We start from the raw sequence: 288,358 nt of genomic DNA, 5'->3' as shown, positions 1-288,358 counted from the left end.
TGACGCAAGTTGCTGGACGTGACGAACGTCCTCAAGCCATTCTTTCACGTTTTGCTTTGGGGAGCCCTCGAGCTTTGGGAGGGACGCGGACAGGTCTGGTAGCGTTGTAACTGTCGTTGAAGGACGAGGCAACTGCTGCAACAAAACAGAAAGGTTCTGTAGCGTGATGGGGTCAAGTGCCAAAGAGCCAGCGACAGAGGCCGACGCTTGATCCAGGCAAGGCGAAGATTTGCGTCGCGCCTCGATGTCCGCGGCGAGTCGCTGAATGAGGGCTTCTTTTGAGCCGGAAGTGTCTAGCTCACGTGCAGCGAGCTCTTCCTTAATAAGCTTGACGCTTACACGACATAGTTCTTGCGTCCAGTTTGCTCCAGACAATGCCGGGCATGGCTTCGCGTCAGGTTCACGTCGCGGCGTAGGCGGAACCAGGCGATTCGAGGCAAGGGTGGAGGTCGGGCTAGTGTAGGCTTTCACGGTTCAGAGTCGACTGCGCCAGATGTAAGGCATGAAGGCCAAGTCTTGTAAAGGAATTGAGAAAGTATATTTACATTAAAGGTACACGTTAAGTAGTTGGGCTAAGAGCGAGTTGGTGGTGGCTGGTTTCACTGGCTGAAGGCTCGACAAAAGCCCGCGACAGGCACCAGACAGGAACGCACGAGCGGTCCGGGTCGCGCATGAGGGCGGCTTCTTTGTCTTCCGTCACCAGTCACGCTCACTTGGGGCGCGTCAAAGGTAATAGAAAGAAGAAAAGGGGACGGAAGATACCACGCGCTCACAGTACGTTACTGAAAAACAAAGTAACGGGTTACCAGTTACGTCATTACTCGTAACGCGTCGCTTCCAGCACTGGATTGGTGGCATTTCCTGCCCAAAGTTGCCTCTTTTGGCCACATGCTGCGCTGACTAGACACGCGACGCGATTCCACACGGGGAAAATATCCCTCCATTTGCTCCCTGGGATACGCGTCACGTGCTAACGTTCTGCGCTGAGTCGCGCTGACGTAGACACCCCAGGTGGGATGGGAGAGCTCTTTTTCAGCCTGCACCAAAGCTCCCCGCCGCCTTGGCGTGAGATCTCTTTGCAATTGGCGGCATTGTGTCACGTGTCTTGGCAACTTTAGAGATTTTGCTCAGTGAGATGCCGGCATCGTGATCGCCTAGCTTGTGGCTTGCGCTTTGGTGCATGCCGTCCGTGACACCCGAGGGCTATTCATCCATGCCGTCCTCAAGCCGCTCCTCATACTACTCTTGTTGTTGTTTTATTATTATTAATTTTTGTGTTTGTGTTGCATCCACGCATTTAAAAAGTCACTTTCATGTAGCAGGAAACAGTTCGACGTCTTCTGCATCAAACAGCGCTGCTGCCATAATCGATCGCCGTTTTAAGTACGCCTCCATTTCTCTACTCTCGTCAGCGCCCACTGAGCCACGTTGACGAGAGTGGGACCGCTAAATGCGTCTGATAACACTGATATCCCTCTTGGCTCCCTGCCGTTCGTGCGAATGCTCGTGTCGGGAAGGGAGCCCCGCTGGTTCCGCCGATCACTGACGTCACGCACATCCCTCCCCGAAATGCATATCCCTCGTGTGAATACCCTTTAAGATACCACCAATTGCAAAGAGATCCTATCGCAAATAACCCCTTTGTGTTTCTGCAGCCCGAGCAAAAGCTCCTCCATCCCCCTGAGATGCCTACGTCGGCAAACCAATATGTTGACCTAGTTGGGTGAACACCAGGAAAATTGAAAGCGTGAACGACAAGGACAAATGGAAGACAACATAAATACAAAAACAAGCTCGTGGAAGATCATACTGAAAGCGCTGAGTGTAGTCTTTCACTTGTCCTCGTCTTTCGTGCTTTCTATTTTCGGGATGTCTACGTCAGCGCGGCTACGCACGCAAGCGTGAAGTTGTTAGCACGTGATGCCCATCCCGGGGAGCAGAGAGGGGGATTTCTCCCCCGTGTGAATATCTCTTAAAGGGATCATGAAATGATTTTTTTTTTCAGTTTCTTTCTCCTTAGCATTAATCCTCAACCGAAAATCAGGATGAAAAATCACGCGGTCATGACGTGCATGGCACCAGATGCCATGACTCCAAGCTTCCACCGTGCTTTTAAATGCACATCCTGGAACTTGTCATTTGCAAAAAATGATAAGTGCCGTCACGAAACTAGTTAGCCACCAACGGAAATAGACCGAATTCACCAACCAGTTTGACATCGGGGGAACTTTAGTTTCTCACGTTCGACAACATCGCTGTAGCACTGCGCGTGTAGAGCACGAGACGGCAAGAAGCCCCCTCGTGCACTGCCGTCTGCCTCCTGCTAACTAATGTTATAGCGGCGTCACGCATGCGCTAAACGCGTAGGGAGATCGGTCTATGCAGATATTCGTCGACAGGTTGATTGTTGACGACCGCATTCGTCCGAGTGACGCAGTGCTCGTGTCCCATGCTTGAGCTGGAAAGGGCTGACGTGCTTGGGCGTGCACCGCGGATGCATCACAGTGAAAAGGCCGAGAGCTTTCGAACGAATAGAAGTGAGAAATAGTGCGCTATATTTCTTTTTTTTTTTATATGTTAGTACTGAAAAGCAGGCTTTTGGCTCGTGTACTCGTTTTCTTTTGGCGGACTGAACGATATGCGATTAGTCAAATCCCAATTCTTCCCAGTCAAAAATTCATTTCAGGGTCCCTCTAATGACAGTCAATCCGGCTATTCAGGTGACATTACATTAAAGCTAAAATTAGGTCAGTTCTGAAAGTGATTCTCGGATACGTCGAGCTACGGTCTTGAAAGATCAAAGTGTCATTTAAGTTATAATTGCCGACGATTCTAATGGCTCGAAGAGCAGTAAATACATCGCCATAAAATGAGCCGTATGGTGACGCTTTGCAGCAGTTGTGCATGTGCGCCGCCAAAACCGACCTTCAGTTTTTGTTTCCTCTTATTGCGTTTCCTTCAGTTCATTGTTACCACAACAGGGCAGGTTATTGCCATTTTGGATTCTACTGTGTCCTTCTGCTCAGCATTGGCCTATGTGGAGGCTCGCCAACGACCAGCTCAGTGGCTCGGCATCTGGGAAAGACATGAGAAGGTCACCAATGGCGGCAGGAATCTGGTGCGTGCGTAAAGCGTCTATTTTCGGCGAGAGCCACGCTAGGGGACACCACTGCGCATCACGTGAATGTCACGTGATGCATGCCTAGTTTGTCTACATCGCGCGCGCAATTGCGGTACGCCGTGATTGTCTGCTTTCAGACGCGGCCCGGTGGTTTGTTATTGTTCTGCCATGGTGACACAGCATACGCAACCGAGAAAGGTGTAAGACAAAATCAACTGGGGAAGTGGAGAATCAACTAAAACAGGGAAAAAAAGGAGTGGGCGACCGCGATGGGTGTGCTCCAATCACTAATCAGATGCTTTCACGACGAATCGCGTTGCATTTTATGTTATGTTTGGCTTTTCGTCGCGAGTGTCTGTTTCGTCCACTTTAGGAATTCTACAGGCGGGACTCGGAGTCGGCGCCAACGATAAGCCGATAATCCGTCTTTCCTTTTTTCCCACACTCGAGTTTCTTTCTCAGTGTCGGCCGTTCTCAGAAATGTGAGCTTTGTTCGAACGTAGATTGACCGCGCAAGGTCATGGCGTGTTATACGTGTGTACATAGGTGACTGCAAAGTTTGTAGAAAATATAGAAAAGGGAAAAGGATTTTTGTTTTGTTTGTTGCGTTGTTTGGAGACTACGTATCTTCGTTTCAAACTGCATACAATATGTTTACTGAATAAACGGAATACAATTTTTCTTTCTATCAGCTCCCCTCCCCTCAACTAATGATGACCGTCTGGCCTCTGGCTAAAACATACACGTTAATATTTCCTCTTTCGCCAAGCCTTCTGTTTCTCCCTCTCTCTCAACTTATTAGCTGATATTGAGACGTCGTCTGACTGACTTCTTTCCCTGTCTCTTCTACGCTTGGTTGTTTCAAGGTTTTCTTCACACTCAGTCTAAGGTGTCTTAACATAATGGTAAACTAAAAAAACATTCACAAGTATCAAAGGGACATCGGACACATACTTAATAATGCCTGTAGACCACCAAGTTGAGGTACCAACTGTCACCAGGGACTGCAACTTTGTCGTAAGATCAATTGATAGGAAAAATTGCTCGTTTCGTCGGCATAAAAAAAAAGGACAAAACAGGCTTTTTTTTATTACGCTAGCCGAGCACGAGATACGGGCCTAGATCCTTCATAACTAACGTTTGAAGCACTTCGGCTCTTCGTGAATTCGACACAGAAAGTTACGCGCATCTCCACAGCAAACGCATATAGTACAAACCATTTCTGAAACACATCGGATGCTGCAAAGCTACGCAATTAGAGCACTCGTCCACGCACGATCCGTCTTCGTGTCCGCGTACCGATTCATGCGGGGAAGGCCCGTGCCAGAGCTGCCGACATACGCCACTCGGCGCGCTGACAACAGCGGTAACGCACCGCCGCCCACCCTCGGGCAACAATGGCCGATCGCAGAAAAGTCGCCACGGTCTGTTAAACCCAGCCCCACAGCCGTACCTCCGGCTAAGCTGTCCCCACCTTTTATGGAAGTCCCTTTAGGAAGCAGCATCTGCCGAACGATGGGTTGACTAAACGCCGATAATTCATCACACGCGCGTGCTCGGTTTAAAAGACCGTAAGTCGCTATTAGGTCCCTTCATCCTTCCCCTCGCTCTCTCGCTCTCTCGCTCTTTCTTTTTCTTTCTTTCTTTCAAAGCCCGGAAGAGCATCAGGTAGCGACGGCCGTGACTGGCAATTTGCCGCGTGTAGAGCGGCCATCGGGCCGGTGGTCGGCGACGGAAGGTCGGCATTACGATGATGGTTAATTGATGAGTCCGGAGAAGCTCGGCTCTTTTTCGTTCTGTCAAGGTTTATTGGCGATTTTCATCGCGTGTTTCTGAACCTACTTTCACGGCTTCTTTAGACCGTGAGGCGCTGTGAACCCTACCGTTAATATAATAATTTAGAGGGAAGGGTCCCATGCATTCGGGTGGCATCGGAACGACTGGAGACGATGGCATTGCTGGTCCTAGGTGGTGATGCCGATGGGCCCATATCACTGACGACGCCTTGATATGCACAAAGAAGCAGCAAAGCATCACCTGTAAGGTCTCCGCACCTTGTTCGTTTTTAGCTTATTTGCAGGAAAACACCTGAATCGCCCACTGTGTAGAACCAAAAAAAAAGAAAAGTCGACAAGCGGCGCTCGATCAATTTTAACTCGTCGCGCCTATCCTGACGAAAATAATCCCTGGAGAAGGGGAAGAAGAAAGACAAAGGACAAACACAAATCTCCAAAGACAGCTAGGTGACTGGTCCGCGACCAACAAAATCCGCCTGGTCCGGGTATCGAACCCGGGACCTCTCCATTACAGGTGCAGGGCTCTCCCAACTGAGCTAACCAGAGGTTATAGGCGTCAATAGCGCAGACGGGTTTTATCAGCTGCCACCAGTCTAACACCAAAAAGGGTGAAGCTTGCAAGTTAAGGTTATGATTATAATGCAATTAAATGCAAAGGTGCAAGCGAGCTGGACAAGAATGATGAAAAGACTGGTGGCAGCTGATAAAACCGGTTTGCTCTACAGAAGTCTAACCCCTGGTTAGCTCAGTTGGTAAAGCGCTCCACCTGCAATGGTGAGGTCCCTGGTTCGATACCCGGAACAGGCGGATTTTTTCGGTCGCGCACCAGTCACTAGCTTTGTTTAGAGATTTGTGTTAATCACGCCTAACCTTTCTCCGCTCTACTGTCGCCCTCGTGTGCGTCTGTGTGTGTCTTCTTTCAGGACCGCCGATGTCAGTGCCCAGAATTGGCCGTGTTCTGCTGCCGTTTTTTCCCTCTGCTGTAAACATGTGCTTTGCTTGAAATGCGAGGAAGCGAACCTGCCGCTGAAGCCTTCTGTTCTAGCGTTGATTTTTCAAAAGTTACCAATAGTTGATCGAACCTGCTAAACAGGGTGTCTCACGAAACGCCGGCCAAAAACGTAAAAAAAACTACACAAAGCACTGAAATAAAATTGATGCACTATGGGTCACTGTCAGGGGGTTGATCGATTGCAGTACACAGCGTTTCAGTTCACTAAGTTCTTAATTAGTTTGGCCCAACTAACTTTTTAGATAGTAAAAAATATACTTATAAGCCCTACCAAAAACCACCCCGGCATTCTGGAAAACGACTAAATGAGTCAATTAAATATATACATACATAAAGCGCGCGTTTCGTTTTTGCGTCTCGGAAATGCGTGTAGCGTCAACACGGCGCGGTCTTTCCGTCTCGTATCCGCATTTTCGCTCCGCCAGCCCTATAACAGCTGTAGCATAAACGGCAACTTCTGTGCACCACCCCCACGAGCTCCAATACGCTCATCAAGTTTCAAAACTTTCATTAGCCGAAACGCTGCGCACCTCACTAAATTGCCCCGCGAGTGTGACTAATACGGCACCAATCATGTTCTTGTGCTATGTCTGGACCTAGACTTAGGGCCTTTATTTTTAACAGCTTTCTCCTTATCTGTGTTGTACGTAGCTTTTGAACAAAAAATTGTGGCCTGCGTTTCGTTTAACACCCTGTATACCGGGGAAAACGGGAGTCAAAAGAATTCGAACATCAGCTTGCTCTTCTGTTGCAAAAGCTTCAGTTTATTCGCTGTATTTAGAGCCTAATGGTACTATTTCATTTCTGTCTGCTTGGTAATTCTGAGACAAGTGATACACTTTCCCACGTATCCCAATTCCGTATAATATATTTAGTAAGGTATCATTACTTACTGTTTCAAAAGCTCTTCTAAAATCTATAAACAAAGCTAGCACTTCGTTTGACCAAGTTTTCAATAACATATTCAAAATATTTCCTGAAAGACCACAAATTCCTATATTTTCTCTGAATCCATATTGTGTTGAAGTCAATAAGTATATTTTTGTTGTTTTCTTAATGTACTTTTCTATTATATAGTTTATAGCCGAGAGTAAGCATACTGACTTATAATTAAGAAATTTGCTTTTCTCGCCTTTATTTTATATTGGCCTAATAATTGATATTTTTAACATTTTAGAGATGACACCAGTAGCGAATATGTAATTGTGTAGCTTCAGCAATACTTGTTGTAATACCTGAATGTTACATTTAATGTCACTAGCTCTTAATTGATCCAACCGCATTGCCTTTTTTAGTATTGAGATGCCCCACAATTTCAGTCATATCGCTCTCACTCATATCAGGTGAAAATACCTAGCCACAGTTTCTTATTTGATTATTCTATCTCTCTGCTGGCCAACTGCAAAGTGTTTCAATTGATTCTAGAAATTTTCTTTTGAAACCATTTATCAGTGCAGCAAACATCATTCCTTCTCGGAATGACGGGAACTAAGGACGTGTCCGGAAAGTGCTCCGCCCAGAGTTTCGCCCGGCAACAATTCCTTGCTTGCAGACGCACCCGCGAGAACCATTTTCATTGCAAATGCATAAACATTTAAGCGGACGACCAAAACTTCTACATGTCTGACGGAGTGAGTACCTACAAGTGTGCTTTGTGTACGAACAGGCGTGACCCAGACAATGTTGGTCTCGGCGAGTTTGTGCTCACCCGTGCTACCGAGAGCGCTGCCTCTGACAGTGAAAACTGTATCGCCATTACGGGGCAGTGCGCCTGCGGTCTCGACGGGCTTGTGAAATCTGCTCATCGGGAAAGTGGATCAACTTGGCAGCACCGTTCACTTCCTTCGAGATGACAACGCTGCCATTCGTGGCGATCTTCAAAAATGGAATCTTCAAATGTCGCAGCTGACACTTACCGCGCCTAATGCCGCCGGTTAGTTCCACTGGGGCTACAGCGAGTCGGCCTACCTACGCCCAGGTGGCACGAACGAACGCTTCCTCAGCTCCTCGTCCTCATTTGAACGGGCGGGTCGTCGCGCCTAGCTCCACTGGGCACCACCAAAATGTTGCCGGTCACCTTCCCCCTGCCGTGCCGAGTCCTAATGCTGTCGAAGTTAAGGAAGGACTTGATCAACCAGGTCACGGGCGTCATCCGTCGCCCTGAGTGAGCGCCCACAAAGACTGCACTGTGTCTTCGATGCCTCGACCGCCTGCTAACCGTGCCATGTTCGTCTCAAGGTATACTCACGTGTGAGGACCTAGGTGAACTTGTGTCTTCCACGTTGGGGGCAAGCTCTTTCACTGTAAAAGGCTACGTAGCAAATATGATACGTATGCTTCTTTCCACATAAGTTCCACCGCTGCTCACTTCAATTAACGATGCTTGTGTGTAGCCCGAAAGGTGCCTTTTGGGGGCCCTTCGCTTGATTCCGCATCTTCTGAGAGAACCGATAATGTACCACAATGAGTAGTAGACAAATCTATTTTCAAAATGTGCGTGGATTGCGAACAAAGTTGGACGCCTCCTTTGGATCGGTTTTGGCCCCGTGTTTTGACATTTCATGTATCACTGAAACGTGGCTAACCTGTTCTATTACTAGTTCTGAGTATTTTAGCATTGATTACCGGTGTTCTAGGCGTGATTGTGAGTCAACAGGTTCCATTTCCACACTAGGGTAAGGCGTGCTTACGGCAGTACGCAAATATTTATCGTGCTTTCGGCGGTCTAATCTTGAGCTAAAGGAATGCGTTTTGACTGAAGTTCGTGTTACCAACGGACCTAATCCGCTTATCGGCAACTATTACTTTCCGCCTCGTAACACCTCTATCAGGCTATGTCATGCTCTCGCCAACATTTCCAATTTGGTTCACTTTTCAGTTTACAACGTTTTAATTTGGAGGGATTTTAATATACCTTGCGTTAACTGGGATTTTAGCATGCCCAGTACGGATCTGAGCGCTGAATATGAAGAGAAATTACTTGATTTAGTTAATTTTAACGGCCTTCATCAAATTAGCCGTGCTGCAAATGACTAACGTCAAAGCGGCCTCGCAGCTAGGGCGCTGTTTCCTATCGAATCGTTCCTGTTGACAAGAGGCATCCTCCTTTTTTTCAGTAACGATCTCCTTTCCGTTTACTATTAGCTCAAACATGCAAACTCCGGTGTTTGAACATGCTCGCGCTAAATACTTCTCACTTTACATGCACCTCAACATATACTGATTGGTACGCTGTTTTTAAATGTGCTGACGTTGACTGTGCCGTCTCTCGGCTGACAGATATTTTAAAGTCTGCTTTGGAGTATTTCATATCGGTAAAGTATAGTGTCCGAGTTACATTTCCTTGGTGGTTCTCACGTGATGTCCGGCGGGCACTGATCTTGAATTCGCTTTATCGCAAGAGATGTGAATCGTCTGGCCGTACAAATGACACTCTTTATTTGAGGAGCATCGCTCTATGGTGAAGCGATTGATTAGAAGAGACAAGCGCCTATTGCACAACTACATTGAGTCTGATATTAGGCGTTGTCCTGACCGACTTTGGAAATATGTTATGTATACTGTATACAGTAGGCCATCCAGTGGAATTGAGGCTATAGCTCTGAAGACTGTAACCGGTCACGTCTCTGACCCTTTGAGTGTCTGCAATATATTTTCTAAACTTCTCTTACCTATAGTAAACCCCAGTGTCCCCCAATTTAATGACACGACTCCTTATCCTGATGCTCTCCTTATGTCAATTCCTGTATTGTCGATTGATGATGTGGTTTCGGCGATGGAAGAACTTGCCCCGAAAAATTCCTGCGGGGAAGGTGGGACCCTTGCCTTGATTGTTAAAGGGTCTTTTGTTATCTTGCCCCCTGTGCTACAGTACAGTTTTAACAGGTGCTTAAAGATGTGTACATTTTAATCGCCGTGGAAACATGCTGTGGTTGTGCCAGAACACAAATCTGGAAGCTCTTCGTGTGTTGATAACTACAAGCCAATTGCACTGCTTTCTCCTTTTCTCCAGGTTTTTGATAGAGTTATTTTTGAGCATCTGGGTTTTTATATTAGGAAAATGCTCAGTTCAATTCAGCATATGGGTTTTGTCGTGGACGATCTTTTGAGACTAAATGGAAGTGTTCACGAAATTGCACCTCGCGATTTCTAGAATAAAGCATATAAAACGCCTCTGGAAATTCCCGTATTGCAACTCACTCAATAAACAAGCCGTGACGTAACAGGATCAGGGTGCCGTCTCCTTCTTTTTCCTACGTCCTCGTCGGTAAGGCCTGTTATCATCGCGTCGGTCGCGTCGCGTCGCTCAACGCCATCTCGAGTTCATATTTGCAGCAACAGCGCGTTACAGACAAGGACAAAAGGAGAGGACACATAGAAGAACAAACACAGTGCTGACTTACAACTCACCTGTCTTCTATTTCATTGTAAGAAGGAGAACCTTTGGTACAAAGTAAGCGAGAAAAAAATACCATGGAAATCGGCGTTCCTCACATTGACTATTTCGCCAAGTAGTGTAATGCTTTGGCGGATAAAGAAACGGAAGGGGCACTTATACATTTGGTAGAGCGAGGCTTGTGCAAAAAATTGAAAAATAAAATTGCCTCAATCGGTACCGCCTCGAGGGCACAACCGCTATTAATGCCAATTTTATATGAATGAATTGGATCTTAGGATCAAGAGTGGATTTTACCAAAAAGCCAATTGGGGAGGAAAAATAAGTGGGAACAGCCAAAAGAACAACCTGGGAAATACCAACGGGGGAAAGCCCATCAGAGCCCGACCCCATCCGACACCGCTACTGGGTCATGAGCGTGAATCACAGTGGGTTCGGTGGCCCCGCAGGGCGACCGTGCGCCAAGCGTTCCCGCCACACTGATACACCGGTCATCGAGTCACGCCATCTTCTCTGCCTCAATACTTGCTCTAATTCATCACCGTGCTTTAATTAGAGAATCGCCACTCCGAGTCAAGACAGTGCATTTTGTGGAGATCACGACCAAAGTCTCGGCATTGAATCCCTAAAAGGACAGATACAGTATTGCTTGTGTTGTTAGGATGCTCTCGCAGTCGATCGTTGAGACGTCTGCCAGTTTGTCCGACATACATCTCGGGTGTCTCGAGAGAGCGGCTCTATGTTGGCAAGGAATTAGGGAACCGAAAAAGGCGTGACGTCCCTACCGAAAAATCCGGTATAACTTTTCGCTATCCGGATTATGGAACCGGAAATCTATCTGGATTCTATCTGGAATTTAAGTTTTCAGAAATTATTTCTTTGTCTGAAATTTGGATTTCGGGTTTCCAGAAACAAATTTCCGGTTCCATAATCCGGATAGTAAAAAGTTTTACCGGATTTTTCGGTAGGGGTGATGATCAGTGGCTGCAGTATCTTGTTACGTCACAGGTTTCGTCGAGTCACGAGACAAAAATATGTGTACCAAAATCTGAACGTCCGGAACTGATTTCTCGATAAAATTGTAGTTATTTTGGTTTGATGATTTAGCGGCGTAATTAAAGGTACGTAAAATTGCGCTAGGCGTGAATCCTACCATCGTTATTTTTAGGCTGGAGAGGCCCTTTATACCCTTCTTAACCGTTTACAGTGACGAACTTAATTGTGATAGCAAACCACTGAGGATGCAATGCAGGGAAACACAAATATAGAGCTAAGCTAGAGACAGCACGACTTTCTACACCCTACGATATAGTACCACCGCTATACAGCCTTCGTCGGTTCTAGAAAATCTTTCTTTGGAGCAGATATGTTTTGATATTGTTTTGTAAATTGTTTCCACAGAAATAGTTTATTTTAAATTTCAATGTTCCGTGAAGATATTGTAAATGTTTCAGAAAATAAATAGAAAAACCACGTGCATGATTCGGTGTAAAACTGACGGCTGTGCGAAGTATCACAGTGGAACCTTGGCAGTCTCCACGCCTCACGCTTTGAAATGTGTTTATCCCCGGAAGAAACTTATAGCTACGGCTTTCACATATAGCTGAATGGGCTCCTCCCGAGAGCATAGCTTTCAGATATATTTTTAGATAAATATTAAATATATTACCCGGCCTATAATTGTACGATCTGACTTGGAAAAATCCTCTAGGCTATATAATGCCAGGTCATTTTGATATTTATTTGCTAGTGAATTTGGATTAATGATACCTATGTTGATGTCCCCTAGAACAATCAAATCGTTGTCTCGTTTCTTCGTTTGTTTGTTCCTGTCGCTTTGCCAGTGTTAGATATCTTCAATAAATTCACTTACGTTACCCTGAGGGGCTCTGTAGAGACCTAGAATTGCCGTTAGTTTTCCATGGCAGTCATTATCAATGTGAAGATATTCTATTAAACAATTTTGTTATTCCTTTACTGTCTGTTACCTTCCACTTTTCATTTACCACGATCATGGCACCGATTTTCTCCTCTGATCACTATTACGCTAAATTATTTCAAAATTATCAAGGAAAAACAAGGTTTCTTCATCAAATTTAGTATTTGTTTCAGAAGATACAATTACATCGATTTTATTTAGATATGGGTTGACCAAACTATTACATTCACTCCAATTTTTTTTTTTTTTTTTTTGCTGCGCATATTGGTGTATAACAAAACAAAGCAAATTTGTTTACAGTAGTGCTTACACTTTTCTTCCACTTCTTAAAAGAAAAATGCGTCTGCGTGGTTTATATTCATCCTTACATGACTTTGTTGATGTCGGCTCTTGTTGCGATACATATTGCTCGATCACCGTTTCGTTCCCTTACGTAGTTGAAATCGCCTTTGTGCCACATGTGTTGGTAATCCATGTGACCTAGCTTTTTCTTTCACTTAAAAAAAGAAAAGAGGCTTCGTTTGTTTTCGTTAAATTTTCCGGCAGATAAATGTTGTCATTTCCGCTGCCCGAGCGAAGTTTGCTGTTATATTGTAGACATCCATCTCGGGTGTTTCGATTTACGAATCTTGTTATTACTGGGGGCGTTTTGCTTTTTCTCGTTGTAGGCGGTGGACTGCAACGTCCTCTTTTTTAACCGTGTTAGCTGCAGCCTCTCAGCAACATTACCGAATTTCTTTTTACATCGGGTTTTTATTTTTTTTAACTCAAACGCTCTTTCCTGTGTCATTTTTCGGTGTCCTCCAACTAAGTTCTCCATCTTTTACCATAGCCTCGGCTAATTTTCAATGTGGTGCACTTCAATGTTGCTTAACCTGTCATACTGCTTAAGGTTGTTCAGATCTTGTTTTAGCTTCGAAACTTCTTCATTTTTTTTTTCTTTTGCGTTTCTCCAAGTTTGTTCAAGATCTATTTTTGATCTCCACTACCTCCCTTCCTTGCACCGTAAGTTTTTCTACAGCTAACATTCGCTGTACATTATTTTATTTTTTTTACTGTTTATTTTAGACTTGCTAACTTATTAACTTTTTTAAGGGCGTAAGGACGGTCAGCATTAGAGCGATTTCAGCAGTTTAATTGTGAATTTCGTACGTATCATCCGGCGCAGTCTTTCCCGGAAGGTCGCATTTCGAACGCTTTTGTTGCTGTTGCTGTTGTTGTTGTTGTTGTTGTTGTTGTTGTTGTTGTTGTTGTTGTTTTATGTGGAATGTTTGTCATAAATATAGTTTCTCTTAAAGCAGACGATTTCCTTTTTTTTCTGTTTCTTTACTGCCCCTTAATTTGCTTTCAGTCACACCCGAGCACGTTCCTAGATGGTAGCTGTTTCTATAATTGACACTTTTATATAGTTCCCATCTGCAGGTAAAGCTTGGTTGCAGTTCAACGGTTACTTTCATGTTCACAATTTGAAGCCGTTCAAAACTATCACTTTACCAAGCAGTCAACGGCAGGTAGGCGAGTAATTGTCTAGATGCGTCAAGTTCGCATCTGAAAAATCAGCGTATTACGTCCGGGCTTCGATCTTGAAGCTGACTGCGATTGGCTATTCGCTGGGCGTTTTCTTTTATCCCGCGTAGCAGCACGGTAGTTCGCAGATCCAGTGAAGAGGACGTCCCGTTGCTTGCTTGGTCATCGACATTGAAGATCTGACGTTTGCCTGATGTTGTCCCTTGAAGCGATTGTCAGCACTGGCGGACCCTGCTAAATTAGCGTGTTGCGTCTCGGCTTGGCTCTTGACGATGACTGCTTCTCTACTTTAACGGCTTTTTCTTCAGACCGCCAGACGCTGTAAAAATATGATTCTTGAAGAAGTTTGCGAGCAAATCTGCCGTAAGAGCTTTGAGCTTTCTAATCTAGCCGCTGGGTGCCGTCGATTTAGCAGAACTCGCCAATACTTAGCAACTCTGGATGATATTTTCATCACAACCCAACCGTTTAATTAACGTATTTTTTTATTTGCTTAAAGTTTTTACAACGCTTCGTTGAGATTTTCAAACGACGAATTCTAAATAACCTATTAAAAATAATAAAAGACACAAAAAGTTTGAGTGAATTCTAAATTATTTCGATACTATAATTAGACTGCTAAATTGATCGTAGCGTGATTCGGGAATTGTGCAACTATCAGAGGGTAACGACGAAATGGCCAGCACAGCTAACAGCTTTCCTGTTGTGTTATTTTTATTTACTGGTTAAAAAAAAAGTCGAGAAGGAATGCGTGAGACGTTTTTTGTGTTTTCGCGTGACTGTGCCATAAGGCTCGAGGATATCTTGATGGCAAGGAGTTCGTAGACCTTTGTAGGGAGCTGGTGAGGCTCAACTAATTAAAGTACTGCACTTTTCATTCTCCGGCCACAGCTGAAGAAAGTTGACCGCAGCCAGTCTCATTGATCCACTTTCCCAACAAAGCGAATCCTTGATCGCGTTGAAGATAAGCAATTTTCCCTAAAGGCGCTCTTTGACTCTTTCTGTGTTACAGCTTTTTCGTGACACCAGCATCCGTCACGGAAGTGGCACCGTCATGCTCTTGAAAGATTAGGCAGCCACAGGGACGCAAGCAAAGATCGACCAACCACAGCTAGTGTGAGGTATAAACGCTTTCAAACTCTGGAAAGCAGCCTGTTCTGTGGAGCTTAAATAATTCAGAGTTTTATACCGTTCTGCTGCCGCTAACTTTCTTTCTAGGACTCAAGTGAGCTAATAAAATGACTTGTCATGTTCTCCAGCAGTATTTCTAGTCTTTTAGTAAAAGCTCAATTGTTTAGACGTTTAACAATAAATGTCCACAACTCCCAGCTGAACTGATTCTCTTCCATTTCAGATTTGTCCAGGTATCAGCATTTCTGCAATGCAGCATCAAAATAAGAAACAACTGGTAGAACCATATATTCATCGGTTTCATATCAATGCTCAACAAACACACGCTCCGTCAAGTCGAAGATTACACAATGAGCAGAAGTACGTGCAACGCAGTGTTTCAGTCTTCGTCTGGAAAGTGCAGCATCATGAAGATAGTATGCATAAATCATATTCTTTAAGAGCATTGCACTGGCATCTCTGTGAATATTTATGCTCTACCTGTCGTCGGCAGACACACTTAAAATGTCCTATATGCTTGGAGACAACATTTTATGGTAATGTTGTCAAAGCTGTGGGAGTACGTGAATTAGTTCCGATCAAAGATGTGCATGTGCGCTTTTCCTTTTATTAAAAAGTTCATTCTGAGTTAACAAAGCATACAAAATAACTGTAGCACATTCGATCTTGAGGACCGAAGAGATGGTGCGACCGACTCCCAGCTAAGTTGAAAACATTGTTTATTGTCACGTGCTGTAAGATCTTGCGCGGCCACCAAATACCGTCATTCTTTTTCTCGGAGGCGGGACTGGGGCAATGAGCCGCTACCCAGAGTCAGGGGCGGATCCAGACCTCCATTTGAGGGGGGGGGGGGGGGGGGGCGGTTCCTCGGTGTAAAACGGCGGGGGGGGGGGGGGGGGTGTTTATATTTTTTGTGGAGTTATCGTCTTTACTAAACTCGGATAACATAATATAGATCTTGAAAGCTTTTGTATCGGTTTACCTGTCGGGGATGAACTCTTTGAATTAAAACCTTTCGGGTGACCACGCTAGAGTTAAGTATCTCGAAAATTGTGGTGACACTATCCTTTCTGAAACATGGGTTTCAGACCGACACTACGTGAGCAGTCGATTCAGGGCAGCTTAAAGACATTGCCTTGGCAAACATTCTGGTTGGAGCTAGTGCTCAACTGCTACGGCAACGGGAAGAGCGGCTTAAATCAGCGGAGCGAGTACGTTGCAAACAAGCGACAAAAATGGCCCGGCGGCTTCGACGCTGCTCGCGGCGTCAAAACACTGTTGACGCAGCGAGCGAAACGAACGCTGCCATGCAAGTTCGTCGGTTGTTCGCCGTATATTTGGAATGTCCAGAGCGCAGAATTCTGGAAGCATAATGTTATAGTTCAAAGTTATAGTTCGACAACTATAACTTTTGAACTTAGACAAGACCTTAAACCAGCAATCGCTCCTTCCAAATTATATTCAATTGCATTTCGTCTGGATATTTTCTGTATCAAAGGAACACTTACTTGTTTCTGGGTAGTTAGCTCATTCGTCAGGGTCGATAGGACAGGTGCAGAGATATGATAGGGCAGAGCGGTTGTAAGGTCGGCGAATCTCAACTGGGCTAAAGGCCGATCACGACTGCAGCATGGATATTTGGGAGTCGGTGTTCACTCGAACGGGCACAGGCACTGTCTATTTAATTTATGTATAGTCGCATCTTTGAAAGGGATCGTTTTCCCCAAGTCCGTTCGACACACACTTATTCGCTCCTGCAAAGCCGCGCGAAAGCTCTGCCGTCAATCCACAGAAGCCGCGTTTAACTGGAAAAGACGGCGCCAAGGGGAGACAAGGGGTAGCGGGCGCCTTTCCTAATATATGTCCCGCCATCCTAAGTTGAAACGGCATTGTATACAAATAAATGCCTACGGCGTCGGCTTGAGGACCCCGTGTAAGCAGCCTCCAGCCTTTAGAGTGCTCGTACCGTTTAACTTTGTTTTATTAGCTTCCCGCCACGAGAAGTCGTACCGCAGGCAGTATGAAGCCCATTAGAGGAAACATCTCCCCCTTCTGGCGCTCGTCGGCTTCTTTCTGTATTCCGCGCTGCGGCGCAGATCCCCAGTGAGGGATGGAGGCGAGGACGAAAGCGGGTTTATGTTTAAGGAAAGGTCGTGGGGAAGTCCGGAGCGTCTTCAGGAGAAGCTCAGACCCAGACTTCACTGTACCCAGAGCATTTGCTTCCTCTCTCAGTTGAGAAGAAAAGCAATTGGTCACTTGGTTGTACAAGCTGCATCCCCTTCCCCCCTTGGAAGGTCTCCTCCCGGTACGTCCCCTCCGCACTTCCCTTGGCAATGAGCACACCGTGCCAATAAGATACCTTTAGTGAGCCCGTGGGCGACAGCATCTCAAAGCAAGCCAAAAAAGACATGCCAAACGACAAGCCCAGAACCACGAAGAAACCATCAAACGAAAAGTGATGAAAAGGCGGCCGCTAGAGAGGAAGGATAATCCGCTACCCTTGAGGAAGGCTGCAGAGAGAGAGAGAGAGAGAGAAAGGGGACTAAATATGTTGAAGGTACTTTCCCCCCGCGCTCGACGTGCTGGCCTTGTTTGGAAGTGTGCCTGCAGTCGAGAACCCTGATATTTGGTGCGCCTCCCCACTGTCTCTCCACTTCAAAACTCCTGGCGCCGTCCCTGTCGGGAAGACGTACCGCGACCTTGACGGAGATAAACCCCACTTTGGAAGCGCCCAGCAGGCGCGTCCACCCACCGCTGTTTTAATCTTTTGTTTCTCGCGTTGATTGCCTACGTTTTTTCTTCGAGCTGACGAAGAACCCCGGGGGGGGGGGGGGGGGGGGGTGCCTGGCGAGGCGTTTGGGGGGGGGGGGGGCGATCGCCCCCACCGCCCCCCCCCCCTTGGATCCGCCACTGCCCAGAGTTCCCCGTCTAAAACCATCACACGCTGGACCAATGGGCTGCGGGAGACGGGGCGATAAAAGTGACGGTTGTGGGGTGGCTCAAGAAAGTGGCGTTGTTTTTTTTTTTTTTGGGCTTGTGTTGTGAGCATGACAACGTGGCAGAAAGCAGTTAACGACAAAAACAGTATTCGGGAACCGTGCAGAGTTGAGTCAAGGCCAGTCGTCGTCGAGCCGCGAGGAAGCAGACAGCGGACACATCGATCCGGTCGTGTTGTGGTTCTGAAGAGAAGTGGGCTTGATCGCAGCTCGAAGTGGGTAATCACGGGCTGCAGGGCAGATGGCGGCCAGCTGTGAGACCGATGCGTTCACCCCCGGAGACAATGCACCGAGCAGAGAGTGACGATGAAATTCTTGACGAAGCAGCGACAAAAAAGACCGGTTGGTGCCCTCCTCATCTATTTCCATACGTCCTCATTTGTTGCATAACTTCCGAGATATTAAACAGTAGTCAATGGGCCTCTTCCGGAGTTTCCACGATGCATGCGCAGCAACAGCAGACAGGAGTCCGCCATGTTTGGTGGCATGCATGGGGCGTCCCGCTCGGGACTGCGGGAGGCAGCATTGGTCGCGCGTTTCTAAGTTCTCCGACATGCCCCAACGCTGTTCCGTTGTCGGCTGCAGCAACGAGAGCAAGCGTTGTCGCGGTTTATATTTCTTGAGGTTTCCTTTTACTAGCCTACACCTGACGAAGCGGCAGCTGTGGATTCCTGCGATGCGGTGAAACAATGTAGGCGGCTCATAAAGGCTGCCTTTAAAGCACTCCCGTGTTTGCAGTTGCCACATCAAATAAGGTTCAAGTTTTTGTTCCTTTATTTTTTATTGGTGTGGAAATGCAAGTCGTCAGATCAATTAGGTATGATTTCGTCTCGCTTATGTGCCACGCAGAGCGAGCGCCTCGAAGTTCGCGTTTCTGTGATGGTCCGTTTGACTGGAGCACGTTTTTGTTTGCTAAAGTGATGGTCTCGTGTTGCTACGCAAATGGCTATCTGCTTTTTGGTTGTTGTCAACATTGGAATTGCCCGCAGTTTACAATTATTTATAAAGCATGGAGGTGAAGTGGCTATAGCGCAGAGTTTGTTGCTATGTGCATACGCGGAAAGAGAAATGGGAGCAGCTGTTTCACTGCCACGACCGCATCTGGTGGTCTTGTGGTTAAATAAGAGGAAACAATCGACCTGATGTGTTGTCTTCATGTATGTATCGAGTAAAAAAAAATAGTTTGCAAGATTGTCTCCAGGCGTAAGACTCAAAACAAACTGGTCTGCGCGATTTCTTTTTTTTTTTTTTTTTTAGGACCTATAGTTTTGGATGGAATAGCCCAAGCCTCCACATTATCCACACCTACACTCACACACAGCTGGATCTTAAAGTGGGGTGACAACATTGCCTAGGTTCGCTCAGAAATCGGCTGCTGCACGTGTACATCTTAGATATTTACTAAAAATGCATTTTACTGGTAAATTTTACTTTGTGAAACTTCAAAGTGTTGCTCCCTTCCAGTAAAAAACGAGACCAATAAACTTGTCAGGGTCAGCGGCGCTTGCAAACGGCTGAAGGCCTGTTTAAAGAGGACACTACAAAAATCGTCGGGCGACACGACTCGGACAAATCGTTCGGCGCTCCGCTTCCGGCCGTTTGTTTTTGCCGGAAGGAAAGTTCCCCCTTGACTGCAAATCTCACCCGTGTATCCACGGCTGCCTTGATCTGTTCATCACGTGGGTCCATTGACTGCTCATCACGTGGGCGATTGACCGACAGCCAACAGAGAGTGTGAGTGGCTGTCGAGAGCCACTCACACTCTCTGTTGGCTGTCGGTCAATCGCTCAAGGCCTCCGCCGTTTTTCAAGTCCCGAAAACGGGAAAGGGTATGATACGTAGGTGTCATTCTCTTCCCCAGCGGGAAGCGAAAAGCACGCTTCGACGCAGGAATCTCACAAATCCACCCGAAGCTGGACCTCTTTGGCCTTCCGTCAGGCAATACGACTCCTGCAAAAATCGTCAAAATTAAAGCGTCCGCTTTCATTTTGACGATTTTAGTAGTGTCCTCCTTGGACAGGACTTTAGTAGTCCGCGAACGCGTTTGCCATTGACCCGGACAAGCTTTTGTTGGTCTCATTTTTCACAGGAATGAAGTTACGCTTTGAAATTTCACAAGGTGAAATTCACCACTGAAATCCACTTTTTATGAAAATTTGACATTGGTACGTGCCGGCACCGAGTCTTTCGGACGATTTTCCTGTAATCCCTTCACAATTATGAGAATACATCTTGTCAATTGAAATTTCCGAGCAATTTAAACAAATATCTTGCAATTTAAAATTTAAAAAAAGCTTGCTTTAACTGTAACTTGGTCACGAACATTTTCTAAATTTACTGGCGGTATTGCAAATAACTTGAATCCTAGTTTAATGCAACAGTTTGTACTTTCTCGTTGATCGAAGAGAGCTTCAACTGTGCCATCAGTCACAACGGGCGACGTCGTCCATTCATTCCGAATACAAACGGACGGAGTCATCCGTAGTCAAGGCATTCATTGGCGAGTTTTACCAGATCGTTTTTTCGTCGCGATAACGATACCTCCTTTCCTTGCCCATGCATCGTATCGTTATCGGGTGTCATTAACGGGGCGAAAAAACGATCTGCTAAAACTCCCTATTGAAGACAAATGTACTCGTCAATCGCGTTGGGTAGAGGAGACACAAACGCTGAGCGCGTTTACTGACCGCGTTCAGACAGCCAACATAGCTTGGAGCGGGTAAAACCGGAAGCAAGGAACGCCATCAAAAACGTTTTTCCTGCTTGCCGATAGAGGTATCCCAACATTTGCGGAAAAGGTATATAATAGGTAAGGGCAACAGAATTGCAGCTGTAATGAAAAATAGAGCACTTTGGAATTACAACAGGTATGAGGTGGTGAGAGAGATTTGGAAAGGGGTCATGGTGCCTGGCTTGACTTTTGGAAACGCAGTGCTATGCATGAAATCCGAAGTGCATGCAAGACTAGAAATAAAACAGCGCGGAGTAGGTAGGCTGCCTTTGGGGGCACATTGCAAAACGCCAAACCAGGGAGTACAAGGAGACACGGGATGGGCGTCACTTGAGGGCAGGGAAGCTGTAAGCAAGATAGAATTTGAGGATCGGTTGAGGCAAATGGATGGGGAGCAATTGGCACGAAAGGTTTTCAGCTATTTATACATGAGGAGCATAGACACAAAGTGGAGACAGCGCACTGGGAAATTAAGAGGGAAGTTTTTGGGCTATAGTGGAGTTACGGAAGAGCAGGTCTCAGTTAAGAAGAAAGTTAAGGCCCCAGAAAGAGATAGGTGGCTAGAGGGAATGCAGACAAAGACGGCTCTGGAAAGCTATAGATTAAACAAAACAGTTATTGTCAAAGAAAGCATTTATGACAATTCTAGGGGAAGTTCATTGTTGTTTGAGGCAGGGACAGGTGTTTTGCGAACCCGAACATACAGAGCAAAGTGACCAGGAAATGAATACAGTGTGCGCTGCTTGCGGAGAGGAGGACGAGACGGCTGAGCACTTGATACTCTACTGTAAAGGGCTTCACCCTGTGCCTACCGAAGACAACAGAGATTTAATAAAGTCATTCGGTTTTAAAAAAAAGCGAAGGAAAAGTGGATTTCAAGACAGCAGAGATTTCCAAACAAAGATTAAGTGAATGGTGGCAGAAAGCGAGAGAAAACTAGGTATTTTCTCATTAACTAATGGCAAGAGGGTTTTATAGCCTCACTTTTTTTTCATTCCGGAGTGAATATAGTTTTAACATTCAAATATTCTAAGCTTAAATGGTAAAACAAAATGGCTAGGTGGCGTAAGCTACCGCCCGATCCAAAGGGCTCAGCCGGATTCATCCATCCATCCATCCAAAGGGCCATTGTTAAGTGCGAGTTGTTTCTTTCCCGAGTTATTTTTTCGTCACATTTCACGTCAGCGTTAACCATGCAGTACCAGATCAAGGGCTTCGCAGAACTCGTCTAACATGCTCCCTGCAGTATCTGTACGAAGACGGCCGCGTGCGCTGTGGTGCCAAATTACAAAGCAGTTTCGCATACCGTCTACCGCCGATCGAGAACTGGCCGGTTCGGGCCGCGCTCACTCTCTTCGTGGTCACGTACCGTTTTGTTTGGTCTAGACACAACCACCAAAGATAATCAAAGTCGTGGGTCATCGAAGGCACACACTCCATACTAAAAATAGACAAAAAATGATACCCATTTTTTGTGGCTTTAAAAAAGCTGCAAATACGTTGACTGAGAAAGAAAAAGTTGCCCAATCACGTGACTTCTGGTAACTTTCTCCTCTATCTTTCTTCTTCCTTCCCAGTCCAGTTCGGTGGAAGTATCGGCTACAGCGTCACGGATATTTAAAAATATTCGTGATGCTGTACTAAAATATTGGTTGGGTAGTCTTCTGTCAACATAATAAATCGCCTGGCGAAAATTCAATAAATTTTTAGGGGGTGTCAGTGTGCCTTTAAAGGGGTTATGACACGTCAAAAGTAAAATATTAAATAACAATATTGCTAGGACCCACTGTATTTTCTTATAATCCTGCTAAATTTGGTTTGAAAATGGCGCGATAGTTTCGTTGAAAAATCTATTTATAGGCGGTCCCTCGCAGAAGCGGATCCGGGCGGAGCGGGAGGCTGGTGACGTAGCCAGCCTCCCGCGCGGCGTTCTCGCAAGCACTCACAGACTTGGCTCTCTTGGCGTCTGGAGCTTGAGCTTCCTCGTTTACATTCTGCGTTTCGAGCATGCGGTCAGTGGTGATCACGTCTACGGCATCGCTCGCCTTTTCAAAGTGTTCGACATTGATCGCAGCAGCGATGAGAGTGATTGCTATCAAGAGATGTTGGAAGCTGTTCATTTTGACTGCGACCCGCTGGCGACCAGCTCCAACGACGGTAAGCTACGGACGAACTCGCCGTGGTCACCGTCGTCCGGGAATATCAAGCAGGCGCATGCAGGGTGGAAGGTCAACGGGCCGGGTGCGAGAGCGAGAATAGCGTTCGGGTTACCGAGTTGCGTGCGCGGTTTTGATCGTACCGCGGCTAGGAGAGCTTGGGCGATTATCCGACCGAACTGCCACCTTGGGGATCGGCGATCATCGATCCGAACCAATCCTGCTCACGGGAAAGGGCACTCCCCAAGGTTCAGTCCTCTCGCCAACACTTTTTAACATTGCCGTGGCAGGGCTCCCTAATCTCCTTGCCAGAACACCCAACATCCAATGCGCGCGCTCTATGCCGACAACATCACCAAATGGACCAGCAAGGGCTTGGACGGCCAGATACAAGACAACCTCCAGGAAGCAGTACACACCACCCAGAAATTTGCTAAAGCAGCAGGACTCAGCTACGCAGCTGAAAAGTTGGAACTTCTACTCATCCGAGGGGCACGCAAAGCTAACAAACGGAACAAGACTACAGACGAAATCACCATACACCTTTAAGGCACCTCCATACCACAAACCGACCGTCTAAGAATACTTGGCCTGCACCTCCAAGCCAATGCCAAACCCACCCATACCGTGCAGCTGCTAAAGGAGCAATGCATCCAAATAGCCCACCTCACCCTTAAAAAGAAATGAATTGAATTTCAATTGAAAGTGTAAAGGACTCACTCAATAGACCGGATTCAGTCTCAGTTGAAACTCAATTGACTTTTTCTAATGAGTCCGTATTGAACCGTACCAGGGTACTGGCCACTGAGTCCTAACTGAATTTATAGCAATTGCATTTCAATTGAGTTTTGGGAATAGCGTTGCAATGAAACTTTTGCTATTGAGTTTCAATGAAAAAATTGCAATTGAGTTTCAATTGAACTTTTTGCAACGGGTTTCAATAGAATTTATTTCAGCTGCGTTTAAAAAATTGCAACCGGTGGAGAATCTTTTTGTATAATTCCTTAAAGCATGCAACATGAAGGAAACGAAGGACATGGAGGAAACGAACACAAACATCCGAACTATGCACTCACAACCCACTAAGTGTACTTCCCTTTGCTCTTTATGTTTATACAGCCTTGATGGAGATGCACCTCAACGGGTAATCGGTCTCTTAGCTGTAGACGAGAAATTTAGCCAGTGCAGTACAACTGCCAACCTGGGGTTTTTAACGCGCATCACGCAGTGGTGATCACACGAACGCGTGCCGGTACGAAACTCATCCAGATCGAAACGGGCGGGGGCGGCGGGGATCGAACCTAGGAGGTTCCCAGCGCAAGCTTTCGCTCCACGCTCCGAGCTGAGACGCGTTAGCCCACTTCCCTTGACTAATCCACCGCCTTATATACCCTACATAAGAAAGGTATTCATTTGGCCGGTGACCACATCAGCATTTATTAAGGTTCCCAGTTTGCTATTTCCTCCTTGGAAGTCTCATGAATGATAAACAGTGTTTGGACGTCATTGGACTCTATCCCTTAATAAAATACCGTATTTTTCGGGCTATAGTCCGCGGACTATACATGTTTAAAAGTTGAAATTTCTGGCTGTGCGGACTATTTACGCGTGCGGACTATACAGGAATTATGTTTTTCAAGATCGTTTATTATGACGAGACGTGACGAATTTTGTGCACGAAAGTGTATGTTAATGATGATTTTTGCACATTATAGGCTTTATTGTGAGCTAAAAAGCAGACATTTGTAAACGTGTGCCGTCTATGAGAAGATTTTCGTGTCGACTAAGCACCAGGTGCGGACTATGCACCGGGTGCGGGCTATGCACCGGGTGCGGGCTATGCACCGGGTGCGGGCTATATAAGCAAAATCTTATTTTTGACCCCAAATTTCCCCCTGCGGACTATACACCGGGTGCGGACTATAGTCCGGAAAATACGGTAATAATAAAAAAACATTGGTACAAGCAATAATCGCTCGTTGCAGTAATCCACAAACGACCAAACTCAATTGCATTCCTAAACTGTAAATTCAATAGAATCGATATTGAGATTCTTATGACCAAAATCAATTGCATTCCTAATGAGTAAATTCAATAGGATCGATATTGAGTTTCTAATACCCAAATTTAGTTGCATTCCTAATGAGTAAATTCTACAGAATCGATATTGAGTTTTTATGACCAAACTCAATAGCCTTCCTAATGAGTAAATTCAATTGAATCGATATTCAGTTCTTAATGACCAAACTCAATTGCATTCCTAATGAGTAAGTTCAATAGAATCGATATTGCCTTTCTTATGATAAATCTCTATTGTATTCGTAATGAGTAAATTCATTAGAATTGATATTGAGTTTCTTATGATCAGTCTCAATTGCATTCCTAAAGAGTAAATGCAATAGAATCAAAATTCAGCTTCTAATGATCAAACTCATTAGGCATTGAGTTTATATTGAATTTCAATCGACTCTAGGAACACAATAGAAAGTCAATTGAAATTCATTGATCATTTTTGTAAGGGCATACGCAGAGTCATCAACAAAAGAGGCGGCCTCAAAGAAACCGAAACCATTAGGGTTGTGCAAGCACTTCTCGTCAGCCGAATAGTATACCACGCCCCATACCACAAACCAACAAACTAAATACTCAACATCATTCTCTGCACAGCGATTAAAACGACCCTTGGGTTGCCCCCGTACACCTCAACAACGGTGGAAGAAATACATTTAGATGATGACTCTGGCAGCTCTTCCCGCGGCGAGCGAGCGAGCAGATCGTGTTCGGAGATAGCCTCGAACCAGGAGTATACTCCGCGACAACTTTTCTTGGCAATGCAGTTGAAGGTAGAGGCCCGCGTCCCCTCTCCTATTTTGAGTGTACACAGGCTCTCCTCCTCTCCCCGGAAATGAGGGAGGAGGAGAGCCTGTGTACACTTAAAATGGGAGAGGGGACGCGGGACGTACCTTCCACTGCATTGCCAAGAAAAGTTGTTGCGGAGTATAGTTAGTTCCGCGCCGCCGCAGAGGGCGCTGAGCTATGAGCAGAGTGATGCCAACCCTAGGGATTTACCCCTAGATCTAGGGGTTTTCGCTCTCACTTAGGGATTTGAAGACGTTTTGCAAAATCTAGGGATTTCTCCAAGTTTCTTTTTTTTTTACAGTTTTTTTTTTTTATACGTGTGCATTTTGTTTTATTTAATATAATTTGGCGAACAGCCAACCACCCTTTTGACCCTTCGAGCCAACCGGAGCGACGAAGCGGCACAGATAGAGAGAAGCGTTGTGAGAGAGGTTGGGGTGAAAGCGAGGGCCTAGGGTGCCTTCATGTGCGGAGGGCCAATAGTGTATGCGCACTGGGCCAACACCACCTGGTGACTGGGCGATTTTTTCACTGGCCCTCGGGGGATTGGGGTTTGGGGGAGAAAAGTTGGGGGTGAGAGGGGGGGGGGGGGGGGAAGTGGCACAAGCCCTCTCTTCCCCCCCCCCCCCCCCCCCGCTTCTACCCTGCAATGCTTACACACACACAGCGCAGGAGCAGGCTAGTGTTGAGAGGCTCGGTCATCTGATCCCCGGATGTAGGTTCAGAAACGAATTTCAAGTGACCGCATTTTTTAATGTATATTTTACATTACTTGGAGTTATTGCCGGTTTATCCCGACTCCCTTCTTATCCTTTTGCGAACTCGGTGACGTACGCTATTGGGAAGCAGTGTAAACTCGGCGGTCCGGCATATTTCTTTTTATTTCTCGCGCATTGTCCTTTCTTTCTTGGCTCGAAAAACTTTTGTCAATGGCATAAACGAGTCTTTCCATGGGTATTACGCACATTTGACCTCGGAAATCCCGCAAAACCTTCGCTCTTGTGAAATGCAGTTCCAGGGTCACGGCATAGATGGTGCCACAATGCCAGTGTGTTCCCTCATTCTAAAAAACATTTAAGAAGTTTTAAGAGATCTCGTCTCTCTCAGTCGTACTCGCTCGCAAGAGTGTGAACGGGCCTTTAGAGTCACTAAATAAGCTACGCTTTTGACTAGTGTCACTAAATAAAGCTTAGCTTTATTTAGTGACACTAGTCTCACTCAATGCGACGCGAGCAGTTTCCTTTGTGTTTATTTTGATGATCCTTTTGTTGGACGTAAGAAACGTTTCCACTTTTCGAAGCAATCCCGGACGCGAAGACAGTAAGCGGGTCTAGCTTTTTGTGACGGTACTATGTAGCGTCGTGGTGAATGGTTATACATATATATATATATATTTTTAGTAGCAGGCAGCTTTACGCGCGCATAGCTTGTGACATTATGATTGTGTTATTTTAAGCTTCCCGTCGAAAGTTAGGGATTTTTCGTTCAATCTGGGGATTTATTTGGCATCAACCTGGGGATAAGTCGACATCAGGGGTTGGCAACACTGAGTCTGTGTCTGCAGAGCACCGTGGGCATGAGGTCCCTCCTCGGCGGCCACGGCGTCGGCGGCGTAGCTTGCTCGCCTTTTTCGCGGTGTGGTGGTGTGGTGGCGGTGAGCGGCCAGTGGCTGGCCTCGTGTTTTCCTTTGGTGCTGTGTCGATCACAAGTGCCACCATCGTGCACGAAGGTGAGCCTTAACCCGAAGAAGAAGAAGTTATGCTATATGGTTGGGAAAGACGTGCTTCGTTCCGAACTGCGATTCGGGGTACCGGAACTGTGCAGAACGAGTGTCCTTGTTTAAAGCTCCATCGAATGACGCTCGCCTGAAGCAGTGGCGTCGTGCAATCCCGAAGGCCGATCGGAATTTACTACATAGTGATCATGTTTGCGCCAAGCATTTCCCCCGACGCACTGGGGGGCTATGTTGCACGTTTTGGACTGACCTGTGAGATGGGGTGACCCCATATTGTAAGCGCATAGATAAAAATTGATGTATCTCCTATAACCGCTACCACTATTTGACTTTCACTCACTGTGTCATCATTGCAGTTAGTATGTCATCCCACTGAGTCATCATTTCGCTGTCATTATGAATAAAATTGTTTTCTGCTTACATGGCTTGTATGTGCCACAGTACCAGTTGACACCGTATGTATAAACCATTTGTAATGCTAATACTTTTCTGCGTATGTAAAGAATTATTTAGGCCCCACTATGTAACATTATTAGAATTTATTTTTTCAATAAGGAGGCAGGAGCAGGGTGGAAAAATCCTCCGACCTCCTACAAAGTCACGCAATGTGTGTAAACAATTTACGGAACTATTACCAAACATGCTGTCGGACAAAACATGCGAGCGCGACCCAGCTGTTCAACGGAATTATTTTAAAATACTATAAATATATTGAAAGCCCAGTAGATTGTGTTGGGAAGTTTTGCATTTATGCGAGTATTTTTTGTCCCGTTGAGTCATGATCGGAATGTTCTCGTTTAAAAAAACAGCAACCGCATGTGGTAACAGGCAATCAGTGCCAATGCGCCAACATAAATCCATCATTTCACCACACAGCACACAGGAACCGAGTAAAGAATGCATAATTTCCTACACAAACCCTCTATACAAGCCTTCACAAGCCCATCTATACTTGGGCGCCATCTATCCCCGTGCGAGTGAAGCGAGCTTGGTGCGCCGAACATAATGTGGTTGCCGCGTCCAACAGAGAGTCATCACCAAAATGTATTTCTTCCACCGTGACCTCAACCTAACGATTACTCCAACTCGGCAAGCACAATACTATTGAGGAGCTGATCGAATCCCACACAACCGGACAACGCACCCGTATGAGCTGCACAAAGACAGGACAACATGTCCTTCGCAGACTCGGCTATCAGAGCTCCGAAATCCCAAAGCACACCATCAAAATAGGGTCGGCCCCACCCGCAATCACTGCCAGGATACGGGTCCTGCCACTCCCACGGAACATGCACCCAGAGCTCAATGCCGAAAGGAGAGCGGCCAGAGTGCGTGCTCTCCAACGACTACACGGAAACGATCCATGTACCTTTTGCACCGGCGCGGCAGAACATCCCGCACCGCTCAAATATATGAGCCTAGCCGTCGGTTTAAACGGTCAGAACAGGACAACGGCCTCCCTTCGAGGCAAGCTCGCCAGCACTACCTCGGAAGAAGTAGTTATTGCAGTAGCCTTAGCACACATATATCACACTATCAAGGATCATGAGGCCCCATGCACTATTATCATCAACTCACAAGCGGCATGTAGACCACACGTCAGAAACTCCCTTTCCCATTCAATATTACGAATTCTATCACCCCTTGACCCCTCCTTGCTACCATTGGTTCGCATTATATGGACACCTGGCCATGCTTCTCTTGCCGGTAATGAGAGCGCACACGCGCTCGCCCGAGAAATAACCTACCACGCATTACACGAGGAGACAGAGGAATTTAGCACCAGGCACTACAGTACCAACCTTCCCCCAGCCCCTTTAGTCACAATAATGTCACAGAATACTACCACTCCCAGCGCCAAACTCTTCCTCCCCCACACAAGATACTAACCCGGCAGGAGGAAATCGCATGGCGCCTGATACAGACCCCAACCTACCCAAACCTTTTCCATAAACACCGATTCTCCCCCCCCCCCCCCCCCAGGTACCCAGACATACGTCCGGGTTGCCAATCCCCACAACCCACCTTGTACTACCCCACATGAACCTGCCCAACCTTATTGGGAAACCGGCATCAAACCCATTCCCCATCCTACATTCCCTTCTTGGGAAGCTACACTGTCCAGCACAGTACCTGACGATCAGCGACGGCTGATTGAACTGGCCAAGCGAATAGCAGAAGCCAACGGAGCCCAAGAACAAAACAACGACCTGACTTCCTGAATAAAAATTTTCTTTCTCTCTTTCTCTCTTGGGCGACGATGGGGCGCCTAGAATGAGAGCGTTTATGATCACGTGATTTATGGACATTATAGTGTGACTAACTTGGGCAGTGCTGCCTAATCGCCAGATCAAAAATGATAAAAATTCGTACATTGAATATTGCAATTACTAGAGCTATAAAAATCGCGTAACTTGGTGTATAAACTAAGTACCCTATGAGCATTCCATTTCAAGAATATCCGTTTAATTTTCGTGTCATAACCCCTTTAAGGCACTCTTGATTTACCGCCAGAACGTAGTCATAGCCAAATTATGCTATCTTGTAATACATTTGGCGTCAAAATTTGGCGCTCAGCTATATGGCCTATTTTTGGGATATTTCAAATTCTAAAGCGACAATTTCTAATGCGAAAGCATTGACTGTCCCATGGAGCGAGTCGACGTCATCAGTTTTAAAACTACGCCAAAAAGCTCTTAAATCCGTCTCCAAGTCAAGCCAGCTCCCATTCGCCGGTTAGCCACGGCACCTTTTACACCGCTTCGATCCCATTGGCTAGCGCGCGTCGACCAGGATCCCATTGGCCGGACACGCAGCGCCATGGGGTGGCCGGTCGTTGAAACTGACGCTGGGCGTCAGTTTCAACTAGTGATAAGACGAATCTTTATCCGAATTGAGATTCGGAAAGATTCGGAAGAGTAGCCGAATCCCAAGTGATTCGGAAAAGTTCGGAAAGATTCGGAGCGTTGCCATGGTTGCCAGATCACGTTGATGAGAGTTTCAGCTTTTCGTGATATTAAGTTCACTAAATTCTACAAACTGCACAAAATAATATTGTAATATAATATCATAGCAATAAATAAAATGTTCCGTATTGTTAATATTATTTTTAGAGCCCTGCATATCCGCGGATATCCGCAGCCAACTGGCGGATGTGGATAAAAATTAGACAAATTTTGGCGGGTTGCGGATCGGATGCGGATGTCAGGGGCTGCGGATGCGGATATCCGCGGATCCGGATCTAAATTTTGACTGGTGGCATTCAGTTCGTCGACTGAATGCCATCGGGCAGTTCATCGGAAAACCTGAGACGTTTCGTCACACACAACGTTACTAAAACCCTCAGTTGGGAAACTCACCCTTGAAACCTGGGATGTGGGCGTCCACCGAGACCGAGGTAAATACGATAACAGCGCCACCCTTTAGCGACGAGTTGAAACATGAAAGCTGCCTTAGTTAGCTACTGCGAGATGGCCCCGCGAGACGGCGCCACCGGTCCTTGACCGACTTGACGTGCAGCCGTGTAGTTCCCGGAGTGGACGCTGCAGGAGAAATGGCGGCGTTGCGATCGCCATTAGCTCGGTTCTCGAGCACGGATCGGAGCCACTTTTTTAAAGCAGGCACTATGGCAGTTTCCCAACTGAGTGGTTCTAGTAACGTTGGTCACACACAACCCTGCTATTTTCGTAACAAACTATTTGCGTCTCGCCTGGATTACAAGGGAAAGTGGGGGGGGGGGGGGGGGGGGGGGCATGGTTTGGTCAGCGCGCCCTAGTGAATCGCGCGTTTGCTTTTAGCGGCTTAGTGAAGAAATGCGTTGTCGACAAAACGTCACAGGGGCATGTGCCCACAAAACGTACAGCGCGACGAAGCGTGTGTCCATGAAATGTATGTGCATGAAAATTTGTCCACGAAACGTATTTCCACAAAACGCGTTTCGAAGAAACGATAGGGATCCTAAGAAAGATCTGATGCTCACTGAAGATCGCTTCGGTTAGTGCGTTCCATCTCGTCAAAAGAGCTATCTATAGAAAAAGTAACAAATGCAGGGCATCAATCGTGCTATGTCTGTGAGGCAAGGAGCGGCAGAGCGACGAAAAACTGTGAACAGCTTTATTCCGCAGAAGCCGGCAGTGGTCTGGCTACGCGTGTGATGGTGCTCTTTTTATAGAGCGCCCGTTGACGCCATTACTACGCGTGCTGCTGATAGCAACGGCGGCGGCCTCTGGCAAATTGTCTCGAGAGAGCTAGAACATTGGCAAAGAAAGAGCCGAAGACTTTCTCCGGGCAGAGTGTCGCGGACTCCTAGGACGATCACATAACTGAGATAATTTTTTCTTCGACGCGCAGTGTCTCGGGAAGGCTGATCGCTTTTAGTATACATACGATGAAACTGATAATGATAATATGACATCCCCTTTGAATGGTGACCCGAAGATTTCTTTGTACAAAGATAAGCAAGCAACTTAAAAAGTGTTATTTGTATTTTTTTTTTTTTTTTTTCATTCGCGCATGATGTTATGATATAAAATGAATGCCCGGATTGTGAGTCGGATGTGGTACCACATTTTGCGGATGCGGTTCGGATACGGATACAAAGTATGCGGGTGCGGATCGGATACGAATACAATAATATAAGAAGTTTGCGGATGCGGTTCGGATGCGGATACAAAGTCTGCGGATGCGGATAATCAAACTGTTATCCGCACAGGGCTCTAATTATTTTGGATGTCTGTCGAGTACGGTAGCCAGACATCACGGGAAAATTGGTTTCGGTTCCGGATTACGACCAAAATAGGCATGCTCGGTGCACGTGGAAATACAAGCGTATGTTCTCATCGCCGCAAGAGATCGATGTCGTACGTGTTGTTCGGTACAGTTACATTTCGTGCCCATAATTACGGTCATGGTGGCACACACACCACACAAGTGAGTATGTTCGATTCGATTACCTTCAACGTGTGTCCACTGAGGTATAGTTTTCGGAACACGAGAAACAACCTTAAGCGCGAGACACATGCGCGAAAAAGTCATGCGATCCGACGTGCGAACCGCCGGAACGACGTCCGAGGGCGAGGGTTTTCGTCGCACCGGAGCGTCGGACGGGGGCTCTGTCCGGCGCCCGCATGCGTCCAACTTGCCAGATATCGCCGCACGCACGGTCCGATTTTCGGAAGGCCGCAGTGGCCGCAGCCAATGAGCACGGATGGCGAAGGTCATGTTGTCAAGTGACTTTCAGACCGATCGGGCGAGGAGGCGCTGCGTGGTTCGGGGAAGCGGATGTGGCGGTGCGCGGTGCGTCACGCGCGGCGAGTCGTGGTTGTGAAGGAAACGGACGCCATCGAGTTTTCCCGCGCGCACAAAACGAGCTGCTGATTTCGAGCGCCAAAGCAAGCCTGCCTTCTGGGACCGATCGAGCCCGTCGAAACCCGAATATACTCCGTTTCACCTTACGATGGACAGCAGCGGACGCTACGAGCCATTCCAATGTCAAGTGAGCTTCGGGAGAGACGCAGTTATGTGCGCGGTACGTAGTCACGTGATTTTTACGCAGTGCTCGTTTCGCTGGGATCGCTGGGTGGCTCTAACGTCCGCTGCGGTCCTTCGCGATTAAGTGATTTTGAGCAGAAAAATAGCCTCACGGAAAATCTTCACACACGCACACTTTAATAGAAAGTAATAAAAATATTATGTTTGTTTTAAAGTCAGAAAAACCAAGAAGGGCGAGGGAAGTATTTTAGTTTTCGAGGCTAGGTGGCGCGAGCTACCGCCCGTTATAACTATAGCCATTAGTATTCATCCATACCTTTGGTAGAGGGACACCCGAAACTGGGCGGAGCTGAACGGAGCGACGCAACGACGCGTCGGAAACCATGTGTCGCGAACCGTCCTCTGCGGCGATTCGGAGCAGCCATCTTCCCGACAGTTCGCACGCCGGATCGGACAGTTTTGACGCGCATGTGTCTCGCGCTTCAAACTCCTTGCGTGCCTTTCTGGTTAATGGTATCTTATTTAGTTAGTGTTTGTTTCCGAATAAAGTTGCGCTGGAAACCCCTGTGTTGTGTCTCTTTTTCATCAAATAAAGTTCACGTACGCAAAACTTGCTGCCGAAAACGGGAGAAACGACGATGCGACGTTTTTCTACGCCACCGGCGCCAAGTCGAAGTTGTGACGAGCAAACATTCATTATAATGCAATTAAATGCAAAGGTGCAAGCGAGCTGGACAAGAATGACGAAAATAATCCCTGGAGAAGGGGAACAAGAGGGACAAAGGACAAACACAGCACTCGGGGGTCACCTAGCTGTGTTTGGAGATTTGTGTTTGTCCTTTGTACCTCTTGTTCCCCTTCTCCAGGGATTATTTTCGTCAAACATTCATCTCGTTCTCGCGCCTTACAGGTACAGACATACGCAGCTCTAGGGAAAGAGACAAATCATTTCCTTGCCTGAATATGTTTATTGTGCATTGCGCCGCATTATGTATACAATACATAGCATTTCGCTACATTTTACAGATCACCATGAAACCGCAGAAACCGAGACCGTGCATTGGTTAGGCCTACGTCAACCACACCGATCAGCTCGGCTCGACCTGGGCGCGTGCCAGGGTTTAGAATGACAGTACAGTACATACCATATGTTGAAATAAACAAAACGAAATCTGGTTATATGCAGCAACAGTACCTAAAAAAAAAAACTGACCGCAATCGCGAGGTTTAGGACAAGGTTCACGCTGCCATCTGCAGCCGGCGACGAACCCCACGAATCTCCGAATCTGCCGAATATTCGTCGCGGGAAGTTCGGAAATATCCGAATCTGTCCGAATCCGAATCTCCGGTGATTCGTCCCATCACTAGTTTCAACGACCGGCCTCCTCATGGTGCTGCGTGTCCGTCAGCGCCAGGTCAGCGCTAGTCAGCGGGCCAACACGCGTGCTCCCCTTCTTCTTCCCCTTCTCCAGGGATTATTTTCGTCATTCTTGTCCAGCTCGCTTGCACCTTTGCATTATAATAATAATGTACATGCTTTCGCATTCACAACTCATAAGAAGTGATTAGGTGTACCCATAGCCTCCTTTCATAGCTACCGTCTTAGATGCATTTCCAAAGACATCGCTTTTACATTCATTGTGACTTATGTTCCCTAGTTCCTTCTCTTTCCTAGGGACGTCTCTTATTTCCTCGAGTTTCCCACCATTCTCGTACAGGAGGCACCTCTTCGAGGAAAAGGGACACAAAGGCAACTCGACATCTAGAAGAATTTTATGTCGTCCGATAACCCGTGCTGTACCGGATAGAACAAAGGAGGCTTTCCCACGGAACATAGAAGTTTCTAAAAACTACTATGAGCCATAACAAAAGAAAACAGATTGAGCACAATGAATAATCCAAACAAGTCCAAGTCCGAAGTGCAGAAGCAGACATGTTTCCGTTGCTATCCGAGCTTGCCATCGCGCTCCTGACACATGCCCATGTCGAATTCCGCCGTGGGGAGAGTATCCCGTCAAGTGTCCCTCACAGTCACAAAGTCAGATCTAATGAACATTATCTCCCTTCCCACTCTTTAAAACAACCTATATGTAAGATCTGCTTTCTTTCAGAAGAGCGAGTGCTGTAAGGACATCAACCTTACTGAAATTTTTTTTGCCCATTTTAACACAGATATCGTGTATGAGGCGAGTCAGCCGAGTACGAGCGAGTGTTTCATAACTATGCGAGTGTAAAAACACGCGTTTAAAATTTTGGTGCTTTTTTGTTTGAAATAAAACGTTTTTCATACATGTCCATTGATGTTGTAGATTTTGCAAAGTGAGACGCAGTACCTAGGCCTTGAGCCAACACCACCCAGACAGAAGGCCTCCGCACGCGTCATCGCAGTCAGCTCGATCGAGGCGTGAGATTGGGCGCGAGTGCTGTGTCAGTGTTCGGCTGGGGCTCGTGTCCAATCAGCGCGTCGAAGGTCGGGCTCGGGCCCAATAGCTGAGTTAGCACGATCCGACTCTGACGAAGTTTCATAGAGGGAGAGGAGACCATGCGGAAGTCTTCTGTAGAGGGTGTTGCTTAAACATTTGAGCGCATGATTTTTGGGGCTCTGTAGGTATCTTAAATATGGCTATTTTTAAGCTATATAGTAAATATCTTGCATTTGGCTACTTTTGGGCTACTCAGTCTGGCATTTGGCAGTTTGAGCTAGAACCTGTCTGGCATTTGGCAGTTTGAGCTAGAACCTATCTGGCAACCCTAGTGGGGGGTACAGGGATGAAATAAAATAAGATCGTATAAAACCGAGCTTTCCAGCGACTACGTCCAGGTTTATTGATTTTAAGGTACCGACATTTATCGAAGCAACACGTGTGCAACGTTTGTCGTGAGACAAATTAGTATTGGCAATAGCACCAACACGAAATTCAGCTGAAGAAACATTGTTACAAGCGCAATTTATTTTTATCTGGCATACGCTTACACCAGGAAAATTTATTTTTAATGGGAAACACTGCGAAATTAAACTCTGAACTTCGGAGAATTGGGAATCAAACAAATATAAGCTCTGATAAACTCTGAATTTTTGGCAAAAAAAAAATAAATTCCGAAAAACAGCCTCCGAATTTGACGAAAAATGAACTTCGAGAACACAGAATCCTTTAGGCTTACGAATGGCTTAGGCTTAGGAATGGCCAGAACCGAAAGACAATCTAAAAAATATGGCTAGGTCATTGCTCGTGCTTTGCGATTTAAAAGGGCCCTGCAATCATATTTAAGCGTCAACCTTTTTTGCGGTTTCCACGTCTCTTGGGGTCCGGGCAAGCCAGCGGGCACGGAGAGAGTAACTAAATATCAGTGCGTCATATTTTAACCGGACGACGCGGAAACCACCTCCACCGACGAGGGCGACTCGCGGTACCGAAAGCGCGCAAAATGTGACGTGTTTGGTCCTAGGCTTACTACTGGTCAGAGCCGCTAAAAGCTTTTTCGTAGTCGAAATACAAAATATAACTGGCGCGACTCGTTTCAGTTATTTATAAAAGAAGTTTTTGTTCAGTATTTTAGATCAGTCTGTCTATGCTGGAAAAAGCGATGAAGAAACTTCATCGTGACGTCGCCGGTGGGAGGAGCCTAATCTCAATCGGCGGCGAACTCAACTGGCAGGGAACTTCATCGCGGCGCGTTGATGACGTCGACGGAGAGTGGCGATTGAGTTGAAACTTCATCGGGATTTGTCCCCAAAATATGTCCCTAGAGGGAAATGCGCAACGCCGCATCGAAGGGTCTTGTAAAAGCAACATTTTTAACTTCTGAAAATGTAGAATGCGGTACAATCTAAATATAATTACCGGTGTCAAGTCTAGGTCGCATGAATCATGTCTCTTTGCGTAAGTGAAACAATTTAGATGATCGCAATGCGTGAGCTGCATCGCGATCGTGATGAATCGTCATGGCCGACGGTGGATGTCGCACGTAAAGTGCTCGTGTGTCTGTACGAAGATTTGCCTCACTTTTGGAATTTTTGCTGTCAAGTCGGGCTTTTTCACGTCGCGATTACCACTCGGCAGTCTGGTGGGGGACGTGAACCAAGTGTCCTCGCTGAACTCGAGGAGTAGGACAGAATCTTGGCCCATATGAGAAAGGTTCCTCGCTAAGACACGGAAGAAGGCGCATGATTTCGAGGGCGGACGCGCGTCGTCCGTCGCCACACGGCATCTCGGCTGCAGTGTCGGTAAGCAAGTGCATGGCATCTCAATGGGCGGTTTTAGCGTACCGTTGCCGTGCGCAGCGAAATTGCTACTGGGAGCTCGCGCTGTAACTTTGAAGCATGCTTCTCGGCGCGCTTAAAGCCTTACCAGCCGTACCGTGGCCACCGCAGAATACGGTAACGGTCTCCTAAAACTTGCTACTTGTAGTAAACAGACACTGTGTTATTTTTGGTATTATTGACTTTGCACGAGTGTGCTGCTTCGTGATGTTTCTTTGAAAGCTCGGATCGTAGCACTCAAGCTGACGAGTTAATTTCTCTAGAGCTGTGCATGAGGCACTCCGATACCTGAATTCTAAAGTGTAGGCAATGGGCATTACATCAACGCGGAACCAGAAAGGCTGCCAATTTGTTGTGCGCTAACTTGTGTTTGATTGGATGATGCAGGACTCATCTGCTGTGGCCAAAGGTGCTAGTGAGGACCCAGCACAGATGGCAGCTCCACCACCACCAAATGGTAGGTATAAAAAATAGTCTGGATTCATCTCCATAATACGTGGTTTGCGCCTATGTCAGGACATGTATTATGCATGAGTGCCGTCGGTAGCCTCATGCTGGTGGCCATTGATGTTGTGAGGTTGCAGCTTTGCTACACTGTGATCATGGTGAACTGCGCTGGCTCCAGTGGCCCAAAGTGACAGCTTTTGTACCCATTTCAGCAATTGCACAAAAATGTGAACATGACCTGCACTGTGCATAACTATGTAGAAGATGCTGTCATTAACATATTGTACCTGGTCGGTCAGTAGCTCCCAAGGTGACTGTAGGTCCAACCGTGTTGATGTTTCTAGCAAGGTGACACCTCAGCAAGACTTACAAAAACTTAAGTGTACACATGGTGCAGATACAACCCACACATGGTTACTTGAGTTTTGTGTCAGACAAGACACAGATCCAATTAATGAGACTGTGTCAGGAAAAAGACGGTGTCTCCGGTCCTCTTTCCCAACAGCAACCTGCTTCCACCGAACATTCCCGGCAGTACCACATCTACCCACTGCCCTGAAATTGACAAGGGAATGACACTAAGACAAAACTGGCTCACCAATTCCAAAACCGGTGTCCGCTATTTATATAAAAGGTCCACTTCTAAAATTATTTGCTGCAAAGGGCTGTGGAAGCAGGACGCACACTGCTGGGCATTGCCTGTCGAACTCGGCAAAATCATCGGCGTGCAGTTTTGTATACTTCTCTTCATTTTTTTGCACTCAGGTATTCACGTCCTCCACCTTTGGCTAGATGTCACAATCTGTCACAGTTGAGAGTAAGTAGCAGATTGTTCTCGCCACCACACGGAGCAATATTTTCTGCGTACTGAACTGGACAAACACGGACAAACTTTGTCATCATCACTTGACGGTTTAAACTTCTGCCTAGGCTTAGCCCAAGTGCCTGCACTAGCACATATTTCCCCGCACGTCTCCGAGCAAGCGCGCCCGTGGCCGAATGGCTCTTGTACTTGGTTCCCACACAAAGGGCCAAGGTTCGATTTCTGGCTGCGCATGCACCTTTTTGTTAATGTCCCGCACATCCACCAAAATTTCGCGAATGACAGATGGTCAGGTGGCGAATGAACAGAAACTAAACGTTTAATTTGGCAAACTTGTGCCGAAAACAAAAATACAAAGAGGTAGCATCACAGGCATCGAAGGTCGGCGGAATAGCACGATCGAGCGCAAGAGCGAGACTCTCTCTGTATCGCCACGCAGAGCCCCTCATGTATATGCGTGGACTTCTGGAACAATCGGCATAGAAAGTTCGGTGCATAGAACATGCTGACTTTGAACAAGCAATGGGATTCTTGAATTAAACCAGAATGCAACATTTACAGAAATAACAAAAAGGTGCATGTGCGGCCAGGCATCATACCTCAGCCCTTTGTGTGCAAGCTAAGCACAATAACCATTCGGCCACGGGCAAGCTTGCTCGGAGATGTGCATGGCAATATGAGCAGCCTCTGCCATTAACCACATATGACATGTACCAAGTGGTGGTCACCAACACGGTGCCCTTGGAAGTACTCAAAGGTCTTGTTTTTTATACTGACATGACATTACCTGCAAACCATGTATGCATGCTACTGAAACTGTGTCATGTCAGCTGTGCACCAGTCATCAGGTAGAGCTGCAGCGGAAAAAGATAAGCACAAGCGACCAACGACCGGAGCAGCAAAATCGCGACACACGGTGGTGGGCGGCACAAAGCAGCCCATCCTAAAGCTATCTTATTCCCCAATCTTCTGGCAGCCACCAACGTTGAGACATGAAACATGACTGGCACTTGCTATCGGCGCACTCGGGAACAATAGCGCTGCCTGTCGCAATTTTGCTACTCCGGTCATCGGTCACTTGTGCTAATCTTTTTCAGCTGCAGCTGTACACTGCCACACTGGATGGTGAGGGCCTTAACTGCCCCCAGCTGCACTGTTTAGGACCTCTCGCCCACTCAGCGGGAGCAGCTGGTTGCATTGCACATGCTGCTGAGCACCCAACATTACAGCATGAGTGCTCTAGATGTAGAGAAGTGCAGTCAAGGTCTAAAATTGGCTGGCAAGCATTGTTTGGAGAACCGTCGAAAGAAAACCTGTGTCATATGGCACTAATGAATTATTCCAGGCCAAGTTTCTTCGTCCTTGCTTTATTGAGTTACACCCAGAGCAGCTTGGGCTCGCAGTCTTTGTTGTTTGCTCAATGCAATGCGGAAGAGCTGGACTTCCACAGCACCAAAAACATTGACGGGAACAACAGTTAACTTGTCATTGGGAATCAGTTATGACAGACAGTTATAGCATAAAGGAAAGTGAATGCAGGATTTCTGTTTTCGCTCCTTTTCATTTTCGGACCTTGTGTTGTGTTTCGAAGCGAGTGATTTCCAACTTTTCGCTTTCCATTTTTCATGTGATGGACAGAGCAGGCCTGTCTGCTGCAAAGTAATTGGATCATGCTAGGTGCACATTGCTCAAGGCTGCTTGCTTCATAGGTTGCATGTTTTACTGGAAGACCCACAGCATGAGCTTGCTGGCCTGAGCAGTTCCTTGGTTAGGAAGGTGCCCGCATAAACAAAATGTCTTTCAGGAGTCTCGCATTCTTGATATTTCCAGCACTGCATAAGAGTTCTAAAAGAAGATAAAAGCAGTGGTGTGCCATACACTACTGCTCACCACACCCCGGGATTCTCTTGTTCTATGCAATTTCTGTAACATAGTCTTTAAAAATGCTTGTTTTTTATAAACATTCACCCTTTTTGTGTACTTTGTTTGCAGGCTGTGGAGGGACAAGCAGCTGCAGATAGCCAGCAGTCATCTTCACTGACCACACTCGTGCTGCCCCTCATGGGGGTGCAGAATTTCCTTGCACAATAAAACATGCTCCCTAGGCACCATTTTGCGTCTGTCATGATTTCAGTATAGCATGGAAAAAAGGTTTGCAGCACTACGTTGGTCATACCCGACAAAATTGTCATACATCGAATACAAATTTTAGGTCAGGAAATCTCGGTGCAATTGTTTATGTGCCGGGACTCGTATCTCGACTTCAGATGTCGATGTATATTTCATATACAGGGAACCAGAAATTTTACAATTAACGGTGACACGGCGGTGCAAGTTCAATCGTCCAGATACCAGCAACCACAGTTAATTCTTCACCTTTTCTTCCTCTATGCTTAGAACAATATACTGTTCGAGCCAGAATGCTTATGCAGTCAATGGGAAACAAGATGCCACAATGAGGACGCCCTCTTTTATTCTCTATTCTAATGCCTCGACGTTTCACTTATGCGGTTTGCATTTTTGCAAGGTTAACCTGCCAAAAACATTGTGTTAAAAAGCTTTTCAGAAACATCACCTTATTACAAACTTCCATTTTTAGGTGCCATACCAAAACTCCGCTTGAACTGTCTTTTAGGTAGACCACTCTGCAGCCAAAGGGACTTACCGTGTCTACTTGATTTGGCAAGTTACAAAGTATGACAAAACATTGCAAGCGGACACGCACAAGTATATTTCGCAGATGTGACGAGAGACAAAGCTCGTAGTAGCCTCAACAGCTGCCAGGCTTCAAGTTTGAGCAGGGAGACTCTGGTAGGCAGCACATACTTTCAGAGGTGGCCACCTTTCAGATTTTCAGCACTGCACAGCGTGTCCTCTGCTGTCAAAGCTTACACCGTCCTCGGGGTCGGACTCTTGGGGCTCAAGGGAGAGGCCCCAAAATAGAGCTATACAAGCCCGCATTGTGCAGAAAGTCAAATGATGTTGCTGTGCCTAGCACCTTTGCAATCACCGGAACCTGCTTTTCAGCATCCCATTCACTGCTCTACGACAGAATCCTAAGCAATTCTCAGAACAGCAGAGCATCCATTGGGGTTGCGAGGAATTGGTGTGCAAGCATGGCTTCAGGGTTTTGTCGCTGTCACCTGCACACAACAGTGAGGTGGTATCTGACATGAATGTTTCATAACCTTTTCAGCTGTCCAAAAGCACATCAAGACTAGATAGAAATTCTATATGCTAATGCAGCCTCTACTTGGAGATAGTAGTTGCATAGCATCCCAAAAAGGCTGAAAATGTAATAATAAAAAAGTTGAAAAAAAAAGTGGAGATATTCCACTTGTCTTGCACAATACCCAAAATTATGCCTTCAGAGCAAAGAGGTGTCAATTGAGTTTATAATCTCTTTATTTTCCATTATATACAAAGGTGGGAGATGGGGCAAATAATGTCAAACCTCAAGCTGCATGGCTTGCAGCTTGACGAGGCGCCGTACCCGGTGTGGCAGAAAAGCAGCAGAAACGTTTCAGACAACGCAAGCAAAGAACAAGATACTGTATCAGTTTGAACCTGCAATCGTAAAATGAAAACGTACACAACGTGCTGCAGCAGAACAATTTCCAGATGTTGAGGCCCGAGACATTTGGATGATACACATGCAATCACGAGTAAGCTTGAATCCGTGCGACTATCTCACACGACACTCATCACGGTGAACGAGGCACCCGTTTTCTACCGAGAGCTCTCGTGCAAGCGCGTTGAGAAAATGTGTATTGAGCACTTACCGACAACACCGCTGAATTCGCATCGCTGAACTCCTTGGTCGGCGTCTTTCCGTCTTCACTTGGCGCGCGAAGCCCGCTCACCTTCAGCCCCGGGTTATCGATTATCGCCTCTGTAGCATCCAAAGAATGCGACTCGTTGCACACCGACGCACGGTGACGTCTTCGTCGCAGCAAAATGTGCCGCCAGCAACGCTCAAAGAGAGCACTTGCTGCTCGGCGGTCACCATATGGGGCCCTTCGCGACGCCGCCAAAGCTTCCACGGCAAATGTCAGCACCAGCGAGTGTCGGGCAGTATTCCCCGATTACGTCCCTGACCAACCTTGAACGGCGAACACATAAAAACGTAGCGATAGTCCGCTTTGGTCCGCCCCGTCCGCGAGCTTGAACGTCGCCATATTCATTGACTTCGACAACTTTTGCTGCCCGACTACTACAAAGTTATCTTCATCGCCAAACTCAATCGTGACGACATTTTGACGTCACCACGAACTTCATTATTTCAACAGCATAGCTCGAACTCCATCGGAATCCGTAGGGAAAAACTTAATCGCAACGTCACATCACGTGACCAAAAGGGCAGCCAATCAGCGACCGATTGAGTTAACTTCATCGTTGAGTTTGCGATCTAGCATAGACAGACAGAAAAGAAACAAATGCAGTTTATAAAGTACGGAAACAAGAAATGACCCGTCGACATACCCGCCACCAAGCGGCGGAAAAAACGGCGCATACTAGAAATAACTAGTGGGATGAGGCTACGACGAACGGCCAGCGTAGAAAAGCCCCGGATGTAAACGGCGGCGCTGCGGTCGTACACCGGCTCAACGATCCGACCGGTTCCGAGCGTTCCGAAGGCCTTCGGCGCGGGCCCTGCTGGCGATTTGGCCCTTCGGCGGCATATAGCAGCGCGAAGTGGCTCCCGTTCTGTCTGTCTATGCTGGAAAAAGCGATGAAGAAACTTCATCGTGACGTCGCCGGTGGGAGGAGCCTAATCTCAATCGGCGGCGAACTCAACTGGCAGGGAACTTCATCGCGGCGCGTTGATGACGTCGACGGAGAGTGGCGATTGAGTTGAAACTTCATCGGGATTTGTCCCCAAAATATGTCCCTAGAGGGAAATGCGCAACGCCGCACCGAAGGGTCTTGTAAAAGCAACATTTTTAACTTATGAAAATATATAATCGGGTACAATCTAAATATAATTACCGGTGTCAAGTCTAGGTCGCATGAATCATGTCTTTTTACGTAAGTGAAACAATTTAGATGATCGCAATGCGTGAGCTGCATCGCGATCGTGATCAATCGTCATGGCCGACGGTGGGTGTCTCACGTAAAGTGCTCGTGTGTCTGTACGAAGATTTGCCTCACTTTTGGAATTTTTGCTGTCGAGTCGGGCTTTTTCACGTCGCGATTACCTCTCGGCAGTCTGGTGGGGGACGTGAACCAAGTGTCCTCGCTGAACTCGAGGAGTAGGACAGAATCTTGGCCCATATGAGAAAGGTTCCTCGCTAAGACACGGAAGAAGGCGCATGATTTCGAGGGCGGACGCGCCTCGTCCGTCGCCACACGGCATCTCGGCTGCAGTGTCGGTAAGTAAGTGCATGGCATCTCAATGGGTGGTTTTAACGTACCGTTGCCGTGCGCAGCGAAATTGCTACTGGGAGCTCGCGCTGTAACTTTGAAGCATGCTTTTCAGCGCGCCTAAAGCCTTACCAGCCGTACCGTGGCCACCGCAGAACACGGTAACGGTCTCCTAAAAGTTGCTACTTGTAGTAAACAGACACTGTGTTGTTTTTGGTCTTATTGACTTTGCACGAGTGTGCTGCCTCGTGATGTTTCTTTGAAAGCTCGGATCGTAGCGCTCAAGCTGACGAGTTAATTTCTCTAGAGCTGTGCATGAGGCACTCCGATACCTGAATTCTAAAGTGTAGGCAATGGGCATTACATCAACGCGGAACCAGAAAGCTGCCAATTTGTTGTCCGTTAACTTGTGTTTGATTGGATGATGCAGGACTCATCTGCTGTGGCCAAAGGTGCTAGTGAGGACCCAGCACAGATGGCAGCTCCACCACCACCAAATGGTAGGTATAAAAAACAGTCTGGATTCATCTCCATAATACGTGGTTTGCGCCTGTGTCAGGACATGTATTATGCATGAGTGCCGTCGGTAGCCTCATGCTGGTGGCCATTGATGTTGTGGGGTTGCAGCTTTGCTACACTGTGATCATGGTGAACTGCGCTGGCTCCAGTGGCCCAAAGTGACAGCTTTTGTACCCATCTCAGCAATTGCACAAAAATGTGAACATGACCTGCACTGTGCATAACTATGTAGAAGATGCTGTCATTAACATATTGTGCCTGGTCGGTAGCTCCCAAGGTGACTGTAGGTACAACCGTTTTGATGTTTCTAGCAAGGTGACACCTCAGCAAGACTTACAAAAACTTAAGTGTACACATGGTGCAGAGACAATCCACACATGGTTACTTGAGTTTTGTGTCGGACAAGACACAGATCCAATTAATGAGACTGTGTCAGGAAAAAGACGGTGCCTCCGGTCCTGTTTCCCAACACCAACCTGCTTCCACCGAACATTCCCGGCAGCACTACATCTACCCACTGCCCTGAAATCGACAAGGGAATGACACTAAGACAAAACTGGCTCACCAATTCCAAAACTGGTGTCTGCTATTTATATAAAAAGTCCACTTCTAAAAGTATTTGCTGCAAAGGGCTGTGGAAGCAGGACGGACCTGGCTGGGCATTGCCTGTTGAACTCGGCAAAATCATTGGCGTGCAGTTTTGTATACTTCTCTTCATTTTTTGCGCTCAGATATTCACGTCCTCCACCTTTGGCTAGATATCACAATCTGTCACAGTTGAGAGTAAGTAGCAGATGGTTCTCGCCACCACACAGAGCAATATTTTCTGCGTACTGAACTGGACAAACACGGACAAACTTTGTCATCATCACTTGACGGTTTAAATTTCTGCCTAGGCTTACCCCAAGAGCTTGCACTAGCACATATTTCCCCGCACGTCTCTGAGCAAGCGCGCCCGTGACCGAATGGTTCTCGTACTTGGTTCCCACACAAAGGGCCAAGGTTCGATTTCTGGCCGCGCATGCACCTTTTTGTTAATGTCCCGCACATCCACCAAAATTTCACGAATGACAGGTGGTCAGGTGACGAATGAACAGAAACTAAATGTTTAATCTGGCAAACTTGTGCCGAAAACAAAAATACAAAGAGGTAGCATCACAGGCATCGAAGGTCGGCAGAGTGGCACGATCGAGCGCAAGAGCGAGACTCTCTGTATCGCCACGCAGAGCCCCTCATGTATGTGCGTAGACTTCTGGAACAATCGGCATAGAAAGTTTGGTGCAAAGAACTTTCTGACTTTGAACAAGCAATGGGATTCTTGAATTAAACCAGAATGCAACATTTACAGAAATAACAAAAAGGTGCATGTACGGCCAGGCATCATACCTCAGCCCTTTGTGTGCAAGCTAAGCACAATAACCATTCGGCCACGGGCAAGCTTGCTCGGAGACGTGCATGGCAATATGAGCAGCCTCTGCCATTAACCACATCTGACATGTACCAAGTGGTGTTCACCAACTCGGTGCCCTTGGAAGTACTCAAAGGTCTTGTCTTTTATACTGACATGACATTACCTGCAAACCATGTATGCATGCTGCTGAAACTGTGTCATGTCAGCTGTGCATCAGTCATCAGGTAGAGTTGCAGCGGAAAAAGATTAGCACAAGTGACCAACGACCGGAGCAGCAAAATCGCGACACACGGTGGTGGCCGGCACAAAGCAGCCCATCCTAAAGCTTGCATTCCGAAAGCTATCTTATCCCTCAATTTTCTGGCAGCCACCAACGTTGAGACATGGAACATGAGTGGCACTTGCTATCGGCACGCTTGGGAACAATAGCGCTGCCTGTCGCAATTTTGCTACTCCGGTCATCGGTCACTTGTGCTAATCTTTTTCAGCTGCAGCTGTACACTGCCACCCTGGATGGTGAGGGCCTGAACTGCCCCCAGCTGCGCTGTTTAGGACCTCTCGCCCACTCAGCGGGAGCAGCTGGTTGCATTGCACATGCTGCTGGGCACCCAACATTACAGCATGAGTGCCCTAGATGTAGAGAAGTGCAGTCAAGGTCTAAAATTGGCTGGCAAGCATTGTTTGGAGAATTGTCAAAAGAAAACCTGTGTCATATGGCACTAATGAATTATTCTAGGCCAACCCAGAGCAGCTTGGGCTCTCAGTCTTTGTTGCTTGCTCAATGCAATGCGGAAGAGGTGGACTTCCACAGCACAAAAAACATTGACGGGAACAACAGTTAACTTGTCATTGGGAATCAGTTATGACAGACAGTTATAGCATAAAGGAAAGTGAATGCAGGACTCTTCTGTTTTCGCTCCTTTTCATTTTCGGACCTTGTGTTGTGTTTCGAAGCGAGTGATTTCCAACTTTTTGCTTTCCATTTTTCATGTGATGGACAGAGCAGGCCTGTCTGCTGCAAAGTAATTGGATCATGCTAGGTGCACATTGCCCAAGGCTGCTTGCTTCATAGGTTGCGTGTTGTACTGGAAGACCCACAGCATGAGCTTGCTGGTCTGAGCAGTTCCTTGGTTAGGAAGGTGCCCGCATAAACAAAATGTCTTTCAGGAGTCTCGCATTCTTGATATTTCCAGCACTGCATAAGAGTTCTAAAAGAAGATAAAAGCAGTGGTATGCCATACACTACCGCTCATCACACCCCTGGGATTCTCTTGTTCTATGCAATTTCTGTAACATGGTCTTTAAAAATGCTTGTTTTTATAAACATTCACCCTTTTCGTGTACTTTGTTTGCAGGCTGTGGAGGGACAAGCAGCTGCAGATAGCCAGCAGTCATCTTCACTGACCATACTCGTGCTGCCCCTCATGGGGGTGCAGAATTTCCATGCACAATAAAACATGCTCTCTAGGCACCATTTTGCGTCTGTCATGATTTCAGTATAGCGTGGAAAAAAGGTTTGCAGCACTACCTTGGTCATACCCGACAAAATTGTCATACATCGAATACAAGTTTTGGGTCAGGAAATCTCGATGCAAGTGTTTATGTGCCGGGACTCGTATCTCGACTTCAGATGTCGATGTACATTTCATATACAGGGAACCAGAAATTTCACAATTGACGGTGACACGGCGGTGCAAGTTCAATCGTCCAGATACCAGCAACCACAGCTAATTCGTCACCTTCCTCTATGCTTGGAACAATATACTGTTAGAGCCAGAATGCTTATGCAGTCAATGGGAAACAAGATGCCACCCATGAGCAGGCCCTCTTTTATTCTCTATTCTAATGCCTTGATGTTTCGCTTATGCGGTTTGCATTTTTGCAAGGTTACCCTGCCAAAAACATTGTGTTAAAAAGCTTTTTACATCAACTTATTACAAACTTCCATTTTTAGGTGCCATACCAAAACTCCGCTTGAACTGTCTTTTAGGTAGACCACTCTGCAGCCAAAGGGACTTACCGTGTCTACTTGTTTTGGCAAGTTACAAAGTATGACAAAACATTGCAAGCGGATACACACAAGTATATTTCGCAAATCTGACGAGAGACAAAGCTCGTAGTAGCCTCAACAGCTGCCAGGCTTCAAGTTTGAGCAGGGAGACCCTGGTAGGCAGCACATACTTGCAGAGGTGGCCACCTCTCAGATTTTCAGCACTGCATAGCGTGTCCTCTGCTGTCAAAGCTTACACCGTCCTCGGGGTCGGACTCTTGGGGCTCAAGGGAGCCGCATTGTGCAGAAAGTCAAATGATGTTGCTGTGCCTAGCACCTTTGCAACCACCGGAACCTGCTTTTCAGCATCCTATTCACTGCTCTACGACAGAACCCTAAGCAATGCTTTTTGTTAAGCTTGGCCTCAGAACAGCAGAGCACCCATTGGGGTTGTGAGGAATTGGTGAGCAAGCATGGCTTCAGGGTTTTGTCGCCGTCACCTGCACACAACAGTGAGGCGGTATCTGACATGAATGTTTCATAACCTTTTCAGTTGTCGAAAAGCACATCAAGACTAGATAGAAATTCTACATGCTAATGCAGCCTCTACTTGGAGATAGTAGTTGCATAGCATCCCAAAAACGCTGAAAATGTAATAATAAAACAGTTGAAAAAAAAGTGGAGATATTCCACTTGTCTTGCACAATACCCAAAATTATGCCTTCGGAGCAAAGAGGTGTCAATTGAGTTTATAATCTCTTTATTTTCCTTTATATACAAAGGTGGGAGATGGGACATATAATGCTAAACGTCAAGTTGCATGGCTTGCAGCTTGACGAGGCGCCCTACCCGGTGTGGCAGAAAAGCAGCAGAAACGTTTCAGACAACACAAGCAAAGAACAAGATACTGTACCAGTTTGAACCTGCAATCGTAAAATGAAAACGTACACAACGTGCTGCAGCAGAACAATTTCCAGATGTTGAGGCCCGAGACATTTGGATGATACACATGCAATCACGAGTAAGCTTGAATCCGTGCGACTGTCTCACACGACACTCATCACGGTGAACGAGGCACCCATTTTCTACCGAGAGCTCTCGTGCAAGCGCATTGAGAAAATGTGTATTGAGCACTTACCGACAACACCGCTGAATTCGCATCGCTGAACTTCTTGGTCGTCGTCTTTCCGTCTTCACTTGGCGCGCGAAGCCCACCCACCTTCAGCCCCGGGTTATCGATTATCGCCTCTGTAGCATCCAAAGAATGCGACTCGCAGCACACCGACGCACGGTGACATCTTCGTCGCAGCAAAATGTGCCGCCAGCAACGCTCAAAGAGAGCACTTGCTGCTCGGCGGTCAACATATGGGGCCCCTCGCGACGCCGCCAAAGCTTCCACGGCAAATGTCAGCACCAGCGAGTGTCGGGCAGTATTCCCCGATACGTCCCTGACGAACCTTGAACGGCGAACACATAAAAACGTAGCGATAGTCCGCTTTGGTCCACCTCGTCCGCGAGCTTGAACGTCGCCATCTTCATTGACTTTGGCAACTTTTGCTGCCCGACTACTACAAAGTTATCTCCATCGCCAAACTCAATCGTGACGACATTTTGACGTCACCGCGAACTTCATTATTTCACCAGCATAGCTCGAACTCCATCGGAATTCGTAGGGAAAAACTCAATCGCAACGTCACATCACGTGACCAAAAGGGCAGCCAATCAGCGACCGATTGAGTTAACTTCATCGTTGAGTTTGCGATCTAGCATAGACAGACTGAACTGATCTTTACCCCGTCTTTGCTGTCGTTTGTGGCGAATGAAGTGTTATGCCGAAATAGTCTTTAATCGCGCAGCAAATGCAATGCCGAGCCGCCCCGGCCGCCCGCTTCATAGAGCCTATCCAACATATGCTTTAGTGGCGCCCTCTCGAGCCGTTGACCCGGAGTGCGGCAACCGTGAACGCTCGATGAGCTCACTACCCCTCCTCTAGTTCATGGCCACTCAAGCCAGGACCCACTACGTCATGAAGGAGGTTATTTTTTGCTTGTTTTTTGTAATTTTAATTCGCCTATAACTTTTAAAATAATGCGAAATTTGAGAAAAGAAAAGTTTTATTAAGTTACTACGTTCAGTGCGCTCAGGTTCGGTGCAAAATAAAACCAGTCAAAAAGTCATTGCAGGGCCCCGAAAAGCGCGCGTATATTTGAATGTTGGTTTTTGCATCATTTTCATTTGCCGATTTCGCAATAACTATTATGAATTTCGCGATTCTAAATAGCATACCGGAGAGAGTAAAGGCCGGGGAGTCAGAAAATATAGTTAGTTGAGGTAGCTCAAAAAATCGGTGGAGTACCCCTTTTAAAGGGCTACTCCACCGATTTTTTTCATTGTCTCCGATTTGCTTGAAATTTTGCTAAACTAACCAACAAACATCGCGAAAATAGTATCCCAAATATTAGGTCAAAATATTGTTTTTTCACGAAGTTATTGAATTTACAGTTTTGGTCCTCACCGTGTTTTTCAAGCTCGAAGTCTCTACTGGCAACAATGAAAAAGTGACGTCAGTGGAAGGCAGGGGTTCACTCTTTGGGCTGTAGATTTCGTTTTAAAGTGATTCGAAGCAGTTTCATGGTGTCAAATGAATGCTTGGGAAGCTCGCTGCAGTACCCGCGCTCCAGCACGGAACAAATGATTGGCATATTCTATTTTTTGGCTGCTTGCTCGACTGGCAAGCCTGCCTGCCACTGACGTCACGGCCCTGAAAAGCGCGCGTATATTTGAATGTTGGTTTTTGCATCATTTTCATTTGCCGATTTCGCAATAACTATTATGAATTTCGCGATTCTAAATAGCATACCGGAGAGAGTAAAGGCCGGGGAGTCAGAAAATATAGTTAGTTGAGGTAGCTCAAAAAATCGGTGGAGTACCCCTTTTAAAGGGCTACTCCACCGATTTTTTCATTGTCTCCGATTTGCTTGAAATTTTGCTAAACTAACCAACAAACATCGCGAAAATAGTATCCCAAATATTAGGTCAAAATATTGTTTTTTCGCGAAGTTATTGAATTTACAGTTTTGGTCCTCACCGTGTTTTTCAAGCTCGAAGTCTCTACTGGCAACAATGAAAAAGTGACGTCAGTGGAAGGCAGGGGTTCACTCTTTGGGCTGTAGATTTCGTTTTAAACTGATTCGAAGCAGTTTCATGGTGTCAAATGAATGCTTGGGAAGCTCGCTGCAGTACCCGCGCTCCAGCACGGAACAAATGATTGGCATATTCTATTTTTTGGCTGCTTGCTCGACTGGCAAGCCTGCCTGCCACTGACGTCACGGCCCTGAAAAGCGCGCGTATATTTGAATGTTGGTTTTTGCATCATTTTCATTTGCCGATTTCGCAATAACTATTATGAATTTCGCGATTCTAAATAGCATACCGGAGAGAGTAAAGGCCGGGGAGTCGGAAAATATAGTTAGTTGAGGTAGCTCAAAAAATCGGTGGAGTACCCCTTTAAGTGAGGTAAGCCAAAGCGAAAGCCTCCTGCACCATTCGTTGCTGACTAACGCGCCCGATGTTGCAGCTACAAGATTATAGTTCCAAAGCGAGCGGCGCTCACTCACTGGGGCACAGCCATGTTTACCCGCATCCCTATCGAGCCAGTCACGTGATTTCAAAATCCCTCTCCTAGGTACTGCGGCTAACAATAGCGCTTCGAGCAAACGGGCCCAGGATGGGCAACACCAGTGCTGTGAACAGCAATCTGGGCACATCGGGACTGGCTCTTCTTGTGGACTGAATGACGAAGCCAAGGAGACACCTTTCCCCGGACACGCGTTTTGGACATAGCGATGAAAATCGAAATGCTGGTCAATGATGACACCTAGGATGTGGGTATGCGTTGTTCTTGGGATCTCCAGTCGGTTCAGGAAAAATGTTGGAGGGATCGAAGGTTGGCGCAAGGCAGTGATGTGGATGGTAGCGCGTTTGGTTTAAGTTAAGGGGAAGTTTGTTATCTTTTTACCAGAGAAGATTGCGATCTAGATCACCTTGTAGATCTTTACCGAACGTACAGTAGCAATAACGATAAGAAAAATCCTTTAAATACAGCCGATTATCCTCAAAACGTCGCCGGTAGTGGAGCGGACGCACAAAGATACACACGCGAAAGCGTCTGGTAGTGTGTTAAGTTCAGAAAACGCGGTGGCGGTTCAGTGAACTCGAGAAAGTACTAAAAAAACAAAAGCAAATGCGGCGCGCTCGCGCTGCCTCGGGGGAACGACGTGCGCGATCAAAAGCGTCGCTGTGGTCGGCCTTCCACGATTGGCTGAATGCTGACTATGACGTCAGCAAAGGTGTTCTCATCGGCAGAAATAAGAATAATATAACAACATCAATTTTGACGGTGTTGGCAGCGTTGGTTTCGGAGCGGAATGATCTCAAGCTTCCACCGTGCTAATTATAAACACCGTCGAACTTGTTGTTCGTAAGGTAATGATGTCACGAGATTAAACCATAGGAGGGCGCCACCCAAACATCTCGCCGCTAATAAAGCCGGCAAGCCTTGTTGAGAAGAACGAATTTGATAGTGCGAAATGTAAACTGCAGAAGGCACGGGCACAGAAGCATGGTACAGAGCAGTGGTGGCCAATGTGAAATGTAAACTGCAGAAGGTACGGGCACAGGAGCATGGTACGAGCAGTGGTGACCCACAGTGCTGACTGATGTGATGTCAGTGCAAGCCATGTATGGGGAGCGCAAGTTTGTCTGCTTTTTTTGCTAGAGTTGTGGGGACGTCAGAACGCTGAGCTCTGATTGGCTCTGACTGAGGGATAGTGGGTATGCTTCAAGGCAGCTTGCTTTGAGGACTACCCACTATCCTTCTCTCAGAGCCAATCGGAGCTCGGCGTCCTTATGACGTCACCACAACCCCTGCAAAAGCAGACGAACTTCCGCTCCGCATAGACCTTCGCAAAAATCGCCTTCTGCGCGCTGCCATCTTTGTCGGCTGGGCTGAGGAACGCCTTCCGAGCATGCACTGTTGCTCTGCTGTGCGGTATATCAGACGCTGCTCATGCGTTCACGGCTCACCGATTCAGCATTTTCGCCCGGGTGGTTAGCGATGGAAAGGTCTATAGAAGAGATCACTGGTTGAATGGGTTCCATTTTCACAATCTGCGATCAGTGGTGTGAAAATCGGGTACCTCACTATTCTCGAAACTCCGCTGTCAATTTTAGAGCGCAGCTCTTAGGGGCCCGTTTCCGGCTTGAGCGGCGTCGGCGTAACCGCGCGGTGCATCATGGGAAATGTCCCATAATGCACCGCGCGAGCCCCCCACCGGGGTCACCTGACCTCGTGGGGGGGGGGGGCACGTGACCCCCCCGAGGTCACGTGACCCCGGTGCATCATGGGAAATGTCCCATTATGCTTCGCGCGAGCCCCTCACCGGGGTCACGTGACCCCCCGAAGTCACGTGACTCCCCTGAGGTCACGTGACCCCCTACTCGAGGTCACGTGACCCCCGCCGACATCTGCATCGTCATCATCACTGATGACGTCATCAGTGACGTCACTGATGTCGTCACCGGCATCCACATCGTCATCATCACTGATGACGTCACCGGCATCCGCATCGTCATCATCACTGATGACGTCACCGGCATCCGCATCGTCACTGATGACGTTACCGACATCCGCATCGTCATCATCACTGATGACGTCATTAGCGACGTCACTGATGACGTCACCGACATTCGCATCGTCATCGTCATTATCACTAGTGAAGTCATCGTTTTCATTAAACGTTTTACACACACACATTATCACTAGTGAAGTCATCAGTGACGTCACTAATGACGTCATCGGTACCCGCATCGTCATCGTCACTGATGACGTCATCAGTGACGACATCATCGGCATCGGGGGTCACGTGACTCCCAAGGTCACGTGACCCCCCCTGGTTAGTTTAACCCCCCCCCCCCCAGTGCCCTTCCCTCCTCAAGAGCTGCGCTCTAATTCGGCGTTACAGGGAGTTGTAAGCGGCTTTCACTTTTTTTCTAGTTTTTATTACTTTTAATTAACGAGGATTTACTTATACTCCTGCCGTAGAATAGACTATTTTCGAGAGCCCATGCCATCGCCTGTCCGCCATTGCTTGGTCACGCACTCCAAGCATGTACTGGACATGAAGGCTGCACCAGCGCCCTCATGTCTAATACATGAACTCTGCACGGCTTGTATAGGAAACGAGTACTGCGTCAGCGTTCGGTGAGGACTCGGACTAATCACACGCTTCTTGCCCAAACAATGGCGACCGCCAATGCTGCTCGATGGACTTTAGAAAAGGGTTTATTGGTTAACTAGGAATCTGCACAGCACACAGTTATGCAGTTTGTGTAATTTTAGAAATACCTTCCGGCCGAGGGCTGCCTATACTCCATTCCACCTTCAGTCCGAGCGCAGTGGACGCCATGAGCCATCCCAGCCGATCCAGCGCCGGGAGATAATCGCGTGACCTGCCGGTGGGGCGGGGCGACACAGGGAGCTCAAGGTCGCATGACACTCCCTCAACGCCGCATTGGCTGGGATGGCTCCTACCGTCCGCTGTGCTCGGACGGAAGGTGAAACGGAGTATAGTTATCAGCGGAACTCAGCATCTGCTGTTTCGAAAACTTCCCGACCAAAGTTCTTCTAAAGTTATGGTCACCACTCCTCTTCGTGGCAAATGGAGTGTCATTCAACAAACTCCTTTTTTCAGCTTCAGTACTGCCTTTAGACGGGAGTGTCCTTTATCCCCTCAACCCAAATGTGCAAATAAACAATTCATTTCAAAGGAAACATTCGAATAAGGAACTCTTGAAAAACGCATTGCTAGCAGTGGAACACAAACCCAAAGCCACTTCAGTGCTAGCCAAGGGATGCGAACTCCCTAATTTTCGCTACCAGTCAAGGGCACATGACCGGTAGTCTGGACTAGTGGTGCTCAATTACTTATGCTTTGGGACCCCTCTGAATCAGCGAAGGTGATGGCGGACCCCATTCATTGGAAATGAAGAGGGGTATTTCATGATGACAATGAGAAAAATTACAATGACAATGACAAAAAAAATGAAGATAACTAAATGCTTGCAAACCAAGTTTGATGCTCTGAAACGGAGAATAATTAGCTGCACTCACTCGACACACGACTTGGTCTATTTATTTTTTTTATTGATTAGCTTCACTGATGATCAAGGCCTTAGGGGACCCCAAGAAGGCTTTAGGGACCTTAAAGGGTCGGTCCCGCATTTGAGAACCATTGGTCTGGAAACTGTAGCTATGTGTTCTGCCACAGTTACAGTCAAACCCGTTTATAACAAACAGCAGGAAACGCTACGATCAGTTCGGTATAGCAAGTAGTTTGATATAGCAACAACCATCTACAACAAACTTTCACGAAGCGTTCGTTGTAAGGCGAGCGCTTCTTTTTCTTTCTCATCCCTTCGCTTCCGCCTTGTAACAACGCGCTGGAATTTTTTATTCCTTTTTGCATGTGTGCAGATTTTTTTGTTCTTATTTCTTTTTTTGAATTGCTTCTTTTCGTGGGGAACCGCTTTGGCATGAAAAGTTTTTTTTCTTGTGAGCGTACGTGCGGTGTCTTTTTAGCTTTCTCCCCTTCGCTCAATTTTGTTTGCGGCTTGAGCTTTCAGAATTTTCCTTTTTTTCTTTTTTTTGGTGGGGGGGGGGGGGGAGGGGCAGTCAAGAAGACGGTTGTTTGCGCGTTTTTGGAAGCAATAAAAAGTACTTTTTACATGCATTATTTAATTTTCCACGAGTTCATTATTGACAATAATTCGCTGTACGCGGGTTCGTTCTAACCGGGTTTCACTTAGTTTTTACAGAGAAGCTGTTTATGGGGGGCTAGGGTTCTGTGGATTTTTCATGTACGTCAACAAAGTCAGGTTCCGAATTTCGCGCGACCCACAACCGGGTGGCACGCGACACCTGGTTGCGCGTCGTTTCCTCCGGCTCCTCGGAACAACAATAATTGTCCACGCGAATGTATATAAAGAACCAGCAAGTTGCCGTTCTCCATTTTCAATTTCCCTTCTCTTGTCGTAATGGGGAGGCCGTGTATAGTCCGGACTCCCAAAGAGCCATCAGTCTTAGGTAGTAACACGTTCCCAGTAATGCGTTAGTGTGATTTTGTTACTTTTAGAGCGCAGCTCTTATGCGCCCGTTTCCGGCTTGAGCAGCGTCGGCGTAACCGCACAGTGCATTATGGGACCCGTGACATCACTGATGACGTCATTGCCATTGTCACTGATGACGTCATCGGCATCGCCACTGATTGCGTCACTGATGACGTCATTGGCATCATCGTCACTGATGACATCATCAGTGACGTAATCGGCATCCGCATCGCCACTGATGACATCATCAGTGCGTTACTGATGACGTCATCTGCATCGTCACTGATGCCGTCATCTCCATCGTCACTGATGCCGTCATCAGTGACGTCACTGATGACGTCATCGGCATTCGCATCGTCACTGATGACGTCATTGGTGGCGTTATCGTCACGTTACCTCACAGGGGCCACGTGACCCCGGTGACGTCACATGACCCCGTGAGGTCACGCGACCCTCGTGAGGCGACGGCGCTCGGGGTAGCAGAGAGGATGACGTAATGAGGGAGGGGATTACCTTCCCCCCAGTACCCTTCCCTCCTCCTCCTCAAGAGCTGCGCTCTAATTCGGCGTGACAGGAAGTTGTAAACGGCTTTCATATTTTTTGTTAACTTATAACAAGTTACTTTTTTAAAAATTTAACTCTAGTTCTATTATTTTTTCTGAGGTAACAATGAAAGGAATGACGTTACTTTTGTTTACTTCCCGTTTTTATGAATAATGTCATTGAACGAGTGCAATCTAGCTATTTCTTGCACTTTCCAAATTGTCTGTTCCGACATTTCGAGTGTCAAGCTGGCCTTGCAGAAACTTGTGAATACGTTCTTTCTCGCGAGTCACGAATCAAATATAGGCACGCGTAGATTTGATGAAAAAAAAATCTAGTTATCTGTATGCACGAGCTTGTACTTTGTGACTGAACACTTACATCTTAGTATATCTTGAAGCACTATCTAAATTGCGGTCTCCTTTTTCTTCGCTAACACTTTTTAATCAAGTGAATCAACCGAGAAACAATACACGCGGGGGGCACTGTGCATTTTTTATATTTTGATTAGCGCCACCACTCCGCATTGCGCAAGTTTCGTAATTTGATTTGCGCCACTACTCCGGCGTGGTGTCCTATGGCATAGACTAGCGGTTGCCGTAGTACGCCCCAAATTTAGGTTGTCATGGACAGATGACGACAAACGTGATTTCGTACTCCAGACGTTAGGTGACGAATGTCAAAGAGAGGATGCTGCTGCCAGCAAAGAAGGAACATTGACAAAAAAGCCAATCGACATGACGATTCTTTTTTTTTTTTTTCAACTGCACCCCAACCTTGTCTACCAGTGAGGCGCAAGGGTGGAGAAATGAAACTTTGGAGGAAACGTCACTCTGTTGCCTCAACGCCTACCCGGCTATCAAAAACCTGTTCTTGCAACACAACACAGCAATTCCATCCAGCGTGCTAGTTGAGCGCCTGTCCAGCAAGGGCAGGGACGTGTTTGCCATCGAACGAAGGAAACGTTCAGACACTAATTTAAAGAAGCAACTGCTGCTAAGTTACAATATAAAGTAAAAAGCATATCTCATAACTTCTTAGAAGTGTAATGAGTTACTCTTTTGTTGCAGTAACTATAACGGTAACTTCGCAACTTTTTTTTAAAATAACTGACTGAAAAGAATTATTTTTTAAAAGTAACTTACCCAAGACTGAAAGCAACGCGCCTACGAAGAACAACGGCGGTAACGGCAACAAGAATATCAGCGGCGGCGGCAGGCGGCAAATACCACCAATGAAGACCGTTCACAGTACGCCAAGCGCATGCGGGAAACCAGACAACGAATGTCGCGGGGCGCAGAACACATCACAAAGACGCATGCAGGTACCATGCAAATGATGACCCACCGATCAAGACAACAATAAATGTGTGCGTACCTTTCGTCACGATGACCACCGATCAAGACAATAAATGTGTTTGTACCTTTGTTCAACATTCTGTCACGTCTGTGTCGTGTGATAAAACAGCTTCGCTGGTCATCTACCTTCACAAAGTGGAATGGCTCAGGATTTTTCATTCTAACGCATTTATTATTAAAACCTTCTTGACAAACTATGTTCAAGAGCACATCTGGATTGCAAGCCCATTGATCTCCAATGTTGCTTGCTTCGTGAGGGTTCATGGAACCACAGAAAATCGCCACATCACATGTGATTCCGTGGATCTTCATTCGCTGGCAAAAAAAAGAGGGACGTCACCTCGTTCAGCTTATTTTATAAAACGTTTTCATTCAAAACTCCCGCAAATCAGTACAAACTGAAGAAGCTTCTACTCTCTCGTAAGACATATTCAGCTTGGTAGCAGCTCTTTTACAGCACTGCCTACGTAGGCGCACAAAACACACACTGAGCCAGGGCGAGAGGAAAGTCAACCTGTGCATGCAACGAGGAAGAAAGAGCCCCCTCGTCGCAGAGGCAAAAACGTAACAATCAAAAAGACGGAATGAATGACTAGGGCAGTCCGTCCTTGAAAAAAACACGGGGCTGCCCGCCTCTCTGGGAAGATGCGCAACACAGCTACTACAATGAGGTCCTTACAGCAACACCCTAAGACAAAAGAAAAAATGGATTCCCGTATTCCAGAAAAATGAGGTGCGTTATGTTCAAAGATGCACAAACGAGCAAATGCTTCTTTCCAAGGTAGCATGAGGGAGAGGAGAGTGTCCTATTCACAAGTGTGCACCACCACAGGGGGACAGCGGGATGAATGACAAAGCACTTTGCTCGCCTGCAACTATGTACACAATGAGAGATGCGCGAGGAAGGCAGGCGTCCACTCATGGCCGGGTGTGTCGTGGTGACCCGCAACTGGGTACGCGGGGTTGCGTTCCTCGGGTAATCCCCACAAAATCCCGAATTCTCACGTAGGACCACAGCTCCATGATGCACTTGTTTCGCGTGAACCTCGAAAAAAACGCTCCATCATGTCGGACCGCTAAAAAAATTTGTGCGGCCCACCTAACAGGATGTCCGATGCTCGCATCTATGTTTCCACCAAAAAAAATGTCCGTACCGACAGCCCACGCTCGGAAGGACAAGGGTCTTGAAACTATAGCCACCGGCAGGGTGAGACTGACAGAGAAGAGTTTCAGTTGGTCCACCTCCACCATAAGCTTCCTACCTTCGATAACGCTAGGGCATTTTATGTGCGCCAGGCACACGCCCAGCCGTTCTCAGCCTGCCAGCGACTATAGAGATCTTAACTATGGATGCTCCTCATTCATCGTTTGTACAGATGTGCCCCTATGCTACTTCATTCGCCAGCGATTGCTATGGTCCTCATTGTTCACTTTGTTGCAGCCAATAACATTTGACATTTCCCGATTAAATGATAAAGTATCTAAAAGCAATACCATGAATCTGTTGATAGAGAGCTGCCCTGCAGAGCATATGTACGGATATTAACATTCCTCTGGAGTCATTTTACATTATCAGGCGATGAGAGTCGGTGAGTAAAAATTAAAGTTATAAATTTTCAATTACTGCGAGTAAAAGTTTATGCACTGGAAGTCGATTACTACTATTACCTGTACCGTAAAATCAAGACTATGATGCATGAACAGAAAAAGAGAAGGAAAAGGTACAAGACAGGGGAGAGAGATGCAATAATGGCTCATGAAATTCTGATTTTGTTAGAAAGAGGCATTCTAGCCAAGTTAGATGCTTAAAGCTGCACTTTCTTCGATGATAATGATCTACGAGCCTTATAGCATTCAAAATTACTGTCATGTGTGGCCAATTTCTTTGTAAAAATGTGATAAAACATCAATACATCCAGTATAGAGGAGGAGAAGATTACAAAGAATAATGACAAAATGCACCCGTCAGCCAACCAACCGCAAGCCACGACCTGCCTCGCGACGAACAAGCGGGGTAATTTTCATCCGTTGCCTGAGACCATGGCTCACGATTCGCGGACAGATGACCTTTGTCACCAAAGCGTGACAAAGGGCATCTGTCGGCGTCACAAAGGGCCCTTTAATATGCTCCTCCGAACTGCAACGTACAAATGATTGTGCTTTTAATACAAAAATAAGCTGCATAAGAGTAACTTAGAATTTTTAAGAGAGCTTGGAGCAAATAGATCATTATTGACATAAAATTAAAGAAACAAGTTCAGAAACCTCTTAGTGACCTCTTAAAGTGGAAACATAAAGCTCTTAGTTTGTATCACTTTACTCTATTGCATATGACACTACCAACCATGAAACACAAGAGTATACCAACAAACCACTAAATACGCTGCGTGACGGTTAGCACAAGCATGTCATTGGTGCTTTTTTGTGCTTTACTCCAAAAGGGTAAGGGTGGGAACCCAATTTTACCACTTAGGTTAGTCAATGCCCCAAAACAAGCCCTTCCCACCACACTAGAAATTTCGATGACATGCTTTTGATTATAGTCAATGCCTCAAAACAAGCCCTTCCCACCACACTAGAAATTTGGATGACATGCTTTTGATTATAAGATGAAAAAATAGTCGTCCTTCGAGTGCAGATTCCGTTCCCAGCAACCACAATGAAAACAATAAGACATCAAACATATCTGCGGTATTTCAGCAAATTCTAAGTTGTGTTCCAAGTTTACTGACAAACAAAGGCAACCCAAAAGTTTGACGGCTCTACTCCTTCAAAGGTAGTAAAGAGGTCAACAACTTTTGTCGACGGCACGCTTTCGACTTCGAAGAGGAGCATCTACGGGCGATGAAATTTATCCTCCGACACCGTGGTTTGGACAATTTTTCGGCATTTCAAGACCCATGTCCCTCCTCGTCGGCTCAACGCGGATTGCTCGGTCGCGCAATTTTCGCCTTTCCCGCAGCACCGACGCCCGTTGCAGAATTTCTGCCGGCCTTGCTCCTTGGCACCCACTAAGTAACATTGTCAAAACAAAGTGCCTGCAGCCTCTGAGAGACGATGTTACAATGTCTAAAACGTGTCTTTGACTGGAGTGTTTACCGTCCAATCCTGGCCATGCGTCGAAAATGGTGCCGAAGTGACGACGAATTGCGTCTCGGCAGTCGGAGTGTCGTGCCGTCGGATGTCACGATACTGGCAGTCGGTTGTAAAGACGCGGGCAAAAAAGGCAAAGGTATGCGAGGGTCCCCGTCGTCGCAGCGTCCCATGTCGTATCCACTTTGGTCTTCGTCGACTGTCCGACTGCAGAGCGACTTACGGCGGAACAGGCGCCTGCCACGTACAGCTCCGCTGCCGCATTACCACCAGAATCGCGGCAGACAACAGAACGACACTTCCGCGACGTCGTTGGGCGAAAATCGAGGGACCTCTTTCGTGGACCCGGTAAACGAACCGGTCAAATACACGCTCCAAGCACTGTGGTCAAACAAGGCGTTCATAGACGTCGACAGACGACACTTCGATGCGACGCGGGACGGTCGAACGCCGCGAAGTCGAGTCGACCGGCGACGGCGAACGCTCGACCAGTCACGGAGCTTTGCTCTCTGCCTCGGTGGACGCCGTGGAATGCCCCCAAACGTCCCTGCCACCGTTCCGAGTCCGCACCGTAGCCCCAAGTTGGAGCCTGCCCGGGCCCGGGGGAATCACTGCTTGCGTCGGCAGGAGCGCTTGTGCTCCTTGTGCCAGTGCACCTGCTGGCACTCCACGCTGCAGTAGAGCGTGTTCCAGCAGCAGTGGTAGATGGCCTCCGCCTCGCAGTTGTAGCACTGCAACAATGCAGCACACTCTCACCTCTGTCCAACCTCGTGGAAAAGGTGGCTCAGGCATCATCCAGTTCTCACTACACTTAGCTCGGGAGGCACGTTGCTCGCCCAACTTCTACAGAATGTGCGAACTGCGTCTTATCACGTGAGAAGCCTGAGTAGAAGCCTGAGAACTGCTTCACAATGATAGCGCTCAATGAAACAGTCCGATCGGGGCAGGCCACTTGCTCAAGGCAGAAATGGCGGTTGAAGAGGGGTCAAAGCGGCAATTTTATCTTCCGGGCCATCTACCCTTTTTTGCGCATCCCACTTCTCCTCTGCACTACAATGTATAGGTGACTGCTAAAACTGTGTTATTGGATGACTCACTCAGTGGTAGCATGATGCATACTTGCTGAGTCATTCAATCGGTGATGGTATTGGCAGTCACCCATGCACATACCTGCAGCCTCGATTTGGACCTTGAGTGAGCGGTTTTCTCTGCTTCCGGTGTTCTATTGAGCGCTATGCCATGGAGCAGGTCTTCGGCTGCCACCAGGGTAGCGCTCCTACGAGATAAGATACCTTTCGTGTGTTCCAGGTAAGTTTGCAGAGCACTAGGCCTCTGCAAAAAGTAGATTTTGAGTTCGCAACAAATTCGAGTTTTTCTGCCTAATATTAGGCAGCTTCCACAGCCTTTCACTACAGCACCATGCTGGAACGAGAACCCAGCTGAACTCGTGAGGCTAAGTTTATTTTAATCTAACTCGATTTATCAGCTGTGACCTTCGAAGGTTCAATGTCTACATTGGGATGGCAACTAAACAACAAATTTGACATAAATTTAGATATAGAGATGCCCAGATATACCTAATCGAGGGGATTTATAAATTATCTTGCTATTTGCAAATATATTTTCTTTAATCATGAATTGATAACGCAGGTTGTCAGGGCACCTCAGCCTAACATACAGGGTTTTTTTGGTTTTTTTTTTATTCTTTACATATTTGTTAAAAAAAAGCCATGAAAGCTACACTAATGCGGTTTGTGTGAGTGAGTTGTACGCCCAGGGGGACATTATGTGGATGGCTAATCTTTGCGATAAGTAGGCAAATTGATTAAAATTTGTTGATTAACTTTTTTTATTTAGTGAAAATAGACATATGGTTCCAATTAGAAACTTGCTGAGCGTTATCGAAAACCATTAAATCATTCATTTTCAGAGAGACTTTCAGGGCAATTTAGAAGAGTAGTAGTGCACTAAAGTTACCGCTCATGAAGCAGGTACAAGGCTAGCCGTTGCGGTAAGGCGCCCGTGCAATTTTCCCGCCTCTTACCAAGCCCCAGTCTTGTACAAACACCCCGTATACTCATGAATAATAGCCTGTTTGACTTTAACAATTTTACTGCAATGTAGATATCAACATTCACAAAGCTTCCGTTTATTTTTAAACACACCAAGAGCGCACATGTGCACTATCCCACTTCAAAAGTGTGCCTTACTCCTAAACACAGAGCTGAGATATTTCTACTTTTCAAAGCGTTGATCGTGACTGGTTAGCCCCATTCAATGCGCTTCTTACCGTGCACCGGTGCACTGCAGAGAAGCAACACCAGCAGAAGCAAGCGCTGCAGGTGCTCGGTAAGAAGTGCGCTCAACGGGGCTAACCCGTCGCGATCAGCCCTTCGAAAAGTATGAATATCAGAGTTCATCTCGAAGCAAATATTGAGTAGTGTATTATTCCAAACTACTATTCAAAGATTCAAATATTCTTACAATCCTACTGAGCACTGTACACTGCGCGACACCGTTAGCGCAAACACCACTTTGGCACTTTTTCGCATTTTGCTTCAGAGGGTACTGGCAGGCATCAAAATTTACCACTTCGGCTAACACATTAAAAAGCAACTCCGCTCAATTCCGAAGATTTCGGGATAATGAGTGATTTAGAATTAAAAAGCCCTAGTAAAAGACACTACGTCGTTTGCGAAAAATGGGATATATATTTTTAAATCTAATTTTAAACACGAGCGGAAATCGAAACCGAAACTTCGGCTCTGTCCGGCAACATTGGCCTCGGGCCGCCAAGTACATGGCCATCACGTGGTACGAGATGTCACGTGATCCTCGACCCAACGACGGGCGGGATGGGGGCGGGCGTGCGGCAGGCGCGAGTGTCGTCTGCACCGCACTGTTCGCCACGTTTTGGTGTTTACGGCATTCGACGACGTCTGCACAACTGCGGCATAAGTCTGCGACTCTGCGCACGTGGTGTCCATAGTGTGGACAAAACTCCGAGAGGCAATAATCACAAACGGTGAGACGACGACGGTGGTTGTGACGCGGAAGACGGCGGTAACGGCGGGACCACAGCGGGCGGTTGGTCTGCTCCCAAGAAGTGCGCTGCGCAGGCGCGTACGCCAATCACGTGGACACCGCTGAGCGCCGAGAGGCAACGTTGCTGATGTCATGCGCTACGCTCGATCGGAGAAGTAAAAACAAGCAAAAGGGGGCCATGATGATGACGTTTGGCTCAATGTTGGCTCCGCCCATGCCGTAGCCTTGACTGCGCTGTTGATTGCGCCTGAATTCGCCCGCTCGAGTCAGCCGATTTCGGCAACTTGGCGAGTTGCAAAGTTTGCCGGACCGTTTAAGAAACATTTAGACAGAACTGCGTCGTAATATTTGATGTGTGGTCTTCCTAGGCGATACTGAAGAGGACTGCATTGTTTTTTCAAAACCAAAAATGAAGCAGAGTCGCCCTTTAAATGAGAATTTTCTAGCACTGTAATAGTTTCAATAACAACAGAAGAAAAGAAGACGGCGATGGCTTGTTGAGCTAACATTGTCGCGGAGCATACACGTCAAGTAGAATGTTCAGTTACGGAAAGCCACGGAAATGTTTCCATATCCTCCCAGAGATGTAGCGATTGATTTCCTGTCAAGCACAGCGCTCAGCTTTTGCCACGACGTTCTGCCTCCCCCTCTCCCCCCACTTACCCACTGCTTCTTCTTGGTGTCGGAGATCTCCTGCCGGTGGCGCTCCTCCAGCGCAGCCAGCTCCTGCTCGTGGGCGTCCCTGTCCCGCAGCTTGTGCTGCTCCAGCTCCTCCCGCATGCGCTCCAGGACAGAGCCCACCTCCTTCAGCTTCTCCGCCTCGCACTGCTTGCGCACCTGTAAGCACGCCAGCACCAGGGCTCCCATTCAGTTGTTCCAGGAAGGAAAGCTCAGACTTTCAAGACAGATCTCTACGTAGAACAATTATCAAATTTATGGCATTTATAGGGTGACCTTTTAGCCCTTTCCTGTTCGTTGGATGTAGCCACGATGGTGATGTCGCGCTGGTGACATGATTTGTGTTTGAAAGGCTCACCGTGCTGATGTCACAGTGCTTACTGGAAGTTATTGGCATAATGATTGTCACACGACACCATCATGCCACATTACACTGATGTCCTGCGACACCATGATATCACTTGAAACAGACGTCACAGTATCACATGACTTGACATCACGTCATGTGAGATTAGGTGACACCGTGGCATCATGTGATGCTCCGACATCACAAGACCTGACATCACATCACATGGTATAAAGTCACGAACCAGATGCTTTTCTGGTAGTCACATGACAAAGTGATTTCACTGAAGACCTATAAGCGCCATGCATTTAGAGCGCCTTTGGAATATAACCAAGAGACAAGCAGATTTTCCACAGAACACACCTTTTCTTCGATCTCTTGGGCAAGGCGCTCTCTGTCACGTGCGTGCTTGGCCTCCAGCTCTTCTCGGAGGTCCTTGGAACTCAGCTGGTGCCTGGCCTCGCAGTCGCACCGGGCCTCTTCCCCTGCTGCCTTGCTCACCAGCATCTGGGCACACCGGTCCACACAAAAACTTCAGTCTCGTCTCAAGGCCACTCCCAGAACGAGCAGCCCACGGACACACCTCGCAATGATCCTTTCAGCTGCAAACTAACGACTGGAATATTCATGCAAGCACACCAGGAAGCAGACGTCGGCGTCGTCTGCTTTTGAGCTTGTCTGCTTTCGAGTCTGCTGCAGACGATAGTGTCGCCTGCGTCACGAGCCCGACTCTCGGGTGACCAGGTCGTCTGCTTCGAAGCCCGCCGTTGAGAATGTTGAGGATGTTCTAATTTCTCTTGAGAATAGCGCTACGCCTTAAACTTTCACAAGGATAAACACACCACTAAAATACACCTTTGATAAAACTTTGAGCTCGTCGTGTTGGCTAGCCGCTCGGTTCCAGACACCCTACACATTTCCAAACATTTAAAATTCCAATACATAAAAAATTATGCAGATTGGTTCCAGCTGAAAAACAATTTGATTCAGAAGGTCTGAAACCGCGTATAGTATTACATTCAAATAACTCCAGCTAAAAAAAACAACAATTGAACTTAATTTCCATATACTTTGTCAATTGGGAGTGTGGACTCACAGATGTTTAAACTGTACAATACTATGCACTTACACTATATTTAGATTATTCGCACTCCATCGCCTGATCTTCTTGTGAGTGCTGATTCTGGAGCTTAGTGCAGAGCAGGTGCAATTGGCAACGGTTATGATTTAAACAATGCAACTTTCTGAGCTTTAGGCATGACATCATGAAGCTCAGGCAACATTGTTTTGCTGGGTCACAGACTGTTAAAACATTTCTGATGAAAGTAAAAGCATTTCTCGCGATTTCAGACGAAGCTTCGGATAACTGGCAACAATGATTGTGAGCATCAAGATGGCCAAACTGTCGTTGCTCGGAGGCGTACCTTACTTAGTGGCTCTAGTTTATCTCCATTGGTTCCAGATAAAAAAAAGCCAATTAGACCTAATGGTTATTTTTAATGGCCACCTCAATTGCTCCCAAATAAAGCTATCTGTGACGAAAAACTAGCTGTCTCTTTACAATTTCCCACAGGTGATTTAAATGCATAGCATTGCCTTTGCTTGCATCCGTCTGAAACCGGCTAGTCGCGCACATTACACATTGCACCAAACAAATTTTGTGTGAGCTGGCACTCGAACTGCCGGTCGGCTGCCGTGTAATGGCGGCTGGCTTCCTGTTGCTGCTTGACACGGCGCTCTCATTTTGCAGTTGCGTCCGTGCTCCTCCCTCTTCATCTTGCTGTGCCCACCATTCTGGGTACAACGAAGCCTAACAAAAAGTCCGCAAGCGAGAGCCTTCGTAATCCGCTTTGCTGCCGCCAAGCGCACTCAGGAAAGTCTCCGCCTCAAAAGCAATCGCAACTTGCATACTTCACATGCAACAGGTGACTTTGTGCTTAGCGCTGCACACTCGAGGCTACACCCTACGCTCAACAACAAAAGCAAGAAGAGCTTACCCCGTAAATGCTACGCATTTATAACCCTCGTGATCTAGTCTTTGGGAGACTGTGAAAGAACTCGAGCTATGTGAAGCACAGTTTGCGAGTTTCCTGCAGAGAAAGAATGGCCAGACCTTCTTGTGCGTCTGCGTCGACGTGGACACTCTGCAGCTGGGAGATTCCTGGCAGGACGAGGACACGACGTTGTGGTCTTCCGACGAAGATTCGTCCTGCGCCAAAGCGGTACGTTTCACCCTCCAGGAAGTTTTCGTGTGGACATTACAACAAAGTAATGTGGAGCGGTCAACCACGCTTGCCATTTTGCTTTGGATTCCCATGGCGAGAGCATACGACGCCCACAAGGAACTATGGAGATGTGCGAATATTTGAAACCCCGAATATTTTGGGAAGGATTCGATTCGTAGCACACTTTTTGCTGCTCCAGGTTTTCATGATTTCGAATATTTAAAAGTTAGATATAATGTCTTCAGAATTCTCCAATGTCTTGCAACAAGCTTGACCGCCTCGCCCCAGCACACTAGTGTAAAGTTTTACTGCTTTGCACCGGAGCATGTGTATCAAGCTTCAACGCGTGCCACACTTCACTGTGTTGCATCGGCTGACATGGCACACATGTCGATTGGTTCAATGGGCTCAGAAATCTTGCTCGCTATTGATAGTCAACCTTCTTTGGTTACAACATTGAACCTCTGATCTTACGAAAGAGTGTAAAAGAAAAAGTCACAAACGATATTAAAATAAATAAGGTAGCCACTGCTCAGCTTTCCCCGTTACGTTATGTTTTACCCAAATCGCCTTATCGGGGGCTTTTCCTTATTTTGCCCGCAATCAAGCTGTATTTTTTTTGTGTGGTATACTTTCTGAAAGAAATATTCAAGCTTTGATTTATTTCAGTGACCACGCTCAATTCACATTAAATGTAACACATCTATGTTCTAAGATATTCTAATATTTTCACTCAATTCTTAATTTTCATATTCATTTTGCGGGGAAAAGCTTCATCTCCGCACGGTAACATTAACGCTCCCCTCCAGCCAAGATGCTAAGGCACAATTAATCTGTGCCATAACAAAAACTTAAGCCAGGCAATAAAGGTAATTCACCAAGTGCATTATTAAACGAGGTGGCAAATACCAGGCACACGAAAACTATCCTGCAAAAAAATAAAAAGAATTTTCTAGCAGAGGATTACGCCATTTCTAGGCATGAATGGCCTACTGTTTCCTTTTTTTAATTTGGCTTCAAAAAAGTTGCAGGTGTAGACTTTTTTTTTGTTGTTGTTGTTTCATTCAAAACCACAAACATTAGAAGGCCCTCCTTAAATTCTTAGGAGCAACTGTTATATGAGCATATATGGGATGGTGTTGGACAAAAACCTACATTATTTGCAACCTGTAAGCACAAGTATTCGGGTATTAACATTCTTTTTCTCGCAGTACCGCACCAGTGTAATAAACCACACACTTGACTTCGCAAAAAAAAATGTAAAAATAGACTATTTTTGTATCGGGGACAGTGGCAATACTGAACGATATACCCAGGTGTACAGAGCACCCCAGGTGTACATAGCACAACACTGTTAATGCAAATGAGCAATTGCCGTTTTATAATTGTTTTTCTTAAAATTAAAGGTTGTATTAAAAGTAATAGTGTGGTGAAAGTGCACATTTAAGACATTAATCTAAGCGGTAAAGCTAATTGTTACCAGCCAATACCCTTTTTCAAACTAAAATAGAAAAAAGTGGCAATGTTATGTTTGCACTAACTTTGGCGATCAGCGTCAACTCCCAACTGCAAGGTCAAGCCGTCGCAGAGTACAACGAAGAAATGAAACCCCAATTTAGTTTGACGCACCACACGGGAAAGGGTACGGACACTGGGTCAAATCTGCGTGGGCGGAAGCCCATGGAGTTTAAAGCTTGCACCACAAGTCTCTCCCGTTCTGCACATCAACAGCGTGGACCACCCTTTGCCTTGCCTTCACCCCTCAGCCACTAATCACAAGCGTCACTCGTGCCGTCTGTTTAGGACCAGAAAGCATGCCCACGAGGTTAACTTGTGTTTCGGTTTTGAAGCTCTTTTGTGCTCTCCAGCAGTAGGCCATGCTACCGTTATTGCTCCACCCCTTCAGGTTATTTTGTTGTTTGTTTCAAATCTTCACCGAGAGAGGCGTGCTACTCTCCTAGGAATGTCTGACATCTGCAAGAGCAAATGTGACGTGCCTCAGCACAGAGGTCTGCTTTAGCTGATGAAGAAGTACAGAAACTTGTTCCTAAGTGCTGAGCGCCCTACCACTTCCAACGATGAGTTGTGCAGCCTCTCTGAGGACTCTGAAACTTTATTTAAGATTGGTGATTCGCATCCAAATTGATGAAAGCATCCATTTGGCCTCCAGCAGTAATTCGCTGCTCTCTACTTTCCTGGATGTTTCCAGCAGCACCACACAGTGAAGAACTGCCGAATGGTTGCATCAGATGGTCAGGAATAGGTAGCGAGTGCAACAAGCAACATCTTGGGGCCAAGCTTATGCTTCCTTTAATTTTTGTGCAAATTGCCACTTCGAAATGATGTTTTGTGGTATGTTTTACGAAGAAATACAAAACATATTACTTTAATGGTTACGGCCAGCTGGCAAGAGAACCCGGCCAACTGTGTCCAACGAACAAAAGAACCATAGGCACACCTTCAGGCGTGCCATCTTGGCAAGTGAGGATGACGAAGGTGTTTCTTCATCCTCGGACACTTCTTCCCCCTCCCCCTCCTCTTCCTCCTCCTCCTCATGGTCGTCCTCCGAAGACGACGAGGAAGAGCTCGGCTGCGGGACCACGACGCGCCGAGGCCGCCCTCGGCCCCTGCGACGAACGACGGAAGGCGCAAAGGCACAGCTCCGTAAATACGACATCCCCAGTACAGTTGAACCTCGTAAAGACTGGTTCACACATTTGCGTTTGACTGTGATCAACTGTGTTGGAACCGCCACGGCAAGAGAACACGCTGCCTCCATCTATCACATAGCCCCGGAACAGGGTCCGATCTGCACATATTTCCCGATTATTCCTCGCATTATTCTTTCCCCACGGACAAAAATTCTGACAGTGTACAGCGTGCTGTACTCGCAGATTGTGCATGTATTAAATAATAATTCTAACAAACAATTCTGAAATATTTCTGACTACAATTCTGAGAATGTTTAGTGTCCTGTATTCACAAATATAGTGCATATACTATTGGTCTGACAAACAGTGCAAAACCTTACTTCAGTTATTCTCTAGTGGTCATCAGTCTAGTTATACGAAGGAGTGAAGAGTTTCCGGTGCTATCTGATAGGTGGCAACAGTGTACTCTGGCAGTCACAAGCTTTCGTAACGCAGTCAGTTCCACTAAAACGCCAATCTGTCCGCCAGCCTTCATGGCGAACACCGATCAAGCATACGACTTTTGCCGAGAGACATAATGGGAACACGCAAACCTGAATGCTCGCCAGTGCTAGCTCCAGCATGATGCCTCTAAGCAAGAGCTCGATACGGCATCGAAGCAGGCTGTTGATATTGTATTTCTTCTATCGCTACGACACGATAGTTTACGTGTCCCAACTGCAAAGATTTAGATCACCAACCGTTTGGCCTTGACCGGCGAGTGTCTCGCAGGGGAGCTGCAGTCTCCGGAGGTGCCCCTGGACCGGTGCTCGAGCAGTTGCTGGTGCCTCTTCAACTCCTCCAGAGCCTTGTTGAGTGCCGTGGTGCGCTTTGCCGCAATCTGCTTCAGGCTTGTGCCGATGGGCTTGATGTTGGACCGGTCTACTAGGGCTCTGCACGCACAATTCGAGCGGATGCAAAGCAAAATGAGTACAAAAACGGGTTAACGTTCTGAGGCTTGGAGCGCGTGAAGCAAAAGCTCGAGCTGCAGAACTTCGGGACCTTGGATTCGGTCCCACTGCCTATTATCAGGATGTACAAAGCACTGGCATACACCTGTGTATTCTTGCATAGTGCACTTAAGGACCCCAGGTCAGGCTGCACATCTACAGCGGCAACATCAGATGCCTTTGGGACAAACTAACTTCAGCCGTCTGAATATTCGTACAGCAAACCTGACTTTTGTTTTACGTGGGCACTACATTTTGGCACCGGCTTGTGCTCAGGTCTATGTCAGCATGATCAATGACCCAGTGAATTTGTACACCGGGTCGAAGCAGGCAAAACAAAATTTCGAGAATCGGAGTAAAGCTCGCATAACGCAGTGCCAAATTTTCCGAAATTCATAGTCAGTTTTTAAAGCCTCAAGCTGGGTTACTCTTGATTTGGTTAAAACATTCCAAAGAAATAGGCAGCTATAATCAAGTTCTGTTGCAACCTATTTTTGCAGAGTTCCTCGACTAACTACTTTTAGACCTAGTTTTCCGGGAACTGGCTCTAAAAGTCTTGTCCAGACCTTCTAAAGATATATTTTCCTGTTAGTTCCTTGCAGTACTATTGCGAAGACAAGACAAAGAGCATGGAGATAATTTCTCGCTTCTGCATTAAGCAATGAATTTAAAAGCATGGTGAACCGAAATTTGGATTTGAAAAGAACAATGCAGGAGATGTAGGCGGGGACGCTACAATCCCTACAACACAACTCGTAAGGCGATATCTCGAATGCACGGCCGTATTTTTGGAAAAAGAGGTTGAAATTGAACGAGACCGACGACGCGCGTGACGCCAAGATATCTCGTTTCCTCCTCTCTTCGCTTCGCCCCCTCAAAGCGGCGAGGCGGAGAAGACGTGAGGCCGTTCCCTCTCTTTCTCAGAAAAACAAGACGTAAACACATCTGTCAAATGCGCCTCCTTTTCTTGAAAAATATGGTCATCCGTTCGAGATATCGCTGTACAAGTGATGTTTTGGTGTTTGTAGCATCCCCTTGCACGCTTTTGCCGCCATGCTTTGTGGAATCCAGATTTCGGTTCAGCATCCCTTTAAATACAAAAAGTGACAAGAGCAGCAATCACCAGCCCATGAAGAAAGCTGTGTCTCCTCACGGCACGAAGACAGCACTCGTGGTCATGCCTCCCACGGATGTGAAACGTGCGCAACATGTGCAGTGGCACAAGAACAAGAGCACCAACTACTTTGTGAAACGAGTTGGCACCTTTTACAAGCCCCTCGATGCACCTATTATAAGCACTATTAATTGCCGCTGCTTCAAGAAGAGCTCTGCTACAGTGCCTGGAACGCGTCTTCAAGTGACATGTTTAGCGTGCTGTGCCGCTCATCCTTCTTAACTGGTTGCAAAGTGGCAGCAGGTTACATCATGGGAATCGGCGTGTCGTGCTGTCCAATGTCACGATTCTGGTGGTTGCTCGAAGAAGATTTGGCAAAAAATTAAAAATGAAAGACGTTTACAATTCCCTGTAATGCCGAATTAGAGCACAGCTATTGGGGACGAGGAGGGGAGGATACAGAGAGGAAGGTATGCTTGTCCTCCTCCTCCCCTCCCCCACCTCCCTCTCCCCCTCCTCCTCCTTTCTTCTTCTACCTTTCCCTCCTCCCTAACGTCACTTGTGAAGGTCATGTAAAAATCGTGACCACTGTGCCCTTCACGTGACCTTTACTGCGAAGGTCATGATCACGTGACGTCACTCGTGACCCTCCTGATGTCACGTGTGATGTCATTATGGGAAGCGTCCCATAATGTAACACGTGCTTACGCCGACGGCGATGCCACTCAAGCTGAAAACGGGTGCCTAAGAGCTGCGCCCTAATACAAGCTCGATCATGCTGACAAAGTCCGGTAAGCACAGATTGTGTAATAGTCCTTCCACTTATTGACGCTCGTCTGCAGAGCTCCTGGTGAAGGCTCCTCCTGTTGTTGCCGCTGCCGTTTCTCCATGTTCCCAATAAACTCGCACACGTTCTGCGGCCGTCTGCTTCGTAGACGCCGCAGCCACAATAGAAGAAGAGTAGGACATCTGAATGGGCACCGCCTACCGCCTCACCAGGTAGCACAAAGATTCACTCCCATTTCTGACACACGCTGTGAGATACCGCAGCACGACACAGAAGGCCTCAAAGCAAGTGACCGCGTGCTCACGCCTTCACGCGCCACGTTAATGAGTTTGCTTTTGCGTGCGAGAGAAATCACTGAATTGGTTAGATCAGCTGGTAAGCGCTTGACTCACAATCTCAAGGTAGCGTGTTCAAATCCTGCCGGGGACTTAATTCTTTCATATGATTTCGTATGGGAGTAGCGCTTTTCAGTGTCGGTTTTTCGTTACAGCCACACATTACACCCAAACATTATGGATTTCCACAAAGATTGGCTCATAAAACAAATTCTGTGATAAAAAGGACAAGCGAAGGCAAGTGTCCCTGTCTTTGTGACGCCCTAATGCACGGCTGCTGCAGTTTCTATGATCGCCACACTGGAGATCGACCTACAGCAAAACGGGTGTCTTCAGCCCCACCTCCCGCTAGGATCATGGCAAGCAAAAGCCTGATGCAATGGCATCATTGCACAAAAATCGAGAAACCACACGGAAATGAGAATGTGGCAAACACACCTGTCGGAGGGACGTTCCGGACATTATAGTTGCACCCCACGCTCCCACGGGCGTGGCAGGCACGGATGGGCTATAGACCCACTGAACAAGCTATGCTTACAGCCTCAGCAATATATCCTGTTGTCTTACGGGTGCCGCCATTTTGGTGCCTAGTGCAGAACGAGCTTGACTCGCAATCGAGTTGAAAATGCGACTTTCTGAGCTAGGGGTATGGTGTCAAAAAGCTCAAGCGGGATCATCTTGTCATCTTCCCCCGTTGGAGATTATTTTAATGTTTTTAGAGGAAAAAAAAACGTGTTTCCAGCAATTTCAGATAAAACCTCGGATATCTGGCAACAATAATTTTAGCCCTTTCCGAGTTTGCTTTTTTTTTTTTTTTTTTCCATAAAGATGTACCCAGCGGTCTTGTTCAGTTTCTAAAGGGATAGCAATAGTCAATGAGCAGGTTTTTTTTGTTTTTTTCAACCGTCTAATGGGAGCACATACAGTGCTTGCAAGTTGTACGGGTTTAGATGCATCGAATGCAAATACTGAGGGCAAACAGTCGTCGCCTTTCTTCCCTTTGGTTTCATTTTGCTGCGTCCACTTCTGCGATGTCCCGGCTATCTCGGACTCCAAACTGGAGGTACTTTACAGAGCATCTCCATCTTAGGATGAGCTCTCATCCTCTCAATTCGATTCTAAGAAGCGTAATAATTTTGAATCGGAAGAGCCGGCAAACCAATTGCCACTGCAAGAGCAGCCAGTCTCACACATATCATGTGCAGGAAACGTCTAATATTGAAATTATAAAAAAACCCAGAAAGGTGAAACATGGCACAAATACAGTGTTTATAGTTTGCCAAAGACATAACGAACAGCAGCACCCCAGTGGTGCGCGCAGTTTTACGTTCCGGCGGGAACTTGCAAATGCATGACAATGACCGTCAAAGGGTTAAGCCAAGGGGGTTTGAGTATCACTACTCCTAAACGCAGCGTATCCAGCGGCTCTAGGACGGGCAAGGGAGGCCGGGAGTCACCTCTGGTGGTAGCCGCCGAAGAAGCGGACGTCGTAGCAGTGGTCGTCGATGCGGATGACCTTGGCCGGCCAGTAGGGGAAGCCCTTCTGCTTGGCGAAGACCAGGTCGTGCGGCGGGTCGCATGGCTGACAGAACCAGAACTTGTCCCGCTTCTCATTGGACATGCGGTAGCAGGCGCTGCACTGGCGGATCTCGCCCAGGTCGTAGCTGCAGTCCCGCAGCATCTGCCGGGCCATGTCGGCCATGCAACTGTGGACTGCGAGGACGGGGGGGGGGGGGGGGGGGGGCGCTGGTCACTCCTCGGGACCGCATTCGAGAGGACGCCTGTCCTACTCAAAGTTTTTAGAGAGACGTCTGTGTTGTCTTCTATCTCCCTCTTTCATTGTCATAATTTAGAGATTAACACACTCAACCATCCAGAATACAGTGCAATCCACTTATAACAATACAACGTATAACGATGTACCGCTTATAACAATCAGTTTCTAGAGTTTCTAGACTGGAAATAATCAGTTTCTAGTCCAGATACAACAATAATCAGTGATAACGATTGAAATTTTGGGTTTTCTCAGTATCATTAAAAGTGGGTTGCACTGTAATATTATGCAGGGGGATCGTTTTATTTCCAACAGATTTGAATGCGAAAGCATTAAAGGGACCATGAAATGATTTTAAAATCGAGTTTCATCCACCGCACGTCGTAAAAGGTGTGAAAAGAAACACTAAAACACAAAAATAGGGAGCCAAAAAAAATTATTTGCTATAGAGCTTTTAAAAGAAAACTGGACTCTTTTGCACTTTCCTTCCTTCGCCTGTTCACTACGATGCATCCGCGGAAATGGAGCACGTCAGCCAAATCCAGGTCGCCTATTGGGTAAGAGCCTACCTCACCAGCACCGCGATCGTAAACAATAAATAGCCGGCGAATGTATCCTAAAAGTTTTGTTAAATAATATTCAGATCCACATTTTGTAGCATAATTAGAGATGTGTGGTGAAAATTGCCAAATTTGATAATGCTGAGAGCCAAGCGCCATCTATCGTGTGGTAAACGAAGCAACTACTGCGTGTGCGCAGTAGGGCAGGGCCGACAGTTACTTGGGTGGCGGCGGTGGCGGCTACCGACGAACGTTTATTTTCTTTGTTTTCCTTCCTCTCAAGACTCTGACTGACTGAACGTTTATTTTTCTACGTGTTCTTCCCGCGCGTGCCGACTTCAAGCAGCAAGAAAACAGTACTTAAAACAGACCACGACGAACAAGAATGCTGGATCCACCGACTCCGACAAAGCGAGCTGCTCAGAATATAGGCCTAGCAGGCATTCCGACTCGGCGCTGCGTTGCTTCGTCGCAAGACCGTCTGCCTACGACCGGCTGGCGTGCTAAATGGAATATGCCCGCGCGACCCTTGTGGACCCTTCCCGTATTATAGTTTGATCACTGACCTCAATTCTAGATTAAGAGGTGAGGTCAATCTCTTCCCCTTGTTTTCCGAGGCAGTGTTGACGAACACTCGTCGAAAAGGGACTCTCGTCGATTCTATCTTCTTGTTTTGTGTGATATAGAGCCGAAATAAACGCCGTATGGATTACCTTCGTAACACGGTATGTACACTTTGTTATTGGTATGCCATTTTTATTCTGACAGACTGCACGTCACTGTCGAGCTATAACAGTTCGTGGGAGGTATACGTACAACCCCGGTCCAATTTTTCTTTGCCGAGTGTCGCGTCAGTATCGAGTTGCAATCGTAAAAGAATGGTGCCGAAGCGCTTACAAACAGCGCGAATACAGCACTTCCATCAAGCGCGCGCGTCCGCTCCGAGTGTAAACAGGTATTTACGTGGCTCTTGCTGACACTCGTAGTTCAAACGTATCTTTTCTTTTTTAACGTCGGCTCGCTCCTGCATCTCCGAGGCCGCGAAAAACGCCATCTACGTCGCTTTGCAAACGACTGACACGGGCCGGCCCTTCTGCCAACAATGACAGGGTGGTTCTGGAGTCTTCACCGGAAGACTCGCTGCACTTCCCAACAGGCATACCGGCGTATGGGACTAGTCCCATGCTGTCGCTGTAGCGCAACATATCTCATTGAATTTCGCTCAGCTGCGATGCGGCGATGAGAGGCGCCGATTCAGGAAATACGTCGGTGACATCAGCGCAGTAAAACCTACCGGCGCACCCCAACTCGTTGCCGCTAACACTCCCATTCTCCTACTGCCGAGAGAACTTCCGGTTCCGGAAACGGCCTACGTCACGGCTTGTTTTGCGGTCAGTTGGAGAGAATGAAAAAGTCGATATTTCAATAATATTTTGTGTAGAAGTTAATAAACCGAGACGAAAACGGATGCTTGTTCGGCATTCAGTGAACATTGACGGTTTAATGTAAAAGTTATCTGGAAAAAGTAAAAAGGTCATTTCATGGTCCCTTTAACTGTCCCATGGAGAGAACCAGTGTTATCAGATTTTGAAGCCGTGCCAAACGGCACCCAAATTCCCGTCCCATAAAGCGAAGCCTGTATTCTGTAGCATCCACCCCATTGGCTGGCACGTGGCATAGTTCCAAGAAATGCCACCCTACAGAGAAGCCCTCTGGGGCAGCGGCCCGACAGCCGGCATGAGGGAGCGGCCGGCCGCAGAGACTGGCCGGGCAGATTATAGAGAGTATGTACGGCCGAGCTCAGCGTGGCGTGCAGCTTCTAGGAATAATATGCTACGTATACAAATGCTTTTGCATTCCGACACGTTAGCAGTCTTAAGTGTCTTTGCAGTTTTTTGTTGTTTTTCTTCAATGCAGACTGTGTTTCAGGGCCGGCTTCAAAGTCTGGGGCATCCAGAAAGATTGTAACACAAAAGATGACAACACAGCCAGCTGTCATTGCAGAAATAACTTGGTCCCTTAGCAAGAAATGAATTGACGCACAACACAGGACAAAGTGGAGAGACAAAGGGGCAGAGGACAAAGTGGACAGAGGAAAAAGCGGCAAGGGACAAAGTGGGGAAAGTGGCACTCACTGCCGTAAAAAATGACGACGTTGTGAACGATGGTCTGGGCGTCCGCCCGGAATTCCTCGAGCCCCATGTAGTCGCCGTTGCGTGTCTTCTCCTCCATGGTGACCAGGTCCATTTTCTGGTAGATGAGCTGGTTCTGCTTCCAAGTGTCTGCTTCCGTCGAAAGCAGGCGGTGCAGCTCCTTCGTCTGCAATGCCAGGCGGGCCCCATTTTATCTTTACTTACCATGTCCAGAATGTGTGTTGCACCATCATCTCTCAGACAACAAGGCCATGGTGCTAAATCTTCTACATATATCCCTTATCAGAGGCCAGCGTAGAATGAAAATTGGAAACGAGCGCTGTATCGGTGTTTGGCTGGGTCTCTTGTTCGATCGGAAACCAAAAGCTGGTCCGGCACTCGAGTCCAATCTCTTGTGTGCCCGTTGAATGTAACAAATCCAGCACTACGTTCTTGTCATCTATAGTCCGTTGCAACCTAAGAACAAAGGGCGAGGGTAAGACGGGCCAGCGAGGAGGAAGCAGACGGAACGATGGAGAAGAGAGGGGGAAACGTCCTCCTTTCTTTAGCGTTCCGTCTGCTTCCTCCTACCCAGCCCGTCTTACCCTCGCCCTTCGTTCTTAGGTTGTAACGGACTATAGGAAGCGTTCGTCTTGCCGTAACATTTGAGGCTAACTGTGGTATGAAAACAGTGGAGTGGGCCCCATCTCTATGCATATAAAGTTTGGGGAACTTAAAACTAACCGTAGCTGACATGACCTGAGGATAAGTTCTTCAAAGGACAAGGAGAAGTGCATTAATTACAGCATTTGGCACCAGCAACGTGACGATTCTTTGACATTCGACTCGAAAATGTTCAGCCAGAAACACTAGGTATTTTGCTGACCGGAAGTCTACACTAGGCAATGTGCCTAATAAGTCATGCTCCCTACGAACTTCCTGGTCAAGCAGACTGATTACGAGCATTGGCAATTGGTATGTCAGATCATTAGCTTATGGCATGCAATTTTCTCTGCCCCCTTGTTGTTCTCCCTTGCACTATAATTGAGATGCAGCAGATATTATGTCACTGATGCAAACTTGCAAATACTAATTGCAAATAACTGTCTGCTATTTGCCAGGCTGATGGAAAGCTTTGCAACTTCAAATATTTTAAATTTTTACTTGGAATTTCAGATTATAAATAAGAAATGGAATATTTACACACATTATTTCACATCTACACGGTTTCCTTCGAGATAGTAATGTCCTACAGTACCATGTTTCTGCATCACATTGTGTTCGTCCAATGAGGCGCCATGTCTACCAGGAATAGCATTTTCCGATTCCTCTTTTTGTTTGGCCTAGGCTCATGCCTACTGTATCCCTCGGGGGTTTAACCCTGTCAAAAAGAGAGAATGCGGCCAACATACCGTGCATGTCTTGTCCTTGAGTCGAACACAGGTGTAGCCAAGGAGCATGTTCAAGTCCTCTGCCTTCAGCTTCAACTCATCCTTTTCCTGCAGTAGCTGCAACACAGAAATGTTTGCTCGTATCGACAGTGTGTGCCAAACAAATATTTTTTGAAGCTGCACCCATCAGATGAATCTGTTTGTCATCAAAGGTTGTGACTCCATCCGGAGATCATGCCGGTAGACGCAACGAAATGCAAAAGTTTAAATGGGCTAACAGAATTGATAATGGCAAGCCACTTCCAAAATTCTCAGCGAGATGACGTCATTCATTTAAAGCTTACACTTAAGGTGAATTCTTGTCTCTCACTGTTACCTTTAGGAAGTTTTATGTACTTCTAAGATATTAATTGTTTTATTTTATTTCACAGTGATTCTGTGAGGACCAAACCCCTCTGGCAGAAGGGAAAAAATATAAAACAAAGCACACAAACATGTATCGATCCACATGACAGCACCAGCCCAGAATCTTTATAAAAATGAATAATGGGCTATGTGCTTTGTTCACCATGATTAAGAAAGGAAGTAGGTTCCAGCTGTTTTCTCTGCTCCAACTAAACTATCTGCATTGTGCAAAAGAACTAATAGAAGCCCAGATGACTTAGCTGTGACAGAAGGGGCTTGCAAAAAGAAGGACGTGACAAAGTACCACAACTGTGTCGCTGCCGTCATTTATGAGATCCCCCTGTCATGCAGGAGGGTCTATGTTGGCCACACGGGGAGATGCATCCACGATATAATCAGAGAACGCTCTGTGTCCACTAGGCAATCCCCGTCTGGCCACTTGGCCATACACTGTGATCGCTGTGATCGCTGTGAGTGTAACCCAAATATTAGTGAAACAAAATAGTGGGAAGCGGCGCAACAAAAATTGTGCGCGAAATTCTGGAGGCCTCTAACATTAAATCCCATGGCACCAATGCATGTATCAGTGCCCCCTCGCTATCCCTAACAAATAAGGAATATTCATATTTTAGAAAAAAATGTGTCACATAGCAAAACATGTTAGTTTTCAGCACTTCTTTATCTGCATGGTGAATGTAAAATATTTCCCATGCACATGTGTATGTCAGCCTATGTTCGCATTTGTGTTTTTTTCAAATTAGAGTTTAGTTGAAAGTATGTCTCGTCCTGGGGGGGTCTGCATCTCTTCTTGTGTCAAAGAGCTTGTTATTGGGTTAGTTGGTGTTGACTGTATTGAACCATGGTTATAAGCGCTAAAAAGATGTACACAAGATAGAAGACAAACACGGGCGCTACTCTTAACTGTATTGGGAAAGGAAGGTGGAAGTACATATGTATATATCTGATACACTTATCGTCACCCAGGCTACTCATGCGCGAGATACAACAACATAAACCCGTTTGCATATATTTATCGAAAAAACGAATCTCAGCCTTATACAATGCTATAGACGTGTCGCTGACGCACTGGGGTCCCCTCTTCTTGATGAAATATGCTTCTTGCAGTTCGTGTGCTCTTTGAATTCTGCTTCTACCGAGAATCTTGGTATCGCCGAAGCGTGGCTCGCATTTGCAGGCTCTACAGTGCGGGGGCAAATGTGCCCCGTCATTTGTCTTTAAATTTTGTGCGTGTTCTCTTAAACGGTCGTTTGTGAATTCCCGTTTGTCCAACGTTGAACAAACGAGAAGAAACGGGAGTTTGCATGAAAAAAAAGTTGCTATGTAAGCTGCATCTTTGTATAAGTTGCCGTACAAGTCGCACCTCTTTTTGCACATGCTGCACGGCAAAACTGCATTGATAAGACCACACATCCAGGGGCGGATTTAGAGGGGGTGTCCGGATATCCTGACCCCCCTCTTGATTTCTGCTTGTGTAAATTTTAGGGCGTAAAACGAGGGAGAGGGGGAGGGGGTTCTTAAACATATGGTACGCTGACCAACACCTGACCCCCCCTCAGGAAATTCCTGCATCCGCCCCTGCACATATCTGTGTTGTGGTTGCAATATATGTGCAGGTGGGAGCCAGCTTCAATAATCTCACCAACAAATTAAGCGAAAAATATAACCCTTGTGGAAAATTTGTTTTCATGTGCCAGCCACCGCTATGGAGTGCTGCAGAGTATGGCGTACAGAGTAGCTGCAGCACCAGACATATTCCGCTAAGCTTCGGACCGTCTTTGGATTGCCGGAAGAGCAGGACATCGGTGGGTGCTCTACTATTTCTCCTTGCCGTTAATGTCGGCTTCATCTTGCTAAGGTTCATACTTATAAATCAATGTGCATAAGTCGCACTGTTTCGTAAGACACACCGATGGAAATTAGGAAAAAAAGATGCGACTTGCACACCGGAAAATAGAGCAATCGTGGAACGTGGTTAAAAATTGTGCACAAAGAGACAAGGACAAACGAAGAAGGAACGCAGAACACAGACAGGCACGTTCCTTCCTTGTTTGTCCTTGTCTCTTTGTGCATGATTTTAACCATGTTGAACGTTTACCAACTCGCCCAGCTTACTATTTTACTACAGCAATCGTGGCACTCAGCTAACTCTTTCCACAGAAAAGCTTTAATTCTCTGTTCATGTTAGCAAAGATCAAAGTGCACATAGATTACACCCAAATGTAAACACCAGAAGAGTATTTGCAGCCTCAACAAAATTACTGAGGCGCCAACAATCAGGTATATTTGACTGAGCTGGTTCTGTCGTTCGACAAAAATGTAACTCGACAAAGGTCCGACGCCTCATAAAGAGCCCGTGAAAAAAAAAAAAAGTTTTTTTAAACAGTCTGGTTGGGGCACGTGTGTCAAAAAAAATGAATTTTACGCGGAAAAAAATTTTTTAGAGCAATATTGGCGGCGAGATTTATTTGAAATTCTGTGTGCGAAGTCTACGACGTCACAGAATGGTCATTCACTCTTTCCACCTCAACGTGAAGGCGAAGCCGATTCACCTCTCCTCCACGCGCCCAAAATGCCGAGAGAGAAAACAAGTGGAAAGGAGGTGACTACCTGCTAAATCACGTCTCGCGCCATCAATATTGCCTTTAAAATTTTTCTTCGTTCGCCTAAAATAAATTTTTTGACATGCGTGTCCCGCCCAAACTGTTTAAAAGAAAACTTTTTTTTTTCTTTTCAGGGGCTTTTTAAAGTCATTTGGATGTACGATAGACCCTTTGCTAAGTTATGCAAGCACCAATGAGCATGTTGCAAGTTTAGTTACACGTGCTGCATACAGTGGCATCACTAGGGGGAACGAAGGGGGGGAACGAAGGGGGGGGGGGGGGGGGGGGGGGGGGGAGATAGCCTCAAGTACAGCTGGGCAGTGAAAATGGAGAAGGGGATGTCGCGACCCCACTCCCCACCGCCCATTGTTGCCCTTTCGTTTCAAGGATCGTTGGCTGAAACTAGGGGGGGGTGGGAAGGGGGTCGCGGTGGGCCACCGTTTTGGGTGCCGCCGACCCTAGTGATGCCACTGGCTGCACACACCGGCTTCCACAACAAAAGCTCTCATCAAGCAAATACCTGAAATAAATAGAAGTTTGCGTATATGCTCATAGTCTGTCACTTCCTATCTTTTTATAGACAAGGCGAGCATGTGCAACATCTATACCTACGTTTCCAGCATCCTCCTTGATGCTCGCATATTTCGGCACAAAGGTCTAGTACAGGGGTGGCCAAGCTGCGGCTCGCGAGCCGCATGCGGCTCTTCGCGTGTTAAAGTGCAGCTCGCGGCTCCCTCCCCTACACCCCGGCCTCCCTCCTGGCCACACGAGCACTTCCCCAAAAAGAGAAATGGAACGCCTTTTAAATCGAAAGACATGTAGCAGTTTGGTAGTCTTGAGCTACTGCTTGCTTCCTTGCGTACAGTCGGAATGGTTTTGGCTCAAATAGATTAAAAGTAGTTCGAACTACTTTCAATCTATCTGTATCAATTAAGTGTCGTTTATTGCTCTAGACAAAAAATTTGCCCCTCGTGGTTCTGTTCGTGGTTCTGTCTGAGGCTCTTGGACCGGGTCAGCCTGGCCACCCCTGGTCTAGTAGGTCGGTGGAGAGCTCATAATAATGCTCGCTGTTTTCATAGGTACGGAAATCAACGTGGGACGAGAGATGGATGTTGTACCCGTTCCCCGACCTGGGTAATGACATCTTTGCGGGAGGGTTGAATCGAATAAACACCACGACGAGGCAACACCTCCAAGATGGCAAAGCCATTGTGCTTAATTTTTGATGACACGTACGAGCCGCCTGCGCAGGGTGCAAAATCGGCATGATCAAGTGTTACGTCCGCAGGTGGATGGACCTCGTACACAAGTAACAGCTGAACTCTGACGCAGCACTGTTAAACAATCTGCGTCCAGCGCTGGGGTGCAGATTGTCGCCCCAGCGCTGTAATGTGTGACAGTCTAGCACTACAGCCTTCCTATCTAGATGATGTTAACGACAGAGACTTTGCGTCCCAGGGCAGCCGTCGCTCCCTGAGGCGGTTCGATGGCCCGCTCACCTGGCAGACAGAACAGACAAACTTCTCCTCGTTGGAAAGGTCCTCCTTGACACAGACAACATGGTACACCCGGTGGCAGGAAGTGCAGAGCAGCACGTCTCCGCCCCGGTGGCACTCGAAGCAGTACCAGTCATGTCCATCCCGTTCCTGCAAAGACCAATGCTACGTTTGCCTCCAAAGTTTCGTGCGTGCGCCTCCTATCAAACCTGAACATGAATAAAGCTATCTAAGTCCCGTCACGTCCCAAATAATGTTAGGTAGACTTCCCCTTTAAAGGGATACTGAACCGAAAATTCGAGTTCACAAAACAAGGCCGGGCGGATAGGCGGGAAGCTGCAAAACCAAGAAATATAATTCATACGGCGATATATCTAACGGATCGCCGCATTTTTTGGAAAAGAAGTGCGGCGATTGAACCCGACCGACGAGGCCGACGCGACAAGGCACGTCACGATTCCCATTCTCTCTCCTCCTCGCTACATCCCGTCAAGCTGGAGAACCGAAGCGAGGAGGAGAGAAGCGAGGCCGCTTCTCCTCATTCTCACATTCTCCCGGAGGACAGTTACGTCAAAGAACTCGCTTGATCGCGCCCTTCTTTTCCAAAAGTACGGCCATCCGTTTGAGATATCGATGTACGAGTGATGTTTTGGAGTTCATAGCGTCCCGTTCAACACTTCTGCAGCCTTAGTTTGCGAAATCCAAATTTCGGTTCAGTATCCCTTTAAGGGGGGACACTACCCAATAGGGTTAACCCTTTAACCTATGGCTTAATATGAATGAAATTTAGAGTATATACTGGAAGTTGTAAGGCAGAATGCAGTGCAAAGTTTCATCAGTGTACATGAAATGTAAAATAACTTGAAGCCATTTTTATCAGGAACACACCAACTTTGTTTAGGAAAACTATCGTTAGGAAACTAATGTAATACCGAACATCTTTCTACTTAGATCTGCAGCAGAATGCCTAGAGAGTGCAGCTGCAAAAAGAAAATCTCCAAAAAGGAATTTACTTCATGCTAACATCGCAGTGAAAAATCAAATAAATTTTGCCTTTTATGTCAAGCACAAAATCTGAACATCTTTTATAAAAGACATCCCCAAAGTCAAAAAACAATTCCATAGTTGCACTGCCCATAAAATTTCACTTAGGAAAAACAATAAGCGAGTCTTTCCTCTTGTCCCATTAAGAAATGATAGTTTTCCTAAAATGAAATTTATGCCAAAATGTGGAACGGAGGAAAATGTGCTCAAAGTGTTCCAACCCCTACCTTTTCTTTAGCTTTAATGGACAGAAAATAATTTATAAAAAATTAACTATATGGTGTAAACTAATGAAACTTTCTGGAAATACTCTCCAGGTGCTGGTGGATGTAAATATGACATTTTTCTAAATCAACTTTTTTTGCAGAGTGGAGTGGGTAAACTTTATTTTAGCCTGCAGTAAAATGCGCGCTTGCGCGCGCGCTCCGGACGGGGCCTACATCGTCTTCTGGGCGCTGGGTCCCTGCCGGGCCAGCGCCCCGATGACCTGCTGGACGGCCCAGAGTTGTTGTTCTTGATTATCGCTCCCTGCGGCTGCTTCAAGTCGCAGCGGGATGCTCCCAGACTTTGATTCTTCCGGGTACTTGATACAATCCCACAGCATATGTGCGAAGCCGGCCGTCTCCCTTCGGCAGACTCTGCACTTGTCTGTCGGGTGCGCCTCGGGATACATTCTATGCATCAGCAACGGGCTGGGGAGTGAGCCCGTCTGCAGCTGTCTAAATAAAACGGCTTGTTCTCGACTGAGCCCCGAGCAAGGTGGTGGGAGAGTTCTGCGAGCTAGGCGGAAAGCCTTGGTTATCTCGTTGTAGTCGGTCATTCGGTCCTTGGTGCTGAACCACAGCGGCCAGTCGGTCGAGGCGCGGTCCGTTAGCGCGCGCGCCTCGGCATGTGCTGTCTCGTTGTGGTTGGCGTTTCGATCCGACGCCTCGCCCGCGTGCGCGGGGAACCATTTGATTCTCACTTGTTTGCTGCCGCCGTCGTTCTTGGTTGACTGCAGTATGCGCACCGCTTCCTTCGATATCATGCTTTTGGCATAATTCCTCACCGCCTGCCTCGAGTCACACAGCACCGTGTGGCAGTCGCGGTCGGCGATGGCCAGGGCGATGGCTACCTCCTCCGCTTGTTCTGCCTTGGTGCATCTCGTGCTGGCGGTCGTGCGAACGGTGCCGGTCGCGTCGACGACAACTGTCGTGAAACCGTGTAGCTTGGCGTATTCAGCCGCGTCCACGTAGCGTGCGTGTCCGTCGGCCGCGTGCTGATCTATCAGGGCCCTGGCTCTCGCCGCTCTCCTCCCTTTGTTATACTCCGGGTGCATGTTCCTCGGTATAGAGTCCACTCTGATGTTGTTCCTGATCTCATCGGGGATGGGGAGCTGCGTCCGCTCCCTGCCTTGGTAGCCAACTCCCAGGTTGTCCAGGATTTTCCGGCCGGCCTTGGTCGTAGATAGTCTTTCGAGTTGAGCGTTGCGTTGGGCTTCCGCTATCTCCTCTAGCGTATTGTGCACCCCCAGCTGCAGGAGGCGGTTGGTGCTCGTTGTTTCGAACAGTCCCATTGCCGTCTTGAAGGCCCTACGGATGAGTATATTTATCTTGTTTCTCTCGCTCTTCTTCCACTTGTGGTAGGCCGCCACGTACGCTACGTGGCATATGACAAACGAGTGGATGAGTCTGATCAGGCTCTCTTCCCTCATTCCACTTTTCTTGGTCGTGACTCGCTTGAGTAGTCTCGTGGCGTTTGCCGCTTTCGCTATGAGCCGGGTGACAGTGTCACCGTTTCTGCCGTGCGTCTCGATCGTCATTCCTAAGATTCTGATCTTGGTGACTCTTGGGATCTCGTTTCCTTCTCTGCTCTTCACTTTGATTGCCTCGTAGTTTCTCGGGCTGCTCTTGGGTTTGCGGTGCTTGACGGGCGGGTATACAAGGAGCTCCGACTTGCTCGGCGAGCACCTGAGCCCCGTTCCGTCAAGGTGGTCTTCGATCGCGTCGACAGCCGCCTGTAGAGTGGATTCGATGTGGGCATCGCTGCCCCCTTCCACCCACAGCGTTATGTCGTCCGCGTATATCGTGTGTCGAACTTCCTTGATGTTTCCGAGCCTTTCGGCCACTCCTATCATCACCAGGTTGAAAAGCATCGGCGAGATGACTGATCCTTGAGGTGTGCCTGTGCTTCCCAGCTTCTTCTCTTGCGCTTGGAGATCCCCCGCTCTGAGCTCGGCAGTTCTGTCCGTGAGAAAATCTTTGATGTATTTGTATGATCTCTCTCCCATGTTGAGTTTCGAGACTTGGCATAGGATCGCCGAGTGCTTCACCTTGTCGAAGGCGCTCTGCAGATCGAGTCCCAATATCGCTTTGTTGTCGCTGGTGTTGCCGTCGATGATCTGGTGCTTGAGTTGAATCATTGCGTCTTGGGTACTGAGGTGCTGCCTGAAGCCGATGATCGTTTCCGGGTAGAGGTCCTCTTTCTCGAGGTATTCCTGCCACCTCTTGAGCAGGACGTGCTCCAGCACCTTGCCCATGCAAGACGTGAGCGATATGGGTCGGAGGTTGTCGGTGTCTGGTGGCTTGCCCGGCTTGGGGATCAGGATAGTCTTGGCCTTCTTCCACTGCGTCGGCAGCGTTCCCGTTTTCCAGCATTTGTTGTAGTAGCTCGTGAGACTTTCGATGGATTTGTCGTCGAGGTTCTTGAGTGCTTTGTTGGTGATGCGGTCGGGTCCGGCCGCCGACTTGCTGTTGAGGTCTTGCAGCGCCGTGCGAACCTCCTCTACGTCTATGTCTCTGTCAAGACGCTCGTTGCGTAGCCCCCCGTACGGCCCGTGGCACTCCGTTGGAGTAGTCGGCAGGTATCTGTCGCTGATGCGCTTCGTCACATGCTCGGCTCCGTGTTTAGTGACCTCTCGATGGATGAGTTTCGCCAGTCGGTCTCTTTGGTGTGACTTAGTCTTAGTTTTGTCGAGCAGATGCCTAAGCAAGTTCCACGTTTTCCCGTTATGCATCTGTCCGTCGGCGGCGTTGCATATCTCGTCCCATTGTTGGGCGCATAGCGTGCGACAGTATTCCTCGATTGTCCTGTTAAGTTCTGCGACTTTTTTCCGTAGCCTACGATTGAGGCGTAGCTTTTTCCATCTGTTGAGTATGGACTGCTTGGCCTCGATGAGGTGTGCCAGTCGGCTGTCCATTGTGTTCGTTTCGAGGTCTGTTTCTATGTTCTTGGTTGAGTTTTGAACGTCTTGAATGATCTTGTTGGTCCATGTTTCGATGTCATCAATTTCGGTCTCTTCTTCCGCCTCCTGATTTCTGTTATCTCTGAATGCGGTCCAATCGATCCACGTATGTTTCCTGACATTAGCACTGCTCTGCTCCGGTATGACGATTTCCACTATCATGTGGTCGCTGCCGAGGTCCATCCCCGTGTTCCTCCACGTGATCGTGATCGGTTCATTGTTCTTGACGAACGTGAGGTCAGGGGTGGTATCTCGGGACACGGAGTTGCCCATTCTCGTTGGGAGAGCCGGGTCGGTTATGAGTGTGTAGTCGAGCTCCGCCGCATCGTGGGATAGGTTTCTGCCTTTCGCATTACTCTTGACGTAGCCCCACGCCGGATCCATAGCATTAAAGTCGCCGCACGCGACCAGCGTGCTCTGGCCGGCCGTCGTGCTTGCCTTGTGAAGAATGGCTTTGAACCTCTGCAGTCTCTGCGATGGGTTACTGTAGATATTCAAAATGAAGATGCTGTTTTTTCTTTGCTTGGTCGGTATGAGTTCGGTGAGCGTGTGTTCGATCCTGACGTTGCTTAGTCGATGTTCGACGAAGGTGAGACCCTTCCTGACCAGGGTGCACAGACCTCTGCCGTCGGACGGGCCCGCGTGCACCCTGTAGCCGGGGAGGGACGGCTTTTCCGTTAGCGTTTCTTGGAGTAGGAGCACGTCGGGCTTGCGCGCAGCGTGCTCAATGTGTTGCTGGACAACTGCCCTTTTCTTGACTAAGCCGCGGCAGTTCCACTGCCACATCGTTATGCCTGTGGAGCTGGAGGCCATGATGGTCCTATTCGAAGTTCTCCGGGTTGCTGCGCTTGGTTGACTTGCTGCTGTAGGGGCCCGAACGTTGGGTTGCTTAGGGTTAGTTGCAAGCTCCTTTCCAGGTTATTGAGTCTGTTGACGTTCTCCGTTTGGAAGGCTTGGATGGCTTCCTTCATCGATTTGATCATATCCTCGAGGCTGCTGAGTTTCGCCTCGACATTGTTGTTGCTGCTGCCGGAGCTGCTGCTGCCGGAGCTGCAGCTGCTTACGTTTTTCGTGGTCTTACGCAATTCGAAGGCCCTTTTCTTCGGTGCCGGTGCTTTATCTCCGTCTGTCGTAGCTTCTTCGACCTTGTTGTTGTCGCTCGGGCAGGATCTTGGCTGTTCGATGGTGCATAAGACGTTGCGAATCTCCGCTATTTCCTTGGTGAGGTTGTTGATGGTGGCTCGCAGGGACGCGTTCTCCTGTTTCAGGGCCTCGTTGATTTCTCGTTCCTTGGTTGAAGCTTTGTCTTCTTTCTTGGCATTGTCGTTCGAATTGGTCTTCTTGATACCTCGTGCGGCGTCGGCCCAACTGACTCTCTCGCGCGACTTTGATCTTTGGCTTTTTGTTTGTCGCGCGTCTCTGCTCTGGCTCCTGCTGCTGCTATTTCTCGACGGCGCGCGGTTTCTCGATGGCGTCCTTGACTTGCGGGCAGCTGGCTCGTCGAGTAGCGGGAAGTTGCTCTCCAACGGCAGCCAGTCGCTGACGTTTTGCTTTCGGCGCTCCCACTGCCGCTTGCGGACGACGTAGGGAACCTTGTATTTGGCTTTACATTCTCTATCGGCGGTCAAGTGAGCGCCTCCGCAAAGTTTGCATTTGGGCGTACATTTGTGGTCTTCCTTTGGGTTTGTTTGGCCGCAGCCCCTGCAGATGCGGTTGGTTGGAGTTGGGCACACGTCCTTGCGATGCCCGACCCGGCCACACTGGTGGCAGACGTCTATTTGCTTTCTATACAGGTTGCACGGTATGAGCGTGACACCGTATCGGACAAAGTTCGGTACCTTGGGTCCTCCGAAGGCTACAATGATCGTGGTCGTGTTGCCGATTCTTTTGGCTCCTACGGCGAGTGGGTTTCTGTCGTTTACAATGTTGCTGTCGAGTTCTTCGGCACTCGCGTTGACAGGGATGCCGCGGATGATGCCCTTCACGGTGTCGTGCGGCGCCGTGCGGTACGCGCTGACTTCGAAGGTCTTGTCTTGAATGGATATCGTTTGAATTCTCGCGTAGCGGACGGCGTTTTCCTCCTTAGGCGTGCTGACTACCATGATGTTTTGTAGCGCGTTTGGGCAAATGGTGTCTGATGCGTTCTCTTCAGTCGTAATCTTGGCCGCGGCGAGAATGGCCGTGGCGACGGTCGTGGTGCCAATCTTGGTAATGTCCAATCCCCCACGGGGTCTGATGACGATCTTGTTTTCCTCCAGCGGCATGGCTGGCATTCTCGCTGCCTTGATGGCCGAGGCTCTAACGTTCTTGTTACCCTTCGCATTCTTGCTTACTTGGTTGTCGGTGCCGGCGAGCTTCGCGACAAGGTCTCGTTGACGTAGTCTGGACATGCGTTCCCCCACTTGCGTCCATCCAGTGCCGCTGTGGAATTCCTCTGGTGAAAGATCTTCGCCTTGAACTTGCACGCACATTTGGGAGTCGAAGATCGTTGCCCGAGCGGACGTCCCCTCCATCTCGGGGCTTAGTGGCCGCCGCCGAAACGGCGAGCCGCGGCAGGAGCGACAGCGACTAGGCCTATCGCTCGTGGAGCACACCTAGGCCTAGCGGCCCCGCGCACGACGGTGGTGGAAAATGTCTGTTATTTCGGCAAAAAAGGCGTACCTTTGGGAACTTTGTTATCCGTTGGCGTCTCTCGACTTCACAAACTCACTGGGATACACAAGACCATAAAACACCAAGCTACAATAAGCACCCATGTCTCAATAAGCACCCACCCGCCACTTTTTAAATGCGTGAACTTGAAGCATTCCAAAACTTAGCAAAAGGCATAGACTTCTGAGCCAACCCAGCTAAAACGTGCGCGTCACAGAAACAGCCGCTCACCACTCGCATAATGCACTATTATCGTGGCACCGTCGTAGTTTCTGCGCCGCCTCCGGAGCACAATTCTAAAAATTTTCGTGCCGCTTTCGCCTTCGACTTTGCTCGCATGCCTCAATCATACTTCGTCTACGACGAGTCTCCTCGGTGCACTACTACTGAAATTCGCGTCCTTCAGATCTGCTGCAGATTTTCCAGAATCCAGCCACACGGCGTTCCGGTTTGCCTGCCCAGACGGTCGTGCGCGTGCACCAGCAGGACAGGGTGTCAACTACGGTCAGCGCCAACTAGAAGACAAAGGCCTGCGCATCACATCATCGTTCGTGGGCGCTTCACCAACCGCAAGCGGCAAACAAGTCGAAGCTTGACGAGCTTCGACTTGTTGGGCAAGGCAAATCGTTCCCTGGGGTTTATTAGATACAAACTGTTTTTAGCATCTCCTGAAACTCGTCTGCTAGCTTTTAAATCATTTGTCAGGTCGCAACTGGAGCATGCTAGCATCATATGGGCTCGTCATCAGGATTATCTGAAGACTAAATTAGAGAGCATTCAAAACAAAGGGGCGTGCTTCATTTTCCACGACCATTCACCTTACACGAGCATTTTGGCACAGAAACAAAGAGCACTTATACCTCTATTAGAAACCAGGCATAGGGTCTCACGTCTCACATTCCTTCACAACATGTATTACTATAATGTTCCTCTCAAAGAATGTCTATTATTTTCAGCCCATCGCATTTATGATAGGGGTGTGCAAATATTAAAATTTTCAAATGCGAATCGAATACGAATAGACAAAAAATGGGCTTCGAATATTAAATATGTGCCTAGTAATAAAAAATTATAAAACAAGAGGTAACAGCAGGTTTTATAGCATTTTTAAAATAAATCAATGCAACAGCATTTTACTGGGCTGCAACAGGCTAAAGATGCTTCTAGTAATGCACTCATTACAAATTATCACGTAGGAAAATTAACTGCTCAACGTGTTCAGAAAGTAAGCGCTCCCTACGTGCCAAGACAACATTTTCGCCAGTAGAAAGACCCTTTCACTCGGGAAACCTGCGAAATTTCACTAAAGTTTGAAGAAGTTCGACTTATGAACAGTGTTGCCCGGCTGCTACACAAATATTTCAAATTTTGGCAAACAAATAATTTAGAAAGTGCTTTATTTTATATTTCACGAAATGGTTACCAATATGTTTACACCACATAAAAGCAAAAATATGTGCTTGTAATGATTTCATTAGTTATTAATGTGAACCAGCGATCCCGATAAACCCAACAAATATTGCACTTTTCCTCCTCCAGGTGGAGTCAACTAGCTTTTTTAATTTTCCCGCATGCACACAAAAGTCAAACTTCAGTCGAACCTTTGTCGAACATCACGTTGAAGGTTAGAAAAAGTCGAACTTGGTCGAACTCGAACCTGAGCAGGTTCGCGACATCCCTAGTTTTGAGTGCGCAGGAGTGGCAGGGGTTGTTGTCAATGGTGATGCAATGTTCTACTCGCACCTAGATTTTTCTTTCAAGAATTATTTTTTGTTTATATTTCACTCTCGAGGTTAATTTTATTGTATCAATTTATAGAGCGGGCAATTACATCACATATTGCTATAAAAGTGCCACACAACAAAAGGCTTGGTACCAGGGTGTAAGATAGACAGGTGGTGAAACGAGAGCCAAATGAGCGACCGGATTGTGTCCCCCTCGGTTTTCTTTTTCTCTGGCGCCATCTATGTGGAGCACCGCGAACTCTCACTCCAGGTGGGCGAACGGTGGCGACCTGCTAAACTGACGGAAAAAGTTTCTCGTGGATTTTCAATGGAGGACCGTCATACTCTCGGTTTGTTTTGCGCACTCTCCCACAGAGTTCCATGCAAATTCGGTTCCAATTTTTTTTCCTCTCGCTGCAGCGCCATCTGTCGCAAATTGGGAGTACCTGCAAGCAGACGGGTACACAATCTGGTCACGGCGCTGCGGTAGGTTTGTATGGGCCGTTTCCCCACCTGTCTATCTTACCCTGCTTGGTACAAAAGAAACCAAAACTGATCCTGTCTTGCTGCCATCGGACAGATAGAAACCGAGCAGACTGATAACGCACGCACATACGCCTTTCTCAGTGAAAGGAATGCGTGCCTGGAATGCATGGCAGGCAGATCATTCGTTACTTGCTCAAATATTCGCGGTTTGTCTGACTATTCACCGTGTTTTCCGAATATTCAGGAACTTGCGAATATGCAATTTTTGAATCGAATATGTTTCGAATAAGGAAAATATTTGATTCATATTCGAAATTTTGAATATTCGCACACCCCTTATTTTTTATAGACATCATCATGCTCACAAACTTCGCTCACCTCATTGTAGTATCTTACCAATTTTGCAATTTTCCATTGCAGCTTGCCATTTTGGAATGGAACGCTTTACCTCATTGTAAAGTTAAAATTGCAGATGGAGCAAATTTCAGATCTTCACGTGAAATATTATTTCACATCATCCCGGAATGAATCTTGTGTGCAAAGTCATTTTTGTTTGCTGTTCTTTGTTCAAAAACTTTTTGTTTGTCCGACATGCGTATATTATTGTAATAATTAATAGTGGTATGCTTTTGTTGTTTTCCTACGACTTATGTATTGTATCTGTTACTTTGTACTGCACTGTCTCTACCTTTGTAACTCCCTCCCTCCTCATACCATGCCCGAAAGGGCACTTTGGGGTACATATTAAATAAATAAACAAACAAATAAATAAATAAAAAAGCTGGGGTGTCATGTCGTCGGATGTCACCATCCTGGCAGCTGGTGCTAGAAGTCCCAACAAAAAGTGAGAAACGAGCATGAGTGCCACCGTCGTTGCGGCGTCCCAACTTCTGGAGCTGGAGAGTGACCTGCAGTATGAAAGGCGCCTGCCACATCCAACCCCACCGCTGGGGCGCCACCAAGATCGCGGCCAGTGACAGTACGTGATCAGGTGGAAATCGGGGGACCACATTCGAGATCACACCCATCAGACATGTTCCAGGCAGCGTGAAATGGGTTCTCACCGGGGGCTCCTCGGGCAGCTGGAAGGCCTCCTGGGGCACGCCCACCTTGGAGCCCTTGAAGCCCATCTTCTTGCGGGAGAGCATCAGGGCGTCCCGCACGGCGTGGCCCAGCTGCCGCTCCGTGTCCGCTGCCGACAGGTGGTGCTTGCGGCGCATGTAGTTGGCCACCCGCTCCAGGTTGCTCACCTGGGCAGCACGGGCAACGACCCCGCTCCACTTAATCCGCTCCAGAACGGGGAAGGATGTTGAGTGTACTGGGACTAGACTATCGCAACGTCCCGAAAGATAGCCCGCCAAAAATCAAAAGCAAATCGGGTGAAAACGAAAAATGGGCTAACTTTCCGTGTGCAATCGAAAAAAGTTATGCCCCTGCCGAACTTCTTAGCAAAGACAAAGGGCAATGAATTAAAGATGACTGTACTTCCCAGTCAGCAATGTTTGTTTATATTCCGCCATGGCTAACTAGCTGCCTTTACGCCGAGGTCATCATTGATTCGAGCACAGCAATTACTAGGAGTGGGTTATGCTTCGGTGTTTAAAAATAAATAGCAAATCGAGTCAAAAAGAGGGGGCAGGTTATCTTTGAGGGTGGGGCCTCTCTCGGGATACTGAGGTAGGCACACATAGGGGATGACCAAAATGCAGCTGCAGCCCACCAAAAGTGCCCAGAGCAGAGTGTAAAACCGGAACCGAACTGTTATTTTTAGTCAAACCGGAACCAAACCAAACCAAAATTGTTACCACCGCCATGGAACCAAACCGGTACTGAAACCGAAAAAAATTTAACAACAACCAATTTAAAACAATTGTCTTTTTTTTTTTACGGACTGAATTTTAGGTCACTGAAAAATTGGCAGTGGTATTTGCTATATCTATCGGAAAACCGTCATATACCGAATTAGTAGCCATGAATGAGAAATGGTGGGATTTCATGGCAGCTTCGTATTAGCATTCCAATTAATTATGTGATGTCATTTGTCACGCAACAGTATTATGCGATGCAGTCACGTGACGTCACGGCATCAAGTCGTTGCATAGCGTTACACCATGACACTACACCACTATTTTACCCCTAATGTTAATAGATCCAGTGACGTTGTTGACAGTGTGACGCCTCATACCCCCTCAACATCGCAGTGTGTGTCAAGAGATACCATGACATACTCGATTGTTGTGTGCCCGAACACTCGACTGCGTCTCAGGACGATCATAACATCGGCAAACATTAGAGTAGCGAGTCGTGTTCAATCGAAGAAGGGAAAAATAGACAAACTCCAATAAAAATTTGTGAAGCTCAGCCCGTGCCCTACGCTTTGCCATTCCCAGCACATGGCTATGATAGACATTGGCAGTATACAATTAGCACCAGATCACGTGACCGCTTGACCTACTTGCGAGTTGAGGGGGAACGCTGCTTATGTGTTTTTCTGCGACTGCAATTTCGTGGAGGGAAAAGCCAGTGCGTCTTCAGGAGGATTAGGTTGTCGAGGATTAGTTAGAGGTGGAATACATATACTGACACTGCAAAAGCCGCTGCACGGTCAGTTTTAACATATACTATCGCGAACCGTATGAGCGGCAACGCCGGAGCGCGTGGCCTTCGATACATGCTGCGCTACGTTGAGGCTGCTAAAACAGCATGGTGGAGAGCGGGTATTGCAATCAGATGAACACATTGGAGTAAGCACTCTCTCTCCCAGCCCCGTCTCTACTATGCTGTTCTATCAGCCTCGAGGTAGCACAGGAGGTGTCGAAAACCACGCTAGAGTACTGCACGGGCCTAGTTTTTGAGGCCCGGCTTGGTCGATGGGATGCCTATACCTGATCAGGCCCGGTCCATGCATCTCTTAAATTCAAAGCTGCCCTGGGAAGTTGTTGGTGTATTTTGTTCGTTTAGCCTAATTTGCTTAAAAGATGCTGTCAAGATGTTGTGTTGTATAAAGATCTTAGTGTCAACATAGCGATGTTAAAGGAACTGTGAAACGATTTTAACGTTGAAAGAATTGGTATCTTGTGCTTTTGATATAGTTCACCTTGTCACAAATGACAGAAAACACACCTCCTTTCATCGAAATGTTGCAATTCCGTTGCGTAATAGCGAGGCAAAACTTGGAATATTCTCCGACCTGCAGCCGCGAGCGGCGGCCATGAGAAACACGCGGCGTAACGTCAAAGGGGAATCTTGTAGAAAGATAGCAAGTTGTGCGAATACCTACTCGATAAAAGGTAACTTTTCTATAAATCTTGTCATTCCAACATGCGTCAAAAACCTGGTATCATCGACAAAACTTTTATTATACGGAGTTTTAGTGGCGCCATCTATCCTAGGTCCACAAAACCGTCAGCTCTAACTGCTACCGCGAACAGCCGCCAGAAGCCGGAGGGGGAGGGGGACAGGGCCTGACGGGCTATGGCCGGGCCCAAATGAGACTTTCCTCCTTTCACCATATTGTTCGCGCGGCACCCGCGAGCAGATGAGTTCTCGCTGCTCACTGATGGCTCTAAAGAAAGAACTTTTCCGGAACTCCGCGCCTACCCCCTCAACGTCACTGCACACATGACCCGGAAGACGACGTACGAGTTGAGAGGCAGCAAAAACCTGGATCTTTTTCATTTTTGTAAATAAAAGCTAGGGTATCCGGGCAAAATCTTTTTTCTGTAGTTCACTGCAGAAGTGTCAGGCATCAACTTCCACAATAATTTAATCAAAGCCCTAAAATTGTTGCACAGCTCCTTTAATAGCACTTGTTCAAGAGATGAATAAGTGTTTGGAGACATTACTACAAAGCATGTACAAGTCCCAGATTTTATGCAGTCCAGTATGAGCTGAAGTCACAATGGGTCATAAATGTTCAGTATTTATGTGTCCGTCGGTTGGCACTTCGGCTTTTTCACTTCTTTCAAATCTAAACAATCATTGCGTTAGCATTTTCTTAATGTTTTCCAAAGTGTACTACACCATTGCCCAAGCCCGGCCTGGGTCCAGAAAGAATCCATGCTTTTTAGCCTGGGCCCAGCCCGAGACCAGAAACAATTCGTGCTGCTTCGTGCCGGTGCGGTGCAGAGTTCTAGGCCACTCGATCTGGCGTTCCCGCTCGTACTGTTCACGATAGTAGGTAGCACGAAGGCACATAAGTATGCTTCCTTTACTTCTGAACTGCTACAAAATGCTGTCACCGAGTATAGAAATATTGAAACTACTAAATGAGACTTAATAACTGGACAATACATTACGTAGAACTACAAGTCTGTACAAGGGGGTGGGAGATAAAAAAAAAATACCCTCACAGAGCTCAGGAGGTTCGTTCTCAGGTTCTTGCTATCAGCGGCAACCACCTCTGCATTTTGCTTAAACTTCCCAGTCCTTGGGTGCAAAATGACTCAAAAATGATTGTCCAATAAACGGGGGAAGGACAGAGAAAAAGGGGAAAGGTAGTTCTAGAAACATGCAGAGTCAAAAAAAGTTTTTTGGCGCCGTATCTACAGTGTGTTCCCCCCTAAACAAATTGCAGGGTTTGCTTCACCTCAAAAACAAGTGACTCGTCACCAAACACTCATCCTCCACCCAAAATCTAGCGATAGCGGTACAAACTAGATGCCAAAGTTTCAGAACTAATCATCATCTTATTTAAAAGACAGTAAAACCTGATTATATCAAACCCGGTTAATTCAAACTATTCCTTGTATTGAACTATTTTGTGAAAAGACTAGTAGCTGCAATAAAAATGCATAGAAAAAAATGTGGTTACAACGAACAAAAATTGCAGCGTCACTTGATATATCGAACTGCAAAGAGCACCATTTTGCTCTGTAACCTGGCTTTCCCCCAACACATGCAAACTCATTGGGGGAAAGCCAGCTAGCAGAAAAAACTGGATTTTTTTTCTTTTAGGTGGCCGCGTCGACTGCCCAGAAGAAACAAAAGAAATCTCTTTAGCAGAGAGAGCGGGGAGAGGGCGAGCTGGTGAAACCTTGAGAAACGAAGAAGCAGCCACTGGGAGTAGCCGCGTGGAGCACCCCTCATGACGTACAGATGCTCCTTCGAGAGTAGCTCAACTTTTCTAAATGTGGCATACTTGTTCGTTGACAAAATCATTAAAACTTTTATATAGAATTACCCGTTATATCGAACTGGTAGACAGTTTTTGGTAAGTTCGATATAAACGGGTTTGACTGATATTGTAAGCAATGTTCTTATCTTTTCGGTGGAAAAATGGCGGCGACGAAGCTTTCAAATACATGAAGTTGAATGGCACCAGTTACCGAGAATAGCCCCCATTTTCCCATTGAAATTTTCAAAAAATCAATTATAACTTCTTTTTGTTTTAATTAGATAACAGTTAGCTTCAAAACTTTGGCATCTGTTTTGTGCCACTAGCATTTCATTTGGGCAGAGGATGAGCGTTCGGTGATGCATAGTTTATTTTTCCGATGAACAAAACACCATAAATTGTTTTGGAACACGCTGCACAGAGAGACCACAGAGCGTAGCCCTGGAACTACTTTGTTTACACAAACACTCGTGCCAGAAAGCGTGTTTTTATGTTGCCACATGCTCGCGTTGTTCCTCACAATGCTGTGCCAAGCAAAAATCGTGTTTCTCTCAAATACACAGCTTGCACTTAGGCATCAGCTGCCATTTTAGTAACCTAGCTGCTGATCGCGTACCTACTGCAGCATACATATCCCACCGCCAAATTTCTTTTTGCCCGCAAGAAAAAGTGCCAACGACTGTCAGCATGTTGTAATGATGTCAAGTGCACGACGTTTATTAGAAGAAGTTCCATTTCCTGGCAAAATGCAGTATTTGCAACATATCAGCCAAGCAGACACAATCCAAGTTATGGAGATTTCCCAGTATGCAACAGTCTCGCGGGTAAGGAGACTAAAAATGTTGCAGTGTATGACTGATGAAGCTCATAAGCTGTAAAGTGAGGGCAGATACACGTGCAAGTAAAACTGAATATGATATGAGCCTTGCGACAGCAATATTTTGCAATGTTTCTAGCTTTTGCTGGTGCCTAAGTGTGATCTATATTAGGAATATTATTTGTGGGGATTTCTGTGGTCTCCCTTCCCCGGTGGCTGTGATTAATGCCACGGGTCGGGACGCTCGACCTCCCTCTCTGTGAACTCCGGCCTGTTTGTGAAGCAGGGAGTCCCCTCTTTAAGGGCCCTCCCCTCACTCTTTCCAGGGGGGACCTCCTTCCATTCCCTTGCTCAGATACAGCTCATGACTGACAGGCGAGGAGGTTTTGCCCCGTATTGTTCTGCTGTCGGGAAATGGACTCTTCCGACGACCGTGAAAGAGATGGAAGTGTTTTGGGGTCCTCTCCGATGCTTTTCTGATCTTGGCTCTCCAGGACCCCGCGTCTGACGGGTAAGGACCTTTGTCTTAATTTGCCAGCACAGGAGGCATTTTGGATGGGGACATATTAGTTCATTTTAAGAGTTTTAATAAATGCTCTTGGACACTATCTTTACTCTGGTACGTGTGTGTTCTCTTCTGCTATATACGAAAGAAGGAGACAGGGCAATTGATTATTGGCACTGACAGAAGTATTTATTGAACCGAGCCATGGTAATGTAACCCTAAACATGGTCTACATCTTCATGGAGATGTGGGAACCGCATCACTAGGTTTGACGACTTTTTTGAGATCGTCGCCACTGTTGAGATAGCCCTTTGGTTCCTCTATTGGTACCACTGTCAGTAGTTGCATCTCCATGTCAATTTTTTTTTTTTTTTTTTTTTTGCAGTAAAGCGATCTTTTATTGGATTTTGCAAAGAATTATACATTTTGCGTATTAGCCTTCAGATCTATCATGTGAGCGCATGATTCATCTTTACATACCCTGTAACCCGGTGTTTCACAGTGTCAAATAGGAAATAAAGAAACTTGTTTCTGCAGACCGGCCAAACAAATGCCATATTTTCATGCTGCGAGCTCCCGTGTCGCTCGCATGCAGTCAGTGGTGTTAGCCAGGATTTTTTTTTTTTGGAATAGGGGTGAGGGGGGGCTGAGGTGGCCTCCACCCCGGATAAACCACTGCCCACAGTGATGTCAACTTCATACAGTACGCTTTTGGTAAAGGCAACGTGCCTGTCGGCACATTGTTGAAAATGCCATGCTGCAAGCCTCAAAGACGGCGGCCTCTTCATCTGAGTTTGGACCCAATTCTGGACAAGGACTTTCAAAGTCGCGGTGACCGTTGGTTTTAAAAAAAAACAATTTCTTGCATGCTGACATTTGACATGGTCTGTTATTGATCACAGTATACAATCATTAAGCATTCATTGAATATCCCACTTCCAAACTGGCAAAAAGTACTTTTAAACAAAAAAACAGCTAAAAAGATGCGTTCCACAAATTTCGGAGTTCATTATACAATTGTGCAGCTTCATGATTTCGCCGTACAAGGTGCTAGGCTTCGGGAAAGGTGCAGGGTTCAGGAGTGACATAAGCCTGGCGACCTCGGGAAACATTTTGCATGATTATTTTAAGAGATTAGTGCAGATCGGCAAATGTGAGAATCCAAATGTGAGCGCTGCATCAGAGGTGCTCAGATTGTTGAGGAACGCTTTGAGTAACTTGATGCTTCACTGCAATCTAGAAGCATCCCATTCCGAGTGGCCCCCTATTGCCTCCCAAAGCAGGAATGGCACGCCACCATCTTTAAGGCAGTTTGAGTCATGCTCCTGATATTTTCGATATATGGTGCCACAAGTATGAATAAGGTTTTTCATAACTTAAAAAAAAAGCCCATCTCATTTATTAAAATATACATCGTAACTGAATGCACTCCCCACTACTAAACAAATTCTGGAAATTTTTGCCCGGCATTGCTACCTTGGATAGACATGTGCACGTTCCAAACCGGTTCAAACCAGTATTTTTGCTTTCCGGAGCTGACCCGGAAATGAACGGAAAGCGGTAAACCCGAACCCAAACTAATAACATTTTCGGTTCGACACTCTGTCCCAGAGTACCCTAATGTCATCACCTCATCAACACTGAACTACGCCAAGGTCTGGCTTGCAGCACATTCAGCGCAACAATAATGGACACAGACTGGCACATTGGCGCATATACTTTGTATAGATTCTGAGATTCAAATAAAACAGGGGGCCCACACTTGCAATAGCAGTTAGCATCAAATCCCTCGTGGGGATTGCATTATTCTCGCGCAAGGCCGAGCCCATAAAAGCCCAATGCCCGAGAAGATCAGTCGCTTCACGGCCTCAGTACTGGGAGAGCGGTTGCCGCACCAAGTTTGCTCTTCAACTCCGGAGACGGAGGACGTGTGCTGTTGTCCTCCCCCGAAGGTATGTGGCTTCTATGGCTCTCCGGTCGATGGTGGCTCGGGGCTTTTTTGACACCTTCCCCACTCACTCAGCCGCAGTGTGTTTAGAAAACCATTGTCCTAATAAATGCTGCTGGGTCTGGATTGTCCTTTGGTATGGTGTCACTACTGGTATTTGTTGCAGCCCACAAAAGAAAACAGTGCGACAATCACTTTCTGGTAGCATGGCTGCACGGTAGTACTGTTCTCCTACGGCACCAAACCAGGCATGTAGCCAGGATTTTGATTCAGGGAGGGAGGGAGGGAGGGACACCCATGACAAAATGCTGTATGAGGAAGAGGGGGGAGAGGGGAGAGGAGGCCCCAGCAAGATGGAAGATTTCGGGGTGGGGGCGGGCCCCATAGGGTTACCCCCTGGCTACGTGCTTGCACCAAACCTTTATTGGCTCGGCCTATTGCAAGATGTTGGCCTCACCTGTTTCTGCTGTCGGATGGAGTCGACAGCGTCCCAGAGGTGCTGCACAGTCTGCGGGCACGACAGCCTGCGCTTGCACGTCGCCATGTTGGGGCCCACCTCTGCGAGAGACAGACATACATAGGCTGTTAACAGTGTAACTTCTTTGCTGCACCAAGCAAAATAGCTTAGTGAATATTAGATTGTTCTCAACCTTCTATTGAATGTGTGTTATTTGCTCCAGTTCAGATACCGCTGAAACATGGAAGTACTGTACATCACTTCCTTTTTGCGAGCTCAATATTTCACAATTCTTGTGAAGTGAAAAGTTCTGGGCGTATTTCGTGGGTGCAAACATCTGCTATAATGAGTAGTACGCTAAGTGTACGTCATCATAGTGTGACATCTTTGTGTGATCAATATTTCACAATATTTTACAGGTAGTGTGTTAAAGCTAGGTTAATTTCAGTATTCACGCCCAGAGAAGAGCGCCGGCAAAGCAGACGTCAGCAACAACATGGTTGGTAGTGCAATTGTTGAGCCTGCTCAGCTGCTTACCAAATTGGGCTGTGAAAAACCTAACTGGGATATTTGCTGCAGCAATAGACCCTTTCCGAAATTCACTGCCATCTGGGCCCGTTTTCTTGAACGCGAACCGTGGGTTAAAGTTAACTATTGTCCCTAGAAGAGGAAATTCTAGGTCACGTGACTGGGAGAGCAGGGGCGCCGAGGTAGGAGCAGTAGCTAGAAGCAAAATGGCTGCGACGTTGCTTAATGAGGGCTAATAGTTCTTCTTGGTTCTGCTGAACATTCATTTCGATCCGGCTGTTATATTAATGACGCACCATCAACCTCTTAGTACGTCAAGCAAAGGTAGTTCAGAGGGACTACTAAACTATCTGACGGCGCAGCATTCCGCGAACGCATCACTCTTCAGCAGTCCGGGATTCAAGACATATGACGGTACATAAGCCTTGCAAGTGTTTTTATAATGAGTTAAAAAATGTTTTACGAACGAGTGTTGGTATATATTTATACTAACACATTTAATTTGTTATACTATGCACGCCAGCTTGTGAGCAGCGATTACTTTGCAAAGAAAGGGGGTTATCCTCGATAAAGTCTTCGTTCCGGGTGAACAGCTGGGACATTGTACTGTTTTTTTGTTCGCAGTGCGCCGACAGTATGCCGACAGCATCGAGGCTTTTACATATCCCCGGTGGCCAGCAATTCAACGGTGACGAGCAGCTTAGCTCCTCGTCACCGGTGGATCGGTTGGGCAAAAGAAAAAGGGGGCAAACAGTTAAGATCAGCAGGAATCACAGAAACGTGCGTCGCAAGGAACAAAAATGAGACTACAGCACCGGCGTTGCCACACTGGAAGGCACACGGGATGCGTTGTTTATGGCAAAACATATTCAAGGAAATGTTTCTTACATTTTCGAATATTCGTCGGCAAACTCTAGCATAGTAGCTAAAATTTCTTCGTACCATCTGAAGCAAATAAATTGGTCTTCAAGTACAACATTACTATATTTTTACTTAAAATACCATACTAGATTGATAACAACCAGCAGAAAAAGAGGTAAACAAAATGACTGGCTTGTTTCACCAATAGATGGTGCATCTTACTGCCCAATCAAAAATAATTATTGTTGTTGTATATCCAGCCGTTTATTACAGTACCTAGGTACTTTTTCCTTCATAGGCACCGTGGTTTACCGAAATGGGTTTACCATCGCTTCGAGAAAACCGGCCCTGGTAGCTCAAACAGCAGTTTGACTTTTGCCGTACTAGTGGCGGCAATGAACCTCTAGTTTGCAGTATTGTATCGGGCACTGTCACTTTCGCAAGTGAACAGCAGACGAGAATGTGCGCTTAACTGTAAGCTCTTTCTCAATCTTTTTCAGTGTCGATGGCAAAAAAGATGCAACCAGTCAGAACGAAGTGCCAACCCATATAGACGCCTCAATAAAGTTATTTACATCAATTGGCTTTGATACCAATGGTGTGCTACTAATAGATTGTCGGGACCAGAGTTTGAAATGAACACTGACGCAGCTCTTGCATTTAATTCCTGCTTCGGATCGTGCTAACGTCTCAAATGTTTATAGGCCTCAAACCATCAGCTTAGGGGCATCTTCAACTTCTTCCTTCATCAGTAAACAGAAGGCCGCCATTAGTACGGCACATACAGAATTTTTCAGATGATGATAGTGATCAAAGTGGCCACACAAAATTTTGGAAAGGGTCTATACTGGTGTCTAGAGGTTGGCAATGAGGCTACTTTTCCACTTTGAGTTGATAAAACTGTAAGGTAACTCGTCTGCAAACTTCGGGGCCTAAAAGATGATCCGTCAAGTTTCGGCCTACTAAAGCGTTTTGTGAGAGTACCCGACGTTTTGTGGGGTCTCTCTAACGCTATTTTAGGTAAGACATTTGCTTGCAGAATGAGAATGCATGCAGACTAGGATGTACATAGCTATAGACTATAGGTATGAAGAGGCAATACATCAAGTGTGTGGAGAGGAGGATGAGACAGCTGTGACATTCAACTGTAAAGGGCTTGACCTGGTAGTTTCCGAAGGTGTCACTGATTTGGTAAATGCACTGTTGTTTAAGGAGAAAGAGAGGGGAAAAAATCGTTGGGAGGAGCAAATATTCGAACTTTCAAACCTAAATGACCCAAAGAACTACGTCACTCTTCCAAGCATCATTGTGGGCAGGGCGTGATGCACTCTTTTTGCATGCAATTTTTAAACCGGGAGAAAAGACGAGACACTTGATTAATATCTAGAAAATTGTTACCTTTTAGCAAATTCTTTAAATTTATCTGGCCTCTAATCGTTAATTAAAAGATTTCAGGTAATCGGTCAATTTACCGTGACGACTATCTCCTCAGATCATGTCTGCCGAGCCTGATAAATACAATCCAGGGGCCCTAAGCTGGGCGCTTGGCGAAAACAACAGCGAGAAATTTGGCTGCCGCGATTGGCCAACGCCACACTTGACCTCGGCGCCGGCCGATCATAGCCGCCGAATTTCTCGCCGACTTTTCTGCCAAGTGTCCAGATTAGGGCCCCAGGATAGAGTCAAACTCTACCCCACTCCAAAAACCCCCCCCCTTTTTTTTTCTTTTTAATCTGTACAAATTAAAATTACACACCTTTTATATACCTATATTGAACGTGCAAGCTTCATTTATTTTGCAACTCCAAGCGAAAATACCGCTAACAATACCAGCCAGCCTGTAGCGCCTGTGACAAGAAAAACACCCCAATTCCACGAAACAAAAAAACAAGAAAAAGGGAAGCGAAGATAAACAAAGCGACTCCCACTTCGCCCAATGTAGATCAATCAAGTATAAACAAATAAAAAAAAAGCACGAATAAGCAAGAAAGAAAAAAAAAACGAAAGTATTAACAAGGCGTTTAAAGCCACGCGTTACTGTGCAACCGCTGAGGACATAGTCGACCAGCCAAGGACATCCTTTTTCTTTTTCTTCTTTTTATTGGGGTCAGGGAAGAATGTATGCAGCTTTACCTTTCGTGCCGTGCCCGCTTCAAAACGCAGTTTGTTGTTTTACGTAGAAAGAAATGAAGCCTTTTTGGAAGATGGAGGTCAAACACCCGTGAACAAAGCATAATCTTTTTCTTTTTCATTAATGAACTTTTTGTTGACTGAAGAAAGCTGAACAAGAGGAGCTGGTGAGGGTTGATTGTACTGAACATCGAGAATTGAGAGTTTTAGCAGATTGTTTTTTCGCTTTGATAATGATACCTCCTCTCTCCTCCGGCGGCCTTGGGCATGCATCATATCGTTTTCGGGTGTCGTTATCGGGGTGAAAAAACGATCGGCTAAAACTCTCTAATGACGAAGGACAGAACCAATCGTCCTCATGTCATACTTCCACAATGTGCGGCTAGTGACTTTCGGCCTTTCGCTCATTAGAGAAGTCCGGTTCTTAAATATATTCTTAACTGTGATTATTTCCTATGACTTTCGCTTAATTTGAGGTACGTAGAAACATTACAGGTTTCTGTTTTAATCAGGTTGAGAGGAAATTACCAGGTGATGATTTCCAGGTTTCTATGCCAATGTCCGTTTAAAAAAAAACAAAAAAACATTTACTTGGAAGGAAAGTTTAGTGGATGGTTTCAGTTTGTTGGTTCGTTTGAATAATACTATAGAGGGTCCAATGAGAAATGCCTAAAATAAAAACGCCGACAACTGCGCTCGTGTGCCATCCACGATCAAAGGAGATGAAGCAGCAACCAATTCACCGTCCACACAGGTTGGATAAACCGGCAAACGCGCTGGACAAAGCCCTCCCTCCCGTAGTTCGATCTCCTCGCCAATATTCGGATTCATAACATTGGTGCTTCGCGAAAAAGTGCGTGCCAATTCAGGCCATTGCACATGACGTCACACAGCGATGTTCCACTGCCATAGCGCCGCACCAACTGGCGGAGAGCCAGCCCGTCTCGCCACTTTAGTTTGGCGGTCGGTCTCTGCGCGGTTTGATAGCTGCAGCACATTCTCAGTTATCTTTTGAGCTTTAGTTAAGGTTTTAAATCACATAGTTCATAGACAAGTCTTCTAAATGGAGTCTTTTCGGGAGAAACAATACTATCGTCGGGTTTACTCCTTGTGCTAAGCATTCGGCAATTTGATACTTTAGACCCATGTTACGGATAAAAAAAGCAGGAAGCTGGATGGCCAAGAAAACATGCTTTTCGTTTAAGGCTTGTCAAATTATGATGCGCTGGAGAAATGCAGCCTTCTGCGGCAGCGATATACCAGGTGCATTCTAAGGCCTTTCCCGCATGCTTTTCAATGGGCGGAGGCGAACAAAAAGAGTTCGAAATGAGGACTTAACGCAGAAGGCTGCATTTCTCCAGTGCATCATAATTTGACGAGCCTTAAACGGAAAGCATCCAGCTTCCTGTTTTTTTTTATCCGTAACATGGGTCTAAAGTATCAAACTGCCAAGCGTTCTTCAACAGAGAAAGAGCAGCACTCCACCTCACTGTCCAGACAGCTTTCCTTTTGACGCAGCCATTTTGTTTAGAGAAGCAACTTCATAGAGAGCATATATGAGCAACACGCTCTCCAAGAAAAGCCAGTGCACATATGCTCTGGAGCACAAGAGCTTGGCACTCCGTTCACCAATCTGACGGAGGCTTTTTGCGAAGAAGATGCCGCGTAATTTCGGTTGAACGTCAGGAGATCCCCCATGTGGTCGAAATTAGTGCTCTGTCCTCCGCTAGGGCGTGCCAGACGCCTTTCGTTGCTTTGACACGTAAAGCTCTCAAATTTCACCATCAGGTCCTTGCACTGACGTCACATCATCCATTTTAATTCATTTCATTTATTAGCCATTTTGGTTGGGTAGGCAGGGACAAAAGGTGAAAAAATTCACCTGACCAGGGTCCCACGCCCCGTACAGGTTTCAGTGCGATGCAGAACAGTGAGCAAACTATGCTTTTGAAAATAAATAGAGGTATGTTCATTATAGCCCAAGCATTCAATGGATTGAACAGCCTTCTTTTGAAGCACTAGTATTTTATCAATGTTGCTTTTTGATGTTGTTCCCCAAACCAGTGAGCAGTAATGTATACGAGAGTGAATGAGTGCACAGTATATTGGACGCTTTAGCCATATTGGTAATAAATGTCTTACTTTGTGCATAATGCCGATTAATCTGGAGAGGACTAAACATAACATGGATATAACAGTTGCCCAGAATAAGTTTTCATGGAACCACACACCCAAATGTTTTATATATTCAACCTTTTCTAGTTGGTAGGAATTAAACCTGATGTCAATGTCAGTGATAAGTAACTTATTTTTTGCCCTAAATACAATATATTTAGTTTTTGAAATGTCCAACTCAAGCTGGTTTGTAATTAGCCACATAGATAATTTATTTAACCAATCATTGGACGTATATTCAAGATGTCGGAGATCAGGGTGTGAAAAAAAGACGTCTGAATTGTCTGCATAGAATACTATTTCTGCGTTTCGAGAAATACTGTAAACGACAAAATTTTCGCGAGGACCTAATTTTCGCGAATTTCGCGGATCGCCCACAATTCACGAAAAACACATACCGCGAACTATTCGGACAATATGTGAACGCTATGGAAGCTACACTCGATTCGCGAAAATTAGAGCCCGCGAATAATTGTGAATTTTCAGCTTCGGTCCAATTCGCGAAAATTTGAGCCTGAGAAAATTAAGTCGCTTACAGTATTAACTATATAATTAATATAAACAAGAAACAGCAATGGTCCTAAAATGGAACCCTGCAGAGCACCATATGCTATTTGTTTATGATCTGATTTAACGCCGTTAAAAATGGTGAATTGTGACCAACAGCTCAAGTAACTAGATACCAGTTCCCCCCCCCCCCCCCCCCCCCCCCCAGCACTTTCCCCCTTATTCCGTATACTCTGAGGTTATTTAAAAGTATTTGGTGTTGAATGGAGTCAAAAGCTTTTTTAAAGTCAAGGAGTATTCCGAATGTGCATTGTTTATTTTCAATATTGGTAATAACGTTTTCTTTAATGTTAACGAGTGCCATTTCTGTTGATTTATTCTTCTGAAAACCAAACTGCTTTTCTGTCATTATTTTATGTTTTGTAAAGAAGCTAATCAATCGACTGTTTAGTATATGTTCTAAAATTTTCGAAAACACACATAATAGTGAGATGGGTCTATAATTGTTGAGGTCGCTTTGTACACAACCCTTATGTATAACGCAGACTTGCACTACTTTCATTCAGTTGGGAGAACAATCTGTCGACAAAAATGCATTACATATGTGTGTTAACGAAGCAGCAATAATTCTGGATATGGCTTTGATTGGTTCGCCTTTAAGGCAGTCTTCACCTGCAGCTTTGCTATTTTTAATGCTAGCAATCACTGCATTTCTTCCTCATCAGTCGGGGAAAGGAAAATAGAGTTAGATGTGCTCTGACTTATATATGACGTGACATTGTCTACACTGGTTTGGGGAGAGGAGGGTGCACCTGATGTTAAGAAATGAGTGTTAAATATATCAGAGCTGTTTACCTGTGTAGTTTATGCCGTCAATCGCGAGTTTACTTGGAGGTGGATTTTTATTTTTGGATTTTCATTTTTTATTATTTCGCATCAAAACCGAAGGAAGAAACGGGGAAGTTGCTTTTGTAAAAATTTAAAGTGACGAGCTAATCATCTACAATCTTCTAGAGGGAGAATAGCGAATTCTGAGCAAGTCTGGGACACATAAAAGAGTGTCCCAGTGAGAAGGGAGTTCCTCCTTCCCCTTTTCTCTTGTGATTCCCGGAGAGCTAACGGGATGACGTCCGGTCTCGCCAAACAAAAAGTGAGCGCAGCAAGTTCGCGGAGCGGGCCTACTGGACTTCGGCCGCAAAAGCGCGGCGTCATAGTCGCAAGAGTTTAATGGAAACTTCGACCCCAACTTTGTGCCTGAGGAGTCTGGAGCTTTGCCTCTCCTCCAAGCAGAGTGACCCAAACGGAAAGACCCACAAAGTGACGTGAGGATTGACCTGATTTTCTCGTGAGCAATCAAGCTGGGCCAACACCGCCATGGGTTGAATTTTCAAAGACACTTAAAGCAAGTGCTGATTGTTGGGCAAGTTGGTATGGTACATTAGAAAACATGATCGCGCTTTGAAGGCAGGGATATAGGAAGAACAGACACCACAGAGCACTGACTTTCAACTGATTTAATTCAAGAGCCTCAACGTAGAAACACACTGCGTCACCGCACCACATCTCAACCAATCCGTGGCCTTGCCACGGACCGCAAGTACACTAAAGGCTGAGCTCTATGGAGCGAATTATGCGACGAAAAACTGGCGAATGTCGCCCGACGGCACGCTTGCTTTGTGCATGACGTAGCAGCCACGGTGCTGATTCCACGCTCAGAGCAAAAGCCGCCAGACGAAATTCGTCGATATTTCGCAGCATATTTGTCTCATGGAGTTCAGCCTTAACTCCTTATCCGCCAAGTCAATTGATGCCACACTGACACAACACGTGCTGAAACTATTTATAGCGTCAGCCTCCACAGTGGCGTCACAACGGGGGTGCAGCGGGTTGGAGGGTGGGGGGCGGACCGCCCTGGGTGCAGCGTTCCGGGGGTTGTCGCGACGGGCCGGTGGGAAGAGGGGGTGTCGCCGCGGGGCCCGGGTGCCGCTGACCCTAGTGACGCCACTGAGCCTCCATAATCTCTCACAGTCTTATCTTTGTGCCTATCGAGAACAGTATTTGCTTTTTTCTACTGTTCTCGCTAGGCACCAAGATAAGACTGTTAGAGAGATTATGGAGGCTGATGCTATAAATAGTTCCGGCACGTGTTGAGCTTTTCGTAGATCGTTTTCGCCGTTCCGCAAGGCCCTCCGCAACCCACTACGATAGCGGGAACTCCACAGTCAAGGCTATCGGTGCGCAGGCGCAGTAGCAACTTCTTCGTTGCGGAACGCTTAGCGGAGGAGGCAACGTGGTCTACGAAAACTCCCGTCAATTGACTTGGCGGATAAGGAGTTAGCATACTTGCGGTCCGTGGCGGGGCCACGGATTGGTTGAAATGTGGTGCGGTGATGCACTGTGTTTCTACGCTGATGCTCTTGAATTAAATCAGTTGAAAGTTAGCGCTCTGTGGTGTCTGTTCTTCCTATGTCCCTGTCTTCAAAGCGCAATCATGTTTTCTAAGTCCAGTGCTTAAAGTCTCCCGTAAGTTGAAAGGGGTCCCTTCCGAGAATGGGGGGGGGGGGGGGGGGGGGGGGGGGTGTTCTCACGAGATGTATTAGATGCATATAAAATAAACCACACTGCTGACTCTGCCCACGCTGTACATGCAACCCTCAGACTGCTAATCCCCAAATGTCACATCCCTGAAAACAAGATATTTTATTGCAAGATATGATTATGATTTCACTAATAGTGGGGGTGTGGAGGAGGGTTCCAGGTCATCCGTTAAAATTAGTGGGGGGTCTAAGACCCCTTGAGACCCCCCAGACTTTAAGCCTTGTTTCTAACACTTAAAGCATGAGTGTTGCGCCGGCGTTTTCCTCTAGGCCTAACACTCGTGTCCCTACCGACTGAAGGAGAACCCCAGCCGACCGCTGAAGCCGCACTCGCGGCCAATCCGTGCTGTTTCAGAGTAAGTCAAAACGCGGTCGAAGGCTCGAACACACAAACTAAAAAAGCAAAGTTACAGGGCATTCACTGCGGTTTATCGGTTTAACTGGCGATAGAACACGCAAAAAAAAAAAAAAAACGACGTTGCACATTCGGCACCTCTGATCAGGGTTGCCTGGTTGGGCTATAAAAAGCCAAATTGGGCTAGTTTCATTTGCAGTTTTCAGGTAGTTGGCTATTTGGCTAGTATTGGGCTATTTCTGACCTGTGCTGGAACCAAAATGCCTGAAAGCACTTGGGTTTATAAGTTAGATAGTCTTTATTCGACCCTGGAGGGTCGCAGCACCACAGAAAGGCCATCGGCCCGTACCTGAGGCCTGTGGTGCCGCAGTATAACAGAAACTTAATACAACAGTCACAAGGACATTAACGGCAATTAATGTTTAACGCAAAGGTCATATAGGATGGTACGTGTCGGTCCGAAAATGAGGTGTCCGTCACTGCCGGAGGAAGTCTAATGCCTCCTTGCACCAGGCTTTCATGTCCCCTTTCTCTTGGGGGGCACTTCAGTCCCTTAACCCTGATAAGTATGCGACAGCCAAGAAATTCGGCTTCTTTTTGAGCGCCTTGTGCAATTGTTTACCTCCGAATTTTGTCCGAATGCAAGCATGTGTTGCTATTCCTCCATCTCAACAAGTGACGGCGCGATTCCTTGCGGCCTTAACAGCGCCTGTTCAACGCATTCTTTAGGTTGTCTGTTGATTGGCTTGCACCTATACTTTGTGTTTAATTCTGCATAGTTCTCCTGTGACGCCATTCTGGTCGTCATGCCCCGATAGTAAGCGTCCCGATACAGTGGAAGGTATGTTGTCATGCGCTTGTACGAGCATTTCAGGAGGTTCGCCAAATGTGCAAGGGACGCCATTTCTGGGACATTTTGTAAATAAAAATGTATTATGTGCCTTTTCTGCTCAAAATAAACGTTTCAAATGATAAGCGTGTTTGTTTGTTTTTTTGGCTATTTTTGGGCTATTTTTCTGGATCGACATTTGGCTATTTTTGGGCTATATTTCGTGGACGTTTGGCGGGTTGGAGTTCAAACACCTGGCAACCCTGCCTCTGATTGGTGCCATATTCTCTCGTAGCACCTTAGAGCCACTGAATGAGCTGCGCTTAGAGTATCGGCACTCCGTCCCCAACGTTGTTGTGGGCGCCGCCATTTTGGCTCGTATGCAGAGCAGACGCAACTGCCGATCGTTTTGATTCAAAAGTGCGGCTTCCTCAGCATTTCATTCGGTGTTAGGAAGCTCATGTAATATTGCTTTGCTCTGTCACGAACTGGTGAAACATTTGTGAAGAGCGGAAAAGTGTTTCCTGTGATTTCAGATAAAGCTTCAGATAACTGACAACCATGATTTTAAGACACAAAATGGCAAAGTGTCATTACTCTGAAGCGTAGCTTATTTAGTGGCACTTAGCACCTGTTGCGCCGACTTCAGGTGAAATGAAGTACAGGGGCCCTAGACGAGTCTGACGAGTTTAGAGCTCCAGGTTCAGGGCAGACTTGGACGTAGTTCAACTACTCTACTCAAACTACTGTAGTTTAACTACTTTTCCGAGTAACTTGGTAACTTCCAATTACAACTTGATTTGGGTAATTAGTAGTTTAATTTAACTACTTTTTCAGGTAACTTCTACTCAAATTACTAACTACTTTTGAAATCTAGTGCTAATTTTTCTCATCACGAAAGTTTGAGCGCAGAAATAAATAAGACGCCGGCAGATGAAGTGGCATTCCCGAACAGGGGGCCCCCTCACATTTCGTTCCCACGCACTTATACTCGGCAGCCGTAGAAACTGCATCACCGACGTCGTTGGGCCAAGGAGGCGACGAGCAGCCAAAACATAACACCGGCGCGCACGAATGCAGAAAGAGGCGCTTAACAAGCCCTGGACGGGTATTGACCTAATCCGGTAATGCACGCAGGCGCCGCATCTCCAGCTGCAACCATGAAAGACACTCCGAGGGTTGTTGTTGTTTTTATGTTGTCTGCCTTTAGTGAGTTAATTCTGCCTCAAGCGGCTTGGGGGTTCCACGGGAGGCGCCACTGGAATGACCTTGCAGCTGGGCGCCTGTTCCCATGGTCGCCTCGTCGTCAGTGCATACGCCTTTGCAAAGCCGAACTCCCCCGCGCACAAACCCAGACACGGATAATCAGTTCATGGGAGCACGTTCCCGCTTCCAGCTGCAACTGTACGAGCGACGATGCTTGTTCACGGAATCCTTCGCGTCCTTCCGACCTTCCATGCCAGGGAGACCTCCTCTTTGTTGAAAACGATTTACTTGTCGGGGCATGTCAGGCGCGTCAGGATACCATAGTCGTTGACGAGGATAGTGAGTTGCCCTGGGGAGATCCTTTGGTTGGACCCGGCGTCAGCGACGAGGTATACTTCGGCTCATCTTCTGTTAAACCAAAACATTTTTTTTCCGCAGCGTAGCACTATAAGCATTGCAACGAGACGCGCAGTCGTCCGGATAGACGGGCAGTCGTCCGGATGATCTCATCGTTGTGGCGCGAGACTTGAACCCTTGACAGTCAAATGCACTCGCTCAGCCTACTTTCAGAACGTCGAAGGAATTAAGAGGGGCCAATCATAACAATCTCAACTTGCCGAAAAAGAAAGAAGGAGGGGAGTTTGTTATAAAAGACCCCCTACATGAGGCAAACCTCACATGTTTCTTCATGGGCACCCAAGATTCCGACACTCGCTCACCCGACCCTGCACAACCTGTTTCTCAAATTCAACGCTGTCATTCCGTCCAGCGCGTCGGTGGAACGTCTTTTCAGCTTGACTGGGGACATCTTTAGGAGGAAAAGTGGAAAATTCTCCTATGAAGAACTTCGAAAGTTCTTGATAGGATGCGAGCGAATAAACGTTTTTGGTGAAATCGTAAGTCATAAGATGACTGCATTTATTTTAGGCTTGCAAGGTTTTTCACGGATCAAAACTGCTTTCATTTACGGATCAAAACTGCTGTTCAATGTAAAAAAGTAACTTCGAAAGTAACTTTAAAGTAACTGATCGCTACTTTTTCCGGTAGTTAGTAGTTTACTCAATTACTATTGCAAATGCGTAATTTCTACTCTACTCCAATTACTTTTGGCGTCGATACTCAGTAACTTAACTTAATTACCTTTTTTGAGTAATTTGTACATGTCTGGTTCAGGGGCCCTAGACTCGTGAAACAGAAAATTGAGGCCAAAGTTTACGAGAACGGAGCAACCCGATTAGAATCTCGCGAAGATGACGCCGCGCTTTTGTCGCCGAAGTCTAAACGGAGCACTTCGCGAACTTTCGGCTCCAACTTTGAGTTTGACGAGCCAAGAGCCCCCCTGCACTACGGCCTCGTGATCTAGCATGTGCTGGCGCGGCGCGCCAAATCAGCACCGATTAACGTTTGAGTCATTGCCCTAACCAACGAGAGGAGATGAAGACTCACCGAACAGACTGAAAGAGTACATGCTGGACACGGCCATGACCTCCCGGCCAGCTCGCCGCCACAAGCAGTCCGCCAAGTTCAGAGGCCGCTCGTCAAGACTCCCGCACACACGACACACGCGTCCCCAAGAAGCGGTCAGCGAGAACACAGTGGTCTACCAAGAGCGCACGTGAAAAGCGCGCATCCCCATTCCAGGCCGAGGAGTGGCGCTTTCTTCTTCCCCTCGCCCGTTTGCCCCCGCAGCACCCGACACCAAACGCTTGTCCGGGCGGCCGCCCTTCATCTTCGACTTGACCGACGCCAATTACCGGTTTACGACACCTCGACCGAGGCCAGCGATGGGACCGCAGAGGAGCCCGACAAAAGCGCGGCGACTCTCTCCCCATTTAGGGATAGAAACCGGCTCACGACGACACAGGCGGCACAAAGGGAGGCGCCCTTCTCTTAATTGGTTGTGTCGAGACGCTTTCTTCCCCCCTCGTCATCGCACCGGGCTCCCGACGTCCCCGTTTTTGTTTAGTCCACAACGGCAACAAGTTCTTCTCCGTCTGTTTCCACTTCACGATGGAGCGCAGGGAACATCCCAGCCAGTCCAGCGCCGTGAACGAAACTTCGCGCCCGAGCGCCGCTGCCAACGTTGGTCGCTGAAACCCTCCGGGAAGTCACGTGACACTCACGCGGCGTTGGATTGGCTGGGATAGCACGTAGCGTCCGCCCCGGTCCATCGTAAGTTTAGAGCGACAAAACGGCAGCGTGGGAACGACGGAAGCCGTTCAAGGAGAGACACGGCCGCATTGGCACCCTGCGGCGAGGACGCGCAGAGACGGTACCTCCTCGGTGTCGTCTTTGGTGCCTCTCTGGTGTCCATCGCCAGTGCATGCGACGAAACGCAGCGAGGCTGTGCAAAATGGGCTCGGCGTGCGGTCGTGTATCGCTACTGCACGATGCATGTTAAAGAAACCCAATGTTGGCGGCGGTATACTGCACTGGCTAAGTTTCTCATCTCCAGCAGAGACACCAGACACTCAGTGATACACACAACGCCACGAATAACCAAAGAGTATGTGATGTTTACGATAAGGAAAGAGGGACATTTAAGACAAACAGACAAGACAGGCTTTCGAAAGCCTGTCTTGTCTGTTTGTCTTAAATGTCCCTCTTTCCTTATCGTAAATTTATAACCAACACGCTCAACCTTCTACAGTATGTGATGGTAGGGAGTTTTCGTAGACCGCGTTTCGCCCTCCGCTAAGCCCTCCGCAACGAAGTGGCTACTGCGCCCACGCGCCGATGGCCTTGACTGTAGAATTTTGAGTATCGTAGCGGTTTGCGGAGGGGGTTGAGGAATGGCAAAAACGGTCTACGAAAACTTCCTGGTGTCTCTGAAGGCCATTGGTCGGTATTCAACCCGTAAGTGTTCTTTCCAGCGTAGATCCACCCTCCCCCTCCCCGCCCTTCACCCATAGAAACGCTAGCCACTCGGGTGCGTGATTTCTTTTGGTTAGGGAGTTTTCGTAGATCATTTTCGCCGTCCCGCAATGGCTCTCCGCAACCCGCTACGATACCCGGAACTCTACAGTCAAGGCTTCTTCGTTGCGGAGGGCTTAGCAGAGGGCGAAACGCGGTCTACGAAAGCTCCCTATTGTTTAGTCGCGCATTCCTTTCTCTAATAGGCAGAGGGGCTGCGACTGGCTCCGGTAAATTTTTTTCGACAGTTGCGACCTTGGAGCCAGTGGGGGAGGCTGAAGTCACTGAATCCGGGGGAAGTAGTGCGAAGCTTTCCGTATGGTCGCCATAAAGCGCGAAACACATGTACGACGAAACCGTCCGATCCGACGTGCGGACTGCCGGAATGACCTTGGGGGGAGAGGGTTTTCGTAGCATCGGAGAGCGTTGAAAACCCTCGCCTTGACCTCTCCATTCTTGGTTAGCCTATCAAAGTTTGCTGGTGACGGGTAGCTTTCGGGAGCCGTTTCTTGTATACAGAGATTTTGCTATCCACACGCAGGAGAAACAAGCGCAAACATCTTCGTACCGCCACCACATGGGGCGCAAGTACCTGGAGGCATTGGACAATACTTTCCCACTCCTGAAGTATGTAGGAGTAATATTATTGTAAGAGATTTGTGGAAATAAGCATGATTGATAAGCTGACTGCAAACGCAGTGCCTAAGACGGATTGCCCGGCCTCATGCGTTGGCGAAAGCAACAACTTCGCAGAGAGGCTTACGCGACAGAAATATGATGTCCGGAAGAAGGATGTGGAGGCGAGCGCCCTCGCGGAGCAAGCAGAACAGGCCGGCCACACTGTCGACTTCGAGGGAAGCACCGTGCTGGCCTTGGAGAGGAATTGGCGAAAGCGGCTCTTCGTTGAGTCCTGGTTTATCCAGCACACAAAGGGGAACCTGAATCGTTCTTCGGGCTCCCTGCCCAGCAGCTACGCCTCGGGACTACGTGACGTGAGCAAAGCCCCCTACATCCGTATGTGCGCTTAGGCGACACGTGTTCTCTTCTTTTCGTCACTCGCCCGTGAACAAGGGACCGAACTGGTCCCGAAACGTCGGGTACATGTTTATTAAACTTTTGGTTAGAGTCCCTATTTTTCGCTTTTAATCTGCAATTACGTGTTCTACTCGCTGATCCACAGCCTCCTGCCGAATTTCCTCGATTTTGCGTGCCGACTTCCGCCGCTTGGCATCGGGCGCTCGCGCATGCGCAGAACGCTTCTCGGAAAAGGTCATTTGCATTAAAACTCGAATTTCGGCTAGTTGGTCCATACTGAATAAAATGTTAAAAGCGCGAACAAAAACTGACTGGACAATAATGTGTGTATACATAGATGACGATGCTGCTATTAAAAAAAAAAACAGTAGAGAGTAAGGCGTTTGTCCTGTCGCGTGTGTATTTTCATTGTTGCCGTTTTTTGTTCGCGCCTTTAACCTTTCATTCAATGCAATTACACTTCTTCCGCAGGGTTCCCGGCTGTCGTGGAAGCAGCATTGTACACGTAACTCGAAAGAACTAATCGACTCTCGTTATATTTACTCTTGCTTAAAAATATACAGTTAGGTTACTTGATTACTCGAGGTGAAAAGTAATGCGGAGCGCAAGTTCGTCTGCTACTTGAACAGGGGTTCCGATGACGTCAGAACGCCGAGCTCTTATTGGCTGATTGAAAAAAAAAAAAAAAATAGCGGGTAGATTTCAAGGCATCTAGCATTGAGGCCTACCCGCTATCCTTTCAATCAAAGCCAATCAGAGCTCGGCGTTGTTCTGACGTCACCGCAACTCCTGCGTAAGAAGCAGACGACTTGCTCTCCGCATTGGCCGTCACTTGAAAAAGTAACCATTCATTTTCCGATTGCTTCAGGCTTTCCAAACTACAGATTTTTCCGTCAGTTTGAAAATGGTGGGTCTTTTGTACTGTTCGTAACTGCGTTAGAATCACCGAATTAGAAACTAGTTATCCCCTTAATCTACCCATTTTTGTAAACCATCCTGCTTTCCGGAGACTTGGTTCGAGGATCCCTCGCTAGGAAACTTTCACAAACAAAATGACTCCATGAGAATGGGCGAGGACGAAAAAGTAACGGTTAAAAAAACCATGAAGGCAATTTTTTTTTTTTTTTTTTTTTTTTAAGAAGGTGTTTCCGCAAGCATTGGGATCCTGGCATGCCACACAATTTTCTCTAGAACGTTGTGACTCTTATTTCTGTACCTGCAAATAAATTTGCGAGACCGAAACATTCAGATTTCTTCCCTTTTACGCCTCTGGAAAGAGAAGTGACGTCAGGGAGCACTGTCGATCGGCATCGGTAGAATTTGGTGCACACTCAGTGTGGTTCCCGTGGTTCGCTCTAGTGCACGGCGGTCTGTGAAGAAAACCTGGAAGAAATGGACGACAACACCGCGCTCGCAAACGAGTTTGAGCTCCCGTTCAGCGACCTCACGCCGACTGAACGGGAGGGACGCAGAACACTGGATTGGCGACCGAAGCAGCAATGCTGCGCATTGCTGCGTCGGTCGGCAGTTTATGCAAACTAACGTCGCCCGATCGACCGCACGTCTTTAGCCGACCTTTCGCGCAACCTACTACTGCACATAAACGCGGCATGATTGGTGAGACACCAGTTCGCAAAGCGAACACGAGACGACGCACGAAACCAAAGCCAAAAGTCCGCCGCCCCCGGCACTCGTACCTCGTTTTCTTTTTTTTTTTTTTTTTTTTTTGTCCATGGTTGCTCGATGCTTGTTACGCGCCCGAGGTAGCAGTGCGGGATGCGTTCAATTAACCAGTGACAAACGGAGGGATCGCTTCAGATTATGCGGTATGAAACCTATTAATTCCCAACTACAACTTCAAAATATTATCCAACGTTCAAATAATCTTTTTTCATCCCATCTCACCATCAAAATCGAAACCAAGAGCGCGACTATCATTTGAACCAATCGCCAGACGAGGAGCCCGTTGTCGTCACGCTTTGGAGCACTTTAGTTCACCTTTCTGCCGCCGCCTCGGTGGGGTCTCAGGCATCGTTCCCGGCGCTATTCAGTGTTGCCAGATTGGGCTATATATAGCCAAATTGGGCTACATTTTTTTCTAGTTGGCGTCAAAATTTCGCGTTTGGCTATGTGGCTATTTTTGGGCTATATCTAAGGGTGCGGCGAACTCTTGACGAACCTCAGGTTTATGGCGCACCGTGAATTCACGAGGGCGCCCATCAAACCACTCGGCCAATCTTGGCCGCGACACTATCACATGGTCGTGTTGCCGCAGGGTCGATCGGGATCTCGAATTCGGCTCCCGACGCGCCGCTTTCTCTCCTAGCCACTGGAGGGCGCTGCAGGCGCCCCCGTGGCAGGCGAGGAGAAACCTCCTCGCCCATCGATAGATATACTCGGTGGGGCAGGGGGCGAGAGGCCTCTAAGAACTCCGGACGCGACCGAGACGCAGGGACTGGCAGGCAAGTGGGTGGCGACCGGATCTAGGATATAGCGGGACGCGAGGCCTAAGGCCTACTTTGTGTTTAGCGTTGGGCTTAACTTGCGGTTGTAAATATTGGTATAATGTAACTTGTATTTGTATTTTAGATTGAGTGTTTTGTAGCGTTGTGTGTTTTTGTACCAATAAACTGGGAGCGGAATCCCGCTCCCGTGAAAGAACCAGGCTGGACCCGGGTTGTTGACGGACCACGTGGGAAACGGCGAATCGGCGGCGGTACGCGATTTCCTACAGGTTCGACGTCGAACTTTGAGGTTCGATTAGTTAATTTTCGTCACTTCTAGTCAGTTTCGAAAAAAAATTGTTTCTCTTTTGGCTAGTTGAGAGGAGAGAGAGGAAGGAGGATGGCTTCAAACTTCTACAAACGTCGGGGTTTTCACAATGCGCAGAGAAGCAATGCTAGCAGAGTTCAAGCGGTCTCCCCACAGCGCAGTGAAGCAAATCAAACAAACAAATTGCACTGTTTTTACAGGTCCAGTAGCGCGTCTTCTACCCGGACGTAGACTGAACTCTCCAAACGCAGCTTTGGTGCCCATTGCGAAAATTCTTAGTCATCGCCAACTTTAAGAAATGAAACACAATCAAAAATAGCGTGAACCGGAACGGGGGACGCTCATATTCTACACAAAGAAAAATAGACGGGTGGGTTATTGGTAAGAACCTTAGATATAAGGGGTGCTGGTTTGAAACTCCCAGTTCTGGCACTTCTGCTCCTGCATTCTGTTATTTTACTGTATGGTTATAACTCCCGGGCCTCATAATACAGCTGTTCATGTAAGTTTTCTATTTCTGAAATCCTACAAAGGATGGGTAATTAATTGTTTCAGAAATTTTCATCCTTCTGAAGCATTTTTTTTTTTATATATCAGGGGACCTAATGCGCACAAAAAGTGGCGCATCAGAGGGTTCAAAAAGAAAATTTAACATGTTGTTTTTTGCGCGTATGAAAAATTGTCAATAAAAGGCTTAAAAATCGTTCTTTTTAGTCTTGGCTATTTTGGGCTATATTTATTTTATGGCTTTGGCTATATTTGGGCTATACCTCCCAGCCGTTTGGCGGTTTTTCGGTGGGACCATCTGGCAACACTGGCGCTATTATTACCGCGCCTGTTTGCTCGATTGGTGCGGCACCCAAACTTCTGTTAGGGCTAGAACTTGGTAAACAGTATCTGAGACGTGCCTGACATCCATTTCAATCGTCGAATAAAACTTCGCAACTGCCTTCATGGTCCCTTTAAAAGGTAGTCTAGTACATGCAAAAGTAATCAAGTTACTCTTATGATTACTGTAGGGATCGCTTGAGGATTTGATCGTTTCCTGGAAAGTGAGGTGTTTGACCTTCAACCGTTCGGACGGGGGCACCCCGACGGCTCGCCCCGAGCATAGGGGGATGAGCGGCTTGAGCCCTTTTTAATATTTGGCCCGGGAAGGAGACAGACATTCTTGCCAGTCGCCGCGAGGTAGTGGCACCCTCCCGGCTTTGTCGTCACGGCGCGTTCCCAGTGACGGCTTGTCCAGTAGGGAGACTGCTACAATGAGGTTTTAGCGACGAGTAGCGCCGGTCTGGGTCATCTTGGACTCCATTACGCTTAACTCGCTAACTTCGAAGGACACGGCGCCAATTTGTTTTGACGTGGCGAAGTGGGGGGTGTTTTCCCCGTAAAGTATCGCCTCGATTGGAGAGTTCCTCAAGGGGTTTAGCATTGTTTCTCTGGTGAATTCCACTCGTAGATCCGAAGCGCTTCCCAAAATCCGCGAGGGAGGCAAAATTCCGCTCCGTGGGACCCGCTCCGAATCAACGAGGAGAAGATAAACTTGCATTTTTGGAGCGACCTCCCCCACACCCCTCCCCACCGCTTCCCGGCTAGTCCCGGCTTCCCCCTCCGCCGTTCAAAATGGCCGCTGCTCGAACTTGACAAGCCCACCAACGCCTCAACCGACTGATCTTTCCGACGACCAGCGACGATTGTCACTGCTTAGCTGCAGAAACAACACGCGACACAGGCCGGGCGAAATTATACGTACCATGGCGCCCATGCAGTGGCGTAGCCAGGCTTTTATTTTGGAAGGAGTTCAATGGCATCCCCCCCCCCCCCCCCCCCCTCAATGACGGAGGGTGAGCTCGCCGACGCGGACGCTCAGGCAAAGATTAGGGAGGCGCTGTTAAGATCAAACGGGTAACGCTGCATTGTCAAAAAAAAAAAAGTGAAATTGGACGTTTCAGTGATTTATACAGCGTAAGGTTGGTCTGCCAGTAGGGGCGACACTGGTACACAATGTAGATGAGTAATTTTGCCAGTGCAGTACAACCGCTAGCCTGGGGTCTTTAACGTGCACCACGCAGTAGTGATACACGACCGCACGCCGGTACGATGCTCATCCAGATCGAAACGGGCAGGGGTGGGGCTCGAACCCAGGACCCCTGGGTTCTCAGGGCCGGTTTGCTCATCTTGCGGCTGCGGACGCGGCCGCGGCCAGAAGGGATTTTTACGTCACGTGACCAGCTCCATGGGGACAAGGAAGTACCTAGCGTCCCTGCCTAATGGCGGAGAGATCCGCTTCGCTTCAAGCACAAAAGCCTAATTTCGCTCGCAGAAACTGATTGGAGGGACTTTCAACTGGAACCTAATTGACCGCCCCTTTATACTGTAGGAGCGGCAGGTAGTTACGGCCAGGGAGGGCAAATAGGAGCCAAAATAAAGAAAAATAAAGAGAGATAAAAGCGGTAGCAGTGTTTTTATATACCTCCGCCGGCGCCGCGCCTCGCGCCTTCTGTTGTGGTCGAGAGGTTAAAGCGCCGGTACTTGTCGTCGCGGCGTGAAAGTTCCGGGTTCAAATCGCGCTAGGGACTTCTTTTTTTTTTTTTTTTTTGTATTTTGCGCGTGTCTTTTGAACTGTGATCCTTTTTTGGAAATGATCCACTTGCACTACTGCGCCTTACACGCTTTTACTGTTAGTCCCCCCTGTTCAATCGAAACACCGGGAAGAAAAAAAAGATCAACGCAAGTTAACGCGCTAATGCAATCATTTCGTAATGTTCATTAAAAGGAAACCAAGCTAACAGCATCAGTATGGCTTTCACACAAGCAGAGCCGAAACAAGCATCCTTTCCCCAGCGTTTACAATTTTATCTGTTTTCAAATAACGCTCTTGCTACGATTCCTTTCAATAACAAGAGACGCCTATTTGGGACTAATAAAAACTGCAATTGTAGCAATTAAAAAAAATAAAAAATAAGCAAAAAAAAAAAAACTAGCAGCTGTGGATACAATGATTGAGCGAAATCCTACAGGCAAGGCAGCAGGTCAAACGTCTGAGAAAGTAGTAAAACTGAACTAAAAGAGATCATACTTTTACTTGCATGGAATGAGATAAAAAGTATATTTATACTCTTTACATTTTGTTGTGGCAATCGTTTTGTAATATTAACACATTACTTGTTGAATTTTAGTAGAATAGCAGACGATCACGACCAAATACAAAAATGAATCAGGCATCGACCATCGCAAACCCTCTCTCTCATGCAAACACCTAAACTGACTTTGGATCAACAAATGGAATTAATTATAATTAATTCCATTTCTTGATCCAGTCATTTTAGGTGTTTGCATTAGAGAGAGGGTTTGCCATACGTGCTTTAGTGGCGCCCTCTCGAGCCGTCGACACGGAGTGCGGCAGCCGTGAGCGCTCGATGAGCTAACTACTCCTCCTCTAGTTCACGGCCACCCAAGCCAGGACCTACGACGTCATGAAGGAGGTTATTTTTTTGCTTGTTTTTGTAATTCTAATTTGCCTATAACTTTTAAAATAAAGCGAAATTTGAGAAAAGAAAAGTTTCTTTAAGTTACTATGTTCAGTGCGCTCAGGTTCGGTGCAAATCAAAACCGTCAAAAAGTTGTTGCAGGGCCCTTTAACAGTTTCGTCGGCTGCGACTAAACTGTTGCCATAGCAACCTTCGTTCTCGGGCGGACTCAACGCAAGTGTGTGAATAGCCCTTTACTCAAGATTTAAGGCCCGTTCACACACTTGCGTTCAGAGCGACCACTACGCTTGCGAACGAATGCAACCGGTTGGACAACGAGTTGTCATGGCAACGAAGCGCCAAACGGCCGTTTTGTTCGTGTTCGTTCGCAATGCAAGGAGCTGAGCCGGGCTGAACTTTTTCGCTACGTTTGGGAACGAACACAGCGACCGCGCCGACAGACCAATCACAGGTCAAGGACAGCTCGGCTGCGCGTTGCATGCCGGTCACGGTTCCCTCCATCCGCTGAAAAACATGGCGTCGGTGGTGATCGGCGTGGTGGAAGCTCATCGTTCCGCGTAAAAGCGCTATCCTTAACTGTGAATTCTCGTCGTGTGTCGTTATGATGACCCAGCACGTACTAGATGGGAAGATCCATCTACTCGTGCGGCGATGTCGTGGCAGCACCTTCAAGACAGCAGAAACGCTCGTGCTGTCGTGTTTGTTTACATCGACTACGGTGGTGCTTTATTGGCATTTGTGCCCTCGAACATCGCCCGGATTTCTTATTTTGCGCATCCCATGCGTGCGCTGAAGTTCAAGGTATTGTTGGTGCGTACCGTATGTGAAGGCGTGTATGAAGGATGCGAATTTTCACGCGTTTTCATCACCCACCTTATTTTGAGAAAAGTGATTAGTGTTAGCATTGCTGAACGCTCACGAAATCATATTTCTACGTTGCTATATCGCTGCTAAGATTGCACAGACTTTTGCAATCGTAGAAAAGGCGTGTGGCGAGATTTGTACTATTGGCAAAGTCGTGTGTTAAAGTCGTAATCGTCCAAGACGGCGTACTGCTTTTTTTTTTTCTCTCTTTTTTTCATCCACTCTATTCTGCGAGGCTATCCTGAAAATAATAATAATATTAATAATAATAGTTTTTGCACGAACACAGAACCAGGTACAGGCACGGGTTCATCAAAGCCGTCTACGGCTTGCATGCATGATGAACACCACCTTGATGAGCATGCTACACGTGAAGAGAAACAGAAAATCACAAATGCTAACAGAATTTGTTTCCGGAGTCACTAAAATTAAGAAAGGTAATTTAATATGATGACTCACACTATGTGACACCATACACACTACCATCAAACTTAAAGCGGGGATACACAAAACATCATAATTTTTTCTCGATCGGTCTTCAGAATAAAGAAGAAGAAGGCGGCGGGATCAAGCCGTTCATTTCCACCGCTCCAAGAAATTTCAGCTGCCAAAACCAATCCCAGGGAACTTCAAGGTGCTGGCGGTGCGACGCTTCCCTGCCCCTTTTGACCCTCACTTCCACGGCACAAGGTGAAGCTACCGTTTCGTCACTTCAAGCCGAACGGCTACAAGATATTCGGCGTAGCTACGCCGCCGTCATTGTCATCAAAGGAGCACCAACGCTGGTACTCGTCGCTTGATGCTTCCCACCTTATTTTGTCGGTAAGCCTGGAACTGTTCCTCTTTTTGATTGCTGTTACTTTGTTCCATCTCGAGCCTCGTCTCCGTCATCGTCATTCTCAAGTCATGGCCGATGTTTGCGGAGTTTGCTCAGCTCCTATACCAACTGACGGCAGATGCATGAAGTGCAGCGATTGTTTACGACAATATCATTTGGGGAAAAAGTGCTCTGGGGTTGCTGACGGCAGATTTAAGGCTATGAGCACTACCAAGCAGGAGAAATGGCGATGCCCTGCATGCCGGGACGGGTTCTCAAGTCAGAATCCTACTTTGAACTGTGACACCCAAAGCTCTCAAACCGAGTGCACCGATTTCGGAGCGCAGCTGTCAACGCTTCATCAGAAACTGGATCTTCTGCTCTCTTGGAAAGCCTCCGTTGATAATCTCCAAGACCTGCACCCCAAAATCGATGCCCTATTATCAATGAAGCTCGCGGTCGACGCCTTGCGCGACTCCGCAACCGAGATGCAAGAATCTGTGGCCTTTGTTTCAGCCCAGTATGACTCACTTGTCAACTCGACAAAATCTCAAGACCAAGCAGTCAAGGAACTCCAAGCGGAAAATAGGTCTTTGCAATCAAAATTATCCAACCAAGCGCTTAAACATCAGCAACTGAAAGCCACCCAGAACGACCAAGCGCTTGAGATTCAACTACTGAAAGCCGCACAAAACTCCACCGATCAGTCCAATCGTCAATCTTTCCTGGAAATTCACGGTATTCCTTTTTCCTCCAAGGAGAACCTCAATGGCATCCTCACAGACTTAGCAGGTCAATTGAACATCGATAGCTTTCAGCTCACTCATGTAGAGGCTGCACACCGCCTGCCTGCTAGGCATGATGCCATTTCCCCAATTTTGGTTAATTTTGCTTCGGTTCCTCTCAAAGAACGCTGGATGGCATGTCGCGGCCGCTTGAGATCTCTGCCTCATGAAGAATCTCAGCCTAGAATTTACTTTAACGACCACCCTCACAGATGCCAACAAAAAACTCTTCTGGATGGCGCGAACCAAAGGAAAAGAAAGGGGATACAAATTTGTGTGGGTTCGGCATGGTCAGATTTTCGCAAAGCACAATGTAAATTCTGCTGTGCTCCGCATCACCAATGCTGCTGCTTTGGAACAAATTGTATAGGCGTATATGGTCACTTACTATCAATTTAATGACTTTCACTCATACTCTCAAAACATCCAACCTAGTCAGGATACTTAATTTACTTTATTTCATGTTAATATAAGGAGCCTCCGGAAACACTGGGACCAATTTAGGTTAGCAGTAGACTGCGTGCTTCCAACAGCAGATGTATTTATCCTTACCGAAATTAATATTCGCAACAAGGAAGTTGATGCTTTTTCATTACCCGGATTCAGCAGCTCCTTTTACACTCGTGATAACAAACGCGGGAGTGGTATTGCGGTATTCTTTAAAACTTCTTTATTTCACTCCAAGATAACAGTTTCATTCACTTCTTATGAGTCAATAGCACTACGTAAATTTAACTCCGTATATGACATCTACTTATTGGCTATTTATTGCCCACCTTCCGAAAGCATTCAAGTTTTTCTCGACGAGTTACGATATTCTTTACAATCTCTTCCGTTAAATGCAACCTTTTGTCTGACAGGTGACATAAACATTGACCTAATGAAGCACTCGAAATCGCTCGTCTGTGAGTACCTTACTTTGCTATCCGATTACGGAGTTGAAGCCACAATTCTCACTCCTACAAGGGAAGAATTCCTAAGCAATAAACTTGTAAGTTCGTCAATTGACCATACAAACTTAAGGGCCCCATCCGCAAGAACAAGCTCGGCAATTATAACACAAAAAATATCAGACCATTACTTCGTTACATGTCATTTAGAATTTGCTGGTTCGACTTCTGTTGACACTAGTACTAATATCCGCCGTACTACGATAGTTGACCAACGCACTTTCGACAATTATATAGCCAATTACGACTAAGCCACTTTCCAAAACTCGATTTCTCCTTCCCAAATCTATCATTCTCTTGTTCAACTCCTGACACAGTTCTCTAACGCATCAAAAAAATGTCGATACTTAAAGCAGCGGAAAACAGACATACGTTGGTTAAATAATGACATACTGTCTGCCATTAAATCTAAAGAGTTAGCCTGGAAGCGTTGTCGCCGCTCACCACGAAATCGGATCTTTCAAGTAGAATTTAGGACCATCCGCAACAAAGTCAACGCGCTTATTCGATCGGCAAAGCGAATCTATTTTCAAGAACAGTTCTTCGAATATCGGAGGAACTCAGCCAAAACTTGGGAATTGATTAATGACCTGCGAGGCGTTTCTCCGCGTTCACATGGCAGCTCATATTACGATGTCTTCGGACACGATTCACTCGCAATTGCCAACCTATTCAATCAGTATTTTGCGTCCTTCTCAGGTAAAGCAAGAAACAGCCCCAATTCCTTCTCTCTTTCTTACTCTAACTCGGCTTCAGCTTTGCTTCCTTCGATGATTATAGATGATCTGGAATCTATAGTAATGAGCCTCAAACCCAACAAATCTCCAGGTTTTGACGGCATACGACTGAATGACATCTGTAGAAACTTCCGTTATATTCAAAATACACTTCTCCTTCTGTTCAATACATTAATAGAATCTGGCATCATACCTAACGAGTTAAAACTCGCTGTTGTAAAACCTCTGTTCAAAGGAGGCCACCGAAGTAATGTCCAAAACTATCGTCCAATATCCATTTTGCCATGCCTTGTTCAGATACTAGAGAAATTCTTATGTAATACAATGTGTTCGTTTATTGACAACCATGACATTATGACTTCGAATCAATATGAATTTATCGCTGGTCGAGGCACGCAGCCACTTCTTGATGCACTATCCGACGACCTGAACTTTGGTTTTGACAATAACCTCTTTACTTGTGCCTGTTTCGTAGATGCTTCGAAAGCATTCGATACAGTTCACCATTCCATTCTACTACAAAAGCTTTCCGCTAGTGGCTTTCGCGGCCCATTTCTATCACTGTTAAATAATTTCTTACATGGGCCGCTCTCAGCTAACGGCAATCAATAATGTACATAGCATTAAAGTTTTTTACAAGCCGGTTTACCTCAAGGTTCCTTTCACCACTTCTTTTCAGCATCTACGTTAATGATATGGCTACTGCTCTTTATAATTGTACTCTCTACCAATATGCTGACGACACTCTTTTATTGACACGTCACCTTTCCTACCCGAAAGCAATGGAAGCACTTCAACGCTGTTCTAACAAGCTGATGGACTGGTTTAACCAGAATTTGATTGCTATAAATATAACTAAAACGAAGCTAGTTCGCTTTCATAATCCTTTAAAAGTTGTTTCTTTAAATATTCCCCTTTATCTCCATTCGTCCCATTGTTCCCCATGTTATTGTAATGAAGTTCCATATTCCGACACTGTTAAATATCTAGGAATACATTTTGATTCCGATCTTTCATGGAACTCGCATCTCACGAAACTATGTGCTAAGTTACGAAGTATTTCCTGTCTGCTTTATAATACCAAAGCATTCATGCCTTTCATTCTACGCAAGCGCGTAGCTTATGCATTAGCCTACTCCAATTTGCGGTATGGCATAACTATTTTTGGTAAATGCTTCAAACTATGGCAAAAGAAAATCAACAGTGTCCTGAGGGGAATACTGAGAAGCGTGGGGTACAAGCGTGATTTTTCGGATTTAGATCTTTTTTAAACGCTATCAATGCCAACTTTTCAGTCCCTATTTCTGGAAACAGTTGTGCTCAATTACAACGGGAAAGACGATTTTAAGTCTCCACGCCCCATCTCACGAAACTTGCGGAAAGCTTCAAGATTCCTCACTGCGATATGTTATACCCGCTACGGCAAAAATATGCGTTCGCACTGCGTCCCTCAGATCTTTAACCTATTACCCCCGAGCCTTTCAGGGATTACATCCAAAAAGAAACTCAAAAAGGCACTCCGGACACTTTCCATCGATGAAGAGGCCTTATAATATCTCATTTTTGGTTTCGTCATAATTGGTGTTGCTTCCTCACATAAATCTTTTTTCGAGTCAACATTTTTTTCTGTAGTGTAATGCAGTAATGTCTGTGTATTTGTGTGTGCGCGTATCTGCATGTGTGTGCATGTGTATGACTCCTTCTATCATCAAGTTCTTATACGATACGACTGGAACTTAGCCATACCTTTTTTTCCTTCTACTAGAAAAATAGCTTATATTTGTATTGTATATTTATTTCCTTGACTCTGACAATAACTTTCTGACTGACATTTTTGTGTAGTTTTTCACAACTGAAGAAACCATGTGGTGTTTTTCTGCTTTATTTTATTATTTTCCGAAACTCTCTTATATACCACTGCTACTTAGGTTCAGTCCTACAAGCCCCTGCTGGCTTCGACGAACCTGCCTAGTGCCGTCCTGAATACATCCTGCGTAAATAAATTTATTATTATTATTATTATTATTATTATTATTATTAATATAAAAACACTCGATCGGTGTTCAGAATAATAATAATAATAATAATAATAATCAATCAACCAATCAATGTTTATTAAAGTGTCCGGGAACAACCAGTCGGTTTAGTGTGCCAGCACCAATCGGTGCTGGCACACTAAAAAAATTAGCAAAAACACACATACAAACACATACACACGAGTGCGGAAGGAGAACGTAGTTCACCAGTCTGAGAATAAAAATATTAACAAGTATGAGAGACACTCAAATCAACAAGGGAAATCAAAGGAACAAACAAAACAGAGGCATCACCAGGTGTGAGAGCAAAAAGCAAATACTTGGATAACGTACTGACAAATAATAATAATAACAATAATCTTGAGGCTATAAAAAAACTGTCTATGTTCTGTTGCGCCAGTGAGTGGCAACGCGTGTCCTTATTTGAGGCACCGCTGAAACAGCTGACAGCGGCGGAGAAGCGGTCGCCGTGCAGGCGACCCGCTTGTTGCAGTGGTTGCTGGACTGTGTACGCGCGGCGCAGAGCGGTCGTTCCGGTCGCGACAGACGCAGTCGTAGATTTTACGCGCTCGATCGAGTAAATTTTGGAACCCGGACAAGGGCTACGTTTACATGGATGCGACAGCAGCGCATCGGATCCAGTTAGAGAATCGGATCCACTTCAACCACAACGTTTACATGGATTCGGATCGACCAGTAGCGGTACCTCGCGTCGAAGGATCACAACGCAAACCTCGTGACCTTCAGGTTGTTTCCGAGGTGTCCGGTTTGCCTAGCGGCATGCAAAGATAAGCTCCCGTAATCCCTCGCTCGAGCTCTCGATCCGATCTGCTAGCGTATACATGGAAAGTCTCGATCCGGATTGACCATCTCAAACCACCCCGTCCCAGCGGATCGGATCGGATCCGATCCGATCCGAGTTCGATTCGTTAACTGGATCCGATGCGCTGCAGTCGCATCCATGTAAACGTGGCCAAGGATGCGAGGGCCCGGAAGAACAGATGGAAAGCATTGGCAGGTGGCGTGTGAAGTAGCGTCTGACGAGCGCCGAGGCCACCGAAAAGTGGAGGAAGCGAGGACGAAACTCAAGATGTTTGCTTGGTGCTGTTCAAACGGACATCGGACTGCCGGACTGCTGGACGCTTCAACGTCCACGATTTTTTCACGGAGTCGTGTCGCATCACGAATTTTGAAGTACCCTGTTTGAACAGGACACTTCACACTTCCTTGTCGTGTGTGTTCTTCGTAGTCCGTGTTTTCTGAGCTGCTTTCCCCATCATGTTTGAACAGGCCTCACTCGGTTTAATACAGAACGCCCACGCGGACTCTATGGGGTGCGCTCGCACCTCTACCATTCATTCAGTCCATCTCCACCGAAATGACACCTTGGCGGCTCCGACGCCACACCTCAGCTGTCGCAGTGTTTCACCTTACGGGTGAAACAATGCGCTAGCGTCAAGCGCCGTTCACACACTTGCTGAGAGAAACAAGACAGGTTTGTAAGCGTCTTGCGACGGCCTAGGACCTGCTCCGCAGCAGCGCATCTGGTCCTGCGCCGTCGCAAGACTTATGGTGAATTCCACTCGTAGATTACGAGCGCTTTTCAAAATCCGCGAGGGAGGCGAAATTCCGCTCCGTGGGACTCGCTCCGAATCGACGAGGGGAAGATAAACTCGCATTTTTGGAGCGACCTGCTCCACACCCTCCCCACCGCTTCCCCCTCCGCCGTTCAAAATGGCCGCTGCTCGAACTTGACAAGACCACCAACGCCTCAGCCGACTGATCCTTCCGACGCAGAAGTAACACGCGACACAGGCCGGGCGAAATTATACGTACCACGGCGCCCATGTCGCAAATAACGAAGACGTCAACGTTCGGCACCGTCACCTTTCGGCCGCCTCGAAGCGGCGGGGCACGGACAGCGATTGCCATCGGTGGAGTTCAGATTTCTGGTACGACTTTAATAAACACAGAAGTAACAAACCATTACTTGCACGGTCGTTGCCTAATCTCTTCTTGCCTTATTGCGCGGGAAAACGCCGGCGGAATGCAGTGTAGAAAGGTAAACAATCATTGGCTGCAGAATGAACAGAATAACCTTGCGTCTGCCTCCGGCTTTTCTGTCGTTCTTTTCCTCGTTCTTCCTCTCACGATCACAGATGTCAGCGCTTACGATTTACCACGCTCCACAGTCCCGGCTTTGTATCCCTATAATTACACGAGGTAGAAGCGTTCGAGCCGTCACAATCCCGCGTGAACAACCGACGCACCCGAAGAGATCCAACTCGACGACCCGACCGTGGTCCCACGGGCACTGCCGGCACCTAAAGCACTGGACGAAATATTATTCAGTGCTTTACCCGGCACCGGCCCGCCCCCCCCGCCAACCTCGCCGCGCATGCGCATTGCTCTGGAAATGATGTAGAGCGCTCTGTACTTCCGGAAAGATCTGTGAAATCCCGCGGAGCAAGTTCGGCGGGGTTTGAGCAACACCACCTAGACAGAAGGCCTCCACACGCGTCATCATAGTCAGATCGATCGAGGCGAGAGATTGGGCACGAGTGCTGCGTCAGTGTTCGGCTGCGGCTCGTGGCCAATCAGGGCGTCGAAGGTCGGGCTCGGGTCCAATAGCCGACCGAGCGCGATCCGACTGTGATGACGTTTCATAGAAGAAGAGGAAACCATGCGGAGGCCTTCTGTCTAGGTGGCGTAGGTTTGAGGCGCTCCGTGGAGCGGGCGTTGCCAGAGATTTACTAGGAGAAGATGACCAGCTCGAGCCAGATCTGCGAGCGGAATATGCGCGCTCCAAATGGAGCGCTTTCGGAGCGCTCGAGATCTGCGAGCGGAATTCACCATTAAAAGCCGGTCTTGTAACTCCCGGTAGAGCGCTCGTTTTGACCAAAAACCCGGCGGTGTCTTTCGTTTGTTAGCGCCGGGGAGAGGGAGAGGGTGACGCGTGCGACGCTCCCATTGGTCCGAAGCGCTGACGTCAGGTTTTATAGACCTTTTCCGCAAGGGCGCCGCCATCTTGAATTGTCGTCACTTTCAGTATGGGCGAAAACATTGTTTTGCCGTCGCCACGCCGATAGAAGGCATTTAGGACATAAGCGTAACCGTCACAGATTCTCGTTTTGCCTCCCCTCTATTTTTTTTACTATTTTCAGGTTGGAACGTTCTGATATTTTTTCGTCGCCCATACCGGATATGCTTACTTGGCGGTCGGGGGCGAGAGTAAGCGGAAAAGGTCTATAGGAGGTGTTGCGGGCGCTCGATTCCAATGCCATTACTTCCTGTGTTCTAAACAACGCTAGCGGGCTCCTCTCCCGAAAAGGACGCTTCAGGGGAAAGAGCATTGGCGCTGCCGTGTGGCACGCACTCCTTTTTTTTTTTTTTTATTATTATTATTTCTTAGGAGATTTGGTTTTCTACTAAAGGAGCTGAAGCGGTCCGTCTGACAAGGGTATTACCCTCAATTTATACTGCACCTGTCATGTCGTCTATATCGGTGCCTGCCCAAGGAATCTTTGCAATGCTATTGAACCTAGACAACAAAAAAATCTCGCCCTGATGAATTTCTTGCCACATTTATGAAGGGTATGCCGAAAGCAGTTCAATGCCCTTTATATGCGTGCGTGCCTGCGTGAGTCATATTTAGGGTTCCGTGTTTTCGGATAAACCCGAAAAACTCTTGCCGGTAAAATTTTCGACAATTCGGATTTATCCGATTAACTCTAAATTTTGATGTACCAATCAAAAAAAGAAAAAAAGACGGTATTTTACAATTAAGTTTGGACAGCGCACAGGGAAAATGTCACCCCAGTTTTTCTTTGAAATCTCGGACCATTGACAAAAGGTATCTCACTGCTTATCTCGTCAAGGTTCTCCAAAGCAATAGGTCTTTCAGGTCACGACAAAAGTCACTGTTCCGATTTCCAGTTTGGGCCACAGTGCTTCTTAGAGGAACAAGCGGTTGTGTTTTTGTAACAGTGAAAGCTGTGAAACCATAGAGATTTCATAGAACGGGGAAGAGGAGGCGGGCAGTTGAAACCTCTATGTTACACCCTTTACCACTCTACCCAGCGCAGCCGCAGGGTAGATTGGTGGGCATTCCGGAGAAAAGCTCACCGGAGAAAAACTCACCGGAGAAAAGCCCACCGGAGAAAAGCTCACCGGAGATAAGCTCACCGGAGAAAAGCTCACCGCAAAACCGGCGGATGCGAAGAAAAGCTCACCGGCCATTGACTGTATGCGGAGAAAAGCTGAAACTTCGTATTGCGTTGTCTTTTTTTCCCCCAGTCTCGGGGTTTTGTCCAATATGTTAAGCTCACCTTTTTTTTCTTCTTTTTATATGAAGGTTGTTGGATCATGCGTAACGTATATCAATTTATTATCATTAAAATTCGCCAACTTTGTAAAAAAGGAAATGTCCTTTTATGTATTATTTCTTAAGCTTATTGGGTATATTGCTCCCACATTAATAATTGCGGGCGAGTGTTTTCTGTGGCTTACTCTCTAGGCAACGAAAGCCTAACTGAAAACTTTATGAACTTGAAGAACAGGAAAAAGTTCGAAAACTTAATAATGTATGCTTAAAACTTAAAAATCAAAACTGTAAATTTCGAAATCCGAAAGTGCATGCGCAACAACGCGGTGCCTGAAATTCTCTATGGAGCTTTTGTTAACCTTTGAAAAAAGGGTAACACAGTAAGATATCGAGGGCTTCCTTCTTCCACGGACATGCACGTTTTCTAGCAGTTCGTGCTGGTGTTTCCACACGTTGCCTTTGTGTGATAGTGCCTTTCTATGGTGAGCCACCCATGACCTTCAGAGCTGCACAGTGTCACCGTTGCTACTCGTGACCAAGGATGGGCAGTATTTGAAATACAGGTATTTGAAATACGTATTTCAGATACTTTGTGTGTTTTGCATTTGTATTTAATTACAAATTGGGTAATGTATTTGACGTGTGTATTTAATTACTAAAACGTGGGTATTTCAAATACAATTGTAATTAAATACAATTTTGTGGGCGAAAATACATCCCTCAAATTTATTGTCACTGTCCAGAGCAGGAAGAAAACTACGTTCTGCACGGAATGCAGTGTCTCTCAATCAAGCACAAGCGTTTAGTGACTTTGTGATTACGGTGCTAGTACAGGGGTGCTATTCTGGTCACAAACGGTCACGTTCGTGTTTCTCGAAAACTCCTCCCCCCTAAGAACCGCGCGCTCCTATTGGCCACAGCCCGCGTGATAATTCCACGCGGTTCCCATGGGAACGTTCGCGAAACACGAAAGCAACTGTTTGCTGTAACTGTCACTCTTCGAGCTCGGACCGTGACGACAAAGTGACGTATGACCACGTCCGACCTACGTAGCACATAGCGGAAGTCGCGCAACTAGATTAACTGCGGTATTACTCGACACCAGACTTGGACGTAGTTCAACTACTCTACTCAAACTACTGTAGTTTAACTACTTTTCTGAGTAACTTGGTAACTTTCAATTACAATTTTATTTGGGTAATTAGTACTTTTATTTAACTACGTTTTTTAGGTAACTTCTACTCAAATTACTAACTGCTTTCGAAATGTAGTGCTAATTTTGCTCATCACAAAAGCTTGAGCACAGAAGTAAATAAGACGCCGGCAGATGAAGTGGCATTCCCGAACAAGGGGCCCCCTCACATTCCGTTCCTACGCACTTCTACTCGGCAGCCGTAGAAACTGCATCACAGGCGTCCTTGGGCCAAGCTGGCGACGAGCAGCCAAAACACCGCACGAACGCAGGAAGAGATGCTTAACAAGCCTTGGTCGGGTATTAACCTAATCCGGTCAATGCACGCATGCGCCGCGCCTTCAGCTGCAACCGTAAAAAAAACCACTCCAAGGTTTTCTTGTTTTTTTTTTCGTGTTGTTTGCTTTTAGTGAGTTCTACCTCAAGCGGTTTGGAGGTTCCAATGGAGACGCCACTGGAATGACCTTGCACCTGAGCGACTGTTCCCATGGTCGCCTCGTCGTCAGCGCATACTCCCTTGCGAAGCCGGACTCCCCCGCGCACAAACGCAGACACGGATAATCCGTTCATTTTGGCAAGCACGTTCCCGCTTCGACCTGCAACTGTACGTGCGAGGATGCTTGTTCACGTAATCCTTCGCGTCCTTCCGAACTTCCACGCCAGGGAGACCTTCTCTTTGGTGAGAACGATTTATTTTTCAGGCGTGTCAAGATACCATAGTCGCCGGCGAGGATTGCGAGTCACCATTGGGAGAACCTTTTGTTGGACCCGGCGTCAGTGGCGAAACATACTTCGTTTCAAAAAAACTTTTTTTTTCTTTTTTTTTTTTTAGTAGCGTAGCATTAGGACTGGAACGAGACGCACAGTCGTCCGGATGATCTCAACGTCGTGGCGCGAGACTTTACCCCATGAAGGTCAGGTGCACTCACTCAGCGTACTCTCCGAGCGTCGTGGGAATAAAGAGGGGCCAGTTATAACAATCTCAACGAAGAAAAAAAGAAAAAAGGAGGAGAGTTTGTTATGAAAGACCCTCTAGCCGAGACAAACTTCACATGTTTCGACATGGACACCTAAGATGCTGACACTCGCATACCCGACCCTCCACAGTCTGTTTCTGAAATTCAACGCTGCCGTTCTATCCAGCGCCACGGTGGAACGTCTTTTTAGCTTGGCTGGGGATGTCTTTAGGGGGAAAAGGGGAAAACTTCGCGATAAAAACTTTGAAAGACAATTGCGTCTGCGAGCAAATAAACTATTTTGGTGAAAACGCAAACCATAAAATTACTGCATTAATTTTAGGTTCGCAGGATTTTTAACGGATGAAAACTTCTGTTCATTTTGCTACAACACATATATAAAAAGTAACTTCGAAAGTAACTTCAAAGTAACTCGCTACTTTTTTACAGTAGTTAGTAGTTTACTCCATTACTATTACTAATGCGTAATTTCTACTCTACTCCAATTACTTCCGGCATCGATACTCAGTAACTTAACTTAACTACCTTTTTTGAGTAATTTGTACATGTCTGCTCGACACACCCTACTCTCTGTTTCACTATGAGTGCGAGCTAGTGCGGGTGTAGGAGCTACAAGAACGTGCTCCGGGCTTTCAACGTCCCTGTCGAGCAGGCGCGCTTGCGCAGTGCAAACCAACGTTCGTGCAAGCATCGTTTGGAGTGATGTGCTTGTGCTTTTAACTTCTGTTTCTATTGCACGAAGGGGAACAAGCTTCGGGCAGGATTCTAGAGCGTAGAAAATGGCGGCGATGCTTGTTGCGCAACGATGGCTCGATTAACGCGTACAATGACGGGTTTCCCGCGAGCACCCGGTAGCCTTCGCGCTGCGCGACGACTGTTTCTGACGACAACACCGCTTGTCGAAAAGCACCGCGTGATCGCAGTGTGACCAGCTGCGCGACGAGAGACGGCGACGATGAGAGATGATGATCGTCGAGCAGCAGCAGACTAATCGAATCGCACTGAGATTTTTCGCAGCGGGGAACTACAAGATCGCGGTTGCCACCGATGATCACATAGCTAATGCCCAGTGGATGGTGATCAGAGCCGTGACGGCCGTCGCGAGTGTCGCTGTCAACCGGCTGGGAAGAGACGGCTGAGTCGACGAAACCCCGAACCGAGGCAGCTGAGGCATCTGAGGCAGCTGAGGCATGGTCGTCATCTCCATGACCAAGAAAAATAATAAAGATACACTTGTCCTCCATTCAACACCCGTGTGTTTAATGTAAAGGTTATCATACAAATTAAGAAGATTGTCGTTTCAACAGTGACAGTAACTCGTTGAAATTATAAAGTAGTGTGAGCTGGATTTTTTTTTTTTTTTTTAAATTTGCCTGTAAGCAAATACGCACTGTTGAAGCAGAGTAGATGTGTGAAGGAAAAACGAGCATATGTACTAAAGAAAGAACCGCTACGTAATGTGAAAAATGTCAGCAACTATCTTGCCATTGTGGTACGAGTTCAGTGGCTCTGCACATGCTTATGGCAGCCTGTGAATGTAGGATGTTCCCCTTATAGTATCATCCAGTGGCAAAGCCAGGGGGAGAAGGGGCTTATGTTCGCCCCCCCCCCCTCCCCAAATCCGGCGGGCCCTACAATATACACACAAATTTCGACCCCCCCCCCCCCCCGCTCCCCAAGTCATAAACATCTCAGCCACCTCAAACCCCCTCCACCCTCCCCTTCTTAAAAGTTCCTGGCTACGCCACTACTATCAACAGCACTCAATTGATAGTCAACATTATCAAGATAAGCGAAATTTTCTTTATTTTATGCACCATATAGGCATGCAGTGTTTCTGTCTTTATATGCGTGCAGGCAAAGCACACACTGTAGAAAACACTTGTGTGAAGCCTGCGTTCACAATGCAGTCCCCGTCAAACGTTCAAGGCGTTAACAAATTCCACAAATTAAATTTTCAACGAAACGCATTAGTCTTGCAAAACGCTGGCAAACTTACGTTGCGTTTTACATCATTCACCTTTGTCGTCCGATGAACCAGCAGTCAGCACTACACAAACCTCAATGAGCTTGTGGTTTGTTTTCTTGCCGTTGGGGCGATCGCTGGCGGTTGTGACGGCGGCACAATTGACCTTTTTCAGAGATCGCTGGGCGCATGCGCCTACTCTGAGAGAGGAGAGGAAAGGGAAAGGCGCCATTTTTGGTGGCTCTCTCGCCCGCTCGGTCGCTCAGGCAGTGCTGGTTATGCGTGACTCCTCCGGTATTCTTGCGGCTTTGCTTCATAGTCGTCATGCCTCACTGCCGCGCAGCAGAAGGTTGCACAAATAGAAGGAAACATTGTTAAAATGCCAAATTTTATAAAGTTCTTGTAGCCTTTGGCGGATGGTGCACGAAAGCATCTAATGTCAAACACCCCGCCCTTTTTCCCCTGCTTTCAAAAGCCTATGACGAGAGTCCCCCGTGTCAGGTGGCTGGATCATCAATGTGACGGCGGGACATTCTGCTTTTAACTAAAATACAGTAAATGTGAACATAATGATATACCTGAAATTGGGGTAGGAAAAGGAAAACACAAAAAGGACACAGAAAAAGAACAGGCAACGTCTCTTGAGACGTTGCCAGTTTTTCCTTTGCGTTTTCCTTTTCCTACCTCAGTCTCAGGTTCAATAATTGAAAATGAGCGTGTTGGTGAATAGATACGAATACATGAAATGGTGAAACATCAAGGACGGGGACGGATACAGGACTTTTTGAAAGAAGTACTCTTTCCGTCCCTGTCCTCGGTGTTCCATCAAACTTTCATGTATTCATATATCAAGTTTTCCATCATGTTAAACTTACACCAGCTCGCCTGCACTTAGACCATTTTTTGTTAATAGTAAACGTGCAAACGAGGTTGCGTGACGTAACCATGTCGTACCCGGTACTCAATTAAAAAATAACAGCATAACGCTTTCCGTTCTTCAGGCGGGCGCTATACACACTCGCGTCTTGCCACGTTAAAAAAAGTGACAAAACATTTAAAGCAAGCGATACGAATTTAAGCCTTACGGAGACAGATTCTTGATGAAATTTCTTGGCAACCAACCGTGAACCCCCTGTTTGCTGGGCCCACTTTGTCGAAGGTTCGTAAACGTGCCGAATTCAAAGATGGATTGTTTCTAACATACCGTTCCTTACTTTTTGACGGTGCAGGCAATTCTTCGAGATATCAAGACGGCCCGGATTCCGCACCGTCCGAGTTTGTTTACACATTCCCGAATACGGCAATGTCCTGTGCGCTCGCGCGGTACACAGGACGGCGACGTAACGGACGCGATAAGCTTGAATAACTTAAGCGATCAAGGAGAGTAAAATCAGCTGTTTGTAGTGGCCGGGCCTCGTAAACGGAGCTCACAAGCTCCGCACAAGGTGGATGGTTGGATCGGTATCAAAGCTGGTAACCATTACTTTCCTTACATAACACTCTGCCACTCTGCTTTGAAAGCGGACCCCTTTTTTAGTTGCTTGCAAGACGCGACACCGAAGTGACGATGAAGTGACTCCGAGTCGATGGTAAGAACCGATGCGGCGTCGGCGGTCTTCCATCCCTGAAGGTATAAAAACGAACGAGGTCCTCTGTATCCTAGACATTAACTTTTGTTAATCATCCAGGTCGTTCCCCGCCATTTCGAAGAAAATATGCACGCGAATCGACGACAGAAAGACACGTTCAGATTGGTGAAGGACGGAACAACACCACCAGAGAGCACGCGCAAACACATGGACTCGGAGACAAGCCAGGCCTGGCGCGGACGACGGAGAAACATTCCCGGAGCCACCAAAAGTGTTTCGAGCGATTCCCGCGAGGGCGCGCCACGATCGTGGCCAAACTCTGAAAAAGGTCAATTCTTTCTCAGACCGTTGGCTGCTTCCTCCGTGCTCGCGGAAACGTGGTTTCCTTTGTGTAAAAGGGAGGTTTTGAATCTTGATGCATGGCAACGCTGAATGAAGGTATATTACTGTCTTCATAATCTCAGCAAGGCTACCGTACGGGCCACAACACCACCACCACTTTCAAGCTTCATAACACCGGCACAAATAGAAGCCAAGTCTTGCATCTCGCCAAGTGTTATATTGGAGACGTTAAACGCCAGCTCACTGTGCTCTTCGACCCGGTCCTGCCGCCGAATGGGCTCATCCAACAGCACTAAATCATTCGTGTGCGCGTTGACCGAGTGACCGATCGCATGTCAAACCCCAGCCGCGGTCGATCCGACGAGCATCGCGGCCATGTTCTTTCGAGTTTAACTCGCCAAGGGTACGGCTGTCGAGTTAAAACAATGCAAATAGTCCCGTGCATTCTTGTTCTTACGTCATTTTGTCGTCACAACCCGAACTCGAAAAATGACTGTTAGCGGCAAACAGAGGCTTTCTAGTTTCACGAACGTTTCCATGGCAAAGAGCGTGGAATCGTCACGGGCAATGAAGCCAATGGGATAGCGAGGTACCTATGTAGGGACGTGTAAAAACGTGAAAGCCGTTTTCTTTTCCTTTTTTTTTTCTTTTTTTTACACGAGCTTTTTTGCAAATATAAAAATAAGTAAAAAAGACTGCCCGAGATTATGCGGTCGCGTCCATTTCTTCAGCGCCGAAAGAGAAGAGCATGGCTTATGGGGACTACCGTCGTAATCACTGTGGTGAGCAAAGCGAACAAAGCATTATTAAAACTGCACGAACAAACTTTCCTGCATCATCCACAGCATGTTCACAACCGGTGCACTCTGCGTCGATCTCATGACTGGTCATATATTAGCACAGAGTCGTCGTCAGCTCTGTATCCATTTGGAGTCTCCCTCACAGGCGAACAGGAAATTTCATTTGCAGCTTAAGTTCACGGCGGCTTAACAAAGGATGGTCGGTGTTGCAGCGTACCTTCACATAATATTTTCTTCTCGTAATGCCGTCCGTATCGTGCAGAAACAGGGAATGCAACCACGCAAGCGAGACACAAACACCACAAGGTCGTTACCGCGGTTTTCGCCATGTTTGTTTTCAAAGACCGTAGCGAAAGACCTCGAGAAAAAAAGCTGAGATATCTTAGCTAAATTTACTTTACGTCATAATTATTGAAATAATCTTTTGTATTTTATAAAAGGATAATAATATTTTTCTCTGTTTCCTTCCATTTTCCGGAAAGTAGCATTTTCTCCGTTATTCGCTCGTTCTAAGTCCCGGAGGAAAGGAAGAAGATAACAAAAAGAACAGGGGGAAATGCAGGGATTTCTTCGCCCCAACTGGGTGGACACGTCACCGCGACGTAGGGGGATCGTCAGATTCCAGCTGACCGTGTGCGTGAACCCGAACGTTGGGGCGGAGCCTCAAACAAGAATCATTCTAGTTTGAGGCTCTGCCCCTTCTTTCTCGATACGTCACAACTCGAAAGGTACCCGTTTGCGACCAGAATAGCACCCCAGGGCAAGAATAGTGACGGAATCGACGTTCACAGGCAGACTGGCTAAATAAGTGCCTGTGACAACTTGTGATGCTTTTCAGCCTGATTTCCATCCATATTTTTGCCTGGAACATTCTAAATGTGCGGGTCGTCCAGATTTACGTAACTGCGCTGCGAGTTGCAACAATAAAAAAATATCTAGCTAGTGCTGCGCGTCTTGGTCGTCTCGGGTCTTAGTTGGTCTATACCAAAATGTAATCAAAAAAAAAAAAAAAAAAGCTGCTTGAAGCTTTGTATTTGTTTCATTACGTCCAAGCTGATTGCATTTTTTTTTATTATATTTCTATTACGTTACTATACTTCGTTTCAGCTTCGGTCCGAGCGCGGCCGATGTTATGAGCCGAAGGGCCAATCAAACAGCGAAAGAGGCACAACGTCATTGCCTTCTCTCTGCAGTTGGTAGGACAGGCCAGTATTCGCCGTCTCTCTGTGCGCGCTCCTCCGCCGGCTAGTCCTATCAAGCGCAGAGAGCACGGCATGACGCTGCGCTTTTTGCGCTCTTCGATTGGCCCTTCGGCTCATAACATCCACCGCGCTCGGACCGAAGCTGAAACGAAGTATAGAGCCTCGCGCACTAACTCCCGAGTATGCGATGCAAAATTAAAATGAGATACACAGAAACCCGTTGCAGGTGCTCTGAAGTCGCTGATGCAAATTTTGAGGAATGTATTTGGAAAAGTATTTGGAGGAGACCAAATACATTTGGTTGTATTTGTCTCTTGTACTTAAATGCTTTTTTGGTAATGTAATTAGATTTGTAATTAAATACTTTTTTGACGAAGTATTTTGTATTTGTATTTCGATATATATTTGCATGTATTTTGCCCATTCCTGCTCGTGACCTATATAAGAACTCGTACTCTGTAAGGTAGCGAATTGGGTGAGTTGGTAAACGTTACGCATTATGAAAACCGTTCCAACGACGACGACGGAGTGAACACAACAAACACGACAGGACGAAACTATTGTCGCAAGTAAAGTTTTGTTAGTGAAATTAACAGAAAGAAAACAGCGTAGCCGACACTGATTACATCAACAAACACATACTTATCTATTACGCACTACACAATATTTGGAGCTGAAACGGTTCACAGACCGCTATTCGTATTAGCTCGCAAATAATAAAACTCTTTATTTGACAGAGCTATCGACGGCGCACTGTCAGTTGTCAATAAATTGCCTTTTTTACCGGTGTACGATGTTCTGATTTTATACTTGCATCTTCATTAACATACAGAATGAGTGATTACTAATTTCTGAAGAATTAGTAAATATGCCCAATGAACTTCAAGAATATTACAAAAAAGATGACATATTTTTAATGAAGTGACGAATGCGAATTGTGTTAAATTGCCACGTTTGACGGAGAATCCGCTAAGCTAAAAAAGAACCGGTGAGCTTTTCTCCGCATCCGCTCAAAGGCCGGTGAGCTTTTCTCCGCATCTGCTGATTTTGCGGTGAGCTTTTCTCCGGAGAGCTTTTCTTCGCCGCCCCATTGGTGGATAGGATGGGATGAATACGAACTTCCTAGCGACCACCTCCAGGAGTTTTATTGATCTTACAGTTCCGATGCTTATTGCAGAAACACTTATTTGCAACTTTGGTCATGGGACAAATTAGTATTTCCAATGGCAACGGCGCAAATGCCAAATCCTGTTGAAGAAATATCAATTGATAGAAGATCGTTATTTTGAACCTAGCATACGTTTACACCCAGATATTAATTTAAAAAAAAAAAAACTGGAAAATTTAGCTTTTAATTTCGGCAATAGAGAATCGAAGAAAATTAAACAACAGTAATCGGCAAAACATAAACTTCGAAAAACACACCCTTCGAATTTGGCGAAAAATACACTCCGAAAACACGGATTCCTAGTCATGCCCTCCTTGCAAGTTAAGATTGCTTCAAGTGACTGGCTTCATGCGAGTGTGGCACCAGTTCACAGGGCCAGCAATAACCTCTGCATTTCAAGCTACCCGACCGATATCCTTAACATGCATATATTCCGAGCTCCTGTAGCACATAGTGAACAAGCACATTACCGATTACCTCGAAAGCAATCCATTTTTCAACGATTCCCAGCGTGGTTTCCGACGTGGTCGCTCTGCGATCACCTATCTCGTCTCGATTGTGCAGGATTTGGCCAGCGTTATTAAAGATAAAGGGCAAGCCGATGCTCTCTTTATCGATTTTTCAAAGACCTTTGATGCCGTACCTCCAGCTCTACTTGTGAAGTTAAGAGCAGCCGGAGTTCACGACAATTTAACACACTTTGAACTTTATTTCAGCGACTTGAACTTTTACAGAGAAGCTGTATATGACTCGTATAATGGTCGGGCTTTTTCGTATCCGTCGATAGAAAACCCACGCGCGCGCCTCATGACCGTTCGCGCACGCCTTATCATCCATCATGTGGTTTTGACACTTGTTTCAATAAGAAAACCACAAAACAAGTGTCAAAAACCACGTGGTAGAAGTCCCGCGCGAACGATGATAAGCAGGTAGCGCTCCCCGCATGCGTTTCTCGGTAAAGATTGCGGTTGCATAAGCTGCCACGGCAACGGCAGACTACAAAGTGTGGAGTGACGCCACTAGCCCCGCGCTAACATTGCGAAGCACGTAGCACTTCCCGCATGCGTTTCTTGGTAAAGATTGAGGTTGCATAAGCTTTTTTGGTACAGTGCATCTACTTTTCTTTCGGAAATCATTTGGTATAGACCCTTTTGCTGTTTACGAACAAGAACTGCCGCTTCCGTCCCAAGCGACTTCAGGTTGCACCGTCTTTGCAAGCCTGTTGAGCCTGCTTATGTCACCAGTGCTGGAAAGCATAAATGCTACAGGGACAACGAAGTTGGAGATTTAACGAGGGCCTTCGGCTGTACGTTATTACATCTTGAAGAGGCAATTTGGTTTACAAGAATACTAGAAACATTTTAACACATCTCGCTCTCCTTCGTTCTTTTGGCGTTCGCCTGGAGAATGGACCATATGCGACATTGTTCTAACGTCTGGCAACACTCTGTACGCTGCTATCTTTGTTGCGGCGATATTCCTCTGCTGTTTGTCAATTTCGTAGCGTTGTCGGTAACTATCGAGGCCTACTGCCCACCGTCATCGATCCTCACCCACACCTGCGAGGTAAGGGTTCATATTAGTTTACGCTCTTCTTGCGCATGTACGGGGTCGTCGCCCAGCCGGTCGCTTGTTTCTCGCCGCAACAAACATGGCGGACGCACACATGAGCTCGAAATGTGGCTTTGAGTGCCGTCAAAGGCACGGGCGCGGGTGCCTAGCTTTTGAAACTGCGTCTCTGAGCGAGTGCTTCTGCGAGTGAAAGGTTTTTCAGAACTACGCGCGCGCCCTGGCCTTTGCTATCGCCTGAGCCAACTGATATGAGACGGATAACGTTCTTCAGTGCCTCACTAGATGGCGCTGTGCATGTCGCATATGGTCGATTGGTGGTGAAACGTTTCATATACATTTCAAGCAGCGGTGTTAAGGTGGCCTATGTTCAGTCTTTTCACAAACCGGACGTTTTCTGAAACCTCAAAGACTAGAGCAGCACATGATGGCGTTTGTCATAAAAAAAGATATATACTGCAGAGGGCAATCGTTGCAGGTAATAGCACAGCTTCGCTGTCCAACCACCTTGGCGGCGTGAACTTTATTTCAGCAACATTATGCCGATGACCCCGGACAAAAAGCTATACGAAGAGCTAGCTTTTTGTCCGGCGGTACGTACCCTTCCACGTACAGGGAATGCATGATTTAAAAACAAATCCTTTTAAACATGTCTAGAGCGTGTTTCGCGTATATTCTGTTTAAACCTCACTTCACTAAAAGTTTTCTGTACTCACGGCCCCAGCTATCTAGTAGGCCTCGCCGTCGCCTGCTCGCGTCGTCCGCTTCGGCGCTTCGGTTTTTCTCCTCTTGATTTTCCTTACAACCATAGTTACCTAGCTTTTATTTGTCTACTTATATTACTATCTAAACTGTATATATTTAATTTTTTTGTTTTGGTTACATATATATTTGTGTATCTTACCCTCGCGTCGTGCGATACGTCGAACGACGGAGGAGCGTCCACGAGCTATAGAAAGGGTTCGTCGCGCTTCCTTCGGAGCGTTGAGGAGACCTGGGCCACCTGGGCGCCGGTACGACTTTGGGAGGACCGTCCGGAGGACGTCCGACGCAAACGATGAACCTGAAGTGCGAGCACGACACCGAATCGAACAGGGCAGAAGCGTAGCAGAAGCACGGAAAGGACCGGGAGTACTGAGCAATGTTAGGAATGAAGCGGGAGACGCCCAGGGTTGCCGCTAATCGCCAAGAAAACACTTTGCTTGGGCTTGAAGTGGACTTTGTTGTAATCAATCGACTAAACTCGTCATTTTGTCTTTTTTAATATATTGTTTGCTCCAGAAACACTTAAAAACAATTTATATCGCCAAATATTACTTTTTTGGCGTGAACATGATTTATGCGTTAGAACCTATAGCTACGAAACTTCAATAGCTGTAAACATCGTCTAAATGACGTTTACTCGCGCTATCTGGCACGGCAGAACGTTAAGGTCATTTGAAAATCCTAAGGCCTTTGGCGTAAAGGTCCTTTTAGGTGCCCGTCTGCCAGAGGTATAAATGATATTGTAAAAGGGGCCCTGCAATCATATTTAAGCGTCTACCTGTTTTGCGGTTTCCACGTCTCTCGGGGTTCGGGAAAGCAAGCGGGCACAGAGAGTAACTAAATATCGGTGCGTCATATTCTAACCGGACGTTAAGGAAACCTCCTCCACCTACGGGGGCGACCCGCGGTGCCGAAAGCGCGCGGTATATGACGTCTTTGGTCCTGGGCTTACTACTGGTCAGAGCCGCTAAAAGCTTCTTTTAGTCGAAATACAAAATAAAAGTGACGCGAACCGTTTCTATTATTGATGAAAGTAGTTTTTGTTCAGTATTTTAAATCAGAAAAGAAACAAATGCAGTTAATAAAGTACGGAAACAATTATGACCCGTCGACATACCCGCCACCAAGTGGTGGAAAAGGCGGCGCATACTAGAAAGGTGTAGTGGGATCAGGCCCCAAGGAGCGGCGAGCGTAGAAAGCTCCCGGATGTACGCGGCGGCGCTGCGGTCGTATGGACTAGAGGATTCAACCGGTTCCGAGCGTTCCCAAGGCATTCGGCGAGCAGCAATTGGCTTGCGATGTGTTCTTTTGGCAGTATGGCAGCGCGAAGTGACTCCCGTTCTGAACTGATCTTTACCCCGTGTTTGCTCTCATTTGTGGCCAATCAAGTGTCATGCAGAATTAGTGTTAAATCGCGCAGCAAATGCAATGCGAGCCGCCCTGGCTGCCCGCTTCATACAGCCTATCCAGAGCATGCTTTGGTGGCGCCCTCTCGAGCCATCGACACGGAGTGCGGCAGCCGTGAGCGCTCGGTGAGCTCACTACCCCTCCTCTAGTTCACGGCCACTCAAGCAACTAAGGACGTCATGAAGGAGGTTATTTTTGCCTGTTTTTTGTAATTTTAATTTACCTATAACTTTTAAAATAAAGCGAAATTCAAGAAAAGAAAAGCATCAAGCTACGTGTTATTTATTATGGTGTCGGAGTACTACCCAATTAATATTTTGCTACAGAGTCACGTATTTTTTTTAATAAAGCCAAAAAACACAGCTGCTCGAAACCGAAACCGAAACCCCCGCAACGCACGTAGAAATGTAGAGGAGAAAGTCAGTGGCGGAGGTTACGTGGCTACACCCCACTACTGTACTTCAAGATGTGTTGTTTTGTACATTTAAATGTTGGCAATTAGTCGTGAGTGCCCGTGGTGAATCCCCGTGATCGGCTCCGGAAAGAATACTCCCAAGATGTTGCGTGAAGAGCTGCCTCGCATGTTCTGCATCTGAAAGTGGCATTGTGCGGCAGAGGTGTCAAAAATGGAACCATATACCATTTAGTTCAGCGACGTATCGTCCACAACAATTGTTTTTTTTTTGTGTGTGTTTTTTTTCAGTGATAATTGTAAAAAAATACGTAAACATTGCAAAATGTTTGGAAAAAAATGGTACGCCCACACTAGGGATCGAACCCGTGCCCGCTGCGTGTGTAAAGGGGTATTCACACGAGGGAGAAATCCCGGGGATTTCTTCCCGGCACGCGCATCCCACGACGAAAACGTCAGGCTTTGCGATGTGCAAAAGCCTCGCGTTTTCATCTCGTGATGCGCGCGTGCCGGGGAGAAATCCCCGGGATTTCTCCCTCGTGTGAATACCCCTTAAGGGACGTCTTTCCACTAAGCTACTGAAGGAACTCTTTCGTTTGTAGTAATGCAGCCGGTCGACTGTATGTCGGAAAGTTTGCTGTCGATTTCCCTCCAGTACGTGCACTCCCGGCTTGAAGTCGGGCAGCGCCACACATTGGCCACATTCGCACCTAGTAAAGCCACCGTACGCGTGCGTATTCAACTCGAAGTACGCACTTCGTGCTTGATGTTTGAGCGAGCGACGTCTTCAGCTTCGAGAAGGGACGACGGCTCGACGACGTCTTCGTGCAATCGGCTTGCTGGTCGGGCATGTCGTACGGGATGAATATCAATTCTTTTGATCGGTCCGAAATTTCTCTTTCGAAGGAGGACAGAATTCTCCGATACCGTGAACGACAGTTTTGAGGTAGACGTCCCACGATATAGAAAGAGTGCGCATGCACACCTTTGACAGGCGCGGAAGATGCGCGGGAGCGAAGATTCCGAAAATTCCTAATGTGACGTCACGCCCCGGGAAGGAGGGGCTTCAGCGGCACTTTGAACTTTATTTTCTGCAACATCCGTGCACCAAATTAAAAAAAAAAAAACGATCTTGATTATTGTGATCCTGAAGGCCAAATGAACTTGATTTAGGTGTTTTTCCTCAAATACAGAACCGCTTACCAACTTATGTTTACAAACAAACTGGAGCGCCCCTAGCGGACGTCACCGGCGCCGCGCATGCGCGATGGAGTGTGGGCAAAATGCTCGCCGTCGCCCATAAACAAACCACTGAAATGCAATGTTGTCGGCGTCGGTGTGAGTCCCCGTGCTCTTTTTCGAGTTGGAATTGTTGATTCTAGGTCTTTCTGGCAATGTCAGACTACCTGAGCGGCCTCTGTGAAATTACTGAGGCTCATTACACTGTAAAACGTCGCGTGAAAAATGTGATATGCGGCGATTCATTCCGCGTGCACACCGCAGAGAATGCACGCTAAAGCCTGGTTCGTATTATGAGATTCCGCTCGCCATTTTTAGTCGCGACGTCGCTCAGGCTGCAAAAGCGTGAACCATAGCTGAGATGGTCGACGTCAATACTGAACATCGCAAGCAGAACTGGATCAAGAGGATCAGGCATAACAAGTCGGTGATGGCCACTGGTAACAATGATCAAAATCTCCTTTTGTCTACTTTTTACATCGAGCGTGTTTGCCCCAACCAACCCTCAAACTTCAGTTTCTTAAGTCTTTTTAGGCCTGCACTTACTTCTTATCACAACTACCCGGCCAACGTTTGGCCTACGGGCGGTGTCGTCTGAAAGAGCAAACGACAAGCAGAAACGTTTGAAAGAGCAGACGACAGATCGAACGATCAGGCGGCCGTTTGAGCTTGAAGACGCACCGAACGTAGTCCGCAGGTGGTCCGTTCAACTTAACGGTTTTCACGCGTTCATGTGGAACAAAACAAATAAATCTGATGACCACAAGTATCCGTGCACTCAACCCAAAGTGCTTCCCGCCCAAGCAATCGTGGTCAGACGGCGTCTGGTTTCCCCTTTTCACGGCACATATCCACGTTCTCGGACGAACCGAGCACATGAAAACTGACCTTCAAACCTTTCACGACTCTTTTGGTACAGCCCCAGTCGCGGCGTTTTGACGAGAAGGCAGGTTTTTGTCTGGTTCCTTTCAAAACAACGCAGGAATACACGTCTGGCATGGGGACTTCTGCCCACAGCCCCAGACCGGAAGTGCGCTCGACGCGCCACCACCGCGCCGTGACGTAATAGAGTTGAGTTCGGTTATGCACGAACTCATCTACCAGATCCTCGCGCTCGAAATCTGGGACCGGGCACTCTATGGCTACGTCATCGAACTGCCAGGCTTTGCGAGTATAGAGGAGGCTATGCTCCAAGCTTCCGGCGCGTTCACCGTCATTTCTATAGGCACACCATGGAACATGTCATTCGCAAGCGATAACTCATTGGTCACGAACGCGAATCCAAATATCCGTCGGCGAGTTGATTGTTAACGAGCGCATACGTCCGAGTGACGTAATTCTCGTGTCCAATGCAAGAGCTCAGCTGGGTTCGGCTGATGTGCTTGGCCACCGCAGATGCATCACAGTAAAAAGGCGGAGAGCTTTCGAAGAGAAAGAGGTAGGAAATAGTTCGCTAAATTTTCAAACTTTCGTACCGCAAAAAGCAGGCTTTTGGCTTTCTACCCTCTTTCTTCTGGCTCACTAACGATATATGCGACTAGTAAAATCCCCACCTAAAATCATTTATCCCAGCCCAAAATTCATTTGATGCTCCCTTTATGCGACGTTTGATCAGATTGCTATTAATTTCCAAACAGATAGAAAGTACGTTCACCGGATCGTCTAAGGGCTTTCAGTTTAACGCGTGTTTCATGAGTTACGCTAAAAAAAAGATTAGAATAGGTAGTACAGTCAGTACCACAGTACTGAGAAGGAAGAAGTACCTACAGCATAAAATAAATGTGCAACGTTTTCCGTGAAACTTGTAGCACATTACGCGATTTTTTAAAATATATATATATGAATTTGCGAAAACTTTATTTGAAACTGTGGAGTTCGATCTCCGTCTGGGGAAATCGAGGACTCCCAACTTAAATTTGGTCTACCTCGAAGGAATTTGAAATCTTCGGTTTTTAAAACTTAAATCTCAATTAAATTCGAAATTTTCTAACGTGATTAAGCTTTATTTGTCAATATACTCGAAACCTTCCAACTCTAACTTTCAAAAACCTTGACTTTTCTTCTTCTTCTTATTATTATTTTTTATTTTTTTACATATAGCAAGTTGCGAAAGTTGCCAACTTTTTTAAATTCAAAACTTAACAAGGTTCGAAATTTCCGAATCCTTTCAAACTCGACCTTCGGGAGGTTCGCGGCGTCCTAGAACTATCATTCTCCCTCTTGACAAGGCATGGAGATGCAATATTAAACAAAGTAATTGTAGAGGGAAAAAAAAAACAATTCCGCACGCTTTCCCAAAAAGCGTTAAACAGACTTTTTTTTCTTCTTTTTTTTTTTTCAAATGCGAGTTATTTAGCAGTCTTTGATACGATGCGACCCAAAGGCGTAATTGAAACTACATTTGTTTTCCCAACAATGAAAAGGCAATTCCTATTACCCTCTCAAAATAGTTCCGTTCGCGATGAGTAACACGCGCAAAGCGCCTATCGTCTTCCATACTTATGTTTCTACAAGGCGTTTTCTTTCTTAGACTATACAGTTAGGGGTACAAAATATAGGCGGCTGACTGTCACAACAAGCCGGATACCTACAATTGGTTAACTTCCTGATTAATGAAAATAAGTTTCAATTGGAAACTTGCTGAGTGTCATCGAGAAGCTCTAAGTGAATAAATTGTAGAAAGATTTGGGGGCATGTGGGAAGGGCGTTACCAGGCGCGCCACGGGCGCAATGCTGATAACAAAGCGCGGATGTGATAGAGACGCGAAAACTCGGCAGCGACTTTTACCCTGAACGCACCTTGAACGCAAGAAATGCAGGTAACGCAAAACTTGGCTGGAAAACTGAATTGGCGTACAGTTCACGCGACGTCATACTTCCCGCTAAATTTAGCGGGGGCACTGAATTAGTCTGTAAGTCCCATAACGTCAGGTCACGTGACATCCATTTTTCCGCTAAATTTAGCGGGAAAACTGCAGTCGTGTATAGGTCACGTGACACCAATTTCAACGCTGAAGTTAGCGGGAAATGCACGGACAGACGGACGGACGGACAAAACTTTCAGCGTTTCCACTCCGGTGAAGAAGGAAGAGCAGCGGAGCTGTACTATGTGCCGCCATCTATGAGCGACGGCGGCAACCAGACCACCGGCTTGCCGCCGTCGCTGATAGATGGCGGTAGCTGCCCAAAGGGTTGTGTCGAGATTTACTTGTCCACGGACACGAAACTGGGGAAACTAGCTGTTAACAGCTCCGCCGTAAAAAGCATTTCATGCTTTAATTTCGTACCAGGTCCTTGCGCCTGTTGCGCGAGTGGCAACTTTAGCGTGTCACCGACTCACCGCACCCTCCCAAGCGCTTCACATATTTCTAAAATTTACTTAGTCGTTTTCGATGGCACTCAGCAAGTTTCTGATCGGAATTATATTTTTATCTTGGATAATTAAAAAAAAAAAAAGATAATAAACATATATTCTTCATTTATCAGCAGACTTATCGTAAGAATTATTTCCTAAATGATGTCCCCCTGGCCGTATAAATCAGCCGCCTCGGTGGCTCCGAGGCGAGAGCGCTGGCCTACGAATCCCGGCCGAGGTGCCCACAATCTGACGGAGGCTTATTGCGGAGAAGGCGCCGTGTAACCGAGCTTTCGGTTGCACGTCAAAAGATCCCCAGGTGGTCGAAATTAATCCTGTCGTCCGCTGGGGCGTGCCAGATGCCCGCCGTTGGTTTGGCACGTAAAACCCCCAAATTTGACCGGCCGTATAAACCACCTACACAAACCGGATTAAAAAAGCTTTCGCAACATTTTTAACACAAATCTGTAACAAAAAAAAATGATATTTAATGTTAACACAGAGCACAACGCGAAGACCACTTGATCGTGTCCAGTTTATGAAGGATCATACTATTCGCTAAAATGTAACAAAGCATGGTCGGATGCGTAGCCAACGCGGAAAATGTTTAAATACTCGCCCGGTTTTGTGAACTCTATGTAGTGTAGCATTTCGTAAAACAAGGACAGAAAGGGAGTTGATACGAGACTTGTTGGCTAAGCAACAGTTCTTATATAATAATAAGTAACAAACGTAAAAAAAAACACGTTTATCAGTGTCATGAAGTAAGATTGAACAATGCTGTGATGTGCAGAAATGTTAAAAAACATAATGTACTATGTTTTAACCGATTTTTTTTTTTTTTTTGCGGAGACTTAGAAACGATTTCGTTTTGTCAAGATACGAGTAAGACACATGCATTTAAAATGCGGTAAGTTAAACTGGCTAAGGGCAGCACGATTTATAATTTATTTATTTATTGGTTCACTTTACAGTGAACCCATAGGAACAAAATCAACATACAAACACTCAGTGTTCGATAAAGTACATTTAAAAAGTACTGGAAATAAAGTACAAAGTAAAACAAAAAATTATGTACTTCAAGTAAAGCAGTAAGTACACCAGGTGCAAAGTACTTGAAGTACTATAAATTCCATGTATTTCCAAATTAAAACACAAATCATTTTTAACACGATCTTTCAAGATGCGCTTTGATACCCACATACAATTTGTGTTTGTTCATCTGGTATGCATTGCACAGGGGGTAATCGGAGGGAGGGGGGGAGGGGGTGCATCACTTATTTTCTGAAATGTTGCCACAGGGTAGTTGGTTCACTCTCACTGACGAACTATTTAACAGAATCAACTTATAACGCACTTATTTGTATCAGTCTCACAGCCACCATTACAACACTCAGAAAAATGGTCAGATGAGCGATGGTTCGTTTGCTCGTGTTTCTGGTGGGGGGAGAGTAGAATATCAAGACCAAATTTGAGGAATGCACTTTGAAGAGTTGTATTTTCCTCAGAAAGTACCGGGAAAACATTCTTTAAGTACAAGTACATATATACTCAGAGAATGTACTTCAAGTAAAGTAGGAGTTTTCTGCATTTATCTGAAACAGTACTTTACGCACATTTCAAAGTACTTCCCAACACTGCAAGTACTGAAGTGTGATATTTTTTTGAAGACTGTCAATGGTCAACGCAAGTGCTCGTAAATAGTGTGATTGGAAAGGTGGGCAGGTCACTGTGTTTTACAGCGTGACCTCACGCATGTTGGTATGTGAGGTTAAAGAAGCCGCATAGCAAGCGTATACGTTAGGCCGATTCTAGAACATGTTGGCCCCGTGTGGGATCCGGTTTACTATGTTTACGTGAATGCACTTGCGCGCATTCCATCTGTCGTTGCTCGGTTTGTCTCTGACCCGAGCTTTTTTTTATTCTAGCTATGTATCATAAACAGAGAAATTTTCGGTTCACCATAATTATAATCACCAAATTATATTTCACCGCCAAGAGATCACTCTTGTACATTTGGGCAGTATGCCGGACCATTTTTTTTTTCTTCTCAACACTTAATTTTTGTGTTTTATATGGGGGTGGTGTCCAACACGAGCGGAAATGATATGCTGCGAGAACGCTTATATATTTGATAATACATTGTATTGAGCGAAATACTGCCTAAGAAACGCCGCGGGTTTTTCTCGCATAAATAACGAAGAATTTATTGTATATTGCCTTCCGGTGTATAACCCCGAGGTTTGTTTTTTCTCCAAAATTTGCGTCGGGGCGTATTACACAACGATGCGACTTATATAACCTCAACTGCGGAAATTTGCCTAGGGGTAATATTTCTCGTTCGATTCGTTGACGAGGATACTGAAACTTGCTCTCGCTTGCGCATTTGTTGCCATCATGATATATGCGGGCTTTTCAATGCAGTTTCGCCGACCGTATTCAACCATATATATATATATATATATATATATATATATATATATATATATATATATATATATGCGTGTTTGTGCGCGCGCGCGCGCACAAACACGCACGCACGCACACATCCATCCATCCATCCATCCATCCATACATATATATATATATATATATATATATATATATATATATATATATATATATATATATATATGTATGGATGGATGGATGGATGTGTGTGCGTGCGTGCGTGTTTGTGCGCGCGCGCGCGATTTATAAACCACAAAATACGGTAATTGCATCATTGGTTATGAATATAGGCTCATCAGAATAACATTTAAATGAAAAATGTTCAATTAAAAAGACAAAAATAAAAACCAGTTGAAACTGTGTTTTGTGCAGGCGCGTGAGGAGTCTGTAGTAATCCTATCTGCCTTTTCGATCGGGAGAACAAATAATACGAACGTTTTCTTTTTTTTTTCTTTAAACCAGCGTCAGAAAAGTTTCGTTTCTCGGGGTTGATCACGTGCTTGCGTGTTCATACATCGGCAATCGTTTCGCACAAATTAATTGGCACTTCTATCGTTTTAAATACGCGTGTAGGAGACAGATCAATTAATATTTCACGCATGCGGTATAAGTGCACCATAAGGGTGAAACGCCTACAAAGTTCGAAGAGAATCGCCCACAATGCCGCGTTTGGAAAAATATATAAACACATATAGCGCCATTAACAACCAATATTATTTGGAACATTTCTTACCGGCGTTCATATATTGTTTCTAAAAATTTCTATATAGACCCTAATATTATCACTAAAATTATTGACTAGAAAACATGACCAATCCGAAAATGCACAAATCCACAACTTTCTTTTTTCTTAAAAACGAGAAGGGGGGGGGGGGGGGGCGGAAATTTTCATGAGTTGTTGAGATCATACGTTAGGTAATGCCATAAAAATAGTAAATGAACTCAAAATGTTCATCAGCCACCTTTTGTTAAACCTTATCTAAAATGACCCTTGAGTAAAACAAATTTAACATAAGACAAGCGAAGCAGCTGACGACCTCATTGATTTAATATACGATATATGGGTGTTTTAATATATGATATTTGTTGTTGTTGTTGTTGTTTTTTTTTTTTTTTTTTTTTCAGGTACTTTAATTAAAAACCAGGGGCCGAACTATAATTATAACCGAAGAAGGCTGAGTGGCTAACCTATATCAGTGAGCAAACTTTCCGAGACCATCGAGCAAACCGAGGTGCTCCGACAGGTCGGCAGCTTCTCCTAGCACATCGGTGCAAAGCGGGGAAGCTCGGCGCGCGCGCGCGCGCCAGTGGGTAGCAGAGAAGCCCGACGCGAAAAATCGCAGGATTCCGAAGACATTAATCATTTTCGCATCTTTCGAATTTCGAACGATTTTCGATTGCTTTTTCGCTCGTGTCAAAGCTGAGAATCTTACGCGCCGAACCAAAGAAGGACCAGGCCTATGGCACGCCCCAGCGGAGAACTGGGGGTTCGTTTCGACCACCCGGGGATCTTTCGACGAGCAATCGAAAACTCGGTTATACACGGCGATTCCTGGAGGCCGGGATCCGAACCCGCCACCTGGGGATTTGTAGGCCGGCGCTATGCGTCGGAGCCACACGGCGGTTTTTCGTTTATGTGTTCCAGTTAACTATCACCGTATAACAACAAAAAAATTGAATTTGACAACGGCATTGGCTCTCCTTCGAGTTGTTTGTTGGGGTTGTGTGGTGACAGACAAAGCTGAAGCTGCAATTACATAAAAGCAATCGGACCGGGTACGGGCTCAGGTTTATAAAACCTGTCAGACCTTGTCTGTACCGAGGAGGCTTGGGCCTAGATATTTCAACAAAGACAGTGCTGACACCGACAGGCATATACGGGTTTCGACAGATTTATTGACCCTTTTTATGCGGTATTGAGTCTTGAGAGCGGGCTGCGAACAGCGACGCCGATGTTCACGGTCTCCCTCGCCCTGTGGGATTTCCTGGTCGAGTTGTTCAAACGCGGCATCAAACGGAAGCAACAGAGTTCGGCGTCGCCGCCATTTTCTTCGGAGATCAAACCGCCGCAAAAATGGCCTCATTTTTCATTTGGAATGCGGGGCTCGTCACCCTGTACTATTAGGGAGTTTTCGTAGATGGTTCTGACTGTCCCGCAACGCTCTCCACAACCCGCTGGAACTCTACAGTCAAGGCCATCGGCACGCAGGCGCAGCAGTGACTTCTTCGTTGCGGAGGGCGGTGGTGGTTGGGGAGGGGGGGGGGGGGGACGAGGTCTACGAAAACTCCCCATTTCTCAATACAATGGACAGCAACGGACGCTACGACTTTGCGCTCAGAGGTACGGATTGGCGGCGGCAGCTCAAGCGTCCGTCGTGGTACATCGTTAGGCGAGAGTCGGGGAGTCGCCACTAAACGCACTCGACGGCATGCTTCGTCTTCGGTGCATGAAAAACAAAAAAACGAGAGAGGAACCAGGTGCTACAACGAGTGTAGTGCAAATCCTGCTGTAAAGGTCGCGTCGATCGTTCAAGTTGTAGCCCGCTGATGCGGTGATGAGCGACGACACTCGTGCTTCCAATGACGACGAGCAAAACAGTTGGCGACAAGGATGCTCTCCCCACAGCAGCTGGTGCGAGATTAGCAACGCATCGAGCGCACTTGCAGAGTTCGCTTCGAAAGCTCATTTCATAGAAGAGCGGCACAATAAAATATTTAACTTTTTTTTTTTTTAATTTGGGCGTTGGATCTCAATTATATCTTATTCCAAATAGCTTCGATACATTTAGGGGGGAAATTCTGAAATAATTATACTTCAATAAAATGTTCCTCGTGAATTCAGTGGAGAAACTAAGCGTTACAATATTGCATTTTTTTTTTGTGCAGGTTTAGTTTTAAACACATTATGTGTGATACGGAAGAATTAGCAATATATCTTTTGGACATTATCTGGTCACAGAGAGATCTAAACCAGTAGCGATATAGCTTTCTTTTTTTTCATTTTTTTTTTTTCAATACTCTCAAGCTTTATAGGTCATTCGAGGGAAAAGGCATGCGAGATGAGACAGAAAAGAAAAAAAAAAAAAAAACTGACACAGTAAGAATACAAAGCAAGCAATTTTCTTAAAAAATAATGAGTCCGGCATGTAAGCACAGGGGTTACAAGTTACAAGACGGTTTTACTCAGACGATGTTTCGATGTATGCTGACGTTTGACAATGACGTATGCCGACTTTAAAATTATGGTCAACTCATACACAAATGTATAAGGGGTGAATGAATTATTTAATTTTTAGTGAAGCGTTAGAATGATAAATTTTTTACAAAACGCATAAACGAGATATTTTACGAGGGGTACTCCGGCGATTTCTTCATGGTACCCGGTATGCCTGAAAATTTGCTAAACACACCAACAAACATCGCTGAAATAGTATCCCAAATATTAGGTCTTTTTTTTTTTCGCGAAGTTATTGAATTTAAATATTTTGGTCCTCACCGTGTTTTTCAAAGTGAAATTCAATACTGGCAAAAACGAAAAAGAGGACGCTAGCGGGAGGCAGGGGTTCACGCTTTAGAGTGTGGAATTCGTTTCCAGCTGATTCCAAGCAGCTTCATGGTGTCAAATGAAAGCTATGGAAGATCGCTACAGCCCCCGCACAACAGCACAAAACAAATGCTCGCCATAGTCACATTTTGTAGACTTCGACTGGCGAGCTTGCCTGCCACTGACGTCACGGCACTGAAAAGTGCGGGTTTATTTGAATGTTGGTCTTTTCACCATTTTTGTTTGTCGGTTTCACAATAACTATTATGAATTTCGCGATACTGTACTGAATAGCACAGCGGAAAGGGCAAAGGATTAAGAAAACATAGTTGGGGTAGCTAAAAAAATCGCCGGAGTACCCATTCAAGAAAAGGAGGAAGGGATAAAGTGGTTGTCATAGACGAGACATCAGCGGTGCGATGAAAGTTACAACGTAGAAAACGTGCGCCACAATTCTGCAGAGCTTCGAGGTTAGCCAACAGCAGGGTGGAGAAAAAAAATCAAGATGATTTAAATCGTGGTATAAATCATGATTTAAATCAATGTGCTTTTATCATAGTACTGCATCATGCCTCGAGATCGACACTCAGCGGAAAGCGAATAGCCATCGGTGGTGCCTAGCACGCTTACTTAGTTTGGACATACTTGAAACGGAATTATTTTGAGCAGCCAACGGAACCCAACCATTCTCTCGATATGCCCCGAATATTTTTATTTCTCCCCAATGGCACATCACAAGGAACGCAGACTGGGAGCTTAACCAGGAGGGACCCACCCTAGTTCGATATGAAAAGTTTGCATATGGCACAACACACGAATGACGTAAAGAGCATTTTTGACATTTTTCACCCCGCAGAGCACATCGGCTACCCATCAAAATTTACCAATATGCAGCTTTAGCAAGCTATACAGGTACTGGAACAAAGTTTGTTTGCATAGATAGTGCTATCCAGTGAAAAATCCTAGCAGTTCTGACTACCTGCTGACCCATGACTCAGCAATCGTGTCCAATCGTTTGGTGGCAGGTACAATTCAAATCTCTGGTTTTTGGTCACAGGCCACAATGACTAGCAGCTTACCCCCTGTTTGTAGCTCAGATTATAAAAGTAACAATCGTGTAGGAATTCATTCTGTTGGGTACAAATAGTCTTGATGATAGTTGTGGTGGCTGTAGTCTGAGTGGCACAAGATAATACACCCTGTGACATTCAAACTTCAGAAAATGTATGCACATTGTCTCCATAGGTCATCAAGCAGAAGAGAAGCATTCCAAAAAAATGATACCCACAATGTATGGCTTCTTTTCACTGCTGAACATTTGAAGAGAGGTTAGCTAATACATAGACACTAACAAGACAGCAATGAGTGCCTACAGTCAGAGACAGATTATGAGTTCAGGGGAAACTCCTTCCACCCTTTTCCACTTGAGCAGAGCAAATGCTGGAGAGGAGGTCGCCTCCTCTACAGCATTCTGATCAAGTTTATGGGAAGCATCTATAATTTATCGTAACGGAAGAACAAAATGGGTGGCAGCAAGCTGGAACGATGCACAAAGGTCACTAAATTTGAAAACAGATGCGAGAAGAAAATTTCCCCTAAGCACACGCAGCGTGCACTGGATATGGCGGTAGATATTGAGTGCTGGCTCGCAGGAGACTTGCGGTGTGTCCTTTGACAATTACAACGTCCTCAGCATACAGCAGCCGGCCAACATGGGAGTGCCTACGTCTGGACACACTCTGCAGATGGCATAAACTGGAATCGGTGAAGGTGAATGTTTTAAGCACACACACTTATTGGACTGGAAAAACGAAATGACATGTCAGACTCCTTCACAGCAGTAATTGTGTTGAGGTCCGAATGTCAAAATCAAGTCAAAATGCAGCTTATGGCCGTGTGCATCAGGAAACATTTCAACTAGGTTTCTGAAAAATGCATACAGTGCAATCCACTTATAACAGTACCACATATAACGATATACCGCTTATAACGATCAGTTTATAGTGTTTCTAGACTAGAAACAACCACTTTCTAGTCCAGATACAACGATAATCGGTTATAACGATTGCATTTCCGGGTTTTCTGGTTATCGTTATAAGTGAATTGCGCTGTATAACCCAAAAGACACACATTACCATACTTCACTTTACCCAGAATACATACGTTACCACAGACTACACGTCTAAAAGTTGAAATTTTTAATGGTGCAGGCTACCTAAGAGTGCGGCAGATACAAGGATTTGTTTCTCCAAGATCGTACATCATGACAAGATGCGACACATTTTGTGAATGACAGCTTATGTTAATAATGACTTCTGTACGACAAGCATTTTTGCATGTTAATACAGCAAGCATTTTTCAACATGTGCCGTGTAGGATAATTTTTTCTATGCGGCGTATACTACAGCCTGCATAGAAAGAGGAAGCTCCTACCACCCCTTTTTAAACAGAGTGAATGCTGTAGAGGAGCCAACCTTCTCTCTAGCATTCACTCTGCTCAAATAGAGAGAAGTGGAAGGAGTTTCCCCTGAATTCTTAACCTGCAAATGACTATAGCCAGTGATTGCTGTCTCGTTAGTGTCCATGTATTAGCTAACCTCTCTTTCAGACCACAGCAAGATAAAGCCCGAAAAATATGGTAAGTCTTCAAAAATGCACTTAGCCCAGAACAAATGTGTTAATTAACTCCTTGGGTTTGACAAAACATTGGCCTTACTAGAGATAAGCATTAGAAGAAAAAAAAAGGGGCGGCATCACAAAAGTACTGACCTGATGCTTTCCCGTGGCCTAATCTTTTGCTGCTACCACCAAGGTCACCATGCCACCGTTCAGTTCCAATAATCGACCAAGCAAGTCAATCTCGTCGTTGCTGCAAGCGGCACTCTTACCAATGTAACACCACGCTCCTCGTCGGAGCTCCAGAGACAGAATACATGCCCATGACACAGATATATGGTGTCAAGGGCACTGTGGAAGCTATTGGGGAAATCATCAGCTATATTATGATGATAGGGAGAGATTTCCTGTTCAGTAGAATCAATCAAAAATGTATCCAAATTTATCATAGTTATTACTAACGGCAGATACGAATAGTTCTCGGCATTCATTTTATTCCCCGATCGTCATGAAGCGGAAGAGTGTACCTGCACGTGAAAAATTGTCGCCATAATTGTGGGATCTGTTTCGAGTTTTTCTCTACTGTGCATGTAGAAATAGGATGTCCATTAAAGAAAGCATTGCTACTCGTCATCAATTGCCCTTTTTCTACCGGTGCTTGCTATAATCCCCTCTTGGGGATAAGCAGCTTTAAATAAATAAATAAGTAATGCGCAGTTTTACCAAGGCTAGAGGTAGAGGACCGTACCACCTGCAGTTAGACAGATGGGAAAGGAGGAAGCCTTCACAGAGGTAGAGTCCTCGTCACTTTACGACGCCTCTGCCACCATGATTTTTAATACGGGGAGATGAAAACTGATGTCTCTCATTGGCATCAAGCGGCTTAGCTTTACCAACAAGATATAAAATATGTCGCATCACGACTCTCAATTGGGCTATTTGTCGTATGTGCACCTTTTTCGTCCTCGTCTTGTTTGTGCTGTATTTATTGGTTTTAGGGTATACAACATAAGGCTAGACTGAAGGAACATATTTCCATCTAGTCTGGCCAGCAGTAATGCAAAATACGCCAAGGCAAGCAAGTGTCTTCATGCTTGATATTTGGCATTAAGATGCCAAAACGTAAAGCGCTTAAAGTTACGACTACTTGAGCTGAAATATAGTAAGCTTACACGAATACAATCTGTGCACTGTGTCAGTAATAAACGCCCAGGATGATACCGAGTTTCAATGCTGGTGAACACAACACGCGCGCCGTCGTGTTTCAAATGGTGGAAAATATATGAGCCACGAGCACGATTTTATAGAACACTACTCGGGATAACATCTGTACGCAGTACATTTCGAAAGAAAAAAAAGAAAAAAATATTAATTTGTCGCAGACTAAACAAGCGGCAAGTTGTACGCGTTTAGCCGATGTAAATAAACGTCTTCGGAGGTTTATCTTACGGCAATTTCTGGACGCTCTAGGAAAGTAAAAAATATCGGGGCAAATAACTGCGATTCAACCCGAGTTACAACCCGAGAAAAAAAACAAAAAACGACACCAAGTTGGATGTACAATGCGCAGAAAATACGCGGAATCCTTAATGTAACCCCTTCAACTAGAAGCCGTGTACACCGAATGCTTTGGAGGACCGTTCAGAGGACTTCGCGGTTCGGCGAAATGCGAGATCGGAGCCCCAACGATAGTCGCAAGCGGACCGATCGGGCAGTCCGAGGTGGGGTTAATACCTTCTTCTGGCCGCGGCTGTGCTAGCAAGAGTCGTTCTCGGCTGGAGGCCCCGCCAGCCCCGCCTCCCATCCTCACACTGGGGCCCCCCGCTGGAACAGCAGCGCGATCTTCCCTTGGGGGCTCGCCGTAGTGCCCCAAATGATTTCCGGGATCGCGGGCGAGTCGGATCTGTGCAGCGCTAGCACGCGACCGACTGTATCCAAGGGGTTTCCAGGGGCCCCCGATATCGGTGTGCGCGTTGCGCGTCAACGAACGGCGCAACAGCACTCGGCGACTCGACCAGGCGGGCAGTGCGTCGAGCGGCGCGATCCGGCGGTCAGCGTGTTCGAGTAAGGGCACGGTCAAGAGCGGTATCTGGATCCCGACGCAGTGCTCGCACTCGACCAGCTTCGACGTGCTTAGAAACGGGATGGTGACGACTTACGTATTTTTTGCCGAAGTCCAAATGGCGAAAGGTCCGCCAGCGAGCGAGCGAGCGCCGGAGTTCCGGACGTGCACAGGAACTGGTTACGTCACCAGATTGTGCAGCCCCGCCGCCACGTTGCTTTTTCTTTTTCTTTTTTTTTTTTGCTTTTATTGGGGGAGTGCCAGCCAGCTCGGCGCTCGGCGGCAGCTTCGGGTGCATGCATGGTTGTGCGCATAATGTTCACGATGGGCAGGTACCAAGGGTCAAATCGGCCCTCTAGGGCTATCTTCGCTTGTTGGTTGGACACGGCAATACGTGACATTTTTGTCGCGTTTACGAAGATATTGTGCTCTTCTGGGTGACTGGCTAGCAGGCGCGTGTACGGCAGCCTAGCACGTCACCCAGGGTGCAAGTAAAATATTATTTTAATATTATTATTGAATTTCTTGGTAATGTCATCGGCAAGGAAAGGTTACAACGTAATAAATTACATGACAACATCATTTGAGAAATAAATTGTTGTTCATGCTCATTTGAAAGCGGACGTCTCGCGCGGCAAAGAACAACAAAATAAAATATATGTGCCTTTTATTAAGGAAGCAAGTCCTTCCTGAATTATTTCCATACTGCAAATAAACTACCAAGGCTACCAAGCTGCATATCTGATAAAATAAGAACAAGACCGAGCGCTGATCACCGCTTGGACACGTAAAGGATTTTTTCTGAGTCTTTCGAGATATGGATAGCCAAACCTAAACAACGCCAAAATATAGATGTCTCGCAGCTTCTTCCGGAATGGTATGGGAGCTCCCAAACACATTCCAAGTCACACAGAGCAATGTACGTCATACGGGACCTAGGAGGAGCTGTTTCCAGGGTCACTCCAGGGGTGCTATGTTGCGCTTTTTGGACTCCCAGGAGACTAGGGAGAGGGAAGTGACGTCAACGACACAGCAAACGCAGATTGGGTGTTGATTTCGTTTTCTTCTGTCAACATCCAATCTGCATTTGCTCTAGTCGTTGACGTCACTTCCCTCTTCCAAGTCTCCTGGAAGTCCAAAAAGTGCAACATAGCCCCCCTGAATCTACCTAGCAGCAGAGGCACGGTGTTTTCTGTTTTCGCACAACGCGCCACGATGTTCTTGCATCTCACTGTGAAAGTTCGGTGCCAATGATTGCATGTGGCTTTAATTATTCCGCAAATGACCTGCATTCTGCTGACCGCGAATGCAGTTTGATTGATGGAAGTTCAGCGTCGACTGTCGCTGAAATAAGCGGTTGCACTGCGGCAGGGCCCTTCTAGAGGAGGCGGATTAAAAGGATCGGTCGAGGCCGGTGCCGCCGGTGCCTTCCAAGTCGCTAAACGGCTGAACTTTCATCGAGGTTGTAAACTTTAATATTCCACAAAGGTGTGCAGCGCAAGGGGCACAGATGGCGCAGCACAACATCATAATACGCATTGGCTGAAGGCTCACAAAAACTTCAAAACTTTTATCTATCCATTCATCTCACGCATTTATTTATTTATTAATAATAAAAATATACAAAGAACAGGCTCAAAACAACAATAATACTAACATTATTATAATGTACATTGATAATTTGAAATAGACAAATAAATTCCCAGTCGGACTTTGGCAAGTGAAGCAAGTGGCATCGTGGGCGCATCACCCCCTCAGAGGACGTTTGGGGCAAAGCGGTTCTGTAATTTTTCGGGGGCCAATTTTCCTGCTCGCGTGTCCTTCAGCGACGTCCGAAGAAGCATGCTGCGCGTCCTAGCTTTCAAGCAGCTCCCGAGGGTCTCCCGCACGCTTCAGCTCGTCCCAACAGTGGGTACCGTGCGCTGCACGGGCACGCAGTCCCTGACGAAAGATGGCCGCGAGATCCTGCACCTCCCCAACGAGCCGCCCGAGCGCGACCTGGTCAACTTCCCGCGCCTCAAGAGGCCCCTGCTCCCGGGCAAGGTCCGCATGGGCGTCTTCCCCGAAGAGTGGTTCGAGTTCTTCTACAAGAAGACTGGCGTGACCGGGCCGTACCTCTTCGGCACTGGCCTGCTCACCTACCTCTACTCCAAGGAGATCCTCATCATGGAACACGAGTTCTACGCGGGGATCACGCTCGTCATCATGGTCGTGTACATCGTCAAGAAACTAGGGCCGGGCATCAGCGCGTACCTGGACAAGGAGGTGGACAAGGAGGAGGCTGACCTGGACTCGTTCCGACAGGGCAACATCGACGGCCTCCAGGTAAAGCCCCTCGATGCGTTTCTGTTTGTCTTGCAAGTAGCGTCAAATGTGCCACTGCACGACGCCCGTGTCTCATGCGGCCTTGGAAGCGAAGGACGGCAGAGGTCTGGATGAGCATCTTACCAGCGTGCGGTCGTGTATTACTACTGCGTGATGCACGCTAGAGACCTCAGGCTACCCGTGGTACTGCTCTGGCCGCATTGCTCATCTACAGCCGAGACACCAGACGCACACTGGGGCTTATGAATAAAGTTTGGTTCACATGCTTGCGACCGCTTACAACCGGAGAGGCGAAAAACCGGTTTTAAGCCCCCTGCGACTGCTTACGGCCATATGTGTAGAAGTTTTAAGCAGTTGCGAGACTTAAAACCAGTTCCTACGCTCCAGTCAGAAGCGTGTGATCCAGCTTTAACTTCCCGCCGTCTAAGCAAATGCATGGCACCATTTTTTTTAATGGCAGCGGAGCACTCGCTTGTGGCACATGTGTCTCACCCTCGTGCGCAACGGTAGACATTGGCGTAACACAAAGCGTGAATTTGATCGAGAGGCTTTACTTCCAGGAGGCCATCAAGAACGAGGAGCGGTCCCAGTGGCAGGCCCAGGGCCAGCACATGCTGTTCGAGGCCAAACGGGAGAATGTCCAGCTTCAGCTCGAGGCCGAGTTCCGCAAAAGGCAGATGACTGTGTACAACGAGGTGAAGCGGCGGCTCGACTACCACCTTGAGGTGCAGAACATCACGCGGCGCATGCAGCAGAAGCACATGGTGGACTGGATCGTGAACAACGTCGTGAAGAGCATCACGCCGCAGCAGGAGAAGGACACTCTGCAGAAGTGCATCGCCGACCTCAAGGGCCTCGCAGCGACTGCCTGAGCGAGCCTCGCCCCATTTAAATAAAGTCCGTAGTAGTCCCTGGCCACCGGTCTCTGCTACATTGCACCAAGCGCCCTATAGAGCCCTAGTCATACACCATACAAAACACAATGTTCGCTGCAGAAGCAATGACAGTATTACCTAGGGACATGCCTCAAGTGCCTTCGAAGCAAGTTTTCTTCATAAACATGTACACTTCGAACTAGAACAATTTTTGTAGAAGCAATGTTGCAGGACCTTCATTCAAGGAGGAAACATGCCTCGAATGGTATCTGCAGGAATGACTACAGAGCGGACATCCTTTTCCCAAGCTTGACACAATTCGGTATCTCGTGCCAACTGCAATTGTAGCAACAGTGGCACAGGACACACTGGTTTTGTGCTTGCTCGAGGTGCAGCTTGTTATGTGCGCCACTGTTAGTGTGCCGCAAGTTGTTTCGCAGTCCTGGCTTCATGGATCACCCCAACGAACGCATGGCCAACCATGGCAGTTCAGGCCTTTCTTTGGCCTTGGGTCTAGGGTGGTTATAGCGGCATTTCTAATTACCAGATTTTCTGGACTACAAGTTGTGCCCTTCTGTGAACGGCCACTTGCCCGAAAAAGCTGGCATATAAGTTGCGAGTCCTTGCGCAGGGTGTGGCCCTAAGAACAGACTTGGCACACCCTGCAGACTTTGAATTTTATATCAAAATGAGCATGCAAACACTGTCACAAGTTTTATGTAATTTTTGTTTTTAGACTCGACTAAGGGTTTTGCGTCCTGTAGCGACGTGTCATCTGCACACTGGTTTGAGGACTTGCAACCAGATGGCACAATGAACGCAAAAATGCCATAGTAAAGGCTGGCGATAAGCGGGATAATTGCAATAGCCGTGCAACAATTTCAGTGCTTTGCTTAAATAATTTGGGAGTTGGTGTCCCCACCTTTCTGAAGTAAGGAACAAGAAACCGCTTCTGCCTGCATGTCTAGTTTTTATTTTAAAAATGGACAAGAATTAAGGTTTTCGGCACCTCTCAACTCTTTCACCAACTTCCGAGTCGCGTGCGTTGTGACGTCAATCAGGGTCGCACAAGGTTCCAGTGAAGCTTTCGCTCTAGAGCCGTCGGTGAGCAGCGAGAGCTCATCCGCTCACGACCGCGTGACCATGTGCTGGCCAGCGCAGTGCGAACAATATGGTGAAAGAAGGAAAGTCTCGTCCGGGTCCGGCCATCCCAGTCTGGGTCTGCCCACGTCCCCCTTTGGCTCCTGGCGGCTGTTCGCGGTAGCAGATAGAGCTTACGGTTTTGTGGGACTAAAATAGATGGCACCTCTAAAACTCCGTATAATAAAGGCTTTGTCGATGATGCCAGGTTTTTGACGCTAGAGCACTATATAGCTCCTATGGAGCAGAGTAGCGCAATTCTTCGATCCACGTGTTTCGCCGGCAACATGGTCGACAGAGCAGCGCGGCGCGAGTCACGTGGTACTCGGGGTTCCAGGAGGCGGCCGGCTCGTTCTGTGGGAGAATACATGGAGATCGACTCAACACGGCTGATTAGAGTACAAACGCCAAGTTCACACTTTTCGAAACTGCTCTGTCGTGAAGTTGGTAAAGCACTAAACACTTTATCAAAGTTTTCATAACATTAGATGTGTGTGAAAATTTTGAGAAGGCAATTTCCAAGGCAATGGCGTTTGAAGCAGACGATTTTTGTACGCAGCGGAGAGGACTTCCTGGGTTGGCCGGAGCGGGTCACGTGGACGGTGCGACGTCTCTGTGACGTCACCGCGTCGTCTGCTGCGTGATGCCACTCGGGGCTCTTACGTGGCACGCAACTTAGCGCAAATTATTCTAATGTTCCTTTATTATGTCAAAAACTATTGACGTTCCGTACATATCCACAATATTGAAGAAACGGCGATTTTCTCAAGTTCCCCATGCATTTCAGATCGAAGTTGAAAAGTCGCCGAAAGATGGCGTTCTAGATTGCACTACTCTGCTCCGAAGGAGCTATATAGTGCTCTATTTGACGCTTTTATATTTATGTTGGAACGACAAGATATACAGAAAAGTTACCTTTAATTGAGCAGGTATTCGCACAACTTGCTATCTTTCTACAAGACCCCCATTGACGTCATGCAGCGTGGTTCTCATGGCTGCCGCTCGCTGCTGCAGGCCGGGGAATATTCTAATTTTTGCCTCGCAATTACGACATTTTAAAAGAAGGAGATGTGTTTTCTGCCCTTTGTGACAAGATGAACAATGTCAAAAGTAGAAGATGCCAATTCTTTCAACGTTAAAATCGTTGCACAGCTCCTTTAAACTAAATGATCGACAACTATGTGGGAGCGAGCTCGCAAACCAGTGCGCAGACGACAAACAAGCCAGTATAGGACACGAGAAATCGACGGCCACTGTTTTTGCCCCATCTTAATGATTTCACCACATCCAAGTTGAGCTTCAAAAAAAAAAAAAGAGTAATATGTTTTGCAAAACAACATTGCGTGTTCAGTTTTAGGTATTTATGTACATTTTAAATTCAAAATTTTCAAGGTGTACCAAATGTGCTGGTTCTTGGCGACACATGCTGTACGGTCAGCAGACCGTTCTCAGACCACTGGAAAAACAGGACTTCAGTGCTTGCTTTGTCGTACATATTGATACAGCGGCGAAAGTTCATAGTGGAATCGGCGTCTGGAAGGGGAGTTGCACTACCAGTGATGGAAGCGGCATCTGACCTTTTATGGCAGGTTCTTTAGCAGGCAAAATATTAGTTCGGTGCCAGTGGCGTACCAAATTGCTTTTGAAAGGGGGAGCAAACAAGACCGGTCCAGAGGGCAATGCCCTTGGTGTTCCTTGGATGCTGCTGGCAAGTGTTTGCCCTGCCCAGTGATTGCTGTTTTAGGGGGGGGCAACACACATGCCTTGCCCCCCCACTCTGACAGAGAATTGGGAGGGCAAGTGCTCCCCTTGGCCCCCCCCCCCCCCCCCCCCCTTCCCCCTCCCCGGTGGTACGCCCATATTTGGAGCATATGCCAACATCCGTTAGCACATCGCTTCAAAATAAAAACGTTATTGCATGACTAAATGAGTTCCTCTACATTTACAATAATGATTGTGGGTTCTCTTCGATACTGAAGCACATTACCTATTATTTTTGTAATAAGAATCAGTAGAGAGTGAGGAACACAGCGCCTTTGTTTTAGAAACAATGCTCTGGTCAGAGTAGGTTTCATTTACAATGGGTACTAAAAAATGGTAGAAAAGTAAATCATAGCACAACACTTCAAATGGGACCTCTCTCCCCTCCCCCCTTTGCACTCGGTAGTTTATTTAGCCTGCAACTATAATTTTAGTAAAACGCCAGCAAAATCGAGCCCATCTGCTAACAGGTCTATAAAAAAAAATGACTCCCCCAACTTTTCCGAACTTACCGAACTAGAGACTCTAATATCATAAACTGCAAAAACCACCACCCACAAATATTCTGGAAGCCAAGACCCGTGCTCTAGATGTGAAATTGTTCTTTAGCAGCGTTGGAACCACAGTTAAGTCAAAGTTTGCTGTTGCTTTGAGCAACAGACGCACGGGAACTGCCTTGACCGTATTTATTCAAACAAACTTTTTTTTTCTCTCTTTCTCGGCAGGTTTTTTTTAATATTAAAGATCAACCTACAGTCAAGAGCAAAGAAGGTCGACCCGCAACAAGCCTGGGCACAATTTCCGTGCTCATTGCACTGACCCAGCTGCTCCCCCGTGCCAGCCGCTGCTCTTAGCACTCAAGTGCAAAGCGGGGAAGCTCGACGCGTGCGTGCTGGAAAAGCGGTGAAGGTTGGCGTGAGCGGCGCAAGTGCCACGGTGCACTGTAGCCACAGCAAAAAGGCATGTGGCGGACATGATGACCAAGTGATCTATTCAGGAGCGCAAGACCCTGGTTGTGTCTTTTCACAGTAGCCACCATCCTACTATCTTGCTAAATTTTCTCACTTTTAGCTCATGACGGCGATCAACCGGCCAGCGCAGCTGACAAGCAATCTCTCTACTTTGTTTCATATTAAGTCAAAACGCACACTGCGAGCCAATGGGATCAATCAGTCAGATAGCTTCAATGTGCAACATGCATCATTTTCCTGTATGTGTTCATTGCCTAAACCAATAGAGTGCAGCGCAGCGCATGTCCCGTGACCTGCGCTTTTAGCATGTGCGTCTGGGGTTGTGTGCGTTTGAGCCTTCGACTGTGCTTGGACACAAGACGAAACAAACTATACGGTCAGTAGGGCGGCGTGAAATATGTATTTGCACCATTTCCCTTTTTTCTTTCTCCAAATAAAATCAATCAACATTAATATGTTTAAATTTTTCTTTCTTTAAGTCCATCTTGGCACAGGTGTGGCACAACTCTTGACAAAATAGGCATTTTGGTGCAAGATGTACCAGATTTGGCACAAATGGTGCAGGTACCGCAGCGAAGGCTAGAAGCACGAGCTCATAGCTTGGGCAGCTGACGTTAATGCACGAGAGCTTGTGCTGCCGAGATGTGCCCTATAACAAGGAGCTTGCACTTGTAGCCTTTGCTGCGGTGCATCACAAGGTGAAACAAGTATAGACAATACACCTTTTCCACGCAGCAGTCGCCATCTTTAAGGCAGAGTGCAGTAGATTAAAAAAATTTTCTGTTCTCACAATGACACAAAAAGGTGTTCTCGTTTAATTAAGGAACAAAGTGCTACACATTCTTGTTGCGCGTCTCCTACATTTTTGCACCTTCACCAGGCTGAAATGCTTCATAATTATTTCTGTCGCTCACACCCTATATTGAAGTCCCTTGGCCTACAAACTGGTCTAAAGATCTATAAACCAGCATTTCAGTTGTATATTTTAGGACGTTTTGTAAATCAAAACTGATTGCGATAAAATTCCGAGCAAGCGCCCACTGGAAATTTCGAGATAGTCACAAGCAACTGGGATATAAACGCCTGTTCGGTCTGCAGGTGGGGTACGGAGCAGGGTCAGTACTTGCGTGGCCTGCACATGCAAGATATGCACACTAATGTCATCAGGAGCACTCTGTGCAGCTTGCAATCTGCCAGCCCTCCCTTTCCTGTGCTCCAGCCACGACCTCGTTGGCAATTCCTTCTCTCGACTGCCATCACGCTCACACCGTTCTTCACAAGCCGTTTGACCCCGATCCTGCTAAAGTTCCTCGTCTGTCTGCACCTCTCAAATAGCGTCGCAGTAAGTATGAAATTCAAATTTGGGGGTTTTACGTGCCAAACCTACGACGGGCATCTGGCACGCCCCAGCGGAGGACTGAGGATTAATTTCGACCACCTGGGGATCTTTTGACGTGCAACCGAAAGATCGGTTACACGGCGCCTTCTCCGCAATAAGCCTCCGTCATATTGCGGGCACCTCGGTCGGGATTCGAACCCGCCACCTGGGGATCCGTAGGCCGGCGCTCTCGCCTCGGAGCCACCGAGGCGGCTGTCGCAGTAAGTATGGACGCCTTCCTAAACATTAGTTACGGAAGGTGCTTAACAGATTTTTGAACTTGCTTAACTTAACGGGCCATGCGCTCGACACTCTGCGTATGGCAGATTCGGAGACGGCAATGGCGTGCAAAGTGCCGACGCAGAGACTACCAAGTCGACACATATCTGCATGTTTGTCGACGCAATTTCTTTTAGAAATAATGTCATTAGTCATTTTTCAAATGTTTCAAAAGTAGAGAGTTGGCACTTATCGGGGTACGGGCACATGCTCGGCATTTATTAATTTTAGGATGGCGCCGGCCGCCCATTTGGTGGCCAAGGCACAAATGAAGGCTTGAGACGTCGCAAAACCGTTTTTGAGCCCAGGGTTTAACGATTGAAGCAAAGAATTCGAAGGTCAGAAAATTTGAGCTTACTACGTCGAGCAGTCCCGGAACTTTTGAGCTTGTTACGTCGAGAATTTCAACAATTTTCGCACTTCTGAACCTGCGAAGTTAAGAAGTCTGACGCACTTCGAATCGCATCTAGGATTTCAGGACAATCCATTGTGAATAGAATGGTTCTAGGCCTTTAAGACATGTCTAAGTCGGAATCTACTTTTACCTGCTCTGAAGACTTGGCAACTACTCCAGATTACCGCATTGTGCTGACAGAAACATGCGACTGTGCAAGTTAAAAGCAACCCAAGTATATTCGAAGTACCATCGCTGTCCTTGCAGACAGACTCCAAGCTACAACAGGCAAGCCAATCACCAAGCTGGCCAGTCAGGTGGTGGCTGCAATTACTTTCACCGCAACTAGGGTATACATTACCCCAGCTGCACGAAGTGCGCAATTTCAAGTAAAATTTGCCAATCTCCGCTTACAATTATGAAAGATAAATCTGCGAAGAATTTACTAAACTCTGGAACTCGGACTCCACAAGGTTAAAACTTTGTGAACTTGTCTCGAAATCTAAAAACAATGAATAAATTCAATACTGTTGAACACAAATTTTCGGAAACCTCGAGAGCCTCCAACTTTGCAAGTACAAATCTCCGCCATGTCGGAAAGTGGCAAACTTTTGCAAACTAGAACTTCAGCACGGCAAGAAAAGTTTGCGCACAAATCTCTGAATGCTCAAGACATCTTTCACTGGGTGGTCGCTGACAAAGAACAGAGTTGTGCTCTGGTTCTTTGCCGGCAGCTGCCCAGTGCACAGGTTTCTTGCATTTGCGTGAAACAACTGAAAGGGCACTCAAACAAAAGGTAGAGAACCAGAGGTCTTTATTGTGAGCCGAGAATCGCTGGGGCAAGTAGCCCGCTGCTACCCGGAGAAGCTGTGCGTATTACCAGAGGCGATGGAAGACCCGACAGTCTCTACCCCAATGGGAAACTCGCGCGGCGCTGCTTCTAGAATGCTTCGACAAGATTCTGCAGCATGGGGGCCCGACTCAAATCGAGTGCACTTAACAGTGGTTGTGGGAACAATCGCACATCGCTCGTTTGCCCCCAGAGATCCACGTGAAGAATCCAAGAGGGACAGGCTCGAAACAAACAACACAGAGGGAATGTTGGCGTCTGCACGATCAGACGTGTCGCGACTCGAGAGGGAATCCCGCCGATCCCCGCAGCAACTTGCGCGACGCGCATTGGGCCACTCCGTTTTATGGGTCGAAATTCGTATCCAGTGCGGAGAGCAATGACTGCCTTATATATATATATATATATATAATATATTTATATATATACATTTTACAAAGTGGGCCCAAAGGATCGACCCCGTTTTGGAACAAGTCGCCGGAATCGGTTTAGTGCACTGCAACGTCGCAACCTGCCCCGATAAACAGAACTTTTCCAGCGGACAAACAAATTTTCTTTTGGTGTTAATGCAGTAAATGCTGCGACTTTCGGGACGCTCGATTCAACGTAAAATAAGAAAGGAGGAAGGACGGTGTTTTAACAGCACTCCCGTTCCCCCGAGGCAATCCAATCGGGTGCCTTTATGACCCACAGCAACGTCCGTTCCCTCACGAAAAAGAGTCACTCTGCATCAACCTGTAGCAACACCTTGGCTTTTATCCTAGCTTCCATGCAAATATATTTTCTTCTACAACTCGGCGAAACAAATGCGCCGCTTAGCGCCGCACCGTCGTAAATCGAAGCCCTAGCACACGAAACCAATTCCGACGATCCGTTGGATGCGGGTTCAATCCATCTGTTCCACACGGTAGAATAGAAGGGGCCTCCGCTTTCTAATGTACACGGGCCCGTATCTGCAGCCGGTAAAAATACAACTCGTTTTTGTACACATAAAGCGCGACGCAATGCGTCGCAAGGGGCAAGATCGCGGAGCAGGAGCTAGTGCGAACGCGTCCAAACGCGGAAGGTCTGCCCTCTCAACTTACCGCACATGCATTGCGGCAGTTGGCAGAACAGTGGCTCTGCACCTTTCGGAGAGGACACCCGGTTTGCCCAGGCGCAAAAATAAAACGAGGTTGTGCTACCTGCACCTGAATGGGCCAGACAAACCCGAAATCGTGAGACAGCCTGCGTCCGGCAACCACAAATGATTGGCGACGCACCAAATCTCGTCGACGCTCCCGGTCTCGAGTGTCGGGGTGCCAGAGGAGCCTGGAAAAGCTCGAGCACCCCGCCAGCCCGAGAGCAACCAACCAAAAAGCCGGGAACGACCTGGCTCGACCTTGGTTGTGTCAAGGTCATTCAAGGTCGGGCCAAGGTTACACCAGCTTGACTCTGATTGGAAACCAAGGTCACCCCTGCCTAATCTTGGTTGGGAACGATAGAAGCGCACTTCCAAGTTTAAAATTAGCTCGAAGAAACCGGTAAAAGAAGGGCGAAATACTAAACCGGCGCCGCGTCCCCCGCGAGGGCGAGAGGCGCGCACGATGCGCCGGCCCGGCGTAAAAGAAAAGCGTCCGCACACATTGCGGCAAGCGTGGCCGGAGAGGCATCGTGTCCCGCCGCGGGGGGGCCCCCGGGGTACGACTCTCGGAGGGCGGGACCAACGTAACGTCCGACGTCCCCCGCTCCCTGGGGAGGGTGCCGGAGAGGGCAGCCGGTTCTCCCGCGGCGGGGGCCCGGGGTCAGGCCGCGGTCTGCTGCGCCAAGCTTCCGGCAAAGTGCGTGGGGGGCGGGGGAGCCTGACGTTGATGGTTCTGCCGGGGCACTGCACAGGGAGAGACACACAGGCACTGATCAAAACACTTTTTGACTAGAAAATATAAGAAAATATACCGGGGTTTTATGTTGCATGGTAATCAATCGAGGCGACCAGTACAGTGCATTCGGCGTATACCGACAAACCCTTCGAGTGAACCCCCTAATGCATCTTGGAATATTTAAGGCTGGATCACACCTTGCAACTGCTTACGACCGACCGCGTTAAAACCTTGCGCTCTTTCACGATGAGAGGATGCTGGCGCCAGCCAACATGCGGCCGGGGAACACTCACGACTTCCGTACACATTTCCTTTTTATTCTGTGCGTCATTCATGTTTGTTGGCTCGGAAAAACGTTCGACAACGTTATAAACAGACGTTTCTCACAAGTAGTAAGTGTGTTTGATCCTGCATACACTGCAAAACCTTCGCCCTCGTGAACTGCTCTTTTGGGGCCACCTTGTAGATAGCGCCAGCGTGCCAGCATGCTCTCTCGTCAATAAACACAAGCATGGGAACCACTCTTTGGTCACAGCCTTGTTTTGTGTGGACCTGGAACGGGGCCCGCATCGACCTGTACACGGGACCCCTTCTTTCCTTGGGAGACACACCCATTATCTCGTGTCTTTCTCTCGTGTGCGCAGGCACAATTCCCATAGGCAGTTGGTGAGCAAACAGTTTGTACGATAGATAACCACAAAAAGACGAGCGCAAAAGAATACCGAGTTACCATATTTTCTTGCGCATAACCCGCGTCAACATTCATAGAAAATCGAAGGCAGAGTAGGGGGTCCGGGTTACACATGAATTTCGCAGGGCAGTGCAGCTTCGCGGCAATGCGCACAAAGTTTCTCCTCTCCAATCTCTTAGAGCCTTTCTTCTCCCCTCCATCACCTTTCTTCATGTAGCCACCTCTGTCTTGTTTTTGTGGGCTCCGAGACGTCGATCACTGCTCCACGAAGTCGTCAAATCCGCAGAAAAATCGGAAGCTGAGCGGCAGGCCGGGACTATGGCCACTACGACGTTCTGATTGTTGGGCAAGTTGGTATGTCCCTGTCTTCAAAGCGCAATCATGTTTTCTAGTGTTCACTACGACGTTGACTAGTCGTGCATGCGAGGATGGAGGAAGAATGAGAACCTGTCACCTGCAAGCCACGACTGACGATCATTCTACGATTTGATAGGATGATTCGTTCTGCGATCTGGTCCGCGGCCACTTCATTCGGTTAGGACGAACGTTCGCGGATTGGGGACCGTGTCGGGATGCTTGGGGGGTGGGCGATTGCTCAGCGTGTTTTTGGCAATCGATACTGGCCTAAAAACTGAGGTGGGTGATGGACACTGGTACTTGTCATGTCTTACTCCCTTCGACTTTGATAGACATGACGTTTTCGCATAATTTGACTCAAGTTGTTCAGGGGGGGCACAACCCAAGAATTGCGTTTTAGAAAAACAAAAGTAGTTTTGAAAACTATTTTTATCATCTTCTACAAGTAATAAAGAACGTTCTCACAAATTTTTTATCTTCACCTGTAACATGTTTACTCGGGAATAAATTTTTTTCAATGTGCCGGCGGCCGTGCGCGCTGGCCGGAGACGCGGCCAGACCAGTGTGTTTACCTTTTTCAAAGCGAGCCCACTCCCAGACAATTAGGTCTAGCGCGGAGTGGGTCCCCTGATTGGAAAGAGTGTGTCTTCGTTTTGTTTACATTGCACTTCATTGTTCAACGCTGTGTGTACAGGAGGGAAAACCCCACGGCAAACATGCTTTGTAAAGCACCGCAGCATATTGCACGCGCTCCTATTGGCCAGCCAGGCGAAGCGGCAGCTTCTGTCTTCTACTCGCACACACGGACCCGTGTATTTCGCTTTAGTTCGCTCTTTCGTTTTCGAGCTTCCTCACGCGCAAGTTACATTCTTCCATTCCTTTACTATGATGCCGGCGGTCAACGGTCGGAAGTCGTAGACATTCGGTTCTCGGAAGCGCAAGCGTAAGCAGCATAGAGGCTCCAGTGGAGGCCGACAGCGCAAAATGGGTGCAACATCCCTGTGCGCTCCTAAGTCTAACGCCGTCTTCTACGGCACCAGTGCTTGAAGGTACAGACCGCTCAGAACTATCAGATACTGCCACGCCGATTACCGACACCCCCGTGGCGTGGCATTTGCTGTTCACCAAGTCACGGTGAAACCGGCTATCGTACGATCTCGGGCGCCCCAAGAGCAGACCGGAACCGCCCGTCAAATAGAGGGGTGCTCCGTACCTTTGCTGGGGTACCTCTTGACCTCCGTTGCCGCGTAGACTGGGCCAGGAACGTGGTCGATGGGGCGAAAGCTGAAGCGGCTCTCGAAAGCTGCACGGAGAGGGAGGCCTCGAGTGAGGGACAACGCTTTTCGGTCCAGCCAGGCGACGAATAATGAGGCACGGCCGTAGCGCTGGAGTCGCGGAGGTCGGCGTGAGGCACAGATTAAAAGCGGGGGCTGCGTCGACGCTCGGCTGGGACTTGCGTCGTCGTTGATGAAACGAGAGTTTCAGCCAAACACCAACGTACCGCTCGTGTTCAATCTGGGGTGACACGAAAACTCCAGCACTACGGCCTTGCCTTGTTGTCGAGGGGTTGTTCGGTCAGGCAATTTCAGGGGCATGGCAAAGAAACAAAAGGCTGGAGTTTCGATTACAATCGAGTGTCCCCGAGCCCTTGAGAGCAAAGTGGACTGTAAGTCAAAAGCATGTGTTGATCCTCTCTACGCAATACAGTACCGTGTTTGCACGATTCTAACGCACACATTTTTTCACCAGAATTGGTGCCCAAAAATATGTGCGTGTTACGATCGAAACTCAAAAAAGAAAAAAGTAATACTCGGTATAAGGTGGCTAGCCCCATCGCCATCGTGACTGTTTGTTTACATTCGCCATTTCGGTTTTTGTATCCCGCGCATTCTCTCTGGTTAAGGACTCGTGTCTGCTGTTCAAAGATGGAAAAACATAACAAATTCTACTAGGGGGCTTTATTTAAAAGAAAGGCCATCACTCTGGCGGGAAAAAATAACAACGGAGCAGCACTACATGGCTTCGCAATCCCAGCGACCCGACAAGTGCGGAAAGTTGTTTGGAAGACGACCCTCCCAGGGGCGACTGTTGAGCACTTGTACAAGCGCAAGGGGCGCGGTATCTACAGCGCTTTAGACGAAAGCAACGATTCGGCCCCGTGTAGTAGTTGCAGCATCACCAGAGAAAAGCGAGCAGAAAAAGAAACGCTGCAAATGAAAGCAAATTCGTTTCGGATTGCCCAAGGTCTAGGGTAAAAGAAACTCTAAAAGAAAATCGGATCAAAATACCATGTCTCATACACATTGAGTAGAAACAATGCAATGAACAATATTAGCGCCAACCCCGACATTTCCTTGATCATCGCAATCATTGGACTGAGTTTTTCTTTCTCCTATCTCTTAGCCGCAGTGCAAAGCAAGGTGTGACGTGGAATTGGGGTTAGCAAAGCAGTTCCTAGGTTGCACAAATCTCTTCACCACAAATGGGCATACGTTTGGGATTTTGTGGTAGTAGCATTAATTCCGGCTCAGAAGAGCCATGCTGAATCAAAAAGGCTAGTAGCCCGTACCATGAAGGCCTATCTGCCACACAATCTGTCCAATAAGTCTACAGTCCAAATGTACCACAGGCAAAATGCACCTGAGATATATAGGTAAGCAAATCTGGGCAGCGTGACAGCGTGACGTTGGATCACGTGACTTACTGCACAAAGTCATGGTGTCAATGGCGTTATTAGACCTAGTAATGTTGGGCGTCGGCCATAGTGCAATGTGATATCATGCCGTGCAACGTACTGCAGTCACGTGAAAGCCCGATGTTCCGCCTCATGGTCACATGTCATCACGTGAAACGGCGTAGCTTGACGCACATCAGGCTACGCTAGAGTCACTGTATGGGTTCCCAGAGTAACGCATTCCTTTTCTTCTTGCGTTTCGCCAACATCATATTCACTCTGGCCGATCATATTTTGGCTTGGTGAGCATCATTAGACAGTAGCAATCACGTGACACAGGCACCGCTAGACTCACCTCCAGTAGCGCTTCAAGCGGCTCTAATCGCCACCATCTTGGGTCCAGCAAACAACTGCTCATTGAACACGCATTTATGCGCCGTCTTTTCCACGTGGTTACCGACATCAAAAACAAGGAGGTTGTGTACTTAGTGGCACAATGCCTGCTTGTTGCGCTTTTGTGTGCAGCAGCAGGTTGGAGGATGGAAAGAGACTCTTCCGAATCCCGTTTGGAAAGAACACAACTGCAAGACGGAGGAAGAAGGTTGGCTGGCCATTGTAAAATGGAAAGATTTCGAGCCCACAGCAACAAGCAAGCTTTGTGAGAAGAGTGCCAATTACAGCTGGTTCATTCCGCGTATCGCGGAATGAACCAGCTCCTTTAACACGCTCCGATGCATGTTACTACTGCGTTCACACTCCCGTCGACGCGTGGACCCAAGATGGCGGCGCCATAGTTTCGGTTTCAGCGTCGCGCCGTGGTTCTAAACGAACCTTCGGAGTTTCATTACTCTGGGAACCCATACAGTGACTCTAGGCTACGCCAGGTCTTGTGGCTCATGGTGGCACCAAGCACATAAATCGTAGTGGTGTACCGTATTTACTCGAACCTAACGCGCACCTTTTTTCCGGGGAAATAGGTCCAAAACTGCGCTACCATATCGCCATCGATATTTCAAAATGGCCACTCCATTACCCGCTGAGAAGCTGAGAGGCAACACTTAGCATAGTCGTGTTTTTACGTTCGTATCAGCATGAAGGTTCCCACTGCAAAGACACGCCGCATTTACCATGATGCTGGATTCAAAAGAAAAGTGATATTGAGCGCGGAAAGCGATGGAAATTGGGCCGCATCACGTGCGTTTAGTGTTCCAGAAGCTTGAGTCGCTGCAGGACTTCACCGAATGGGCGAAAGATGCGTGGTGCACGATCCCGTCTGCCATGGCTATCGAGGCCTTCAAGAAGTGCCTAACGCCATGAACGGCACCAAAGATGAAATGCTTTGGGCCGTTGACAGCTATAAGGAGCCGTCCGACAGCGATGACGAGAGATGCATACTGCCGCGTGCAGGGTCACGGACTTCTAGAAGGCTCTCATTTATCCTTGCTGCGGACATACCTTCTATTGTTTATCTCTTTTGTTATTCTAGAAAGTGTGTGTTCATTCTTGCCCCGAACGTGCTACGCTCAAACCTTCGTTGCCGAATCTTTGAGATAGTGACGCACTCTAGATAAGAGGCCGCCCGCGACCTTGTCAAGTCAGTTTTCGCCCCAGCGTTCAACTCTGCTGACACGCCGACTTCAACGCACGCGACGCTCTGCTTTCTTCCGTTTCCTTCTTTATTTTTGGGCACAAGTTCGCCCAATTAAACATTTAGTTTACTCAGTTATTCGCCACCTCATCACTTGTCATTTGTGACAAGTGATGCACCGGACCGTCGTTGTGATGACGACCTTGCCGGCGAGAGACAGCGCCGTTCATTTCATCGCAAGATTGAAGCATTTGGAATAAACCTTCGTGGTTCCAAAAGAGAAAAAGTTGCATTTCTTTATCCAACCTACAGAATCTGGTGCGCGTAACAATCGAGGTCAGAGCATTTTTTTGTTCGGACCTCGAAAAATGGGTGTGCGTTACAATCAAGGGCATGTTAGATTCGAGTAAATACGGTATTCCTAAATTTAGCTTATGATGCACAGTACAGCCACAGCTACAGCAATGTGAATCCCAACTTTACTTCCGCTAAAATGCATCTAGCAATAAAAATTAATTGCCTGTCTGTCTGGCATTTCCTGAACGTGTTCTAAATGCATAACATTTAGGACACCTTTGCTGATGTCCACTTGAAATCACACACTGAACGGGCTGTCTGGAAACTGGCGGTGTGTAGTGGCAATTGGCTGTTTGTCGCCGTTTGGCTCGGTGCTCTCGTTTTCCAGCTGCATCTCTCGCCCTCCCTCTTCAACTACGGCACCTAACATTGGCGCTCCTGCACCGCTTTGGGGCCCGCAAGCAAGAGCCTTCATAGTGCGTGTAGTCCACCTTGCTGCGTATGCGAGCATGCCGAGGAAAGTCCCCACTCCCAGAGCAGTCGCTGAAAGAGCGCTGAGCTGCTCTACGTCAATTGAGCTGCTCTACGTCAATTTACAGTACAGTCGAAGCAAGAGCTCGACTGTAAGCCATGGCAATCGTTGGGCATCAGCGTCGTGTTCATGCACCGTGGTGTGCGTGGAGAAAAGCAATCGGAACAAAATGGACATCTGACCATTCGGTTCTGAACACTTTTGTTTCTTTTTTGTTTCGAAACGCGTGAAAGTGCTTCTTCCGGCACAAGGCGGTGCTACGAAGGCATTTGGTTATCCATTATTTCTTTGTATATTTCCAGAGAGCGCGTGCAGTGGACCTATGTACAAGGCGGGTTGTAAACGCTGCGGCGAAGCTCCGTGGTAACGCCTTTGCTTCGGACGCACCGAACCCATGTTCAATTCCCACGGGCGGCGGGCAATCTTTTTCGAGGATTAAGCTGCACCGACGACGGACGCCCTTTTACGCCAACAGCATAAATGACTACGACTACCATATCAACAACCGACGTCCTTTCCAGTGGTGGGAGGAGCCCATGACATCTATCGCCGTAAAAGAGGAGTGCGGCATGCCGTTGCAAAAACGAGCGCTGCCACCACCGCCTGCACCAATGCTGGCAACGGCGGCGGTGCGCGTGGGGTGGCACACTCACCCGCAGGTGCCGCGGAGTTCCTCATGGAGGAGCTGCGAAGGGGCGGCGTGGGGGAGGGCCGGGGGGCCGCGGCAGGCCCCTGGGGCCTGGGCTGGTTCCGCTGGGGCAACTGCGGGGGCAGGCTGCTGGGCAGGGGAGGGGGCTGGCCCCTCAGGGGCGGAGGGGGAGGCCGCGAGGCAGGGGGGGCACGCAGCGGCGGCGCCGGGGGCGCGCTCCGGGACTGTGCGGGAAGAGAACACACGGTTGGCACACGTCCCCAGAGAAAGTTGCTCTTGCTTCGAGTTGGTCACTGTTTTTGAGTTGCTCATGGTTTGAGTTGATCAGGGCTTGGGTTGCTTGCACGAGCCACCAATCTGTGTGAGACACCTCTCGCAGATTGGTCGCTCATGCGCACGTGTAAGTTGGCGCATGGTTCGGAGGATATTGGGCAAACAAGCCGAGCCAAGCCATAAGACACTTGCAGACGACAGACGCTTCTGCTTTCTCCTCGCAGCTAGCATTCCAAATGCGACCCATAAATCATGCAACCCCAAATTTAGCAGTGTGAATCACTCCAAAATCTAGGCACATTACGCTGCCCGGACGACCACAACCAGCCATCACTCCGTTCTACTCTGCGATGTCCCGTAACTATGACACCTGGAACGCGTCTCAGACAGGTGTGTTAAGCACCCTATACTGCCCATGTATTGAAAGTAATCCCAAAATGGGGACGAATGACGCCACAGGAGCTGGCCCGTCACGGCGTCCGACGTCACGATCCTGGCGGTTGGCCGTAGATGCTCTGGCAAAAAGTAGGAGCAAATCCTAGTGTCGCTATCGTCGCGGCGTTTCAAGTCCTGGCTGCCCAAGCTTCCGTAAACTGCCAAATTGGACAGTGACCTGCAGCAGAACGGCTGCATGCCGCATTCTGCAGCAGGTTGCTTACAAACCCCATAAAAATTTGAGTTTTTGAGAAAAGTGATTTTATACTTGCTACATTTTCTAAACATTCGCTTATTAAAACATATGTAACTTTACTTTGTCAGGGTGTCTAGCAAATTATTCTTTTGAAATTCCCTGACTTTACCAGGTTTTCCCTGACAATTTTAGGTGTAAATGCCTGACCAATGTAGGGACGGGTAAACATATAGCATTGAGCAGTGTGAGCCTCAGGATTATTTTGCACAGGCTTAATCCAACTTGCATATTCCGAAATATTCAGGTTCGCCCAGACCAGATTGAACGAGCACTTTCTTGCCACCAACATCGTCAGTGAAGGGACCACTTCCGGAAACACTATGAAAACATGACGTTCAACCACACACGTCAATGACCGAATGGCAGCATGGCGGCATGGCCAACATGGCCGACAGATGCACACTTTCGGATACTTTCGGCTTAAGGCTTGGATTGATTTGGGGTCTGCGGCTTTCCCATTTGTTACTAAATCTAGTAGCTCTAACTGAATCTAGCCTACTGTCGTGCCCTCAATCCAATCCAAGGCTTGGACTGGATTTGTCGGGTGTTCCCTTTGCATCGGGTAGCACACTCTACATTGGGTGAGCAGAGCACGCACTCCGCTCTAAGCAGAATTTATTGCCTATTTTTCTGCCCCCCACTCCTCAAGTCTTTGCTCAGGGCACTAGATGACCTTTCCCACTCATTTTTCCTGACTGGGCTCGCGTTTTGACAATATCCCTGACAATTTCCTGATTTTTCCCGGTAACTAAAATTTCCCTGACAATTCCCGGTTTTCCCAATCGCAAGACTACCTGCTTTGTACATAGAATATGAGATTTGTACTCAATAAAAAGAGCCAAGCAAGAGCTTACTGGCAATACTGAGGCAATGAAAATATATTTTTTAAGTCGCATATGAAAACTCGTCAAACTCTGCCAAAAACTACTTTAAGAAAAAGAGGTTCCCTTTTTTCTTTTTAAAAATATAAGAAATTTTTCAATTCATTAGGGATAATAAAATTTATTTCGAGATCATCAGAGAAGAGTCCCAGTGCAGTAGACCGAGAAGCGAGAAAACGACAAACTATCAAACGTGCAATTCCCAATTTTGCATTGGCCGCTTCAACTATCAATACCTTATAAAGAGTCTGCCAAGTTTGCCGTCTGCGCCCTCTTTCATTTCAGAAATGCCCTCAAAACATAGTTTTTTTTTGTTTTTATTTTCAGTAAAATTAAAAATATGATTTCAAAGTTGAGACAAAAGGAGTTGAGACAAAAGCACCCAATGTATTTGTTCACCCGACTACCAAAAAGAGGCTTGCAAACCATTGAGAACAAAGCAGAACTGTTCATACACTCGTTAAAGGGAAACTCCGCCTCATTCTCGGTTGTTAGCAAACACAGCGACTCTCTTTAGTATCATCTAGAGAGACCGAATGTCAAATATTATAACGTAATACCACCTAAACGATCACTAAACCGTGTTGTTGGCCTAGTTGGTTCATGATGCAGTCTAGAGGTTTTTGAGCGACACAAGGGACAATCAAAAGCGAGTAGACACGGACAAGCGCAATCCGTGTCTACTCGCTTGTGACTGTCCCTTGTGTCGCGCAAAAACCTCTAGACTGCATCACTAAACCGGCAGACAAAAATTGAGACGCGTGAAGTCACAAAGATCCGCTAATTTAGCGGGCGACATGCGGCGCAGCCAACGTTGTATTTCCGTTGTGGCTGACGTCGTTTGCATACGCAGTTTTTTCTTGGTATTTTCTTTTCCAGGGAGAGCTTACCAGGCGGCGCTATGGACGCGCTCCACGTTTGAGCAAGGCAAAGAGGCGAGACAGACAAAGAAAAAAATGAAAGAGAACAAGAGAAACAAAAAATGAAAGCCGTTTACAAATCCCTGTAACGCCGAATTGGAGCGCAGCTCTTGAGGAGGAGTAGGGAAGGGTACTGAGGGGGGTCCCGTCACCTGCGGGTAGTCACGTGACTCCGGGGGGGGTCACGTGATCTCGGGGGAGGGGGGGGTCACGTGACCTCAGGGGGGGGGGGTCACGTGACCTCAGGGGGGGGGGGTCACGTGACCTCAGGGGGGGGGGGTCACGTGACCCCCCCCCCCCCCCCCTTCCCCCGGTTTTGCAGACGCCGACGGCGACGCCGCTCAGGCTGGAAACGGGCCCCAAGAGCTGTGCTCTAAAAGAGGGAGAGAGAGTTGTACGGGATGAGTTTCGCTGACATACGTGCCAACTGGTGCCAACAGACTAACCGCCTGGGTTGCCGCCTACATAGCCTGCTTCGTCGCTGCTTGCGTTGCCTGTTCGCCGCCGCGGCTAGGCCCGCCCTCCCTCCTCCCTCCTTGCCCTTCCCCTCGCATCCGCATCTTTTCTGGGTTACCGCTGGTAGATCACGTGACCCACTGTATTCCACGTGGGTGCATATGCAACTGACGTTGAAGGTACAATGTTGCCCGGCTGTGCCGAAGTTTCAGTTTCGGTTTGCTATTATGGTAAATAACAAATCGCACGAAAAATATTTTGCTTTTAATGAGACAAACGGTCTAGGGTTGTTTTGAAGTACTTTTCACGTTTATATCACCCACTATCTGAAAATTTCCGAAATCGAGCGGAGTTGCCCTTTAAGTGCTTAAATCGAAGCTGAAGAGGTTCTCAAATCGAAGCTGAAGAGGTCCAGTCGCAACATCTTTTTCTGACCTTTTCGAAAACGGCAAGAGTGTGCGTGCATAGCTTTGATGGCCGCAGAAGATGCGCGAGAGCGGAGATTTCGAAGTCCTCATAGGACGTCACGCCCCACGAAGGAGGGTCTTCACCGGTACTTTGGAAATGATTTTCTGCAGCCTTTGTACACTAAATTGAGAACTAATCCCAACATTCAGGATCCTGGAGGCCAAATGAAAACGATTTGAGTGCTTTACCTCAAATACAGAACCCCTTCAGTTTCCCTTTAAAAACGCAGGACGCGGTGAGTTCCCAGCTTGTTACTGTTGCTCAAACAAGCCACTCCGAGTGCAGCATCGGCCGGTAAGAGCGCGAAGGAACGAATCGTGAAGCAAAGAAGGCGCAAACACAATAAGCCGCGCCCCGCATTCCTTAAGCTAACAGCGACCGTGGCCCGGACATGCGTAACAGAGCCAGGGACCGACGAGCCTCCCCTCACCTTGTGCGCCTGGTGCAGGTTGCTGGGCACGCTGACGTTGCGGGGCGGCGGGGGCGGGCCCGAGGGCTTCGCGGGCCCCCCGGGCTGGGGCCCCGCCCCCTGCTGCCCCGCCCCCTCGGCCGGCCGGGAGTCAGGGGCCCCGAAGCTCTGGCGCCGGGCCAGTGGTGCCCCGGGGAGTTGCAGGCGTGCCCCCGCGTGCGGCCCCACCGTGCCGAACCTGGGGCCACTGGCCGCCACCGCGCCCACCGTGGGGCTCTTGGGGGGAGGTGGGGGCTTCACCTGCGTGCACGGGGGGTGGTTGGGTGTCGGAACGACCCCTCCCATGGGGCAGTTTTGCAAGACGCCCTTTGACCTCCGGTAAGCCGCGTTCCGCCATGCTGACGAAAGGCCGCCACCGCTTTCCCCGTTAGTTTGTGTACAGACAGTTATCATATTTTCTGGTTTGTAAGTCGCACCCGCCATAAATGGCTGTTTGCGCAAAAGAGTTGGCATGTAAGTTGCCCCGGTGTGTAGGTAGCGCATATATGTTTGTACAGTTGGTGTGGCGAAACTGCATTGAAAAGGCCCACTCATATGTACTACGATTGCAATACATGTGCAAGTGAGAGTAAGTATCAATATTTTTTATCAATGAATCGAACGAGAAATATAACCCCTGTGGCAAGCTTGCGCATTAAGGTCGATACTCACAGAAGAAGAATGCATTGAGTCACACCATTGTATAAGTTGCACAGATGAAAATTTTGAAAAAATAATGTATGGCAATTTGCTATGTGATTGTGTTGCATTTGTGAAACATACTAGCATTACAAACGTTTACGTCATCGTTCAGCAGCACGTCTATCCCGTTCAGCCCGACGCCTACTTGTACGGCGCTCTTTACCAGATAATTTAATGTGTGGCATGTGCACACTTGAAAGGATAACTTTAATGATCTACAAGAACTTTCTAACCCACTCCTTCTCACATAAGTCTCCTCCTCACTCCAACCCTGGTCACATGACCTCACCCTTAACCAACCGGCGTCGAGCACCTCGCTTCTCGTCTCCCACCCGTCAACCAATCAGTGCCGAGCCTCGTAGCCACACTTTTATCAAGGCTTCACTTTTCGGCTTCACGAAATGCTGAACACCTAGCCAAAGAATGTTCCACGTTAAGAACAGCGACTTATATGCCAGAAAAGACTGGAGTGTTTATTACATCTTCATCTGAGGTTCCTCAATTTCTGCTCGACGACGTCGTAAAAGTGTCATGCTCTTGCCCGCCACGAATCTGGTGGCGGCAGAGCAGAGGAGGCTTGCAGTTGCTTGCTCACAGTTTGACAATCGACGGAAGCTTCCGCAGCAACGAGTTGAGACACCGCGACGACGGCGGCACAACTCGTTGTTTTCGCCAGAACTTGGAAGACAAACTTCTAGGATTGCGACGTCCGACCACACGACACGTCGGCTGCCGTGACATCATCTATCGTCACATCGGGACCACTTCCGACACACAGGTGGTACGAGATGTAAAACACGCCAGTTGGACACGTTTCAGGCACTGCACCCAGAATGGGAGAGCACATCCCTTTACCTGGGGAGCGCGCAGGGGTGCGGGGCCCCTCTTGGCCCCGAGGCTCGTCTGCGAGGCGGACCTTGTCACCCCCGGGGGCTTGCTCGGGAGCGGAGGGCCCGTCCGGCTGCGGGACACGGGGGAGGGGCCGCCCTGGGGGGGGCCCAGGCTGGGCTTCTGGCTCGACGGCGGCGGCAGGGGAGGGGGTCCCCGGGGGGCCAGGTCCGCCGGGAACGGGGCCGGGGCCCGCCGGCCCGGGGGCGTGTCCCCGCTCGGTGCCACTGGCTGCTGCGGGGGTGCACCCCCCGGCCGGGGACCCGACGGGGCGCCGGAGCGAGGGGTCGAAGGCGGGGCCGGTGACGCTCCTGCGCAAGACACTGGTCGTTCAATTGAGGCGCGGGTTCTCAAACTTTTTGATCTCGAGGAACCTCCCTCTGCCTCGACAGAAAGAAGAAAAACCCCTGTTAGGCATTGACGAAATAAAGTGGTGCAAAAGAATACGGACCTTGTAAACAATAACGTGCATACTATAATCACACACAAAAATGAGAACTATAGGGTGTGCGTTTTTAGTGCTTGGCCCTCGGCACGCACTTTCGTTCATGGTTTGAGTGCGCACGAGACGTCAGAGCGTTGTCAAAGGTAGGAAGCTCCCACTGGAGGCGGGAGAACTGAAGACCCTCCCTGCAGCTCTAGCCTCGTCAGTGGCTACAGGGAGTGTGAGGCTCAACAAGGTTACGCATCAGTGGATGGCTCAGATCTGCTGCAAGGAACACTTTACTTTGGGACAGAGATGGTTGAGGAAATTTGGGAGCTCGGAGAAACCTGGAGAGAACTCTGGGGAACCCCAGGGCTTCCTAGGAACCCAGGGGTTCCCTATAGTATGATCCTTGGTTTCCCCCCCCCTCCCCCTTTCCCAGCTCCTGAATTTCTAAGACTGTCCCCCCTTCCACAAAGCAATGTGTTTTCCCAGTTTGAGCACAATTTTAACGAATCCTAAGCTGTCCACTAGTGCATAACTATGTGCGAAGTATTAGGTCCCTATAGTCGGTTGCAAGCTAAGAACAATCTTTTAGCTCCACCCACAAGCGCATTGCGCCCATCTGAAGTGCCTCCACTGTCGAGAAAGTAGTTCGCTAGCAACGTTGCTTTTTCTTCCTCCAGGAAACGTGTCTTAAACTACTACAATATTTATTTAATTCATTCAGGACATTTAAATAAGTTCGAATACGTTTTTGTCAACGAAATAGCTGTTTAGTAAAGAAAGAAAGTCATGTACAGTGTACCGTCTTCCCAATTCATTTTCTGTCCAAGATACTGTCTAACGTACCGTCTTCCAGCTCTCAGCAGTGCTAAGCCTTGCGCCCGCTTCGAAATTTTCGTTGGCGATAGCGTCGCTGGATTCTCACGTTGTCGCGCAAAAACTGCTGCAAACGCAAGCCGATACCATTAAGATTTCGTGACGTAACCTCGGGCACGTAAAACACGGTGCAAAAAAGCAGAATAATTGTCACGAGAAACTAGCGTCGCATTGCTAAGGCCAGCAGCCATGTTGACCTTTTTCTTTTTTTCAAAAGGGTCGCGATTGGTCCACGGAATTGTGACGTCATGAAAACGATTGGCTGGCGTTTCTCGGCGTAGGATTACATTTTCCTCTGAGAGGCATTTCCGGTTTTTTCTTAGCTTGCAACCGACTATAGTATGTGCACTGTTGTTTACCAAGCTCTGTAGGCTTGCGCCCTGCTTTATTACATCAATGCTAAATTCAGGAGGGGTTCTACGGTCATAGACAAAGAGCAATAGGGGATCCTCGAGATCAAGGAAACTTGAGAACACCTGGATTATGGGCTTCCTAATGCAACAGCGACGTGGCAATTTTGTGCCAGATTTATCTATTTGGGCACAGCACAGAGGTAGAATGTGGTGTATAATGTGAAAGCAAACTGACCTGGTGGGAGATAAAGTGATTTAGAAGGTCTAATTAGCTATAGAAAATTCATTCAATAGAAAGTGTACAGTAGAGAAGCTAAAACTTGCGCACAAGCAAAACCTGCTTTTTCAAGGTGTCTGACGACGGGCTCGAATAGAATTAAAGGGGCGATGCAACAATTTTAACTTTGAAAAGATTTTCAATTTTTAATTTTTACATTGTTTATCTTACCTAAAGGGATGGTGAGGTACAATGTAATAAGCTGGCAAGATGTGCCATCATGTGCTCAATCTAATGCCATATTTTATAAATATTGTCGGTTCAATGTGAGTAAATGCATCAAAAACCTAATATCACCGACAAAGCGGTACTATAATCAGTTAATCAGTTTTAGTGGCGCCAACTGCCAGAGGTGAAAAAAATTATTCCTCCCTTGAGCGTCCCCCCGTTGCTACTACGTCAGTCAAACTACCTTTCGGAAAGGCAAGCTCTTCGCTCCCCCCTCTCCACATCACGCAGACCAACCTTCAAGGTCACCATGTAAATCGCAAGCAGAAGCAGTGTGCACTAGAGTCTCTGAAAAGAACCCAACCGGATTCTCCGTGTCCCGATCGCGCGTCACTGCACACGTGACTCGAAAGACTGTGTAAGAGACGAGCGGTTTGGAGGCGGCTAAAACATCAATAGCTTGACATTTTTAAAAAAAAAGAACTAATGCACGTAAGCAAAATTTGTTTTTAGTTCTTTAATCCGTACGTGACAGGGAACAACTACCACAATTATTCGATCCAAGTCCAAACATTGTTGCATGGCTCTTTTAAAGACTGCTCACCAAGCAAAGGTGCGAGGTAAAATGGAATATGATACCTCAAGAATTCTGGAGGAGTATTTTTGTTCAGCAAGGCCAAAGCAGAGACCCAGAACATGCCAGACCGTCAAGCATGAGACACGGAAACTCGTTAGGGTGCACCGTCGGCGTTAACACAGTCTGGGAATGCCCCTCGCATTGTCAAACTAAGGACTGTTACCCGTTGGTTACTCAAACGGTAGCAAAGTATGTAACAAATTGTGGAAAGGAATTTGCAGCTTTATCTTACGAATGACACTATAGCCACCTCTCGGAGAGCCGGAATGGATGTCCAAAATCACGGATGAGAGGGCCGAAGCGGTATGCAAAAGATATGACCGAAGGCTATGCGGAACAAACTGAATTGACTTTCCTCAGTCTCAAGACTACAAAAGGCAATTACTACGAACAGTGCAACGGAGTGGATGTGCAATTAGTTCTTACACCAAGTGCACATTCAACTGGTATTAGGCGATATCACCCAATGACTTCGTGCACACCTTTACTCATCTGTCCATTTGATGCTTCAGAATCGCAACATAAGCATAGAGTAAGTCCGGAGGAACGCTAGCTCAGCATTGTACATACCCTTTACCAAGGGTAACCAAATAACTTATCATAGACCGAATCTTCCGAACTTCAGATTCAGCAAAGTTTGGCACGTGTTGAACTTTAAAGGGAAGTTCGGCAAAGATTCGGCAAAAATTCGACAACAGTCTGCACATGGATTGCAAATAAATACCATGCAGTTGTGCGGTTACTATAATACAGTGTAGTACTACTACCAGCGGTTAGTGCACAGTAAGTGATAGGGTAAATGTGTTTGTCAGCCTTTGTGAGTGTGTTTCTCTTCAATATTTTCTGCCTCAAGAACAGAAGATAGACCAGGAATTGACAATGTCCACTGCGCAAGTGACGAATGATGTGATAAATTCTGGATAACGTAATTTTTATTTTATATTTCCAGTGATGCAACGAGGTAGTTGAAATACTGACCGACAAGTACTTTAAAGCACTCCTTGCAAGTGTAGCAATTTCGTTTTCAACTAATAAGTAGTTTGTGCCTCAAAAAATTAATACTACTTTTTAATTTGTGTTATTTCACAGTTTTCATCTATCCACATAAAACTAAACACAGAACCATCATGCTCGACGTTGCACATCGGACCATTCCTAACTCTTCCCATCTCCCTAAACGTCCGAGTGTGTCCTAACATCTAAAACCGTCATTTTAAAAGTTAAAAACGAGACATTGCGAATATGGGACATTCACTTTAATGCAAAGCTCACAACAAGTGACTCAAATCGAAAAACATGCATATCTTTAATAATATTTTTATCTCTTCTGGTGAAGGCTCAGCAGCCATTGCATAACCTTTTTTGCGCATGAAACACTGCCACTTGCAGAGGAAGTAAGAACACGGTGTTATCACATTTGTTTTAACAATGACACACTTGCAGGTTTGCACTCATGAGGCCTCAAAACCAAACTCTCGTATCATGAATGCGGCTGCTACTACCCCACTTTGTTGTCGCACAACTTCTGCAAAAAGTCACTGTAAAATTGCCAGTAAACATGTAAAAATAACACCGATACAATGACCTTGTAGAATATCACCTTATTTTGTAATAACTGTGTCAAGATGCGTTAAAAAAAACAAAAACCTAAGATATTTTTTTTGCCTGAAGAAAAGAAATATCAACTGTTACATTTGGCAACAATGTATTTTGCCGAACCTTTAGAAAAGTTTGGCAAAACTTCAGCTTTGCCGAATCCCAAGATTCAGCAAAAGTTTGGCCCATCACTACCAAATACCCTAACTCATTACTCTCTCATAAGCCAATAGGTTACTGGTTCCAAAACGCAAGTGGCAAAGTTGTTGAAAAAAGGTTCGAGGTACACCTAAGCACTTCGTATGAGTTGTGAATGCAAAAGCATGTATGTCGTCCTTGCGCGCGTTCTCGCGAAGTGGCCAGGCTGCGCTCCAGAGTATGCTAGGGCGTGCCCTCTCTGGGAAGGTCCGCCAGCCAAACGCTTCCTTTCCCGGCGTGCCCTGGCACGGCTTTATCTGGTGCGGGCACGTAGCACCATGGGGTAACTCTCCTTGAAAGTGACGCGCCTCGGCCAACGGGAGCCTCATTCCTTGTAACTATGCGCGCGCCAGCCAATGGGATTTCAGCTTCACTTGGAGAGGCAAATTTATTTGCTGTTCAGCTCAGCTTTTTGCGCAGCTTCAAAGTTGGGATGCCTCACATCGCGGCTTCACTTCACTAAATTGGGAGAGGAAATTCATCTGCCAGTTGGCGCGGCTGATGATGTCGGCTCACTCCCTGAGACCAGTTATTGCTTTCGCATTAAAAGTAAGGTGCTGCACCCTTTTATTCTAAAGGCCTAAAAAGAGTACCTGACAATGTCTACATGAGACCGAAATGTTAGACACTCCAGTATTTGCATACTATCTATAACTGCACGCAATACCCACTTGCAAAAGATAAATTTTAAAAACCACACAGCTTCTCCACCACAATGTCCGAAACTCTACAAATAAGCCAGAAAAGCCACTTCCGTGCACGTACGAGCGACGGGCAATCTTCCACCGGCACGGATTTTGGCGAAACCTGGCGCTCGTCGGGAGGGCGGTAGCGGTTGCACTCACCAGTGGCAGAGGGGTTGAGCGGCCTCAGCTTGGGCATGCCCCCCGCGAAGAGGCCCGCCAGGCCTGCAGGCACATTGAGCTTGGGGGCTGCCCCATCTGTTGGCGCCTGGGTGGGTGCCGCCGCCCTCTTGTTAGCTGCATAGAATCGGGCCCCACGTTCGGCGTCACAACACGTGGCCAGTTTCCACGACAAGAACATGCCACCCATGTTCGTGCACCCATCCAGATGTACCAGCACAGTCTGTGGGTAAACTACTCACTGGTATGGATGCTTCCGAAGTTTCCGCTCTAGTAAATTTTCTCACCACCAGTGGCACTGATGCAATTGGGAGTAAAAAAAAAGTAAAAAGAAAAACAATAACATCTAGAAAATACCTTATCCTTCTTTTTTTAAAGGAATCGTGAAATTAATTTTTTGCTGGGATAAATGGGCATTTTACTAATTGCACAAGTTTTAGTGCGCCAAAATAAAAAGAAGGAAAATTTGAAAATACAGCGGACTCTTTGGCACTTCCTTTCCTTCGAAAACTCTCCACCTTCTCACTGCAATGCATCCGCCGTGCCCAAAAACGCCAGCCAAACCCAGCTCACGGACACGACCACTGCGTAACTCGCACGTACGTGCTCGTCAACAACGTACGTGCTCGTCAACAACCAATACGTCGACGAATATTGGGATTTGCGTTTGTGGCCAATGATTGCTGTGACGGCACTTTTCATCATTTGCGAATGACAAGTTCCATGATGTGTTTAAAAAGCACGGTGGAAGCTAGGAGTCATAGGTAGCCCTTGGTGCCGAAGCATGTCGCGACCACGTGATTCCTCATTTCGCTTTTGAGTTGAGGAGCTGAGGAGGAAGAATTTGAAAAATCATTTCCCGGATCCTTTAAGGAGATGTAGTGTCTTTTATGTGATATTTCGATCATTTCGAAAAAATATGACCCCTTTCCACGAGGTAGACGCACCCAGCGACTTTCTCTAAGGTGGCTCCTCCGAACCCACATCCACCCGTTAGCACCTGGGAGCGATCCGAATGGCCGGCTCCTAAAGTCGGCAGCTTGCCTCCGGTGCTTCAACTTGTCCTTGAGAAAGGCTTTCCCGTACACAGAAAGATTCGAGACCAGGTTATCTAAGGACGTGCTTCTGGCTAACTGAAGTCTAGGCTTCGACACGCAACTATGTAGCTTAGTGTGCGAGAAAGGCATCGAGGACCGCGACAAATCATGTCTTGAGGGAGCGTGTGAGAAATAAAAGAAAACAAGGTAGCATCTATCAAAAACTGGACGAGGTGAAGGTGGTTTGAGCCCCTAGAATGTCGCATTGAAAGCTAGAAGCAAATGAAAACGAGTAGTCACGTCTCAGCTCTAGTCTAGCAAAATGGCCTTTCTTTTTTTTAGAATTCCCAAACTTTTTTTTAGACTTCGGCAAACTTCTCCAGACTGTCTGGTGGAGATCGGTTGCAGGAACTAGCGATACAGAAACAAGGGGTTTCCACCAAAATCAGAACACATGCCGGGAACCTTAAATAGAAAGGACACCTCAGCCCCCAGACCTCGCACGGCTTGCCCAGCCAAGCGTGCGGTGCCGCCAGCACGACGAATTTGTCAACTTGCGAGGCACCATCAGTCTGCGCTAGATCCAGATCCAGAACCGCACATGATTGAATGTATGAATAAGGGTGCCTACCAAAGTGCTCAATTAAAATTCCCCGACCATTAAGAAAAAGAAGAAAATGCGGAGGATGGGGTAATGGCGGCTCTTTGACTGGTGAATTGGACAATGGCGTACACTACCTAGTGATGCCTCAGGCTACTCTTACTTAGCGCAAAGGATATCCTCGCTATAATGCAAACGAGATATTTTTTTCCCCCTTTTACCAACAAACATATTTTTACTTACTCGCGCCATCCCCGGCACCCCGTCCCGCTTTCATCGGTTGTTTTCTCCACTTAGCCAACGTTTCAAGAATTTCCTCGACTTTTCCTAGATGCTTTGAAATTCCCTGACAATTCTAAACTTTCCAGGTTTTCCAGGGTGGGCCGACACCCCAACTAATGCGTCCCGCCCAACCTTCTAAATAGACCCTTTTCAAAAGAGTACGCCATTTTGTTGCACCAATTATCCAACCCTGCCTTTGTTTGGGCACATACTCCCGAGCATGAATTGGACCCGCAAACTCTGCTTAGCTCGTGTCGAAGACGGATGCTGCGCCGGAGTTCGGCGAAGACGAGGATCGAATTGCACGCTTCGTGCCCCAGAAATAGCGACCGCCAATGTTGCTCGACGGACTTTTAGAAAAGGGTCAATTGGGCCGCGGTTTGCGCCACCCGGTAGCCAGACTTGTGGCCAACCCACCGTCGATGATGGGCGCACTCCGGTCGTTGGTGACCGCCTTCCTGAGTGTGGCACCACCCCGGATCTGGGAGAGGAGCACGGACCGGTCCGGCACTGCGGCAGTCTTAGGGGGCCCCAGGGCCCCCATGGGGGGTGGCGGCGGTGGAGGGGCCATGGCCTGGCCTCCGGCTGCGCCAACCTGTGGGGCATGTGGGTGCAATGTTCACTAATGGTGGTGGTGGGGGCGAGTGCGTACGGTCCCTTAACACTCTAGAGGATAGTTCACCCATTTGCGTTTCCTCGTAATCGCTTACGATGATTGAACACGCTGTCGCCGTCTATCACCTAGCCCTGGAACACGTCAAACCTGCTTGTAAATGCCATCATTTTTTGCACAACATTCCTTCACTGCGGGCTCAAGGTAATTCTTACAGTGTTACAAGAGACTACTTCTCATAGACAGTACACAGATTTGAGCTCGCAAATACCAGAATACCTTTAGTTTAGTCATGTGCGGGTTGGAAGTGCTACAAGGTGGATGGCGCCAGTTTGATCCCTCGTCGTAGGCAGTTACAAGGAAACGCAGCACACTCAAGAACGCTCAAACAGAAACATGTGAAGTAGCTTTAAAGGGCAGAGCAACAATTTTTGTACTTTGTGCAAATACCACTCACTTAGAATGAATCCCTGACATTTATGACCTGTGAAACAGCAATCGTTTTCTTTTCCTCAGGCGATGATAGTCACTTCTCCGACGAGATTATAATCAGTGTTTCCCGCCGTAGTATTATCTTAACTCTTGGCTACACATGGCGCGGCATTTGCCACTTGGGTGGTGCTCTTTATAATCAAAAGAGTGTCAGTGGTCGGGTGGAAATGGGAGCATGCAATATTTAGCACCGTCATCTGCAGTGCAAAGTAATCTCACTGGGTGTTTTCTGTTTCAGTCAACGAAGGTTGCCTTTTATTGCAACCTAATGAGTGCATTGACAGCCCACAAGCCACAGTGCTAGTGGAATATTGGGGAACAACGCCACTTCTAAATAAAATTGGAACGGCTTCAATCATATCACTAGAAAAATCTGTCAATAAAATACGCAGCTCCTGCGGCTGCACGACAAGTCGCCGCAACGCTATGTCACAAACGCTTATGAAGGAATGACATCATTCTCAAAACCAATCATTCAAGAGCAGGACATAAAGGGTGAACCAAAATGAGAATTTCTCGCGATTAATAAAAAAAAATATCAGCAGGCCTTTTCTTTAAACGCTGCCCACATCTGCCGCTATGTGGTACCCTAGGTCTTACTCAGTCGCCGCTACGTTGTTTGTATTTCTATGTCCCCGACTGGGGGTACCTCAATTATTATAACTCAGTTATGATCGCCCGACTACACAGTATAAAACTTCAAGCAATAATATGTCGGTCAATTCTACCGGCAGAGGGCTTAGGTGCGGCCGAGCACATAGGGTGGAGCATCCAGTTTTGATCTCACTCCCTTCTATTGGTTGCAGAGTGAGACCACCTAGCTCAGAGCCGTGTATAGAGAGAGTTTGGTCAATGGAGGTGCAGGCAGAGCCAGGGCGTGCGCCAGACTCTGAAAGAGGGCTTGGCATGCTCTCTTAACCAACCAGAAACCGAAATTAATCCCCTAGCGGTGGTAGCGAGGAACAGTTCTGATCAAAGGTATATGTTCGTATATAGTTCTAATAAGCGCATAACAGTGAAGTGTAGTAACTCTTTGTGGTTGAAAATAGGGTGCATGTGTTGTTTTAATCATGATCATGCAGAAAGATGTAAAAAACGAATGCGCTGCTTAACTCTGTTTTGCTTGGACAGAGTTTGACCGCTCGGACGGCAGATTCCCAGCCCTCGGCGCTAGGATTATGTCGATCGTTCCGCTAGTTGCACTCTTCCACCATCATTTTGGATGAGCGTGATTGAAACATCAAGTGTTCCATATTTTCAGTCACCGAGAGTCACTCCGATGCAGTTATCAGGTTTTTTTCTAGCGACCACCGCCAGGGTATTATTTCCGGCTTCTGGTTGGTCACAATCAAATTGCTGAAGACGCCCTGGAACACGCCCAGCCCGTTTTCGGCCAATGGCGCCTCCTTATTTGTCTCCTATACTTCCCAACGAATGGCCAAACTCTCTACATATACGGCTCTGACCTAGCTCGGTGGTCAGCGGTGGTGTGTATGTCATGATGCGCCCCCCTGCCGTCCTCACCTTCTCAGTGAACACGCGAGAAAGTTCTGGTCCCGAGCAGTGCCAATCAGACGCGAAGTGTCCCTCGCGGGAGACAGATCACTGGGACATATCGAGGGTAGTGCAGATTGTTGCCACGGTCGGCGATTCTTATCTCGCATCACTTATCGCATTGACACGGATCAAGCGAGCCGGGCGTAGATCGCTCTGGTGAATCATCGGTTCGTAGCGTTCGTCAGTGGTCGTCGCTTAGAACTGCTTTTGAGTGGGCTTGGCTTATTATGACTCAGCGGTTGGTTGTTGGGCGACTTTTCTCCGCGGCACCTATTCGGAAGTGCTCACATATCAAGCTTCGCCCGTTTCCGCCGTACAGTGAGCCTCTGCGTTCAAGCAGCAGTCGTGCGCGTTTACATCCCGCAAGGAACGCCAATGAATGTGCCGTAGCCCCGTCGACGCTTGGGACACCGATGGTTACCGATCTCGAGCGACGTGAATGCTTCCGACGTCGCAGTTTTAACATCCCAACACCGGGGGAAGAAAAAAGAAAGAAACAAAAACAGTTGGCGAAATGTTTACTCCTCACTAGTTTAGATCGTTGCGCCCTTGGAACGCAAGTGACGTCAGCGGGTACGGTTCGGCACAGATTGCAAAGTCAGTTGTCGACTCACCTCGGCGTTATTCCATGCTGACGGGGACCCCGGCGACAGACCACTTCTTCGAGGAAGGAAAACAACCCGCTGCTAAAGATGGCCGCTCGCTTCCCACCGAAGTTTTCGGGTCATGAAACTGCTACCTAAACGAGACTCGAATCGTGCAGGACATCGCAAAATCGGATACTACCTACGAGTTCGGCGAGTGGGATCGCAACGCCCTATCAACCGTAGGGACAAGCGGGGCATATGCGAGACGTAGATGACGCGATAAACATTCGCAGAACTAATGCAGAAGGCACGGAAGGATAGTGCAGAAGGCTGCCTGCACAGATTAGTGTGCCTAGATTTTAGAGTGTCTTCAACTGCTCGATGGCGTCACGTGGTTAATGAATCGCTATTGTTGTAAGAGCTGCGAGGATGCGAGGAGGTGACAAAACGGTGATCGTTCTACCAGCGTCTCTTTTTATTCCTTTTCTTGCCACAGGATAACACAAGCATACGCACTTCCGATCAGTCTGCCTATTCAATATGAAACGAAAAATACTCTTAATCGTTTCAGCTGCGCCCCCTCTTAAATCTAGGCTTTCTACCACAAGGCCAATGAGAAGCCCTCTGGTGGACTTCACTCAATCAGCTTACGGGCTACGTTTTGCGTATCCAGTACGACAATGGTTATGTTAACTGATCTGACACAGTTAATTTCAATTCATTCAAGTTAATATACGCGAGAAAATAAATTTTTTAATGCAGAAAGCTCTGGAGACGTACAAAACCAGTCACCAACAATCATCGGTAGTACAGTGACCGTGCTCATTCCACCGATTCTTTGAATCTACTATTTTGACTGCGCTCTAATCATAAAATATCATACATACCATATAACTGTTCTTTGAAGCCATAATCCAACGTACCCTCAATCCCTCAGTCAACTGGTTACCATGTACCACCACCAGGATGGTGACAATCTCTAGCAGGTAGTAGAGAGCCTGTATAACAGAGAGTGTCAAACTGCTCGATCGCGATCACGTGGTTTATGGGCCGCATTTGCAATACGAGTTGCGATGACGTGCCGAACACGTTGATCGTCTGCAAACGTCTTCGCTTTTCCGCCTGCTTCCCTCATCGCTACGAAAAAATTCAGCGTATGCGCACTTGCGATGAATCTCTGCAGGAGGCGTCCGCCATTAAGTTGCAAACCCACCACTTGGTTTGAGATGGACCCTCTCTACAATCTAGGCTTTTCAGCAGGTAGTAGCGCCAGTAGCGCTCAAAGTAATAGGCGGCGCGCTCCACCGCCCTAATGAAGAGATTGAGTTGTTTAGTTGTATCAAGTTGTATACGTCCATCCACTAAAATCACGTTCAGGCCGTTGAGGCGGAGGACAGGAGGACAGGGAGGAAAGCTTTGGGTGCTGTTTGTTTGGTTCGCAGTCTGTGTTTTCGCGTGTCCGTGGGGGTTTTCAGGAGTCCAGACGTTCCACTCGGCCAGCGAAACGATGTGATTGTCTTCGACACAGCGGTCTCGAAGGTGGTGTTGGCCCCAAAGTGGCGTCGTGCTTGTTCGTCGTGCAGTCCACAGCTGTGATCCATCGAGTGGTGAGTCAACGCGCTCGGCTGTGGGCACGACATCACTTTTCTGAAGACCCGCACGATGGTAATGGCCGAAGGCGAAGCCTCGGCGACCAAGTTGACTGACAGCTCGTTCCGGAAGACCCTGTACGCGCTCGAGCAGTGGCCCAGCGCGATCGAAAGCCTCCGCAACGAAAACCACTCGCCGCAATTCGTGAGCACTTTCTGCGGCCTCCTGGACCGCACCTTGTCGGAGTTGGAGGTAATCTCGTCGCTGATGGACAAGCAGAACAAGAGGCAGGACGGGACCGAGTCCAAGTCGGACGAAGCGCCCGCGACCTGCGGCAAGGAAGACGCGAAGGAGGACTCGGCGTCGCCGGCCGCGGACCCCAAACCGCCGGTCAAGAAAGCGCGGATGAAGTACACGCCGCTGAGAAAGCTTAGCACTTGACTGTTGCCATCTCACTTCTCGTGTGGCACAATACGGCCAACGCGAAGACACAACACCTTCGGGTTGGCCGGAGTGTCGTGCTGTGTCGCCAATGTTCCATTTCTGTTAGAAAGTAGTGTGCTGTTTCGTATGTTGTAGCGACAGTTTAATGATCTGTAATATTCCAACGATTCCGCTATTGCACCTTTATAGGGACATAGCTGTCTAGAAAGATGCGTCATTGACAGTTTCGGGGTAACCCCTACCACAAAACTGTTAAGAGAACTGATAGATGAGTATTCAGAGGCTTGTAATGTTGACACTGTTGTGTTTGTGAGCTGGTGTTCTGCACCTTACCGTGTGCTTCCTCGGCGTGAAGTTCAGTTTCTCCGAGAAAGTTTCACATTCCATTTGTTAATTTTTTTCTTTTCGGAATTTTATCTTCCATTGTGATGTGCACATTGATTTCTGTTGTAGGTCTGTTGTCTGTGTCGTCCATTCACCTTTCTGTCATACCTTGTAAACCAGGCACCACCGTGTTCATTTGTGTAGCATGCAGATGCTTGACGCACTCTTTCGAGAAAGGAGCTTATTTTGTTTGAACATGTATGACGCAGCGCTCGATGAGGCCGCACAACCTTTGAACTCCTCACGAGGGGCCAGCAAAGTGCACATTATCAACTGGTTCTAAGAATGGTTGCCACCAACATCGGGTCTTGTTATTATCATAGCCGGAAGATTCCTCACTAGGAGCATGTTTTGCAAGTTCCAATAGCTTCTGTGACTTAAGTGAGAATTTATTCTGGATGCTTTGAGCAGGTTTCAGAGCAACCAAGGTATGAAGTAAAAGAAACATGATGTGAAAACAGTGATGTTGCTTTGTATATGGTTCCATTCATTGTAACAGCGACTGGTATAACGGCATCATCTGCCAAACTTGAGCACTTTTCCCGATTCTTGGCGTACAATCTGAAAGTGTCTGAAGCCGTGCACTCCTGTGGCCTCACTGAACACTGTGTGTAAGAGACTTGACACAATATGCGTACGGATGTATGTTGAGTATGTATTGACGAAGAACCACCCAAAATATTACGGGCATTATGGGCAGCATGTCCCCATTGTTGATTCTGTCTGTGCCTCTTCATGTGTTTTGCATTAAAAGCAGCTGATCAGTTTATCTCTTAGTGCCACAAACAAACCTTGTAGTTGATTCACTGACTCTGCGCATGCTAATGCAGCAAGTATGACCTTGTACTTTTCTATAATGCTTTGTTACATGAACATGCCCAACCTTGAAATGCTTGCCTGCTGAGGAAACTTTTGTTGGGCAGCCGACACGCAAATTGTTATTTGGCAGAGCTGACATCCTTTCCCTTCGCCTCTGCATTTCTCAGTGGTAAGAAGCCTCCTTCCTATGAGCATAGGCGACAAAAATAATCCACATTGGGCTCAAAAGTTTCTCGACGAAGAGCCCTTGAATGTGGTGTGCGGTTCTGGGGGCCCGTCGGCTAGAAGCCAGCTCCCATGCTTAAGAGTGAGGTCTTCCAACCAAATACATGGTTTGCACTGACGTTACATCAGCAGTTATTCTAGTAGTCTTGCTGATTAGCATGCACTAGAACCACTAAATGAGCTGTGTTTAGAGTATCGGCACTTTGTTCCCAGACATTGTTGGGGACGCCGCCATTTTGATGCTTGTGCAGAGCAGACGCAACTGCCGATCGTCATGATTCAAAAGTATGACTTCCTCAGCATTAGATTCAGTGTTAGGAAGCTCGTGTAATATTGCTTTGCTCTGTCACGAACTGTTTAAACATTTCTGAAGGACGGAAAAGCGTTTCCTGTGATTTCAGATAAAGCTTTAGATAACTGGAAACTGATTTTAAGCCACAAGATGGGTCATTGCTGTAACTCTGAAGCGTAGCTTATTTAGTGGCACTAGCACATACCTTCTGCGACAGACATTTCACATTGCCAAATTTGATTTTCTCAGCAAGGACAAGTAGAAATGACCACCAGCATAGTGATATCACATGAAAGCCATGTACAGGCCCGTGTTGGTGTCACGTCGAGGGTACCCAAGCCGTGGTTCACAAACCGCGCGACTCGGTATGGCAAAGCAGACTTTCCATGGGACCCTGAATAAACAAAAATGTGTGGGGCTATCTCAATGCCGATAAAGAGGCATTTGTGGTCGGCTTCCTGGTAGCACAAGGATATAGTTGCCAGCTGGGTATGAATCACTCTGTCCATTGCCAACATTTTCAGGATCCCCCGATGAAGTAGCCATGGGGACATAGATTTGCATTGCTATTCCCTTCCAGAAAGGCAGCTGACTGGCCAAACTTTCCATAGGACGCCGGTGACATGACTCCTCCTCTGCAGCCTTGAATGGTCTAGTTCAGGGGTGGCCAAACTGCTGATTGCCAGCCGCATGCGGCTCTTCACACGTCCAAGTGCGGCTAGTGGCTCCCTGGTAAACGTGCTCCCTTCCCGTCCCGTGTCCCCAAGATGAAAATAAAAATAGTTCTAGAATTTAAAAAAAAATGCTCACAGTTTTAGCAGTCTTGTACATACAGCTGGACTGCTTTATCTCACATAGATGTGTTCATCGACCCTGTTTCCTTTGTTGTTCTAGAAATAATATTGAACCGAATAAGCATAACGGGCATTGGGGAGTGGGGACAGTGGATGGCTAGCGAGCAAACCATGCATTAATTTCTGCTTTTGAAGGAACATTCTGTTACTTGGTGTTATTTGTTGTAGTTGACTATTGTACTTGTCCCCTTTGGAAATGACTGTTCCCTCTATGTCGCTCCTTGTTAAAAGTAGCCCTACACCCCTTCTCTTTTTTTTTTCTTTCCTGTGGCTTTCTGAACTTTTTGCGTTTTGTCTGCGGCTCTAACCCCATGTCACTCTGGCCACTCCTGGTCTAGGTTGTGGGGTGCCTTCTTTCTGCTCAGTGTAACTACATTCACGGATGTCCAGAGGGGAGTACAGCCACCTTCCTTTGGGATTGGGTTTCTGTGAGTTAGGACTCAGCCCTGTGCCCCGCAGTTCCAGGGTAAGGCCACTATGGAAAAAAAAGGGGTTGCTCCCCTGAATAAAGTTCTGCAAGTGGTCGTGGCTACATTACAGACACAGCAGACTGCTTCATTCAAAGGACCTGACGGCACCATCTATGTACGTCCTTTGTACGGGAACATTATATTGTTGCGAACAAGGGATGGCAAGGCACAGAAGAACTTGCGAAACTATGCATCGATCAAGGCAGGCAGGATCACTCGCCCACCAAAGACTCGTCCGACGCAGCACTACAGGTTTTTCTGTACAGGCTCTAAGGTGGAAGGGATTCGGTACTGGAACACGTAAGTTTCTAGACTGCGCCGTAGAACTCCAGTATTGCTTTCAATGTAGAAAAAGGAAGGCCACAGCAAGGATTCAACCATGCCTCAGCGTGGAAAGGGCAGTCCGCCCTGTTTCCACATTCTGTTATGGAAGCTTATGTCTCCTTATGTAGAGAAGTGCCAGGACATCCATGCTTCGTACAAATTAATTTGTACGAAGCATGGATGTCCTGGCACTTCTCAACATGCTTAAGCATGTTGCCATGCTTAAGCATGGCAACATTGAAGCATGGATGTACTGGTGACTCCTAACGTAATGTAAGCAAACACTGCTGTGTGAAAGGGCCTGAGGAAAGATCAACTGGGCCAGGCACATGCCAATATCTGTCGAGCTGCATTGCTCCCCAATCTTTCTTCGAGTTCTTGTTAGAATGAATCGAGTCTACCGTGGCCGACTGGAGATGTAATCGGCAATGGATTGGAAACAAAACAATGGCATGCTCCCACTGTGAGATTTGCATCGAGCTGGGGACACAACTGCTGCCGCAAATGGACCTTTTCCATATACCGACGGCACCAGGCGGTGGCTGCGCGAACTAAAAAATCGAGGAAGTGACCTGCGCTACCAATCAATAATGGGAGCTACGTTACCAGTTGCTTCGCTCTCTGAGCAGCGTCGCGTGCCCAATGCCACGAGGTAGGCCTAGCGCGACTTTAAAGAAGGAAATCCGTAGCGTCCACCCAAACGTCGTGTTTTTCTTTCTGTCCACTTTCTTTTTTTGTGTAACACAATTATATATATGCTGCAATTACGTGTTCTACTCGTCGATTTACAGCCTCATTACGAATTTCCTCGATTTTTTCGTGCCGACTTCCACCGCTTGGCATCGGGCGCTCGCGCGTGCGCAGAACGCTTCTCGGAAAAGGTCCATTATCTAATTGCATCGAAATTTCTTCTGGGACCCCGTTATTTGCTACAATCTTTTTTAAAGCTGCAGCAGTTGGCTCTTTGCTTAAAGCGCAGTTAAATTCTATCATTTCAAATAAATATATGCGAGAATTAGATTTGTTTACACACACAGCTGTGGAGACGCACGAAATCAGAATCAGCGACTGTGCTGATTCCACCGACTCTTGGAATCTACTATTTTGAGTGCGCTCTAATCATACAATATCATACGTACCATATCACCGCTCATTGTAGCCCTCATCCAACATTACCATTATCAACTGATTACAATGTAACCGGTCGCTAGAAGTCGAGAGAATTCCAAAGTATAAGGCCTCACAAAAAAAAAAATACAGGCTTTTTTTTATCGCAAAAATAAGCTAGGCATCGCCGAACGCTCATTCTCCGCCCAAAGGTAGTGCTATACTTCGTTTCAGCTTCGGTCCAGACGCAGCCGATGCTTCAAGCGCGAGCATGTGGCCCAGAACAGTGCTTGCACTGCACGAGCGCGCGTGCTTGGCAGGGATGCTGAAAGCCCGGAGCTCGCGCTTGTAGTTTTGGCTGCGACTGGACCACTGATCTCTATGACATTTGCTGGATCGCGCTTCCCCGCTTGTTCGCTGCAGCGCAAGTGAAGCCACCGGACTTCACTCGCTTGGGATACGATTTGCCGTTTTTGCTAGCCTTTGCTGCGGTTTTCCAGCGTGCTGTAGACACGCTTTTCTACTCGTTCGTCGTCATTCGCCGAAGAAGTTTTTTGAAGACTCTGTGTATTGTTGAGACTTGCCGTTGTGAACACGTGGAAAATTTTGCGAAAGTGCAGTGTCGCAGGAAAAAGGCACAACGCGTCGAAAGGAAGGGCTGGCGGCGTGTTCAAAGCTTCCTTGGCACGCCGAAGTGCCATGTCTCCGTGCCTTCGCACGCTTGGATACCCACCAAGAACCGACGCCGTGTGTATGTGTTTAGCGAGTGCAATGTGCGTGAAGCTGTTCGTGCCTCTGGATCAGCGTCTTTTCCCCTCGCGGTTTAGGAACGAGCTTAATCCAGCGTCCACTAGCGACGGAAGATGGGGGGAACGTACGTCTTTTTTTCGTCCTTAGACGATTTACACAATACCGTGCACAACAGCTTTTCATCACTGATCAGTGCTAGCTTATTATCAACCTACTTAATTGCACTTGACGTTTGAGCGCGGCTCGCCTAATTGTAATTGGTCAACAGATTGCACACGACCATATCGGCCGCGCTTCAAAGATTTTCATTCTCGCCGTCTTGTACTTTTGCTTTCGAAAACCCCCCTGGCTCCACAACGTTGACGGAATCTATTAGAGTAGATTTGGGACATAGCCATGGTTAATATAGTACAGGGTGTCACAAAAGAAAATTTACATGGTCTTTTTTACCGCAAAAATAAACTAGGCATCGCCAAACGCTCATTCTCCGCCCAAAAGTAGAGCTAGAGGTCACAACCAAATGCCAAAGTTTCAGCCCGATCCGATAACTTAATCAAAAGTTATAAGTGATTTTCTGAAAATTTCAATGGGAAAATGGCGGCCGACGGAGTTTTCGAACACATGGGGCTCTATGGCGCCAGAAACCGAAAACAGGCAAAAATGGGCTCCATTTTCCCATTGAAATTTTCAGAAAATCACTTCTAACTTTTGATTAAGTTATCGGATCGGGCTGAAACTTTCGCATCTGGTTGTGACCTCTAGCTTTACCTTTGGGCGAAGAATGAGCATTCGGCGACGCCTAGTTTATTTTTGCGGTAAAAAATACCGTGCAAATTTTCTTTTGTGACACCCTGTACATAAGAACACGTACAGATCTCCCCCTTTTATTGATAGCAACTCACCGGAACAGCTGGACGATCCAGAACTCCGTGGCCGGTATATATAAATGATCTAAAGGCATCTACGCGCGACACACGTTCAGAACTTTGGCGCGGCGTCAATTCTTGACCGGTATCCAAGCGTGCGAAGGCACAAAGATGCATCACTCGGCGTGCCAAGGGAGCTTTGATCACGCCGCTACACCGGCGACACGTTTTCGACGAGTTGTACCTTTTGATACGGCTTCACGCACATTGCACTCGCTAAACACATTCACACGGCGTCGGTTCTTGGTCGGTATCCAAGCGCGCGAAGGCACAGAGACACGGCACTTCGGCGTGCCAAGGAAGCTTTGAACACGCCGCCAGCCCTTCCTTTCGACGCGTTGTGCCTTTTTCCTGCGACACTGCACTTTCGTAAAATTTCCACGTGTTCACAACGGTAAGTCTCAACAATACACAGAGTCTTCAAAAAACTTCTTCGGCGAATGACGACGAACGAGTAGAAAACCTGTCTACAGCACGCTGGAAAACCGCAGCAAGAGGCTAGCAAAACGGGAAATCGTATCCCAGCGGGGTTGCGTCCGGTGGCTTCACTTGCGGGAGCGGCAAGCGCGATCCAGCAATTGTCATTGAGATCAGTGGTCTGGACCGAAGCTGAAACGAAGTATAGAGGTCACAACCAGATGCCAATGTTTCACCCGATCCGATAACTTAATCAAAAGTTATAAGTGATTTTCTGATTTTCTGAAAATTTCAATGGGAAAATGGCGGCCAACGGAGTTTTCGAATACATGGTGCTCTAAGGGCACCAGAAAACGAAAACGGGCAAAAATGTGCTCCATTTTTCCATTGAAATTTTCAGAAAATCAATTATAACTAGGGGTGTGCGAATACTGTAAACGACTTATTTTTCGCCGGCTCAATATTTCGCGGTTGAGGTCAAAGCTGAAGTTTTGGAATGATTGGCGGGTTCTCATTTTCGCTTACATTATAAAGCCTAGTTCACATGCAGCGGTTTTGGCCCTAGAGCGGCGCAATTTCTGCCGTCGCGGCGCTCTGGCCAGCACCAGCAATTCTGCGGCACGAGCGCCGCGACGGCAGAAATCGCGCCGCTTTAGGGCCAAAATCGCTGCATGTGAAACACGCTTAACGGAATTTTTCGCGGGACCTTATTTCGCGAATTGTAGGCGATTCGCAAAACTCGTGAAAATTAGGTCCTCGTGAAAATTATGTCGTTAACAATATTCAAAATTTCGAATACGAATCCATTATTTTTCTTATTCGAAACTAAGGGTGTCGCGAACTTTTGTGGAACCAGATTTTTTGGTCGAACTTCCGGGGTTTAACTGAGTCGAACCGGTTCGACGAACCTTCGACCTTTTCACCAGATTCGACCGGTTCGACTTTATGGACAGTGTGGCCAGACCTTAATACAAGCATCTCTAGGTTTGGAGAATTTTTTTTTTTTTTTTATGCAAGGGGTTATTTTATTTTGTGAACAGCTGCAATTAAAAGAAACTAATTCTAATCACTGAAGAAGTTAATAACTTAATTTTAGTACTGTATTGACTGAAATAGCCAATCAGCGCTGCACTTAATTCATCCCTTAGCCATTACCATCCAATCCGAAGCCAACTGGCCAGCCTGTCGCGCATGCGCACACGAGTCGAACCTCAATACAAGGTTCGTCGAACTTTCCACTAAAAGTTCGAAAAAGTCGAACCTGGTCGAACTCGAACCGCGACCGGTTCGCGACACCCCTATTCGAAACTATTCGATTCGAAAATGGCGTATTCAGAAGTTCCCGAATATTCGGCCAAAGCCTAATATTCGGGAAAAACGGCGAGTATTCGCACAAACTGCGAATATTCGAGCAAGTAACGAATAATCTGCCTGCCATGCATTCCCCTATGAATATGTTTATTCACTGAGAAAAGTGTTGATGAGTGCGTTGCTCCGTTTCTACCTGCCCGATGGCAGCAAGACAGAATCAGTTTCGGTTTCCCCTTCACCGAGCCCTTTGTTGTGTGGCACTTTTGTAGCAATATGTGATGTAAAAATGAAACCTCCATAGTTAAACATAAATATAAAATAAATCTCGAGAGTGCTATCTAATATAATATTTTGAAATTTAAAAAAAAAGAAGAAAAAAAAGAAAGGAAAAGCTAGGTGGGAGTAAACGAGACGAGGTAGCGGTACAGTGTACTAGAATACTTGGGTAGTGTTGGGACCGGAGCGGCTCGGCAACGGGAGCTCGTGAGGGCGCGTGTATTGACAGTTCGTGGCGGCGCTGTAGTCGAGGTATCCGGAAAAAATTGCGAAGCCCGCCTTTTTTTTTTTTCACTTTGAGCGGTGCACGTGTCGGTACCACGATTTTATCCACTCCGTTTCACCCTATGTGGTACCGCAGCGAAGGCTAGAAGCGCGAGCTCATAGCGTTGGCAGCTGCCGTTGGTGCACGAGAGCTTGTGCCGCCGAGATGTGCCCTAGAGCAAGGAGCTCGTGCTTCTAGCCTTTCCTGTGGAACGACACAAGGTGAAACAGAGTATAGTTCCGTGTATTTTTCACTTCGAGCGGTGCGCGTGTCGAGACCACAATTTCTTAGTTCGTGTGTTCGATCGTAATATGCTTTGAATCTTGTGTTCAGTCTATCTATGCTCGAACGCAAACTACATGATGTAGAAAACTGCATTGGGCACTGATTGGCTATTCTCTCGGGTCACGGGACATGACGTTGAAATGTAGTTTTTCCCTATGCAGTTCGAGTTATGCTCGTAAAATGATGCAGTTGGCGGTGACGTCAAAATGTCGTCACGATGCACTTTGACGATGCAGTTAACTGAGTGGTCGAGACGAAGCCAGAGATCAATCTGCATCGTAAAAGATGGCGACCCTAACATATGTATCTCTACTGTTGGGTTCGCCAGCAGATCGAGTTTTTAGAGATCACCGGGATGCTTTCGAGACGAGTGATGCGAGGTTTGTGGCCGAATACCGGCTGACCAAAGGGGTAACTCGCTGCCTGTGCAACCAGCTTAGCGGAAAGCTCCAGCGTTGTCGTGAAGGGCCCCGTGTGCTGACGGTCGAACAACAAGTCCTCGCAGCTCTGCTTTTACGCCGCTGGCGGCTTCCAGGGACCCCGGAACCAGGGAGGCAACGGAGGCTTGAGCACCCGCTGACATTTTCCAGGGGGTGCTGGGCAATATGATGAGCCCACGTGCGTTTGGCTGGAGGTGTACTGAACAATGCCTGCACCCCTTCCCCCCTCCCCTCCGTGTTCCCCTTGCTGCTCAGCTCCGCCAAGCCACGTACTTGGCTAAGGGCAAGCAAGTGGCTCTCTGTTGTTACGGCTGGTTGGCCACCGACAACACAACCCTCGCCCACGAAATTCCAGAAAAAAATTACGAAGTAAAGCGAAGTGTCAGCAAACCGCGGACGACGCGACAACTTAAAAAAAAATGGGAAAGAGATAAAAAAAGAAAAGAGCCGGCGCCTGGGGCTTGCATAGCACAGTGAGGGAGTCTAGGGTTCCTTCATGTGCGCACATGAAGGCTCCCTACCCTACTCCACACGCGGGTTGGCCATGAGGGGGCACCTGTGAAAGCAGGTGTTTGGAGAGTGGCGTCTCCACGGATTCCGAGCCCCGCAGGGGGCACCTGCACCTGAGGTGCTAGGTGCTTGGTGAGTAGCGTCACCACGGACCCCAGCCACATAGACGACACCACAGACCCTGAGTAAAAAGTGGCTAAGACCCACCCACGCCTGGTTGTGCGTGGCGAGCCCGTGTCCGGGAAAAAGGGCATCCTGGTGGTTGAGCCGAGCCCGGGGTAGGTTTGGACCCTTCGGGGCCCCCCGGGTGAGGCAATACACCACTTCGGCCCCCGCTTCTCGTAGACGGGAGTCCTGGTAAGGCCCGGCCAGGATGATTCAGTCCAGTCGCCTTTTCTTCTACTATCCCCTCCGATCTTTCACTTCTACCTGTCCTGTTTCCTTCATTTCTTTCTCATTTCTCTTGCTCCTTTTTCTCCTTTCTTTGGCGGCAAGGGCTAACCTTGGGTGGCGACAGGTACCTTTCTTGAACCACACTTGGTTATAGTTACTGGGTAGCACTGGTAGTGTAGCATACCCAGCCAAGCCATACTTGCTATGGGGTGCTACCTACCCCCTTGTTGGGCTCGGTGGTCGGCGGTGCGCCGCAGTTTCTGAAAACCTCCCCACTTTTATGGGTTCCAAGTTAAACCAACCTGATCGGCCTCTGAAAAGAGGCCGCACCGAAGTTATCATCCCAGACAAGACTGCATGTTTTCGTTCCAATTACCCTAAGTTTTTGGTTATTCACTCCGAAAGTGACAAACAGCTCTCAAAATGATCACCTTTCCTTGTTGCAAAAGTACTGGAAAGTGTTGTGGGAAAGAGCTTCAAAGCCAAAAAAATGTCTTCTGGCGACCTTCTGGTAGAAATTGAAACCAGCATGCAGAGTGCGGCCCTCTTTGCATTGAGTACAATGTCCGACCATAAGGTGTCAGTCACGCCACATCGCGCACTAAATACGATCCAGGGAGTAATCTCCGAGGAGGACCTTCCAGAGACAACAGACATTAAAATCGCTGAAGGTCTTTCTGACCAAGGAGTCGTGGCCGCAAGACGTATCTGCATGCAACGTGACGGGCAGGAAATAAGAACAAAACACATCGTTCTAACATTTGAAGCCGCCACACTTCCTGAAGCTGTCAAGGCCGGATACCTCCACTGCAGGGTTCGGCCATATATCCCTAACCCCCGAAGATGCTTTCAGTGTCAAAGGTACGGACATGGTTCCCAGAACTGTCGCGGGAAAGCCACATGTGCGAAATGCAGTAAAACTGATCATAAGACAGACTCTTGCACAAGCAGCGCACACTGCGCAAACTGCAATGAGGCCCACCCGGCATACTCCAGATCATGTAGAGTATGGAAAGATGAGCAAGAAATACTGACTCTAAAAGTAAAAGAAAACTTGTCATACCTGGAGGCACGCCGTCGTTTTGCTTTCTTGCGAAAGGGCGACTACGCGCAGGTGGTGCAGCGGGGACATGCACCACTGAAGGTTGCAGTGGCTACCCAGACGTCCTTTCTGGACTACCGGAAGCCACTGCAGTCCCCCACGCCCAAGCTTAAAATCGAGCTGCCCGGGCGTGCAGTATCGGCTGGGGGGTCTACTGCCTCCTCCAGCCAGGCAACCACCCCTCCCGCTCTCACGGGACAGCAGTCTGTCCCAGTTAGTGGGGAGGGAGTACAGACGGCATCCCCTTCACAGGCTGGGTCGGCAACGGCCAACCCTGCCCGTAGACCGCGATCCCCTTCAAGGGAGAGGGGCCCACGCTCTCACGAGAAGACATCCTCACCCAAGGAGCGGCATAGTTCCTGTGCCACTCCAACACCCAAAGGGCAGGAACAGGAGGTCTCTGGCGCCTCCCTGCCTGGCACCTCCACTGCCTCTTTGGCTGGAGGTGGACGTAGTCGACGGCTGGCTCCTCGTGGCCAGAGCCTTTCCATACCATCTGGGAAGGTCTCGCCACAGGACCCAGAACCTATGGATGAATGTACCCAAGCCTCCTCTCATGCGTCTGACACGGACGACATGGAGTGGCAGACTCCCAAGGCCCGCCATAAAAGTAAAAAACAAGTAATACCCCCGAAGTAAGAATCTCCAACACATGGGTGCCACATTTCTCCAATGGAATTGCAGGGGATTACTCACTAACCTCGACGATGTTGAATATCTTCTGCAGGAACACAAACCTGCAGCCCTGTGTTTACAAGAAACACATTTAAATGCCACACATACCAACTTCCTCCGAAATTTTACTGTCTTTCGGAAGGACCGCCTAAATGCTAGCATTTCATCTGGAGGAGTAGCGATAGTAGTTCCAAGGCTGGCTGCTTGTATGGTCATACCCTTGCACACTCCTTTAGAAGCAGTGGCAGTGCGTGTTCTAGTACATACACTCTCAGAAAAAAAGGGTGTATGTGGGTGTATCGCGCACCCTTACACCCCCCTTCGACTGGAGACACCCGGCGAGCGTAATCGCACTCCCGTCACACGAATCCTCCACTCCCAAAGGAATCGGCGGGCGAGGCGAGGGTGTTGCCAGGTGCACCATTACACCCCTCCCCTCTCCTTTCCTTTTTCAAAAAGGGGAGAGGGAGTGCTTTCAGGAGAGCGCAAGAAAACAAACAAAATGCGCGCGGTAATAGAGTAGAGCGCGCGTCCTGATTAGCAGTCACTGGTTACACGTCATCCGACTGACAACCTATCACGATAGCGATCGCGTTTCGCGCGTTATCTGGCCTTCGTGTTGCTAGGAGACTTGACCTCCTCACCTCCTGCATTCCATCTCGGCGTGCTTCGGCGGCCATACTTTTGCTTCGGCTGGCGGGTGACATCGCCTTTGTTCATTCGCGCTATTTTGAATTGCGTGTTCTTTTAGAAGGTGGTTGGACAAAGCGGATCGTTTTCACGAAGCGATGCTTGGCACGTAGCTGCACTGCAGTCACAAACCAAGATGTGCCCGCCCGATAAAGGTAAGTCTGCCGTTTACATGCACTAGTTGGATGCTGCGTTTTGCGAGGCATGGGGCCTGCTAGTTGGGGACGTGCTTTCCTTTTTCTCCTGTTTATGTCAGAGTTTCTTCGCTTTTGTATTTGTGGCATGTGTGCGCGGTGGCGGTGCCCGGTTCTCTGAGTGTACAAACGAGCACGACATCGCAGCTTCGAGACATTATTCTTGCGTGTAGAGCTGGCGTCATTCAGAGCAACGGGTCTCTATCGTTTCGCCAAAAAACACTTTTTGTGGACAGATGTTTCATGGACTCTCGTTCGTCGACACTACCGTTCCATCGACAGTCGTTACGCGGATTTAGCGTTGTAGGGACATTTCGTCGCGGGTGTATCCTACACGTACTATCCGCTTCGTGGCAACAGTGTGAGGCAGCTCCTTACAGAAAAAAGGTAGTTTGTTCTGGCGATGAATCAGCGCGTATCTATAAAACGATCTGTCGGTGAAACGTTCGATTGCAGAGCAACATGCTCGCGCTTGTTACCGGCTTCGCTCGCACGTATGGTTATGCAATGCGATTTTCAGTGGGGATGATGGAACTAAGGTGGCGCTTCAAGACAAGGCAGTTAGAGTTCTTTTATAGGTTCCCCACGGGAGTCAGAGTTGCGCGTTCATCTTCTTAGCGCCGTCTTTCCTGCACGGCATGTTGATCCAGCTCCTCACGCGACTTTTGGACCTCTTGGCGAATATGTGCTGCCACCTCGACACGAGGCTAAGTGTCGAGAAAACAACGCGCGCGCAAGGCCTCTCCCAACCGTTCTACACCCAAAACGTCAGCTACATCCTGTTCAACCATTGAAGCGCTGTGACCTAGATACTGCTTCCCCAAACTCGCCTTTGTCCCCATCGTGCGTAATCTTCCGCCCCCGTGCTCAACACAACAAAACCGTATTCCCTCCCTGCTCGGCCACTTCGAAGAGGGAGAGGGTACTGGAACCATTGACTCTCGAACCGACGAGGCGCGCGGCGCGCTCAAAAGCAGGGGTGCGTACGGCGGGGCGCGTGCAACGTTACTTTCTTGCACGGTACGTGGTCGGATCTCGTCAAATAGCGGCGCGGCGGCACGTAGAAAATAGACGCGCAACTCTGGCTCCCGCAGGGAGCCTATACAGGAACTGGTACTCTAGTGCAGCATTGAGATTATAGGCTCCAGCCAGAGTTGCGCGTCTGGTTTCCACGTGCCGCCGCGCCGCTATTTGCCGATATCCGATCACGTGAGGAGCAGACTCCAAATGCCGTGCAAAAAAGCCACCGGTACGGCGGCTTCGCCGACGGTGCAAGCGCCTCGGTGTGCATACCCCCGCTTTCGCCTCCTCCTGTCCTGTGTTGTCCCCCCCCCCCCCCCCCCTGCCACCCCCCTAAAACAGCCGCCACAGGGCAGGTTAAAGACTGGCCGGCGGCGCCCAAGGGATACTAAGAGCACTCCCCCCCCCCCCCCCCCCCCCCCCCCCTTTCCTGACTGGAAAACAAGTTGGAACGCCACTGACCGTACATATTCACCACGAACTACACCCTCCACAATACAGATACAACTACGCATTGTATCTGTATTCCTGAATACTTTTTCACCAGTTTCGCGGAAGTGTCTCGGGGATATAGCATTGCATAAAAGACAATGTATCTCAGTATCTGTATTTTTGGCCTTAAAGCAGATGTATCTCAGTATTCCCGAATACTTTTTGGAGTGTGTCTGCCCAGCCCTGGTTTATGGCACATTAATTTATTCTATCATTCTTATTATTTTCCAGGTACTTCGGGCAAATCAACCCATCTGAAGTGCGATACAAAAGTGCAACCAGTGGCATTGCACCGAAGTTGCGAACTCTTCAAGTGCTTTGACATCTGTGAGTGTACCGTCCTTCAATTATACTCCGTGTCACTAGTTGTGTGTAGTCCAGGTGAATGCAACGGCCATGCGAAGAGAGAAAAGGCGAGCACTAGGAAGGCATATGGGAGGGGAGGGCAGGGCTGGGGGAGAGGGGGAAAGCACTACGAATGTTAGATAGGAGAGGAGGTTACTCTCCTCACCCGCCTTTCTAGCGCTTGCCCTTTCCCCTCTTCGGGCATTGCCTTAGCCTGTGCGGCGCGCAAGTAGTGACTCGGAATAAATTCACCATTGTACAGATTATGATGCACTGGCAGGTAATAGATAACTGGGTAAAATTAATCTGCTCAGTGCTTGAAGACGCAGCTCGCGACTTGCTTGAACACGGCCCACAGGAAACCAGCTGCAACCTCCCGTTTTCATAACGAGCATTACAAATCGCATGCATTATAAAATATAGCTAATAGACCGATCTCACCAGCTAGTTTGAGTACGCCACCGCTGCCGATATGCATCGTGGGAGCTGTAGTCTTTCTACACGCGCGACAACCATGCTGGAGGTTTGCGCGAGCAGACCAGGAGGCAGCATGACCTGTCGCGTGAACTGGAGTCTGCCTCTTACGAACTGCAGTTATGGCGGCGTCACGCATGCGTGGAAAACTTGGTGGGATCGGTCTATTCATTTACGCTGAAAACGTAGCTATGCTCTTATAACATATCCACATAGTTAATGTAGTTTCGTTTTTATTTTTCAGGTGTTTAGTCTCTATTTTTCCTTCCCGTCTTTTTTTTAGTATTTAGCACCTGCACGACAATTCCGCTGGTAGGCTGCAACCACGAGCTCTTTGCCCAAGGATGCACTTCAACTGCATGAACTATCGCTTGTCCGAAGCAACCACCAAAGATAAATTCATGAGCTCTGGATTCTCGCCCTCAGAAAATATCTCCAGTAAAATACAAGTATTCGCTCAGACTGGTGCTATCAGAAATTCTCAGAAAAGCAAAAGGCATTCTTTTGAGACATGTTGAGCTTGAATATATCCTGAGTGAAATAAGCAACGGCAACAACAGTGTACTTGTTCTCTTGTCCTCTTACAAAATGCCAGTATGTTGGCGGCAGTACCACTTTAATTCTTGTGATTGCATCAGGAAAGGGATAAGGGGAGCACTACAAATGAATCGCGGCTAAAAATGTCACTGTCAAGATTGCAAGTTACAAAATGTGGAGAGCGCAAGGTCCCTTTAACAAATTTCTTGACCCCCATGCCTTACAGAAGCCCTCGATCTTTTGGGGGTGGGCTATCTGGCCTCTACACTCAAATGTGTTTGAGAGCACAGTTTTAGATGGTCCAAAATTTTGTTAAAGGAAGCTTGCATTAGGACACCTCTGATGTTGACATTCGTTTATCTGGTTAGGCGCCACAGTACAAGGTTGCTTATGGCATTTTTCGGCTAATTGTGCATTTTATTAGTAAAAAATAAACACAGTTCCAATAAGAAACAGGCTGGCATTGTTGAAAACCGCCAAAATCAGTTGTTTAAGTATATTGAAAACACATGCTTTTTATCTGTGTTTTCGGTTTGCCAGCCTTGCGCCTGTATCTAAACTGGTAAACTTTCCACCCCACTATTCTTCAATGGTGTGCAAAATATTTATGAAGTTGGCTGAGTTCCTGGTTTTTGGTAATGCTCATTAAGTAAGGTGTGGGGCCTTGACAGTGTCCTATATGTATCTAATCATGGCATACAACTGGGTTTTGCTTTTCAAGAATGCTCCATGGCTCTTTTTGGTGGTCAACACCCAAGGCACAAGACTAAAAGATAAGACATGCAAAAAGAAGAAGAAAGGAAACAAGCGACGTTTCTGGCGCATGCATTCAATGTGTATTTTTGTAGTATATGTTTCACCCAGTGTTTATGAGCAATAAATATGTAGGAACAGATACCAATTTTCGTAGCTTATTTTATAAAATATTGCATGATCCTAACAATATTATATTCGCAGGAGTGACACAAAAGCTCTCACTTGTATTTCAGGTTGACAGTTAGGACGTCAAAATGATGCCAGGCCACATAATGAAATGACGATAGAATGTGGGATTGCCAGCTTAATTGTTTTCGGGTTGACAAATGGGACACGAAAATGACACAAAACACCGTCGTTTGACGGTTAAAAGCTTGGAAAAGAGCTGCAAAGACATTTCCTGTCAATTTGATGGAAAATGTTCTAGTGTTAGTTTTGTTGACTTCGCACGTGTACACCTAAGAGTGGGGTTTCGCGGTTCCCAGTAAGTGAGAACGGTGTGGAAAACGGTATATAAGTACACCTAAGAATGGGGTGTAACTGCATTCCCAGTAAGTGAGAAACGGAATATCTGTGCACCTAAGAATGGGGTGTATCAGTATTCCCAGTAAGTGAGAAATGGAATATATGTACACCTAAGAATGGGGTGTATGAGTATTCCCAGTAAGTGATAAACGGAATATATGTGCACTTAAAAGAGGGGTGTATCAGTATTCCCAGTAAATGAGAAACGGAATATACGTACACCTAAGAATGGGGTGTATCGGTATTCCCAGTAAGTGAGAAACGGAATACACGTACACCTAAGATTGGGGTGTATCAGTATTCCCAGCAAGTGAGAAACGGAATATATGTACACCTAAAAATGGGGTGCATCAGTATTCCCAGTAAGTGAGAAACGGAATATATGTACACCCCGGGGTGGGGTGTGTCTTATGCACCCGCTGAGGTGCACATGTGCACCTCCAAATGAGGTGCATGTATGCACCCCTTTTTGGGGTGTCGCAGATATACCCATGGGGGTGTCGTATATGGGACAAGTCACATACACCCCACTGGGTGTAAGTACTACACCCTTTTTTTAGAGTGTAAAGCCATTTCTGTTTGTTCAATATATTTATCACCCTCACAAGCTGTAACAAGTGCAGAACTTCACTCTCTTTTAGATCAACTTCCAAAGCCCTTTCTTTTGATGGGGGATTTTAATGCCCACAATACCCTTTGGGGTGGGAATCTAACTGATGTTCGCGGGAAAATAATCGAATCGGTTCTTCTCTTCTCGAAGCCTTTGCCTTTTTAATACTGGTACTTCAACTTATTTTAGCGCCTCATCCTTATCATCGACTTCCATCGACCTCTCCATTCGTAGTGCCTCGTTGCTGCCTGACATCTCATGGAGTGTAGATCAGAATCCCTATGGTAGCGATCACTTTCCCATTATTTTAAAAAGCACAGTCTCTTTTAAGTCATTACAAACTCGAACTCCGCCTTGGAAGTTGGAAAAGGCTGACTGGGCCACTTTTAAAAAGGAGTCAGAGTTGCATCTAGATACATTAGCTAGCTTAGATGTTAATGAAGCCTGTGAAGTTGTGACTAATGTAATTGTCCAAGCAGCAGAGTGCTCTATTCCAAAAACGTCAGGACGCTTACCATTAAAACCAAAGCCTTGGTGGAGTGAGGAGTGTAGCCTAGCTCGTAAGCGGCAAAACTGTGCATGGACAATAGTGCGCCGTTACCCAACAGTTGAAAATGTCATTAAGTTTAAAAAGCTACGTGCTAAGGCCCGCAAAGTAAGACGCCAATCTAAAAAAACCACGTGGATGTCGTATGCTTCTTCAGTCAACAGTTCCACAGGCATAAAAGTCGTGTGGGACAGGGTTCAGGTTCGTAGAATTAGAGGGGATTACCGTGCATTTACTATCCCTCTCTTCACATTGGATGGCAGCAGTGTTCCCACACTAAAACAGCAGGCAAATATTCTAGGTGAACACTTCAAGTCTGTCTCGGGATCTGAGCATTATTCAGACACCTTTCTAAAATACAAGGCTGCCAAAGAGGAAGTAACAATAAAATGTACCGGTGGTTCTAACGAGGCTTATAATCAACCATTTACCCTTGTGGAACTGATGATTGCCCTTGACAAGGGAAAAAACTCGTCCCCGGGACCAGACCTTATTCATTACAGTATGCTTCAGCATTTACATCCTGCAACATTAGATACCATCCTATGGTTTTTTAACTCTCTATGGAGCAGTGGAACTTATCCCATTTTCTGGAAAAGGGCAATTGTGGTTCCTTTGCTAAAGCCTGGAAAGGATCCATCATTACCCTCCAGCTACAGACCAATTGCACTCACCAGTTCCCTGGGAAAAACGTTTGAACGAATGGTGACCTCTAGATTGGTGTATTTTTTAGAGCAGGAAAACTTCTTGGACAAATTTCAATGTGGGTACAGGACAGGGCGATCAACTGTTGATCACCTTGTTCGCCTAGAAAAAACGGTCAGGGATGCCTTTGTTAACAGACAACATTGTCTATCTGTGTTTTTCGATATTGAGAAGGCATATGATACCACATGGCGGTACGGAATTTTAAGGGATTTAGTTTCAGCTGGAATTCGTGGGAAAATGCTAGCTCTTATCAAGAGCTTCCTCGATGAGCGCTCGTTCCAGGTGAGGTTGGACACGACACTTTCTGAAACGTTTGTCCAGGAGAATGGTGTTCCCCAAGGGTCGGTGCTGAGTGTTATTTTGTTTCTGATCAAAATGGACTCTCTTAGACAGGTTCTTCCCCGATCTCTCTCCTATGCACTTAATGTTGATGATGTGCAAATATCCTGCTCTTCGTGTAATTCAGCTATCTGTGAATGCCAAATTCAACTAGGTATTAATGGAATGACACGTTGGGCAGATGAGAATGGTTTCCGATTTTCAGCAGAAAAAACAGTCTGTGTTCTGTTTTCTCCTCGAAGGGGTATCATTACAGAACCCACTCTAACTTTGGGAGGTCAGACCCTAAACGTACATCCTGAGCATAAATTTTTAGGGGTTATTTTTGATAAGAAACTTAGCTTCCGTAGTCACATCTTGCAACTAAAAAAGAAATGCCTGTTAGCATTGAATATTTTAAAAGTTCTTTCGCACAAGTCCTGGGGTAGTGACAGAAGGTGCCTGCTGCGTTTGTATCAGTGCCTTGTTCGATCGAAATTAGATTATGGTTGCATGGTGTACGGCTCGGCACGGCCGTCTCTTCTTCGGATCTTGGATCCTGTCCACCACCTGGGACTACGACTTGCAACGGGGGCTTTCCGGACCTCTCCAGTTCCCAGTCTCTACGCTGAATCTAATGAATACTCTCTCGGAAAAAGACGTCTGTTCTTGGGCTTTCAATATCATTTAAGAGTTCGCTCTATGCCTCGACATCCTGCACTCGAAGTGTTTCTGGACACGCGGTATGAAAGGACGTACAAAAACAAACCTTCTGTTATACCTCCTTTTCCTCTGCGCCTTAAATCCGAGGCCAAGAATTTTGCAATAGACTTATCAAACCGGTAGCAGTGTTGCCCAGCCCAGTTGCACCCTGGAACATCACACCTATTCCAATTAATTTTCTCTTTCCAAGTATGACAAGAAGAATGTGCCAGCAGAAGATCTTAGGCAAGAGTTCTTCCAAATCTCTGAAAACTACAAAAACTTTGTACAATTTTACACGGATGGAACGAAGGGGAGCAACAGTGTAGGATGTGCTGTAGTCGGGCCGTCATGCAGTATTGTAACGCGGCTCAGCAACCAAGCCACCATCTTTTCTGCAGAGTCATATGCCCTACTGGTAGCTGTGGACACTATCATCAAAAGAAATATCAAGGCTGCCATAATTTTCTCAGATTCTCTCAGTGCACTCCGTGCACTTGCATCCCTAGATAGATCAAAAAATGCTTTTATTCTGCAAATATGTAACAATATTGTAGCTGCCACAAACTCCAACATCACCATTAATTTCTGTTGGGTCCCTAGCCACGTCGGTATAGTCGGAAATGAGGAGGCCGATAAAGCCGCTAGAACATGTCGGGACATGGACACAGAGGTATCCTGCATCCCATACCTGGATTACAGGGCATCATTGAAAAAGTCGATTAAAAAGAAGTGGCAGGAGGAATGGGACACTGAAGTCCATAATAAGCTCCATTGCGTGAAACCTCTTCTTTCTGAGTGGGCCAGTTGCCGACATAACGAGCGCTTTTATGAAGTTGTTCTCTGTCGCCTGAGAATTGGTCACACTCAACTCACACATGGCTTCCTTCTGCGAGCAGAAGATGCTCCAACGTGTGAAGAATGTGATGAAACACTCTCCGTCTTGCACATTCTCATTTAATGTCCGAAATATCATGAGGAGCATCGCACCAACTTTCCACGGTTTTTTAAAGAACAGATCCCATTCCACCCAGCCCTTTTGCTGGGAGAGGAGCCTCTTGTTCCTCATAACCAAGTTTTTAACTTCCTAAACAGCAATGGCCTATTACAGCACATTTAAGTTAGTGAATTTTCTTTGGATCGTCTGCATTTCATGAAAGATTTTAAACTCTCATATCATACCTCACCTTTAACTAAATAGCACCGCAGTTTTTTCTTCTACCATTGTTCTGGCGCACTATGGCCTTAGCAGCCGCTGCGCCATGAAAACCCAAAATCAATCAATCAATCAATCAACGAACCCGCAGCGCACTGTTTTTGTCCACACAGCCAGCCGGCTTCTTCGTGTTGCTTCTATTTTGAGCAACGACGTTTCCTTAAAAATACAAAAATTTCTCCTATTTTTTTTTTTTCAAAAGCGTTTTTTTTTTTTTTTTTTGGGGGGGGGGGGGGGGGTTGAGGTCAGAGTAACCACGCAGGTCGGGTAATTGCTTCCGCGTAGAGAGCCGATCGCGAGGCGGGGAGACGGTCTGCACGAGAAGAAAGCCCTTCTTCAAGTTGAACGGAGACTGCCTACAGATGTAGCGAGTTGAGGGGGAGGAGGGAGGAGGAAAAACTTTATTTGTCTTAGGGTGATTGTTGAGCGGGCAGGATAGGGAGCTTATCCCCGCCTGGTGGCTAGGAGTCCATGGACCCCAGCGACCCACTCAGCCCGTTGGGTGACCCTGTCCTGAAGGACCGGGTCCGAGCTGAGCAGCGTGGCCTCCCACTGCCCCAGGGTAGCAATGCCAGGCCCGTCGGGCCAAGGGTCCTTCGGGCAATTCCAAATGATATGGGTTAGGTCTGCCCTCCCATGGCATAGCGCACAAGAGGGGGTGAAGAGGCCTGGGTGTATATGGGAGTAGAGGACCGGATTGGGATATGAGTTGGTCTGGAGCTGTCGCCACGTAGTGGCTTGAGCTCGAGGCAGGGAAGGGTGTGGGGGAGGGTAGATGCGCCGCCTTAGTCGATAATGGTTTGTGATCTCGTGGAAGGTGACCAATCGGTCCCGGGCCGTGCGAAACTCCATCCCAGGAGGTGCGGCCGGGGTCCCCAGCCCGGTCGGTGAGTCCTCGGGCGGAAGTGTGGGCGGCCTCGTTGCCAGGAAGGGAGGAGTGCGCAGGGGTCCAGATTAGGTGGACAGAATGGTGAGGAGGGTGTGTGGTGAGAAGGCGTAGGGTGTAGGGGGAAACTCGCCCCTTCATGAAATTACGGATAGCTGTTTTGGAATCGCTAACGATTGTGGTGGCGGAGGTGTTGGTCATCGCCAGAGCAATGGCGAACTCTTCTGCCTCTTCTGAAAGTGTAGTGTAAAGAGTTGCGGAGGTCAGAAGGGAGCCTGCATCGTTAACCGCCGAGAGGGCAAACGCCTCTCGGCGGGTGTATTCAGCGGCGTCGACGTAGGCCACGTCCTCTCGGCCGCCGAGTCGCTTATGGAGGGCCTCGGCGCGCTTAAGGCGCCTCTGTTCGTGATATTGAGGGTGCATGTTTCGTGGGATAGGAGAAACCTGGAGTGATTGGCGGATATCGAGGGGTAGGGAGCATTTGTGAGATGGGTTGGATGGGAAAAGTTAATCTGCAGCGACGTGAGGATGTGTCGGCCTGCCTGAGTAGTGGATAGCCGTTCGTATTGTGCGGTGAGATGGGCCTCGGCTAATTCCTCGGCCGTGTTATGGACTCCTAATTTAAGGAGTCTATCGGTGGAGGTAGAGGGCGAGAGGCTGAGGGCCGCCTTGTAGGTTTTTCTAATAAGGGCGTTAACTTTGTCGAGCTCTGCTCGCTGTAGGGGAAGGTAGGGAGTGGAGAAGACAAGTCGGCTAATCACAAAGGCTTGGACCAGCCGAAGCATCTCCTGCTCCTTGAGGCCATGATGTCGTGAAGAGATTCGATGAATGAGTCGGAGCGTTGGATCTACGCTTATTTGTAGTTTTTGTAATGCTTGTGTATTCTTGCCGTTGTTTTGGATTAAGAGGCCCAGAACTCGTATGGTAGGAACTTCAGGGATGAGATGGTTGTTTACTTGCAACCTGATTTCGGGAGGGGTCGTGGCCACTCTGCTGGGGCGCAGTAGGAGGAGTTCGGACTTTTGTGGAGAGCAAGATAAGTTGGCCGCTCCCACGTGTACTGCTATGATGTCCACGGCGGATTGTAGCGTGGCCTCAATGTGTCCATCGCTGCCACCTCCCATCCACAGCGTAATGTCGTCTGCGTAGAGACTATAATGAAGTCCCGGAAGGGTGTTAAGTTTAGCCGGAAGGGGTAAAAGGGCTAAGTTGAAAAGGAAGGGGAAAGTACGGAGCCTTGGGGGGTACCGTAGCTTCCCAGTTGTATGGGATCGGAGGTGAGGGACCCTAGTGTAATGGTTGCCTGCCTGTCAGTTAAGAAAGCCTTGATGTACCCGTACATGCGGGGGCCTGGGTTAATGGCGGCTAGGTTAGTAAGGATTGCCTCGTGCGAGACATTGTCAAAAGCCTTGGTGAGGTCGAGGCCTAGGATGGCTCGGGTGTCGCGAGAGCTAGTGGGTTGTAGGATTTGATGCTTAAGCTGTAGCATCACATCCTGGACTGAGAGGCCGGCTCGAAAGCCCACCATCTGCGGAGGGAGGAGATGCTTGTCCTCCACGAACGCCACGAGGCGATTCAGGGTGACGTGCTCCATCACCTTCCCGGCGCAAGACGTGAGCGAGATCGGCCGGAGGTTTTCTAAGGCGAGGGTCTTACCCGGCTTTGGGATAAAGATAATTTTTGCGGTTTTCCAGGCGGGGGGAAGATTGCCTGTTTTCCAGCATTCATTCATGTATCTTGTGAGGGCTTCTATGGATGGGTCATCCAGGTTGCGAAGGGCCTTGTTAGTGATTTGGTCGGGGCCGGGCGTCGAGTTGGTATGAAGCTGAAGCAGAGCCGCACGAACCTCGGGGACCGTAATGTCCGAATCCAGGAGGGGGTTACTGGACCCTGCATACGGGGGCAAGGAAGTAGTCCGGGGAACGCCTACGTATCGCGATTGGAGTTCCTGGAGGAGTTCGTCCTCAGTCCCCGGCCATTGGTGCAGGAAAGTATTAAGTCGATGTTGCTGCTCGTGCTTGCTTGAGGTTGGATCAAGGAGGTGACGAAGCAGAAGCCATGTGCGCTTAAGCCCCAATCGCCCTTGCATCTTGTCGCATATCTGGCCCCATTGTTGGGTTAGTAACTTCAGAGAATATTCTTCAATTTCTCTATCTAAGTAGGCTATTTTGCGGCGTAACTTGCGGTTGTGCCGCTGAGTTTTCCATCGCTTATGTAGGCTGGACCTCGCCTCCCAGAGACGAAGGAGGCGGGCGTCTATTGCCTCTAAGTGGGCTTCGTCTGGGATGTCCGTGGTGTTCAGTTGAATGTCTGTTAGGAGAGTGGAGGCCCACTCTTCTAGGTTGGTAATGGTTTCGGTTGCAGATGCCTCTCTACTGGCCCTAAAGTCGTCCCATTTAGTAATGCGGAGGCGGTTGCGACGGGATTTTCCAAGGCCCCCCCTTACCGTGGTTTCAAGTATGTAGTGGTCACTACCTAGCGGTTCTCCGAGATTTCGCCAGTTTAAGAGGGCTGTGTTGTGTGTGAACGTTAGGTCCGGTGTCGTGTCAACCGTTACGCTGGTACCTATTCGTGTTTGCTGGAGGGGGTCCGTTACCAGGGTGATACGGTGTTGTTGCGCTTGGGTCCATATATCCCGACCCTTGGGAGTGCATGTCCTGTAACCCCATGCCGTGTGGGAGGCATTGAAGTCTCCCACTATGACCAGGCCGTGAGGACCCGCCTCTCTTAGGGCACGCGAAAAGAGAACGCCAAATCTGTGTTTGCGAGCCGACGGGGGGCTGTATACGTTTAGTATATAGAGACGGGGTCGCCTTTCCGCTGCGGAAGGATCTCCAGGAAGTCGTGCTCGACGTCAACTCCGCCAAGGCTTTTGTATGAAGCGGTTAGGTGTCTACGTGTGAGGATGGCGGTATTGGGTTCCTTATTATCAGGATTTTGGAAAGTTCTATAGCCGGCAAGTTTGACCAGGCCGCGGGTTTCCTGAATCGCTATGATATCGGGGGGTGTTTCGAGGGATTGTATGTAATGTTGGAGATTGCCACGTTTCCGTCGGAAGCTGCGGCAGTTCCATTGCCAGATAGTGGTTTGGTGTCTACTGAGGCGTGGCGGGTGGGGGAGAGGTAAAGCCATACTCAGGGATGCACTGTTGGAGGTAGGGTGTGGATAGTGGGGGTGGTAGAGGATTGGAGGACCCTGCCTGGGATGAGAGGTTGGTGAGTTGGTCCATTTGACCGGTGAGTTGGGCCAATTCGGAGGAGCGCTTTGAAACAATGCCTTCGATTGCCGTAAAACGGCTGTGAACGTTTTGCTCTAAGGTTTGCAGTCTGGCACTGAAAGTGCGAGACATTTCGGTCATTGACTCTGAGAGTCGGCGTAATTCGTCTACGATTTGGACGTCATTAGTATCGATTGCTCTACGCTTGGTAGGCTGGGCGGCGCTATCAGGCGAGGGTATGGCGACTGCAACGGGTTGTGGGAGAGGGACAGGAGTGGGTGCTGGAGGGGTAACCTCTTTCTGTTTAATTAGGGTTCGTAATTCAGTATTTTCCTTCTGAACGGCAGTGATTAATTTCGTGAGGGTTTGGACCTCTCGCCGTAGAGCCGCGAGCTCGTTGTCCCTGGCATCACCACCCGTGGAACCGGAGGCCACATTAGCCCAGCTCACCTGTTTGGTGGCCGCTGGTTGTCGGGGCGGCTCGTCTTGCGGGACCTGGCGCGGTTTGGACCTGGATCTGGATCGTGGTCGGGGTCTGGAGTGAGTACGGGACCGGGATCGAAATCCGGGCTCGGAGGGTACTGATTTGCGTTCCCTGGACCTGCCACGGGGGGGCGGTGGGGTTGAACTTTTGCCGAAATCGCCGACCGGGCGTTGTGCCTGACGGCGGCGAATGGCAGGGTGTTCTTGAAAGCGTTTCTTGCACCTCGGGGAACCCGTGGGGTGGGGTCCTCGGCATACGGCGCATTTCACTTCACAGTCGTGGTCAGTGGGCGGATTGTCGATTCCGCAGCGTGGGCACTTATTGGCTCTCGGTGAGGGGCACACATCTGCCCTATGCCCGATCTTCCAGCAGATATTGCAGGCCTCCGTCTTGTGTTTGAATAGTACGCAGCGGTAGGGGGCCCCGTGGTAGCTGACCCAATGGGGCACCTCCGGGCTGTCGAAGACTATTAGCACGGAGTTAGTTTTTCCCATCCGGCGGGCAAGGAGAATAGCCGGGTCGTGATTGTAGTCGATTAGGTATCGGCTGATGTTGTCCGGTGTATCGTATTCTGGAACATCAAAGATGATTCCGCGTGAGGTGTTGGCAGGATCTGCTACGTATGTGGCCAGGGGATAGTTCTCCTCTCCGATGCGTAAGGTGTGAAGGTTGAAGTACGTGCGCGCCCGCTCTACGGAGGGGGTGCTGATTAGTATAGAGTTTTGAGTAGCGTTGATTCGGATTTGGTCGGCGCGTGCGGCGTCGTAGTTGGTCTGGGCAGCGTTGAAGATAAGGTCTTGCAGCTTGCCTGTGCTCATGGAGCTTAGGTTGAGGCCACCACGTGGACGAATGACGATCTTGTAGTCGTCGTCAGGTAGTCTTGGGAGCTGCGGCGGGCGCGGCTTGGAGCCAGGCCTTGGCGAGCTGCGGGAAGCCAGACGCTCGGCTGGGTTCGATGGCTTCGGTGAGGGTACTTTCGGCTGTCGAGCCTTCTTTCTGGCCGTATGGACTGGGATCCAGTCCGCATTGAGGTCCTCCGGGGCGATGACTTCTCCCTCGACGACGACCTCCATGTTGGGGCAAAGGGCTGGCAGATATTCGCCGCTCGTTGAACGAGACGCCGATCTCTCCGCGGACGGGCGGCGGCGGGCCGACGGATCGGGGCGGTGTTTACGCCAGGATCACGTTCTCCTCCGGGGTTCGCGGAGCCCGGAGAAGTCGACCGTTCTCGGTGGTGCCTGGAACGCGTCTCAGTTGAGGGGGAAAAGTTTCCCAACTCCCAAGGCAAGAGAAGGGCGACACAGGTTGTAAAGGGAGAGATCGCACTGCAGTCTGTGTGGAAGCGCTGCTACCACGGTGGTCGTCGGAGACATCAAAGAATCGCGGTATCTTCGCCGGTATTTCTGCGTCTTTGTTTCCGAAACACAATTTTGGGTCTTGGCGATCCAGCCTGCTATGTTCAGGCGGGCGCCCAATTACGCACCCAGACGGTTTCAGCCTATTTTCAAAGACTACCATAAAACAGGAAATATGCTGAAATAAAAAAAAAGCATCGCCACTGAAGGTGCTTCCCCACCTCCCAGAGTCCATCTGCTTCCTCCTCCCCAGCCTTCCTTCTCCTCGCCCTGTCACTTCACGGAAACTGCAGTTGCAGATCTGTCACTGTGAAATCCCCGGACGGTTTGTTTGGACATCTCAACAGCAAAGCATGTACTTTTTTTTTTGTTTTTCTTTGACGAGCGCAACGCTAAAAAATGCACAGTATTTAAAGTTTTACACTTTTAATCATTATGGCTAGCAAAAGGACGCTCCTTGATGCGTGGTTGCGTGGGCCCAAGAAATTGGCAGTTTGTCAGAGAAATAGCCAAACCTTCGGCACGGCAACAGCTGACCGTATCATACCAAGAGTCACCCTGATTTTACAAAAAATCTGGTAGGTTTTGTTTCAATTTTGTGTGTGTGCATGCGTAGCAAAGCAAGAAAGAATTGTCGAATCTTAGGTTGCATAAACTGCATTGCATGGAGTTCGCAATGTTCCGTTGTTCTATAAAATAACCGCATAAAACAGTTTTGTAATATATTGCGAAGGTATTTAACACACAGTCGTAGTTAGATGGTGGAAGTAATCAGTAAAATTTTTATAAAATTAGTTCACTAAGCAAAACAAAAAAGAAAAATATATTTTTTTTTTATTTTGCATATGAACACCAAATAATATTTTGGGCTACTGTGGCGTTAATTCTGGCGAATGAAGGCTATGCTATGTAATATTGTATTTTATTTTTATTCCACCCATTTTCTTCAGTCATAATAAACGCCTCAGTTTCCCTGAAAAATATTTGATAGTTTCGCGAAAAAGAGATTTCGCGAAATTTTACCCATAAAAACTGCTTCTTTTTTTTTCCTTCCTTTCTTTCACTAAAAAAGTATTTCTTCATTTTCAAAAAAAAAAAAAATATCCACTACGTTTGGGCATCTCTGTAGTAAATCATAATACGCACGTTAACAAGGAAATTTGCACATAGAAAAAAATCGCAACGGTTCAGGCGAGCTGGTGAATGTTAACCATGTTGAATAGAAGGGACAGAAAATAGACAGAACGACGTCTTGAGACATCGTCCTGTCTATTTTCTGTCCCTTCTATGCTTTGATGTTTCTTCTCTACCCCAGTCTCAGGTTAATTCAACATGGTGAAATTTGCGCGGTCACTTCAAAGGGCTAACGAAACATCTTACGTGAACTCCCGGTAAAGTTTGTCAGACCCCCTAACCGCTTTTGGTGGGCATTGGTTTTAAACGTCAGATTTGGGGGTTTTACGTGCCAAACCAACGACGGGCACCTGAAACGCCCCAGCGGAGAACTGTAGATTCATCTCGACCCCCCAGGGGACCTTTTGACCTACAACCGAAAGCTCGGTTACCACGGTGCCTTCTCTGCAATAAGCCCCCGTCAGATTGCGGGAATTCGAGCCCACCACCCGGGGATTCGTAAGCCGGCGCTTTGCCTCGAAGCCACCGAGACGGCTAGCTTTTCGATTTAATTTCCAAAATCATTGCATTGTGGTGACGTGTTCTAAAGAAAGCCGGATTTCTCTTAACGTAGAAAAATAGTTGTGCGTTTGCCTCGGTGTGTCGTAGTTTTATCCCGCTTAAATGACAAAGAAAAAAAAAGCTAATTAATTTCTTTAAGAGGAAAGATTGTTGTAGAGGGCTGCAGCCTCGACACTAACGCGCACATAAATTCGCATTCGACTAATCTAGATTCTTCAACGCTATAGCCCAATAATGAGACCAATGGCGGCCTTTGTCGACTATTTTTTAGTTACCGATATGGCCCAAATTGATTAAGAGAGCATATTTAGAGTTCAATGTTGTTTATCTTGTGCAGTTTATTGAGCACAGTCTGTAAGCTTGATAATAATTATAACAGGCAAAGTGTGTCTTCCGTTGAACCTCGTTGGTGTGGTACACATTTCTGTCTTGTCAAAACGCTTCTAGATGCTAGCCAATGATCTAAAGCGCAAAGATGTTATCGAGTTCCTTTAAAAAGTTAAAATGCAGAAAAAAAAACGTACTTAAAGCAACAGGTAGATCACAGACAGCCGCTAACTTTCAACTTCTTTGGCCGTGTGTGTGTGTGTTTTTTTTTTTTCGATTTTAAACTTTTTAACGAACGTGAACCAACTAGCCCAATCCAAAAAATTAATCCATGTTATCGAGATTTTTTTTTTCGGTTCCATTGTAATTAAATGCTGACGACCGCATCCACAGGTGGTAAGCTCGGTGTATATGGCGGGGCGGACGCTTTTTTTTTTAATTTTCAAGATTGTTTGTCATAACTTCTTACAAGAACAGAGCTACGCCTAAAAACCTCACAGGAATGCATCCAGAATTAAAATACACCTTCGCTGAAAATGTGAGCTCTCTATATGAAGGCGCCCGATTTTCCAGTGCATTTTACATCGGCACGGTAAATCGGTGCCACCGTGTAGTTGCTACTATTGGATCCGACTGCGTCAACATTTCATTGCTTCGTGGCAAGAAGTTTGGATAATGTAGGGATACATGGTATAGGAAATGATAATTAACCTTCTATAAACAGTGAAATTTCGGTAATAACTGTTTTTTTAATTTTCATTTTTTCACCCCCCCCCTTCCACTGCACCCTTCATTTCGACCGCGAGCCCCCCACGTAAAATACACTTCCGGGGTCGCTGGCGGCTTCCAGGGATCCGTCGGGAGCAACGAAAACATTGGAGTTCACCAGTGTTCTGTGAGTCGCGTACTTGGTGACGGCACCAACACTATCATCGATTGCCTCGGATCGAAGTGACTGTCTTTCAAACAAACTCAAGCAGAGAAGGCGCTCACAAAAAGGAAGTTCTTTGAGCGATGCAAGTTCAGCGGCGTGATCGATAAATATTCTAAATACTCTTACACGATTCAACACGATTGTGTTTTCATTTGACTGCACCCCATATAAGCGACTTGGCTGAGCGAAAAGCCAAGCAAGCAACGGTAACAGGCTTAAGTTGAGCTAGTTCGTTCATACTTCAGGTAGAGAGAGAGGGAGAGATATACTTTATTTTAAAGCAGCTACTTCAGGTAAGGCCAGCTGAACTAGAGTAAACATACACATAAAGAAAAGACCATACACACCGTGGGACTAACAACTGATTTTCTTTTTCCTCCTCTTTTCCTCCTCTTCTGCTACAAACCCAACTTGAAGGAAGTATTCTATTTTCTTCTTTTTTGCTTCCTACTTCACCGAAAATTTAACCCCAGAAGGAAAATTTTTTTCTTTCTCGTGCAGCACGAGGGAAGCTGCACTAACGCAGTCAAATATAGCCAAAAAGTAAAATTGGTCGTTAGCTGTTTATACAGCAGGAGGTTAGTCTGCCTGAACATGGCGACATTGTTACCCACTGGAGATAAGCAATTTAGCCAGTGCAGTATGACTGCTAGCCCGGGGTCTTTAACGTGCATCACGCAGTAGTGATACACGACCGCACGCCGGTACGATGCTCATCCAGATCGAAACGGGCAGGGGCGGGGATTGAACCCAGGATCCCTGGGTTCTGCAGCGCGAGCTTAAACTCCACGTGCTCCGAGCTGGTGTGCGCTTTAGTGTGCGCTAGCCCACTCGGCGAACGTCCGAAATTCCCTGCAGGAAAAAAAAAAACGATGACGTTTCAACTCAATCGCCACTGTTCGGCGACGTCACCGGACACGTCACGGTGCAGTTCTCTTCCGATGTAGTTTGTTGGCGATGGAGATTAGGCTCCTCCCACCGGCGACGTCACGATGCAGTTTCTCCCCCGCTTTTTCCAGCATAGACAGATGTGCGGATGGTGAACGGGTAGTGCCGAAATGCCGTCGGCGAGCTTGGGTGCGTATCCAGCAGACGCCTGTGGATTTTCCTGATACTTTGGCTGAGCATGCACACTCCAAGATCACGAAGGTCGCACAAGTAGTGGATAACTCGTGCCGTTTCGAGCCTTCCAGTGACTATGATCCAAAGTTTTACCAAGGGAATAAACTCAGTGTCGGTACGTGCGTTAAAGCAAAGGATACGTAGAATAGTCTTTGTTCTTGGCTTGCTCCTTTTTGCTGATTATGCATTAAGATGCCTTTCATTCTTGTCATTTTACACTCGTTTTATTGGGAAGCTTTTGTAGAAAGTTTTTGTAGACTGAATAACTTATATCAATACGTTGCAACCCCAAGGGTGCCAGCGGAATATCAGATTTTGTTATCTGAGTTTTAAAACAACCAACTTAAAAACTTCTTACTCCCATAATCGAAAAGAGAAAATGGCTACGTCTCAGGCATGCCCAATGTTGTTAGTTCATGCTTATGCAGGATATTTTTTTATTCTTAACAGAACTTTACAGAATTAATTAAAAGGAGGTAGTAGATACGTGTATGTCGTCTGCACTGTACACCCGCAGATCTCGGTGGACCCTACATGGGTGAATAACCGTTGCAATATTTTGATTACTTAGCCGAATATGGTAATTAACTTTTTAATTAAAGGTTTAATGGGCCATGTTGCAATTGCAGCTTTAAAGGGATACTACAACGAAATTTCGGCGCTCATTTTTTAGCCTATATGTGTTCAAAGAAGCAGCATCACATCGAACATACCAATATCTTGTTAAAAAAGTCACGCAAAGGAATTTTAAAACGAATTAAACGATTAGCAAAGAGCGCCTGGTGGATGTCGCTTACGCCTCGCTTGTAATGCCCGTCTAGGAACCTTGACAGCTAGTGACGGAGGTTGTCTCGCCTCCGGCCACGACGAGAGAAGAGGGGCAGGAGGAACTCCCCTCTTCCCGAGAATGCCTTTTGTGTGTCGCAGAAGTCGCTATTGTCCCCCTACAAGATTACAGAAGATTAACCAGTCACTCAAAATTCGCACAAAAGCAGCCGCTTCGGTGGCGGGGACGACTAGGCCATCTTCTCGACGTCAGCCTCGCCGTAGCCTTGCTCGTCCTGAGACGACCTACGTCACGATTGCGTTGGATGTCACGTGGTCTCCGCTGGGCCTTCTCCGAGCGCTTGCCAGAGTGGGCCGTTTATAACAAAAAATACAGCCACCAGGCTCAATATACGAACGTGCGATTGTCATTTACGGATATTGTGGATCATATTCAACCTATTTTTGAACACGACGGGAATATTTCAAAGTTCGTTGAAGTATCCCTTTAAAGGGAGCCATTATTAAAGGCCAACCCAATTTAGAAAGTTCGCGAACAAACAACGAGCTTTGAGATATTCATCGCTAAAATTTTGCCTTTCTTCGCTTAATTAAAAAACCGCGCACTGAAAGCGCGAATGAGGTTGTGCTGCTATTGATGCGTAGAAGAATGACACAGTTGTCTCTGTCCCCTCGTCACCAACTCGACAGCGTGTCTTCAGTGAACTCGCCGGCGCCACACATCAAGACGAGTAAGTCACCATTCTACGCATTATTTTCATAACGCGGTTACTGAATCAAGCGAAGCAAGGCAAACTTTTACGATGAATTTCGCGAACCTCGTTGCCTTTTCGCGAATTGTCGAAATTGTGTTTGGTTTAATAATAACTCCTTTTAGAACTGCAATTGGACCATGGCCAATTATGCCGTTAATAAACAAGTTAACTAAACAGATTTTGGTTAATTATTAAACATTGCAACGGTTATTCACCCATTTATTGTCCACCGAGCCCTACAGATATAACGAAAGACGGCATCCACATATCTGCCACATCCTTTTTTTGTAAAAAATCTAAAGATCTGTAAAGAATCAAACAAAAACACCCTGTATGTCTCCGTGAACCAGATACGCCCCCTGTGGAACCATGGGTCTTTCCTTTCGAATACCCAGCTCAGGCGAGACTTACCTGGTTGTCAGAAAGCAGCTGTCGGTTAAATGTATTGTTATGAGCGTGTAGGTTTCAGGAGGTTTATCCTCAAGAGGATAATGCGCTGCATATTGTAACCATGTATGCGCTGCACATTGTAACCATTATTCCAATGCCGTGCTATAAACTATCACAACTTTTTCCTTGCCTGATCTACGTGGGCTGATGTTTTCTGCTCAAAATGATGTTAAATAGTTGCTTGTTTTTTTTTAATCTTATAAAGCATTACTTGTTCAGCCCACGTTGTCTCAGTTTTTGGATTTAAGTTCAATGTTAAAACGCGTGATAAAAATTGTCCCGGGTTATAAGCCATTTCTTACAAGTGAATGTCGGACGTGGTCCTCGGATGGTCGTGGCAGCATGAAGAAATGAAAGATTCTCACCCCTTTGCGACCGCCGCTTGGGTGGTTCGTCGCATAAATGAACACAAGAATGAATGACAAGTGATGAAGCGACCTGATTAAGGTCAAGAAAAAGAAGACGGGCATAAAAGAAGACAGAGAAGTTAACAGTTAACCTGGGGTATTAAAAACATACTAAAACAATCTCGGACTTTAGTATGGGCCGTTTAGTTCCATTATAAAATAAGATAGGAAAAAAAAAACTGCTTCCGAGTTTTAGATATTCCTTTCAAATATCTAATGTTCGGTCTTTGCGATTAAGGAAATGGGCATTTCATTTAAAATGCTCACCATCCGACAAACCGAAAGTCGCTGCTAATTCTACGCTGAAACAACTTGCAATCCACTTCTTTAAAGTCGCAATTGTTTTTATGTAAAGGAAGGGTAATGTAGCTTGTATCGTCCAATACATTGAAGCATCATGTTGTTAACGATCGTGCCGCAGCGTAATTGATGCCGCGGTACGACCGCTGGCAGGTCGTAGCTGTATCAGAAATCCTATGTGCACTCCACCAAAGCGGCACCAAAGATTCATAATTTCGCGCGCGCAGCCACGCATGCGCACACCTTCTGGATAACGCACCGGTGTCGACACCTGTCGCGATCAATACCACGCGCTTCACGCGAGCCCCTCCGGTCCCAACACTACCCAAGTATTCTAGTACACTGTAGTAGCGGGGCTTAGAGTGATAAACCAGAAGTTCGGAAGTGGCACCTCCCGGTTGCCGCCTTGTTGTACGCAAATGTGACCACTCGTGACGTGACCTTGGCCGTGTTCCAAAATTTACTCGATCTTACTCCAGGGTAAGGGTTTTGTGCCCTTGGCGTTCTAAAACCTACGCGCGTCCAGCGTTTTTCAAACTGTGCTGTCGCGTGACACGATCCGCCGGAGTAATTCGGATCCATTTGGGTAAGATTTGGAACACAGACCTAACAAGAGCCGTGATGTCATCGCTAAGATGGCAGCGCCCAGAGGTGGCGGATGCGAGTTTGTTCGGCGCGCAGTAGCCGTGATGTGCAGCTGCTTTCCGACGACTTCGGGCTTCTTCGTGCTCGCTGACGCAGGTATAATGTGAAAATATGAAGGAATGAGACTCTTATACGTTTTTTGCGCAAGGTCGCTCTGGATCATCTCGATATTAACGGCTGTGAGACATCATCAACCGAATCGCCGTACCGGTGCTCGGATTCCCGTATGTGTTCGAGGATCGATAGAACTTTGAGTGCTTTTAGCATGAAATTTTCTCATTCTTTTAGCTTTGTTTGAAGGTTGGAATGTGTGAGAATCGACGCGAAATCTATGCGTCGGACGTAGGGCCTGGGGGAATTTGTTTCAGCCCTAGGCAACTGCATAATCGCAGCAACTTTTAGCAAGGAAGCTCCTGTGAAAGTTGAAAAATGTTGACTACCATCGCCTTTCAATCTCTTCAATAAACTTCAAAAGTGGGGCTGCTTGTACTTTGTTTCACCTTAACTTGGAAAAGGGTAACCGCCACAGCCCCCTTAAGCCAGTCAGAGGAACGGAGTGAAGGTGTGTGACAAATCTGTGCAGATGAGCACTCTGGTGATATGTTGTTATGTTCCTCTCTCCAACGTGCATACTGACTGACCGAGACTGTAGCCTTCGCTGTTTGCCAAATTCTGATGAAATGAATTGAATTACAGTAGCTACTACTTTAATAACCCGAGGCCTTCATACTTTGGGCATTTGTTCGACAAGAATGTTATGTCAGCCACCACTGTGAACTTGGCTCAGAGCCTATTTGACTCCAATGCTGTAATAGCGTTCGACGTGAACCGGGGCCCATTCATGTGCTTTACGCCTAAAAAAATTGGTGACAGTTGTGTTGCTTGATGGTTTTGTAAAGGGTCTATTGCGTTATACATATAGGAAGTGTAAAAATGCATCAACTAATACTATTAAACTAGATGCTCAGAGGTGTGCTTGTTTTTGCACTCAACAAGTTGCAGCAACAATTATTTCTTACGAGTGTAATATTTATTTTCGGTAGCTGGGCCCGTTTTGTGCTCATGAATGTCAGCGTGCTTTGATGATCCTCTCTGCAATGCCTACAGAGGCCCTTGGAGGGAATAAATTAATAAACAACATTTTCACATCACTGGAGTTGGTTTTCAGATGCGTCACATGTTCAGGAGAAGTGGAATAAGTGCAGCCCAATGCAATCAGGCTGTCAGTCTGGTATGTCCCATTAATATTGAGGGATCAAAGATACAAATGCCTTTTAAAGGTCCAGCACGTGCCATGAACACAATTCTTTGTGTAGAGACTCTGAAGACGGAAAGGCGAGCGGAAATATGTTTATTTGGTTACTGTATCAAATATGTTTACGGTGCAACCTAGGCAAGAACGGTGCAACCTAGGTTTTGACCTGACTTACATGGAGGAAGGACATGAAGTAAATAATGTATTGCCAGGGTTAATGTATGCAGACGACATTGTACTCGTATCAGAAAGTTGTGAGACAATACAGGAACTGATTAAAATTTGCAGCAGGGAAGGGGACAATTTAGGACTAAAATTTAGTAGGGACAAGTCTGGTATAATAGTTTTCAACGACGAGAAGGGGGAGCCCCTGGAGATACAGGACACGTTAAGAGAACACGTAGAAAAGTGCAAATATCTGGGAGTATGGTTAAGTGAAGGAAGACGGTATCTAAAAGACCATGAAGATATTGTAATAAAGAGGGGGAAACGAGATTCGGCTATCATGAAACACAGGGCACTATGGAACTATAATAGATATGAAGTTGCTAGGGGTGTATGGAAGGGAGTCATGGTGCCAGGACCAGGGTGTCGAACCGGAACCGAACCGAACCGAAAACCGGAGCATAACCGTTATTTTTAGCCGAACCGGAACTGAACCGAACCGAAATCTTCGTCGCCATCTTGGAACTGAACCGGAACCGAACCGAAAAAAAATATAACGGTAACCGGTTCAAAACGGTTCAAGGTCCCCGCCTTTTTTCTTTCTTGTTAGTATCACACAATGAAAATATGGGAATAAAAAATTGGCGGCTGTATTTCAATGTATTAATCAAATCGTCATATACAGAATTGCAGTGTATGATAAATTGTGGGTTTTCGCGGCGTTTTTGTATTGCCACTATGATTAACCATGTGTCACGTTGTCATCCCGAAGGAAAAATCCATCAATGTAACCCTGTTTGGCAGTCAATGTTTTCTAGTGGACCGCTGACTGTGCCTGACTGTACGTCAAGCATGTCTGATTGGCCAACAAGTTACTCTGACCGACAGTCAAACTCCAGTCAGACTCCACTTGTCGGCTTTCTGATGGTTTCCTGGTGGCAGTAGGCCGCCGCGAAATGCCATCAAGATGTCTTGGTGGCAATTCTGATTGTACATCGATTGTCTCTGACTGTACGTCAAAAAGCTTTGACCTGCAGACAGACGTACGGTCAAAGGACGTAAAGTTCGTTCGGATACCACTATTTCGTCAAATCTATGAATACGAAAAATAATCTATGCACAAGAAAACGATTTCGGGACGTGAGCCCATAAAACCGCTGATGTTAGAGATATGACACGCAGCCGACCGACAACCTTGATCAGAAGCCCGCCGAAACGCCGAACACGCCACTTCGCTTCGCCCATAGAGGCTTCGCCGAGCTTTCATGAACGATCGCTCTCGACTCGTTTTGTTTGCCCGCTTGCTCCAACCTGTCGATCCTGCCCGGGCTCTACAATGTCTTATGTTTTAGTAGAATTTCTACTCGACAAGACCCAGCCTGTTGTGAGTTCCGACGATGTAAGGGACTTTAGCGGTGTAGTTGGAGACGACAAGGTGTACCAGGTCTACTGGGCCGGAGACGCGCGAACAAAAGAATCGTTCTACGACGCGAAAGTACTCTACATGGCAGGTGAGTAGAACTGAAGTACGGTGAGTGATGTACGAGTGCTTTGTATAACATGCTGAAGGCTTAACTGCATTTGCAGACGAAGCATCTCGTATAAAAGGAATGGTCAAATCGAGTCTCCAAAGCGATGGCATAGCATAGGGGTTAAGGTGTCCGATTTGTACGCAAGTGGTCGCGGGTTCGATCCGCGGTGGTCCTGCTTTTTATTTATGAGTGCGTATAGCTTTACTCTTGTATAAATGCTGCCCTTGTTGATGAAATTCCCTTGGCAGTGGCAGTCAGACGTCATCTGATGGACCATCAGATGACGTCTGATGGTCCATCACGTTCCACCAAGGCTGCTGACTGGCAGTCAGTGTCCCAAATTACGTATCTTGATGGAATTTGCAATAGGGATGTGACGTCATGGTGTCAATACACGTTTTCAAGTAATGTCACGTGACCCCGTGACGTCACGTGACTCACTGCGTCAACTCAATTTAATTTAAGGAAGTCACTAAATGTATTAACGTTGTTGACAGCGTGACGTAACATGACATCACGATTTTGCACCGAGAGTCACGTGACACCCTGACGTAAGCGATTTTCATAACCCCTAGTTGAGTGCTCGGGTTCATAACAATCAGCATCGGCAAACATTCGGGTAACGGCTCATGTCAATTATATATGATAATAGCTCAGCTCTAACAATATCTGAAGCTCCAGCCCAAGCTTTTGCTTTCCAAACTCTAGCGCAGTGGTTCTCAAATGGGGGTCCGCGGACCCTTTGGGGTCGGCGAAGGCATTCTAGGGGTCCGCGAAGCTCTGCCTCATCAGTCAAGCCCGGCAATAAAAGTTTTTTTTTCTTTCAAATTGAGAAGAGACGTTTTAATTTTCAGGTGAGTTGTGTGTATGTCAGTGAGAGAGGTCTACTTCACACAGTCCCTAGTTATATCCATTGATTAAATCATTATCATTTTTAACCTATACCTTTACCTTCCCCTGACCACGAACAAGGTCCCCCATCATCTAAGCCGAACTACAAGAGGGCCCCCAAACATCAACGGTTGAGAACAACAGCCCTAAGGCATGACTCTGGTGAACACTAAAGATATATAATTAGCGTCAGATCACGTGGCTGCTTATTCAAATTGCGAGCTGAGGAGGGGATCGACAGCTCTCTCTTTCCTATATTTTTTCTGCATCAGAGGGGAAAACTAATGGATGTTTTCGCAAGCTATCAAAGTCAGGGGTTACTTCTTAACAGTATTTATTGAAAGTAGAAAAAAAAATTTGCAAGACCAATTTTACATTATTGAGGCACCAAACATTTTTTCGTTGTTGCTGAACTGCATCCGAAAGATGTCCCCGCGAATAGAAGTATTGAAATGGCTAAATGTGACTTATTAATATGACGTTACGTAGAACTACATGTGTGTCCGGAAGGAATACCTAAAAAAAAAAGATTTTAGTGACTTCTGAGGGACAGCCGAACGTTGGCAGTCGCTGTGAGTCTCACATGAGTGTCGTTCTCAGGTTATTGCCCAAGTTTTGACCCCTTCTGTATTTTGCTTAAAGGAGCTATAAAAAGATTTATATGCATTACTAAATACTACTCAGGATCAGTCCCTAACGTTAATAACTGATTGAACTTGGCTTTTTTCTTTTTTTCTAGGCAATGGCAGTCGCCAAAAAATTAGAAAAATATGAGCATCGTTCACCCTCTCAACTCGGAACCAGAAGCGGCCACGTGGCCTGGTGTCTCTCTCTTTCCGCCAACGTTAATCATCCCCCCGCGATGGGGTTGGAAAGGAAGAAAACGCGTGCTGGAGCTCCAGGCATTGTTAGAGTTTGGCTTTTTTCATCACCGCAGTGGTTGGACACGAACCACTACCTAAGTGTCCGTCGAGGCACTGATTGTTACGAGCCGAGGACGATTGCTCACGCAGTTCTCGTGTCCAATCTATGAGCCGCGCTCGACTGTCGTCAGGCGGGTGGCTTTGATCCCACAATTACGACATCAATCTTGGCGAAGGCAAGACTAAAAGAAATAGTCTCATCTTATCCTCGCAACTTCACTGCGACAAAAAAAGCTCCTGAATCAGTGGTGGCCTGTGCGAGTATACTCGGGCCAGACTAGGACCAGTACGCCTCGAAAAAGTCATGGACATTCCAACCCCGTATCGTTTTATGACCCCTTTAAGCTTCACGGGGTGCAAAATAAAAGCAATGAAGGGTTGCTGTTAATAAGTGGCCAATAAAATTGTCAAATTAGCACACACATACGGAGGAGGCAATCCCTCAGGAATACTTTCACCCTTTCCACTCTGGTGATGAAGGAAGACCAGCGAAGCTGTACTATGGTGGGAATGAAGTAATGGCCGGCCGTAAGTCGGCAAACCAGAGTGGAAAGGCTAGAGAGGTTGCCGCCATCTATGCGAGACGGCGGCAACCAGACAACCGGCAAGTCGTTTATTTGGTTGCCGTCGTCACTTATAGATGGCGGTAGCTGTCCAGAGTTTAGTGTCATCATTTGTTTGCTGACGGACACGATACTGGGGAAACTATCCCTTAGCAGCTCCGCTGTAAAAAGAAGTGTGTGTGTGTTTGTGTGTATGTGTGTGTGTGTGTGTGTGTGTGTGTGTTTGCGTGTGTGGGGGGAGGGGGTTAGTTTTAAAAACATACTGTGTTCTAAAGGTTCCTTTTCCCCGCATCTTTGGCGCAGACCAAAAAGCGTGGCCCCGGAAACTACTTTGTTTGCAAAAACGCTCTTGCCAAAAAGCACGTTTTTGTCGTGCCAGACGCTCGCGCCGTTCCTCACGACGATGCACTAAGGATAATAATACGTGTTTTTCAAATCCTTGGCTTTCACTGAGCTTGAACCTCCTGCAGCGCGCATTTTGCACCGTCGAGTTCGATTTTCTCAGCAAGAAGAAATCACAATGACCACCAGCCTATAGTGTGATGACGCCACGTGCATACCATGCTAAGCAGTTCAGCTTTCTGGTGAAATGTGATGTTCTCAACACTAGCAATAGATGTCCTAATTGTTAAGTTGTGCAGTATTTACAGAAGTCTCGCGATGATATATGGCAGCCTAGAGAAATGTTAGAGCGCATGACTATTCAAGCAGCATGTTGTAAAGTGAGGGCCCAAAACAAGTGCAGGTAAAACCTAATATTACAGTAGCCTCCCGAGGCAGTATTTCGCGAAGTTTCGAGCTCATGCAAGCTGATGAATTGTGATTTATACTGAGATTTTAAGAATCTTTGTTTATCCTTCGCCCTTTTTATGTAAAATTATGAATATCATTGCGTGCATCTTTACGCATCTATTTTTGCAGTAAGGCGTTCTGTAGAAGGTTATTTAGAAAAATAACATGAAGTATCTCTCTCCTTTTGCACATTTTGTGTATTTGACTTTCAATCTATCATGTGAGCACAGAGTCCTTTTTGGCGCACCCTGCAACCCGATGTTTCACACTGCCAATCAGCCAAACAGAGAAACACTTTTACGCAGACTCCACAGCTCACGTAGTTTCGAGTATTTTCCTTCCGCGTCGGTCTCATGCGGTTATGTGAACTTTATAAAGTAAAATTTATTGATAGTTATAAAAAAATATATTTATTTACTAACTGAATATTTGACAGCATAAATAAGGGGCCGGCCACCCTAAAGCAATGCCTCCCAAATTATCTTAAAGGTGTTCTGCCAATCTTTTCCGGCGTTTTTATCCTCAACAGGTACGTTGTAAGTGATATGGGACAGCCTTATGCATATTTCTGATTTTGAAGCTAATTTAAATAACTATGTGTTGCTCACACTTCTCAAACATGGAGAAGTTTGTTATGACTTTTTTATGTGGTGAACATGACTTTTATGTGTCTGTGGGCTGGACAAAAACAAAGTAAACAGGGGCGAGCGGCGGAACTATGACGATTACGCACGCAAACCGTCAGAAAGTGTCAAATTAAGTAGCTGACATGTCGAGTAGAACGTGAAATACTACTTCGTTTTAGTTAACAAAAAAAGAATCTTGGAGGACGCTCAAGGCTCACCTTTGAAAGTGGAACGCGATAGCGTTAACGGGCCTCGTTTGCATCGCATTCTCATTTGCCGCGCAAGCGTGACTCGCGTGGTCTAGTCAAAAGCGTCTGACTCGCAACCGAAGGGTCGTGGGTTCAAATCCCGCCTAAAATGTTTAATTTTTTTTCTTTAAGGCAAAGGAATTACCTTAAAAAGTGAAATCATTTGAGACATACGGTGACCTTTAATTCGCATTACATGTCATTTTTTAACCACTCTCAATCCAGGCGTGATGTCACGTTTGACGTGAGCATTGTGGGTTGTTTGAAATTCCTGCGAGAGGGCATGTAGCTCTGACGTCATGACCCTATAGACCAATCAGGATTTTCCAGTCACGCCACCGACATCGGCTTTTCTGCGACATTAGCTCCTTAACGCTATGGCGTTGAAATCATCAGTTAGCAAGGGTGATGCTTATTTGCAAATTAAATTGACCGGCATCTTGTCAAGAACCAACCTCAACAGCCAGGCTATGCCAGTTTATCCTGTATGAGAAAATGTTCACTTGGGCAAGCGCTATTTTGGGCCAGATTCGATGTGAGTGCGAAGGTGCGTATAGATTAGAGTGAGCAATTGCGATTACTCATTGCTGCATGATTAGTCGCTTGCATGCGGTGCTCAGTGTAAACAATATTTGGTTAGAACGACAAGCATTTTGATTTGCTACTTTGTGTTTCTATAAAAATAGACTGAAAATAATTATCCTAGAACTTCTGTGACATTTTGAAAATGTCATTGCTTTTAGCTCAGTTGTGTCGTTATCATATACACGTATATTGTGATGCGTATTTCGTAAACCATATTTCATGATATATATGCCCACGAGGTGCTCATTTCATAATTTTATGTGATGTAATCAATTCCTTAGTTCAAGGACACAATCACGATTTCACTATTGATACTGCGACACAAAGTTGTGCCAATCAAGGGTATTTTAGGCGACCTACCACACTTCGCGACATTTTATACCGTGTAAATAGATCAGCTTGAACTTTAGAATTTTACTTAAGCATGAAGAAAGGGCAAGAAATTACAGTAAAGTTCTAAATTTCAAAATGATCTATTAACAGGTATGTACCAACAAGCTGAAATCTTTACTGTTGTACTTAAACATTTGGATTCAAGTAAAATATATGTGACTTGTAAACAAAGGGATGTTGAGTAGCATGAACACGACGTTATGGATGTTAATGTAGATTTTCTTCTACTCTTGCGTCGAAATTGAATACTGAATTTTATATTTTTGGTACCTAAATACACAAATAAATTGCACGGACGATCGAAGAAACTATATAGTTTATCGTTTCACGGCGTAAATGGTGTATATGGCCAGAACAACGCGGAAATATATTCTCAATTTAGCGGTTCAAACCGGTTCGAACCGGTTTGAACCGTTATTTTTTTGCTCCCCGTAACTGAACCGGAACCGAATCGAAAGCCGTGAACCCGAACCGGAACCGAACCGATAAAAATTTCGGTTCGACACTCTGGCCAGGACTCTCATTTGGGAATGCGGCATTGTGTATGAGGTCAGAAATTCAGGCAGGTTTAGAGATACAGCAAAGGAGTGTAGGTAGATTGGCATTGGGGGCACATGGGAATACACCAAATGAGGGGGTACAGGGGGATATGGGTTGGGCATCTTTCTAGAGTAGAGAAGCGATCAGTAAAGTAAAATTTGAACAAAGACTAGCTGAAATTGAGGATACACGATGGGCAGCGAAAGTGTACAAGTATCTATATATGAAAAGTCTAAACACTAGGTGGACAAACCGAACCCGGAAGCTGAGATCTAAAAACATTCAACGAGATGGAGCCGATCAGAGCATATCAGTAGAAAAGGGAGTAAAGGAAATAGAGAGGAAATTGTGGGAAGAGAGAATGCAGGGGAAATCAGCTTTAGCAATATACAGGGCACAAAAACAAGAAATAAAGAAGGAACAGCTGTATGATAATTCAGTGGGGAGCTCTTTGTTGTTTGAGGCTAGAACGGGGGTGCTGCGATCGAAAACGTATAGGGCTAAATTTCAGGAAGTAGACACTCTGTGTGACGTATGCAACCGCGATAGGGAAACTATAGAACATGTAATTTTAAGGTGCACGGGGCTTCGTCCCACCCTCTTGGAGGGGATGACTACGGATTTGGAGGGGGCACTGGGTTTTCCGGTTATGGATGAACGAATGGATAGGGAAACAATTGCGGTAACTAAGAGGAGATTGGAAGATTGGTGGAAGAAGATCTAGGGAAGGATAAAAAAAAATACGTATAAAAATAGGCAATAAATTTAATTTAAAAGAGAGGGGGGTCTGTTATAACAAAATTCATACAAATTAAAAAAAAAATAGTAGAAGGGATGATGAAATGTTAGGCTAGGTGGCGCAAGCTGCCGCCCGTTACAAAGGGTATAGCCATTACCATCCATCCATCCATAGTCATGACGTACCAAGTTACATCGGAGCAGCGGCGCTTTTTGGAATTCCAACATATTCCTTCTTAGCTTTCCTCCTCAACTCACAAATCGCGCATGGAACCAAACAGTTCAAGACGGAAAGGAGAGACTCCCCTCTTTCTCGGACCCTCGTTTGTGCACCCGGACGTAACCATTTTCCCCCTAGGAGATTAGCCGGTCGCTCAAAACTCGGACAAAAGTTGCTTTCCCCTCCCCGTTCAGCCCTAAGCTGACAGTGCTGTGGAAGCTACGTGCTCCTCGGGCCAACCACACGCTCGTCACCCCACGGGTACTTCGAACGGCTCGGGCTGGCATGGGCAACTGTCCCGGGCAATCCATCCCCAGTTTTACCCATGGAAGTGCGGCGCTGTTTTTGCAAGGAGTGCCTTACTTTCAAGTGGACACCAGTCAGGACTCAGTAGTGTACCCTGTCGGCGGAGTTTGTGGCTGCAAGAGTCAGCATCGGTAAATGTGCTCCTGGGGTACGTGCGGCCGGATGGCATGGAGTGGCCCACAGATGACCTTCTGACATGGTGCAAGAACATCGACGGGGACCTACTTCTGTGTGGCGACCTCAATGCGCACAGTGAAGCATGGGGCAGTCGGAAAACGGACAAACGGGGGGACGCCGTCACGAAAGTGCTGGAGGAGCCTGACTTGGTCGTGGCAAACGATGGAGGGCCCACCTTTTTCAGGCCTCCCAGCACGTATAGTGCCATCGATGTCACGGCGCATACACCAACACTCGAGCTGGCATGGGCAACTGCCCCGGACACCAGAGGGAGCGACCATTTCTCTATCCACATCACCATCAAGGGGTGCCAGATGGTCAGGAAGGTCGTGCGGTCATGCACAAACTGGGGCGTTTTCCGCGCAGCGTTGGACACAAGCCGTGCAGACAGTGCGACAACCATCGTACAGGCTCTGCAGAAGGCAACACACACGACGTGCATCTCTAAATGGCTGCCGAATCCCGACCTTACCTTCCTGAACCTGCAGGTGGCGCGAACAAGGGCTCAACGAAAGTACCGACGAACGAAGAACCCGGAGGACAAGACCCAATTTAACAGAGTGTCGGCAAAGTTACGAAGACACGCCAAAGCGCTGATGAGAGCTCAATGGAAGCTAATGTGCAGGAACATCAACGCTCACTCATCACTGCTCAAACTCTGGAGAGTCCTAGATGCAATGACCGGAGATGCAGAACAAGTCAGCACTCGCGGCCAACATAACAGAGCAGCAGGCAGCAGAAAGATTGTGTGCTCTCAATGCCCCTGCCGAAGAGCCAGGAAAACTTGAACTCCAGATTTATCCCCTGGGCCAGGCACGTAGCCAGGGGGGGGGGGGGGGGGGGGAATGGGACCCCCTCCCCCCCCCCTCAAAATCTTCCATTTTGCTGGGACCTCCTCTCCCCCTCCCCTTCATACAGCATTTTTTTATCGGCTAGACGCACTTTTACCCTCCGGGAACTTGAGAATGCTCTCCGGAGGTGCCGGAAAAAGAGTGCAGCGGGACCCGACGGAATCCCATACCAGGCACTCACGAAACTTCCGGATGATGCACAAGAAGCCCTCGTCGCCTGGCTCAACACCCTATGGGACTCTGGCGACGTACCCGACGGGTGGAAATCGGCAACCGTAGTGCCCCTAATCAAGGCAGGAAAGCCCCCAGGCAAGGTGGAGTCCTACCACCCGGTGTCGCTAACGTCATGCATAAGCAAGGTGTTTGAGAGAATGGTGCAAGCATGCCTTCGCTGGTATCTGGATGCACACTGTCTCCTCCCCGAGTGTATGACTGGTTTCAGGAGAGGTCTGTCAGCCCGGGACAGAATCTTGGACCTTACGAGTGACCTGGAGGAGAACCAGAATAAACGAAGAAACGCGGTTGCAGTCTTCCTCGACGTGGAGGGGGCTTACGACGGCGTCCCGCTTTCCACTATCCTCCGCAGACTGACCGAGGCGGGGCTTACAGGCAAAATCCAAGCCTTCCTAGCGACCTTCTTGACGGGGCAAAAAATACAAGTTTGTTCTGGATGCACAGCATCGTCACCAGGGGTGCTCCACAGAGGGTTGCCTCAGGGAAGCGTGCTGAGTCCGGTGAGCTTCAACATCGTGATGACGCAGCTACCGTGCTCCATCCCACCAACGCCCCTGCCGGTGCAGGTATCGCTATATGCAGACGACGTATGTCTCTGGGTTTCGGGCATTTACACCACTAAGATCCATAGGAGTATACAGGACGCCGTCCACACTGTGGACAATTTCCTGACCAAATCGGGGCTGAACCTCTCCAGAGATAAGACAGCCTGGATGTCCATACGGGGGAGCGGACGCCACTTTCGCCCACCAGACGTCAAGTTGGCAGAAGTAAGGATCACGCGCGTAACAAGGCAGCGGCTCTTAGGAATCGTCCTCACAGGCAAACTGCGATGGGCTCAAGCCGCGAAGGCGACCATCACAACCTGCAGGCCGGCCACGAATGCTGTCCGCCGCATGACTGGAGCCACATTGGGCTGCACAGAACGAACCATCCTGGCCGCCCAGACAGCGCTCGTCACGTCAAAGATACTGTACAGGCTGCCCTACATGTCCCCATCCCCGACGGACCTGGAGAGGTTGGAACAACTGCACCGCCAGGGACTTCGCACGGCGTTGGGGATCCCGAAGGCTGCCAAGAGTTAACACTCTGGTCCTCCAAGAGGCGGGGTTAGAGTCGCTCGAGAGACATGTCTTGGGAACAAAGCCTCTTCCAACTGGCACGACTGTCGACAACCACCCAGGCAGATGGTTCCCGCGTAGAATTCGGGGCCGGACGACAACGTCATGAAGCAAGGTGGTAAAAGTTTTCCTCCGAGTCGCGGCCCCCCTAACGATGCCACAGAGCGAGTCAAGGGCACCACCATGGGAAGTGCCGAAGATAGCTAGTGAGGTACGAAATAAATACCTGTGCTCCAAACAAGACAAGCCACCCCTTGCCATCAAAGAATGAGTGGAGGCCCACCTGGAAGAACGTCACAGCGGAAAGCTGCAAATATACACTGACGGGTCGGTAAACCACTCACGAACCTCCAGCACAGCGGCCTATTGTGTTTCGAAACTAAGTCTGGAGTGGAGTAGCAGACTCCACACACCCACGTCTTCAACGACGGCCGAGCTGGTGGCCGTGGGAAAAGCTCTCCTGGAGGCCGCCAATTTGCCGCCCCAACCGATGGTCTTACTCAAGGACTCCCGATGCGCCATTCAAAAGATAGCCAATGTCGAGATTGGAGACCCTGTAACGGCCGCTGCAAGGAAGGCCCTGGCTACATTGGAAGCGCATAGCTCTTTAGTTTGGCTAAAGTAGAAGTTTGGGCTAGTTGGTATTTCATGATTAAAGATTAAAACAGCGCAAGGACACGGACAAGAACAAGAAGGTAAACAATTTTCAGCGATTTGTTTGTCTACCTTCTTGTTCTTGTCCGTGTCCTTGCGCTGTTTTAATCTTTAGTTTGGCTCCAATGGATCCCAGGGCACGTCGGCATCCAGGGAAATGAACGCGCGGATGACCTCGCCGCGGAAGCGCGTCAGTTACCTCCCACGGTCTCCACACCTGCGCACCCACAACAGGCAGCTCTCGACGTCCGCTGGCATCTCCTACAGGAGAAGCCGGACACATCTCTACTCAAAGGCACCCTGACCGGCCTCTCCCGTGCAGCGGAGACACTGGTGCGACGATACGGACAAATACTGCATACACAAACGAATTCCTTGCTAAAATGGGAAAACGGCAGAGCTCAAGCTGTCCCCAATGCAGGGCAGAAGAGACGATCTACCAGATCCTCTGCATCTGCCCGGCATACGAGATCCAACGGCAAGTTCTGCGTCAACGGGTTAAGGAGGGCACCCAGGTGACAACAGACGACTTGCTCTTTCCTGACGGGCCCAGACGAAATTGTCCGAAGATTTTCAAGGCATTGTTGGCTTTCCTACGACACACAGAACTCGTTGACCGCCTGTAGCCAAAGTAGGCCCTAGCTCTTTGTCTTCTTGTTACAATACCTTCTTTTTTTTTTTTGTAAACCAGCTTTTATTGGAGCTCGTCACCTGCCCAGGCCAGCACATCAGAGCTAGGCTAATCTAGGTGATGTTAAACCCCAACGATCAACCACCACCATTAATACCTCAAAGGGCACGGCGGGACCGCAACGGCAACCACGCTAACCCGTCCATCTTCTTTGTTCAGGTTTGTGACAAACTTGCTTCTTGCTTTCGAAGCGATTACAGAGGTATTGTTGTCCTGCCGTGCCCGGCCAGAGTTGAGTGTCGTCTTGTGGGTGCATGGAGTGTCATTTTGATCCTTCTGTCCGGGGATGTCCAGCAAAATCATGGGCCTCAGGGAATAGAAGAACTATAAAGGTGATGATGAAGGCCATGCTTAACGCACAGAATGACCTTAAACGCGGTTTTTTAGCCTGGAGGCTTCTCGGAAATAGCTGAAATCAACAGTCAACGCTAGTATGGGTGAAGTAATGGTAGCTCGATCTACATGAGCATAGGAGAAATTCGAGTTGCTGCTGCAGGGCCATATCCATTAAAAATGACCTCCAGCTCCACCAAAAGCGCCTTGACCAGCAGGGGTCTCAAACACGCGGCCCGCGACTAGCTGGGATGCGGCGAGTCCTTTTTTTTTTTTCTTCTTCCTGTTTTTACCACAGCAGGACGAATTTTATCTCAAGCAGATATTTTTACAAATAAAACATAATGATGGCTGACGTAGTCTTGATATTCTGGGCTTGAGGAGAGAGTGAAACTCGTGAGTGGGGCCATAGTGCGGCGTCTCTGCCCTTCGCTGCCCATGGCATCAGCGGACGTCTATCCGGAGAACACCGTAGTAAACTGCAGTCGGTCCGTGCTCCTTGAGTTTTTGAACGGCACCAAGAAAGGTACGCATGGCAAACGAGTGCTTACATTTCCTTGTTTTAACCAACATTCTAATTAATTGTTGTTATGAGTGTCCTGATTTTTTTTCTCGATTACTTATATTTAAACATTGGAAACTTTTTCTTGTTCACCAACGTTTCAACCGAGGCTCGACCTGTTCAGAACCAAAGGAAGAAGAATATCGAGCCAAACCTTATTTATTATTGAATTATCACCTTACTGTTACCAACTCTACTAAAACTTTCGAATATCAGGCAACGGCTGCAACAACAAAGCTTTGCTCTATCTTCGAGGTAAATAGTACTTCCATTTCTTCGCTGAAAAAGAAAAAAAGCTGGATGCAGAGCATAAAACATTCGCGAGGCATAAGATGGCACTCCTATCCAGTGCCTCAGTTGGAGTTAGTTCAAATGGTGTTCAGCGTAGCAGCCGACATATTGAGTAAGAAATAACGCAAAATGTCTAACGAGACTTTCGAGAGTCAGCTGTTGCTCAAAATACTCAAGGTCAATAAATGGAACAGGCCAATAAATCGAACAATAAGAACTTGAATAACATTCTTTCCTTTGTTTCTTAATTGAGGAAAATATTGTTGAAAGTAACGCCACGAAAGTAACGGATTACTTTTGTGGGTAACGGTCACTTACTTCTATGGGAGGGTATTGGTAATTGTAATTAATTACAATTTAGCCTTGAGTAATTGTAAATGTAATTCCTTACTATTTTGCAGTAACGTGTACAAGTTAACGCAAGGGACTTTACGCTATTCTAAAACTCTCTATTGTCACGAATGACAAAACGAAGACTAACTGAGGAAACAAACGTTCAATAGGGGCGAACTTGTGCCCAAAACAAAAAGGAAACAGAAGATAGCAAGAAAGCGTCGCGGGCGTCGAAGTCGGTGCAACAGCAGGATTGAACGCTAGGGCGAAGACGCGTGGTTCTTTCTGCGCGCTCTCGAGCGCTCTTTCCAGAGTGCGCGAAATCGGGAGGTGGAAAGAGAGTGCTGTGGCCTGATCAGCTGGTTCATTCCGACGGCGCCGCTCCCTCTCGGAGCGCTCTCGAGCACTCCGTCTGTAGCCGTCGGAGTGCGGAGCGGCGCAGGCGTCACGTGGTACTTGGACGGGGATCACGTGGTTTTGTTGACGATGGCCGGCAGTGGTCTGTGGTAGTGTGCGGGGTACGGCGAGACGGCGATTGATATGTGGGTCTACAAAGTGCTTGTGTATTCGACGGCGCGAGGATTACAACGGACGGTACGACATTCGTTTGCGACCGTAACAGAAAAAGTCGACGTGTGACGTATTTCCAGTGCTTTTATGAGATCATAAATCTCGCGGCGGTGATTCCGGTAAGCCTAAGCGACGAAGAAATAGCTCGCAGAGCTCGCGGCTGCTTTACCGGATTTTGTGGTCGCCTCAAGAAATTTTCAGGTTTGGTAAACGTGCGTTCAAAGGTTTGTGTTGTAAAATAAAGGGAAAGCCGAATCTAATGCACAGTCATTTGCGTCACATGGCGATTTGTGTTATATCCTGCTTGCACAATATTTCGCCGTGAGAAAAAATACGGTTCATTAACCATTTTATATTTTCCTCCTCTGCCGTACGCATGACCGCTATCGCAGCGTGTTCACTGTCGAAAACGCGATGAGTTGACAGCATTGGCTTTCGTTCTGTTCTGCAAAAATCAATTCGTATACTGCTGTTTTTTTTTCGTTGTTTTTTTATTTTTTTTTTACATGCCGATGCGTAAAACAATTTACGTCACAACCGTTATTTCATCACGTTGCGAGAGTAAATTTTGATCAAGAATCCACCGTGCTCTGTAAAATCTTTTTTTATGCATTATTAAAATTAAGAAGTTTTCCTTCCCTTACTGGTCTGAGAATGTCGGAGCGCTCTGAAGCCAGCAGTTGTGATCGGCTGAAAAGGATCCCGAGAAGCTCTGGCGGTCAGAGAGAGAGGCGACCACCCGAATTCACCATGACTCCGCTTGCCATGGGGCCGCGTGGATTTCTAGAACATTCGGCGTAGAACTTCAGGCGCGTAGAACATTAGGAACTCGACCAGAAGACGATGTTCTCGAACTTGCGAAAACGACAAGTAGAAAGAGTAAATAAAAGAACATTCCGCTACTTCGAATCAAACCCAGATCTTCCGGGCGACAGTCAAGCGCGGTAACCATTCGGCCACGCACGCCCTCACTCGGCGACGCACGTGGCAATTGAACATCCGCGGCATACGTCATCTACTTTTAAATCTTGATGTAAAAAAATACTGCTGACCTGATGGCATCCCGAATGCTTTTCTGAAACGTTACGCACAAATGATACCACAATATTGTCACGAATGAAGGTGACGAAAAGCCGAACAGTAAACTGAAAATAAAGGTTTAATGGGCGAACTTGTGCCAAACAAAAAGAAGTAACGGAAGAGCGTCGAGGCAGCAGAAAAGCGGGCGGCGATTCGGCGGCACTACAGAGCGCTAGCGAGACTGAGACTGACTCGACAAGGTCGCGGGAGCCGCTTATCTACCCTGCGTCACTATCTCGAAAGTTCGGCAAAGAAGGTTCGAGCGTCGCGCGCTCGGGGCGAGGATGAACTGGCACTTTCGAGAATAACAAAGCAGAAGGAAAGTTACGTCTGCTGCGAGAATGACCGGGAATCTTCTAGAAGACCGTGACCGAGCGTTGCCTTCTCGGCTCTGCGGGTGGCAATATTTATATGCCATGTTCAAAACCTCCTTAGATCAGGGACACGTCCACCCGACTGGCTTTGTGGAAGAGTTGTACCTGTACGTAAGGATGGGGGCAAACTGCTTGCTTGAAATGACAGACCAATATCATTAATTAGCGCCAGCCGTAAGTTACAAAAACATGTAATCGCCAGTCAAGCTTTTTTATTTTTTTAGAGACCCATATAACATAATAATCAACATGGATTTAGAAAGAAAAAAAACTCTACCACTACTCAACTACGTTCAGTAGTGCACGATTTTTGTCATGCGATTAATAACAAAGAACAAATTGATGCAATATTTTAGATTTATCCAAGGCCTTCGACAGCTGTACCGCATCAGCTACTTCTAATAAAATTGCAGCGGGTTGGAATTGCTTTTCGCCTTGTGACATGGATCACTGCTTATTTGAAAAAGTAAGTGCGATTTGTTGAAAACAACGGATTTAAATCAGTACATCTTGACGTGCTGTTTGGCGTACAACAAGCCCTATTGAAAATATTTCTAAAGGGCCCGTCAGCCTTGAAGGATTATGGGACCTCACAGGCCTTCAAAACCCTTCAAAAATACCCTACAGAAAAACCCTTCAAGGATACCCCATAGAAAAACCATTTAGCCCCACAGCCCTTCAACCAGTCAGACCCTTTAGCCCATCAACCCTTTAGACGCCCAAATGACTGTGAACCATAGACAAAAATGCCGGTCAAAACATTGAAAATTTATTGTCGACATTTAGTTTTACATGCATATTATAACTCAAAAAGGTGATAAAAAGCAACGCTTTTTCAAACCCTGCGCAAGGAGCTGTAGACGAAAGAGATCACATCAAACAGGGACACCTGACATCCTTATCACAAAGAAAAATACCTTTCAAAGTACTCACAATGCCGCTGGGTGTATTCCTGATGTACGGTAGTTCAGCTAATAAAACCGAGCAGGTGCACCTCACGGACACATACACAGTCTCAGTAAGCACGTTTAACGAAAACCACCAACTCGTAAGCAGCACCCGCCGCCGTTGAGAAATCCCGAGCACAGTCACGGTTTCGTCCATGATGACATCGCGCCGGCGTCTTCGGCGTATTTTTTGCTCGCTGGTCTGAAGTCGGACGGACGAAAAGGCGCAAGGAACAAGTCCGAACAGCGGCCGTCATCCACCGTCTCAACACCCACAGTGCCATAATCCCGGTGCGCAGGCACAACATGCGGTGGGACGCTGACCCCGACTACTAGGCTTTGCAGCGAATAAGCCGAAACCGGCCACCATCTCCTTGAATGCGCTGAACACAATAGCGCTCGAGCGGTGCTGAAGGCGGCCTGCGCCGAACTATGGGTCACCTGCGGTACCAAGAAAGAAACTGCACGGATCAAAATAGACCAAGGGGCGAGCCCTCAAAACCATGCATGCTCACCTTCCTGGAGGAAATTGGTCCGCTCCAAACATCCCGGCTCGTGGGATAACCGGAACCGCACACGAGCAGAGAGAAAATGGCTATGGCCTCCCCCGCTTGCACACACCACCCTCCTCTCCCCGACCGCTGGCCTGGCAGCCCTGCACCCTCTCCCTATCGCCGGTCGGAGAGAGGCGATTGCTTTTTGGGGACGGTACCCCTGTAGGGACCGGTTCCCAAAACGAGTCGCTCCCGCGTGCGTCCCTGTTCTTGGAAAGCGCGCACTGCTCTCGGCTTTTTTTTTTTTTTTTTATACATGGTTGCACTGATTTCGCCTCGAGCGGACAGGATTGCGTTCGCCTCAAAACGCCGCTGGGCCAACACCACTCGGCCCGCGACTCGTCAATTCTCCACATGGGGCGGTCGCCCTCAGTGGCCTCTTTGGCGACCGAACACCCGGGCAGTGACAGACGGGCCCAGGAGCCCACTCGTACTTGATAGAAGAGCAGTAATAAAAATCTGACCGTACACACACACGATCGGCATTCTCCAAATACTTATTTTTCCCCCGTAGCGTACAATAAGCAGCTATGTTCGTTAATTCTGCGAAATGTGTTTTTTCCACCTAGGCCGTTGCCCACAGACATCTCAAGAAGCCTGAAGGTTTTCCCGACCCCATTAGAAAAGTTCTTGACAGGCTTTCAGACATTTCAAGGCATTGTAAAGGGCACTTTAGACATTTCAGGAGAGCCTCTGACGGGGCCGGTGAACCCACCAGGAAATATCGGTGCCCCCGTCAAACATCTCAGAAATTCCTGAAGTCCCCTTCACACCCTTTAAAAAATCCTGAAGTCCCATCAGAGCGATTTTCAATAGGGAGGGTCGTTCTTAGGACAACTCGTATTTTTCATTTATGTCAACGACATGTATAGCAGACAATGTTGACACAGGTGTGACTGTGAAAACGTTTGCTGATGACTGCGTTGTATTCAGAACTGTCAGAAACACGTTGGATCAAGGATCGAAGAACGAAAACTTTTGCAAAATTTATGAATGGTGTGAGAGGTGGCAAATGGTTATTAATTACTCTAAAACATCCGCTCTCACCCGGCACGTAGCCAGGGGGGGGGGGAGGCATGAGGCCCGCTCCCCCTCCAAATCTTCCATTTTGCTGGGGCCTCCTCTAGGTCCTCCCCCTCATACAGCATTTCGTCATGAATGCCCCCCCCCCCCCGAAACAAAATCCTGGCTACGTGCCTGCATACAACGTAAGAGACAAATGAATCCAAATTGTAAACGAGGTAAAGTATCGGGGCCTAAATCTTAGTTCAAAAATTAAATTGGGACACTCATATAGATAATACAACTGCAAAGGCTTACAAAAAGTTGTATTACCTAAGAAGGAAGCTGGGACCATGTAACTTGTCTTGTAAAGCTTTCGGCGTATCAAAGTATAAATTCGGCCAGTGCTAGAATATGCGTCCATTGCGTGGGACCCGTACTTAAAGGGCAACTCCGCTTCATTTTTGATATTTAGAAAACTATGTGGCCCTCTTCAGTGTCATATAGGAAGACCCCATGCCAAATATTACGATCTAATTCCGTTTATATATTTAATAAACTGGCCAGCAAACCTTCAAGCGAGCCAAGTCGCCGAAATCTGCCAACTCTAGCGTGCGGCGCGAGGCGCAATCACCAGCGCAGTCAATGCCACGGAGTTGGAGCAGCCGACATTGAGCCACTACGTCAAAGGCATGTGTACGTCATCCTCACGTTTTGTTTGTTTTTACTTCTCAGAGCGAAATTGAACGGTGACGTCATGAGTTTCTCCTCCCGGTGTTGGCTGACCGGGCGTTCACGTGATCACCGTAACTCGGATGCGCTAGTTTGCGCTGCCCTGCGCGCTTATCGGTCTGTGTCTCCGCTCCCCTTCTCTTTCGTCTTCTCCCCTTACCCCTCTCCCCCGGGCCATCACCGTCCACGCCATGCGAAACGACCTGCCCGCGTCCAATAAAAAAAAAAAAAAAAAAAAGACCTGCAGCTTGAGCGTCGCGTGTCCTGTTTCTCGCTCCCTCCCGAACGTCACAAGACCACGTGGTTCGACGTGACGTGCCATGACTCTGACGACCCGAGACCAATGTTGCCTGACGCAAGCGAAGTTTCGGTTTCGGTATCAGCCGATGTTTAAATTAGGATTACACAAATCATATTCCACATTTCGCGAATCCGAAGACGTAGAGTTGTTTAGTAGCGCTTTGAGAATTTGAATCACATGTAAGCCTAAATTTTTCGGAATTGAGCGGAGTTGCCCTTTAATAAAAGATATTGAAAAAGTTGTGAGAATTCAGTGCCTCGGCGCACGATTTATTTCTTCCGATTTTAGGCGCCTATCATCAATATCAGACATGATGCATAAACCCGGACTTCAGCAGCTTCAGACTAAGCGAAAAATTAATAGGTTGTTTTTTTTAAATAAAACTTACAATAATGAGTCCCGGCATAGACAAAACCTTATATATTTTGCCACCTTCCCAGCACTCTGCGAGGTAGAATCACACAAAAAATGACAGACCATACGCTTGTAAAAATAACACGTTTAAATGCTCCTTTTTTGTGCGTACGATTAATGATTAGAACTCACTGCCCTCCAATAGTGTGCATGCCCCAAATATTGACTCTTTTGACTGTTCTGTTCGAAACTTTAAGTAACAATTGTGTACGTGCTCCAAATACTGATGGTTCTGTGTGAAACCTTATGTAACCCTCTCCTGCTTGGTTGTTGAAGAACCATCTGCAGTATTTCGAAAAAAAAAAGCTTTAGTAAAATACAAGTACATGTTCAGAGAATGTACTTCAAGTAAAGTATACATTTTCTAAACAATAGTACTTTAAGTACCTTGTATTAGAGTGCTTCCCAACACTGCTCGTTTTATATATTTTTATCTCAAACACGTTGAGGGAATTACTAAGGTTTCTCGAACAGTATTCGAATCTTTGGATATCTGCATATTCTAAGTTTTGGAAGGAAAGGCAGCGCAAAAAGGCCACCTTTGCGTTGCCCTTTAGCACGCGATTCTTCGAGTAAGCAGCACATACTACGGGAGCAACAGATGAGCTTCAGAGCGGGTGCCGCATTTCGTTACCTCCTTTGAGTGAGGATGCAGTGTTGGGGAGAAGCGGGGACGCGAGCCCTTTCTTCAAATGGGTCAAGTCTCCTTGAGAATCGGGACACAAAGAAACGCCAGTCTTTGGCGTTAATTTCAGTTACACTGCCTCTCTCGCGCCGTGTCCGTTCGCTCCCCGCGCCTCGTAGCAGTGTTGCACTGGGGGACTCGTGAAACGTTTTGCGGGTTTCGGACTCTCCAAACCACTCCCCACCCCCTTTCCCCTTTTTACGCCACATGCTTCCACCTCATTACAAATATCAGCTGACCTTCCAACATCTTATGTCTTTTTGCGCAGGAATGTTTGTTGATAGGCAAAACACACACTAACATTCGAAAGTAATTTGTATCATTAAAGCGCGAAAATAAACGAGGGACGAGAACAAGAGGTAACGACAGACACGGCGCTCTCACTCAAAATTCTTCACCACAGTCTCAGAAGTTCCTCGGTAAAAGTAATTAAACTAATAAATAAAAAAATAAAAATGTAAGTGAAAGTTACTGAACTACTCAGAAAAGTAGTTAAACTACAGTAACTTGAATAGTTGAACTACGTACAAGTCTGTATTTTTGAGACAAGCGCTAGCAACTTAGGCTTTGGTTGCTGTATAGCGTTCAGTTATTTCTGTCCCATTGCGGAAGGCGAAAATATAGCAGCCGATTTGCATTCTGCCTCGCTTCATAAAAAGCGAGAGTCGGGCCATACAGCACCAAACGCCGAGGAGACGCCGACGAAAAGCGCCTTTGTTTGGTTTGGCCGACCTTTCCCCTCCTCCCTTCTGTAAAAAAAAAGGTGCCCGCCAAATGCCGTTTACGCCCCCTGAAACGCGCTTAAATTCTTTGAGAATATGCCCTGTGGGGGTAGGCCTTTACGCTCGGATTTCCCTCGCCACGCAACGACGTGACGCATGCGCACTTACGACCAATCAGCGCAGCAAGCGCCCGCCTTTAAAGGACCCATGAAACGAATTTTGGGCTGGAGTAAATCAATTTATATTGGGATTTTACTAATAGCACATCGTTCAGTGGGCCGAAAGAACAAAGGTAGAAAGTCTAGAAGCCTGACTTTCGTTACGAAAATTTGCAAAACATAGCGGACTATTTCGTACCTCCTTCCCTTCGTAAACTCTCCACCTTTTCAATGTGATACATCCGCGGACCCCGCAGCGCGTCACCGGGCTACTAGCCACCATAACCGGGCCCCCGCGGCGCGTCACCAGGGCCCAAGCGCACGTCACACGACACCGGACCTCACTTAATCCCTTTACCCCTAAGCTGACATTGCGGTAGAAGCTACGCGCTTGCCGGACCAATCAGCCGTCTCCCTTTCATCACCTGACCTCATTCTCTGCGGGTCGGTATGCGCGAGAGAGCGTGATAACGTGGAAAATGTGTGGCTGGCCCAACGAGCACGTAGCTTCCACAGCACTGTCAGCTTCGGGGTGAACGGGGTGGAGAAAGCAACTAGTCGGAATTTTGAGCGGCGGGCTAATCTTCTAGGGGGACAATGGCTGTGTCCGGCTACACAAGCGAGATTCCGAGCAAGAGGGGACTCCCCTCTTTCCGACTTCTTGAACTGTTTGGTACCTCAAAATTCCGACTAGTTGCTTTCTCCACCCCGTTCACCCCGAAGCTGACAGTGCTGTGGAAGCTACGTGCTCGTTGGGCCAGCCACACATTTTCCACGTTATCACGCTCTCTCGCGCATACCGACCCGCAGAGAATGAGGTCAGGTGATGAAAGGGAGGCGGCTGATTGGTCCGGCAAGCGCGTAGCTTCCACCGCAATGTCAGCTTAGGGGTAAAGGGATTAAGTGAGTTCCGGTGTCGTGTGACGTGCGCTTGGGCCCTGGTGACGCGCTGCGGGGGCCCGGTTATGGTGGCTAGTAGCCCGGTGACGCGCTGCGGGGTCCGCGGATGTATCACAGTGAAAAGGCGGAGAGTTTACGAAGGGAAGGAGGTACGAAATAGTCCGCTATGTTTTGCAAATTTTCGTAGCGAAAGTGAGGCTTCTGACTTTCTACCTTTGTTCGTTTGGCCCACTGAACGATGTGCTATTAGTAAAATCCCAATATAAATTGATTTACTCCAGCCCAAAATTCGTTTCATGGGTCCTTTAAATTGCGAGTGTTCTCCGTGGTTTGAGTTGATTCCGCTCTCAAATCTAGGCTGCTCTAAGCGATGGTTGTGGAGCGTGGTGCCACCTTTCGACGGGCGCAGCAAGCAGATGCCACACCGTCTGTTTGCTGCATCTATTGGAAGATGTCGCCACGCGTTTCAAGCATGGCTTCTTTAGGACTGCTCGCTCGGTCTCCTGCGAAACCGTGCGCCGGGGTTGACCATGTACCCTGTCAGGCTTGCTCGCCTCAATTTTCCGAGGAAGGCAGCTATGTCTTAAAGTTTCAATTAACGAGGTGAAATTCACCACCTCAAAACGCGTTCGGTAATTTATGTGTGTGTGTGTGAGTGTGCTTTACAGGCGTTGATTTTTCCGTCCCAATGTGAACCCTAACACTCACAAAAAAATATAAAAAAATAAAATAAAATAAGGTCAACACTTAAAATATTTAGGTACTGTTTCCTAACTAGCTGGCCTGCACATTTTCGCTTTTTGATTTTCTCCAGCTTGTTTTAGATCGCAGCTTTAAAACGAATTGAGACCTATATAGGTCACAATTCTCGTCTCAACTGGCGGTTCGCAAACAAGCCCGCGCGTTTGCCCAACCAGATGTGGGCACTGCGAGTGCGCAGAAACCAGATTTGCCAGGGGCGAAGCTTGTGCGCATGCACCATGACGACACCAGCGCCACCGCCACAGCGGCGTGACGTCACATCCGCGTGTTTAGTGTATAGCACCCGTAACTTTTTGTTTACTTTTGTTTGTTTGTTTGATTTTGGATTTGGACTCTTCAACACCGAGGATACCACTACGTGAATTAGGCAGAGGGATGTGTGAAACGTTTTAAGTTATTGATCTCCGCCCCTTGTAGTTGTTATGGTGTCCGTAATCGCACGCGGTGTATGAGTGTACCTACGAGTTCGACCGAAATACACGTGATATTAAAGCAATCGCCGTATTTATTGCGCGTCCTATTAATAAAGTGAATTATATTGCGTGGCCTCGAACCTTGATGTCGATACTCTAATCATAATGCATCCAGTTAAGTCATATGTGCACTGAATATATATACTCTTTTGTTGGATACCTACCTGGATTTGTATTCGTATTTTTGTTGGCTACAACATTGCGCTGAAAATATGAGAAGATAGTTCGACCAGCTAACCTGCGTCTTAACCTTACAAGTAACCCAAGAAAAAATTAAAAAAAAAAAAATTGTGGGAGCGGCGTTTGTACGTTTTGGTCGGTTCTGCCATGCTGTTTTCTTTTGTCCGGGTTTTATCACAAAAATTTTTACGATAGTAAAAAAAAGAAAAAAAGAAAAAGAAACCCGCATTTAGTCATGAGCAAGACAAGAATTGTGGAGAAGTCACTTCCACAGGAATGATGCGCCCGCTTACCCCTAGGCCCACTTCGCGTCAAGCCCCTCCTTTTAGGGGGGAGAACCGAGCGATCTTTTATCGAGTGAGACCCTGCCCCCTCTCGACTTTCGCCCTCAAATGCCTGCCGCTTACACTTTTCTTTTTTTAGATAATGGACCCGTTGAGTCCGTGCTCGGGAGCGCGAGAGTTTGGCGCTCCGTTCGGACAGGAGTGCCACCGGAGACTGACGCTCGTGTGCGCTCTTCGTGCACCGAGTATTTCTCGGAGCGCGAGTGACTTCTCTGTGATGTCATGTCCACAAACAAGATGGCTGCGCCGACCAGAAACGTCGTCGAGACGAAGGGCGCTCCCGGACCGCCACCCCTTTACAGTTGAATAGTGCTTAATCCAGCGGATAAAAACGATTAGATTTGAAAGCCAAGACAGCAGTCAGTGTTGTGAAAAAGGTTGGTTCGTGCATCTCACCTGAAAACGGATTCACCTATCAAACCGTATAGCGTACCGATATCTCGGCGAGAGAAGAAGTAGTCGAGATAAGAAGACTGTAGGACCGCAGCCATTTTTAGAATGCTTGGCCCGGCCCCAGCGAACAAAGGTACTTGGATTGGAAAGCCGAAACATCAGTTAGCATTGCGGAAAAGGTTTATTCATGCATCTCACCTGAAGACGAATTGGACTGCTATCTATAAAAATGGTGGTGTAGGCGCTGTTGTCGTAGCACATGGACGACGGGTTTCCTCTCTCGCTGCAAGACAAGCACCGAAAAAAGACAGGGACAAGAAGTTTACGTAAACCCATGATTCGAAAGTGGTCCCACCCGAAGTAAAAAGAAATAACGTCACAAAAGCCGGAGTGTCATGCTGTCAGATGTCGCGATCCTAACGGCTCAACGTCAGACCTGAAAAAAAAAAAAAAAAAAAGTTTTGTGAGTGTTGCTGTTATCCTGGCGTCCCAACTGTTGCAGCTGCCAAAGCTTCCGCGACCTGCTGCAAAACGGGCGCCTGCCAGATCCACCACCACCGCTGTCGCTGGGACACCGCCAGGATCGCTGTCGACGTCAGCGTGACACTTTTAAGCCGTCATCAGGAGGAGGAGGCACCACGGTGGTCACGGTACAAGGAGTACGTGTACAAGGTGTTCGATGATCCGCGAAGTGGATCGAACACCTTGTACACGTTACTCAAAAAAGTAACCGATTACAGCTACAATTATTTCGCTTTAAAAAGTAATTAATTACAATCACAATTACAGCTTCAAAAAGTAATAAAAATTACTCTAAAGTAATTGATTACTTCCCACGCTACTTTTCATAGAACTTTTTTTTTATTACGGTAGCACATATACATGTTTAAATAGGTGTTCTGTATTTATACATTTCTTTTTTTCTTTTGTCCTTTACACCTTATTCAGATTCAGCAGCAGTTGTCTCTCGAAGTTTGCGTCGGTCATTTGGTGTCATGAACGTAGGTCCTAGTTTTAATTGGCGCAGTTGATGGAGGGATATTATTCGGGAACATAGTATTAGGGACGAATACATAAGTTTGACAAACCCAGTGAAACGCACCAAAAAATAACTAAGATATACATGTTCGAAAGTGATGCCCCCTAAACCGGTCAAAGTGTCGTAGGAGCATGCTCATGAATTTGAATTCACTGTTTCCTGGTTAAAAACTAAAGACAGTCCAAGGACACGGACAAGAACGAGAATGCAGACGAACATGCAGCGCTGCAGGAAGTATGCCTGGAAAATAGAGTGGCCAGTAGAAAACTAGAGCTTGTCACCTAAAGCTGCCGAGCGAAACTTGCTAAGCATCCCAGAAATGAAGGGAATGATAGTTAAACATTTTGAAATTGCGCAGTAAAATGATCAACATAACAAAAAAAGCACGTGGCAACATAACAAAGTGGCCGACAATGCAAACATTGGAACGTCACGTTGCCTTTATCTTTCACGTCTTTAAGTGTGAACATAGGTGCAAGCTGAGGCCATGGGGAGAATACAGTCCCCGTTCCTCCATGATGCTATCGCTTCCAACTATATTTGCGAACTGCCGAAATCAGGAGAATATTTTTTTTTAAATTTTTATAACAACGAGAAGAACACGTCACCTGCGCCGTGTGCAAAAAAAATAAATATATATATTGTTATTTGGATACGTCAATTTCCTCCGAAGAGAAGTTGAAACCAATAATATGAGCGAGAGAGAGTGAGAGAGAAAGACTGAAATAAAAAATCAAAAAAGAAAAAAACAGCAGGTTAACACTCCCTCTACTCCATTTCTCCTTACGTCCAGGCACAGCGGATGCTACGAGCACTCGGAGCCAATCCAAGGCCGTGCGGATGTCACATGACCTTTAGGAGGCACAGCGACGCGCGGAAGGGTATCATGGGCTACCTCCACACAACAGGATTGGCTAGGAGTGCTTGTAGCGTCCGCTGTGTCCGGACGTAAGGTGAAATGGAGTATAGAAATCTTCTAGGTGGCGAATCTTCTATAAGAAATTAAAAATCAATGACAGGTTAAGAAAATTTTCCGAGGTAGAGAGGAGAAAGCAAGCGCAAGCTTGGAGTGGAGGGGAGGTATCTCCTTCCTGTTTTGCTTTACGTTATCTTGGTGAAGGGAACACACAGACAACCTTTCGTGCCGGACTCAGGCTGAAGACTGACCTCTCTCGTTAATTAAGGATAAAACGAAATAAAAGAAAGACGTATCGGGTACGTATGCGGGTACGGGCGCTCAAGTTACGCGCGAAGCGGGAACGCATGTTTATCTCAAGCTCAGCGCAAACGGCGGTACTCGGCCACTCTCAGGGACTTTGGAGCTCGCGAGAGTCGGCGACTTCATGACACTCTCCATTGCCTAGCTCCCGTCTCTCCAGCACATCTAACTGCTCTCGCAAAAAAAAAAGAAAAAAAAAGAAATTGTGAAAAATTGTACCGGGTAATTTTGTAATCGATTACAGCAAAAAAAGTAATTGAATTACAAGAATCGTCACTCGTTGAAGGAAGTGACTAAAGCGTTACAAAATTACAGTGAAATATAATTGATTACAAGTAATCCATTACATGTAACGCGTATAACGTACGAGTCTGAGCACAGGTTGCGGCCGTCAGCAGTGGCGTACACGACGTACCACGACGGCTATAAGAACTAACCACGTCGCACCTCCGTCCTCACGTACGGGACGGCAACATTTCATCGCATTGCTCGACCGTGTCGTATACAGCTATCACTTTGGACTCTTAGCACATTGTGGGCAAATAATATTTTTTTTTTTTTTGCATTTTACAAAGCTCATAACAAAGAACTGCAGTCGACTGCACATTCGTTTTCGGAAAAATGTGGGTTGAAGCGGAGATGTTGCCTCCAAGCAAAATATTTGTTTGATCGCAACTTTCGATCACTTTCCAGTCCAAACTTCGTAAGTTTCAGATGTCAAAATAAAGAGAAACAGATATTTTGACGGGGGACGTCAAAATGATTTTGAAAATATTGTCACGTCTTTCGGAAGTGGCGTCAAGGGACGTCAAAATTATATTCAAAATATTTTGAAATTGGACGTCGGAATAGTCATTATACCCACGTTTTTCTTTTGGCGGCGGGGGTCGTTACCTTCTGGTGAGCCCCCTCCAGGGCTGATCGGTTTTGGCGAAGGTGTGCTGTGGCCGTGGCGGGTAGGCCACGGCCACAGCACGCTGAACCATACGGGTCTCGTTGGTTCCGTCAGCTGGGGTCCGTTGAGAGCTTTGCGAGTGTTAGTGACGACTATTGGTTTCTGACCGTCACTTGCCTTCGTAAGGGTCTGAAGCAATTGATGAACTCCTGCCCGCGGGCAAGAAGGTCGGCACCCTCATATGGCCGTGCCCGGGCGAAAGAGGGCGATTTTTGAATGGGTTCGTCACCCCATAACGGGTCCACTAGCATTCCTCTACTTTAGTCGTATATATCCGATGTGTACAATGTTTGCAACTTAATTATTCTTGCACATATGGTGTAAATACGCAGTTTGTACCGTACAATCACGTCATAGTAACGATGGTTCTTTGTTAGCTGACCCGCGGTGATAACACTGCGAGCCAAAAACCAACTGATCATATTTACTATGATGTTTCAGCAACAGCCCTTTCAGCCCGATCTCGCGTGTGTTGGAAACCAAAGTCTGCACACTATTTTTACGGTAATACCTGGTTCAAGGGTAGCACAAAGGTGTAGAAAAATTGCTGCTTCCTTATTTGGAATAGCACAACGGCTACAAATATGCATCACCCCACAAAAACGGTTTAAAAATAAACCGGAATGAATCCGGAATTTTAATCCGTCATATGGGCCCCTAAGCAAACCAGATTTCTAGAAACCGTAAATGAACCGGGAATAACCAGTCCGGAAACCCAACCGTAATTGGTCGAAGCGGAAGCTGAACCGTATCTGGCCAATCCGTAGAGCTTCGACGGAGTGGGTCTAACCGTATATTAAACCGTATCAGGCAACACCTGAATATAATAGAAATAGTTTAATAGAGTGACACACCTACTGTTTCACCTTCCGATGTACTGCAGCTGATGCTACAAGCCATCCCTTACAAAAATGTCATATCTAGTCTTTTAATGAAAATACAGATATGGATATATAAGGAATTAAGCAGATATGACCACATATGCATATCAGGCCGTAAATGGATAGATATAGCCATATCTGCCCAATTCCTTATATACCATATATAGACTGCTTTATATGATCCCGTGTTTGGGTTTGGCAAATAGGGTACCCACCTCATATAAAGCAATTTTCATGTGATGCTCCTTCTAGCATCACATTAAAATTATTGCCATGGGGCAGGTACCATACTTTCAGGTCCAGACATGGGATCATATAATGCATTTCTATGAATATCAACAAAATATACATTTTACTGCTATCCCACACTGCCAAACATGTGTTTACGTAGATACATCGGCAGAATAGGCCACTGACCAATCTTTAGTGGCCTGGCTCGAAATTTGTAATTCCGACAAATATGTATGCTACAAAAATAAAATGCAGGCAATCGCTAGTTAGCAAACATTGTAACATATCATTCGACGTCTCAAAGTCACAGCCCTTTGGCGGGATTGGTTGTCAAGGGAACAGACAGATAATATGGTTTGCAAAAAAAGTTTTATACATAAAAGCGCCAAAATTCCAAACAAGCACTTCCGCCATTCAGGAAAAAATAATAGTAATATCCCACAAACAACCATTAAAATAAACTAAAAATGTAATAGCACACAGACTCCTATTAAAATAAAACAAAAGGAAGGCGACAATTAAGCTGTAAACCATACGAAAGTTCCAAAGTCGTTGATCCTTACTCACAGGGTAAAGTTCTGATTCAACTCTCCGGTCGAGCACAGCAGTTTTGACATGGGCTTGCTTGCTAGCCTCGTCGTTCAAGTCCTTCCTTGCACCGTGCGATGTTCAAAGTCCCCCAGTCGCTCCTCGCTGGCCTTGTTTTTCCGTTCAGTCCCGAAATCATCCCTTGTGACCAACACGTCGCACACACACACACACACGCACAGACACCATTGTTCGCCGGAAGCAATAGAAGGTGGAAAGTTCATTACTGCTCCTTGAACACGACGAGGTCACCACCGTTTCCCGGACTGGAAAATGACGAGGGCATCATATTTTTAACTAAAACTTAATAAAAGAAAAAATAAATAAATAATGAACACATAAGTAACAGAAACCCGGACTAAATCATAAGAAAAAAATGAAATAACGAACACATAAATAAAAAAAGAGTAAAAACACAAAGGACTTACACATAAAGCCACATTTGTTCAATTAAAAATGATGTTTAAGCCTGATAAAAAAATATTCCTGCTGCGCTAACCACAACCAATATGGTGTATAAACTATGCGACTTTGAGCAATGCAGGAATATTTGTGATCATAATCAAATGTCATTGCGAACTCAAAACGTGTGGCTGCCTGCCTAGGTCCTTCATAATACTATTTTTCTGAATTCTGTGTTCATTATTGTGGCTGCTCAGGACCAGGCGGAACTTGGTGGTGCTTTTTCCATTCTGACCTTACTTCGGACAGCTCTGTACCCATAGAGAGAAGCACTAGCTTCTCTACTTAATCCCACCCCTTCTCCTTGGAGATACCCTCCGTGTATGGTGTAATTGGAAGAAAAAAAAACAATAATCAGCACATATACATATTATTAGCTACATTGTTTTGTAATAATTTTTCTAAATAGGCCCCTGGCCTAGGACAACACAAGACCTTTTTTTGGGCGATGTAAAGTTTTGACACAAACAATTTGGCCCACATTTTGCAGAACATACTCTGTAAAACCTTAAAGTGCACCATTACGATTTCGGCATACTTTACATCACCATTGTGCTTCCTATGTGCATGACATTTAAAAGCCAAATCCGCAAACACTTCACAATAATTGATCCGTATTAAGCAGTGTGCTTTATGTGGGGCCCTTTAAGTGCAAAACATCCAAAGTGCACGTCTGTCTGCATTTGCACAGTATACAGAAGAGGGGAGAATGCGGGCTGACTGCTGTTTTCACTCCTTGCAGCATATAGCTCAAGGATTCTCTAATTTTGCTTATACAGGGAATTTCACCGCAAAGAACGTACAAACACAAGCTTGGAGATCGCACACGCAGTCTCAAAAAACGATTACATCGCGTTTTTTTTTTGCACCATAAAACGTTGTGTAATCATAATCATAACATCAATGGGAGTACAAAAGATTGCATTAAAGTTCCCAATTGGGTCTGTTTTATACCACACAGCCACTGTCTACACAAGTCAACTAGCTCTACACATACCGCTCAGCACACCACTGCTAGGCTGAATCAGATAAGTGTCAAACTTGCCGAGCTTGAAGTACAGTCGTGATCTATACAAAGGTGAACAAGCAATCGTCAACTGCTCAGTACTGGGACCATCATCCAGCAGCTGACTTGCTCTCCTTTTCAAATGCCTTGCGAACCAAGTGTGGTAAGTCGTCGGATAAGGAGAGAACGTCACCACAGACGGAACTGAGCCGTTGATACTCGCCTGTTTACCCTCATATGGATCAAGTCTCTGTCTGGCCGAAGTAGCCAGCGCGTGTGCAGCACAAGCGGCTGTATTGAAATCTCAAAAGGATGAAAGTTCAGAACAGGCTTGGTAAGGTTTCACATTGCAAGTATGCCCATGCAAATTTCACTTTCTAGAACATAAAAATGCATTTCAAATTGTCATTCAAGACAAGCTGCTCTTACACAGCTGTATATATAAGGCAGCTTACTCATCAACAACTTTTGCACACTGCCATGGACTGAACCTCGGCCTGGTCGATGCTAGCTTCTGTTCGGCGAGGGCTGCACTGAGTAGAAAGGTGAATAATGTGCCATAGATTATGTGAAACAAACAAACAAAAGCAATCCTAGCATGCACAATTCGCTAGAGGCACTCACAAATAAATATCAGATATTGGGTCAATTATGTTAACGCAATATACTTCAAACGCGTACCATGAGTGCTGGCAAAATATTTGCTGCCTTCAATCTAGATAAGCTTGTAAATGTACATGCCAAATAACAAATAACTTAAAAGCTGAAATATATTTCGATGGAACTACAAAAACCGAAGACTAGCTCTGCAAATATGGTGCTGTCTAGTACACCATAGATGTGTAGAATCGGACTACAGCGTCTCCCTTACAAAGACTGAAGCAAAACAAGTATAGAGTCTGCAGTGTCACTACAACAGAAACGATGGTATTGTGATCTCGTGGAGATAAAAGTTCGGAACAAGTGTGACAGGCTTTGGCATGACAAATATGCCGATGGCATTATTCATTTTTGTATATTCTACGGTGACGGTGCAGGGAAACAATCACACAACAGATACTCAAAAAGACAAGTACACGCGCTGAACTTATAGCTCTTGTGTATTCGACTATGTACTTCCTCCTTCTCTTCAACGTCTGGATAGACTTTCCAGAACGTGATAAGCAGAAGAAATAGCACAAAATACAAGGAAAAAAGCGAAAGACAAGACAAAAGAAGAAAGAAAACCCTTATACATCATCATTCTCTCTACCGCTATTGTTTAGATAGATATTGAAGCTCTTTGGTCGACAACGCTATAGAAGGACTACTTACACACTTATCCTTTAGATGCTCTATTCTTTGCGCTTTCATTATTTCTCTTGTCAATCGGTCTCAAATCATATCTATTATGGAACAATTTTCAAAATGTGCTATGCAACTACAATCTTGACAGCAGACTCCCAAATGCTCAGCGATGACTCGGTGGTTATTATAAAAATGTTCCCTTAAACGATCATTCAAACACCTGCCCGTCTGGCCTACATACGTCTTACCACACTACTTATGTAGACCAGACTGGCAGGTGTTTAAATGATCGTTTAAAGGAGCATTTTTATAACACCCACTGAGTCGCCGCTGGACATTTGGGAACCCACTGTCCGGAGTGTGGTTGTGTAGCACATTTTGAAAATTGTTCCCTAATAGTTAAGAGTCGAGACCCATTGCCAAGAGAAATAATGGAAGCGCAAAGAATAGAGCATCTGAAGAACAAGTGTGTAAGTAGTCCTTCTATTGTGTTGTCGACCAAAAAGCTCCAATTTCTATCTTAAGGATAGTAGTGAGGGAGAGGGATGACTTGTAAGAGCTTCCTATTTTTGTTTTTCCTCCGTTTCTTTTTTTTTTTCTGTTCTTTGCTTCTTTCCTTGTATTTTGTGCTGTTCTCCTTATCACACTCTGGAAAGTCAATCTAGACGTTGAAGAGAAGAACGAGGTGGTCGAATACACGAGAATTGTAAGTTCAGCGCGTGTGCTTGTCTTCCTGAGTATCTGGTGTGCAAATGTTTTTCTGCGGTGTCACCATAGAATATGGTTCATCAACACGCCCAAGCATCCATTCTATCATTTCTGCAACATTAAAATGACTCTGAAAGTGCGAGCACCTACAGGGTGTATTCACGCAAGTCTTGCAAGTGTTGAGTTGTAGGCACAGTGCCCTGGTTGTGTCCATGTGCGATATATGACCAAATACCACAAGGACTAACACTGCAAACTTCTCCGAAAACCAATGGGCGCGGCGGCGAGCGGTAAAAGTGGTGGTGTTCACCACTCTCGCTGTTTGTTTGTGTTTGTGTGTTGCTACTAACAAGCGCACCAATGGGAAGGCTTCAGCCATTATTGGGAACACTAAATAAACAAATACAAAATACAGATACAACACATAGCAATACTGGATGCAATTAGTGACGCACTTCTGTTGGGGTTCTGTGGATATTTTTACAGCGTGTAGTTGGTGAGCCATTTCAAAGTTGCGATGAGTTGCTCGCTGTAGGTGAGCAATTTAGCCAGTGCAGTATGACTGCTAGCCTGGAATCTACAACCTGCACCACGCAGTAGTGATACGCATGCCAGTACGATGCTTTCTAGATCGAAATGGGCAGGGTTTCGGACTGAAACCAGGATCCCAGGGTTCTGCAGCGCAAGCTTTCGTTCCACGTGCTCCAAATGGTGTGCGCTTGCCCAGTCGGCCACCAACCCCCAACACAAGGCAACGCAATGCACTTCTGTTGTAAACTCAGCATTCCGCTTACGAATGAAATGCGCAGTTTCCCTAGAGGCTTTCATTCCACGTGAGTGGCAACACAATTGCTAAAGGACAGCCCATAAATGCAGTCTATGTCAAAAACAATCCTAGCAGCAATAAGTTGATATTATATTGCTAACCTTACCATGAACAGCCTTGGTAGTCTTTCATGAAGCCAGGACTTCAGCAGGGGAGACTGTCATTTTGTGTCATCTGAGGTCACTCACATCAGGATGGCGAAAGTGAATGCCAACATCTAATTGGGAAAGGCTGCAGTAAGTACAAAGATGAGAACACAGATTATAATATATGATAAAAAATATCATGGACCAACTTTAAAAAGTGCACAAAAAGACAAGGATGAAAATACAGGAACACGTAGGACGCAGACTGGTGTACATTCGCAACTCGATTGATTGTACACACAAAAAAAAAGAGGATGAGAGAAATCAGAAAGGCTGTACTCGGAGAATGTGAGCTTCAGGAACCGGGATGTGAGGCAAAGATGTCAGGTAGTTTGTTTTACAGACACTCTAGAACTAGCAACAGCCTTTCCATGTAGTAAAGTGGTGAGTTCATTCTGATTGAACATCTTGGAAAATAGTACCCAAAAAACAAGGAATAAAGGCTAGGAATACATACGAGTGCAGACTCCCAACACACATACATTTGAAAAAAAAAATGTGTTAGGAGCTTTAACAAAAGTTCGAACAGGTCCAAGTGGGCCGTGCTAATTCACCCATGTGCATAATACTGTAAAAACAATTTCCTCGGCAGCTCAGGTAACCGACGGATGTGCGGACACCATTGGTTGCCCCATACTACGAATAAGAAAGGCCTAAAATAATTACCTTCTATGTTTTTATAGTATCTGCTAATTATTGACGTTTTTTCTAAGGATGACATACACGAGTAGTGTAAACAGTGCATAGGTATGTGACAATCCATTGTAGATTTTAGAGAGAGATTGAGCTCTCTTTATGTACTAGCCATCTATCTGTTACCTTCACTAACATAAAAATTATGTTTTTTTTTTAATCGGCTCTTGCTAACAGGTAAATCAGCGCGTTCCACTTGGGCCTGTGCTCGAGCCCTTCCGCATTTATATATCTCCCTTCTCTGATTTATGAGAGTTCAGTTTGCGCTTGCATGAGGTCTATGTGTAACTTTCCCTGTCTCCTTAATTTTTTGCGAACTATTTTTCAAGATGTTTCATTAGTACCAGCTCACCACCTTACTACAATCATGCAACAACTAAAAACGATTACAACTTGCACCATTCGCTAAAGGCAATACCAAACGAAAAAACAGGGATTTGGTGAGATGTCTAACACTATATACTTACACTGAAAAAAATATAGATACCAAAAACTGGCGAGACACTACCTTAATTCAGGACATGCTTGTAAATTTCCCTAGTGTTTCTGGAGCTGTGAAATTTGTTGCACGTGCGTTGGATCATACAAAACACGTGTACAGCAAATGATACTTAGAGCTCGACATTTCGCGAGGAATAAGTGCCGGCGTCAAAAATTATTTCGCGGGCACAAATTTTTGCGATCGGAAGTGGTATGCTATGCATTAATAACCATGGGGTGAATTCATTGCGGCACCAATTTTTGGCAATTCTTTTCTTATTACGAATCGCGAAAATGAAATCGTTTGGAGACGACTGGACGGTGGAAGCTACGGGCTCGCTCGATCAATCAATCGCTGCTTTTTGTCGGGTCCAGCTCTCCGCATGCAAGGGCGTCGGCGATGGAGAGGCACCGCACCGCGCGCTTCCAGACATTCTAGTTTACCAGTAAACAATACGGCAGAGGGAGGCAATCAACCCCCCCCCCCCCCTCCTCTTTCGCCTTTGACCCCTCCCCCCCTCAGTCTCCCAGAGTTCCGCCGCTACTGATGAACCTTGAGAGAGTAGAGTCTCTGCATCGGAGAAAAAAGAAAAACAGCCTCGCGTAACGCCGTTCGCGCACAATTAATAATACTGGTAAAAGCAAGCGATCTACAGACAATAACAAGCTTTCTGAACGCAGGAAATAAGCTAGCCCTAACGAACAAAGAAACAAACTTACTTCGGTTCCCGTGCCATGATCTTGGCTGTTGAGCCGATTTGACGAAGTTCTACTTCTCACAGTCGCTTCCGTCTTTTTCGGACACGTTTGAAACTAAGGCAAACTTCACGCATCACGACTAATCGAGAAATTTAACCGTTCGCCGGTCGTGAACGTAGGCATTCAAACGCATACGGCCGATACAGCCGGCAAACCTTGCGAAACATAGGCTGTTGATTCGATGAGATTGTTTTCGTATCTTCAAAACGTTTCAAATAAAATGATAAGCAAACCGCATTATAAAACTCATAAAAGACACAGCAATAATAAATTATTGCAGACGTCATTATTGCCATAATATTATGAATAAGTCCTGAACACGTAGAAAAATATTAAATACGAAACTAAGTGTACAACGGTTCAAAACAAATTCAACAGACATGTATCCTTTCAGAAAACACACTGGGGTAACCGGGCGACTTTAGCCTAGTTTGCTAACGCGCTATCTTGCAGAGCGTGCGGACGTTGGTTCGAATCTCGGACACACTCTTTTCATATGTTTTTTTTTTATTGGTTTTTATTATTTTAAATATTTGTTTACCTTTTGGTAGTTTTTATTACTTTAAATATTTTTTTTCTCGCCTACTTGTGTTAGCTTTTATTATTTCTAATATTTTTTTTTTCTTTTTCTCACTTTCTTGTATTAATTTTTATATTTTTAAATATTTTTTTCTCATTTTTCTGTTATAGATTTTATTAATTTAAATATTTTCTATGTTTTTGCAGTCGTCGCCACCGTTCTTTAGGGTAATAATCACGGAGAAGGTGAAACCAAAAAGTGCGAGCCTAAGTTTGAATCGTTGCAAAGCACAAACCGTGGCCCTCTTGTTTTGCCGGGATAATTCATAACCGTAGGCAAACAGTACAAGTCCTTTCAAAGAAGAAAGAAATGTAATAATAATGAGCATGTTGCGAGCAAAATGGGAAAAATGTGTAAGTGGTAAAACTGCCACAGTAATGCAGCCGAAGTCTGTCTGTAAGCGGCCATCTTCACCCACTGTCGAATAAAAAATACCGTCATTTTAAGGCAGTAATTTAGCTGAGCTCATAGCGCGCTACGTATAGACCAGTGTCCGCGCCAATTCCAGGGCGCCGCCATGTTTATCTACGCTCGCGCCACCACGCGGAGAGAACTGGCAGGCAGTAGGGGGGGGGGGGGGGGGGGGGGGGGGGCTGCGTTGGCGGCGTTGCTTTGGGGAGCTGGATGCGGCAGGCTTTCCGAATGCACCGGCACATCGTGAAAGATGTCTTCACCAGAAGCCTCCGCGGCCCGTTCTTCAACAGATAAGATGTCGTGAACATTCGAGAACCCATCTCGATCGAGAAAACCTTTCTTGTCTTAAATGTTCTCGGTGTCTGCTGACCCTTGACATCCGCGTTTCAGTCCGGGTTCATTGCGTAGTAAATATTTCGCTGCCGCTTTCTTGTAGCTTTCAAATGCTTGATTGTCGGCTTCTTGTATACGACATTACATTCGTGGCACGTTTGAGACCGATTTTCGCGATCTGCTTGCCTTTCTGCGGCTCTGCCGAGCCGAAATAAGTGGGAGGCGTTTACTTGATCGAACGCCGTTTTAGCGAATGAAAACGAGACCACGACGTTTCATCAAATGACTAGCGAATGGGTCTAGTTCCATAGACAGCTCGGATTAGCTTTCTTTTGTAATGTGCCGCCTTGTCTGCCGCCGCGAAAACGAGGGCTCCGAGTGTGTTAGCACGCCCCCCCCCCCCCCCCACCACCACCACCACACACACACACACACACACGCTGCGAGCGTCTGGGTTCGAAACTATTAATTGCCAGTTCTAAAGGATGGTACTTACTTGAAGTGAAAGCTGGAATTCTACGAGGTACCAGGAGACACTTACTATCGGGCAACGAAGCAGGGTGGCTGTGGGGGCGGAGTCTAGGAACGCTACTGATTAATATTGTGACAGGCGATCAGTTATGATAGCAGACGAAACTTCGACTCGTTTGTTCAGAAGTTCGCGGTGATATTTTATTAGCCCTCGTTATAGCACACCAAGTATCTTAGGCAGTGAAATTCACATCACGCAGGCTCGTCCGTCGTAGTCAAATGAGCGCAGTCGACGACGAAATGTAATGAGCTACTAAGCTTCACAAGGTAAATGCCCGCGAGAAAGAGTTTTGAGGAAGTTCAAAACACCGATCCAGCAGACGCACGTACGTACGTTTACTCCGGACTCCATGAACCCGACGGCGCAAGATCAAAGCGATCAAAGAGCACCGCCGCCATCGCCACCCGGTTTTCTCTGCACTTCGCGCGACAACGGCACTGCAACGGAGGGCACTCACCTCGGCGTTAACAATCTTCGAAATAGATTAATTTCCCACTCTTGAAGCCATTCCAAATGATAAATGAAAATATCTCGGCGTTGTAGAACATCTGACGACACAACTGTGCCGAGCGCCTGCTCGGCATCGTTGTTGCTCGTGCAGGCCTGCTTATTTGTAGTTGAGACGATGATTCCACATCTTTCGTGCCACTCGTGGTGCCTGTGATAACTTCGAAGGGCAGGGGAATCTTCTCACGAGGACGTTGAAGACACTCAACACCGGAGCCACCAAAGCAATCGCACAAACCGCCGCCATGTTTGCTTCTTCGTCACTCGCGGCGCGATCAACTCGTCGCGAGATGTTTTCTGGCTCGGCTAGATGGAAACCAACAGCGGCAAAGTAGCGTATGGACACACGGCCCTCACATTACGGGCACTATACTCACATACCGCGGTAAACAGGACCGATGCCGGCGAAACTGCAGTCGGCACACCAGCGAAGAAGCCCTCAACGGGAACCGGCGGCGCACGCCGACGCAGCCCCCCCTCCCCGTGAGCGTCTGGGTTCGAGATTATTGTTCGCTTTTGCTGCTTGCGGTCGAGGCTAAAAAGAGCACTTCCGGACAAAGGTCTATAAAGCACATCTCTTAATATTCTGACTTCCGGAAAGTAGTATTTAATTTGTTTTGGTAGATCAGTGCTGTCCCCCGCATGCCGCCAGGTTTTATTTATACAGGTTGCGCTCCGCAGTTTTACTTTTTTATCAGGCCTAGACACGTTTTTATTCCTGAGATTCAAGTGCAGCACGGATAATTAAACTAGCTTTCAGAAATGGCATCGTTCAACGTTGTAACAATTATTTTTCGTAACCGTCAAGGGGTCACATTCACAAACCCGGCAGTGTGAACATCCACAATGCAGTGGTGTTTCTCGCTTTTTTGCGTTAAAAAAAGAAGTTTTTATATTCGCGTTCCTCTGGAACGGTATGTCGTATAACATAAGTTATCAAAGCGACAGATATCGTTTGGCTATGGGAACATTCGAAATATTTCTGTTAGATAATCGTAACTACCACAGAAAGCAGTTGATTCCTGTCTGGAATAGCATATTTTCGCACTCAATTTCGTAGCGTCATAAGCAATAAACACATCTCTTACTTTTCTAGCCTCTGGAAAGTAATGTTTATTTTTGTTTTTGTAACGCAAAGCGCGTGCTCGATCATGCCACATTTTTTTTTCTTCATTTTTAGGCTCCGTTACACCGTTTTTATTTTTTATCAGGGCCAAACACCTGCGTATACCACCGGACCTTAAGTATAATACATCAAATTAAACTAGCTTCCTGAAAAAAAGTAATGTTCGGCGTTGTAAAATTTATTTTTCGTGGCGTAGGCGGTCATATTCTCAAATTCTCAGCAGCTAATTTACTTCACAGTATTGTTTTTTCTTGCGTTTAAGCGATAAAACACGTCAGCCTTGCCATGCTGGTATAAAATACCCTAGCGTCGGCAGTCATTTGGGAAGGATTGATCAACGCAAACATTTTCACTCGCTATCCATGAATTGCCACAGTTTGTCAGAATCTCAATGACTTGACTTCATAGTGAAAAAGGCGAAAAAAATAAAACGATGCCGGTCAGTAAACGGATCTTTTCCATGACGGGGCTCGCCAGCTTGAACACCAAAGCGCCGATGCCGGCCAGTCACTGAACTTCCATGTAAATACTGGCCATCAAAGGATATATTAGCTTTCAATTCACAAAATAATTTTAATTTTTGTGATTGTTTTCTGTTCAGATAAATTCTGGATCACGGTTAATATGAAACATACACTTAACGCCAATGTCAAACCTGTCACATTGTTTTTTCTCTCTGTGTTTCTCAAAATTGTCACTAGCGACGTTTCAGACTAAATGAATACCAGGTTTTCTTTTTCGCCAGCTCTGCATGACGGTCAATTTACCTCGTTTCTTCATACTGGCTACTGAATGTCAGGAACATTGGTGGTTTTGATAGAACCGAATTGGATGGACATCTGAGAATTCTAACGTATTAGTTATTACACTGAAGGCGACACGTACTGACACATGTAACGATGTAGGAGTGTGATAGATTTAGAAATAGACCTTTTTTTTATTATAAGCACGACTACTGATTCCAACCAAGTATCCTTAATCCTAAAGTTAGATTGAACGGAAATTGTATTACCAGATGCACCACTCGCTGAAAGTAACTCTGTTAAATTGCCACAATATTTCAAGATCCGTCCTCCAAGTCATACCTGAGAAATTTTTTTTTTTATTTTTCGGCTAATAATGGTTAAAACCAGTTACCGGTAAATACTTTACGGTCACGTTTTTTTTTTTTTTTAATTTCAAATAACAATTTTGTTCCTGTTACGGTTACTGAAAATTTTCGTTCCTAAATGGTTTTCGGTTTCGGTTATGGTTTAAATCCCTGCTTTGCGTACCTATATTGATAAAAGCCCCTGAAATTGCCTGCATGTGCACCATAATAGAATGTTCAGCATGAAGGCATAAACAAGGAGACCGCAGGAAAGCTCTCAAAGATACTGAAATGACACTTTCCGATTGTGTGTACATCTAGCTGTGGCATCGAATTAGTTCTTGTTTTGTTTGTTTTTATGTGGAGAAAATTATATAAAAAAGGTTATTTGACAGTTATCAAGCGATTATTTAAAAAATAATTAAAAATAACAAAACGTAGTTTAAGCATAATAATGAACAAGTATTGCAGAGTGCATAAAAATGCTAGATGAAATCAGATGGCGATGACTTGCACAAAAACCGCCGTGATGTCGCCTTTTTGGCGCCGCATATCAGCTGGCTGTCTTCTGCGGTCTGAGCTTTGATCGACGCAGCAGCCCGTACGTACGGTATCGGGATAGATTGTTTGCAACTTGACATTTCAACCATACGCTTGAAAGTCTTCGGCATCAGGCGGCCGATCCGATTTTTTTTCGAACAAGATATGGCAAAGTATGGTTTGTGAAAAGCGGATATTTTCAGTCTAGACTTTGTCCAATTTGTTTTTTAACCGAATTTGACAAGGAATGGTTTGTTCGAACCGCATATTCTGTGTCTGGAATTCCTTCAATTGCACTTTGAACCGGACTCCAAAAATCACGGTTTGTTCGAACCAATTAGGAAAATCACGGTTTGTGTGAACCGGAATTTGACTGTCTGGAATTCCTCCAATTTGACTTTGAAGCGGATTGGGAAAATCACGGTTTGTGCGAACTGGAATCTGTCTGTCCGGAATTCCTCCAATTTGACTTTGAACCGGATTAGGAAATTCACGGTTAGAGCGAACCGGAATTTGCCAGTCCGGAATTCCTCCACTTTGACTTTGAACCGGATTAGGAAAATCACGGTATGAGCGAACCGGAATTCGCCTTTCCGGAATTCCTCCAATTTGACTTTGAACCGGATTTGAAAATTTACGGTTTGTGCGAACCGGAAGCCGCCTGTCCGGTGTGACTCCGGTTTGATCTTAGTCCGGATTTCACTTTCTGGACTGATTTCAAACCGTTATTTTTGCTAGGGCGGAATGTTCTCCAGAAGAGAGTCATCCGAATTATGTGCAATGCGGAGTTGAACGCTCACTTTTCAAGAACCTTCACATTTTATAAATAGAGCACATAGATTTGGCAAAGATTTGATGAGTTTGAGCAGAAATAATATTCGTTCTTTGTTTCTCTAGTTTTATTTGTGCCTATTTTTGATGGGATTTTTGATATGTAAGAAATGTTCGTTATGTATCTTAGATCTTTTCTGGTTTAATGTTCTGTGTTTTGCTCCTATGTAAACTTTGTTGAATGGGTCACTAGTATTTAAAATAATTTCTCTCCTTGGTGGTGGGGAGAAGAAACTCTCTCAAGTGACAAAAGTTTGCTTTTTATTTTTCTCCCTCCCCCTTTCCCTGGAGAGAAACAGTAAAGTTGAAGTTGTTATGAAAATACGTGAGTACTTGCTCGAGCTAGCGAGGACACTTCCTCGACCAAGGAAGCAAGGTCCTGCTGGCTTTATTTAGCTGCACTGACCTAAATTATGCTCCCCCGAAGTATGATCTGTCCCTATGGGGGTTTACCTTTTGCCCCCAAGTTCGTTCTAAGAAGCTTCTTCCCTCGCCTTCGTGATCTGCGCACAGTTTCATCCTCGGAATCCTCGGACGCCGTTTCGTCTCGCCAGGTGACGCCAGGTAGTTCTAAAATTGTGAATTTCACCCTCTTTCAAGCAGGTGGAGAAAACGCGTCCGTTGGCAACAGGCGAGCTTCCCAGACTCGGTGGTTTAAACGACCCCGACGCGAGTAGCGCCTCGCCTCTCCCCCTCGCAAACAGCGGCAGACGGGTGAAGAGGAGGCGCGACCCCACAGCTTGACACGTCATCGGCACTGTTCTCTCCGAAACTGTGGGGCTCGCTTTCTCGCCCGAAAGAGCGCAGTATTCCGAACGGGCCAGACGGGGGCACGCTACTCGATAAAGAAAGAGCGCTCGGTCCCCACCCAGAAGGGAGGGTAGGCCGGGGGGGCCGGGAGGGCGGCCCCGCTCCTGAAATTATGACCGCTCCCGACAAAGAGGGGAGGGCTCGGTAGAGAGTAGAGATAAACCGAGATGGATGAACGCGTCGAAGCATCGACCGACGCCGCCACCCAGGGATGGGCAAAATACTTTTCTAAAATGTATCTAAAATTAGAAATACAACTACAAGATACTTCGACAAAAATGTATTTAATTATATATCCAATTACACTTTTAATAAAAGCATTTAAATAGAAGATACAAATACTACGAGCGTATTTTATCATCTTGAAATACTTTTTCAAATACATTTTGTTCTCAAACACCGACACATCATGCTTAAATTTCACCCAAGTAAAAAAAGAAAAAAAAGACATTCTAAAATAAAGTGTGGAGTTTATATATAATAAGAATCAAGTGCGTCGAAAGAATCTCGCAGCTAACTTTTCTTTGTCATAACTTCGTAGGCGCACACAACGTAAAGAAAACAATGTACTGAGTGTAAGATCAATTTAAAGGGCTGAGCTGATGCATCGAAGCCTTTTCAAACAACATGTCCTTAATTTGATGTGTTTAAAAAAAATTAAATTACCCAACCAAAAAGGCAATGATTGTACGCGTCCCATTAATTCCTCGTTCTACTCTTCGTCTTTTACTCAATGTTTGTTCTGCGCAAAGCGCATCAAGTTTTATGGCTGCTTATGACTCCCTTCGCGGAGAGTGCCCAACTAGAACATTCGATTGCGAAGAGCGGCGCCCAGAATTGATTTCGAGGCTGTTTTTTGTAAGAACCACGTGTTCTCTGCATCTCTATCTTTGCCTAGCTCAGGCAGGCCGTGGGACGTCACTCTGTCGAGGCACGTCCGGGATGCGAGGCGAGGCCGTTTTCCCTTGTGGACGTCTCTCTCTCTCTCGGGTGTCTTTCAGCGGCCAAAGTTACGAGAGGGGTTCAGTTTGGGAACTCGAGCAGCAATCACCGCTGCGGAAGCTGGCGCAACCGTGGCGCTGCCGTTTCCGTGAGATCGGTCCGTTGGAGGCCAGTGGAATTCTGGAATTGGGATAAACACCTTCTTTCCTCCCCAATTTCTTTTTTAGAGCGCGGCTCTTGGGCGCCCGTTTCCGGCTCGAGCGGCGTAGCCGTCGCCGTCGGCGTCGGCGTAACCGTAAGGTCACGTGACCCCCTCCAGGTCACGTGACCTCCCCCCAAGTCAGGTGACCCCTCAGTACCGTTCCCCTCAGTGCCCTTCCCTCCTCCTCCTTAAGAGCTGCGCTCCAATTAGGCGTTACAGAGAGTTGTAAACGGCTTTCATATTTTTTTCTATAATAAAGATGTTTTCGATCAATCAATCAATACACCAGATTCGCTGCGAATCGGCGTGCACCGGTTTTGAAAGGATCAACTGATATCGAGATGTAAATCCACCTTTTTTTGGAAATCGCAGATGCGAGAGGATTGTGCAACTACGCCGCAGCTACTTCACAGTAACAAAGGCAAATCTTGTTCGAATGTGGCATCCTCGTCGTGACCTAATTTGTTGAACAGACACAGAAGCGTTCTTTTTTTTCGGACATAATATAAAGGACCGTTTATTCTTTCAGCTTTGCAGCGCGACAGGTGACACGGACGACACGGAGAAAGAAATTCGGGTGCAAGGGGAAAACGAAAGGCGGATTCTCGGATTCTCGTTGGCGCCGAGTCCGCCAGTGGAATTCGTACGGAGAGCGAAACAGACACTCGCGAAGAAAAGCAAAACATGATACAAAAACAAGAAGATTCGTCGTAAAAGCATCTGATAAGAGGTTCGAACTTCGAGTACACAATTGCGCGAGCCCAATATGCTCTGTTTTATTGCAATCTCTGCCTCCCGTTTTTTTTTTTTTTTTTTTGTTCTCTTGTTGCTTTTTTTGTTTTGTTCTTCTTTTACAGATGTGGATGGAAACATATGCATTGTTCGCTCGAGCATGTTGTGCCACCGCTGAGAAAACAATAACGAACCACCGCAGCGCGTCCAACAGCATGCAATCACGCCATACCGGACGCGCGCGATGTAAACAAACTGGGCACCAAAGTGGAAATTCGGGCCAGTTGGTTAATTTTCAGAATATAAAGTGCCAAAAACGACAGGACAAAGAGGACAGTAAACAAGACGAGGCGCCTCGTCCTCTTTGTCCTGTCGTTTTTGGCGCTTTATATTCTGAAACTGGGCATCCTCCTATTTCGGGTGTCACGTGACATTCATGTGCTGCTCAGTGGTGCCCTCCAGCGTGGTTTTTGGCCGCTAATATCGCGACAGCGCGGAGTCCGACCGGTGATGCCTGTCGATTATACACCTTTCCAAAAACCGCTCCTGGGCCGCCGCCATATTGCTGATGCTGACGCGGCTGGTGCGACTCTCGCGCCCCCTATCAGCTAGAAATTTTCTCCCTATCTCTTGAACTGGGAAGACCCGCTCAGTACAGTTCTCTACCTACGTTCTTGCGGGTTTGCGGCAACCTGGCAGCGTAACAGCAAGCAAAAGCGAGACTGAGTCGACAAGGTCGCGGGCAGCCTTATGTAGTGTGCGTCGGCATCGCGAAAATTCGGCCCAGAAGGTTCAAGCATTTAGCGTTCGGGGTGAGAATGAAAAGGCACTTTTGAGTACAATAATCTAGGGCGAAATGGTAAAATTTACGCTCCGAGCAAGAAGAAACGCGAATCGAATCTCCTAGAATACCATGACCGGGCGCTGCTTGCTCGGCCCTGCGCGCGGCTATATATTGATTGCTAGTACACACATAAAAACAAAAGCATTCCTACCAGAATAAAGCCTTTCGTACTGAGGGAGTAGTTTGTAGGTAAAGGGAAATTCTGAAAGGCTTCTGGGAAATCGTTTTGTCGCGTTTGTTTAAATTTTTGTTTTCTGCGCTGACAAGCAATGGTTAGAAAATCTTTTTTTTTTATAGTAAATCGTTTTTTTTTGACAGGAGCAAAGCGTTGGAAGAAGAATGTTCGGCGAGGTGGACGTATGGGCAGCAGATTTTCGTTCGGCGTGGCTTATCGGCCACCCAGGTGCCCATAGGGCCAACTACAAAAGGCGTCATCAATGTGCCGCTGATGACGTGCGAAGCAGCTTTTCGTCTCCACGGGACCTCCGTCAGCGTTGCACCACTTGGACGACGCCTCCCAACAGAAAGTGAAGTCGACTCTATCACAGGGTGGATGCCAAATGGGAGATTGGCGAATATCTCACAAGATAAGGATGTATTTCCTATGTAAAGACAATATTGGAAATCAACCCTCATAGGAGTGGGCACATGTCTTTTTAAAAATTTCACAAAAAATCAAGAAGTTAATTTACTTTATTGGTATCCTCGAACATGAGCTCCGTTTGTTGCCCAGGAAATGTCTAAGGTCTCATTGGACTATGGTCGTCAAATGACTTTCCTGATACAACAATAAATACTGTGCGTTTCATCCTTCATTGATGTCATATTGAAAGAGGTGATTGCAGCGCCTTTTATCGAAAATAAAGCAAGACTTCGGATAAGTCGACTTGCGTAACGCCCATCTTCACGGAGCTGCGGCGGCGCTGCGATCGCGCCGGAGCCGGGTGGTGTGGGCAAAATTAAGGGCGCAGGTTTCGCAAGGGCGTTACAGCGTTTCAGCATGACGTGTAGCTGTGTTGCCATTTATTGCACCGAAAGGTGCAAGAAAAGTAGCGGAGTGAGTTTCCACAAGTTCCTGGCAGACTCTAAAAGACACAGAAGGTGGATAATATCCGCGGACCGAAAAGAATGGTCGCTTCGCGCGAACGACCGTTTGTGCGGCAAGCACTTTCTTGAAGGCAAATGTGGCTTTCATTTAAATCTTCATCCCGAGGCTTGCTTATGTGCAAGGAAACCGTCGTATGATAGAGACCACCCGGATTTTGTTCCCACGGTGTTGGCGGACAAATCACCGGCCAAGCGCTCGTCGGAAGACTCACTACGCCCGTGCTACCAAGCAGAAGGGAATCGGCGACAGAACGGCAGTGTTGTAGGCGTTACCCAAAAAAAAGTAACGAGATACGTTACTTGTTACTTGCAAATAAAAGGCACGCGGTACTGAGCTATGTTAACTAAAATAAAAATAAAAGGAACGCGTTACCGCTACCGATAGAAAGTAACGCACATTACTTCTGCGTTACTTTTTAAATTATGATTTATTTACTGTTTTGACGATACAGGTATGCATAAGCTCATATATCAAGAAACGTTATGTTCATGCAGAAACTGAATAAAATTACTTCATCTCTTTCTGCGGTTTCACCTAAATACTCACGAAAAAAAACAAAGAAAACGCAGAAAACTCAGAAATTCACATGGGTTGATGCTTAAGACACGAAACAAATTGAAGTGTAATTTCTTTAAGACTTGGGAAGTAGTGACGCGTAACGTAACCACGTTACTTGAAATATTAACGTAAGTACGTTACCCGTTTCTGTGTCGAAAGAGTAACGAGTAGGTTACTGTGTTACCGAAAAAAGTAACGCGTTCCTGGTAGCGCTGCTACTTGTAACGTGTTACCGCCGAGACTGCAGAACGGACAAAGCGTTACCGCTTATCATGCGTTATGGTCATGACATAAGGGTAGGAAAAATATGATACCTTGTCTTGAAGACAGTGTGTGTTATTGAATTAATAAATACATACTCCTCAGCAGACCCATAGTCTGCTGATACCGCCCCCAGTGCTGAAACCGGCTCGAAGTAATCTTATACGTATAGGTCTCGAGAGACTTGTACCTGCGCCACGTCGGCCGTGAATTGGCTTGTCGAAAAAACTAAATAAATGACGACGTGAGCCGTCGACTTTGGTGGCAGCAACTTCATGTTGGAAGTCCAGCAGGCCTTGTTTGCGCCGTATACGGATCCTCGAAGGCAACGCCGTCCACTCCACGCTTTGTTTCAATACCGCTGCCGTTCAGGCTCGGGTAGCGAGCTCGAATAGTCGGGCATAGCATACGACATACGTTGTCAGGAAATACGACGCACAAATAAAGCTAGAAGCGTCCCTACAACATGAGCAACGATCGCACGCAACGTAACGCAATGGCGCAAACACGGAGAGCCGGGCCGCTTTTGCCCACAATGCTTCTGCGCATGCGCGGCCTTCCGGCCGTGTTGGTAAACAGAGCGGCTCCGCGTGTCGGTGTATAGTTCCAAGATAAGGGCACGATACCGCTTTAGGATGTTCCACCTACTTCCTGCTCACCCTCAGGTTGCTGCTGCCGCGGTTTTCTGCGCCTTGCTGTTGAGCCCGCCACTATCTTCGACACGGGATGCCATGAATCAGCACATCGGGAGACACTCGTCCTTTTCTCCAAAGTTTAGGACGCTTGACCCGTGTGTGCTGCACCCTCCAGCTTCAGGTTTTTCGTCAACCCTGGCGGAATTACCCACTCCAGTCTAGCAACAGCCGCATCGATGTCATCGGGAAGCACGACTATAAAAGAGGCCACAAGCTCCGCAACACCTCGGGCACGATACCGCTGTTAGGATGTTCTGCTTACTTCCTGCACACCCTCAGGTTGGTGTTCTAGAATCATATCGCCGAGACAAAGTTTTATTTGTGATTACGGTATCGTACCCACCTGGCGTATACAACTTGCTACTCACTGTGCGTTCAATTGTCGCCGCTGTCAAAAGGAAGTCGTACCTCACTCTGGAATTTGATAAGTTACTGCTGGTGTCAGGGGACGTCGAGACCAATCCTGGCCCTCACGAGGTTCCCTCTGTTTCCGCCGTACCTCTCGATTAAACGCTCGTTCTCTTAAACCAACTCGCTTGCTGGCCAAACAGAAATAATGAGGGAAATGAGGCTCATGCATGAAAGACGGGAAAAGACCGCCTTAGAGGCTTTGAAAAGTAAAATCGACGATATCGATCAAGAGGTGCTGAACTTAAAATCAGTAAGGGACGGCGTTACTGCCCTCTCAGAGGTCGCCACGCGAAACAGTTCTGCACTTGAACAAATAGCACAAAGGTGCGCCGTGCTCGAAAGTCATTCCAGACGAAATAATTTGTTTTTTAATGTTACTGATAGCAGGAGTGACACATGGAAGCAGTCGGAAGAGAACGTCGTCAATTTTTGGGAGAAAGGCTTGGTGTTAAATTAGAACCATCGGCTATCGAACGGTCCCGCCGAATTGGTTACTACAGAAACGACGTCGCCTCGTGCAGGCCGATTATTGTAAAATTCAACTCTTGTAAGGATAGGGAACTTGTGCTTTCGAAGGCACCTAAATTGAAGGGCACAAACTTTCGTTTGAGTGAAGACTTCTCCGAAGCTCGCAAAGCAAGAAGAGAGTTGGTTGCGTTCGCTGAAAACCAAGGACAGCCCTCCAAAGTACGCCATGATAAACTTATCATGGAAGTTCGCATTATATTTTCGATCAGCAAGCCAATTGCGTCACGTTTTTATCGTAGCTCCTGGGAAAACGGCAGTCATGCCCCTCTCCTCAAGCGATACGTAACCCTTGTTTTAGAACTTTGAATTTTTTTATTGCGAACGCGAGAAGTGTGTATGCAAAACAAGACGAGTTATTTTCTGCTATGCAATCGAGTACAGCTGACGTTGTCATTGTCAGCGAAACGTGGTTTACGGAGGAAATTTCCAGCTGTGAATTGATTATGAGCGACGATGATCTTATTGTTCGGAAAGATCGAGTCGGACGTAGAGGGGGAGGGGTTCTGGTGGCTATCAAAAAGACCTTGCATGTTGAAAAACGCGATATAATTTTAAGTTTCAAGGGAGTATGGGCCCGGATAAAAACACCAACTGCTTGCCTTCTGGTTATCACTTGCTACAAACCTCCCGGGATTTTGGAGTTTTCTTGTTTGCTTCAAGAATGCGTAGAACAGCTCGTTAGAACTTACCCTAATGATATGTACGTCCTCGCTGAAGACTTTAATTTCCCTGATATTGTCTGGCCGGTCTTTCCTGCACTCATGCCCTTTGAAAGTTGGCGCACTCTTTCATAGCAATGTCGCGACTTTGTAGATGTAACAAGTGCTTTCTCCTTGTGTCAAATGAATAATCAACCAACTTGTGGTTGTGCTGTTTTAGAACTCTTTTTCACTTCAAACCGTGAATATGTAACGGGGGTTCACCTAATGGAGGGAGCCCTTGAGTGATCATGCGTATGTGAATGTTGAAATGACCATTACAACCTGCAAATATAACCCGTTTACTAAAACTATTTTTAATTATCCCAAAGCGAATGTTGATGCGATTTGCGCAAATTTAGTATAATTTTCTACTTCATATTTAGAGGACTTTGCTTCTAGATCTACTAATGAAAATTTGGATCTACTTAAGTTCAAATTACTTCAACTGGCAGATCTTTTTATTCCTAAACTAACCATACACTCCAGCGTTGAAAAGCCGTTGTTTTTGGCACGACTGAAGAAACTTCTCAATCAAAAGCATCGTATCTATAGGACTGTGAAGCTATCTAGATTCCAAGATGCATGGGAAAAATACGATCAACGCAATCTAACAACCAAGCTCGAAATAAAAAAGCGCAAAAAGGAAGTATTTTAATGAAGATCTTGGTAACATTATGAGGACCAATCCCAAAAAGTTCTGGGCTGTGGTTAATCTGAAACAAGGAAGGGAGTCTTTTTCATTTTCCGATGACGTTGGAAATAAGATGAGTCCTATCGAGGCGTGTTAGCGGTTCAGTCGACATCTTAGTGAAGTCTTCTCAGAGGACCTGTTTCTTCTTCCGGATTACTACCCTGTTTATAGTAGGTATCATGAAAAGCCAACGATTTCTGCAACTGGCTTTTTGAAACTCATTGATGAACAGCACTCAAACTGCGCTCCCGGCCCGTATGAAATTTCAATGAACTTCTCAAACTATGCAAGCATGAGTGCTCAACTCTCCTTTCCCTGATTTTTCAAGAATCCTTAGACACTGGCGAAATTCCCGATGTTTGAAAGCACGCGCAGGTAATTCCAATACACAACAATGGTTCAAAGAATAAATTTGGTAATGACAGGCCTATATCGTTAACAAATGTCCCTAGTAAGCTCATGGAGCATGTAGTATTTTCCAGCGTTATGAATCATTCATGCATTAACAACTTTACTTTTGTAAACCAGCGCAATTTCCGGCGATCCCACTCCTGCGAAACGCAACTTTTCGAATTCAGCACTGATATTCATGAAAATATGCAATCCCGCTTAGAAACGGACGCCATATTTATTGATTTCATAAAAGCCTTTGACAAAGTACCTGATCACCGTCTTACGTTAAAACTACGCTTGTTAAAAATAGAGCCGTCTGTAACGGAATGAATTGCAGGCTTTTTTTCTAACCGAACTCAAAGCATTCATCATAAAAGTAAAGGTTCGTCACCCCAACACGTAAAATTGGGCGTGACTTAGGGAACCGTGCGTGGTCCACTGCTTCTTCTGATATATGTTAAGAACCTGCTTACTCGTATTCAGTTCACGATAAGATTATATGCCGACGATCGTGTTTTATACCGGAAAATAGAGGGCCTGGATGACTGTACGTTTTTGCAGAGTGATTTGATGTATCTTGAGACGTGGTGTGAAGAGTGGCCTTTGCGAATTAACGTTCCAAAATAAACACCTGAAGTTCAATTATAAACACACAGCAACACAATTTAGCTACACCCTTTTCAGTGTCCCCATTTAAAATGTTCACATATAGAAATATTTCGGACTTCATTTCACGCCCCACCTTTCGTGGGAACCACACATTACCCACATCACGGCAAAAGCTAATCAAACTTTAGGCCTTTTAAGACGTCACTTACACTTGGCAACATGGGAAACAAAATTGACTGCACACACATCTCGTCTTCGTCCCATGGCTGGAATACGCAACTCTCATCTGGAAACCGCATCAGTCATATCTCATCGACAAGATAGAAGCCATTCAAAACCGAGCCACCCGCTTCGTTCTCCGCAATTATACCAGTGCAAGTATAACAACACTAAAACAACAAACTAATATACCCCTTCTTGCAGACCGACGTAAAATAATTCGACTAATTGCCCTTCATCACCTGTACTATCCTTCACCCTTAAAGAAAGAAAAATATTGCCCAGCTGCCAGCCACGTCTCGGCTCGCACAGACAACTCACAGAAACTTCAGCTCAACTAACACTTTCAAATTTTCTCCGTTACAGTTATCTACATCAGACTGGAATTCCCTCTCCGACGACATCGTAACAGTAAAAGAGTCCATTAGATTTCGCGCCGTTATTGCCACTCTTTACAATACGTAAAAAAGAGCGGAAAGACGAAGAGATTCCAAACTCTTGTTGATTTGTATGTGTATTGTTTTTTTTTTGCCCCCTCCCCTTTATGTAAAGCCCCTACCGGGCGCTATAACGGTATATTGAATTAAATTAAATTAAATTGAATAAGTTTTTTTAGTAATCAGGGAAATGCTTTATGCTCGCGGTGTACTTTGATTTTGAAAAACATATTAACTTATTTTTGTAGTCGTTTAACTTTTTAAATTGACTTATATGTTGCGAAAAAGATGTATGCGTTTTCTAGGGCGCGCTCCTCTGTTTGCACTCCGTCTCGGCGAAACAGTGACGCGTTTCGGGTCCCGAGACCAGGGCTGTTGGACCGCGCCAACGTAACGTCCGAAAAAAAAGAAGAAAAAAACAGAAAAAAAAAATGCGATTGCACCCTTACAATAGTCTGGGCCTCCTCCTTTTTTCTGCCATGTCTGACAAATTTCGGTCATTGTTGTTATTTTCTACTCTTGCAGTTTATACCTTCTTTCTCTTTCGTTCGGAACCCCAACGCTGTTATTTTGGGAAGAGTTGCCTCCTGAAAATAGTTGACATCTGGGCGAAGATCATATTGATGGCCTTTGGTTTTCGATAACCTGTTGCCTGTCAGTTTAATTTGTGTAAATTTGTGTTTGACATGGTTTAGCCGGAATGTAGATTTACGATCAATTTATGCGAAGCTTAGCATCTCTATTGGCGACTTTTCTGAAATCGACGGTACCTAGTGGCTATAACAGAACACTGCCACGGCAGGTTCGCTCACCAGCCTTCTCGAGCTAATCAGATTTTCTCAGTGCCTGGAGTCTAAAGACCAAGCTCTTAAGTACGTTCAAAAACACGGGATGAAATCAGCAATGGCGTGCGCAATGAAATTGATGACTGCTAACATGCGCTCAAGGCCGGTAGCGCGGTATTGCAGCCTCCAAATACATCCTGTAGCCGAGCGCAAGTATATAGAATCTCGATTGGGGGGCTAACATGAGACCCCTCGGGGAGTGCAACATTGTGCCACTTCCGCAAGTGATCGAGGCACGTGCCAAACGCACAAGCCCAGCAGATGGTATCGTCTGACAGCTCCGTGTTGAATGCGATAGCACTTACAAGCGTACCCTAGGCGCTTACGCGTTCGTGGCTCGGCTTGTAACCTGCGAAGCAGGTGGCAATCATCTGATATACTGTCTGTTTCTGCAAAGACTTAAAAAGGTACATGAAAATAAGGAGGAAAAAACGATGTATTTTCGGAAACAATATGATAGCCACAGCAAACGTAAACGATAAAAAAAAAATATATATATATATAATGACATCTTGGGGCTAAGTAGGCTGTAGGCGTATTTTAATAAAAGTAGAAGCCACCGAGAGTCAAACAAACTTGGAAGGTTTAATTGAACATGGATAAGTTATACAGAAACCGCGACGTTTCGAAGGGGGACCCTTCTTCCTCAAGCGGGACTTGAAAGTCTTGCTTGAAGAAGAAGGGTCCCCCTTCGAAACGTCGCGGTTTCTGTATAACTCATACATGTTGAATTAGGTACCGAAACCTTTTTATATATGAAAGACTTCGTACGCTTCCGTTGCCGCGGCAGCTTACGAAACCGCTATCTTTACCGAGAAACGCATGCGGAGAGCGCTACGTACTTCGCATTGTTAGCGGGGCTAGTGACGTCACTCCACACTTCGTACTCTGCCGTTGCCGCGGCAGCTTATGAAACCGCTATCTTTACCGAGAAACGACGCATGCTGGGAGCGGTACGTGCCTGTCATCTATCACGTGTTTTTGACACTTGTTTTGTGGTTCTTCTATTGAAACAAGTGTCAAAACCTTATGATAAGAGGTAAGGCGTGTGCCAACGGTGATAAGGCCCACGCGATGGTTTTCTGTCGACGGACGCGAAAAAGCCCGCCCTTCGAGTCATGTACATCTTCGCTGTAAAAGCGCTTTAGAACGCCTTTAAAATAACATTTTTAGTTCGGGCACGTGGCGTTGCTTGTTTTATTGTCAATTTCCCCTAATCGGATGTTTCCGTGGAACTTGCTCGAGGACAAAGTCTCACATGATTGGGCTGTCATTCAGGGGCGGCCGAGAAAAGCTCACCG

At 46.9% G+C, this 288,358-nt stretch overlaps 6 protein-coding genes across 6 annotated transcripts in view; 2 read left to right on the top strand and 4 right to left on the bottom strand.

The window, feature by feature from the left end:
- Positions 1 to 385, bottom strand: part of LOC121837496 — a 3,071-nt gene extending 2,686 nt beyond the window's left edge. Inside the window, exons 1-2 of the mRNA XM_042293092.1 lie at positions 356 to 385; positions 1 to 261 (exon numbers count right to left, since the gene is read on the bottom strand). The exon at positions 1 to 261 is cut by the window's left edge and continues 1,875 nt beyond it. Of these exons, the coding sequence (XP_042149026.1) occupies positions 1 to 261; positions 356 to 385 (291 nt within the window). The remainder of the gene's footprint in view (positions 262 to 355) is intronic.
- Positions 386 to 57,922: 57,537 nt separating this feature from the next.
- Positions 57,923 to 162,125, bottom strand: LOC8038485 (zinc finger MYND domain-containing protein 11). Its single transcript, XM_042293116.1, has 13 exons — positions 162,051 to 162,125; positions 101,386 to 101,486; positions 93,607 to 93,792; positions 83,417 to 83,563; positions 78,913 to 79,008; positions 77,504 to 77,687; positions 74,492 to 74,747; positions 70,550 to 70,741; positions 69,617 to 69,785; positions 67,047 to 67,142; positions 65,297 to 65,440; positions 64,573 to 64,746; positions 57,923 to 61,595 (listed from the first exon to the last, which is right to left on the bottom strand). Exons 2-13 carry the CDS (start codon positions 101,470 to 101,472, stop codon positions 61,473 to 61,475), a joined length of 1,854 nt encoding a protein of 617 aa, XP_042149050.1. The 5' UTR covers positions 101,473 to 101,486; positions 162,051 to 162,125; the 3' UTR covers positions 57,923 to 61,472.
- A 1,561-nt stretch (positions 162,126 to 163,686) lies between these two features.
- On the top strand, positions 163,687 to 165,194 carry LOC8038486 (ATP synthase subunit b, mitochondrial). Its single transcript, XM_002412650.5, has 2 exons — positions 163,687 to 164,278; positions 164,839 to 165,194. Exons 1-2 carry the CDS (start codon positions 163,796 to 163,798, stop codon positions 165,148 to 165,150), a joined length of 795 nt encoding a protein of 264 aa, XP_002412695.4. The 5' UTR covers positions 163,687 to 163,795; the 3' UTR covers positions 165,151 to 165,194.
- A 6,679-nt stretch (positions 165,195 to 171,873) lies between these two features.
- LOC121837514 (proline-rich protein 2-like) lies at positions 171,874 to 197,230 on the bottom strand. Its single transcript, XM_042293115.1, has 8 exons — positions 196,895 to 197,230; positions 194,036 to 194,213; positions 191,681 to 191,815; positions 186,268 to 186,611; positions 184,693 to 184,971; positions 180,578 to 180,797; positions 176,047 to 176,136; positions 171,874 to 173,793 (listed from the first exon to the last, which is right to left on the bottom strand). The coding sequence occupies exons 2-8, from the start codon at positions 194,187 to 194,189 to the stop codon at positions 173,711 to 173,713; spliced, it is 1,305 nt and encodes a 434-aa protein (XP_042149049.1). The 5' UTR covers positions 194,190 to 194,213; positions 196,895 to 197,230; the 3' UTR covers positions 171,874 to 173,710.
- A 988-nt stretch (positions 197,231 to 198,218) lies between these two features.
- On the top strand, positions 198,219 to 200,075 carry LOC8038483. Its single transcript, XM_002412652.5, has one exon. The coding sequence runs from the start codon at positions 198,530 to 198,532 to the stop codon at positions 198,896 to 198,898; it is 369 nt and encodes a 122-aa protein (XP_002412697.1). The 5' UTR covers positions 198,219 to 198,529; the 3' UTR covers positions 198,899 to 200,075.
- Positions 200,076 to 223,571: 23,496 nt separating this feature from the next.
- On the bottom strand, positions 223,572 to 225,632 carry LOC120841694 (serine/arginine repetitive matrix protein 1-like). Its single transcript, XM_040212654.3, has one exon. It carries the CDS (start codon positions 225,518 to 225,520, stop codon positions 223,841 to 223,843), a length of 1,680 nt encoding a protein of 559 aa, XP_040068588.2. The 5' UTR covers positions 225,521 to 225,632; the 3' UTR covers positions 223,572 to 223,840.
- Positions 225,633 to 288,358: the final 62,726 nt, after the last annotated feature.

The sequence above is a fragment of the Ixodes scapularis genome, unplaced genomic scaffold (assembly GCF_016920785.2).
Source record: "Ixodes scapularis isolate PalLabHiFi unplaced genomic scaffold, ASM1692078v2 PGA_scaffold44__24_contigs__length_19508400, whole genome shotgun sequence".
In the NCBI taxonomy this organism is placed as follows: Eukaryota; Metazoa; Arthropoda; class Arachnida; order Ixodida; family Ixodidae; genus Ixodes; species Ixodes scapularis.
This window is presented reverse-complemented; position numbering and strand designations above follow the sequence as displayed.

Excerpts from the sequence above, each read along its gene's own strand:
- LOC8038485 (XM_042293116.1), bottom strand. The coding sequence starts at position 101,472 with ATGGCGACGTGCAAGCGCAGGCTGTCGTGCCCGCAGACTGTGCAGCAC. Across the intron at positions 93,793-101,385 it reads CCATCCGACAGCAGAAACAG|GTGAGCAACCTGGAGCGGGT; the intron begins GTGAGGCCAACA and ends CGTGCTGCCCAG. Across the intron at positions 74,748-77,503 it reads CGTCGTCATTTTTTACGGCA|TCCACAGTTGCATGGCCGAC; the intron begins GTGAGTGCCACT and ends CCGTCCTCGCAG.
- LOC120841694 (XM_040212654.3), bottom strand. The coding sequence starts at position 225,520 with ATGGAGGTCGTCGTCGAGGGAGAAGTCATCGCCCCGGAGGACCTCAAT.
- LOC8038486 (XM_002412650.5), top strand. The coding sequence starts at position 163,796 with ATGCTGCGCGTCCTAGCTTTCAAGCAGCTCCCGAGGGTCTCCCGCACG. Across the intron at positions 164,279-164,838 it reads GCAACATCGACGGCCTCCAG|GAGGCCATCAAGAACGAGGA; the intron begins GTAAAGCCCCTC and ends CTTTACTTCCAG.
- LOC8038483 (XM_002412652.5), top strand. The coding sequence starts at position 198,530 with ATGGTAATGGCCGAAGGCGAAGCCTCGGCGACCAAGTTGACTGACAGC.
- LOC121837514 (XM_042293115.1), bottom strand. The coding sequence starts at position 194,189 with ATGGCCCCTCCACCGCCGCCACCCCCCATGGGGGCCCTGGGGCCCCCT. Across the intron at positions 184,972-186,267 it reads CACCCCTGCGCGCTCCCCAG|GTGAAGCCCCCACCTCCCCC; the intron begins GTAAAGGGATGT and ends CCGTGCACGCAG. Across the intron at positions 180,798-184,692 it reads ACCTGCACCAGGCGCACAAG|TCCCGGAGCGCGCCCCCGGC; the intron begins GTGAGGGGAGGC and ends CTTCCCGCACAG.